This window comes from Dermacentor andersoni, chromosome 1 (assembly GCF_023375885.2).
Source record: "Dermacentor andersoni chromosome 1, qqDerAnde1_hic_scaffold, whole genome shotgun sequence".
In the NCBI taxonomy this organism is placed as follows: Eukaryota; Metazoa; Arthropoda; class Arachnida; order Ixodida; family Ixodidae; genus Dermacentor; species Dermacentor andersoni.
The window spans coordinates 382,076,549-382,364,906 of record NC_092814.1 but is presented as its reverse complement, the minus strand read 5'-3'; the positions used below and the strand labels follow the sequence as shown (position 1 = coordinate 382,364,906).

The following is a 288,358-nucleotide window of genomic DNA, read 5'->3' as shown; positions in this document are numbered from 1 at the left end:
GCAGTTGCCTTCCATTGTGTGATGTGGGATACTCATCCGTGCTCATGGCACAAAGGAACGACAACACAGTAGTGCAAACAATCACAAGGGCATTTATTGCACCTTTCATATACCAATGCCTGCTAGCCGAGTTGCTATCCACAAAACATGCCGATGGGTGCGCGACAAATCTAGGAAGTCCGACTCACCGCGACCGGATAGCGATCGAATATGTTCGCCCCATGCTGGATCCCAACGCCTGGTCGTTCGCGCGTACGGTCACGCGAACGGTGGCGCGTTCGAAGGAGGCCACGCGAGACGGTCTCGCAGAAGCATGGATCGGTGCACGCGCGGGACGTCCGCGGCTTACGCCGACCCGCAGCCTAAGAGGAAGCGCCTTGTCCTTTCGGAACCCAAGTAACCCCGCTGGTAGGCGGCGTTAGCAGCGCCACACTCGCGCCATATCTCGCACTGCGCTTCAACCACACCGACCGCCGCGGGCCCCAGGCCACGCGGCGAAGCCGCATAGCAGGAGACGGGAGCTATGCGGGAAAACAAGATATCAGGGGACGCGTGAGAGTCGCGCATCCCCAAAGTGAAGAAGGATGACCAGCGAAGCTGTGTATTTGGGCCCTTTAATGGCGAACTGCACGTCCGCCGCGGGTCTGCCCCACATTCCACTATCTTCGGTATTGGCCCACGTATGGGGAGTGCTTAAAACGCCCCCACCAGGCCCCATAGCAAATTTTGGTTATACGCTGAAAGTTGTTACGTGTCCTGTAGGGAACGTTCTGCAGCAAAACATTTTCGAATCGGCTCATTAATAGCCGGGATATAAATATTTCAGTGCCGCAAATACATGATTTCAGGAGGCAAGCTCCAGTACATAGTGAGGCACTCTCTCCACTCGCCCTGTCTAGCCTCCGCAAGCGATATTCCTTCCCTGCGTTCTCCCATACCCGACCTCGAGGATCGCGTGACACATAAGTCACGGGCGCCACCTTCATTTTTGTTCTCTTCGGGGTTTTTTTTTGTTTTGTTTTTTCTTTTGCGGCGCTGCGCACGAGCTGTTGCGACTGTCTGGTTTCGCACAGCGCACGATTTTGCGCTCTGTTCACAAGGAAACATGACTAGCGGTATAACTCAGTGCTACGCGAATACTGAGGCAGAACAAGCGGATCGCAGTGCATGATCACGGTGCTGGAACACGGTAGAATATGGCATAGTTTCGGTACCTGTGCACGTGACTGCACGATCATGCGAACAAGCAGACGCAGCGGAAGTACATCTCTCTTGCTTCGGTGCGAGGTAAAACAAAAAACACGCGGACATTCTGTTTGAGTGTTTTATTATTTCTCTAAACTTCAATTCGTCAATTCAAGCAACAGATCACACAAATAACAGGTGGGGCCTTGAATAATTCTCGAAGTGACGTGTCACCACGAGCGACGTCACATGCGGACCCTAGTATGTAGGCGTAGGGGCACGATTACGTCACTGTGGAGCGCAGCGGCCGTGAGGAGAAGGGAAAACAGCGTTCGGATTAAAATTTCAGACCTTTCCGCGACGCGTAGCGATATAATTCTTTGCAAACACGATCGTTGGCGCGCATTGTATGCTCTGCGCTTGTCAGCTCAAAATGGCCAGACCTGGCAAGGCGCCCTTTAACGTCTGCTGCACCTCCGGCGTGGGTCGGCCCGGTATTGCACTATCTTCGCGATTTTGTTCTGCACGCGCACACGATAAATACATGTAAAAGGAGAATTCGTTTTTCTCGGAAACCACCGCACCACACTTGACGAGGTTTGTTGCATTTAACAGAAAAACTTCAAATCTAGTGACTGTAGATTTCGAATTCTTGATTTAGGTCGCCATTTGCTTATTAAAAATTGGCAAGAATTGCAAATTTCTAGAAAACGAAACTATTGTCACGTGGTCGTGACGGCAAAGAACACAGTAGCAATACTGTGAAAGGCAAAACTAGCTTTTATTGGGCGAACCTGTGCCCACAAAACAGGCTACACTTAAAGCACAACGAGAGCGGCGAACACAGTCGGCGATCGTCGAAAATCTGATCAGCGGGTCCAGCGCGTCAGCTTTTATACAGCAGTCATCGAATGTTCCAGACTAATCGTTGGGACCCGCGTGCCTTCCACAAAGTTCTACACCATTCGCGTCACGCGATGAAATCAGATAACACAAGGTTCGGCGACAACATACAGCGGATAGAAGCATCGATAACTTTCCAGAAACTTCGGATACATGCAGGCGCGTCCCGCGCTGTGCCATAACATTTGTTAGGCGGCCAAACGTGGTCGCCCGATAAAGATAAGTACACGTGTCATTACCCCCCTCTTAAAAAGCATCGACCCGATGCTGCAAACAAACGAAAGTAATAAGGAAAAGCACTCGTAGCAAAGAAGACAACAAAATAAGGAAGTTCGTCAGCGTCCGTAAAAGGGTTTAAGGCGCACCACGTGGACCACTTCAGACCGTGCGCGGCGCCGCTGTGAATGCGAAATGCCGTCTGGCACGACCTCATAGTCCAGTGCGCCAATACGTCGGATAACCTTGTAGGGTCCGAAATAGCGTCGCAGTAGCTTCTCACTTAGTCCTCGTCGGCGTATCGGGGTCCATACCCAAACACGGTCGCCGGGCTGGTACTCGACGAAGCGTCGTCGGAGGTTGTAGTGTCGACTGTCGGTCCTCTGCTGGTTCTTGATCCGCAGGCGGGCGAGCTGTCGGGCTTCTTCGGCGCGCTGGAGATAGGAAGCGACATCAAGATTTTCCTCATCAGTGACGTGCGGCAGCATAGCGTCGAGCGTCGTCGTCGGGTTCCTGCCGTAAACCAGCTTAAATGGCGTGATCTGTGTTGTTTCTTGTACCGCCGTGTTATAAGCGAATGTTACGTACGGCAGGACCGCATCCCACGTCTTGTGCTCAACGTCGACGTACATTGCTAGCATGTCGGCGAGGGTCTTGTTCAGGCGCTCCGTGAGACCATTCGTCTGCGGATGGTAGGCCGTTGTCCTCCTGTGACTTGTCTGGCTGTATTGCAGAATGGCTTGCGTGAGCTCTGCTGTAAAAGCCGTTCCTCTGTCAATGATGAGGACTTCTGGAGCACCATGTCGCAGCAGGATGTTCTCGACGAAAAATTTCGCCACTTCGGCTGCGCTGCCTTTCGGTAGAGCTTTAGTTTCAGCGAAGCGGGTGAGATAGTCCGTCGCTACGACGATCCACTTATTTCCGGAAGTTGATGTCGGAAACGGTCCCAACAAGTCCATCCCGATCTGCTGAAAAGGTCGGTGAGGAGGCTTCATGGGCTGTAGTAATCCCGCTGGCCTTGTCGGTGGTGTCTTGCATCGCTGACAGTCTCGGCATGTCTTGACGTAACGAGCGACATCGGCGGTTAGGTGCGGCCAGTAATACTTTTCTTGTATCCTCGATAGCGTTCGGGAGAAACCGAGGTGCCCAGCGGTCGGATCGTCATGTAGGGCGTGCAGTACTTCCGGACGCAGCGCCGACGGAACAACAAGAAGGTAGTTGGCGCGGACTGGTGAGAAGTTCTTCACGAGTAGGTTGTTTTGAAGCGTGAACGAAGATAATCCACGCTTAAATGCCCTAGGGACAACGTCGGTGTGCCCTTCCAAATACTCGACTAGGGCTTTTAGCTCCGGGTCCCCTCGTTGTTGTTCGGCGAAATCTTCCGCGCCTAGTATGCCAAGGAAGGCGTCGTCATCCTCGTCATCTTGCGGCGGCGGGTCAGTGGGGGCGCGTGATAGGCAATCGGCATCTGAGTGTTTTCGTCCGGACTTGTATGTTACAGTGATGTCATATTCTTGTAGTCCGAGGATCCACCGTGCCAGCCGTCCTGAAGGGTCCTTTAAGTTAGCTAGCCAACACAACGCGTGATGGTCGCTGACCACTTTGAATGGCCTGCCATAGAGGTAAGGGCGAAATTTCGCTGTAGCCCAAACGATGGCGAGGCATTCCTTTTCGGTTGTAGAATAATTGCCTTCCGCTTTTGACAACGACCGGCTAGCGTAAGCTATCACGTGTTCATGTCCATCTTTTCTCTGGACTAGGACGGCACCGAGGCCTAGGCTACTGGCGTCAGTGTGAATTTCGGTATCGGCGTGCTCGTCGAAGTGCGCAAGTACGGGCGGCGACTGCATGGGTCGTTTGAGTTCTTGAAATGCGTCGGCCTGCGGCGTTTCCCACTTGAACTCGACATCACATTTGGTTAGATGGGTTAGCGGCTCCGCGATGCGTGAAAAGTCCTTGACAAAGCGCCTGTAGTAGGTACACATGCCAAGGAATCTACGCACTGCCTTTTTTGTCGATGGGCTGCGGGAACTTTGCGATGGCAGCTGTCTTCTGCGGGTCGGGGCGGACTCCAGATTTGCTGATGACGTGGCCTAAAAATAGAAGCTCCTGGTAAGCGAAGTGGCACTTTCCCGGCTTCAGAGTAAGTCCTGATGACATGATGGCCTCTAGTACTGTTGCAAGCCGCCTAAGGTGATCGTCGAAATTGCCGGCAAAGACAACGACGTCATCCAAGTAAACGAGACAGGTCTGCCACTTCAATCCTGCTAAAACTGTGTCCATCACCCGTTGGGACGTTGCGGGCGCCGAGCACAGTCCAAATGGCATAACCTTGAACTCGTAGAGGCCGTCCGGGGTGATGAAGGCGGTCTTTTCGCGATCTCTTTCGTCGACTTCTATTTGCCAATAGCCAGACTTGAGGTCCATCGACGAGAAGTATTTAGCGTTGCAGAGGCGATCCAATGCGTCGTCTATCCGTGGGAGGGGGTATACGTCCTTCTTTGTGGTCTTGTTCAGACGACGATAATCGACGCAGAAACGTAGGGTTCCGTCTTTTTTCTTCACCAGGACAACAGGGGACGCCCACGGGCTTTTCGACGGCTGGATGATGTCGTCGCGCAGCATCTCGTCGACTTGTTCTCTTATAGCTTCACGTTCTCGCGGCGAAACTCGGTAAGGGCTCTGGCGGAGTGGTCGAGTGCACTCCTCGGTGATTATGCGATGCTTGGCGACTGGTGTTTGTCGAATCCTCGATGATGTCGAAAAGCAGGCTTTGTATCGTCGGAGCAGACTTCTGAGCCGTTGCTGCTTGCCCATGGGGAGACTTGGATTAATGTCGTAGTTTGGTTCGGGAACAATGGTCGTCGGGGCAGATGCGGCGGAATTCGAGAGGACAAACGCATTACTGGTTTCCAGAATTTCCTCAATGTACCCGATCGTCGTGCCCTAGTTGATGTGCTTGAACTCCTGGCTGAAGTTTGTCAGCAACACTTCAGTTTTCCCTCCATGCAGTCGAGCGATCCCTCTTGCGACGCAAATTTCACGGTCTAGCAATAGACGTTGGTCGCCTTCGATGACGCCTTCTACGTCAGCGGGTGTTTCTGTGCCGACCGAAATAACAATGCTGGAGCGAGGCGGGATGCTCACTTGATCTTCGAGCACACTCAAGGCGTGGCGACTACGAGGGCTCTCCGGCGGTGTCGCTTTATCTTCCGACAGCGTTATAGACTTCGACTGCAGGTCGATGATTGCGCCGTGTTGGTTCAGGAAGTCCATACCGAGAATGACGTCTCGTGAACACTGTTGGAGGATAACGAAGGTGGCAGGGTAAGTCCGGTCATGAATGGTTATTCTTGCCGTGCATATTCCAGTCGGCGTGATGAGGTGTCCTCCAGCGGTCCGAATTTGAGGGCCTTCCCATGCGGTCTTAACCTTCTTCAACTGGGCGGCGATGTGTCCACTCATTACGGAGTAATCGGCCCCTGTGTCCACTAAGGCGGTAACTGCGTGGCCGTCGAGAAGCACGTCGAGGTCGGTGGTTCTTTGTCTGGCGTTGCAGTTAGGTCTTGGCGTCGGATCACGGCTGCGTCGCGTTAAACTGAAGCTGGAACGTCGCGTCGTCACGTAGTCTTTTGTCGGTGTAGTCTTGGCTTTCTGACTTCGTCGGGACGGCGGCGTGTCATTATTATGTCGTGGAGCTGGTCTCTTCGGCGTCTCCGTCGGCGTCGGAGGATCTTTGTCAGTTCGACGAACAGCAACCGCACCTCCATCGGTTGCTGCTTTTAGTTTCCCGGATATGGGCTCGCAGACCGGCCCCGGGCTGGGCCAGTGTATGGTCGGCGCTGCGGCGACAGGTAACGGCCTGGTGACGGCGAACGGGACGGTCGTCGAGGGCTCCACTGAGTGGCGGCGAGGTAGTCGGCGATATCGCGAGGTCGTTCGCCAATCTGTGGCCGCGGCGCGTTCACGGCGAACCCTCGGAGTCCCATCTCCCGGTATGGGCATCGGCGGTAGATGTGCCCGGCTTCTCCGCAGTGATAGCAAAGCGGGCGATGGTCAGGGGCGCGCCAAACGTCAGTCTTCCTTGGAATGCCGCGTGGGGTGACGGGTTGGCGTGCTGGCGGCGGGGTTGGTGGTGGATGACGGAACTGTGTCGTCACTGGGCCCTGCCGTGGGCGCGGAGGGGGAACGTGACGGCGGGCTACAGCGGCGTATGTCATCGCTTGCGGCTGAGGCTGCGGCGATTCAGGGGCTACTCCGAGTTGTTGTTGGAACTCCTCACGTACGGCGTCGGCGATCGAAGCCACTTGAGGCTGCGGTGACGGGAACAGCTTTTGTAGTTCCTCCCGCACGACCGCTCGGATAGTCTCGCGCAGGTCGTCGGTGGCCAGTGACTGAATTCCTGTGTAGTTGGTAGAGTTCGTGCGGCGGTTGAATTGCCGGTTCCGGATTTCGGATTTCGAGTGTCTTCTCGATGCTGGTGGCCTCGTGAAGAAACTCTTCTACGGTCTTCGGTGGACTTCGTATCATTGCGCCGAAAAGTTCTTCCTTCACGCCACGCATGAGAAGGCGGACTTTCTTCTCTTCGGGCATATCCGGGTCGGCGTGACGGAACAGGCGGTTCATTTCTTCCGTGAATATGGCGACGTTCTCGTTAGGTAGCTGCACTCGGGCGTCCAGCATAGCTTCGGCCCTTTCCTTGCGCACGACGCTTGTAAAGGTGCGCAGGAAGCCGGTACGGAACAGGTCCCATGTTGTCAATGTCGACTCCCTGTTCTCGAACCACGTTCTGGCGGCGTCTTCTAGGGCGAAGTATACATGCCGCAACTTGTCGTCGGAGTCCCAGTTGTTGAAAGTCGCGATTCGCTCGTACGTCTCCAGCCAGGATTCCGGGTCTTCAGTTGCTGCTCCATGGAAGGTCGGTGGGTCCCGAGGTTGTTGCAGGACAACGGGGGTCGCTGGGGGCAGCCATTGGGGTTGTCTTGGCCACGATCTTCTTGGTCTTCTCAGGTAGAAGTCCGTGTTCCGGGGGCAGCTGTTGTAGACGACGGCTTACTCGATGGTCCGTGACTACGTTGGTGCTCTCTTTACGGTCCGGGCTTGGATCACGGCTTGTCGGGGGCGTCCGGTACATGGACCAAAAGCACCTCCACCAGATGTCACGTGGTCGTGACGGCAAAGAACACAGTAGCAATACTGTGAAAGGCAAAACTAGCTTTTATTGGGCGAACCTGTGCCCACAAAACAGGCTACACTTAAAGCACAACGAGAGCGGCGAACACAGTCGGCGATCGTCGAAAATCTGATCAGCGGGTCCAGCGCGTCAGCTTTTATACAGCAGTCATCGAATGTTCCAGACTAATCGTTGGGACCCGCGTGCCTTCCACAAAGTTCTACACCATTCGCGTCACGCGATGAAATCAGATAACACAAGGTTCGGCGACAACATACAGCGGATAGAAGCATCGATAACTTTCCAGAAACTTCGGATACATGCAGGCGCGTCCCGCGCTGTGCGATAACATTTGTTAGGCGGCCAAACGTGGTCGCCCGATAAAGATAAGTACCCGTGTCACTATCAAGTTTACAACTCTGTCTTTCGGAAATGAAAAATTACATCAGAATTCTGTGCATTCCATCTAATGTAACAGTACATCTGAAGGGGACAAAATTGATATATTACACATGAATCTCAAAAAATATAGTAATATCGAAATACAACTTTTACAAAACCCTTGTAAACAACGTAACGAATTCATCTAAGATGTAAATTGACATATCGAATTTGTCCGCTTTAAATGATCTAATAGATGCCGTTTACAGAACCGCGATATTTCTTCTTGGTGCAGAGCTATTAATTTGTGAACTTCGTGCTTCCACTTTTTCGCACTTACGAATTTTGGAAAATTCTTTTTAAAAAATTCAGACCCTAAATAGAAATTCCGGTTCCAACAGTCACTGTAATTTACCTTTCTCTCTCAAATAGAACAAATTTCATTAACATCGGTCCAGTGGTCATTTCAGAAAAGCGTTTCTGTATTTTACATATATTTGAATAGGCCGCGTCGGAGTTGGGCCTGTTACGTTCGACCGGCGGGGGCTGGCAATCTTCGGGGAAGCGACCGTCAGAAAGGCGCTGCCATGTCTGCGGCGGCGACTCACTTTGTAAGGACGACAATGCGCCGCGTCCCCAATGGAATGGCGCCGAGATGTCTAGACGCAGTCGGTGGACCAAGTATTGTTAGTGGATTCGCCGTCCCCGTCACGGTTTGTTTGAAGCGGGGGAACTCCGGGAAGAAGAGGTTTTGCAGCGCCATATCACGGGCCTTAGAAGTCGTCAGTCAATAGACAGACGCGGCTGCCACTGTCTGCCGGGTCAACACAGGGATCAAAAGGCGCCTGCCCAGGACAAAACCCGTGTTTGCGAAAGCCCTCTCACATTGGTGTGGTCAGTGCAACCTGTGCGGAAGTGAGTGCGTAAACCCTCCCCCTCGAAAGCTACGATGACTTTGGACGCTCCGAATTGGTCGAAGGTCGAACGGCCGTTTTCCCTCACCTAGGGATCTAGAGAGTAGAGTGTTTATAAGCAGCTGTTGCGCGGCTGCATTGTGTGCATTCGTCTTTCTGTCATGCTAGACTGATGAGCTGTAACGTTCTCATGTAGATACTGTAAATAAACCCCATATTCCTCGTTCTCGATGAGAACAAGTCCCTCTCTTCAACAACGTCCTTAGCGTGGATGAGTTGGACGACGGCATTTTTATGTCCGACCCCAACCATCACAGGCCCGAGCTAAAACTTCCTCTTAATGGCTTCGCTGTAAATAAAAAAGAATAAAAGAAAAAAAACGCCTCAGCCGTCAATATCGCCGCCCCAGGTTTCGTCACGATGGCACCGTCACCATCGGCAACCAAACTGTTCACTTTCGATGTCTTCCTTCCCTCGGCGGCAGCGCATTGTCTTGATGCCAGCGACGCGCTAAGTCTGCACCATGATTGCGTCATGCATCGCTTCTGCGACCAAACAAGCTTTCGGCGGTACACGTTCAATGCTACATTGACACTACTTGCCTTCGAAAAAACAGCGTGAATAAAAATCGAAAGCAGACTGGCCACAAGGAGCATACTATTGATGACAGCATCACAAAAGGCTAGGTGAAGTCAGGTTGACTTTACAGGTTTGCAAAGATTGACTGACGGGCTAGTTGGTTCATTATCACAGAAACAATAGCGCTTCAAGTTGTTAGCGCAGTGTGTGTGTGTGTGTGTGTGTGGTTCCTCCTTTGTGTCTCCTCTTGGAGCGCCGTTCTTTCTGTGACTTTACAGATGTTCTTTTTCTGCGTCAGTCACGCTTTCCAAGGGCGTTTAAACTGAAAATTTTTGTTCGCATGACTCTTACAGAAGCGTGTTCAATCAAAATTTCTTCGCTCGGCTGGATAATCTAGAGGACGGGCTCCAAACTGCTCAGTTTGTTTCGCCACCTAAGGTCAATTACTGAAAATTTTATTAATGTAACATTTTTAATTACGGACACAACTTCTCAACTTACTCCGCATCCAGAGATTACCGATCTGAACGCTCGAATGATAAAATGCCACCAATACTTATTATCGGTTTAGTAGTTTTCTTTGATGCAGTTAAAAGCAGCCGGCATATTGATAGTGAGGTAGGCGTCTTATAAAGCAAGTGTGAAAGCTTGGACAGCTTTTCGTGGTGCAAATCAAGTTCATGAGCTTAAGCACATGTGCCCAAACATGTACTTCTGCCTTTACAATGGACTATTCTACATTATACAAGAAGACATCAGCGCTACGGTACCTCACACAATGTGTGCGAGAACATTGTGCGCGCTCCCGATTAGATTTCTGAGCGTTGGTAGCATAAGGCTCCGTTTCCTGGCATCATCAGGAATAAAAGCAGCTGCCTGGGAAAAAGCATTGAATACATTTTCAGTACTTTATAACATATGGATCAGTGCCAGATATGTACGTTACAACGAAAAGTACGGAAATATTAGGATGGTGGATTTACTGCATATATTTTGGCTATCGAATGTTAAGATCTAAAGAAAGAATACTGTGATTTTGTGACAATTAATGCTGACATGAAATATGAGCTCCGACACAGTACCCGTGGTGGAACTGGCTCCTGGACTACAGGGCTACATTGAACCACAAAATGATGGTTTGATAAATACCAGTAATTGGAAAGTGTTTAGTTCTTGAATTTTTGGTATGTCGGCGCCGCTGTGCAGTCTTGGGGGCCCTTTTTACCACGAGCACTACGTTACAGCTAATATTCAAAGCAACTGCATACTATTTGGGGGGGGGGGGGGTGAGAGAGAGAGCAAGCACAGGAAAGGCCGCGAGGTCAACCAGACTAGCACCCGGTTTGCTACCCTACACTGGGTATGGGGGAAAAGGGAATAGAAAGAGGAAAAAAGGGGTGAGCTTTCTTTAGCGTCTACCCACTGTACCAAAGTTATCGGTCAGCTCAAGACGCGCCTGCATGTGTTTCTCATATCCAGTATGTTGTCACGGATTCAATAGCGAAAGAGCGTTATCTTATCAGATTGCGCGTGTGAAGCGAATAATGGCGTACATTTTCTATCACATTTAAGGACCCGAGATTGCGCTGCAATGGACGAGCATTCCAATCTGAGTAGAAGGACACTGAAATTTTTTTAGACTATGAATTTATATTCTTAAGAATGGCGCTCATTAATGCAATATTTTTGCTCGCAGTGAGCAAAACCGGCGGTCGTGTACACGGTAGAATTGATTTAATCGGCTTCAATCCCATGGCCATTACATCATTGCCAACTTCGTAGTCGTCAAAATGGAATACAAGTGACAGGGATATCAGGAGGTTGATGAACGGCGAGAAGGCAGAGGCTTGCAGAAGACCTCGGGGAAATACAATGACGTTTTGAGCAGCGTGGTCAGGGAGCCGTGCTATGGCTTCAACGTCTATTAAAACTTCTAAAAAATATGAACAGAAACCGACAAAAATGTGGGCATCTTGGGAAAGGTGAAACCTCTGGAAATCTCAGGACAGCATTAGCCTAAATATTAAAGATGACCTAAAAATAAGAAACCATAACGTTGACAGTGTGACGAAATTATGGCATAAATAAATTGGCCGTTGAAGCAGTTCAGCTGAAACGCGATGGTGCGAAATAAGGCGAGAATGGCGGCAAGTGTTGAAGCGAGGTCAAATACGTCGGTCCTGTGGCCAACGCCAGCGCCCGGCAACTGTTAGGCGACTGCATGTATAAACGAGATGCCTGGTCGTCAATCGTTACAGGGTGATTCGGGTCTGAAGTAGTGGACGCGGACTTCATCACATTAAATACAGTGCACTCTACGGTGTCATTCTTCGACGACTCGTACCGATTTTCGCGCAATGAGGATAGGAACAATTGTCTCACCTGCCGACTGACACCTTCCTCCAACTGCCAACGTTCCTTACCCGCCGTAGTTGCTTAGTGGCTATGGGTGTTCGGCTACTAAACACGAGGTCGCGGGATCGAAACCCAGCCACTGCAGCCGTATTTTGATGGGTGTGAAATGCGAAAAGGCTCGCGTATTTAGGTTTAGGCGCATGTTAAAGAACCCCAAGTGGTCCAAATTATTCCGGAATCCGACACTACGGCGTGCCTCATAATGAGATCGTGGTTTTAGCACGTAAAACCTCATAATTTATTATGCAACATTCGTTAAGGATGTCCTTGTCAGTCGCACAACTCTTGAATACAAGTGAGTGTCAGGAGTTGAGCGCGAGGTCTTTGAGTATGTGGGTAGCCTTTATGGCGTTCAATACCTGCTAGTCTACATTCGGCTACATTATAAAGGCGGAACGGCAACATTGTAGACAATATGGAGAACAGACAAATCTCGCATTTATTACTTCACAATAATTTTAAATAGCGGTCTTCCTTCACGCACGTGGATAACCGTGACAGGAGACTACTTTTGGAACTAAATGCAAGTAACTATACAGGGTGTTCAAAGTTAGATTTTCTGGGTTTTTAAAAAAATGCGAGGAGGAGTACACAGAAGCCATTTTTATACCTAGGTTATGCGGCCAGGCGGTCGCAAACTGTGAGGATAATTGTCGTCGTAATGTCAGTATTTAAATAAATTCGATAATTAACTTATTTATTTACTGCAGTTAGCATGTATGTTTGTGTTGAAAACACACAGGCGATGCCATTTGGGGACTATTCCATTTTGTACAATTTTAGTAACGTGCCTGTGTCCTGAAATATGCACGTCTGAAATTTCAGCCCAAGCCGTCTAATTATGCATGCGGGATGGTGGCACGCGCTATGAGGCCCCTCCCTAGTGAGACGCAGCTGTTGCGTATGACGCGCCGTCTGACAAGAATGCGGGATGACAGGCGACGGGGATTACTTTTCGTTCTTGGCCACCGTTTTCTTTCGTGGCCAGTGAAACCGTAGGATGACTGTGTGGTGGCTTGGCCAAGCTCTTCCTTTCTTGTTTTTTTTTTTTTTTTTTGAAGCAATGACTTGCAGAGTTAGCGACAAAGCACGGTGCCACCGTACACGTACTGTCGAAGCAATCAAGCGCAGCATTACGATACTCGCTTTGGTTTTATTTTTTAGCATTTCGGAGGCTCACAATCACGCAAGCGCTAAGCATGAAACAAAGGTGACAGCTGCCGGGCAGCACCTTAGGTGCCAGTGGTGTTCCAGCTGCTACGTTCTATCTGTCCGGAGTGTGTGATTTGAGGGCACTGCATTGCCTGCGCCTGAAAAACTGCTGTGAAATAGAAGGACGACTGTGAACTGGCGTGAGCAGTGCACTTCATTGGTGTATGCCTGACAATTTTTTTTTATTCCTAGCGGTTTTGCGAAAGTGCTGAACAGATCAGGCATCGCCTTGCACGCGCATCTAGTGAACCCCTGAGCTTCCATTATGTGCCTTTGCTTTGCCACTGATTGTCTCTACTAACCTGGGCCGTTGGAAGAAGCAAGCCCCGCGTTGGGACCTTCTGCGTTGAAAAATGGCTGCTTCGTCTGGGTCGTGCTGCTATTCTACGGCTGAAAAAATTGATGTAGTGCTATCACTGGTGGAAATGAACGGCAATGCCTCATTAGCAATGAGTCTGTACGTGTCTCGCCATTCGGATCGTCGAGTTCCAACCAAAGCAACATTTGTTACCATTTTCAGATGCTTTCGGACAAGAGGCTCAGTTGAACAAAAAGAACAGCCCAAGAAGAGCATCATTGATGAGCACTTTGAAATTGACGTCCTTGCCTGCGTCCATGCAATGCCAAATGCTTATAAGCATCAGAGAAATTTCTAAACAATGCGGGAAAAGCGTGGGAACAGTGCACAACGTTCTAAAATGCACGAATTTAATCCATACCGTGTGAGTCTTCATCAGGACCTAAGTGAGGCAGATGAGGCAGACTTTGAAAAACGGGGACTTTTGTAACCGGGCCCTAATAAAAATTGGCCAAGGTAAGCATTTCGTACAAAGAGTGATTTGGACTGAGAAGGCTCGATTTCGCAGGAACGGTACAGTGAACATTCACAATGCTCACTACTGGTCGCAAGGAAATCCTCATTAGCTGCGGCAACACAACCACCAAATTCGCTGGGGTCTGAATGTATGCTGTGGCATACTTGGTGACAGAATCATTGGCCCTCACTTCTTGAAAGGGAACCTCGATGGAAAGAATTATATGCACAAAATTCTTGCTGGTGTCGTCGATAAATTTGCCTCGAGTGTCCCTCTCAACGAACTGCGGCAAGTTTGGTTCCAGCATGGTGGGGCCCCACCATATTTCTCCTCTACTGCATAGAACTTGTTAAACTATAACTTTGCCCCGCAGTGGATTGGACGCGAAGGAAAGATGTTTTGGCCGCCGAGATCCCCTGATCTCTCTCCACTGGACGTCTTTTTGTGGGGCTACGTGAAAGATCGCGTTTACGCAGTTGAGCCCACCGATGTCAACGACATGAAGATGAGAATAGTTACCGCCTGTAGAAGCATCGACCCGGAAATGCTGCGCAATGTTCTCGACTCGATGCGAGAGCAGTTCATGGGGTGTGTTGCGGCGGAAGGCGAGCATTTCGGGCATTTTTAAACCATTGGTTTCTTGGCGATTGCCATAATTCTAAGCTGAGTAAGATTTCATATCATTCGAAACTAATATTGCGTAAGCAATGGTATATTTGAAGCAAATTTCTAAAATGTTTGTATGTTTTGTTTGCATGTAAGCCATGGATTTACACTGTACTAGTTTTTTTTTCTTTTATTCCCACTTATTCCAAAGTAATGCCGGAATCGGAGCTGTGTGTAACTAAATAAATATGAATTTGGCTACGTTGACACAATTTCATGCTCTGTCATGAGGACTGGTAAATGCATTCTAATTTTAAAAAGGTGACATAGAGAATATTAATCCGCGTTTCTTAAGCGCTGACAATGCAGGATCATAAATTCTCTTTACGCATGTGCAAAGCGCCCTAGAAATTTCAGTGGTTAATAATGCGCTGTATAGCAGCTGACGCTGTCGCTTTATCTAGTGCGATGGCGTTAATTTCAATCATTCTGCAAACAAAGCTTCCATTGTTATTTAAAAAAAGGGGAGCAGTATCGCCGCACCTAAGTGCATAAGAAGTCTTAAGCGGCACGGCGTCTTGTCACCCACTTTTCTAGCAATTGCTCAAAGAAACAGGGCTCGTCTCACGCCGCCCGCACTGTCATCCTTCGGTTTCGCTCGGCAAAAACGGAAACGCTGGGCGAGAACCAAAAGTAATCGTCGTCGCCTGTCATCCCGCATTTTTGTCAGACGGAGCGCCATACGCAACCGCTACGTCCTACTAGGGAGGGGCCTCGCATGCGTGGTTAGACGGCTTAGGCTGAAATTGCAGACGTGCATATCCAGGGCCGGATTAAGAAAAATTGGAACCCTGAGCTAATGCGCATGCAGGCCCCCTTTCCCCATACTGACCCCCCACCCCCTGTCGCCTGCTACGCTACTGGAAATATGCCATGTTGCATTTTAATTCCACCAAATTAAAAAGAACGAAGTGCGATCAACGGGATTATTATTATTGTTATTACTATAAGGAAAACAACAAAACTTGCTTGAAACGCGTGCTGTTGTAAGCACCAACACATATGTTCACTTTGGGATTAATCTGTATTCTGTTTTCAGCAAAAGCTAGGCTTTAAGGAAAAGTTTAGTGCACTCAAGAAGAACAAAAACGTAGAAAAGACAACACAGCTGAGATGTCGATCCTTCTGAAGCTAAGCTTTGTTTGCATCACTAAGTTTAATATCGTGAGGAGACGCTTGATTGTATCCAAACCTTCTTTATCAAAATTCAAGCATCAGACTGCAGTAATCATTATACATGTTACTCTATAAATATTCAATAGATATATACAATACTTAAAGCAATACAAACACCGTAAAAATGCACTAGAATGCAGATGAAAATTACCAACTGTAATTACAAAACATCATTTGAAATATTTTCGTTAAAGGTAAGACAAGCAACGACGACACCAAATAAATGTGGCACTATCAAAAACAACAAAGATAGAGTTATTTATAAGCACGCTAAATATCACAAGAAGAACAAACAAGAGACGAACAACGAAGATTTGCATATCTTGAATTACACTGCTCAGCGTTTCATTGGCAACGTGGAGGCTGGGAGGCGACACAACGAACTTATTGGAACCATTCATGTATAGCGCAAACAGTCCTCTTTTAAAATGCAATCTCTCGCGCCTTCACTTTGGCGAAATCAGTTATAGTCTGTTCGAAGGATAGATCGCGGAGGTCACTTTCAATGGACATGATAGCAAATGAGTTCACCTTGTCGTCAAGAAGGCTCGAACGAAGGCGATTTTTTATCAGCGACAACTTGGAAAACGATCGTTCGGTCTCACAGTTTGCCACGGGTATGCTTAAGTACATTCGCAAAGCAATAGAAAGGTTCGGAAACACATCAATAAGCTTTATTTCGTGCAGCAACTTCATTATTCCCAGGGGACTCGTGTCCTGGCACACAGAGTTGTGCAGAAAGTTCCCAAACTGAACGATTTCAGCGAAAGATGCTGGCTCCAAATCATTTTTGTGGGTTTTCACCAACTTCTCAGCCTGCTGTGCCAGAGAGGCCTCGCTCCCAACTTCTGTCAGCAATTTTAAGAATCCGTACATTTCGCAGAGTTCAGTGTAGGCAGCCTTTCGCACTCGCAAAGCAGAGCCTAGACTGTCAAGTACAACATTGTATGTCTCTACGATAAACATCTTTCTACCTTGTAGCGCACTATCGCTTTTTCCGTCCGGGTGCTTACTCAAAACGATGCGTTTGCCCTCATCCTGATAACATTGATTGGTACTTAGCGTGCGTGCTCTCTCTTCGAAGGTATCAAAGAGAGGTCGCAAAGAATTAGCAAAGCCTTCTAGAGAGCTCAGCAGGTCTACAGCATTTGAAATGCCTAGGCCTACTTTCTGAAGTGCTACGCTCGTTTTGTCAAAGCGCTCCAAGATTTCACTCCAGAAAATCGCCATGAATGCAGTCTCTAGTTTTGTCATTTTCTTGAAGAGAGGGTGCGCTTCGTTCCTAGTGTTAACGTTTTCTTCCTCGTTCTTTCATGTAGCTTCAAGGCAACACAAGACTGCATTTAAAATTTTCAGAATGGCCTTATATGATTCAGCGTGTCTTGACCACCTGGTCTCAGAGATTTTTCAAAACAAGCTGCTGGCCAGTTCCGCCCATGTTGTCCAAAAGACACCTCCAACGCTTAGCTGAGGCGGCAAAGAACACATACAGTCTGTGAATTACATTGAAAAATTTGACTGCCTCAAGGCAACTGCCAACGCTACACGCGCCAACTAAGTTCAGTCAATGACCAGCACACGGGACGTAGACTGCCGATTCGTTCAGGTGTTTGATTTGAGCTTGCAGTCCTTTGTATTTTCCTGACTAATTACTCGCATTATCATAAGCATGGTCCCTACAATCATCAATTGAGCTGCCATTGGTCGTCAAGAAAGACATCACAGTATCGAAAAGATACAAGCCGGTATGCGATTCAATTGGAACAAATCCAAGAAAGCGTTCGTAGACTTTCCCATTTAAATAGTATCGATAGCTCATCAACGTGAGTAAGGTCTGGAGTCGAATCAACAATTAAAGAGAAGTATTTTGCGCGTTTCACCTCGTCAACGAGACGTTCCTTGACAGCCTTTGCCATCGTATCCAGCTTTTCTGGACACGAGGGTTTAGTTCGCGTGAGTGCCAGCACGTGGCGTACTCACCTTAAACTTTTCAAACTTGCCGCGGTGACGCGTGATGACGTCAGCAAAAGAAAAATAGAATGATTAAAAGCTATCTCTGCGCATTGAACTTCGCTGCAATGCTTGTCCCGCCGGCGTTATCAGTGTTCTTGATGAAGCGTAGCCGCTCGTCGCCTGGAAATGACTTGTCATCCTGAGAGCGTTTAGTCGCGATGAGCGATGATTGATTGTGGGCTTTTGATACGGTTCTTTTTTTTTTCTTTTCCTTTTTATCTTTTTGATGCTACGGAGTAAACAAGCTTCGCTAACCGTCAGAAGCACTCCGTGGCAGCCTTTTTTCAGTCGGCACACATTGTTAACGTCCGAACATCGCACAGCGTCTACGAGAGACGCCGTCGTGGACGGCTTTTGACTTATCGGTTTCGTTAAGGTGCTCCCAATTATCTCGCTAGCGGCTTTGCTATCCGCCCTTATGGGCTACCGCGGCAGCTGCAAATCTAGATGGGCTTAAGTATTAAGACACATGTATATGTTGGTTTTGCACCTTGACGCAAAAGTCACGACACAAGAATTGAGCAAATTGGCCAAAACTGCTCGCAATATTACGTCACATTTACTGGCCACCAGGCCAGGTACACCCTTGCGTATGACATATGCAGCACTTGCAGTTAGTTTCCAAAGTAGTCTCCAATGACGGTTATCCACGTGCGTGAAGGAAGATCGCTATTTAATATTATTGTGCAGTAATATATGCGGGATTTGTACGTTCTCCATATCGTTTACCATGTTGCCTTTCCACCTTTATAATATAGCCGCAATGTAGACTAGCGTGTTGTGTTGTTTGTTGTCATTGCCGTGCGCAATCTCCACTAAGTAGTCAGGCACCCTCTAATTAAATGCTGTCAATGTTTGCCTGATTACGCCCGCCATTGTGATGCAAATAAACATAACCTCAGCTAATTTTCTCAGTAGTAAACGCTGAATGAAACGCTGACATCATCCTGAACAAGATCAACAAGCGCCGTAGTGCTGGATCTGATGATGCCCCTACTCGCAAGCTTATTTCGTTTTTTCTTGGGGGAGGGGGGGGGGGCGAAGTGCCCTTGCACCGTAGAAACGTCCCTCGGACGTCTCTGAAGTGCTCGTTGTGCTGGTGACAGGCCACCATGGCGTGTCGCGCAAGTATGACCACGCTGATTAATTTGGGTTAGCATATACTATTTTGTGCGTCATACGTTGCCATATTCATTTTTCAAACTATGCTAGAGCTCGAAAAGGCCGGCCAACTCACTTGGTCCCTTTCCTGTGTTCCGCAAAGTGTGTCTATCGCTGTGGTTACCAAATATGCCCAGCGGTATGCTACCACTCAAGCCTTTCTGTCGACCTGAGCAACTGAAGTCGTAGGCTTTCTTCAACACGGCGTGGACGTTCAATATGGCTACCCTCAAGCACTTTTCGCGGACTTTGCTCACGACCTCCTCTCCAGTATTATCTCTTACACTACTCGTTCCTGCTAGGCACAACACAAACACGCAACGACCTAATGAAGTATCAATTACACGCTAGTTGACATGCTCTCGATGTACATTTCTGCTGAGCACCGGGATTGGAGCGCGGTCCTGTCATTGGAAAGATTATTGGTCTACAGCCTCGCTCAACAACACCGCTTATATTACTCATCACTTTTTTTTGTCGACAGGAGCATACTGTATTTTCTCTGAATATACTTTCAGTTTTAAGTGTGACCTTGCACGCCTGCTTATTCTGTTACGTTGACGGTGACCGCTGTCGTCAGGCTGCCGCCTCATTCTGAGCTTCGGCGTCACCAGAGAGCACATAAAGCTGTCTTCACAAACAAACCACCGGGATTCGAGCCCATGTATTCGCAGCATTCTGCATTTGGAAGCTGAGTACCACGTCCCTCCACCACTTTGTTTATCTGCCTTCCCACTTCTCGTTTTCTTCGCAGACGCAGGCAGAACGGACGCAGAAACGAAAAAAAAAATTGAAGATGGCTTGAGCCTCTAGGTAACACATCACTTAACTTTGGCAGGCTACTCTCAGATCATCGTGCAGATCATCGCCTTAACTTTATTGTAAATTTTCTTTTACTGAATCTTTCCGGTTAAAACTGAAACTCTGTACAAAAATGAGCCATACCGTTCTATTAAGGCCTAAGCATATAGTGGCTCATGAGTGTCGCGTTTTATCGCGAAAGCGTTGAGGGCCCGTGTCCGAGAAAATCTCGTGTCGGCGTCGGCGGCATTCTCAGTGAGCAAAAATTTTCGTATATATTTCGGCGTATGTATATGCCATGCCTTGCTAGATCGACAGCGCATACGTTTTATGTTAAATCTTCTAAAACTGAAAAAATGAGCTGTGTTCGACTGAAGACCTGCATTACAGTGCACGCAGTCAGTTCTACGACGCGGTTGTCATCAACAGCTGACATACGAAATCGTGAAACTTCACCATCACGTCCAACAAAAAGGTCACAAGGTTGTCTTTCAATGGGTACCTGGCCATTGTGGAATCAGTGGCAATGATTCCGCCGATAACGGTGCTCACACATCACATCAAGAAGAGAACAGCGTTCCAATTCTGCTTTCGAGGACGGACGCCGCAAGGCAGCTTCGACACCTGGCACGCAGTCTCTCACTGACCGAATGGAACTCGCCAAACTTAAGACTAACCCCAGGTGGCCAAAATTTCCGGAGTCCTCCACTACGGCGTGCCTCATAATCAGAAAATGGTTTTGGCGCGTAAAACTCCACAATTTAATTTAAATTAATAAAACTTAAGGCCTACACGATTGCATCGAATAAACCCTTCACTGCAACTCTGACCTCCATTCGGACTTCCTGGACATGAAGCTGCGCTTCTCTGTGGCCTTTGGTTAGGAGTTGCCTTCAGAAAGGCATACTCTACATTAATTGAAGTGACCGACAGTGCAGCATCGAACACCTGCGGCGCCACTGTCCACGATATGCCGCAGAAGGACATGAACTTGCTAACTCTCTCCGAAAACTGGGCAATCGGCCGCTTTCTGTGCAGGTGCTGCTGGAACACCACCCCCATCGCTCGTTGGCCAATAAAGAAGTAAAGGCACTTTTGTGCTTCTTAAGGGCGACGGGCTTGTCTGAACCTTTGTGACTATTACTGCAATTACTATTAGACAACACGCATCAGCGAACTCACCGCTAATTTTCTTTTTTCCTCCCCCCCCCCCCCCTCTCGCCCTGTCATCTTTGCTTTCCCCGTTCCGATTCCCCCGGTGTAGGGTGGCCAACCGGACATTATTCTGATTAACCTCCCTACCCTCTGCTTAACTTTTTCCTTCTTTCCTTCCTTCCTTTCTTCTAAAACTGAAATGTTAAAAGTGCGAAAGAACGTTAAAAACATGAAAATTATGTAATTTTCTTGGCGCGGCTGTGAACAACCTCCAAGATCGGCCCACGCAAGAGGCCGTGTTTCTGCCAGAACGCTCGCCTTCATGCATAGCGTTCGCCGCCAGCGTTTCCCGGTAAACATTACAGTTACATAAGCTGCAGTTTCCGGGAAGCGTGAGAAGCAGTCGGGGATCTTTGAATGCCATCGCGTCCACTCTTAAAGACAAAGCTTAAACGTTTATAGACTTTTATTGCGAAAGCAATACTACGCCAGGTCTAACCGCTCGTCGTGTATGCCGTGCCTACCCCCCCCCCCCCCCCCAGAGCAGGCGCTGCGCTTAGCAGGTGGTGTGACGTCAGCTCTCTCCCTTACTATGACGACGCGTGACGTCAGCTTGCTCCCCGCCGCAGCTAAAAGGGAGCCGTCCGTCGCGTGTGCCGTATCCCCCGAGACGGCGCCGCCCCTAACACGTGGCCTCTCCGTTGATGTGACGACCTCATCGCCTTGCGCTCGCTCCGTGGCGGACGCCTCGTGCACCGCCTATAGAGGCGCCACTGAAAGCCACCTAGCGGACGCTTCCAACAGTACACGCGGGAGCAGTAGCAGACAACCCTTTGCAGCTAGGATGGCTGAAGTTCGCGGCTGCGATTTCTCCTTTGTTCGGGTGCCAAGCTGCTTCTTCTGCGGTGACAGCTGTAGGGAAGATGCTGACCTCTGTGCGAGCGGGTATGAACACGATGTTACCGGTGTTTGGGACAACATGGTCCACATACGTGCAAGGTGTGTCCCGCAGACAAACGCCATGAACCCCATTTACATGACGTGGAGCTCATGTTCACTAGCCGATAAATTTTGTTGAGTGATGCGATCTCTCGATGGTATTTTTTATTCTACCCTTGCCGCAATGCTGCTGCTGTACCTGAATAATAAGCACCCGTCGTTAGTGCAGCCTTATATCAAACAAATCCGCACGGTGCAATCTCTGCATATGCCGTTGTGATTTTTCTGCCGATGAATACATGTAACATCGCCGAATAACTGCAGTCGAAGTCGCCTCAAGAAGAGTAATTGCCAATTTATTGATGGAAACGCGTACACTAGCCAACAAAGTCACCAAACACACGGGTTAATAAAAGCGCGTGTTAGTGCTGATGCAATTCTGCTGCATACGCCGATGAACTACCGTTCCCGCGGCAGTTTGGGCAATTTTAAATTCCCCAAGGGAGCTGATTGGAAACGTACAAAGCTAAAGACTGACCAACTTTTCAGTATTTCTTTATATTACTAGAGAGAGGTGCCACATGATATATTTAAAGGCAGAGCAGCGCCAGTCAAAGTAGATGAGCGCTGGCGGCAAGGCCCGGTATAGTCGTCTGCAGCGTAAGTATAAGAAATAATTCAGTTGAGTACAAAACTCACATGCAAGAAGGGACTACGTTGTGAAACAAACAAATCACTCGGCGTGTTAAGTTTTCTCAGGCAGCATCGAGGTGTGATGACTTCCCAAACGGGACGCGTACTTTTCAGCGAGAAATGGAACAAAAATACCATATGCAGCGGCTATTAGCAATTCTCGCCCTGAACTACCTATTTTCTAAACACATTTCCAGAAACGCAAACAATATCTAAGATACCCTCGGGCGAAAAGGATAAAGCTGTTAAAGAAGCACTTCCTTGGTGTCATTCCGATAAGGCACAGCGTAATTTATACCCGTTACAAACAAGGCAGGGTGAAAACTTCGCGGCTGAAAAGAATCGACAAGAGTTATGCACGGAGCACCTAGCAACAGTTAAACATGTGCGAATTCACGCATAAAATAGATGTAAAAACATGAAGTGCGCGACAGCTGGTACGAGGATTTACCGCGCCACATGAAACCAACAATTTCAGTTCTTGCAAACTTCAGTAGCTTTAACATACAACGCAATGCGCTCGTGCAGTCGTGCCGCCTAGGTAGCGCAAGACGGTAACGAAGCAGAAAACAATATAAGCGACAAACAGGATTCCGAACTTTAGCGAAATGCCTTTAAACCTCATGCTGCACTGTAGACGAACTTCGTTGCTCACGCGTCTAACTATGATCGAGTGGAAAAAAACACCGAGGAGACAAAGGAAAGGATGAGAACAAGAAATTTCCCTTCGAAGCGACGATCCATTTTTGCTACCGTTGATCCTGCTGATGAGGCTTTGCCGGGAATGATTAGAACCGTATTGCCGGCACGTTCTCACCGGTATTTGAGCCCCCCACCCTGCAACAATTCTTCTTCGACATTCCCTGAAGCTTTGGCCACCCCGCACGTGCGAATGGTGTTGCCTATCTTGCTCTGAAAACGTGAATAAGGGTGCTATTCTCGACACGCATGGTGGCTGCACGGCCGCCATTATCCGCCATGTTGACTCTCTGATTGGCTGTGGCGAGCTCACGTGCCTTGAAATTTGTGCCGGGAAACGGAAGTTTTGCGAAATGTCATTTTGCGTTTTCATCAAGATGACGAAACGTGACGTGGAGCTGCAAATTTTATGGACTAATACATTTTTTTTGGTCCTTGGCAGATATATTGTGATGTTGGCGCTTCAAAAAGAATGTGAGCGGTAGCGTGCAGAAGCCAGTGCAATGCATCTGCAATTGCGCGAATATGTGATGGCGATCCAAGATATGCGCCATGCCAGCTTGCTGATTGGCTGAAGGAATATCTCGTGAGGAGCGTCACAGGAAGGGCTGTTTCGTAAACGTCATTTTGACGATGCGTGACGTTGCGCTGGGCCGCCATTGCTGAGATTTTCCGCCATAATTTTTGCTGCGACGAGCCGCCCGAATTATGCTAATGAGCAGCCATATGCAATGACAGCCGAGAGGAATGCGTATCGCCACATTTTTCCCCGCCGTTTGGCGTCACGAAAATCTTTTCTTCATAACGCGTGCTCATAGTATTTGCATCGCTCTCGGGTAGTGTTGGCATTTGTGTTTGGGGCCATTATTTTTTAAAAGAACGCGTTTATACGAAATAATATTGGTTAAACACAGCAAACTTTCGGCAATGTTGTCCACTTTTCCCTCCTACATTTGTATTGTAATCAAGATTAATGCCTTTTCGCACAATCAAAAGTTATGACAACGGCCTCTTTCTAATTTATAAAAAGAAATGTACGCAAGGCGGCGCCTTGAAGTTTCCTCCCGCACCAGCGAAATGAACAAGAGATGGCAGCGCCGGCGCTTGCGTCGCGCTACTGGATATCTCTGGCGCGCGCAACGCTATCGGTGATATTCGGCCGTTTCTCAGCCAGCCGAGTCGGGCTGAGTCACTTGCGTTTCACGAGATACCGATAACGTGGCCTAGAACGTGCGCGCATCACCACTGGTAGGTCGCGTATGTTGTCTCAAGCAAGAAAACAAGCGCGTTGGCGCCAACATGCGATGACTCATTCCATTTTCCGGGGACACGCATCCTAGCTATTGAAGCAGACGACGGCTTGTACGCAGCAGACGACGGAAGCGAGAAGCGTTTTCGACGGAATAATCATATGCTTTGAGATAGCTGCTTTATTTTTACTGCGGAGGAAAACTGTTTTGCTTTACTGGTAACGCTACATTCAGTGCCATCTTTTCAGTTTCTAAGGCGAAACGTCAAGTTGGCGTCACGTTACATAAGCAAAACTGGGCCACCAGCGCCATTTTGTTTGCGTCGCGCCTACGTCACGCACCGAAGAAAATGGCGGAATCTCCAGAATAGCGCCCTAAGACAGAGAAGCAAGATCAACGACACAACAAACTACGGCACGCGCCAGGCTCCTCTCTGCGTGTTCTGCGCAAGGCCGCCACCAGTGGCGCGTCCGTCGGCGTGCACGGCGCCTATACGCTACGCGTTGGTTGATCAATCTGGCCGTGGAAGTTACCGACGAAGAGTCTGTATCTGAATCTAGTTGCTCTACTGCTTCGGAACAGTTAAATTCTAAGGCGAAAGCTAAACAAGCTAGGAAGAATGAGTGAAAGAGGTTGCAACGTGCCCAGGAAACTTTGCTTTCGCAATTCAACCAGGTTTAACCAGAGCTAAACCACAGCCAATTTTTTATTCTTAATGACACCAGCAAATCGTGCCTGATGCCAGCAACGCTCAGAAATGCAATCGGGAGCACACATAATGTTCTCGCACACCTTCTGTGATGTACCGTTGCGCTCAGGTGCTTCTTGTATAATGTAGAAGAATCCAGTGCAGAGGCAAAAGTGCGCGGCTTGGCACGTGCGTTTAAGCTCATGAACTTTATTTGCGCCAAGAAAACCTCTCCATGCTTTCACACTTGCTTCATAGGAATCCTACTGCACTATCAATATGCCGGCTGTTTTTAACTGCACCAAATAAAAATTCTAACCGATATAAGTCTTGGTGAGATCATTTTATCATTCGAGTGTTCATATTGGTAACCTTTAGATACGCATAAGTTGAGACGTTGTGTGCGTAATTAACGAAGCTACGTTAATTATATTTGGGTCATTCCACGCCAACTGTCCCAACCTTGGCGCTCGACCATTAGCGATTTCTTTGAAAAAATTGAGGACTATCTATTTAAAGGAAGAAGTATATCTGCAAAACATTTTTGCGAAAAAGGAATTTTCAGCACCGCTAGGAACATGCGAAGTTTTTTAGAAAGCTCGAAAGTATGAGTCGTAAAACGTATTGTCAAAAATGTTCTCCTCTTAAATTAGGCGAGCGCACGATTTTTCCTTCAGAATGAAGATAGACTTTTAACTTGAAAAAGGTGTTATCGATCTTTACGTTTCCGTGGGTTTTTTATACGGCACTAAATGTGCAAAATTTGGTGCATATCGGGAATTTTTTTGCAGAAAGATAACTTTTACGAAAAGGTTATATTTCAAAGGAACTAATTGGTAGCAAGTTGTACTGTAAGTGAAAAATAATTCGGAGCGAATATTACGTGAAATGGCCTGTACAGCTGGCGACAAAGTTGCAAAAAAGTTGGTTTCAGCCTATATTTAGTCGTAAATTTAGCATTGAGGTGGTCGGGGTAAAAATTCGCTAAATAGTGTATTTATTAGAAACATTCATTGTCTGCAAACTGAAAATTTTATCAAATTACTTTTTGTTTTAGGCAAGACAAAATTTTTGAATTTTTGTTATAGCGGTCTCTGTGCTTGCACGTGTTTCCCCTTCGTAGGAAAGTATCCTAGCGGTGAGTAGAACTTGCGCGCACGCAAAACTTCCTAAGCCGATGGAGGAGCATCTTGACAAGATATTCAGCTCCTCAAGTTTTTACTTTAGTGCTTTATTAGAGATTATCAGCCTAGCCAGTAAAAAACGCGAGCCCCAATAGAGCGCATTTAACCGGATGTCGCCGTACACCGACGGCCTGCACAGCGTCGTCACGGGGCATCGGAAAGTTACGCCGGTGAGTACAGAGGGCAGTTACGTACACTAAGATTTAGAAAGGGGCGAAATCTTTGTGAATAAGAAAACAATCTGTTGCTTTATTACGGAAAATATGCATCAAATATCCGCCAACACAATCGTGTTTTAGCGACCATGTTATCAATCATGTTAGAGGAGTGATGTCGACTCGTCAGTAAATGTTTTGACATGCTTAAGTTCAAACGACTGCAATTAAAAAGATGATGGAAAGGAATAAAACGTTTAGTTGCTCGCCCTGCCTGTCTTTCTTGTAGTTAAACGTTAAATCAGACCGAATGAGGCAGTCCGCTGACGTTTGTGAAGCGCAGGATTTAATATCCAACCTGCGATAACTGAAGAACAAGAATGGGAAGGCTCGTTCGAGCTATCGACTGTAAAAAGGTTGCGGCTATAATTCTAAAACGCGATCATATGCTCCTCAGATGCATTATATTTTTTCGCCCAAAACCTAGTATGTTTCAATGTTTGCACTTCCCTTGGCTGTCTTCTTGCAGCAATGTTCAGAATAAGGTAACAATGACGTCTCTTAGCCAATAACAGGCCACAATAATTGCTTTAAATGAAAGGGGGATATTTTAAGTGCAAATATTTCCGGTACCTACAGCTACAATGTATTTCTGTAGTAGCTCTAGCAAGACATCAGAACTTTTATTGGTGATATCTTTCAGAGAAGTCAGACTATATATGCTGAAGCGTGGAAAGACTCATCCAGATCCGCCTAGAGGATTACAGTTTTGACTGTGCCACTTTTGCGTTATAGAATAAGAAGCGGATCAGATACTTTTCTTCGCGATTGTGCTTAATAGCCTTTTTGTATATGCGTGTTTAGAGGGGTCGCACTCATTTTTTCATATGTCGGAACGCATGAATAAAAAACGCATGCTATTAATTTCGCTCACGTTTATTGCATTCGACATGGAGGAAGGAAACCCAGGACAGGCCCCGGCCAGCACGAACGTATTGGAGAGAGTGTGGTGGAAATAACTTGCGGTTTTTCTCAAAGGAGCACTGGGACGGGTACCCCAAATATCAACATTGCCATAGCAACCGCGCTCACGAAGCTTTCGCTGTTGCTCTGGGTCTCTGAAAAGTGAGATAAAATTTTCCCGCCGGTGTCTTTTTCGCAGCACATTTTGTTGGCGAAAAAAGCTGACTTTGGAGTGTGCTGTGTAAGCTTGAAAGTTGTTTGTGTCAGTGAGGGTAAGTGTCAGCCAGCAACATATACACTCAAGCAATCACGGCGCGGGTCTTCGTCTTCTTCTTCAACGTGCCACGGAAAAAACAGGAGCGCGTCTGCTTCCCTAAAACGGCTACAGAAGTTTCGTAGGCTTTGTTCTGACGCGCGTCGGCAGCACACACTTCCGGCGGTTCGTAACAATGCAAGTTCAAACTTCGCGCCCATGTGCTCCGGCGAGCTGCAGAACCGCTGATTCGAGGCGCAACCTTTTTACAGTCGATAGCTCGAACGAGCCTTCCCATTCTTGTTCTTCAGTTATCGCAGGTTGGATATTAAATCCTGCGCTTCACAAACGTCAGCGGACTGCCTCATTCGGTCTGATTTAACGTTTAACTACAAGAAAGACAAGCAGGGCGAGCAACTAAACGTTTTATTCCTTTCCATCATCTTTTTAATTGCAGTCGTTTGAACTTAAGCATGCCAAAACATTTACTGACGAGTCGACATCACTCCTCTAACATGATTGATAACATGGTCGCTAAAACACGATTGTGTTGGCGGATATTTGATGCATATTTTCCGTAATAAAGCAACAGATTGTTTTCTTATTCACAAAGATTTCGCCCCTTTCTAAATCTTAGTGTACGTAACTGCCCTCTGTACTCACCGGCGTAACTTTCCGATGCCCCGTGACGACGCTGTGCAGGCCGTCGGTGTACGGCGACATCCGGTTAAATGCGCTCTATTGGGGCTCGCGTTTTTTACTGGCTAGGCTGATAATCTCTAATAAAGCACTAAAGGAAAAACTTGAGGAGCTGAATATCTTGTCAAGATGCTCCTCCATCGGCTTAGGAAGTTTTGCGCGCGCGCAAGTTCTACTCACCGCTAGGATACTTTCCTACGAAGGGGAAACACGTGCAAGCACAGAGACCGCTATAACCCAAATTCAAAAATTTTGTCTTGCCTAAAACAAAAAGTAATTTGATAAAATTTTCAGTTTGCAGACAATGAATGTTTCTAATAAATACACTATTTAGCGAATTTTTACCCCGACCACCTCAATGCTAAATTTACGACTAAATATAGGCTGAAACCAACTTTTTTGCAACTTTGTCGCCAGCTGTACAGGCCATTTCACGTAATATTCGCTCCAAATTATTTTTCACTTACAGTACAACTTGCTACCAATTAGTTCCTTTGAAATATAACCTTTTCGTAAAAGTTATCTTTGTGCAAAAAAATTCCCAATATGCACCAAATTTTGCACATTTAGTGCCGTATAAAGAACCCACGGAAACGTAAAGATCGATAACACCTTTTTCAAGTTAAAAGTCTATCTTCATTCTGAAGGAAAAATCGTGTGCTCGCCTAATTTAAGAGGAGAAAATTTTTGACAATGCGTTTTACGACTCATACTTTGAGCTTTCTAAAAAACTTCACATGTTCCTAGCGGTGCTGAATTTTTTTTTCCGGGAAAATGTTTTCCAGATATACTTCTTGCTTTAAATAGATACTCCTCATTTTTTTTTCAAAGAAATCGCTGATGGTCGAGCGCCAGTTTGGGACAACTGGCGTGGAATGACCTATTTACAAGCATTGATCTTAAATGGCTAAAGAAAATGAGTAGTTTGGAGCCCGTCCTCGAGATTATCTAGCCGAGCGAAGACATTTTCATTAAACATGCTTCTGTAAGAGCTATGCGAACAAGTATTTTGCGGTCTCGGAAAACGCAACTGACGGAGAAAAAGAAAGTCTGTAAAGTCAACCTGACCGCACGTAGCCTTTTGTGATGTCATTAATGTGGCTCCGTAGGCGTGTTCCTGGTGGCCAGTCCGCCTTCGCTTTTGATTAAGAGGAAGCTTTAGCTCGGGCCCTACTCCGACGCGGCCTATTCAAATACCTGCAGAACGCAAAAACGTTTTTTCGATATATCCCCTGGCCGATTTTAATCAAATTTGTCGCATTTGAGAGAGAAAGTTAAATTCTAGTGACTGTTGGAAGCAGAATTTCGATTTAGGGCTTCAATTTTCAGATCATTGAAAGCGGACAAATTTGATATGTCATTTGATATGTTACATGAATTTTTTACGTTGTGTACAAGGGTTCCGCAAAAGCGATATTTACATATTACTAAATCTTTTGAGATTCATGTGTAACCTATCAATTTTGTCTGCTTTAGATGTACTATTAGATGCAATTCACATATTTGTTACATCACCTTTCTTTGCTGAGTTACCGCGTTGTAAACTCGACAGTTTCGTTTTCTGAAAATTTTCCATATTCGTCACTTTTTAATAAAAAATTCATGACATAAATCGAAAATTCGAAACCAACAGTCACTACATTTTAACTCGTTCTTTTAAATGCAGCAAATCTCGCCAAATTTGGTGGAGTGGTTGCCCAGAAAAACGAATAATCCTTTTACAAGAATTTTGATAGGAGCACCAGAGCTAAAGCTTTCTCTTAACGCTGTTTATCCGAAGGCAAGCAGTTCACATATTTAATATCAATATACCAGCGAACGTGTGCCGCCGGAAGCTTGCTTGGTCGTAGAAGCGACGCATGACGCAATGATAATGCAGGTTTAGAGCGTCGCTGGCATGAGGACAGTGAGCTGCCGGTAGCGGCTCACGGAACCGTGCCGATGGTGACGGTGCCATCGGGACGAAATGTGAGGCGGCGATATTAACGGCTCAGGCGTCTTTCTTGTTTTTTCCTTGTTTTTTTTTTTTTTTTTTTGCCTTGAGCTCGCTTTCAGAAAGAGATAGTGCTATATCCCATTCAACCCGGAGAGTAGGCGTAAGCGGGGAAGTGCTCTCTCTCTCTCTCTCTCTCTCTCTCTCTCTCTCTCTCTCTCTCTCTCTCTCTCTCACACACACACACACACACACACACACACACACACACACACACGCACGCACGCACGCACGCACACACACACACACACACACACACACACACACACACACACACACACACACAGAGAGAGAGAGCAAGAGAGAGATACGACACATATTTGTCCGTATTCACATTTTTACGCGTGTCCACGCGTGCACACACGCACACAAATGTACGCACGCAGGCAAACGGAAATGCACGCACACACAAACGCGCGTATGCTCGCACGCGCAGACACGCACTAGTGCACACGCAGATTCAAATACGGAGAAACAAACACGCGCGCACACGCAAATGCAAGCACACAAACACGCACGCTCAAGGCGTGTACACGTAAAGCTTTATGTACACGCATATACACTCCCTCTCCTTCCCTGCTGCCTCGCAAAAACATGCGCGTGCAAACAGACCGAATGGCACTCGTTCTGCAATCACCGTTTGTACTTCAGCTGTAATAAATGGCTTTACGGTTTAAATTTGGCACTTCTTCAAGTCAATGTGCCCTCTGCCCATAGTGTACAAAACCACTTGCTCCTGTCGTGTGACATAACCGCCCATCCCCGAGCAAAACACTGCTTTCACGCACCGCCAATGTTCCGACTAAGTTCCATAAATGCAGATGTTGCTACAAAAGACTACCCTCTTGGCGCAGACAGTTGAAACTTGTTGATACTCGGCTATTATAATTAAATTGTTTAAAATTTTGCCCATTCACTTACGCATGTGAATTGCACACAGGATGGTCAAGGTGCAATGTCCAGAATTCCTGAGTATGTCCATGCTACAAGGCACGATAGTATATATTTTTAAACGTAACAAAAAGACGTGCTCATGCTTGTTGTTATGTTGTCCAAGGAATAAAATATGATCATAAAAGCAATGACTTAACAAATACGCAACCCATTCCTACGTTTTAGGAAGTAAAAATAGAAAATATAGTATTTGAAGAGCCCTCCTGAAGAAAGCAAAACTGTAACCAAAGCGTGAGTTTTGTGTTTCGGCCATCTGGTGGAAGACTACCGAACTCAGTCCTAGGCGGCGTTAAAAAATACGGTATCACAGCATCGAACCGCTGTCAGCATGACGCGGAACGACAGGTGCTAGCGGTTTAACGACTCGGCCACTGTTTCCGACGTTGGCGCCAGTGATACGCTCGGTTATTTATAGATACCACGTGAACTTGCACGACCATGTGTCAAAAATCACTTTTGGGAACAGTGTTACGCCATTTGTAGATAGTCAAGATAGGCATCAATCGAAAGCTGAGTCTCCGGACTACATACCCTGCACTGGGTATTACGATAGACGCCGTAGTTTTATCACATCGTTCTTGTCTCGAAAATCGAGTACCGTAGTTTCCATAGGCTTCCATTGCTAAATCTTTAAAGGGACACTAAAGTGAAAAATGATTTCTTCTGCATCAGTAAATTACCATTCTACAACACCAAAAACACCACTCTTACAACGATAAGACGTTTGGTTAGCCAGAAAAAGCGCAAGAACGAAATACGGGTGGCGACGCCTACTTAAGTTCCCACACCTGGGGGCTGTGACGTCATGGATTTTGATGGCATCTTCTAGGGCCTACTAATTATATATAGCGGTACAGATTGACTACATTGTGTTCTAAAGGAACCGAATATTAAACATGGTAAGTTTCGTGAACCTTTATTCAGCCAACGCGGTCCAAATGCGAAAACATACTTTGGAATCCCTGACGTCACGCTGACGTACGGGCGCTGGGGTTTCGGCGCGAAATTCAAATACTGATACTTGGACCTTCATTTTCTCATCTAATAATCAAACTATTTTTCTGAAATGACTACCTGCAGGGTTCTCAAACAATGCTTCATTAGTCCGAACTGATTTATTGTTTCGCTTTAGTGTCCCTTTAACCGCTGTGGGAACAAAATTCTTACGTGCCATAGCATGATCACTGCATTTGGCTCGTGTGGATTGTCTTCCAGAACACGTCTGTCACCTGCCTTTTTCAATAATCGACCTGCAGCTTTTGCTATTCGCAAAAAACCCGCTCGTTCCATTGAAAACGTGCTACCTTGGTGACGGGCCCGCTTGGGGCGCTAGTTGGCACGTGTCCGGAAAAGCTGGATCTGATGCTCGATAAATTCATCACAAATGGTTTTTGACAGATACGATGGGTGACCTTTTCCTTTGTTCCCGTAGCGTTTGATGTGCTCCTCTAGAAAGGGATCAAACTTGGCAATGGCCGCACGCACTCCCATATAATTGCCATTTCTCGGTGAACCAAAAATCTCCTCACTGTCCCTAAACGCTAGGTTTCGCTCAGCTAGAAGCTTAACTCCGACTACGCGCTTCAAAACCTTTGTTTAGAAGCGGTCTCAGTGACAACATGCTTAACCAGCTCCTTGCCAATTGTGCTGCTCGAGTTAGAGCGGGCGAGCCATGCTGCCACGTAGTCTCGGTGCTCGACGCTATTTTCATGTGCGCAAACCTTGTCTTCTGCTATTTTCCAATCAGAAAAGCCGTGCGTGGTGAAAGTACTGGGGTTGCTTGAAATCGAAAATAGCTTGCACAGGAAACAGTAAGCGGAACCTTTGGACTCCGAGTATATTAACCAGTGTCGCTCGTACGCCACCCCATTTACAGCCATTCGCACGAAAAGATGAGGTGTCATATAGCGTTTCTGAGTTTTGTATTGCCTTTCGGTAGACGGAAAAGTTTCTGCCCGATTTTGAAAATACAATGGCCCTTTCTCAAGGCATACACTCCGAAAGTTGTCAGTAATACCGTCCGGCCACTTAGGAGGGTCACTTCGGAGAATCTCGCAGCGCACCTCTTGCTGCGGGGGTGTCTGAACTTCTCTGTTGCCGCAACGAGAAGCCGTCTCATTCGTCCTCTCGAGGCACACTTCGTGGGTGGGAACATGATTATTTGAAGCCAAACTAACAGGAAACAAGTGAGTCGGTTCTTGGAGTGTTGTTTCCTGGCGATCGTCAGTAGAAGGAGGCTCATCGGGGAGGTTTGGCACCTGTTGATCAGCAGTAGCAGAAATCGGGCGTAGCGGACCGGACACCTGGAGCTCTGTGGCAGGGGCGCGGCCGAGTAGCATAGACGTTGCTGACTCAGGAACAGGACAGGGCTCGCTTAGCGTCGAATGCTCAGAAATATGGACGACCGAGGTTGGCACCGTTTTCACAGGATCCAGACAACCAAGATGAGACAAACCTTGCTTCTTCCCAGGAAACCGTGGTGATGGAGTTTGGCAAGTCCTCCACAGAAGCACAGTCGGTACTATTGGGAGTTTGACACGGACTCTGGGTAGAGCGATCATACTGCTCCGCGGAAGCTGCATTCAGTAGGTACTTTGTCAATTTTGGTAGCTTCTTTTCACGCTCTTCTCTTTCTAACTTCACCTTTCGTTTAGACACACCACTTTGATGCTTCCGACCGAGTATTTTCGCATGAATGTATGCTAATTTGTCATCAGGCACTTGGTCAGTCCGACGCGACCGCAGGTGTCCAACGCTGGCCGTCCCCATGACTGACACACGCTGCCTGGATGGTCCGTGGCTGGCCGAGAGTGGTGCGTCCCCCGGGAGCTCCTCAGCGGGCGGGTTTATGCAAGCTTAACCGGCGGCTCGGGGCTGAATCGCAGCCCGCAATCAACTTCTTTTTATAGACGCGCGCCGCGTCTGTCTGTTACTAGCGCCAAAGCAGGCGTTCACATACGCATAGAGTTCCTTGTACAAATTCCCTCCTTCTCCGTACAAACTCACTCCTTCTCCCGTTCCGGTCTCGTCTTCCTATTGGCTAGGAGCAACCGTCTGTTCTGGGAGGTTCTCGATTTTTCTTTCGCCCCGTCGACGCCGAGCGCGAGAACGAAGGGGAGAGGGCGACTCCTAGCGCGGGCGAAGTTACGCGCCCTCCGTCGCCTCTGAGCCATCTTTTCCTACTTCTTTCTGGAAAGTCCGGTGGCCAGTCTGACCTCCTTTTTCCGTCGAGCGTGCGCGAGGGTGCGCAGCCACTCGGCAGGAATGGGCCCTGGAGACAGGCCTCTGTGCCCCGCTCTCCAACTTCCCCCTTCACCCTTCCACAACCCTAGCCCGAACAGTGAACATTCCATGCCCCACGGCACGCGGACAAAAGCACGTGTGACGTCCTCTTTCCTTTCCTGCCTAGATGCTGCCGTCAGACTCATCACCATCTGCTATCGGACTCATCCTCCCCCGCCCAAATTACCATCACGGTAAAGAAAAGTCGAATGGGAGGCACTGTTGGGTACTGCAGCACATCCTTTCTATGAGAAGGACACCTGCGGAACTATTTGAGAGGTGGATGGTGGCGTGGTGGTGACGAGGGGCAAGGGAGATTTAGGTCCTCATCCCACATTACATGTTTTAGGTGTTTCCCCCTTGCCCCTCCTCTCCAGACAGCACTGGAGAGACAGACTGACAGGCAACCACGAAAACTCTTCCAAGCAAACGCACCTCGCTTCGTAAGAAAGAGGGCCCCGCCGGGGTGGCAGGGGATTCCTGTTTTTGCAGCTCGACAAGCTCTCCCCAAATGATCAGGCTAAACGCATGATGTTACATTAGGCGGGGGGAGGGGGGGGGGCGACTGCTCGTTCTGGTTTTCTCGCTTCATACATGTCGCTCGAAGTTCCGTTGCCCATGGTTCCATATACTAAGCAGGTTAGAATAAATGGGCCCCCTTCTCCTACTGTCCGAGGTGAGGCCCTGGGCTGCAGCCCCCTTAGCCGCCCCCCCCCCCCCTTAATCCAGCGCTGTGCATATCTCAGGACACAGGCGCGTTACTAAAATTGTACAAAATGGAATAGTCACCAAATCCGGCAAACGCGGTTCAATCTCGCATGCGCGAGCGAGGAACGCGGCCTGAATGCGTGCCCTGAGTTTTAACTATATACATGGTAACTGCAGTAAATAAAAAGTTAATTATCGAATTTAATTAAATAGTGACATTACAACGACCATTATCCTCACTGTTTGCGACCGCCTGGGCGCAAAACCTAGGTAGACAAATGGCTTCTGTGTACTCCTCATCGCATTTTTCTTTAAACCCGGACAGTCTAACTTCCAACACCCTCTATATGTCATACCGAAAGATGTACCAGGCCCGATGGCCTGTAAATGTGACGTAATATTGGGAGCAGCTTCGGCAATAGCATGCTAACGGACGAAGACAGTGACAGTTTGCTCAATTCTTTTGTTTTGTTGACGTCATCACCGCGGGAAGTTCGAGAAGTTTAAGGTCAGTACGCCACGTGGTGGTACTCACGCGAACTAAACCATCGGGTCCAGAAAAGCTGGATACGTTCCCAGTTTAAGCATTCTAGTGGCGGAAAAAATACTTTCATAAAAGGAATCAAAATCACTTTACGGCCGGGTTGTTAACTGCGGCACAAATTTTGTTGTAAATGTCTTCCAGCTAGGCGAAGCAATAATGAAGAAAAATTGGGCACGAAAATTGTATTTTGATGCGTACTAAAAAAAAGTTAAAAGAAAAGCAAGAACTGCCGGACTATTCTTTAATAAAGTTTATTCTTCTTCTTCTTGACACATTAGTATATCTGTGCAGATGAAGCATTTATTATTGCTGTTGATTCCCTGAAATATCCAAGCAGCTCAGCAAAGTCAGTCGAAGCAGGCTTTGTCTAGCCGGAGGAAAAAAAAATCACAGTACCGCCGGAAAGGCCAAGCACAGATTGCGATAGCAAATTAGTAGATAGCTGTACGAAGTAAGGATAGTAGTTTTATCCGCCGTATAAACTTGTAAACATTCGCCTACTAACTAAATTAACAATGATAGAATTCGCAAGCGTGACTCAACGAGGACGTAGAAAGAAACGGACACACGGAGACAGCGCTGTCTTTGTGTGTCTGCGTCTTTCTACGTCCTTATTCAGTCGCGGTTACACATTCTGTCATGGATTCAAACCGACTAGCCCGTCAATGTGTTCTAACTAAATTAACCAGCATGGTGTCACGCGCGCACAAGTACACATGAACACAAATCGCTGGATAACAGTGGAAACTGTCTATTAAAAACGATGAAGTCGACCTCCGTGCATCTGCCGCTTCAAAGCGTACGAAATGTCGAAAGCACAGCGCATACGAAGCTCCCGGCACTACGCGCAATCTGCAAACATCACAGGTCGCTTTGAAGATTAGGCCTGCGCGGGCGCGCACTTTAGCCACTTTAGCAAACTTTTGAGTGTGATTGAGCAATTCTACAGGGCACCTCAGGTTTGAAGCGCGCGTCGCCGCGAAAAAGAGGCTCGGTGATGGTTTCGAACCAGTACGACTCTTTCATTCGGACGGAGGGTGCAAGAAACTTAGCGGGCGTGGCTGTTTGCTCTTCGTTAATCGATAGACGATGAAGGTGAGTTCTGCATTTTTACACTCCCGAATAACCACATGGCGACGATCGCCGATCCGCATAATACGCAGGCGCTCCGAAACTGCCAAGGATGAGGCAAAGGCGGCGTTTACGCGACGCGGCGCCATTCCAGGCGTGCTAGCGTGCGTCGACGGCACGTTGATCGCCATCATGAAGCCAGAGGGACTCAGCCCGGCCGACACGGCGAGCTTCATGTCGAGAATGGGTTATTACGCCCTAAACGTCATGGTCGTAAGTACTGTTGGAATGTTTTACTTCAAACTGTGGTCGCCATTTTTACTCGCCCATAGTAGCAATTGTTCAGTTTAATGCCCAAGCCGGCATAACTAGTAATGTAACGATTAAAAGAGGACATGCGGGGAACTGTTTACGAGCTCCTTGAAGTCTGACATGTCGGGAGTGATGATGAGTGCCATGTGTTTGTGTGCATAATCCGTCTGCCGTTCCAAAATTGTGTTTTAAATGGGCAGCAGTCGTAGCAGAAATGCATACACTGTAGGGAAGACACGATGGAAGCATTTTGAACACGGAAGTACTTACATCCATTGCATGGGCTGGCTTTGGCTTGTATGGGTGTTCTTGCGCAATATCGGGCCTCAAGTTTTCATTTAGCTATCAATTAGTGCGAACCATAGGCGTCCACACAAGGGTGGGGGGGCGCATTGCCCCCCCCCCTATTGCAAGACCTTGTGCACGCCTATGGCTGAAACAATCTGCTACTTGTACCAGCGTACATGTATTCTTTTCTGCATATGAATGGGAAAACGGACTTCGAACATATCTGCAGCGCTATTTTTTATTGCTCCCCCTTGCAGGTATGCAACGCGGAATTTCGCATTTTTGTTGTGGACCCCCGGTTCCCTGGTTCGTGCCACGACTCTTGGGTGTGGCAGCATAACCCACTGCGTGCACGCCTAGCCGCACAACTGCAGCCTGGCGAGTATCTGCTTGGTTAGTATTCGTAATGCGTACCCCTAACTAGGGCACGGCACTCAGCTGTCATTTTCTGTAATAGGAGACTCAGGATATCCCCTCCAGCCATGGTTGCTTGTTCCAATACCTGGCAGCCATGCCGGCACCACCTCTGAAGGCCACTACTACCGGGAGCACGCATCCGGCCATGCGCAATGTTGTGGAGAGATGTATCGGGGTATTGAAAAGCAAGTTCCGCTGCTTGCAGCACTTTCGGACACTGCTATACAGCCCCGATAGAGCAGCGCGAATCATTTATGCATGCGTTGCTCTCCATAACATTGCCTAGGACGCGGGTGACTGGACATTGGATGATTATGGTGGGGAATTGCCACCAGCTGAGGAGCCAGGAGACATCCAGGTGCTGGCACCGCACGACGTGTTCCTCAGAGGAAGGCAGCAGAGCAGCGCCGTTGTCAACCTTTTCTGAAGGACACAGGAATGGTGAGTTTTCATAATACATAATTTATTTATACAAATTGCAGTGCCCTTAGGCTATCACAGGGCTGTGTTTGTACAGCGGAAAATACATGAAAAAATTTTGTATACACAACAAGTCCACCTCCATACGGATGGTCAATGTTTCAAATCCACACATCCGACAGATTATGATAATTTAAACACAAACAAAGAATCCTTTAAATAGAATGCCACAGCCGCGGACTCGGAAACAATTGTACCCTCGTCACTATGCAAGAGTCTGCAAGGCTGCCACTTATTAACAGTAGTACTCATGAAGCAGTCGTAAAGCAATGCTTCATGCCCCTTCATCTGTGAAGAACTGCATTTGCTGCTGCTCCCAAGCTAGCATTGTTTTGTGCAATATGCATGTCACAAAGTGCTTATTTTTCTCGGGTAACATTAGAAATACGATGCTACAACAGCTTGTATGTGTTGTGTGCATCCTGTGATATGCCACTTTCTGTAGATGCAGCAGTTGTTACTTTCTACTCATGTCCAAAGATGTGTTTGTTTTGCCATAGTTGGTGGTTACAGTAACGAGAAATTGGCACAAAGTACTTCTTTCCTAGTGCAACATGAAGCACGGTAGCAACGTGAAAGTGCAGCCTTTTCTTTAAATATCACATGAAATATGAAATGGAAACATCCCTTGACCCATCATAGTCATGACAGACTTGATAGAAGCAGTACATATGATTGGCACTCTGTGCTCATGGTCACCATCAGCAAAAGTTGCGCAAAATTTTGATAAAACACACCAGAATGAACGCAACCGCCGCATCCCGTGCATTCGGACGCTCAGTGTACATTGGTAGGAGCGAGGCAATATGCTTGCTAGCCATCTCTTGTGCTAGGTGTATCAAAGCTTCCGTGCAAGCATGAATACGCAGGCGAGGCAAGCAAGTAAAGCGTAATGAATGCGGATTCAAAACAAAATGTAACGCTGAGTGTAGTGACAACATTACACTCGTGACATCATGTCCAAATGGGTAGACGTAAATTAACGTAAAAGCGCAAAAAATAGATAGGTCAACTTTATCACACTCTGTGATGACAAGTACATCACAAACCTTGTAGTACAACATGCTTCAGGTAGCAAAGCATGTGACAACATTGCAACATCAGCATCACACAATTCGTTTTCACCACGGCCCATAAAACTTGCAGTTAAATTTACGTGACCTTGCAAGAAAGTATGACTTTCGCAGGTATGTCCGTTCCCTTGTCAGTGTTATGAGTCACTGACTAGAAGCGTTCATTTCTCGACAGCAATCGTAGTGCGATGCTAAGCAACAGGTGACTCATAATTGTAAAAAGGTGAGTGCACTTGCCAGCTGTGATGAAACATGTTACATAAAACATGAATAATTGGCTCTACAATCTCACAGCACCCAGAAAGTGTCACACGTGAAAGTTATTCTTGCAATGACTCCCTTGGAACGAAGACTAGAGGAAACCAATCACTGGCGTGGTGCAATGGTGATGGTCATTTTCAGTTGTGAAACTATGCAACTCAAAGAGTGACTAGTTTGGTGCTCTAAAAAAAGAGTACATTGTAGTTGTTGCACCTTAGCCTCACTGTGCCGAAATTAAAATATCACAGTGCAAACACTATGCGGTAACGCTTCATAATGAGTGCAGTAAGCTACAACACAGTGAAACAATATAAATATCACAGTACAAAACCCATACACAGAAATCGACAACTATTTGTAATGATTCCAGTGTGAATGACTAGGCGCCTTCGAAATGTGTAAATAAAGAAAGCACGCTGGCTTTGCAGCTGGATAAGCATAAATAGAAAGAGGCAAATACTACAGAATAAAAATGGGTGCACGCATTACACCTTTCAACCAAAAAAATCCTCCTGTATTAATCATAAAGGAAACTTAAACACTAAAACTCAAACAATAAATAAATAAAACAAACGGAACTGATGAAACACAAATGAATAAAATTATATTGAAAGATGATAAATTAATTTCTATCTTGTTGCAGGTGCGCAGCGATGTCTTGCGCTATGGCACGCACCTGCTCCAGGATCCCCTCCTGAGCTGCTGCCGTCCGCTCTGCCGCGACAGCGAGGCGGGTGGTGGAAGCTTCGATTCTCCGCAGCACCTGGAATGAATAATCATGGTGGAACTGTTCGCATGAGTTGCTGGTTACTCGCAACCAGCTTACGGCTGGAAGCTGCTGTTGTCAAGAATTGCAACGTGCACAACGATTCCCTCTCTGTTGAAGAGCCACTGGCCTGATGGCATCCTTTGGCAGTGTCAAGCGTCGTGTACAAGCTATGCCCTCTTTGTTTGGACAGACAAACACCTGCTGGAACTACTCTTCCGTCATCTACTCAAATGCATCTCTCACCACCAAACAGCCCTTTTCAGGGCTAACCAACCTTTTGCCCGGCGGCTGATCTTTGGCAAGACACGATACCGAGCCCTCTATACAACGCATATTTCTTGTTTACATCCCAAGCTGATGTGTTTTTCAGATTCATGACTTACTTATAACAAAGCATAAAGAATATTTATGTCCTTCATGTAAAATGACACCAAAGGACCTACCAACCTGCAGTATCTCGTCGCCCTGTTCCACGCTGCGGGCGCACTGCGACGACATCGTCGTCAAGGTATCCACCCGTCGCGGTCGCTGGCGACGTGGCGGCCGAACAGGGCGCTGCAACACTGAAAGCATGCAGCATTTGGACAGTTGCACTGCATTTTATGGTACGAATAAAAGTGGCTATGGCCATGTTATGGCTGATTGGGCTAGTTCAATAAAATACGAGAGCTCATTTTCTTTAACAGCTTGAGGATCAATAACTTACCAGGTGCAGCGGCCACCCTTTCGGTAGGTGACGCACCGCGCGGTGGCTCCTCTGCCGCTGTAGAGTAAACACATTAAAAGTTTACGAACTGCACACACATTTGGCGATAATTAAAACACTCATTCCTCTGATGCTTACGTGTCGCTGTGCTCCTCACGCCCGCACCCTCGTCTGTAGCTTGGACGACGACTTCCATGGCGGAGATGGGAATGTCAGCCTGCTGGAAAGTGTCATAAGCGTGTCCCTTCACTACGTGGCTATTCGTTACAATGCCTATGTTACAACTTTTCATACTACACATTTGCGGAAATATTCTGCAATTATTTAGTGCTTAATGATCCCATGTATTACCGTCCTCGTGCACTTCCCTGAAGGTATTTTAATTCTGTGATGATCACTTAACCCCCCTTTTCCCGAAAGCGCAGCCAACTGAGATTCTAGTTGATTAACCTACCTGCTTTTCCATTCTCTCCTACGCTATTTTCCTGTTCACCAACGGTGTCGAGTTCCGCTAAAGGTACCACTTACACATAATGGCAAACTCTAAACCGGCACCGTTCAGGAACCCATGATATTACGGCGGCAGTGTGCTTACCCCTTGGTAGGGGAGGTCGGTCACGCCGTGCAGACGGACCGTCCCGGTCAGCTGGAGGACTCGGCCACAGAAACCGGGTAGCCACCCCCCTCCTGTGTTTCTGAAAATAGACGCCAATGTTGAAGGACAAATAGCCCAGACCATTGGACGGTCACTCACCTTTGCTCTTGGGCAATTGCGGCAGCGTCGCGGCGGGCCTCAAAAACTTGCTTCCGCCACCACTCCTGCCACTGCTCAGTGGCTTTGACGACAGGGCCTTCCCTGTTCAGCGTGTCGGCCAGCTGCTGCCACAGCCGTCGGCGGTCGCCAACAGTGAAGCGCGGCCCCAGCTCGCTAGATCTTATAACCAGCTGGGGATGCTGCTCCATGAAGGCGACCACTGTGCCTCCGACACACGCGGTCCCTTCACCGGTGCTGCCACGTTTTGCGCCACGGCTTTCAGTGCTCAACTGAACGACTGAACCAACCGCTTCAAAATTCGCGCCGTGTGCTTGAAACGGGGTGGTGGCTAGCGCCATCACTAAACGTTTCGCAAAACTGCGACACCACCTAGCGCCATTTGAAGACATTAACCGCAATATTTTGTTTCACTCGTTTCGCATTCCAAATTGAATTTTTGAAAACCAACATCAACACATTTTACTACTCAGTCATAATAGCAAAATATTTCTCAAAATGTTGCAAACGCTTCTCAATATATTATACGGTCCCCAAGCAGACGTCAAAAGCGTGACGCAGGCTTCCATTCGCTCATTGGTTGTTTGCTTCCTCTCGTTCTCGCGAACATTGCGGACCGCCTATTTCGTGACGTACAGAACGGACCGCCTCCGTTCTATTTTGGAACGCGTACAAGATCGCACCCTTGTTCTATAGCGAATGAACCTATAGACCGTTTTTTCGTAGACGCCGCCATATTGTGAACGCAGTGGCGCCGCCTATGAGCAGCGCCATACTGGCTTGGGTGAAAGCGTTCTTTTGCATGGCAGGTATACGCTCGGCGGTAGGTTCTGGCGTTTGTTTTCGCGGTTGTGCGGTCTGTTTAGTATGACGTGCGTCTTCTACGTGGTAAACGGTTCTGTGAGACGTGCTGAAGTGGTTTAAGGCGTCATGGCCGGAATTTCTGCTGGCGTTGAGGTGGACGAAACACGCAGCGCGATGTGTGCGCGCATATTCGAGTCTACAATCAGCCTCGGAGATCAATTGTGTATTTCTGAACGTTCCAATCACTAATGTGACCTTATTGCAGTATTATCCTCTATTTCTGAGCTGCGATTTAGGAGCCATGAAACATACGCGACGATCGTAACAGCGTGATTGTGGGTAACGTTCTGCTACGATAGGAGCTGTGATGTTATACTTTGACAAGCGTTCAAACTGTTCGCTGCAGGTTACACCGCGTGACTACTTGGTTCGATGGATGAGGTTGTCGCCCCTGAATAAAATAGTTTTGGCAAGTGATAGCGGGATACCTTACAGTCTGAATTACGCTTGTCCAGCAAAGGGACTGTTTACGAACTGCGCAAGCGTCCTAAGCAGTGGTAGGTGCTGGATTATATATACCTTTGTTCTATATATACCGCATGGTCCAAGCATACCGCATCAGCGGTTATATAGTAATAAACGTTGTGCGGCGTGACCATGCGAGGCCCTATTGCGGCGTTAGCCCGTTTTCTCTTGCTTTTTCGAGAAAGAGGATGATAACCGAATTCTTTTTCGGTTATGTTCGTTCCGTTCTCTACGACGCACTCACACGTATTACGGAAATTTTGTCCTCGAAAATAGGCATCGCATTCTTTTTATGCGATCCCTCATATATTATGGCTGTATGCAGGCAAAACAGGCAATGTCGAAGCGCACAGCTTGCATATTACCGTACTGGTTCACCAACAGCAGTGATGGCTGTGTTGAGCAGCGCCATCGGCCTCATGCAGGAAGGCTACCGTAGACATATGGTAATTTAAAGCCTACTCGACTTGAAATGCGCGAGAACGATGCCGGTGCATCACAAATATTTGATTGCGCCTGCCGCTTAGATGTTTCGTGGTATCCTTAAGTTGGCCGTGCACGAGCATGCGCTCTTATACTTTATGTTTTACTCCCTACGCCAAGCGATCAGATATTGAGCAGATTTACCATTTCATGCTGCTAATACGGAGACACCGGTTTTCTTTGTTGAATTAAAACCGATATAAGCAAAATAGTTCACAACACATACACACACCGCGACTGATAATGTGCGTACACCGCGGCTGATAAAACGCGTCACATTTTTGCGCCCCCAAAAGATATTTCCGCCTACTGTAGTTACCTATGCACCGAAAGGTTTCCCTGAAGACCTTATATGAACGGACATGGCGTAAAATTCATAAAGTGCCATATAAAACATCTCAAAATCGTTGCGCAGCACGCGACAGCAATACTTTCAAGGAGCGCCGCGCCGGATCGCCCAAGCCAGAGAGGAGGAAAGGCTCTCTGCGCGCCCTATCCTCCTCGCCCGATGAAACGGTCTATATATAGCGTGCGGCATGACAATGCGTGGTCTCATTGCGGCGTCAGCCTGTGCCTTCCCTCTTCTTTTTCTTTTTTGCAAAAGCTGGCAGCCATATCGGCCGATTGTCTGCTTTAGATAACTACGATTCAGACTTGCTCCTGTGCCTTTTGGTCTTGGACATTGTTTCGGACGCTCTCTCTCAAGTGCTGGGCGAGCGTACGACGTGTCCGTATCTCTAACGGCCATTCTGCATTTCCATATGCCATTCAGGGCAAGCACGAGGACGAAAGGCGCGCTTCTATCGTGCCAGCGCTTGCTGACATCGGGCGCACGCGGTTCGTCGCATAGCATTCGAGCGAGAGCACGTGCACACGTGCCAGTTTCCATTTGACCACAAGCTCGGGAATGAAACGCGCGAAGTTATAGTCAATCTATACAGCCTTTCGCGAGCTTCACGTTGTGTTTTCGCCTTTGGCCCAAGGCATAAAGAAACCGGTCACGTACACAAAGACATTGTTCCTCCGGCAGTAATGCCTCCCAAAACCGCAAACGGTGCTATAGACGGCTGACTTCATTCGAAAATGCATTGCATAACATTGATTCCCGCATTGCGTGCGGTTTGCAGATATTTTTTTTCTTTTTAGTTTTGTTCTTTTCTTTTTTTCTTTTCGAACGAAAGTAGGCATGGGCCCTGAAATAGGCCTTCCACATCAAGCGTATAGGCGCGGCGGACCAGTAGACCCACTTCCTGGTAGCACGTTATAGGGCTGTAGCTCCGTGCCAGTACTTGCCTTCCACAGCGACGGGGGCCTGCTCGTACAAAGGCGCCGAACGCTTATCTGCCGACATGCTCTGCAAATGTTGGACCTTTCCTGCCGATAGAGGGCACTTACCGGAAACGTGTGTGTAACTCCGATAGGCAAACAATCGCCTCCGGAAGCGCGCAGTTTTCAGCTGCGAGGCGCATAGTGTCTTCGTACTTTTCTTTTTCCGCCAGTCTCCGATTTTTCCTTTCAGCTCGAGGCGCCGCCAGCAGTCTTTCTTCCTCAATGGAACGAGCAGATAGGAGCGCTAGACCAGATTAACCTACTACTCGAGGCGTTTAGAAACCTTGTAACTATCAGTCGATGATTCAGGATTTCGTTGTTTCTGCCTAGGCTAAGGCTGGGAAATTCCGGAAAGCTGAAAAAAAAAAAAAGCCTACACTTCGGCACAAAGAAGATGTCACCTTTCATCTGTTTGTCAGCAAATTTGCTCGCTGGTGAGTATACAGTAGGTTAGGAAGTGTGTACAATTGGTCGTTTTCGGTCCTCGCCCTTTCACATTTTATTGGTGAAAGAAACTTTGGCACACGGGCAACAAAAGATGTGACTGGCTTTTCTTTTGTTGACATTCTTCGCTTCCTTTCACATATAAGAACGGCTGACAGCGCTTGCAAAACAGTCTGGGATTGATTCATCACCTGTATTGTCGGTGCACCATCGTACACGTCGCAGTGACTCAATGGCTGTGGTATTGGGTTGCAGAGCTCGAGGTAGCGGGGTTCGATGCCCGGCCAGGGCGGCCGTGTTTCGATGGTAGCGAAATAGTAATAATAATAACAATAATAATAAATAACCCTCGTGGGCTTAAATTTAAGTGCACGCTAAGTAACACCAGGCGGTGAAACCAATTAATCAGGAGCCCTCCAGTATACCCATCCGTGGCTTTAGTAGAAAAGTGGCGTTGCCTAGGCTTACGTCTGTTAATCTTGAAACTAAGTAAAATCTTGTTAAACGGAACCTCGAGGGATCGGAGAAATATGTTCCAATTAACAGGGGTTCCGTTTACTGAGAAAGATATGCAGGAGAGCAGCACTGTATGCCATACACCCAGTAGACCTGTTAGGAATGTTAGGCATCCAGAAGTGAATGTAAAAGCTACTTTGTCCCGTGATTTTTGAAATGGTCGGCGACTTCTGAAGTGAGGCTTGTCTAGTTTTAGTTTAGAGGAGACGACGCTTAGGTATCAAAGCAAAAACGTCGCTCTTACGTACTGCTCGACTCGGTGGCTGAAATAGTGCGAGGTTGCACTGGTGGAGTCCAGATTTTCGAAATTCGCACTCTTAGACGTCCAAAATTTTCGTCGTTCTTACTTCGGCTGTCGATGTGGCGTGTGGTGGGGCCGGAACACTGTCCGGACGGCACATACCGCGAGCGACTGGCTCGCGATACGGGAAAAGGCACATCACGTGACGACGAGCGTTCGAAGCGTGAAGACACGCTCGCCGAGAGCTGACCATGTAATGTGTAACCATAGCTAATAAATGCGGTTGTTGATCATCGATCGTGCCATCAAGTGCGTCAACCACTGACATGCGACGAAGATGGGGTAGCATAAATATCTTTTAAACTATCGCTTGCTTGATGCATAAAAGGCAGGTGTCGCAGAAAAACATAATAATAGAAGAAAAAACTAATCTTCTATTTTTTTTCTGAAGGAAAAAGTATACCTTAGAGCTTGCTTCTATGGTTCCGTTTACTGTCGATCGCTTTCTTGCATTATCCAAATACAAAACCAACTACTTTAGAGGCTGTTATTGTTCTGTTTAACTGGCAATTCCGTTTACGCGATTTCCGTTTACCGAGATTCTACTATACATACGCTAAGCTCGCCTTGTGTCTATTTTTCTGCTAGCAATCTATCTCTCTTTTTTGTCTCAACCTTCATCGTCGGCTCTTGTTTCTCAGCATACGCATCGAGTTACGTCTGAAGTAATAGATGTTTCACTTCTCACAATGACACGGAATCTTCCTCTGACACCGTAGCTGCTCTGATCTGGAGTAAAGACAATTTTTTTTTATTTTTCTCAATTCATACGCTGAGGAGCATGTAATGTGAGAGCGGTGCACAGGTGAGCCAAATGCACTGTCCGCAGGCACCCTAAGGACAACCCGCCCGCAGGAGCCTCTTGCAGACAAGCAAGCTTAACCAGACGGTTTTTAAATGTCTACATTGAGGAAGGCGAAGGGGTCGAGACTTCGCTGCACAAGGTTTCCTCGCGAATCCTAAGAGGGTGTTACGAGCGGCAAAGGTTTCTGATAAATGGCCTACGCGTCCTTGCACTGGCTTTCGGACGGCGACATGTTGTGCGACAGCTGATATAAAACATCCTGCCCTCAACGAGCGTCGACTGCAGCTCAAGCGCGGACGGGGGGGGAGGGGGGGGATTTCCCTGATCGTTGTCTGTGCAAGCTTCCCCGGTACGTTCTTGACGTGCGCGGCTCGACTAGGCCATCCACATTACGATTCCATGACATCTTCGCACCAAATCTGGGCATTAGAAGCCTCATTTTGATAACCTGGCTAATCCGCTGTACTTTCGGCTCCCTCCTGGAAAGAGTGTACGAGTTGTCTTTGTATTTAGATCCTGTCGACGAGCCGCAATTATGCTCTGCGGGATTTTCGCTCATCCGGACAGTCGGAGGTAGATATCATCCGTCATTCATCGAGAGCTTGATCACAGTCCTGTGCTTTGGTATAGAGCCCTTTGGGATTTCAGGTACGAATGGCACCGCGCTCTCGCTTTGCACACCGTCTCTCTCCGAACCATTACCGGTGTCCTGAGAGTGTCTGCTGCCTGTCGGTTGGACATATGAAGCAAAACTCGCTGAACCGCACGATTAATCAATTCCACAAAATTTCCAACTTGGTTTTAAATATCTAACTCGCATTATAAGGTACCAGATTCAAGGAACCATTCAAGTAATCTGAGCAATTTTCTCTTGACGTCACTGTCTTTCTGTACACAGTTTCAGGATAGTAAACTGACTGCAGTGTTGTGTGTTCCCTTTGGTTGCCAGGCCTAGTCAGTCATGATAGAGACGCCTTTTGCCTCGTACTCTCTCGTAGAGAAATTTCTTGTGTATTGTATATTGCTATCTATACAAATGTTATAGTTTAGAACATTAAGGAATGGATACTCTGCCTAAAAGATGAAATTAAACAAAAAAGTGTTTTTGTATTGCTCTGGCTTTGTTCGTCCCAGAGTGCTCCTCTTAATATTGTATGCCGCAGTAGAGGAATAGCCGGTGCCTTTACGAGGCACCAACACCTTCTTACATACATTTATTAAAAATCAAAAATCCGAGGACACCTAAGAACATCTTATGAGTTGTGGATGCGAAAGCATTAATGTACAATTGAACGCCGCTGAGCGGTCCTTTGAGTTACGAACTCCTCGCGAGATAGCGAGTACGTTGAGACGATGGCCAACGCCTCCTAGATAAGACAAGGCCGATACACTTGGATCCGTGATGTCATACTACCTTGCCCGACTGCCATAGAATGGGGATGCTCACGAGTAAGCCGCGGTGATTTTGACATCACCGCTTTCGTCATGCCGGGCTTGGCAATGGAAATTTTGGTCCAATTAGCATGATGTTATGAAGAATAGTGCAACGGGCCTGCTATATAAGAGTCGCCGGTTTAGCGCAGTGGTTAAGACATTCGGCTTCTAAGCGGGGGGTCGTTGGCTCTAAACTCGCTACCACCAACATTTTTCGCTTTCAAACTTATTCTGTTTTTTCTGCATTGATTTCTTTATAGTGATTACCGAGACAAAGTCGGAAACCAGACAAGAGCTTGCGCGGACGAGGAACGCGCGGATAACACACGCTTCCGACAGCGAGGGTGACGTGGCGTCGCGGCGATGCCCTCTCCTTTCATGCAACATCTGGCGCGACAGAGCGGCAGCAGATGTTCCCTCTCGCCCACTCTGTTCCGTTGAGGCGCGCACGTGACGTGACGACGCAGCCAATGGGAATTTAGGTGCCGTTTCGCTGCTACCGACGCCGGCTTTTTTGCTCAATGCGCCCTTTGATGCTTTCGCATAAAAAAAATACAAAGTGGTATTTTCCTGCCCCATTGCATACACCCTCGTGGCTACCCCCTCATGAGCGTATTTAGCTCCCGTTCTCTTCGCGCAGCGTAGCATTTCTACCGAGCAGCACGCCTTCACAGACACTTCACAGACTTCACAGACACTTCGTGAATAAATTTACTCTGACTACAGGTGCTCGCAGAATATTTTTGCAACATGTGAGCTACAAAGAAAGGTGCATTTCCTGGCAAGCCAAGCGTGAAGTGAGGCATTGAAGCGCGCGTTCTACTTGTAATGTGTGTGCGTATAGCTGACACAGTGCTCAGCCCCCCCCCCCCCCTCATTTCCGAGCTACGCTCCCGGGCCAGGCGAAAATTCAACGCTTTCCTGGCATCCGTGCTGTGAAATTTCTCTGAGCAGCTTTACATATAATTTGTCTGGAATCATTGCGTCGCATTCTGTTCTGGTATAAATGGGCTGCTTTAGAAATCGAGATAGAAAACTGCTCGAGGACTCCATTTCTCTTTCACAGCAATAATAATAATAATAATAATAATAATAATAATAATTTAAAAGTGATAATGACGATAAATAATCATAATGTAGTTAAGGTTGTCACAAGGAGCGTTCCATGAAGATTTGACTGCTGTCTAAGTGTACGACACCTCCATGTACTAACATAACGTCAGCACCCCTGCACAAAGCATCGGAACGATACTCGCCGTAGAATATTGCGGAAATGCAGCCAGTCAAGAGGATCTTGTAAAGACTTTCTTCGTTCAGGGCCTGTTTTGGCGAGTCCATAGCCCTCCTCGATGCCATGTAATCCGCCATGGCTAGGTACCCACTGCAACATATCGTGGCCCTGCACTGACGCACCTTCAGCGGCTTCTACAATGCCGCGAACTATTTCTCTGTTCTTATGCGCCGCGACTGCAGTCACGATGATTCCATACCGATTGTCTCGTTTCCGTTCTTTAGCAGATAAAGTTCAAAAACAGCGCGAAGTTCCACTGTCGTTGAAGAAGATCGATGTGACAGGTTATGCATTGGCTTTTCACCAAGCCCCGGGACCAAGAATGATCCTTCAGGGCATTGGCCGTCAGGATCCATTTGTATTTTCCCACTGAGCCTTGCTATAAATGCCAAACAAAAAGTCATGCAGCTGCATCAGGCAGTGTGCGTGTGTGTGTGTGTGTGTGTGTGTGTGTGTGTGTGTGTGTGTGTGTGTGTGTGTGTGTGTGTGTGTGTGTGTGTGTGTGTGTGTGTGTGTGTGTGTGTGTGTGTGTGTGTGTGTGTGTGTGTGTGTGTGTGTGTGTGTGTGTGTGTGTGTGTGTGTTGTCTATCAAAATTAACCCTCAGTGACAGCAATGTACACGGTAGCTTTGATGATGGTCATCTGCACAGGTACCGTCGCGCTAAATTCTTGCAAGCTCTCGTGAGGGTGAGTGCCGGTCAGTCTACATAGCTATTCAGAAAGATGATTATTATACTGCGGGAAGATTTTAAGACGTTCGGAGATTGTACGTGCTGCTAAGATTGCGAAAATAGGTTGGTTGTAGAGGTTATAAGAAGCAACTCATAATAGCCACGATTTCGCAGAGCCGCCACGCGAATACAGCGGAGGATACGATTGGTCTCGTTCACTTTTCGTTCAAACGACTGAACTTGATCCACTGTGCGAGTGTCCGGCCCAGCACAACACTTAGGAAGCTGCGAGCCGACACTAGTTCAAATGGCTGCCGGTGAAGAATAATGTGAAAATTGTCTGTTCTCTTCGAAGTAAATGGTAGAGTAAATGGTAATTATTCCGGCAAAGATGGCCACTCATTTTGCTGGACAAGGCGTCATTCCTTGTTTTCTAAGAAACCGATTCACTCTATTCCATTATTTTTGAGACACATCTGGTCGACATTACTGGCGGAAAATGCTCCCAGCTAAAGTACTGTCTTGCAAGATTCCCTAAAGCAGTAGTACGTGATCTGATATTTATATGACATTTATATATATATATATATATATATATATATATATATATATATATATATATATATATATATATATATGTGTGTGTGTGTGTGTGTGTGTGTGTGTGTGTGTGTGTGTGTGTGTGTGTGTGTGTGTGTGTGTGTGTGTGTGTGTGTGTGTGTGTGTGTGTGTGTGTATTGCTACGATACCATGATATTTTCGCCTTTGCGTTCTTTTTAATGAAAGTCCTAAACTTCTAAACTTCAGGTAAAATACAGGCAAGCCTTAGAAAGCGCTAAATAATTTAATATTGTCACGTTCGCCTACAATTCCTCGCGCCACGACACAGATGGCTATTCACCCTTCTATATCCTCTTCGACAGTGAGCCGACTTTGCCTTTCGAGACTCTCCTTTCGACCACACTCGACTCGCCGACAGAGTACACTCGGGATGTTATAGCAACAGCAACCCAAGCACGCCAGATTGCCCGCATTCGTCTTTCTGCTTCACAGACACGCCAGAAGTGCCGTTACGACCAGCGCCATCACGACGTGCATTACCAACCAGGTGCTCTTGTGCTAGTTTGGTATCCAACTCGGCGTGTTGATCTTTCGGAGAAGTTCCTCTCGCGATACTATGGCCCTTACCGCATCCTTCGCCAGGTGACCCCTGTCACATATGAAGTGTCTCCGCTGGATGCCACGGTGCCTTCACCTCTCTCTGACATCATCCACGTCAGCCGTCTCAAACCTTACCTTTCTCAGACCGATGAGCCGCACCAATCAGGCGCTTTTTCCGACGGGGTTGATGTCACAGTCGGTAATGTGGGAAGAGGAGGACGATGATGGTGACCTTGGAGACGACGAAGAAGAGTGTAGCAGTATCGATGCTCTACGCTTGTTGGCTCAGCCATTAAAAGCCATCTGTAAATAGACGAACGCTTCTTCCTTCCCGTAACAATATAATAGCTTTTGTACAGCAACCCTCTGTTCCGTTCTCCCACGAGGTTACTGTGTCGTGACGTCATGATGCAAAAAGCAGCAGGACATCGCGAGGTTCTGGCACTCGCTGCGAGTCGCTCGGTCGCCTCCTGTGCTGACATTTGGTCTGGGGGCCACTGCAGCAGCATATCAGACGACCGAGCGATCGGGAGCGAGTGTCAAAAAACCGCAATGTCCTGCTCCCACGTGACCGCTTTCTGCGTCATGACGTCACGACGTAGTAACCTCGTGGGAGAACGAAAGGGAAGCTTGCTATACAAAAGATATTATATTAAAATATTGAGGGCTATATCTGAGGCTTGCCAGTATTTTTTATGGAGTTCAGAAGCTTAACAACTTCATTTAAGGCGAAAAAATGAAGAGCCGGAAATATGACAACACGCCTTCAAGTACTTGCTGATAAGCTAGTTCATGCTGGCAAAATGATGACTATAAGGCAAACTTAGACGAAGAAAAAGAGGGCAGAAACACACAGGACAGGCGCTACTCGCGAGTAAGTTTTCTTTTTAGCAGACACAACACATTTGAAGAAATCACACGGCGCTCAGTTGCAAGCACTCATATTACAGGGAAAGAATGACCAGCTATATAACATCGAAACTTTATTGAGCAAGAAGAATAAGGGGATCCGACAGACTCGATATTTTTATTAGTCACAATCATACGAAGAAAACAGACACTGAAGCCATAGATGCCAAGAGGGAAATTAATTGTTAATTGAAATGTAGACATGATAAGGTAAGGGGAAATGAAAGTGAACGAAAGAAAACGTGCCGCAGGTGGGACTCCATCGGAACAATCTCATTGCAACTTTTTTTGTAAAAACAATTTATTACCACGGCGCGGTATGGCAGAGGTATCTAGGCTCAATCTTGATAAAAACGAGCTTCCATGAAATCATAGGCGAACGTGTCACCACTTCTTCCAAATTTTCTGATGCTATATGACGACGCATGACGACTATGCTCGTGCAGAAAAGAAGAACATCTGGACCAGCACACATTCCTTCTTTCGGTAGATGCGGCCCTGATATCGAAACTTCCGTGCCAGATTCCACGGCAGCTACAAACCTTATGTCTTCGCCTTAACGGAGCTCTTACAACAATTATTTGCGCCCAACTTGAAAAATCTACCAATTCCTATTATGACTGTTGTGGCGCTGTAGAAGCGGTTGAGCGTATCTTTTCAGAATGTACAGCCTGGAGAGGTGAAAGAACATTTTATGAAAGTCAAGTGAACCAAGATAGTCGGGCACCACTGGCTCTGAGAAGCACGTCAGGCCACATGTCCTTCTTGTCTTCTGCGACTGAAATCCGGCATTGCGATGTATGCACTCGTTCCTCCGACATGAAACTCACGGCGAAATGACGTGGAAAATCGTGGAGCTTAACTGCCATTTGAAAGAAAAAGGCCGCGAGATTTATTTTCAATCGTTACCCGGATATTGCAGCGATGACGCAGACGAGGCTGCTCGGACGTCACATGAAGAAGACCTTCACTGCTTCCTGATTCGACTCTTTAGGACCGACGCTGCGAGGCAGCTTCGCCTTCTGACACACGCACACTCTCGTTAGCCGAGTGAAATGCCGCACCAGACTGCACAAACACTTCGCTGCAGTTCGGACTTCCGTCCGGTCTGCACCGACGCGAGGCATCTCTTCTGTGTCGGTTGTGGTTGGGAGTTGCCTTCACAAAAGCTTATTCGCCATTAATTGGAATGGCTGACACATTCCGGCATGGGAAGTAAGACGTCATCCTGCAAGAACATAGGCCACCTATTGTGCCACTGTCCTCGATTCGACATACATTTAGAATCAATGTCCAATGAATCGAGGCGATGATCGTCCACTGAGCGTACAGACATTACTGAAACGACATTCCTACCGACCACTGGGCCGGAAGACAGCGAAAGCACTGTTGCGTTTTTTTTTTTTTAATAACTGGCTTGTGCGAGCTCCTTGGACTGGATGCACGCACGTGCCCCTGTTCACCGCCTTCCTGTATCTTATCCTCACCTTTTCTCTTCCCCAGCGCATAGCCAACCAGATGCTTTTCAGGTTAGCAACACTGCCTTATCTCTTTTTTCCCTCTCTCTCCGTCTAAGTAGCGTGAGGCTTTAAACTTGTTTGCTTAGCTTCAGAACATTGGCTTGTCGATAAGCAATTCGGAATACCTTTATATACATTAGACCGACTCACCTTCATTTTTACATAGCCTTCATTTTGCGTTTAAATGTCAAGTTCATCTTTCCCACGCCTTTCCTTTCTCTTCTCTTCTTTCTTTCGCGTTCACTCTCTCCTGGGGCATGCCATTAACTCAATCGACACCCCAGTATGTACATGACTAACACACGCCGGTAAAAGAATCGACATTTGGGCGAGTTGGTACTGGTTGAACATCTTGAAGGGGCAGCGCAAGACGACGAAGACAAAAGGCAGGAAACACGCTGTTTCCTGCCTTTTGTACTGGCTGCACTGTTAAGCACACGTTCCCGCCTGTGCAGTGTAGAATGGGAGTTGTTTACGAGCTTCCATTTTCCTGCTGTCACGTCTATATCGGCCAAGCAGGCCGATGTCTGAACGTTAGACTGGCAGAGCATAGGCGCTCGCTAACGGTTAATGCCTACTCACATGTCGCGCGGCATTGCTCTGAGCGTGGGTTCACTCCAATCTATGAATACACCGCAATATTTCCCGCGCAAAGCAATCAGACTGCGAGGGAGATTATCGAGGCCTACAATATCAGAAAAAAAAGGATCGCGTTATGTAAGCATGCCTTCATTAAATTTGCATGACAGTGAATTTGAATTTTTAAACCGCTTCATAGTGTAACAATAGATCACATGGTCTTGCTGTTTGCCTGGGCAATGATACTGACGCCATCGATGGGAGAGCACGTGGGTTTAAGTTGTAGTACTTAAGTTTGTGTACGCCGTCTAATAAAGTTAGTTGTGAGTTCAGCGCTGTCCTGTGTTTCCTTCCTTTTGTCTCTGTCGTCTTGCGCTGCCCCTTCAAGATATTTTTACGCGCCGCTAAAAAATGTCTGCGTTTTATTAAAGAAAGCTTTCTCTCCCTCTCTACATTAGTAGCGGTATCCAGAACAGCGAAGCAATAGACCACACGACACGTCCGTATGACATAATTTGAGCGATGGGGACGAAGGGGCAGACATCGGGATGGCTCTAGACCATTGTAGCATACTGGGCCAGGCATTGCAGCAGAGGGCCAGTAAAACCTGCCCTAATTCTTTCACCCCTTCCCCAGTCGCCCTATCACCGTCAAGGTACGCCCTCGCCTACATAAATGTCACTTAGGTTACACGTAATATGAGCGCATAGCAACCGCAGTACACGTCTTCGTTACAAATAGTGCTGATGATAAGCCTAATTCAGACCTAATCTAATCCTCACATAAGCACAATCTTTGAGACAGCAGTGCGCTGTCAGCCAGGGCTGAGGTGAGCCGACAGCTGGCGCGACTGGGAGGCCAAGTCCGCCGTGTAAATGCCTCGGCAGCGCAGGGCCATGTCGAATGCAGAGGCTTCGCCTAAGAGACGATGTAACATCACAAGTATCGCAGTGGCACTAAGCTCCTGCAGCGACCAATACGAGTCTGACATAAACAGGACAAGAAGCGGTTTCGAGGGAGGTATAAGGTTTCCCATGATCCTGGATGATAGAGTTTCGTTACAGAGAATTGGTGTTGCCGTTTCTTGGAGAATCGTACGGGAAACGTTTCTGCGGGGAATGTCCGGCAGGCAGCGACGTCTCGTACATACGACATCATTACCCTCTTCGCTTTCCACACGCGGCACATTCAAATTTCGTAGCTCATTGAAACTACGCAGGAGCCCCGCTGGCTCAGGCGTGTGCTTCGTCCGCTGTAGACGTTTAGGACAAAGCAACAGGTTAAAGTGAACATTATAGTTCCACAGGGCACACTGCATACGAGCTGGTCAATGCACCTTCCTCACTTTTGAACTGGCGACTTTCGCCGTCGGAAATTTAATTAGAAAATGAAAACAAAAAACGCGATGTGTTGTCGTAGTTAATTTATGCATCATAGTTTACTTTGGCTCATCTTTGAATATATATATATATATATATATATATATATATATATATATATATATATATATATATATATATATATATATATATATATATATATATATATATCCCAACAGCGCGTACAGTGGCGCAATACCTAAAGGGACCAGTTGTGATCTAGGGCGCACGTAACGCAGCGATTATTTTGTCCGCTTATATTTCATTGTGGCCCCGCTGATGGTCGAGCGTACTCGCGGTAAGTGCGAAGATTGTGGCTCAAAATAGTAAACATAGGGCGGAAAACGAGGGAAGATCGGAATAGCGTATTCTGATCAACGCTGAAAGTCTTTCGTTAAAGATGTCCCATGCCGATCGAGTTGCAGTCTTTGGGTAGGCAATCGGATGCGGTGTTGGATTTCATTGCACGCGCACCGAAGTTCTCGGCGACTGGCACACCTTCGAGGACAACTGCCCGTAGGAGGTTTAATCTTCGCGTGAGCTGCGTATACGGGCACTACCGGGCTGGCGGAGGTGCTCGGGATTGAGCCCATGTAAACAACGCTTCCCGATAGAGCTCGTAGATTTGGAAGACTCGCGATTTTTTTTTTTTTTTTTTTTTTTTTTGTCCTTGACCGCCTTTCTGTGGTGGGCAGTGGCATGTAGGAGCAACAAAATGGTAATAAAAGAGAGAGAAGAAAAAGGAAGCGTCTTCGCGCACCGGCATTTCGGCTTAACGAATAACGTAGCCCGCAAGCCGTCTAAATTACTCCAGCACCGTGCCCTGGACGTTAGCAGCAGACGCGCGTCGTCTGCTGCCCAATAATAACCCCCTCTGTCTTGGCCTTTCGGGTCACAAAGCAGGCCCGCGGCGTGTGTACGTCTATTATCGCCTCCCTCGAGCCTTGATCCGCCGTGTGTGGGTCGTGTCATGCTCTTCCCTCATCATCATCCGGCGGCGACTGGCGCGGCCGAGGGGATTTGGCGGACAAAATGAGCCCCGCTCGCGTGCCGCCGTGTTGCGGGGAACACGCCCTGGGCGGCGCCACCCTGTGCGCCATCGATCCGCGCGGCGAGCGCGTGTCCGCCGCGGACTCGCGCGCTTGCTCCGCACGAGCCCACGATGTCGGGGGTGTAGCGTTGTCATCGCTGTCGCCCACAGAATCGAAACCCGAGCGGGTCGCGACCTCCCGACACAGGTTTCAGCCACTTCCTTCGCGCTAGGATAAGACCGATAGTACATGAAACTCTTAAGCATTTTTTTTTTCTCTGTGCGCTCTTTATTGCGTATGCAAACGTGAATCTTGCACTTATTTTGCGCAACAGAAGCGCATCAACCCGACGCGACGCCCGCACGCCCGCAAGCAATACGTTATGATCGATTGTTCTGACGTCGTGTTTTCCGACGGAATTCCACATTTTTATAAGTGCTACAGTAGGGGTGTTTCGTAATGTTTGTGCCTCAATGAAATCGCTGGAGGGAGTCCAATTCGTACGTGCGTGTCACTACTCTCAGGGAATTGGCTATTCGCCTATTTACTGCTGCTCTGAGTGCTCGAACAACATTGGGGGCTGTGAGAAAGTATAGGTGCCGTCACTTTTGCTACCGCTTGATATTATACAACTACAGACGCTGTTGTTCTTTTTCCTCAGCCGATTGTCGTTACTGTTGCTGCTTATACTGATGTTCTTAATCTGCGCACTACAGCAATACAATTTGCCAGTAGTAGCAGCAGCGATATCTGTAACACTATGCAGTATTAGTGCTACTGCTACCACTAGCATTGTCACCAATCCTAAATAAATTAATGCAACGACACTGACGACGACGGCAGTGCATTTACTCCTTTGAAGCGCCCAGTCATCGAGCGCCTGCGAAATACTCGACCAGGGGACAGCTTCACGGAGTCACGCGCTCCTGCACGGTACGCGAACGAGGGAAAATAAAAACATACGAAGCGCCAGCGATTCATTCAGCAGGCATACATACACAAAACGATGAAGAATGATGAGAGAGCCGTTTACTAAATCAGACGAGCAGCAAAAGGAGAGCAAACAAGTGAGAATCAACGCCCCCCGTTCGTGCCACCCCCGAGCCGCATCGATCCGCGCACCGCAACCGCGGGGCACGGCGGCGGCAGCACTGGCCCTGAACACGCGCGCGGCCGGCACGGCGTGCGCGCCTACACAGTCCTGGCCTGCAGCTGGCGGTGTGTACCGTCGCGTTCAGGTTGCGGCAGCCCGCGACGCTGCACGCGAATCGATTATTTCTTTGGTCGCTCGTTTCCCGGCCGAGCAACGTGGCCCCTGATTGGCCAGCGCGTTAATTGCTTAGCGAGTCGCGCACGCGCCAGTCGAGTGGTTTCGTTTTAGCACGATCCTTCCCAGGGACTACATACACAGGCCGAACTGCTCCCTCCCCCGCCATCTAAATGAGAAAGTCTACGGCTATATAGACAAATACTTTTTGGCCAGCGGAAACAGCATTGGAACAACTAGGTCATGAACACGTGAACAATACGCAGCAATGAGAAAACTGCCCCAATGATGAAAGCCACCCAAAACAGCGTTAACTGTGCCAACTGGCCCGACGAGAACAACGACGACCCCACTCAAGTGTGACGATGACGGCACGGTGACGACAGCCCGACTGCACACGCGTTGAATTGTTCCTGAGATGGTTGAATGGCCTTTTTTCCGGCAACGTGTTCTTTTGCCGAGAAAACACGATCAACTTTACACCGATATACCCGCGGCATACGATCTGAAAATCCCCGGAAGGTATGCTGAACAGCTCTCGCTAAACGGCGGCCGTAAAGGCACAGACACTCGCTGGAGGTTAACTTCGAAACTATGCCAACGCAAACGCTCTTCCACGCTAACACCGAAAAATGAATGGTCGATATCATTACTTCGTGATGTACTATATACGGCGCCCGTAGTACATCTTTCGCGGTTTCCAGAGTTCGCCCATTGCAACTGTCGCCGTCGCGAAATCGCCCTGAAAATCGCTTGATTTTGATAAATCGCTTGAATTCTTGATAAAGGCCGGTCCCCGGCCGAGGCGTCGAAACAAATTTGTTGTTTTTTGTCGGTGATTTTTTTTTTTCCGAAGAGCGATACAGTTGCCAGGAATGTTTGTATTTCAACTAAACGCACATTTACGCCACAAATAATTATTTACGTCACCTTTTGGCGGTGAGCAGTTCAAACCGCGCGCCAAGTGCCGCGCGGCTTCGTACAGTGTGACTATGTTCCGAAAGCACTCGAAGGTAATGAGAGGCACTAGTACACGGACCATCGCAGTGGCGTAGCAGGGAGATTTTTCTTTTTCGGGAGGGCGGGGGGAGGGATATGTTTGCCGCCTTTGGCTGGGGAAGAGGAGAGGGGGGCTGGGCAGGCGATCATCCTTGTGCACAGAAATTGGGGGAGGGAGGCCTTGCATGTGTCTGGAGTGCTCCCCCCCCCTCCTCCTGACTACGCGCCTGATAGGAGGGGAGAGTGAATCTGGCGAAGTCTCCTAGAGACGCTCATTTTCGCGGACGCCGTCATTATATGGCCTTCAACTGCCGCACCGGGCTGACACGTGGCGCTCTTGAGTTACTTGAGTTACTGAAGAGGTCAAGAAAGTTGGCAACCAAGTACAGGGTAATTGAAAGTGCATACAGACAACTACGTTTCATCAAAAAAGAAAGTGACAGAAACAGAGCCAGCGAACTGGATGCAAAGAATGGAAACAAAAAAAACACCGTGGATATTTACAAGAATGGGAAGAAAGAAATTAGAAGGGAAAATCTGTGCGATAGCACAAAGGGCAGTGCCTTGCTGTTTCAGGCTCGAGCTGGTTGCCTAAGAAAAAAAACTGACCGCAGCAAATATTCGCAGCAACATGAGTCATGTGTGTGCTGCGGCAAAAAATATGGAGACCACTCAGCAGATCATAATGGAATGCGAAGGGATTCATTCAGTGAGACCCGTAGGAAATGTACATCTTCCAAAAGCGCTTCGGTTTAGAGTGGGCGGAAGCATCAACCGGCCACCAATCGAGATAAGCAAGAGTCTGTTACAGTATTGGGGAAAAAAAGCAGGGAAGAGATTGATACGACGGGATCCGTTACAGGCATAGGTAGCGGTACAAGGTATATATACAAAAATGTTAAAATGAAAAACATGCATAGCATAGCTGACTGAACTCAAGCAGCCTAGATGACTATTTGTCACCGCCTCGTTTCAAAGGGGATGCCAATGAATCATCATCACCACCTGAACGGCCCCTCCACAATATTCGTTGACGTGAATAGTCTCCTTGTGTTCCCGTTGGAAGCCGCGCTGCACTTGGCGCATGTTTTTAACGCGGCGCATAAAAGGTGTTGTAACGGGACTTTCTCAGTTAACTGAGGCTTCGTAGCGTGATTACGGAGTCGACAGCTGCCTAAAAAACACTATAGGGAACAAAATTTCTTGTCAGTACTCCTTTATCTGGCATGTTAAGAACGCGAGAAATGCATTGTTTGTTTGTTTGTTTGTTTGTTTGTTTGTTTGTTTGTTTAGGCACGGTTGTACGCTGAAACCTTGTGCATGTATACGGGGACAAATCGGCCGTCTGCACGCCATGTCAGACGAACTCCCACCATGCATACGTATCATGTAGACTGCGGGGCATGAGCCCTGAACGCGGCAATCTGCAGGCACACGCCCAAGCGCATGCACACCGGGAGCCGCGAGAGGGCCACGCCGAGCAGTTCCACCGGTAGTCCATACCGTTAACCTACGCGCACATCCTACTGCAACACTATCGCCTTTCACGAAGAACATTACCGCCGCCTTATAATGGGCTGACGCTATATAGAAGAAGCCGTAATATTGCAGAAACTCTAAACGAACACATATCCGCACTTCAGTCCATAGGCGGAAAGTTCTTCGGTTTTCCGGAGCCGGGAAAATGAAGCGATCAACTTTCCGATCCACACCCAGAAATATATATATATATATATATATTCGATTAAATCTACACTTGAAGAAACAATTGTTCACTGAAGTGGCCGCCTTATAAGAGTAGTTACAAGAGCTCATAGTAGGGAACAGTTCAATTTCACACAGCGAGTCCCCTCGCACCACCAAGAGACTGGCGCCTCTCGGATGCATCACACGACAAGCGGATTCTGTGAAACACGCAAGGGAGATACATGCGCTTTGTGCGTATTAGGTCGCGCACATACACATCAACGATAATGGCCATGCACGCCTTCTGAAAGCTTTAATGCTCATAGATACAATTAAGAAATATTTTCCAGACGAAAGGTCATTTGAGAAGATAGGGCATAGCATGTATAGAAATTACACAACAATACAATTCCTGACCACAACTTCTGACTAAAATTATTAGCATAAAGCAATGTGCCTCCATAACGTAATAGGTAAATTACTTGTCAAAGCAGGCCTTATGCCGTTGGTTTCATTTATTTCCCGGCGGCGGAATTAAGGATTATGTATAGGGTAATAAGGTATCAAAGCGCACAACTAAACAACCATATTAACTAATAAATCAATAAATAATAAGACACAGCGACATCTCAAAAGTGCGAAAGCACACGAGAGCAAGTAGGAAAAGCGTGGATTCTGTTATTGAGCAGCTGATGCAGCATATGACGAATCGAAATTAATAATAAAAATGCACAGCATTGACTAGGGAGTTTTATAAAACAGCGCGAGAAACCGCCTTTACGTAGCCAAAAGGCATCACCCTGCTTGCGCTGTTATGTACCCCATTTGGGTGGCTTTGTATAACTTTCTGCATTGTTTTCTAAGCCAGGTGGTTTGCTTGAAGCTTCCCTTACTGCCTCCTCGCCTCGTATCAGCGCCTGATAACTTTTGCCAACTTATTACCTCGTAATACAACTTAATACCAATAATGCCTTACTGTAGAAGGAGTACTGTCTGTAAAACTGCCTCCCTGGTACAAAACGGGTCAGAGCTATGCGATAGCTCCCAAATGCTTTCTCCTATCAAGACTTATCGCCACGCAAGGTTCATGAAGGCGCACCCCTCCGTTAGAATGAGAGCGAACAATCTTCTGCATCAGTCAGTTACGCCGAATCAGTCACTTAAGCGCGCGTTGTCTCCAAGTGTGTGTGTGACTGCACTTGACTGTCCGTGCGCCTCAAGAGTGTACGCGGGTGGCGCGCTTTATTTTGGAGGTAACCTGCGCCGGGTTCAAGCTTGCAATCCGAGATGGCTGCCTCCGTGTGCGCTGTCTCCCCGCGCGCCGAGCGTAATGCATCCGCTGGTGCGGCGGAAGATGCGCTTCCTTCTCAGCGTCAGAGGGATTCTCGCCAAGTACCGATAAGCGACGTGCCCACTTTTGGCCTTGCCACTTGTGCTCGTGCTGTGATTGTAGCCGGTGCCCATTGCGACGTCCGCAGCCTGGGTATAGAAGCGAACTGTTTCTTTTTCTCGTTTTATTTCTCGCCGTCGCCGTGATGTTCCGTATAAAGTCCAAAATCATATGAATGAGCGACCCATACATCGTCGATGCAAGAAAAAAGCACGTAACAAGAAGCCGAGAAGGATGGCGGCTTGATGGACATTCTTTTCCCGCGCGCTCAATAATCGGGTTAATTGGAGGGCACGTGATCAAACGCTAGCTTGGGAAGGAGCCCGCGTCTTCTCCTTTATCCCTGTCGTAGCTGTCAACGACGTTTACGCGGCCCGCGTGCCATATCTAATTGTTGGTAATCATTGGTGGGTGCAATAATTAAGAGCGAGCAGGGATGGCTGCTAAATTCATGCGCGCTGTCTTTCTTCCTGGGCTGTCTTTCCACGCCCCTGGTGTTTCAGATCGCGCAGTCTAAGAGAGGCTGGAGATTGGAGATGGCAATTTCGTAGCGGACATAAAAATACGCGGATGACGATCATGAATCTAACTTGCGGAGGCGCAGCTGTACGAGCCGCTTACCCCCGGCGTTCCTCATAAAGCCAGCGTTGTGACAGCGAGTGCTCGTGGTCATCCAGTGAGGTATGTACAGGTTTACGTGGTCCGCGCATTACACTATCCTTGTTATCTTGATTAGTAAGTGACTGCTTAGTACAATTTTTATGGCCGATGTAACTAACGTATAGACTCGTGTAAGGGCCGCACTTCTTGAGATTACTACGTGTGTGAAATCCGCCGTAAACCTCGGCGATCGCCTCCTCTCGCCATCTAGTAGCGACGCGCGAAAGTACGCTGCGCAAGAAAATTCGCTGTTGAACGCGATTGCTTCTGGGTCGAATTTTTTTTTTTTTTTTTGCTTTTGGCTGTCAAGTTGGGGGTGTGGCCCTTACAAGGGTACAGCCCTTACACGGATTTACGCGGTAAAAAAATTCCTTGGTGTAATTGTCGCATACTTCGCTATCCCTGATACTGCCTCGCCTTTCCGGCCAAACCGGGACCTCTATCTGTCTTTTTTTCTAACTGTGAGTTCATGTATAAACGCTGCTGCGCTTGAATGCTATTGATTTTGATTTCGAGAGAATTCGGCTTGGCCTTGTTTCGGTTACTCAATTATATATATATATATATATATATATATATATATATATATATATATATATATATATATATATATATATATATATATGTATATATATATATGACCGCTGCATGCAAGTGGCAGTGTTTCCATCCCTAATAAGTGTTGCGAGCTATTAGAAGAGTTATTTTTCGCATGAGTGGTTAGCATGTACTGCCCACTGGACAGAGAAGCAATACCTAGACACCATTCACGTGCATTTCACACGCCATTGGGAAAACACTCTGCAGAAGGGATCACTCAAGTCTGAAGGTTTTTTTTTTTTTTATTCAGGATCAAAATGCACACAGAGCAATTTGAAGCGAGGTGAACATACAGCAACATATCCGTTCTCCAGGCATATGGTATGCATACTATTTAAAATAATTGTTAGTTGGCTTCATCCTTCTGTTTAAAAAATATAGTAAACACTGTCCCATGTATATATGTGAATATATTGTGTTTGTGCATGGTATTTTTTTTAAAGTTCAAGTGAGAAAATATGGATGAGATAGCCGCCGCTGGTGTTTCTGATGAGCTTCTTATGGCGGAAAAAAACTAGAAAGCTAACCAGTAAGTATGCCAGACACGAGGACGGAGAAAGACAGAGCATTAAACGACAGGTTAAAAACGCGGAAGGTAAAAATTGGATAAATTCAATGGAAAAGAAGCATAGTGTTGAACTATACCTATCGATACTGGAAACAACAGATCAGGAAGGAAGCGTTTTATGATATCTCAAGAGGCAGTGCCCTACTCTTTGAAGCTTGGTCAGGATGTCTTAGAACGCGCAGCTATAAAAAGAAATTTAACGAAGAAGACACATGTACTGTGTGTGGTAAACCTGTAGAAACAATAGAACACCTCATACTAAAATGTGATGGTATCCATCCTGATGTCGATGCGGGCACAGTCACGCTTCCTGAGGCCCTAGGGTTTAGAGATAACAATAGTCATGTAAATAAATATGCGGTGGAAATTAGCAAAAATCGATTCGAAGATTGGTGGCTCAAAAGCAGAGAGGTCGCATAAGGTTAAAGGTGTAGGAAAACGTATGTAAAGAAAATGGCGAATTTTAATAACTTACAACACAGTTAAACAAAAATAAAAAGCTGAGCATGGTGGCAACTGCCATCACCCCGTTTCAAAGGGGACGCTCCTACCTTCCATCCATCCATCCATCCATCCATCCATCCATCCATCCATCCATCCATCCATCCATCCATCCATCCAGCTTGTCCTCCTGTTGTCACAATTTGCAGAAATAAAGCGAAAGCATGAATTAAAAGCCGTACACATCGCACCGACAATGAAGTAGTTAGCTTTAAGCCCCACTAAAATTTTAAGTGAAAAGGTAGCGGCCACTAAAGAAAAAAGAAAACCTTCTAATGATGCGGGTAACGGAACTCTGGCAATCACACCCTGGTACTTCGGTGTGGCTCGGGCCCCGGAGCACCCCGTAGTCGGCGCCTATGCTTGAATCTGTACCACGCCCTGCACTGTATTCGTATAAATGGCCACACTGCGATGAATGCACAACGCTATAGTACCACCACATGGTATGGTCATGCGGAAGAACACATCGCCCGCAACCCGCGGCAATGGGAGGCAGCGCTGTCCAGCTCAGACTCGACAATCCAGTTCGAACTGGTCGACCAAGCGAGACGGGCAGCTGAGCCCGTTGGACTCGTTGGAGCCCGTAGTGTTTATCCCTGATAATCTAGTAAGCAGCGGTGAACCAGTGCGAGGGCTTGTTCAGTGCAAGGCTGCTATCACAATGCGATGTCACATCGTGTAGCAGTGCAGTTAGGCGCACGCCTGTGTGTCAGTTGAACTGACTACACGTCATATTCCACCCACCGTGGTGACTTAGCGGCGGTGGTGTGGCGCTGCTAAGCAGGATGTTGCGACATGAAATCTCGGCCGCGGCGGCCGCATTTCGATGGGGGCGAAATGCAAAGACGCCCGTGTATAGCGTGAATTGGGGCCACGCTAAAGATCCCCGGGGGAGGGGGCGGGGGGGGTCTACTCCTCTATTCGGGATAAACCTCCACGCGTGTACCTGATCGTCTACTCGCACGCGCGTGCTCAGGTGTGTGTTTTGAAGTTTATGAGGCAGGGGTGGCGCAGAGGAATGTACTGAAAAATACGGCACGCGATACAACGAGTAAAAACTCTGAGAGCTCTCACCCAGACTCTCAGCTCCTTGCGCACTGTGGGAGGTACGACAAGAACACAGCACAAAATTTACAACAGTTACTCAGACTTGTCAACACAACACGTGTCGAGGAAGGTCGAGTTACACAACAAACTGCGCTTTGCGGTGGAGCGCAACTATGCAGAGCGTGGCGCATGCAGGGCCAAATTCAGAAATTCATATCCCACTGAAAACAAAAGTCAAAGCGAGAGATCGACGAAAATCGAACGCCAATAAGCAGCCCTACCTAATGCATTTGGTCATTTCTTTAAGAGAAGTGTCTCATTGCAAAAATGGTAGACGAAAGTGGACGAAAACCAAAATGCTTGTATGTTTGGCATGTTTTGTCAGAAAATTCCTGCAGTGTATTATTGCTTAAGTCATTTCAGTGCAATATCCAGAAAAATAATTACAATAAACAAATCTATAGTAGTTTTGCCAGGAAAGAATAGCCGGTTGGTAGATTGGTAGATTTTTGTGAGAATTTGGGACTTAATGATAATCGACCAATCTGCAAATAAATTAAAGCGCATTTATGTATTGAGGAGAAATACCTTTAAGTAAGCGATGTTGTGAAGCGTTAGGCGTTAAAATAACATTTATAATAATTTTCTCGCAGAACCATGTATCCCAAACTTGAGATGTTGAAGACGATGGTTATCACGATGACGACGTCGATGATGATGATGCTTTTTGCATCCCCTTTGAAATGGGACGGCGACGCAGTCACCAAGCCTGCTTGATATTTAATCAGGCATACAGTACATGTTTTTCATTCTAGAATTATTGTGCACATCTCCATTCCTTTTTTTTTTCCTCAAAGCGTCTCCCTTGTATCGCTACCTATGCCTGTAACGGATCTGGTCGTATCAATTTCTTCCCTGCTTTTTTTCACCAATACTTTAAACGTCTCTTGCTTATCCCGACTGCTGACCGGTTGACGCTCCCGTCCACATTTACAACAGATATCCACCTTCACACGAATCACTACTTACCGACTGATTGCTTATTCCTTGACTTTTCGAAAGTGTTTGGTCGTGTTGCACATTGCCGCCTCATATCGAAATTATCTGCGTTAAAATTACTCCTGTAGATTGTCATGGCTGCATAACTTTCTCTCTAATCGAGAGCAATTTACCTCTGTTAATGACTTCAATTCCCCCAAATCTAACGTTACTTTTGGTGTACCACAAGGAAGCGTCCGTGGGCCTCTGTTGTTTCTAATCTATATAAATGATCTGCCTAACAACATATCGGCTTGCATACAAATATTCGCCGATTATTGCATAATCAATAGTGATGATCATATAGCCCTCTAACGAGACCTACAGATAGTGAACCAGTGGTGTACTACATGTCTCATGACAGTAAACCTGTCAAAATCTAAAACAATGTCTTTCACCCGTAAATCTGTTAATTTGCAGTTTATCTACCACATTAACAGTAGTATTATATCCCCGACTGTACAATGTAACTGTATCGGCGTGCACCTTACACCTTACCTATCACGACCTGTGCACACCACGTGTGTCTCTGCCAATGCATCCAAATCATTAAGGTTTTTGCTCCGCAACTTGCGCAGTGTTGCATTTGTCTTGCGTAAAATGGCTTACTTAACGTTCCTGCGACCCCAGCTTGGGTCTCACATTTGGTCTCCACACCAGCATTGCCTAACTGAAGCGTTGGAAATCATTCAGAATAGGGCAAATCGTTTCATTACTCATAATTACAGCGCCCAGCCTAGCATAACGCAGATCAATGCCGAACTATCGTTGCAGTCGTTGAGTACTCGCCGTGATATTGCGTTACTGTCATTATTACACAAATTCGTTTATTCTGACGGATTATCCCTACCATGCTTGAAACACGTCTTCACGTCGCGCAGATTGCACAATGATTTCACCTACGCCCGCGTATATATGGAGCGACAGAAGCATTTAACTTTCCCCACTGCCTCGCGCTGTCTCTGGAACAGCCATCCGGATAGCATTGCTTCGCTCAGAAATCATGATGCCTTTTGCCGTATAATTTGGTCAAACATATTTCTCCACACTGTGCGTAGCGTTTTTACACGGGTACTCAATCCCATTACGTTTACGTTTTCAATCCATTGGCACGCGTTACGCCATGTGTTTGTTTTCTGTTCTTTTTTTAACACTACGCAGTGTGTAACGTCTCAACGCAAAGTATCTTGCTGCTTTTTTGTAATCATTCTTGTTGTTTTTATGCAATGCTTATCTATTGGTCCCTTTTTCGTTTTTTTATTAGTTTTTGACATCTTTCTGTACATACGCAAATTTCAGCGTTTTGTGCCAATATTTGAATCCCTTCATGCATCACTATCTTTTCACCTATTCTATGTTGTAATAAACTATGCCGTATGCCCCCCCCCTCACCCTATGCCTCTTCGTAGGCCTTTGAGATCGTTCTAAATAAATAAATGAATAAATAAATAAATAAATAAACTCAAACGCTCCTGCAAGGTCTGCATAGACTCCACGTCTCGCTGGGTCCTTCGCATTTCATTAAGGTGTGATGAGTGGACTTTGAAGGCAAATTTTTAAAGCACGTCACCTGTTAGGGAAATTTCTTTCAGAAAAACTATTTTGGGAAGTCACTCTGAGCAAGGTATAAAATAGCCATAATTTCTTAAAGCAAAATCGGAGGTGGTCGGGCGACACTTCTGGGACACTCCACGTGGAACGGCCCTTATATGCTAAATCTTCGCCTAAACACAGAGATGGGGATGCAACATCATGCGGTGTATTACCATGACGATGGTGCGTCATGCCAATCATGTTCATGTAATTTAGCGGTGTTCTAAACGCGCTTCGCATGTGTTTTTTCGTCGTCTATGAGGACGCAACGGCCATGCAATCAGCGACAAATCACATTAATGTTAATTTTCTCGTAAACTGGCAATAAGAATATGACTAAACCTCTTTCATACAGTTTCGCATGCATCTCACTTGATATCAATGACGAATGCTTTACGTAATCGCTTAATTCCGACCTAACATAGAATAGAATTGAAGGCAATATGCAATGTACTGTGCAAGGGGTTTCAGGAGACTATACCTAAATTCTCGCAGATTAACTCAAGGTGGCCCGCCTATCAGTTAGCCTCCGAGGCTTACGTACAGGCGCTCAAATCCGCTAAGACTATCTTCATGTCAACAACTCTTCCATCTCTGTTGAAGGACAATGTTAGAAAAATTTTGTGTCTCGTAAACCCAGCATGCGACTCATTCATTTCGCTTGAAAGCCATAATGATGATAGCATTCCTTCCTACTTATGTGCTGCAACTTTAAACGACGCGTTTGTGAAAAACTTTTGCCTTGTTTCAAATGTACAACTACCAGATCTGTACCACGTTCATTTTTCTTTTATGTATACTGTCTTTGTTTATGTACCAGGTGTTGCTAAACTAATTGATTCGTTACGTAACAGTGCATCTCCTTCTTACGATTCTATATGCGTTAATTTTTTGAAGAGTACGTCAGTCTATAGTTCTACTGTATTAACGAAAATTTTCCAGAAATCTCTTGACGCATCTAGTCTTCCTATAGACTGGAAAATTGGGAAGGTGGTCCCGCTCCATAAGTCCGGCAGTAAAACTTCCCCCTTTAATTATCGCCCCATTTCGTTCACTAGCACATGCTGCAAACTACTTGAGCATGTAATATTTAAATCATTAGTTAGTTTTCTTGATTATAATGCCTTTTTCACATCTGCAGAACATGGCTTTCGTAAAGCATACTCATGTGAAACTCAGCTCTTGTCATTTACTCATAAATTACACCATATTCTTGACGAATCATCCAGCGCGGACTGCCTATTCCTGGACTTCTCCAAGGCATTCGACAAAGTGTGTAATCAGCTGCACAAACTAAGTTTTCTCAACCTTGACCCTAGCCTTTTTAAGTGGACTGAATCCTTCCTTCTTAACCGATTACAATTTGTTAGTGCTAATGGCCATAACTCATCCTTCAGTGACGTTCATTCCGGCGTTCCATAAGGGCCCTTCCTTGGACCCCTTCTATTTCTAATTTACATTAATGATCTGGCTTCTGTTGTTTTCTCTGACATCCTTCTCTTCGCCGACGACTGTGTAATTTTACGTGAAATTAATACCAATAGGGATAGTAACACTCTCCAATCTGGCATAGTTGCTGTATCTAAATGGTGTAAAACATGGAGAATGGAACTAAACGTACAAAAATGTAAGATTAATCGTGACGCCCGAAGCACTAGCAGTCCTCCTACTTATCTTTTGAACACGGTTCCAATAGAATCCGTCACATCTTATAAATACTTAGGTGTTCATTTACCATGTAATCTAAATTGGACAGTGCACACAGAAAACATTATCAACAATGCCAACCGTATGCTAGGATACTTAAGTCGCAACTTCCCCACTGTTCCCTTTTCAGTGAAACTAACACTTTACAAAACATTAATTCGACGAAAGCTTGAATACGCTGCCTCTGTCTGGGATCCTGTCCATGTAAAATTAATCACTGCCCTAGAACTTGTTTAGAATAGCTCGACTCGTTTCATTCTCTCTAACTACAATCGCACTGCTAGCATAACAACCATGAAAGCCAGCCTTTCCCTTCCGTCTCTAGCCACGCGTCAAAAACTTAACCGCTTGAATTTATTTCACTACATAGACTAGGTTTCGCCGGGTTGGGGAAACGGGAGACATTGCCGGGGGCCAGCTATCGAGCAATGATCCACCACGCGAATGCACCAAGCGTAGGATACCCGATTCCGCAGCAAGGACGTAAAGCATTCGTGGGCAAAGGGGGGCAACCTCACGAAGTTCTGATTTCAGGAGCTCGACATCAACCTCAAGTCGGCCTCGACCTCACGCAGTGAGGTAAGGTAGGCAACTCTTTGAAATTCTGTGAGTGAGGTCAAGAATAGCTAAGATCAACCTCACGTACGAGTTTGTGGTTCAGTGAGGTCGAGTTTTGAGGTCAAACATTGCTGCCCTACTTATGTTCTCATCCCTCCCCAACCAACGTTATTTAATAGGCTTTCTTATGTAAATCTTTGCATCTTTAGAAATGAGACTAAATTTAGATATAGTTTATCTAAGTCTTAAGGCCCTATAAAATGTTTGCATATTCGCATATTTTGCAGCTGAATACAGTGGTGGATCCAGCTTATTTAGCCAGGTAGGCAGGGGAAAGGTGGAGAGGAGTCAGCAAGCAGTAGATGATGATGCTGCTGCTGATGATGATGATGATGGGCCTAATTCTGCAAAAACGCACGCACAAATCATGATTTATGCGGCCTTTGTAGAGCACTTAAATCGAGAGAAAGCATTGCTGTTTATTTTCCTTCTTTGGGAGCTAACATAGCGCCATAACATATCGTTTGCGATGACACTTCAACCTGCATGGACGCAGTGCTCCTGTACGCCCTACAGCACGCACTCAGCGCTCCCTAGCTCCCTCTTTCCATTCTTTCTTTCCCTTTGTAGGGCGGCAGACCAGACGCTCGTCTGGTTGCCTAATTCCGGATTGAGTGCATCAGTGAAATTTTATTGCAATATAAACATGACGTCAGGGTGTCAGGACTCCAGTGGAGGTTTGAAGTTCGCGCACCTGTGCAGGCACAAGCGTTCGTACCTGTCGTTCTTTATTCTTTTTTTTTTTTTCACGCTGAGTATACCAGCAGTGACGATGTGAATACATCGCTTTAGTGTCTATAGCGCTGAGCGCGTCAAAGATTCCGTCGATTTTAATGTCATCTCGCTCCTTTTCTAGTTCCAAAGTGCATATACAGATACAGCGCTTACTTATTTACCCATGAAATGACCGGAGGAAATACATGAACAAATACAAACTCAGCTGCCCTAAGGCAGTCAATTATCGGCACGAACTAGCAGTTTTGTGGCCCAGTGTGCCGCTCAACGCAACTTGTATTTCTAATATCCTTCAGCTATATACTTGTTCGTGGTTTCGCTGCCAGCATTCAATATATAACGAACTCCAAAAAATACGGTTTGGGAAAAGCATAAGAAAAACTTCATGTATGATATCAAGGACAATCTTACGCTCGTAGATCAGCATCAACAGCAACGCTCGGTTTCGACCGATGAGAGTGGCATTGCTGCGTATATATAAGACTGAGGCCGAGGACTCTCGAATGCGCCTTTGTGCATCGACTTGCGCTATTGCCGATGAGCCATCATGAGGTTCCACCGAGCACACGTGGCATCCGGCTGGTGTTCCAAGAGAAGAGAGAGTTCAGTATTTCATCAGCAATCGATTATCCTGTCGTTCATTGCAGTTCGGCGATGTAAAGCAAAATCTGTTGGATGTAATCTGATGACTCGTAGAGACCGCTAGCAGAAAGCTATGTATGTAGGAACTCGCGATTCGAGTTCAGTTCAGGCATGTTGAGGTGTGACGGATTACTTCGTTGGTATGGCCTCGAATTTTTGTGTGTGTTTCTTTTCTTGAATGCAAACTTTTGTTATGCTGATAAACTCACTCTGGCTAATTTTAGATTTAGCGTAACGTTGCTTGATGCTTCCTGGAGATATCGTTTTGAGGAGATCTAGTGGCCGGCGGGAAGAGTAAAAAACAGCGAACAAATTTCTTTGATTATAGATGGCAAGGAAGGAGAAAAGTCTGAGGTCGCCTTCCTGACGAACTTGGCAAACAATTGATTGTCGGACGGGGGGGGGGAGGGCATTTGGTCTTTTATTTTCTGGATCCGCGCCTGGGTGAACCCTCCTGCTGCACAAACGTTTTCGTGCAGTTATGTTAAATTCACTGTATTATGGGCTTTAAGAAGGTAGCTTTAGCTCTGGGGCTCCTGTCTGAATACATGGGAAAGGCTAAATCGTTTTCCTCGCCAACCGCTGCACCAAGTTGTGTAACTCAGCAATGGAAAACGATATAGTTATGTAAACTGTACTTGATAATACATCTAAAGCGGACAAAGTTGGTGTATTATACATGGTTCTCAAATAAACACCTAATATGTGAGTATAACTTTCGCAATCCCTTGTAAACAACGTAACAAATTCACTTGATATAAACTGACATATCTGTCCGCTTTGCATGCTCTAACAGCTACAGTTGACAGAACTGCGATATCTGTTTTTGGTGCATAAATAAGAACTTGTAAACTTCGTGCTTCTATTTTTTTTTTCATATTACCAATATTTGAAATTTAAAAAGGATATATTCAAGCCCTAAATTGAAATTCCGCTTCAAACAGTCACTATAGTTTAACTTTCTCTCTCAAATGCAACAAATTTTCTTAAAATCGGTCCAGTGGTTATCTCAGAAAAGCATTTCAGCGTTTTACATGTATTTGAATAGGCGGCATCGGAGTTGAGCCCGAGCTAAAGCTTCCTCTTAAGAGACTGTGCCAGAGGCAGAAGAGAGTGTTTGCGCATATAGCTTCGAGCGTGAGACTCAAACTGAGTGAACAGATTTTTATTGATCAAGATGGCCCACGGCCCATAGGGGATCGAATGAGGCCAAATTGGACTGGGGTGCGACGGTTAAAGATTAGCATGTTCACCACCAAGTAACTGACCTAGAACTTTAAAAAATGATATTGAGTTTGAGAATTGGACCTTAACTTGAATACTCAGGTCGAGATGAGCTGAAGGCGAGGTCGCTGGCAACCGCTGAAAGCCGAGGTGAAGTCTCCGGAGTGTACCTCAACCTCCGTAGCATGAGTTTGAGTGAGGTTGTCAAATCTGACTTGAGGTCACGCCTTGTGAAGTCTTATCCAGCTTTGCTCGCAGGACACTGTTGGCCTTCGCGACCGCTGCGTAAACTGGATGGCGCGCGCGGGCGTTGAACAGCCCGGGTTTACAGCGTCGTGGAGATTCTCGCTCGCTTGCCAACGATGCCTCGGCCTGCATGCACACTGTGGGTGCAAACAGGGCGCAGATCCAACGCGGTGGCGTAACGGGTGCGGCGTCCGGCCGTTAAGCAGATGCTTCCGGCTTTCGTGTCTTGGTTGCATTCCAATGGAGATGGAATGCAGACAAACATCAGTACTTATTTCGTCGCAAGAGTCGAACAGTTTGAAATCGGAGCCGTTCACCAGCGTTGCCATTTTAGTGATTTTGTCGCTAGATTTAGCGACTTTCTTGCCTGTTAAGCGAAAAATTTTCCACTTTAAGAAGCGGCGACTTTTTTTTTTTTTTTTTTTTTTTTTTTTTTTTTTTTTTTACGGAGGTGACAGAACAATTGGCGACGTTTTAGCGACTTCGAAGTTAGGAAAGTTGCTTCGAAAATTACCTTCCAGAACTCACTTACTATTCAAAAGCTAGCTGTGAGCGGCCAAAATTCGACGTATTACACGTAGGCTCTGTGACCATGATGAAGCAATGGTTGCCTTCACAGAAATCACAATGTGCTCCCAAATGCTTGTTTTTCTTTCCTTTCTTTTTGTTTTTACGACACCGACTTGAATGTGTTTTATCGCTCCGGGGGGTTCTTCATTTCCACTAAACACTTTCTACCCGTGGGCATTTACAAAGTGTGATTTAGATCGCAGCAGGTAAATACTAAGATAAATCGACTGTAGAAAGGCGTAACCGTACGAACGGCTGGTCTCGTTCGCGCGAGCCTGAACACACTTCTGCCTTATCGCATGTGTTTTGGGCAAATCAGTACTGCCTTCACGGCCGACCAAGGGATGGTAGCGTAGTGTTTGACCATCGTAAAGGTCGCGTAATTATAATAACTATGTTAACACGCGACCTTGCGCCTCTTGCAGAATTTTTCTTTTTTTTCTTTTTTTTTTTTTTCTTTTTTTTTTTTTTCAGTGGCGCCGAGAACCACACTCGCGGGCAACTTTCTGTGGCTATCAAGAGAAAGCTACGGAGGCAAAGCGCGCATAAGTGAAAGCGCTTCTGAAAAGAGTCCCTCGTTTTTACCCACGTTAGTCTAGGCTAGGGAAGACAACATCAACACCTTATTAGCAACGGTTAAATAAAACAGAACACACCGCTAAGTGTAAAGGTTTATTGTTTTGCGTCTTTTTCCTTCCGCATCTGGGGAAACTCGAAACCGTCGCACGTGGAAACTGCGTCGATTCAACGTCTGCTCCGAGCAACCAAATTCACACGGAGGAACGAAAAGAGGAGGGAGCACACCGCAACGCGATTAAAGCCGAAATCTGCTGGGCCAGTGATGGCCCAACACGCGATCGCACGTCAAAGTGCACGGTTGGTTTTAGTGATCCCGCTCTGCAGGCTGAGCTACTGCAGGGCAGTCGAACAAGCGCGTGCCGAATAAAAACTACTTGCATAACTACTGGGAACCAAACGTCTCAGCAAGTCTCGATTCTTGCTCCGTCATCTCGACTCAGGAGGTCACGTGTTGGGCCACCACTGTGGCTTCACGCAGCGTTCGCTTGCCAAGGTTGGCTGCGTGACGGAATGCTCCCTCCTGTATTTTTCCTTCCTTCGTGCAAAAGCACCGTCAAACGCTGCCGGACTACTTGGCGCGGTAACACATGTGCACCAGCCACGCGCCCGTATCTTTTCCTTCATAGCCGCAGAAAATTGTCCGCGAGTGTAGAAAGTTTTCAAGGATAATGTGGACAAAGTGCCTTTGCGTGATAGGAAAGTCAGATTGCTTCTGTTTTTCGTTTTTTTTTTTTTTTTTTCAGTCGTGCTGCGTTTGAATCCTCACAATTTGAGGGTAAACGCGGAATTTCAGCTGTGATCGTCCCATTGTTATGTAATATAAGAGTAAAGCAAAAGCCCACTGCACAGTGCAAGTAAATCCATTGATTATTCCTCACTTACACGGTCGACCCTAGACAAACGTGAGACGTTTCGGTAAGTGATTTACACAGTGCTAGTGTATGAAAGCCTGATTAAGATCGGTCCAGCGGTCGAAACTGTTGAAATGAAATACTTGCTGTGTTTACCTTGTAACACCGCTCAAGTTCTTTATATATATATATATATATATATATATATATATATATATATATATATATATATATATATATATATATATATATATATATATGGTTCCAGCTATCGTTAGTCAAGCTGTTCAACGAAAAAAAATGTTTAAAAAACGTGGTGTAAGACACGATTTTAGGACTTCGGTGTTCGGTCGTCAGCCCTCTGACGACCTAGCGCCGCATAGGTGTTATGATTGCATCTTGCGCTGTGTTATTTCAATGTTTTATTTTGTTGAACAGCTTAGCTGGGACACATGGTATCAAAGTGTTCCAAAACGCCTACGTTGCCTAAAATTTACTCAACAGATTCAGTGACAATCTTATAGACATTGCAGAAAAATTTAGCGGAAATTTACAGCTTTTTTTTTTTGTCGGACTTTAGCGGGACTTACGCTTCGACAATATTACGGCAACACTGCCCTCCACTGCGGCATCAGTAGGTCTGCAACGTCGGTTATTATTTACAGAAGAGTAACAAGATTTCAAGGTATAGTGTGTGGGGCTGCGCTACCTATACCGACCAGACGGCGCGCTGTCGGGACTCCATGCGTTGCATAGCGCCGCACGTGTGCGTGTCGGGTGGCGCGTATAGTGGCGCGGCACTCGATGGCAAACGCGCGCCACATCTGCACGACGTGCGCTCGGTGACGCCAGCTTTAAATGATCCCTAGACAACTCCTAGTTCGCACAAGAACGCGTTCTTAAATTATTTATTATTTTCGTTATTAAATTTTCGTGCAAACCACCCCAGGTCATCGACTGGAATCGTGCCATCCGTCACAGGCAACTTTTAAGCATTTCTGAAAATGTTCGCGGAAATACCCGGTATAATATCGCTTGTGTTTGTATATTTCATCCTATGTCTTCTCGATGACTTTATGCTTACCAATCCTTCAATATTCTTTTACAATTTTCACAGCAGAGGGGTTTACTCTTCCGCTACAATTCTTAAAGGGACACTAAAGGTTACCGGAAAGTCAAGTTAAAGTGATAAAGCAATGCTCTATCGTCTAAGGCGTCAATATAATCGCGAACAGAGCTTTAATAACCGAGAAATTGAGGTAAATGCATGACACGATTTGAGACCCCCCAGCGACATTCCGGTACTAGCCCGATGACGATAATTTATGTCACTAATACTGAACTACTCGTATTAAAAGATAATTTCATTAGATTATAAGACGGAAGAAAATGCTACTTGTCTACTTCTATTCGATTCTAAGAAAAAATAACATTTTGACGTTACCTTTGAGTTGTATGGGTGATCGAAAGGTCTCGTTTTCGCTCGACTCTGCGCGCTCGACTTTGCGCCGCGCGCGCTTTGGAGTTTCAGTTGTTTCTTTGTCGCGTCGTGCTGCGGTTGTCCTGCTGGCTCGCGAAACTTGCATTTGGAACAAGCAGCGAGAATGCCACGTCCATGTGATGTCGTGGGATACGCGAACGGTCCCCGGAACTTGGCCAAGGGCAATTGCAGCGGCGAATCCAACGTTACTTATCACTGTGTGCCAACGAGTGAACCTCACCGTTCGAAGCGGTTAAGTGTCGTACCTCTACCACAGCGCGCTGGCAAAGAGCCGAAAAATCACGTAGTGTGCTCGCTGCACTTTCGTCCAGAGGATTACGAGTTCAAAGCCGACTTACTGAAGTCGCGTGAAGTGCTTTTCAAAGCAGGCCGTCGTCGTAGTAGTACGCAACGACGCCGGCAGCGCGAGCCGTCAACAGCAGGTCACGTTCATCAGTGCTTAAATCGCTGAACTCGAGCCCAGCATCCCGAGCTAATGTGTCGTTGTCAGGGTCATCCATTGCAACGAGCGTCGAAGTTGGTGTCATAAAATAAAGAACCAGCTTATCGTCGTGCGCTTCCCTACCGCTAGCCACCATAGTTCCGTTTTCGCGCTGCTGTCGGCTCTGTCTTGGCTCTTTCTGGCCGCGCGTTTGCGTTTTGTGCAGAAAAGCCGTAGCGCCGTCTGCGGGAGCCGTTTTACTCACCGTTTATAAAGCTTTGTGGTTTTACTCACCGACGGCGCAACGTCACTATGCATGAGACCATGACGTCAATACTCCTAGATCGGAGGGCGGGTGATTTAAACGGCGCTAGAGGCACGCGGACGCTTCAGAACGCATTTTCTCTTAAGTCTCTTCTTCGCACGAAACAAGCGTTTCGAGGTTTCTGGGATGGTATTTCAACAGTCCACGTTGACTTAATATTAACCTTTAGTGTCTCTTTAAATGCAAAGGCCGCAAGAAGGCTGACCTCCATTTATCTAGATAGGTGTGCTTTTGTAACACCGCATCTTTATTGGCGTCAGCGCTGATGGCTAAAGAAGTAGAGAACTAGAATTATCGCGAAATGATTTCTTTCCGATCCCCTCGTTGGCTTTCCAATGGTGATTTTTTGCTGGCTTCCTTCGTTTTTGAAGGCGCGCACACGCGCGGATCTGCTGCCGCTACCGACGATATTGACGCCGTTACACGTGACCCTTCGTCGAGGCGGCTAGCCAGCCTGCGATTCTGGGCCAAGTGAGCCTCATATGTGATAGTTTGAGTGAGTCTGAGCCCGCCGATTCCATGAATTTGCGAGTCTTCGATGACCTGTGCCTGAACACATGATATACTGCGAGTCTGTACATGAATCGCTGATTCTGCGAATCTCAGTGAGTACTAGTTCAGCGGCGATCGATTTCGGTGAGTCTGAGCCTGACTGAGTCTGATTCCTTGTGAGTTCGAGTCAGAGTGTGGCCGACGGGGTATTGTTTTAGTGAGTACGAGTCTCATGAGCCCTATGTTAACATATAAGTATGAGTGGGTTCTGTTTAAGGGATAGACGTTGGGCTAGTTGGTGTTTCATTTTGGAAGGGGAAACAGCGCGTAAGACAGGGACTAAGAAAGATCGACAACATATGCGCCGCGTTGGTTCTGTTTATTTAGCCTGTCCTTGCTTCTACCATTAGCCTATAGCACTCCCGACGCCCCCAATTAAATTAACTACATGTTACCTGTATTCAAACTGCCATAGACGGCTCCGCGCAGCGACGTTTTCTGAGCTGAAACTTTGACAATTTCCTTTGTGCAGGAAATGCAAGAAGTAGCCCGCTTCAAACTTCAAGAAGTTTCGAAGGCCTTTGGAACAAGTCCAGTTGAAGCAGCTTCATGTCCGCTACGAGCAACTGCCTTAGTCGTCTAGCAAGCGTATACGCAACAGCGCAAGCCGCTCATAGGAGGTCTCATGCGAAAATTAGCGAATTTTTGAGAGAAGAAATTGATTAACACATAAGCAGCAGCTTCGCCCATCAGAGTATGGTTAAGCAAAACTGTTGGCATGTCATCAAAAGGAAGGGTGAAAATTTTTTCTTTCGGGTTACTAAAATTTCTGGAAATTCGACGTTTTTGCTGTCGCGCTTTCTATCGTGGTTCAAGTATACAGTGCCTATCAACTTGGAGACAGCAGATTTCACGATAGTAGGAAAAATAACTCTTAGTCAAGTAAATAATATTTGCCCACAAACGTTACAGTATTTTTACCAACGTTCTGCGCCGGAAACTATATGGTTGGTCTTGGGCATGAACTCCAGCGCATCGATGGCTTCCATCACGCAATGTACGCGGATGATATCACCATGTGGGCCACACGAGGGTCCCTTGGAGAAAAAGAACATAATATGCAGCAAGCAGCCACCTGTGTCGAACAATATGTACAGGCATGTGGCCTCGCCTGTGCAACCGAGAAGTCTGAGCTCCCACGAATCTGGCAACACAAGCCTCCCCCCCCCCCCCCCCCCCCAATCGGCGCAGAAGGACCCAGGCAACCGCCTCCGTGTCGTTATCGCCGGCCAACAAATCCCACAGAAAACCGTCATTCGTATATCGGGAATGTGGATAGAGTCAAATCGCCATGTAAACCACACCCTTACCCTCCTCCGCACTACCACGCTGCAGGTGGCCCGAATGATATCTAGGGTCGCCACTCGTCACCTCGGTATGTGCGAGGAGGGCACCCTGAAACTCATCCGTAGCCTCGTGGTTAGTAGGGTGACATACAGTTTACCCTATCAACGACTTACCAAAGGTGAACAGGACCAAGTTGATGCCATGCTCCGGAAGGCCTATAAGGCAGCACTCAAGCTACCCCCGGTTACCCCTATACGAGCAAGCTTCTCGCATTGGGTCTGCACAACACCTATGCAGAACTTTGGGAAGCGCAACTCGCCACACGACTTCAGTGACTTGCGCAAACACCAACAGGCCGCGCCCTGTTTCGACACATTGGCTATACCGGTGAGCTCCATGAAGCAGCTCGCCGTGAACCCATTCCAGACCTCCTTCGCGCCACCTATAAGGTCGCCCCCATACCCCGCAATATGGACCTCCGACTACATCACGGCCGGCGAGAAGCCAGAGTGGAAACCCTCGAACGAAAGTACGGGCATAAGAACACCACATATTACGTTGACGAGCTCACGAACTCCAAGGCAGTAACCACAGTTCTGGACAACGCACTCCAAGAACTTACCAGCACCCCCCTACGCTGCCACAACATTACCGAGGCCGAAGAAACAGCCATTGCGCTCGCTCTTGCCCACGGCTACAGGCATAGACGATCGCTCACAGTTCTGACGGACTCCCGGGCGGCTCGCCGCAAACCTACAAGGGTGCATCAGCCAACCTGCCCACAGTGTCATCCTGAGCGCGACAGACACTGGCGAGCGTCCTAATACCCCCACCCCGATTCAGCATCGGATCATATGGACACCGGTACACATGGGGCTGGAGGGAAACCAGGTAGCGGATAGGGTAGCTCGAAGGTATACAAGCCGAGCACCCTCCAACTCTGCCCCCGAGGAACCCGTTCCCGTCGCGTGCGGCTACTCGGCCATTTTAAACGACTATAGACGACTTAGGCGAACCTATTCCCCACCCCACCGAACACTAAATAGAGAAGAATCGGTCAGTTGGAGACAAATCTAAACGGGCACGTATCCCAATTTGCACATCCTCAATAAAATACATCCTACGGTATACCCTCCTCACTGCCCATGGTGCTCAGCTAAAGCCAGCCTATACCAAATCACCTGGGCATGTCAGGCAATCACTGCCGTACCCCCCATACAACACCCTACAGCGGAGCGCTGGGAGGAGCTGCTGGCCAGCGAGAGCCTGGAAGATCAGCTGAGTCTGATTGACCGGGCCCGCAGAGCAGCAGCCGCAAGCAGAGCCCTGGACTGAGGGCCCCACCCATCGGAAGCCAAGTACCTCCGACCACTCGGAGTCTCTCCGCAGCAATTTCACTGCAAATAAATAAATTCTCACCACCACCACTACGGCAGACTCTTCAAATGTTGTTTAAACTTGCCGCGCCAACAAGGGCGCCACCTATTTAGCTCAGAAGGGCCCGTGAATCGCTTCAAACGGAACCAGAAAGTGAAGAATAATATTTTTTTATCAAAAATGTTTTGTCAAGCTTTATGATATTTCTGTTTTTTCTGTACAACTAATATTTTTTTAGTACGACACTATGGCGTGTATGAATCAAAACAAAAACGCTTGAGGCAGGCGAACTTTGCCGCGGCATGCCAAAACCCGGGTTACTTCTTGCCGGCGTACTATTACAGCTAACTTCGGTGTGGTATATTTTCTTGGAAGATTCTCGAAGTAGCTTTTATAGTATGAACACATTTTACAGCAATATACTGTCCTCAAATGTTCTGAAATCGTGAAACAATTCTACCGAAGTTTGAATTTGAAGGAACACACTGCAGGTTGAGTGACGTCAGCTCAGCCGCCCAATGAACACGCTCCTCTGCCGTGAGCAGCGAACGGCGCGCCTCAGCGGCCGTCGAGCGTCGCGATTGGTCCTCTCAGTCTGCGCGCAAAATTATGCGCAATGCAGCATGCAAACAGGAGTTTGTTGTTTACGCCATTTGTGGCCGTCGTAGTGTTGTGTGATCTTTCTTTATCGCAGTGATATACTTGTCATCCGTATGTGTTTCGTGTAACGTGAACACCTAGGATTATTAACATGTCGGCGAATAACGCGAAAATACCAACGACGGAACGCGTCGTCAAAAGTAAGTCGTTTATATCTACCCTACTCCCTGGCGTCCATGGGCTCGCCCCGGGATTTTTGCAGAGTCCGGCGGCCATTTTTGTCGGGTGCAGCCCCTTTAAATATGCAATGCGTGACCGTACGGCCTCTCTGCGCTGAGATACAGGAACCTCGGGGCTAATTTCTAACCGGACACACGATCCGCGCGCACCGAAGGCGTACGGAACGACACCATAATAAGCTGGACCGATCGTCGGGCATTTAAGCCTAACGTTCCGGTCTCGACCCTTTAAACAAGCTCAGCTGATCGAAAGCCGCGGCCGCTGGAAGGCTGGTTTCGCACTGAAATGCGTGACCCGCACTGGGCAGTACAACGCGGCTTTCTGTTTGTTTGCCATGCTGTGTTTTATAGTTATCCGTGACGACGTTTTTGATAGAAGGCTATCCGTGTTTATGATCGCGCTGCGTCAGTTTCTCGGTCCTCAGCCTCTCGGCTTGTCATACCGTTGGTTTCATTTCACGCGTCGCGGCTTCGCAGGCGATCCTATTTCGGTATGAGCGTTGGTGGCCCCCACTGTGGCGGTATGTTTACGTCGGCATGCCTCGCATTGAATTTTGAGCGTCGCCGCCGACATCGCTTTGGAATCGACCCGAGCTACCCGTATGCGCCGGCTGCGCGCGTTCTCCTGCAGCTGCCGACGAACTTGAGCGGGCTCTTTGCGCGAATTTGTAGGCTGCCGAGTAAAGGCATTTCGGCGCTATAATGAGGGAAACATGGGTTTCCCTGAAACCCAAGTTTCTCTCGAGTAGCGTGTGCTTTGCGGCCGGAGGGGTCCCGGGCGCAGTGCCTCATGGGTCGACCTCGGGCGTTTTTAGAAACCGCTCCCTGTTCACGCTGAAATTGGACGTCGTGGCCGTGTTTTCCGCCGCGACCTCCCTTGTCCGCTTGCCGCAGGAACACAATGCTGCACTTTCGTCCGCTCTCCGAGAACGCGTCCTACCGAGGGGCGCTGAAGAGGGAAGGATTTTTCTCCACGGGGGTTTGGCCGAAAGAAGGGGGAGGGGATGACGATGGGTTGCCATTTTGGACCCGTGCTACCGCGATGTGCGACAAACTCGCCGGCGGTGGGAGACCGGGTCGCTAGTACGAAACAAGGAAAAAGTGTCCAAGGTCGGCGCATTGCGCGCGCGATTTCGCCGCCGGCCGTGCCCGTGTAGGCGAGCAAATACTCGTCCCTGGTCGGTACGTTTGGTGCGTCGAAACCTACCCTGTAGTGTATCATACAACCAATGAAGCGAAATTTTTTCCTACCGACGTCAGCGCCTGCGGTGGCGCAGGCTAGGCTTACGTTTTCCAATAACAGCGACTAACTGGTGTAGGAGTATCTGCGGCCCTGGTGTGTAGCGCGTGTAACGTTCGTCGTCTTAGCAGTTCGGAAAAAAGCACTCAAATACGAGGGGTCGGTGTCCCTTGTTAAATTCCAGTACGGCTAACATGACATCGCGCACTGGAAATGTACTTATTGTAGTGGCGAATGCGTCTTACGCTCGGTGCGTTAACGCGCACACTTTCTTAGCGGTAATCGTTTATTGTAAAAATGCACTAGGTGACATTACATATTGAAAACGGTAGCGATGCGAAAGCGGCTTCTACAGCTCTGACGATGTCGATGCAGTCGCCCACATGCGCGCGCAGGAAATGTTCCCGTTCAACCTTCCCTGAAAGTCCCTTGTTATATTTCTGCTGTTCTCAGATCACGTGGAGTCGGATTCCTTGCGCAGACAGTAGTGTCCATAATGCTCTGTGCCACTTCGTACACATTCTATGTGCCGTCCGCATGCTGGTATACCAATGAACCAATACACCCTTGCTTCTCAGCCATGTGCGTAGCAGGATGCCCCGGACGCGCGGCATGCTGCTGTGCCTTGGCAGCCAACTTCAGGTTTCAACTGTCGCACGAAACCTATTAACGGCGCACACACACCTGTTGATCCCACTCTAGAGCCACCCTTCTTGGGGCAGGCGCTGTGCAAAACCGGCTGTTTGCGGACCTTTTTTCAGCGTGCGGCAGGCAAGACGGGCCTGGTTCTGCCGTAGCCCCTATTGCCGCTACCCGCTGCAAAGATCTCGGCAACGGCTGCTCCTTGCACAAGAAGCCGCCGCGCTCGTTGTGGTTGTGCTGGCGTTTCGTAATCGATATCACTTTAGCAATGTAGCCTTCCTGGTTGGTGCTTGCCAACTTTCTGCTTTCACGACGCTTGCTTTGACGTTTGGACGGTGGCGCTCTTGTCGGCCCAGCCGCGAGACTCGACTTCTGCCCCGCTAGCCTGACCCCAGCGTCGGAAAGCGAGTCTCGGGGCGTCGTTTAGACGGGAGAGCTTTGCCCGGTCGATGATGACGAGACGGGGAGCCGCAACGCGCAGTCCCCCCTTGTACGTTGCCAGCCCCCGTCTTGCTGCTTTTTCGTGAAATTGCGACGAAGCTTTCGGCGGCCGTAGGAAGCGAAACAGAAATGTGCGCCTGCCCCTTTGTATCTGTTCTTATGAGGGTTTGAGGGCACAGAAGTGTGCGCAAAATGAATCGTTCGCCGCGCGAATCCAGGAAACGACTCGCGCGCACAGTGGCCCTGAATTGCTGGAAATTCTGCTGGATTGAAGAAAGTCAATTTCTACTCTCATATCTTTCAACAAGGTCTCCCAGGAGCTGTGTTATCTTGAAAACATGGACAGCGAAGTTGCCTTAGAATTGGCCCCTGCTGCTGTTTGGTTGAACCAGTAGCAGATTTACTTTCAAATTGAGCTTCAGGTTTGATCCTTACAATAGGGTTAGTGTTGATGTGGAAGCCTGAGACTGCAGGCTAGCTCACCCTAGAGTCAGTGCCAGGAGTGCGCATAGTGCATTAGCATCATTTCTGTGGTTTTGTTTGTACTGTGAATGGCTATTTCCTGAACAGAATGAGGCTCAAGATAATAGTCCATCATGCACTTAGTATTACATTGTACTAGTGGTTTTTAGCTTTCCCATGCTGTGATTGCCTGCTTAATTAGAAAGAGGAAAGCTTAACTAGTTAAACTACATTGAATAAATTGTTTGAATTGGTGGTCCACATTAACAGGACTTGATTTGGCTTTAGGAACAGCTGTGGTAAACCAGTCCTCGCTTTTTATCGCATGTTCTTTTGCTTTGGGGCTAAGCTTGGCCACAGGGAAAGAATTTCACCTACAAGTAGGTCTTCAGTTAATGAAAAAGCTGCAATTCCAGTGATTGAGCACTGACATTGTGTTGGAAGCCCCTTTTTGGCAAAGCATTTAACTTTTTGCTTGGTCTCCCTTGTAGCTACAGCACTCTGATCGTTTACCTTTCAACACATGTACTATCAGCATCAAATGAAATGCAAACAGTGCAGATAATGCATGGTGTGGACAAGTCATCATGAGAGACACGCGCATGCACCTGGTTTGGCCACAGGGTATGATGACGCTTGCCCTATTGCGATCTTCTTGCTTCCGATTTCCTTGATTTTTGTTTTCTTGCCTTCCTCTCAAAGGGAATTAAGGAAAACAAACAAAACTATTGCAACAGGGCGAGCATCCTCGCACCCTATGAACAAACTACTGGTATTTTGTAGCGATGTCTTTTCCTGATGACAGTGCCTTTCGGCCCTTTTCGCACTTGTGAAGGGTCAATCGACGGTTTTCCCCTGGCGGAGCTTCGAAAGCAGCTACTCACAAATGCGAAAAGCACTGAAAGGCATCGCTACGAAGTACCAGCCCAGATGTGCACGCCTGACTCACGTGATGACTGGCCGACGGCACGTACCGTACCTTTAGTTATGCTTCGGACATGCACTCTGCTGTTCACATTTCATTGGATGCAATAGTGCCTTCAGTCAGATGCACTTTAATGTCTCCGCTAGCAGCTGACTACAAAACTTTAACTTAAAAATAGCTGTGAAGTGCCATTGAAGCGTAATGACTGCTTGAATCTATGCACTTTCTGAAGTTCAGGTGGAGTGTTCAGTGGAAAAATGTTCTAGGAATATATAGGCTAGTCTCATTCATGCTGAGGGCTTTGCCTTGTCGTAAAGCTGTCTGTAAGCTTAACCTAAGCCAACTGGATATGAAAACCCTCCTATTACTGTAACTGTAGAATGTTTTTTTTATTATACGGGGACCGCCATTCTAGTCCTGCTATCACAGTGTTCCTTGATAGTCAATAATTGAAGCCACGTGACAGAGCGGTTGCACAGTGGTATCGTGCTGCTCTCTAGCGTGCGTTCGGTGAACAAGGTCGGCTGCATCGCGACTGGTGACGGGGAAGTGGCAGGGCGTTCTTTATCACCTCGGCAGCTCTCGGCCATCAGCATGCATTGGTGCCATCATCCGACAAGAGTCGACCTTCTTCACCGAACGCACGCTTGAGAGCAAGCAGCACAATACCACTGCACAAACACTCCGTCACGTGGCTTTTTTTTCATATTTTGCGGGCTTTCTTTGCAACCTGGAAAAAAGGACTACGTGGGACGTATCGTACAGGAAGTAACTAGATCGGTGGATTCTGAAGGGGTGCTCTACAAATCTGTGTATCATACTTGGGGTCCTCAGCCAATAATTAAAAAGTTGGGTAGGGTAATTAAACTCAATTAATTAATGAGTTACGGGGAAAACAAAAAAATACCCAAGTTACTATAGGCGAGTGTGAATAGTATGCGTTGGTACAATTCGTTTCTGACGCGCCTTTCATTTTTAAAGTCTTGGCACAAGTGACGTGGGACACCCTGTATATTGACAGACAGCATTTACTGTGTTATGCTGGGCTTTGGCGTGTTCTCTTTTTCATTATATGTGTATAGTATGGGAGTTAGCATCTGTCTTGTGCCTACTGGTTCAGCAGGATCCAAAAAGCTCTGTATTTGCTGGGAATCTTTGGCCGACACATTATGGTGTTCTCCACGCAGCTTGCTATGTGCAGAGAATTGCCAGTTTGCATGGAGCAATATACTGTCGTCCAACACAATGCAAACCAATATGAACAAAGTGGATGCATTGCACACTGACCGTGAGGCCGCCAGTGCAGCTCTGGGCACATGCATGCAGGACGGCAGATGACAGCATGTGCTTCAGTGCAATAAATCAGATTAAGCTGAATGATTTCAGGAGCATAACAACCAGAATTGCCTATGAAATTGTAGCACAAGTATATGGGTGTGGAAGAGTGGGGGCATTATATGGTGGCAGTGTTTATGGCGTTTATTAGAGCCATGGCCAAGTGTTGAGTGCAAAACATAAGTTGACGGCTCTGGAAGGATGCTGCCATTGTTTTAAGTGTACTACCTTCTAGTGTGGAAATATGAAGTGTAGTTTAGTGCACACACTTCCCCCACCATATTCCAAGGCAGAATGACAATGGCACGCAATTAATTTGCAGGGAAGATGTCCTGACATTAGTGAGATGGAAAGGACACTTGTGCCAAATTACTAGTCACTTACGTGCGTGTGCTTTTTCATAGCCAAGCTCACTGCTTGCCTTCATGATGTGATATGGTGTAACTGATTCACTATTACATCAGGCAAGGGTGGAGAACCAATAGTAGTGAGAGAAGAGTCAGTTCAGTTGCTGTAATTCCATGCAGCCATTGCACAAGTGCCATTGATTTATATGAGGAGTGGCAGCCTGCAGCAGGGATCAATGTTGTTGATGCCGCTGCGAGAACAGGATAACATGAAACATTATGCTAGGTTTACTTCTTTCAGCAGGTAACAGGTGTAGTAAGCCAGAATTACTCAGTCCAGTATTATGTGCTTGAACGTAGCAGATGCTTCAATTGAAATAAAGCTGCAAATTCATGCCGTCTGTGCCCAGTGGCACCTTTTCACTCAATAGGAGCTTGTCTGGCACACTTGCTGCTTCATTGCTCGGAGAAAAGTGAAATACCATTTAAGTTGGCTTCATAATCGGTAGGTGAAGCTGTAAAAAAAAAGTCTGCACCTCTGCTACATTCTGCGGTGACAGGGGTGTTGTACAAGTAGTTAGGAGGCATAAGTGTTCAGTATCGGTGAAAGAAAAGAGATCTTGCTTTGGGCAGTCTCCTCTGCTGTTTTGAGATCAGTTGCTATATCAAGGCACGAGTAGTTCGATGCTAGAAAGGGGACACAGCTAATTCAGCCTTCTGCAACTTCAAGTGGCAAAGGCCACTTGTCATAGTGGGATAAGTACTCTTGCATTTGAAACCTGTAGAGAGTTGATTTGGGAAGTGGCATGGTAATGTAGGCCATTCATGGGTGCACCCACAACAAAGCCAGGCTCTTTGGAAACAGGAGTACAGTTAGTTAACATATTTAACCTGACCCATTATTTGCACTGTGACAACTAGACTACATGGCAGCAAGGTAGCAATGCCCTACCAGCCACACTATATGCCTGTGAATGTTGTATGCAATAAAACAAGCATGTGGGCAAGTATTAAAGATACTTAAATTGGCATGAAACAACATGCGACAACATCCATTTGCCCCTCCCCCAATCATGTGTGGCCCTTCCCCTCGAAAAAATGATGTGAAATACCACACAACCTTTCTGCTGTTCCCAGGTGGTGGACAGGACTAGCACCAGATTAAAAAAATTCAGTTTGGTGTGAGTGACCCACATTCTTGCCATTCTTTTGTGCATCCATAGTGAGTGGACAGGCAAAGCAAACACTACTTTTGGCGATTTGAGATTATTAGTGCTTGGAGGTTTATACTAACCATGCACACCTGAAATCGCTTCCCATGTCTGTAAGGTAGCGACTCAAAACCCGTGTTGTGTTTTACCCTTGATGGTATCAGGTTTTAGTTGCCATTAAGTAGAGTGAACACAGCTGCATACTGTGTGCCATCCATAGTGCGTTTAAAGGGACCCTGAAACGATTTTGACGATTTTGTACAAACATACTGAGTCGTTAGAGTAGGTCCATCTGATGGTTAATTGACCTATCTAAATACTCCTCGTAAAGCGTGTAATTTATTATAAGGTTTTAAAAATGTACATCGCTGCCGATCGCAGCACACTGCTCGGCGGAATTTTCAGCCGCCCTACCCATATGATGTAAATAACCCAATTGACGTCAGTAGGGCGAGCTATCCGATTGGCTGCCCAGGCTGTGTCATCGATAATTTTGCACCTTTATGGTGAACAAATGATGTTCATAATAGTTGGAATGTTAGTTCATTTGTTTCTATAAAAAGAAGGTAACAGAAAGAGAATGCACAAGAACAATTTCTCACTACACTTAAGCACTTCCGGCACACAGCAAGTGTCGTCTGCTTGTGTTACGTGCTCCGTCTTGGCGAGAGCTCCGTAGCCAGTGTTGGTCTGTCTTTTCGTGAGCACCATGAATCGCCTTTGTTGCATTGTGGGCTGCAAGCGTAGTAACTGGCAATATGTCAAGTTGCGACATCGTGTCCCTCTGCAAGGCAGCAGAGGAGCGGAGTGGCTGCAGCGCATCTGACTGTCGCTATCCAATCAGCGCCAGAATTTGCGCGTTTGCGGTCGTCACTTTACACCGGAGGATTACTACCACAAAAGCGTTTCGAGAGTCTGATATTCGGGTAAATGCAAGTGAGGGGACAGGGCCTGGCCGCTTGACCTTGCCGGTTCACTCGATGAGCAGAAGCGTAAACACGAATGATCTGCACGGTGCAGCCACCTGGTGGCACAGAGCTCAGCCAAACACAGTAGCAGTAACGAAGCGTATTCTTCTTTGCTGCTGGCCTAAATTTTTCGCATTAGTGTATAATTAACACGTTTTTGTAAATGTTTAAATGTTTTACACTTGGTTAGAGCAATATTAGCTCTTTGTTTGGCTGGTTAAGCTCTGCGCGAACAGGTAAATGGACCGTGCAGACCGATCAGGCCACTCATGTATGTCTATGCTAAAGTTCATCAGCTTGAGTTTATGCCTCCAGCCACCCTTCGAGAGTCTTAGCCCGTCTGTGGTCACCGGAATACCAGACACGTTCAGCGCTGTGACAGAATGCTCGCAATGTACGCTGCTTCGATAGCTCTCGCTTGGGGTCGACTGACCAAGCAGCTACCAGAGAGGTTGAAGGGGCTTCACGCACTCGCTCCTAGAGAACCGGAAGTAGACGACACGACATGCCATCATGACAGAGGCAGTAAAGGCGGAGCTTAGCCCTGATCACTCGGCGAACGAGTTGACGAGAAAATGCATGGCTATGGAGGAGGGTAACTTATAATCGTCCGTAGCTCTCTTAATATAAGACACTTCACACAAATTGTGGTGCGAATGATTAACTTTAGCTGTACCCTACGCGTCTGCAAAGCTTTTCCGAACCGTTTCAGGAGTCCTTTAAAACAATGTTACCTCCCCCTTGCTCCGCCCAAGAGAGTGCAGCTGTGTGTTGAGTGCTCTATATGCACGTCCATGAACAGTCACAAAAATTGTGCAAGCTTATAAGATTTTGCATCTAGTATTCGAAGTTCAAAATTCAAACTGCACTAAAAAGCAAACCAACAGCCTATGCATAGTTTATCTACAAGGTGTTTTCTCTAACTGAGCAAGCTAAAGCAGGAGTAAAAAAAAAATTAGAAAAAAATTTTCTGCATGGATGAAACCAACTATGTGTTGTCAGTCTTAATATTCTTACTAGCAGTGTAATTAGTAGTGATTAACTATTTAATTACTAACTTCATGGCTGCAGTACCAGTACAAGGTTTGTAGAGCACATTTGAAAACGTTATTTTTAGTTCCTTGCAATTTGTTACCACTTACTGAGCTCTTTTTCTGTGCTTAAGAGAAAGCCAGTGATACTATTAAAAACATATCGTGCCGAGCTGCTTGTGTGCCACAGTGGTTTTGAATTTGGAAAGAAGAGCTACACAAAGGTAGTAAGTTGCAAACAACTGAAAGGGATGTTTTCAAATGTGCCCTGCAAACCTTGTGTTGACAATTACTAATTACTCTATTAATTACAACACAAAAAACACTGGAAGCTTCTCTAGGAGGTCAACATACTTAGTTTCATCTGCACAGAAGACTTGGCTTTTTTTTTAAACCTGCTCCTTAGATGGGACACTGTATAATAATTGCCTTTTTAGGCAAGTGAACAGACTGCTTATGTTGCAAATAAAGATTTGTGGATGCTGTAGAAATTGTTAAACCTCATGGTAAGACCATGTTTTAAGCCAGGCTTGGTCTAGAAGCTGAATAATGAAAAATGTGGCTTGATCCAGGTATCAGGTGACATGCTAAGGTGATTTTGCGTTGTAGTTAGCCCTCAAGGGCCAGCCTTATTTTCTGCCAGCTACAGATTTTCTAGGCTGTCACTAAACCTTGCTGCCAACCCTCTGATGCCTAATAAATGGTGCTGCACTCAGATTACCTGGTGAGTTATTGACTTTAAAAATTCAAGTACGCTGGTAGTGCTGACATAGCTTAGGGCTGTGATGACAGAATAGGGATGATGCATCAAGAACAGTGGACAATGCACCTGTTAACCTTGATGCAAATGATAAAATGCAGGTAGTGTGGGGGATCTCGTCAAGTCGCAAGGAAGAGACTCCTTGTGTTCAGTAAATACAGCATCATGCTGCTCTTCATCCTTGCCACTGTGATGCTTGGCCTTAACCCCTCGTCCCTTTTTAGAGTAATGAATACAATCATTCAACAGCTCAATTGCATTTAATTCTTTAACAGTGAAGAGATAATCTGATGTAAACTGCTTTTGAGAATCTAATGGGTTGGGCCGAGATTTTGTAATGATCCCTTCCGCTTGATTCCATGCCACACTTGCCCTCCATTAATGGCCAGCTGATACATAGATAACACAGGTGGAGCATCACTCTTACCACTGGTGAAGTGTGAAAAGGAATAGCATTGGAAAAAGCATTGCTACGAAATCGTGGCCCAGTAGGCCTTCACATGCAACATTGAATGAGCAATACTGATCAACAGATTAATTCCTGTGGCATGTTGAAATTGCTGACATCCCTCGAATTCACTATTGATGTAAGTATAATAATGCAAAAACCCATTATAAAGAACTATTGTACATGTTAAATAGTGAGGAATGAGGAGATGCAAGCGAGCAACTGAAAAGAAACCTAGGTCTGGGCTAACCTAAGCTGGGCGAGCACAAGACAAAAAAAGTGCGACATGACGGTTTGCCACTTGACCTGTAGCATCACACTTGCTAGTAGCAATTGTAGCTTAGAACGTGGTAGGACTATGGAAAGGCAGTGCAACTCCTGGAATGTGGTTGGAAAGTATATTGTTTTTAATAACCTTGCATTTCTGACTTGAGTGCCTGTTTTGAGTGAACTGTGTGCCATTGCATCCATCGTAGGCCTTTGCGTCGCTTTACAGTAGTTTGCAAATGCCAAATAATGGCATACTCATGGCTTGCACCAGCTTGACACATCACTTTGTTGTTCTAGCAGGGGTAATAGTAGCTAGATTCAGTTCAATTTGGCAAGCTTCAAACCTAGGTGATGAGACTTTGCAGCTGGTCGTCTTACAAACTGCTATTTGTGCATACTAATAGTGCTTTAATAGTGGAGTGATGCGAAGTATAACATACAGTCTGGAGTATCGCATGATAGTAACTTGTAGCTTTTAGTGAGAAAGTAGTAGACTGATGAGGGCAGATTGGTGGTGCAATAGAGCCTTGTACTAGCAGTGTCTGCATGAACAATGCATTATAGAATAGTAGCTAAATAGGCTAATTTTGTTTAGGAAGGCTTAAGCAAATGTCTTCGATGGTTCTGTGCGTGTTTAACTGGTGTGCCTTGAAATGCACCTTGCTTTCTGGAAAGGATCTGTTGATTCCTGGTGCATTCTCCAAGATGATATGACATGTGATAGCTGTTTTCTTTACACTAATTCCATATTTACTTTCCGTTAATTAAAATTGTGTTAAGAGGAAATTAAATTTTAATATGCAGGGAGAAGTAACCAAGTAGATAACTGAAAGGGGCACAGGCATTGTTGCTTTCTCGATGTGTATCGAGAAAGTTCTCTAGCATTGTTATCCAAATGGTTTGACATTGAATACAAGGACTTGTTCATGTTTTACATGTTCGTTTTTACATGTATACCAACTTGCTGAAGCCATTTTAAAATAGCATTACAGCAGTCTCTCGTCTTATGGGAGGCATATGATATGCTCTATTGAGATTGAGAGTGCAGGCCCAATAAATACCACTAATAGATGGTTAGCATTTATGTAAAAAAGAATGCATTTTGACAAGCCTTAAAGCTCACATGGAGCAGCGTTTGAGTTGAGAAGTCATTGGTTCTTTTTTGTATTGCCCGACAAGCAGGTGTGAATAAGATGTAGGGGTAAACTCGCATAAAAGGTGGGAAGCACTGCTGCCACCTTTTGGGTGCATGCCATTCTTGTTAAACCACAGCAGGCTAATAATAGTTCAATTGGTGGTTAGGTAGCTTAATTAGAAGATTTGTAATGTCCTCTTTGCAGAGCAAAGCACTGTTACATGCATGATCTGAAGTGTAGGTGCTTCAGCATCTGTTGGGCAGAGTGTTTTTATTTCTGACGTTGGCAGATGGCCTTTTTGTCTCTGCTGTGGTCCAAGTGCCTTTGCTGTGCAGTCACTCTAACCGCTGCCATTTGTTTCCCCGTCCACCTTGCAGGTGTGCCGTTTCCACCTAGCCACAAGCTGACACTGAGTGAAGTGTTTGAGGCAAAAAGCGGCAAGCCACGAATCGAAGCTTTGAAGCAACACTTTGTGCTCGAAGGGCGAATCGAGGAGGCAGCTGCCCTACGCATCATCAATGAAGGGGCCGCGTTGCTACGCCAGGAGAAGACCATGATTGACATTGAAGCCCCCGTGACAGGTATGTTTTCTTGTCGCAGCTGCTTGTTACTGTGGTGCTGTTAGTAACTCAGAAAGATGGGAGGTGGTTTCCAAGTGCTCAGTGGTAATAGTTGTACGATTTGCTAAGCACTTGGGCCCATCAGTACTCCTTGTAGTTTTGCTTGATTTTGTCCACACTGCCTTGTGTAGGTTTCTTGGGTGTCAACTGGCAGGTGCTGATTGCTTGCAAACGCTAGTTGTCTAAATGTGTTCCTGACCTGCACACACAAATGCAGCTGCTGTGCTGAACAGCCAAGGAGGAGTATGCAGGTGTATCTTGATTTCTCACATAACAGCGAAGATCAGTAGGTCGGTTTCACTGTGAATTTCACTATCTTGCTTCTGATGCATATGCTGCCAATAGCTCTAGACTAGCTTTGTTACACTGTGGTCCATTGATTTACCTTCTGCTCTGCCCCATCCCTAAAACAGGCCAATTAGCCAGCCACACTCTACATTCATCCAGTTTGACCGTCTGAAGGATAAAAACCATTACTTGTATAATCAAGTGACATATTTGGTGATGTCTCCTTTCTTTGCTTATGTTTTTATCAAGAAATGAAGAAAGTCTATTTGCAGGATTTTTTCTTTTTAATGAGTGTATAGTTTGTTACTTCTAAAATTCCCTGTGCAGTTCTAGCAGTCTTGAAGAAAAGTGCACTACCTGCACTGCTTCAAAAGCTTTATATTCAATAGCAAAAGAACCTCTTTCCAAAAATAAGATGGAGACCAAAATCAAGTACCAAAGGAAACTAAAGACAGGGGATGCTCAAGAGTGAGCAGAGCACTTGTCTTTTGGAACACTTCATAACCCTGACAAGTGTAAATAGAAAAAGGAAACTATATCTGTGCAGCATTTGGAACTTTGTGCTACAGATAATCCTCTAAGACATCTTGCAGGCATGGTTAAATATTTCTGCTCGGAACTGGCAGGTGGCCAGCAGACAGCCATGATCAGCCCGGGTCGACTCTTCATGATGATTGTAGTAATGCTATCACACATGTACTCTGAAACACTGAATGTCATTTTTGAATTGATGCAAGTAAAAAAAAAAGTATTCTGTTTGTATGATCACTTGTGCAACCGTATTAATGTAAAGTGCCCCTTAAAACAATTTGTCCTAGGGAAAGGTGCACAGACCTGTTTGTGTCGTGTGCATGCAATCACAGCCAAGCACATGCACACAAATGTACACTTATGCAAACATATACATGCACAGAGAATGTTCAACCCAAGTAAGAGCAGGTTTTAATAAAAACCAATTTATCGCGAAAATATAATTCTGCAATATTGGAGATAGCCTCACTTGAACTGGAAGTACGCTATAAATAATGACCTAATCAAGAATTAAACGTTTAACTCTCCTGTGTAGAATTTCCTTTGAGCAGCGAACACCTAGTTGTGAAAGTTCCGCAATCATAGCCTTATTCTCAAAGCTTTTGTATGCTCAAAATGGTATGATTGAACACAAAAGGATATTGTGGAATATGCCACAGATGACCAGATGCATGAACCGGGGCCTACCATGGCAGTACGAAGTAGGTGCCATGGTAGCTGACCTGCTAGCTGTAACTGTCTCTAATGAGGCGTTCGTCCTACAGAGCATTAGATTTTATGGCTCTGGAAGAAGGCTTTGAAAGGGCTTTTTCGCAGGAGAAATATTTAGGACACTGTTAGTTTATATTATTCAGCCTGTGTACTTGTGAGTACACTGCCCTGTATCTTCTGTTAATGAACTGCTTCATTAGTGTTATTTTGTCTGATAACACTGTATTTGTTTAATTCTCACTGAATGCGTTGGGTTTCTAGAAGCTTAGTCCTATTTAAGTGGGTTTCACTGCAGACACGTGTGAACACTGTGCTTGTGCATGCGTGGCACATGCTTTATGTATTTAGGTACTGAATACCTAAGTACTGAGTACTTTAGGTACTGAATTGGTACAAATGATTAACAGTAAACATTTACGATGGTTACTGGTGAATCGTCTACTGTTCTTTGTGTTGTGCTTATAAGTTGGCATTGGTGACAATTGCATGCAACTATGTTTTAACTCTCAATCACAAATATCCTAACTTATGTTGGTTAAAAGCTTCAATGTGATGCTCACAAAGGGTGGTGTATAATGCAGGCCACATAGATTAGTAAAGGTTGAATTTCTGCAGCGTTTCATTGTGTAACTTTGAGACATGCTGTGTTTGGGTGATTTACTACATTAGGAGGTAAGCCAGCAACCAAAAGTTACGTTTTAGCTTTGAATTGACCAAGGGCTCCTTGCTTAGAACAACATGAAGTTTAGCTAGTTGGTAGGGGTACTTGTTAGAAAAACGTAGGAAAAGGCATGTGTCTGCATGCCGACTTATTTTTCTAGCAGAGCAAAGAAGCCACCATGCCTGAAATGCGAAAGTTCGGTGATAACCTAATTGTTGGCTACCGTGTTCACAGCCATGATATTCGGTATGTCGGAGAGGGTAATATACTTAAGTGATGGCTCAAGACCTGTTCAGAGAAGTGGGAAGGGAGATTGGGCTAAGTATGTCTTAACTATGGAAGCTTCACATGTGACGGTTTGTAGTAGTGAGGTAAGTATCTCTTTAATGTGGGACGTGTCTAGACCTAGTCCTTGAATGTCACTACATTAGGCTGGTAGCTGTCCTGGAATGTGTTTAGCCCTTTGCATTTCTGCATGAGGTGATGCACACTTAGTTACCTCCCTTGTACTTGCACAGCATTTCCCTTGTGGGTGGTCGGCATCATTGCCATTGCTGCTGCCATTGTGCCCCCCGAGATAGCACTTTCGGAAGACGGTTGTCAAAATCGGAGATCATGGCCAGGAAGTGTTCTCTGCAGAGTTTCTGGAGGCAGTGCCATTCCTCTTCAGGGCCTTGCTGTAGAACGTCCGGGGACAAGCCCATGGGTAGGAAGTGGCGATTGAGTCGTGACTCGTTTGCCAACCTATGAGCTAGCTTGTTTTCAGGGTTTCCAGCATGGCTTAGCATCCAGTTGATAGCTATCTTATGATCTGTCTCTTGAAATGAGCCCATGTGCAGTCTTGATGTGGTAGGCGGTGGTGTTACGGTTTAGGGGTCCGTTTGGTTCATGCACTGCCATGGTGTCGTTCAAGTATAGGATGATATTTGTCGTCTGTGTAGGTGCTTGGCTACTATTGATGATTGAACAAGCCTGATTTGTGCCATCAAAAAAAGCACAAAGTTCCAGTTCTGTCGTCGTCAGTTCGTGTTTTAACTCTATCACGTTTGGTGCAGTGCATTTGCATGATGTCACGGTAGGTCACTATCATCATTGAGGTGCTAGAGCTCCATGAACCGTCAATGCATGAATGCAATGCCTGATATTCTGCATTTGAGACTGCCTTTGTGATGGTTCTGCGTTGGGGATTGTGCATGCCTTGGTTCATTTTACCGAGCAAGAGCTTTGTTTCAACCATGAGCTCATAGGACGGGACATAAGGGGGCAAGCTTTTTGGCTCGCAGAATTTATTGTAGCCATGGTTTATGAGTAGGCATTGACATTTGAGTGTGAGTGTACAGTGTACCTCTGCACCTTTTAACTGGCTTTATTATCGCTTAGAGGGTTGGCAGACCTTTGTGGCGGTGTAACTCTCCTACCCTTGTGTGTTTAGGAAGTTCAGTGAATATGCACATTTCCACTTTATATGTTGCCTCAGCTGTGCAGTTAGCCTCTTCGAAAAATCGAAGCACTTGGTGCCATATGTCGCCCACAAATCGAGGATGGACTAGGCCAGGATGCATCAGATTTCCATAATGACTCCCACCAAATTTGTTCAATTCTTTTGGTGAGGTGGAGGGGTTGATGTCGCTTAGGCTGAAGCCAGCAAAGCCATTCTCTCGCTCCTCCCTTCTTATTTACAGGAACCCCTTAGTACCTGGATTAAGTCTTGCTGAGGTCGTTTGAGTTCTTAGCCACTCATATGGAGTTTTACCTTTCTCCTTTGGCATAGGTATCCTCAAGATTTGACACGCTACATTTGAAGCATCATGTGTGGATAATGTCTATAAATAACTGAGCAGGCACCATGAGGTGTCGTGCAACTTTGGTCGTCATCATATCAGTTTTATGGCTTACATGCAGTTGAGCAAGCTAGGAAACTTCATAATAAGAACAAATTTTCATAAATCATTTGGCTGCTTGATAACAACTGAAACCTGCACTCTTCTCTGATAGCTTTCAGATTATCACATTCACTACCTACAAACTGCCAAGTTTTGTGTGACAGTTGTCACAGCTGATTGTCATGCATGCTTCTCTTGAGAGCAACTTCAGGCCTCGATCCTTATTAGACTGGCCACAGAGAACTTACTGAACTGTTTTGTTGTTTGAACGTTGTGATGCCAGCACTGCTGTTGTCACCTTGTAGAGAGCCAGAAATGCTAGTCAAGCTGATTCCTCAGTTTTCAGTTCCGGCTCATCCTTTCTAGAAAATAAAATAAAGTTGAGTTGAATTTGAATTGAAGCAAGTCTCCTAGAATAAGGGATTACAAGCGCTCAGGACAGTGTTCAGTTACCGTGCTGCACATGGTTTAATTGCATTGTTGCCACAATATGTCGAATGTGCCGGTACCTGCTGTAGTAACTCAGTGGCTCTGGCATTGGAGCTGTTCAGTGCGAAGTCACAAGTTTGATTCCTGTGGGATGGATATTTGAGGGAGTTATTTCAATATTGGGGAAACTGGGGCACAGAAACGACCAGGCACGAAGATGCACAAACAAGTGCTTTTTTTTTTTTCGTGTTGTCTTCATGTCTCGTCCTGAAGGCTGAGACCACTGGTGTATAGTAACTATTATGCCTTCATAGGTAGAAAAATTTGCTCTTGGAGTGTTTCTGAAGTGTAATGTCAGGGTTGTATTCTCTGTGGGTATTCTGTTTTGGCATATGAATGTTGCCAATTAAAATTTAAATTCTCGCAAATTCCTGCAGTGTAATAAAAGCTTTGCATTCAGAACCATTGTTATAGAAAACATTTCCTTCAGCTTTCTTGATATTGTTCTTTATGTTGCAAAAAAAAAAAAAAGGCGATTGTTTAATACCCCGGTCACACAGGCACCTGCAGACTTCGTCGTCTTTATCTCGAGGGAGATGCACTCGGTGTCACACGATGACCCTTCCACTAAGGGAGTTTAAAGGAGCTTTTGATCAAGGGAGATTGACGATCTTCCTAAGCGGCTGAAGGACGTACTCGCAGCCCCATACTTTCTTTTGTAAAAGCGATAATTATTGTTTGCATTAAAAGTTATGAAGCGGATGTTTAGAATGTTTCTATTGAATTTAATAAATGTCCAAGCACAATTTCTTTCAGGGCGTTTACACGAACCCGACAGAATCGGGTTGAGATGCCTTGTCGGGCTGAATATGCCTGTCCAGTTTGTGTAAACGCTAGCCGGTCGGACTGAACAAGCGTCGAGTCGGGCCAAGTTAGCCCGACCCATTTGCAGTGTACAGTCGACTCCCGTTAATACGAAGTTCACGGGGACCGCAAAAAACTTCGAATTAAACGAACTTCCAATTAAGCACAAAAACAGCACTTTATTGGTAGTCAAATCGAGTATTTTCCCTAAGAAAAATAGTCGGTCATCTTGCTCTGTTTCTTCTTGCCGAATTGCGCTGCTGAAAGCAAGTTCTGCAGGCTGTAGATGTGGCGGAACGGTTCTTCCGCGTTACCTTCAGCGGCAAGGAAGCGCTCCGCGAGAGCAAGGCCCGCAGCTTTATCAGCAGCCTTAGGTGGCGGCTCGTCTTCAACGTCATAGTCGCTTTCCTGGGGCCAAATAATCTCCACAATCTCTTTATCCGTTAGTGCACCGCATGTTTCGACCGCCTTGTCTACGGCGATGTAATCTTCAATATTGACGTCTCCAAGATCATCACCAAAATCAGTGCTGTCAAGCTCGCTTGTTGACACTTCCTCCGATGAAATTGCAGAGGCATCCTCCGAAGAAGCTTTCACAAAACCGCAAGCCCTGAAGCAGTTTACGATTGTTTCTTGCTTCACACGATCCCACGCTCGCGCTAACATGTGAATGGCACTGAGCAGGCTCACCTCGTATTTTGCGGAATTATTCATGCACAAAATCATGCGCTCGAGGAGGTGCCGCCTGTACAGGACCTTAACATTCTTGATGATGCCTTGGTCCATTGGCTGCAAAACAGCTGTTGTGTTTGCAGGCACAAATGTAAGGCGTATTGCACTTAAGGCGGGCACATTCACGTGAGCACTGCAGTGATCCACAAGGAACATCACCTTGCGGTTCGAAGAAGCAAACTTGCGGTCCAATTTCGTTATCCAGCTCTTGAAGATTTCGGCCGTCATCCACGCTTTCTTGTTCGACTCATAGTCCACAGGTAGCGTCTTTATGCCTTTAAAGCACCTCGGCTTGGCGGCTTTCTCGATCATAAGTAAGCGACATCGTTCCGTGCCAGTCATGTTTGCCGCGATCAGCACCGACACCCTCTCCTTGCTGCGTTTGCCCCCAGCACAGTCGTCGTCCTTGAATGTCACGGTATTCTCTGGTAGAAGCCGATAGAAGAGTGCAGTCTCATCTGCATTGAAGATGTCTTCCGGTCTGTATTCGCCGAGATATTCACGCAGCTTTCCGTCCTTCCACGTGGCGCATGTTTCCTGGTTAACGGACGCTTTTTCACCACACACGCTCTTAAAGACCAGGTCATGGCGATCTTTAAAGCGTGTCAGCCATCCATCTGACGAAACGAAGTCATCGATCCCCAACATTGTTGCAAGCGTTCGGGCTTTCATCGCAACGATGTCTCCGCTGAGAGGAAGTTTGTTGCTCCGGGCCTCCCTAATCCAAACCAGCAGAGTCTTCTCCAACTCTGGGTAAGCGCCGGTGCGCATTCGCTTCCGAAACGTCTTGAACTTGTCGTTCTCAAATGCATCCATTATTGTGCGCTTGTTCTTGATGTAGTTTGAGAGCGTGTTCGGCTTGATCTCGTACTTCCGCGCTATGTCTTGTTTAGCGGCACCTCCCTTCTCAACTTCCTTCAAAACCTCGACTTTTCTTGCCAGCTCGAGCGTGCAATAAGAGCCACGGTTTGCCATGGCTATCAACTGTGCGACTATGTACAGTCAATTCCGAAGCGTAGGATCACCCGCGGAACAACCTAGCCAACGAGCTACACGCACAAAGGCCCTCAACCAACACATGCCACAGCACACGCCTCGACATGCGCTGCGTGTGCCGCACGCTGCAAGCCTAATCTTGCACAATCTCGCCACAGCCAGTATGCAGCGCTGCGTGCACCTATGGCATCCGCGTGGCCTCCGCGATCAGCTCCGGCGACGCGCGGCAGCCATAGCAATGAATAATTGCGCCGCGCCAAGAAGGGCGGCGTTGCGGACGGCTGCGGTGGCGAAGACACCAACGCGGAACACGGAGCTGTTGCAGCACTTAAATAAATTGCACATTCTACCAAAGAATGACGGTCACCTCGAGGATCCCGGCTGAAAATTAACTTCCAATTAAACAATATTACTGGATGAGGACTTTGAATTATCGAGCGATTCCTTCCATAGGATTACATGCAAAACTGACGGGACCAGCACTTCACTTCTAATTAACCGAAAATTCCAATTAAGTGGCTTTGAATTATCGGGAGTCGACTGTACATGTAAATGCGGACAGTCCCGGCCCGAGACTTGTGTGGGAGCACTGGGATGTCGGGATTTATGCGGCGGCAGCGGGTATAGCATTGGGACAAGGTCAAGAGAAGGCACTGTGCAGTGCAACCTCATCGTAGCGATAAGACCCGTGAAATAGAGCTGTTGCAGACAACAGCAGAAACCGGTAGCCCGGTTCCAACACGTTCATGTCTCGGCTCGACGCTGTGTGCCACCGGTGTCCCAACCCGTCAGAAGCGAGTTCATGTAACCGCAGTAAGGTCTGGCTCGGTCAGCCCGAATTCCAACTCGACTCGCTCGTTTTGGGTTCGTGTAAACGTGGCCTTTGTCGTGCTGGTCGTGCAGTGGTCGGTGTGGTCACTCGTGAGCGGCATCGGCACAGTAGACAAAATAAAAGCTCAGGAGGTCACCATGCCCGAAATGTTGCATTTTAGTATAGTTTGCAGCAGTTCGGGTAGCAGAACCCAGAGCCAACTCGCCACGCCGCAAAGGAAAACACAGATAAGCACAGGGTGGCTAATGTCGCTGTCAGCACTACTATGTTTAGCGAGCACACTTTGATATTTAACGAGGTGTATGTTTTTCGCATAAAATAGATTGCATAACATTTTTATGAAGAGAGCATTAAAAATAATAGGTACGAGCATGATTCAAAGTTACATTCTTGTGCTTGTACAAAACCCAAACACTGCTGAGTGCGCCTCTGGCGTCTACTTTTAAAAAAGTCCTTATTGGTCGTGTGACACGACCACAACTTCCTGGAGGTTGAACTCCCTTAGGAAGTCTCGCACTTCCTTATCCTAAAGGAGTTCATGGGTGCCCGTATGACGTATGCCTCATAATCAAATCGTAGTTCTGAAAAAAATAAAAAAATAAAACTATTTTTTTTTTTTTTTGTCTTTAGCGCTGTTGCTTTGAGGGGTATGGCTTCGTAAAGGAAAGCTCACTCGCCAATATTGGCTTTATACTGGATTACCGCGTCGAGTAATTGTTTTCCAAAATTATTTCCTTGCCTTTATCATTTTATACCTTCTCTGTGTAAACCTGCAGATGAACTGAAAGTTGTTTGGTTCAATTTCCTGGCATGCACTTTCAATATGTGAGTGGCAGCTCATTGATATCCTCGAAAAAAAAGACCATTGCTGTACTCTGCCAGTACTTTCCTCTTGGGCTGAAACGAGTGGGGATAACAGACTTCCAAGGAAGCCAAGGTCTGTGCAACTCACAGTAAAATAATTAAACACACACACACACTTCATATATACACCAGGTTCTTGCTACATAGAAATTGGCTCTTCATCTTTAGATTCCGAATTCAACATAAATCTCCTCGTCAGTCAAACTATGGATGGACCCATAGTGAAATATTTAGTGCGCACAATCGACAAGGACACAGTGAAGGGGGGCACACCTACCTTGTCGATTGTGCGTGCTAAATATTTCACTATGAATTCGTACCAACTCTCCCAACTATCAGTTCTGCTATGGAGGGACCTGCAACACTGGTTTGCCATGGCTGCCCTGCCTGGACAGTGACATAGCACTGAGACATTTGCTCCACCTGCAGTCAGAAATTTCACTTACAAGTTCTTTACATGTTTAGATAACCTCGCCATAGATAGCATAACAGGTATGAAGTGTTCTTTTTTGCACAAGTTGCAAAAAAGAACACTGGAGAAGCAGGGAATGCTTCGAAAACACAACTAGTATAGTACTCGGGAATGGCAGGAGTGGTGCAACAGTGGGTGCTCGAGTTATCTTGGGAGTGGCAGAGAAAGGATTAAGACGGGCTTAAAGAGATTCAAACATAGCGAACGTACAAGGGAAGTGTACAGCATGTGTCAATTATACTCTCAACCAAATGTATCACAGGTAACCCGTTTCTTTAAATGAAAGATTGCATGCCATTTAGCAGCAATACTAGCGTGATCACTCACTGACATTTATTTCTGACACAGTGCATGCTTTGAAATGTAATGAAAATTATGCTTTGATTGCAAGAAACCTTGCCATTTTGTGCGATTGCAAGATCACTGAACATCGAAAGCAAGTTCCATTGTGGCATGCTGCTTCGATGTTGAACGTTGCGCCCATTCTGCTCACACCCGAAAGGCCTGTACATGGTAGCTAGCCACCTAGCAGGGCTGTAGGAGGGCATTGCAGTTTTGGTGGGTTTTAACACTTGCAGCCCTGTAATCACAGTTAAAAAAAAACTAGAGTAGCTGACTGTTCTAACCTTTTTGTGACTGTTATATGTATAGAGGGAAAGGTACCTTAGTGGCTTTTATTAAACATAGGAGACGAATAGCTTTGAATATTTGCGAGTTTTCCTTCGGAGCCTATGGATATGCAGACCTGGGTAGTGGCTTCTGTTTTTTCTTTCTTGTTTAGTGCCATGGAGATTTAGAATGGTAAATTTGCTTATGAATAAGCATTCCAGTGGGACCTATTGGGAACGCCTTATAAACAAATGTCGTTGCGAGGAGCTGGCAAAGCTAGTAAAATGTCGCTAGTGTGGCAGTTTACATGAATTGCTGGCTGTTCGTTGTGACTAACATCGTAGGTGTCTTGAAGGTGTTTTGTGTGCAAAGCAGTTGACACCCATTGCATGGCTTGGAAGACAGCCAAATGAGTGTGTCTGATAAAGGGGCGGGCTGGCATGTCCCGCAAATATCGGGGCACCGTGAGCGTGTGCTGCTGAGAGCCTATTTCTGACCTGGCAGCCCTCGCTGTCGTGGCTGCAGGTTTTGGGTCTGTCTACATGGTGCCAGGCAACGGCTTAGCATGTTGTCTCTGGCCGCTAGCACTGCGAAGTTCGGAGGGGGGTTTTGGTTACACCTTTTGTTCACTCTGTTCTTTTGAGCGCCCCTTATTTGTTAGCTGTTTGGGATGAGCTTAGCTTAGCATGTCTTCGTTTTCTGCTAGCGTGATGGACCTCCTGCAATATTGATGAACATGGGCTTTAATTGCGTCATTTGGCTTTACTGCACATTAGTGTCAGAAGCTTCAGGGCCATTTCTTTTTTACGTTTCAAAGGCAGCAGTCGCTCAAAAAGAGCCAGAAAGCTTATTTTTGTTGTGCACAAGTTAATGCTGCCATGTATTTTCATAAGTTTTTTTTTTGGGTGTGCTGCCAAACAACTAAGATGCATGATGCCATTGCTTCAGTGTTCCAACTATGCATTTCTTGGTGAATTCTGGCTGTGGTAGTGAGGAACCACTGTTTGATTTTTATTCTTAATTGTGTAGGGGACTAATACAACTGCCCTGGTGGAGGTAAAAAGTCTGGTGAAAGTTTCAGAGTGGCAGGTATGAGCCCGAGGCAGGGAATAAAATAGGGGAAACACATTCACAGATGCACACAGTCCAAAAACGGTTTTGTCCATGGAGTAGTTGGGAACGTTTTCTTCCCTTAATATCGTTCATTTTTAATACTTAAAGGGACACTAAAGGAAAATATTAAGTCAAGCTAAAGTGATATATTAGTGCGTGAGAATCCCTAAGGCATCAATATTATTGCCAACAGGGCCTTAATAATAGAGAAACTGAGGTAAATGCAGGACATGATTAGAGACTCCCCGGGACATTCAAGCACTTGCCCGATGACGAAAGCACTCCTCATTTAAATTCTGTCACTAGTACTCAGCCATTGTTGCAAAAAGCATCATTGCATTGTATTAGAAGACGAAATAAAATGCTACTTATTCACTTCTAATCCATTTTAAGAAAAAAGACCTAACTGAAGTTTTCCTTCACAATGTCGCAGGCGGTCGAAAGGTTTCGTTTTCGCTCGACTCTGTGCCGCCCACGCTTTCATGTTTCAGCAGTTCCGTTATCGTGTAGAGCTGCGCTGGTTTTGTTGGCTCGCCAAACTCACAGAAACTGCAAGTAGCAGAGAATTCAACTTCCATGTCATGTCGAGGGATTCCCGAATGGTCTACGCCACTTGACCAAAAAGCAGCTCCAGTGGCGAATCCACCGCTCTGTCTTGGCTCGGTGCCGCCGTCAGTCAGGCGCCGTTTTACTCCCCGACGGCAGCAAAGGGCAGTGATGGCTTATGCAACGTCACCACTCACCTGGTTGGGTGGCGGGAGATGTGAATTTTGAAAACAGTATTCAGACCATTCAGATGCAATTTTCTTGTAAACTAAGTCCTTTCTTGGTACGAAACAAGCGTTGCGAGGTTTCTGGAATTGTATTTAGACAGTGCACATCGACTGATTATTTGCCTTTAGTGTCCCTTTCGCAAAAAAATGGTGCTTCATTGATCATTGCCATGCTATAAAAATTTAGCTGTTTATGTTAACAGCAACCTATGTACATTTGATTCTTGCCCTACTCAGCGCTTTGTCAGTTGCAGCTCTTAGCATATGAAATACAGTGCAGTTCTGGTGAGATACAGGGAAAAAAGGAACTCAACACAGGGCACTGCTTTTCTCAGGGTGGAAACACCAACTATTTGGGTTTTTCCCACTTGAAATATTTGTGCACTTGTTTGTTGTTGGAAACTATGCTCACTTTGTGTGAAATTAGGTGGCGAGGTGGGTAGGACTAGGTTGCATGCTGTGGGAATTTGTGGAAACAGTGCTGCAGCAGTGCAGGGAGAGAATGGGTGAACTGAAAGAATAGTTTGCCGATTACAACTTTGTCTGTCCAGTGCTTAGAATTTGCCCAAGTGCTGTTCCTGCAAGTTCTCACTCGCCTTTCGAGGTGGGAGGGTGGCCTGCATTTTTCTTGCTTGAATGGGAAATTGACCCGTCTGAAATGGATGTTACATTGTCGCTACTGCAAATGAAATATATACCGCTGGTACAGTGTGGACACTTGTTATAGCCATGCTTTTTCAGTTCTCGAAGTAATCTTTGGATAGCAAAGATATATGTTGGGTCTTAACTCGAGAAAGTATGAAGATGAGGGTTTTTTGAGAAAAGGACAGTCAAAGGAGGGCCCCAATTATTTTTCTGATTGCTCTAAAATTTTTTAGATAGGAAGGTCTCTTCACGCATCAAAACCTCGTATTTTCTCAGCTTGTGTACTTAGGTACACATTAACCTTTTGATGGTAGATTTTTTTTGCCATATGCGACCGTCCAGGATCTATTTTTTTTATTGCAGATTCCAATTCTTCTTGGGGACTTATTTCGAAAAAGTTACAATTTTTCTAGGGTGACCGTAAACGGAGAAAAAAATATTTTGCATTGGTATATATGTACTCTTCATTCATGAATAACAACAATAAAAAAGGAAATAAACTTATAAGAATTAAAAATTTGATGCATTTTTATACACATAGTTCGAGGCCTTGAATGTGTGCACACGAGATTATTTTGCAAGACTCAAATGTTCCTGCTCTTACACTAATATGTGCATCCATAGCAGAATTGAACTGCGTAGGTGTGTGCACTCAAGAAAACTGTGGTTGTGTGCCCGTCAAAAAAGCAAAACGTGTGACAAACTTCTGCTAATCTTCATCTTATCGCCAACCAGAGGCAATTAGTTTTCGCGAGTGTCAAAAAAAAAAAAGCAACTGAAAAGCATGCACGGCGGCATCCTTCCTATGCGCATCCCTGTGAGCACTAAACGAGTGAGAAAGAGGTGGTCGCCCTTTGAGCAATTAGTAATGAGTGAGCCATCAGTTTTGCAAGCGCAGGAAACAGACACAGCCCGCGGAACAGTAGCGCCATTGCTGCACACAGCGTCCTAAACCGGCACAAATACCGCGAAGATCTCTGGCGGTGTGCAACAACTGCGCTTACACACGGCCTCAGAGATTTAGCCGTAGATCCCAGACTCCATGCATCGTAGCTCTCTGCAGTTTAATTGCCACTAAGTGGCGCCAGTAACCAGCCAGCAGCAAGCGGTCTAAGAGGCAACTGTCATCATCATCGGATGAGTATTGTCATCTCTCCATTCTGTGGTAATGTGACGTGCTCGTGGGTGCACTTGTGTATGTTGTGCTTTGTTTGTGGCTGGGGCATTTTGATAGTTTCGTTTTGCGGTGAGGCTGCTTTTGAAGATACTCAAAATCGGCGATGTCACAGTCGACGAAGTGCTCGTTTAATGCTGACTGGACCAACGCCAACGTGTCAGACTTCGCGAGCTGGATTAAGCCTGTGCCCAACGATGTATATAGCGCACAATGCGCAATGTGCTGCAAGACGTTTTGCTTGAGCAACATGGGAAAAACCGCGATGTCTAGCCACACTGCAAGTATAAAGCATAAGAACGCCATGAAGGTGCTGGAAAGTGGCTCCCAGACACGTGTATTCTCGTTCTTCAAGCCAAGCAGTGCAGCCCTGTCAACCGCGATGACCGTCGACGAACGGGAGAAGAGAGCAGACCCCTCATCGATGCCTCCTGCTACATCAGCTCCTGCACAGATCACGGTACGTGGTTTTCTATTGAAGAAAGATGTTGCGAAAGCTGAGATCGTATGGTGCATGAATGCTGTAATGACTCATGCATCCCTTCGTTCCGTGGCATCATCGGCGGCGCTCTTCTCGTTGATGTTCCAGTCTTGTGAAATTGCCAACAAAATGCAATTAGGAAAAGACAGAGTCGGATATACTGCCATGGCATCGCGCCATTCTTCCGAAAAAAGCTGCTATCAGCTTTTGCTGAAGTACCATTCATAGCTGTAGCATTCGATGAATCACTAAACAAAGTAGCGCAGAAAGAACAAATAGATGTACTGGTCAGATACTGCGATTCGGCTGACGTTACTGTAAAAACTCTATACCTGACTTCATGTTTTCTCGGCCACACTTGTTCTGAAGACCTGACACTTGCTTTCAAGAAAGCCACAGAGGATATAAAGCACAAGATATTGCAAGTGTCAATGGATGCACCAAATGTAAACTTCAAGTTTCTTAGATCCCTTAAGGAAGAACTAAATTGTCGTGACAGTCGACAAATCCTGGAAATTGGAAGCTGTGGCTTGCATGTGGTTCATGGTGCCTTCAAAACAGGCCATGCAGCAACTGGCTGGAATTTGGTAGTCTTTCTGCGGCGTATTTATAATCTTTTCAAGTGTGTTCCAGCGCGCCGTGCTGATTACATTCGCATCACAGCAAGCACATTGTTTCCGCTCAAATTCTGTGTGGTTTGCTGGCTTGAAAACAGCATGGTGATTTCAAGAGCTCTTCAAGTACTGCCACACTTAATAAAATGGGGAGTGTTCAGCTAAAGACAAGATCAAGCCAAATTGCACCAGCTGCACCACAGTTGAGACGCTAGTAGCGGACATGATGCTGGCCGGCAAAACTGGCTTTCATGGTATCAGTTGCTGAGGAATTGAAGCCATTCCTGACCGAATTTCAAACGGACAAACCAGTGGTCTCTTTCCTTGCCCCAGCATTGAAGGCTGTCCTACGATTGCTGTTGGGAAGGATCATTAAGCAAGAAATTTTGCGTGCTGCTGACACGCCATTCAAGTTACTTAATACAGATTTGGAGAAGCCAGAGAACATCGTTTTTGTCAACGCTTTTGATGTTGGTTTTGCTGCCAAGAGTGAACTTCGAAAAGCTGCTAAACCATCTCAACTTGCACTGCTTACTTTCAAGAGGGAATGCATTTCTTTTTTGAAGGTGTGCTCGCAGAAGATTATGGAAAGGTCGCCTCTAAAATACAGGCTAACAACAGGAGTGAGTTGCTTGGATCTGGTCTGCACCTTGTCAGTGGAGGTTTGCAAAAAATGACTAGCGATTGCACTGGAAATACTCGCACAGCACCGGTGGCTGACCTGCTTAGAAGAAGAACGGGCGCACCGATCCTATGTGCAAGTCTGTTCGCTGAGCTCTGCACAGCTACTTCTGAAGAACTTTGATAGGACGGCACAGAGACTGGATACCTTGTGGTTTGAGCTGTGCTCACGGAACCATAAGGAGTTGTTTATCTTGTCAAGGTCATCCTCACCATGTCCCATGGCAATGCTGCTGTCGAAAGAGGTTTTTCTATAAATAAAGAATGCCTCATAGAGAACCTCAATGAAGAATCTCTGATAGTGCAGAGAATAGTGTATGATGGAGTTTCAGCAGCAGGTGGTATAGCCAGTGTTGACATTAGACAGTATGGTGGATATGGTGCGGGGCGCAAGTATTCGGTGGAAGGAGGAGCTCAAGAAAAAGAAGCAAGACAGGCTGGATGCATCTGAGGCTGAACAAAACAGCAAAAGGGCGGCCACCCGCATCAAGGAGCTCCAACAAAAGAAGCAAAGGCTCATCACTGAAGCACAGAATGAGGCTTCTTTTCTCCAGGAGGAAATTGACGCTTTAAAGTGAGTAAATGTGCTCATAATCTCACTTTGGCGCTGCAATAAACTGTTTTGTGAGTGGAATCGTCTATGTGAATTGTGCCTCTGTTCGACTCTCAAACCTTTAAAATTCAGAGAATTTTTGTTGGCATTATCAGGGAAAGCCTGGAAAATTCAGGGAATATCTATTAAGTAATTTAGTAGACACCATGTGCATTGTGATAGCCCTGCTTAATCGTCTCGTGTATCTCTCCTCCCCACTCCTCTCTTTTTACATGTTGCCAAGCCTGCAATTTCTTTTGCTTTTTCACATTTTTGTATTTCTCCTGTTTATTTTCTCCCTTTCCCAAATTTCTCTTACGCTCATATTTGCCACTAGTATTATATAACATGCTGTGTTTATTTCTGTTCAGTTCAGTTATATTTATTTTAGTACCATTCTGTTATATTTTATTTCACTTTTACAATTTGCCACTAGTATTGTATAATGCTGCACATTTCTTTCAGTTCTTTTCTTTGTTTACATGTTGTCACCCACTCTCCTCTGCAATGCCTCAGCGATTGAGGGTATCGAAAATAGATAGTTTTAGATGATGGTATGCAAGCTGCATCCAAGCTCTGTGGGACGCAAACTTAATTGTGGGCCCTTTGTGCTCTTTTGTGCCCCTTTTTGTATGCCCGGCGGCTTCTTTCCCCCAATGCTTAGGTGCCACTTGCATCTCCTAATCTAAAGCTCCTATAAATGCTGACTAATCTCTAAAATGTTGGTTCCATGCTTTCTCGTCGCTATAGATGGAGAATGGCCTGCACGTCATCTTCGGCATGTTGCCTTTGCTTCGGTAAATAGAAATGGTGTTATTGCTACATGCAAGCAAATGCGTGCGTGTTGGAACAAGGATAATGAGAATGTACTTGAACAGCACACATGAAAAGAAGAAAATAGAGAGTGCAAGGGGTGCAGCAAGAGACTGCTTGGTGAAACAGACGCTACCACTGGGTAGAGGCGAGAACGGGCCGGAGTGTGCGCATCTTGCCCATCAAATTTAGTTGAATTGGCAGCCGCTAAAGGGGTCACTTACTGGGAAAAGGTCCATTGCACGACATTTTCACTTCAATAAAAATTTCCTATGCTTTCATACTTTTTTATACCTTGCACAACTTTGTAAATGAATTTGTTTGCAGAGCCCTGCAACACAAGCACAATATTGGCAAACTTAGTTCTCTAAAAAAAAAAAAAAAGGGGGGCTCATAAATAGGCCTTTTTGTTTTGTTTTGTAACGGTAAGTTTCTCCAGGGATTTTTTCTGTGCATACTTTGCTACCTGCAAAATCCACGGCAACGTATATTTTGCCTCCAATATGGATGTCATCTTTTATTTGTGTGGCGAAATTTGAAATGTCTCACAACATAGAAGTTGTAGTAGATCTTGCTCGAAAATTAGAAAAAAGTCATCTCCGATTTCATCAAATTTTCTCGGGATTTTCAGCTGTTGATCTGCTTTGTACAAAAATGTGTTGCATTATTTTGTTCCAAGTACGAAAGAAAGCAGTGATGTATAAGTTGCTGTGTTTTTCGCCCTGCAGCCTCTCTCGGAATGTCGTGCCGTGCAAGTGTCAGGTTTAATAATAGCTTCCATTTCTTTCATGAACCAAGAACAACCTGCAGCACTGCAGAAGGAACACAGGTGCTTCTTTACGAGTGCAAATGCATGATTAGCTCCTGTAGCACACTAGTATGTACTACAATGGTCTGGTCACAAAAGATGATGACACGTCCAGCATGCTGACACTGTGTGAGCAGTGGAATCGGCTGAATCAAGATTCCGCCCGGCTAAAAAATATAATTTGCGGACACCAGGCACCAGCGTCTGTCTGGTTTTTCTTCATGCACAAAATGGTGACTCTGGACTTCTCGTCATTGATCTCAGCTCCGGATGCCTCTGCCGCTTCGCTGGGCTGACCGTCGCAAGGAGCTCGACTCCTGCTGTCTTCGCAGTCTGCCTTCTATCCAGTCAGTCATGGTCTCGGATTCTCCTGATCAAGTACTGCCGTCAACGCCACTACCCCGCGATCCCGAGATCTCTGCTCTTAAGCTCTTGGAGTTCTGGTTGTCGGACTCTGAACTTTGCTTCATTACCTTCGAATCCTTGTTCTTTCGCCACCGTTTCAGTTCGGAGTTTGACCATGTTCGACCACGTCGTTGGAGTGCTTCGACCTACTACTGCTGCGATTGTTTGTGATGTTCTATGCTCCCCGTCCATCGACTGCCCCTATGACGAGCTTAAGGCGATGCTCATCCAGCGCACCACTGAAATGGAGCGCCATCAATTACAGCAACTGCTTACATTGGAGGAGCTCGGCAACCCCAAACCTACCGACTTACTGCGTCGCATGCAAGCCTTGGCTGGAGACCTGGCTCCAACTGACAGCACACTTCTCTGGGAACTTTTCCTGCAGCGCCTTCCACCACAGAAGGTGCTCATGATCCTGACCGCATCTTCATCCTCGATGCTGGAATCGCTGGCTCAGTTGGCCAACAAGCTTGTTGATGTCAGTTTTCCCTCCGTGGCCACAGTTCATTGCCTTCCTGACCCTCCGTGCCATAGCGCAGCCGCTGGTGACAGCTATGCGCGTCTCCTCGAAGCTAACGAGGAGCTTACATGGCAAGTAGCGTGACTGACAGCTGAGGACGCTGCCATTTGAACACACTGGCCGCCTTCTTCACGACCTCGCCGCCCCAGCCCCGGGCTCTCTGGACGCTGTTCTCCTCCTCCCATTACGATTTGCTGGTACTGCCGTCGCTATGGCTCTCGCGCAAACCAGTGCTGCCAGCCCTGCTCCTATGTGGGACACGGTTGGGCCGAACACTGACGGTGACCGCTGTTGCCAGCCCCAGATCCAGACTCCTTTTCCACGTCACCGACCGCGTCACCAGTCTGCTATCTCGTCAACACTGGCGCCGTGATCTGCATCCTTCCTCCTATGTTGGCTGAGCGCTGCCATGCTCCCGACTTGCCTCCTCTCACCGCGGTCAATGGATCAACCATCCAGACCTACGGACAAGTCATTGGCTCTTAGACATTGGCCTCAGACATACCTTTCACTTGATCTTTTTCATTGCGGCCGTGTGCCAGCCTATCATCGGAGCCGACTTTCTTTGGCACTACAAGCTTGTTGTCGACATGCAGAGCAGCCGCATCTTGGACTCCGAGACAAGCTTAACCGTCCAAGGAGTTTCCTGTCGTGCTCCACGCTCCAGCTTCTCCTGGCACATATGGCCATTCCTGACTCTTGGTCAGCCATCCTTGCCGAGTTTCCGGACGTCTTCAGACCCCCCTCCTTTCAGTCCTCGATCGCTCACAATGTGACACATCACATTGTCATGACTGGCCATCGCACGTTTGCTCCGGCTCGTCGCCTCGTGCCAGGTCGTCTCGCTGTCGCCAAAAAGGAGTTTGAACGCATGCTTGACTTAACTTCATTCGTCCCTCCTCCTTTCCTTGGGCCTCGCCACTCCATATCATGCGGTGACTGGCACCCCTGCAGCGATTACTGTGCTCTCAACAAAACCACTATCCTGGACCAGTACCCAATACCTAACATTCAGGATTTTACGTCAGCACTGCATGGCTGCACCATTTTTAGCAAGGTCGACCTGGTGAAAGCCTACCACCAGGTTCCTGTGGAACCCTCAGGTATTCCGAAGACTGCCATTATAACACCCTTCGGCCTGTTTGAATATCTGCGCATGCCTTTCGGTCTTCGTAATGTGGCCCAGACCTTTCAGCGTTTTACTGACCAGGTATTACGTGGCTTGGCGTGCTGCTTTGCCTATCTTGACGACATCCTCGTCAACAGCATCACCGCCGAAGCTTATAAGCTCCGTCTACGTCAAGTGCTCGTAAGACTCAGCCAGTTTGGTCTTGTTAAGGGTCCAAAAAGCGAGTTTGGCGTCACGAAGTTGAATTTCCTCGACCGTCGTGTCAACACACACGGCATTCATTCACTCCCGGCCCATGACACAGCCATCCGTGAGTTTCCTCAGCCATCCACTACCAGGCAACTGCGCGAATTTCCTGGCCTCGCCTATTATTACCGCTGCTTCAGCCTCTCCATGACCTTCTCTTGGGCCTCAAGGCACCGAATATTCCTGTGGCCTGGAACAATACCGCTGACTGCATGTTTAGAGGCATCAAAGAAGCCATTGCCAGCACGACGCTCCTCATCCTCCCCAAATGCGACTCCCCAGCATCTGTCATTATTGATGCATCGGACACTGCTGTCGGCGCAGTCTTGCAGCAGTTCGTTGCTGGTGCTTGGCAGCCCATCACGATGTTTTCTAAGAAGCTTGCACCCCCTGAGCTCCATTACAGCACGTTTGGCCAAGAGCTTCTCTCCATCTGTTTGGCTGTGAAGCACTTTCGACATCTTCTCGAGGGACGCTCCTTCCATGTCCTTACCGACCATAAACCACTGACTTCTGCTCTAGCATCCAGCAGCACCTCCTACACGCCCCAGAAAATCAGACAACTCGCCTACATTTCTGAATACACCAGCGACATTTGTCATGTCAGTGGAGAATCTAACGCCGTTGCTGATGCACTTTCTTGCGCTGTCATCCATGCAACAACCACGGCCGACTGGTCATCAATTTCACGGCCATGGGTATCACCCAGAGTGTTGGTGCCAAGCTCCAGCTGCTTTGCCTGAGCAGTACTTCTCTGGTGTTTGAAGATATCTTGCTTTCTCAGTGAGACTTGCCCCTCATTCGTGATACGTTGACCAGGCATCCTTGGCCTTAGGTGCCTTGCCCATATCGCCGGGGCATCTTTGATGCCCTCCATTCTTCGGCTTATCCTGGCATTCGCGCAACATAGCGACTCGTCACTTATTGTTATGTGTGGCCCAGTATCAACGTAGACGTTCGTCGCTGGTCACTCGTGTACCTCAACTGCCGACAGTCTAAAGTGCATCGCCACACTGCGACTCCTCTTAGCGCATTGCTGCCCCTGGATGCCCGCTTCAGCCATCTGCACGTCGATATTGTTGGCCCCCTTCCTCCCTGCGGGAGCCATCGCTACCTTTAACCTGCAATGACAGGTTCACCAGATGGCCTGAAGCGATGCCCCTCCTGGACATAATGGCGGAGTCAATAGCCCGAGCACTCGTCACACTCTGGATTAGCCGCTATGGTGTCCCTTACACCATTACGACTGACCATGGTTGCCAATTCGACTCAACATTGTTCGCCAATCTATCTCGGCTACTCGGCGTCGATCACGTGAAGACTACCTCTTACCACCTGATATCCAATGGGATCATCGAACATTTTCACCGCCAACTGAAGGCTTCACTCATGGCCTCAACTTTTCTTTCATCATGTTGAGCGCCTTCCTTTTCTTATGCTTGGCATCTGCACTGCTCTTCACAGTATCTCTTCCGCCAGCGCCACCGAGCTTACGTTAGGCACCACTCTACATGTCCCAGGCGAATTCTTCGACTCTCCCACCATACCGGCTGACATTTCCAACTACGCCTACCGTCTACGCAGCGCTACCCGTACTGTCGTTCCCCCCCAACAATGATGTTCTTCCATGCGTGTATATGTCAACCCTGGCCTTGAGCATTGCACGCACTGTGTGCCACGATGCTGTGCATCCTCCCTTACAGCCCCTGTATGATGGTCCATTCAATGTACCCAAGCGTATACCTAAACACTTTCTATTGCTCATCAATGGCCGGCAAGATAAGGTCTCCGTTGACCGTCTGAAGCCTGCCTACTTCGACTCTGATGCTTTAGCCACTTCTGCTGCCAATTTCCCTCCTGAGCACGCCAGTCCTACCCGCCGCGTGCATTTCGCACCACCGCCATCCGCACTTTGCCATTCGTCCAGCTCACGGCTTCCTTGCTAGAAGGCATTGTGGCACTACTATGTGCCACAATAGTCCGGTCACAAATGACGGTGACACGAGGGACGATGATTGAGCGGGCTCGGTTAAAAAATATCATTTGTGGACACCAGGCACCAGCGTCTGCCTGGTTTTTCTTCACCCACACTCTTGAGCTGCCCCCATGGTTTAGTGGGGGCAGTGTTATGCCAAACAGGAGGCTGTAGGTTTAACTTCCTGCCACTGTGCGGGTGCAGAGACGCTGTACTAGAGCGGAAATGGTCCAGTTCTCGATGTAGATATTAAACAATGGATGGTAAAGAATAATCCAGAGTCCTTTCTTGCAGAGCTGTTCCTTGCAGGGTCTCTAACCCCTGCATTGCTTTGGGGTGTTACTTTTATCAATGAAATTGGCAATCAAACATGTCTGTGGCAACACATGTCTGCAAGTTGCTGGTTGCAAGCTTTCTTGATGCAATGTATGTAACAAAAATAACACCAATAAGCAATGCTTCACTTGATGCCAGTAAATGCAGGGCTTTGTGTTAACTTAGGGACAGTGTCCTGCAGAAATTGTTAGGGGAAATATGTTGGGAGTTCCTTATGCTTTCCTTCATGTGTGAAACACTTTTGAAGTTCTGTTGTACGATGCATCTGGCATCTTTCATGCCTTTTGGTGGACGTGGACCTATGTCACAAGCTCATGCTGCAGCAGTGGGCTGTATTTTTTACTATGCAACTCGCAGCTCTTCAATTCCACTTGTGACTTGCATTGTTTTTTTTACAACCTAGCCTGGCAGGTGCTTGCCAAGATTTACTTCACCCACGTATTGTTTTGAATATATATGTGTTGCTTGTGGCATTCAGTATTTGTTCAGCACGAACACAATCCATGTGCATTGTTTGGTGCTAAAAGCTTGTTCAGGAACCCTTCACCTTTTCAGGGTCAATGATGTTAAAATACTACGGCACCGAGTCCAAACCGAGTTTTGAATGAGTCCAAAATGGTTGATACCGTATATTTACGGTGCCGTCTGTATGTTAAAAAGCGCGCCAATTTACTAACTTTTTATTTCCTGGCATGTGCTGCCACAATGTCAGAATACAGGTAATTTTTTTCTCGTGCCTCCCTCTCTCGGTTTTCGTTGCATGGTTTGTTTTAGAGCTAGTTTGCTCCGGTGTGTCTATATACTACTGCTCGCGGATTGGCGCATGCGTGGGCGGGTAGTGGTTTGGGTTTTGTTCCGCGGGCAGTTTTGGCTAATTGCTCAAAGGGCGACTTGTTTAGTGCTCACAGGGGTGCACATAGGAAGGATGCTGCCGTACATGCGTTTCCTTTTATTCATTTTTTTATTTTTTGGAGACTCGTGAAAACTAATTGCTTCTGGTTGACGATAAGATGAAGATTAGCGGAAGTTTGTCGCACATTTTGCTTTTTTGATAGGCACACAAATACACCGTTTTCTTGAGTGCGCTCACCTACGCAGTTCGATTGTGCTACGGACTAAGAGCAGGAACATTTGAGACTTGCTAAATATTCTCTTGCGTGCATTTTCTAAGCCTTGAACTATGTCTATAACAATGCATCAAATCTTTAATTCTTACAAGTTTATTTCCTTTTTTTATTGTTGTTGTTCATGAATAAAAAGTACATATATACCAACGCAAAATATTTTTTTCTCCCTTTACGGTCACCCTAGAAAAATTACGGCAATTTTTTTTTAAATGGGTCCCTCGGAAGATTTGGAATCTGCAATAAAAAAAAAATTGACCTTGGGCGGTCACATATGGGGAAAAAAATCGACCCTGAAAGGGTTAAATACGTTTTGAAATTTTGTTGCACTTAAAAGTCTGACCTAAGACTACTGTGCTGCTTTAGCAGTGCAAACCATGCACAAGACGGCTGTGTGTTTATATGCTGCTATGCTAGCTGAGCTGCAACTACCATTCGTGGTTGCTGCGTTGCTTGGTTGTGACAGCCTTGTTTGTGCTTGTTGGCAGTTTGCGGCGATATCCACGGCCAGTTCTACGACCTGATGAAACTGTTTGAGGTGGGCGGTCCACCTGCAACCACCAAGTACCTCTTCCTTGGGGACTACGTGGATCGGGGTTACTTCAGCATTGAGGCGAGTGGTTGATTTGTATTGCACTATTTGTCATATGCGAGAACACAATTGATCATGTACACCTTTGTGTGTTCATTTCGCGTACCACTGTGGGCTTGTGTCAAGGCTGAGGCATTCTGCTGCTAAGCACAAGATTGACTACTTGGTTTGTGGCTGACAGTGGTCAACATGAAACTGAGTCAAAGCCCCACTCTGACATTCTCTTGTGGCCCACTCAAAACTATGATTGAATGCTAGTGGTTCAGGTGCAGCTGATGTGTTGGTTTTGTGATTCAGTTTTACTTTGTTATTTGCTTCATTAGCTGGCAGTGTCAATTTGTCTCGGCATGTGTCCTTTTTTTGTCCTCCACTGCAGTGTGTATTATACCTCTGGGCCCTAAAGATCTGCTACTCCAGCACGCTGTTCCTGCTACGTGGCAACCATGAGTGTAGGCACCTAACGGAGTACTTCACTTTCAAGACTGAGTGCAAGATAAAGTATTCAGAGCGTGTGTATGATGCTTGCATGGAGGCGTTTGACTGCCTGCCCTTGGCTGCCCTCATGAACCAACAGTTTCTCTGCGTCCACGGGGGGCTCTCTCCAGAGATCCACAACCTTGACGACATTAAGAAGGTGCGTGCTGGCATACTGGTGTCAGTGATTTTTGTTTCATTCAGCTGTTAATTGCTAGGGCACCCTATGTTTTCAAGGTGCAGAAATATTTGCAGTTTTGCATGGCAGTGACGCTACACTACTGCATGCCTGCTTGTGTGCAGAAACTGGTTGTGAATGTGAGTGAATGAAATTTTGTCTAGTGCTACCACTAGTTGACAAAGCTTACGGAAAGTTAGTTTACACCAAGTTTTGAGCAGTAGATTCATGTGCTAGGTTGCGCACAAAACTTGCCATGCCATGTGTGGTAGCTACTGAAACTCGTGTTCAATGCAAGGGGCGTGGCGTGTGTTTACAGTAGCTTGAACCCTAACAATTTTGCAGCCATGCAACCTTGGCATGGCTAATTTGGCGTTGCGTGCTGACGGCAGCAGTGAAAATTTGTTGACTCACCACCAAATGTTTTCAATGCAGTTTTTTTTTTTTTTAGTTGTATCGTTGTGGTGATGGAACGAGCAGATAGTGGCTGCTCTTTCTACCACCATGATACAGTTTTATGTTTTCACAAATCTTGAGCCCTTAATAAGACCAAAATTGTGATACCGCTGTGGCCTTCTTCTGTTTTTTTTTTGCGTGATTATTAGTACAGCTTTTTCCTTATATGTGTAGGGTTGTATACTTCCTCTCACTCTCCTGTGTGGAAGTCTCCTTTTATTTGACAGCACCATTGTCTGAGTGTTCACTATGCATGTGCTCAATATAGGCAGTCTTAATTAAATTGGATATAGTGGCAGCAGTAATTTTGTCTAACCCCACTGTATTGTGGGAAACATTTTGCTCTGCTTGTATATTTGCACCTGTTATTGAAAGTTATGAGCACGGTTTGGAGGCGTAGGAAAGTAAAATGGCAATTTTCCTCTTACTTCCCAGATGTTCCTGATGTAGATGCATGCTTTTGTGGGGAGTCTCATAGTAGGTGGCTACCTTGCAAGCAGCATTTCCTTGCCCCGTGTTTGCAAGTGCAGCAGGGTGATAGCTGAGCAAAAAGAGCCAAATTTTTTTGGAACAAAGGAGAGACACAACACACTGGCATGCTTGCAAAAAAAGTATTTAGCATACATTTCTGTATAGAATACCACCTGTGAAGTGACATTTTGCAGAGGCTGTGTACTTCAGTAATAAATGATGTTTACCTTGCCCGTCCGTAATGAAGAGTATATGTGAGCAGTAAATGGACTAGAGTGCTTTCTCATTTCACTCTTCCACGTGGTTGAAGGGCTAGGCTTCTTTGCTATCAGTTCCAGTTTTGTTTCATGGGCAGTCGAACCCAGATACAATGAATTAACGGCTATAATGATTGCATTCACTGCATTTACAATTTTCTGACCGAAACTGCATCCTGTGGCAGTCCTGTGGCATTGTCTAAAGCATAGGAGTCCTAAGGCGTAGGAGTCCTAAGGCGTAGGAGTCCTAAGGCGTAGGAGTCCTAAGGCGTAGGAGTCCTAAGGCGTAGGAGTCCTAAGGCGTAGGAGTCCTAAGGCGTAGGAGTCCTAAGGCGTAGGAGCCCTAAGGCGTAGGAGCCCTAAGGCGTAGGAGCCCTAAGGCGTAGGCGGCTTAATAGTCAACCTTTGCATGAAGTTCAGTGATGGCTACATTTTAACTATCAGAACATCTTAACTAGGCTTATATTAGCAAAGTTCTATACAATTACTCACTCTGCTGTGTAATTGTTCTTTTGCTTGCAAGCCTGTTTTGAGGCCTAGGCCACATATGCTAGCTTCCAAGTGCACCCTGAACTATACTAGTACTTTCATTCACATCTGCTGCGGTAATCCTAATGTATGTTTTGAATTGTTGTACCGTGTGTGGTCTTTCAAAGGTAAATAAAATGCAAATTCACTTCAGTTTGTTAGCAGTGATGTTCTCATCATAAGGCTCTGCTCTTGAACTGCTAAACTTATGTGTGGGGTGGAGAATAGGATGGTAAAATACAAAAATGCTGGTGGACTGAGGTTTTCCTGCCTGCTAGATGAAACTCTGAGGTCGAAACAATCTGGATTAACCTAGAGCCCTTCATACCAGCTTCCCTCTTAGCAGATGTAGACTTGCAGCTTAACTAAAAATCAATGGGGGTTATAATACAGTAAAACCTCGTTAATTTGTACCCGCTTAAACAGTAGTTTCGTTTCAAAAGTAGTAAAGTCAAATCCCTTACTCAGCTGCCATTGAACATAATGTGTTTTGTATCCGCATAAACCGTACCAGCTTATTGCATACGTATCGGTTAACATGTAGGGTTCCCACTTTCCGTCGCGCAAACACGGCGGTGCGTTGTCTCCATTGGGCGGCCTGGCCTCGGCAGAACAAGCCTCGGAGATCAGAACAACGGCCTCCAAGTGCCCTGTGCCTTTACGCGTGAAGCCACATCAACATCATCATTTTGGTGCTGTGCCAGAGAGTGTTGTGGCGTCGTGCAAACAAGTACTCGCGTCATACCGAAGCTCGGATAAAAAAGACGTCAGTTACGCATCGTAAAAGAAAAATTGGACATCGTTTGTGCTATCGAACGTGACACGAAGTTGGCGCTTGCACGCGACAGGAGTCTGCTGTTGACTACGGTGTGTGGCATTTGAATGCGAAGAATTTGCTCAGCAGTGCTACTGTGACCGCAAAGAGATGTCAGCTACGAGGTTAGACTTTTCGCCATCGTTGCCTCTGTTGTTGCTGAAGTGTCGACTAGCGACAGTGATGAGGACGACATGGAAAGCGACAGCATGGGCGATTCAGGCCCGACAGTGACAGAAGCTGTGCGTTACGTCAGCCTCATGAATGCAATCGTCGCGACAAGAACAGCACCCTGCAATGAAAAAGGCGCCCCGCAAGTTATGCAGCGCTACCGCCTGCGTGCACGGAGAACATGCAACGCCAACGAGGAATCTCCCATGCAAGTGTTTGTCAAGGAGAGGGGGATGGCTGAAAAGCTGGCTCGCAGCTTCAGTAAGTTTGAGGCCACTATCGTCGCTGCTAGGCTGCCACGGCATCAAACAAAATAACTTTTGTCATGCGAAGTGAATAAATACTGCATGTTTTTCCCCTTTCATCGCACTCTCTAAGTTCCGTTTGTGACAAGTAAGTGGGCGATCTCGTACTATTGCGGTTGAGCAGTACTACCGTTTAGTACGTACTTTTTCCGAGCTCCGGCGAACTACGGTTTAATGAGGTTTCACTGTATTTTGCACATACGAAGTCCAGACGAAGGCAAACAATTTTTTGACACTCAGTTTACTAAGCAAAATGGTGGCCAGAAAGCTCAGTGCAGAAGTTCTCACCCATTTACTTTGAATGGCCACAGCTGTTGGGGTATTCTGGTCCATGCCTGCCTGCCTTTGCCAGGTGCAGCACATGTAGATTGTCTGGCTCAGCCTTGTTGACATAGTCGTAGTCATATTTACAACTCGTATTACATTACAAACATTATGGTGATCATGCCTAGGGGTAAACTGTGCCTTCATTGGCTTTTTAAAAGACTTGAATATAAATTTGCTTAATATAATCGCGATTACTTCTCTCCATGGATCAAATATTGTGCTGGGGGACTCTTATCATAACTGCACTTATGATACACAATGCTTATAGTACTGGCCATGGAAGACACAAAAGACATTTTGTGGCAGTAAACAGCAAGGTTTCTACAAGGCATCCATCTGCGGTGTGATGCAGAAGATGTAGTCTGGTTGGCTTGCACTCTAGTTAGCAGTTATGTGTTTAGGTGTGAATAAGGTAATGTGCCACTCTGTAGTGGCATTTACAACTCATATTACATTACAAACATTATGGTGATCATGCCTAGAGGTAAACTGTGCCTTCATTAGCTTTTTAAAAGACTTGAATATAAATTTGCTTAATATAGACTTGAATATAAATTTGCTTAATATAATCACGATTACTTCTCTCCATGGGTCAAATATTGTGCTGGGGGACTCTTATCATAACTGCACTTATGATACACAATGCTTATAGTACTGGCCATGGAAGACACAACAGACGTTTTCTGGCAGTAAACAGCAAGGTTTCTGCAAGGCATCCATCTGCGGTGTGATGCAGAAGATGTAGTCTGGTTGGCTTGCACTCTAGTTAGCAGTTATGTGTTTAGGTGTGAATAAGGTAATGTGCCACTCTGTAATGGCATGTTAATCTGTTGCAGAAATCTCAGTTCACTGAACCGAACTGTGCAAATTGTAGTTGTAAGGCACCAGAGGCGTGCATATTAAAGTTGTGGCAAATCATGCAACCTATTGTGGCCCCTGCAGTGGCGACCATGTTAGCTTTGGACTAAGAGGAACAGCATACGACTGAATTCATTTTCTTAGTGATGGAAGAAATACAAGCGCATGTTGTACCAATAGCCAAAGGCTAGTTAATGTCGTGGGATAGCTGAGTGGTCAATGTGCCTCGCTCCCAATTGCACATTGCCACAGGGGTGCAATCTCAAATCCCAGTGGCAGTGGTCAGCGAAGTTGTTTTTCGCCATATACAGTGCAGTTTGCTTATAACGATACCAAGAAGAAAAATCCGATCATTATAATCGATCGTCGCCACATCTGGACTGCCGTAAAAAAAAAGAAAAGCTGCAGAACGTGCCTTCGTAGCTCTGAAACGAAATTTGCCACTTGCAATAAATACTTGCTGTTGAAAGTTGGGTGTGAAAAATGAAACATTTATTTATACCCCTAAACAGCATGTCAAGTGCTAGGCGCGCTGAAATGTTCAGAAATCTGCACTTGCTTTCGCGGAAGTATCAGGCTCACAACCACGGTGTGCATTGCATCCAGCGGCTGCGTGAACACTGGCGGCTATAATTTAGCGTGCACGAAGTTACTGAGCTGCTCTATTGACGGCAGTGCACTTTGCGGGAACATTGGGCTCAGTGTCAAAGATGGGTCAATGTCAACCTCGTCACCTCCATCGCACAACGCCGTCTGTCGTGACAACGATCGCCCCATCGGAGAATCTTCGCAGAACAAGGCAGCACTATCTGCACTCACAAACTCTTCCATCGAAGAACCACCTATTTTATCACCAGTCGCGACGTGCTCCCAGAGTTCGGTGACGTCAGTGGCTGTCAGCCATTTTGGTTTCACATGAGTTTCGCCCTTGTGCACAAAGCCCACCCATTCCGTTGATCGGCATGGTCACTGCGTCTAGGCTTCATGACCGTGGCGCTCGACGATTTCAGAATCGTCGCTATCATTGACTGCGCAAGCTCATACTTTGAGTCTTGCAAAATTTACAGCTTCGTCTCAAACGACACAGCTTTGTGCTTTGTCGGTGTACCTACTGCTGCTTCCGTGGCGCATTTCTGCACTCGCTGAGGAAGAGAGGGAGATTGCAGAAAGGGAGCACAGGGGTGGTTCACTTCTGTTTTTTCTCTTTCTCTGGACGCTCGCCGGCGTCTTGGATGGATGGATGGATCTTATGAGCGTCCCCTTTGGAAAGGGGTGGTGGGTTGCACCACCAAGCTCTTACTATTATACTGCCTAATGTCCTACCTAGGTTAAAGAAGAAAAAAAAAAGAAGACACGATGAATTCATATAACCAAATTTTCTGATTCCCTATAGGGAACTTTGTTTTTGTACGTCTGCGTTTTTCACTTCCACCAATCTTCCAATTGCCTCTTACTAATCTCTATTGGGGACACGTTTACTTTCCCTCTGCTCTCGCTGAAACCGAGGGCTTCAAGGAGGCCAGTGGTGCCTAAATCGACCACTGGGCAGATATCTTAAAGCAGCTGGCAAAGATATCGCGAAGCAGCTGGCGCCATCGTGCGGCACACCTGCGCCAACTTGCGATGCTCTTGGCGGCTTTCGCAATCGGCACGCTGGCGGGATGATTGATGGTTGATTGACATCGCATGAGAATCGCGATTTTTCTCCCTATCGAGTGTGGTGCGATAATCAATCGCTCTCAAGAGCTGAAACTGCATGTTGAACTTTATTCGCTATAGGCCTTTAAGTTCTCACTTGCGCTCTTAACTTATCAGGGCGTGTTCACGGAGCTTCCTCCAACTAATGGAAGAGCACAGCAGAAAGAGTAAAAAAACTCAGCAGCCAAATCCACGTTGCCAAAACGACATTTATTGTACATTGTATTCAGGAAATAGGACTTCTTCTCAACCCAATTCACAGAGAAATTGTACATAACTGAAGCTAAAAGCCAGTGATAAAAGAAAAAAGTTTGTAGCGAGGTTCTCAAGGCACAAATCGGAGCACTCGATGCAGTTTTAGCATCTCCATTCGCTTCTGCGTTTTGTCCCGTTTCGCGTTTTGAGACTTGACCCAGATATGGAGCCTTGTGAGCACATAGAACTTTATGATTCTATTCGTAAGTGCTGTTTTGTGTTCAGTGCAGCCAACGAGGTTTAACTTGGTAAGCTGGAGAAAAGGCACCAGATCCATAAAGCGGTCGCCTCTTACTTGTTTCACATTGACGCAGTGGGTGAAAGTGTTTTCCAGTGATGTCAGCATTAATTCAGCTGATCGGTTGGATATAAAAGTCCTCCCCTGTCAACAGCAGTGGTGAGGGCTGCTTTCTTGGAAAGGTGCGATGGAGCATTTGGGTAAATCATTGGCACTGCATCGCTTGTAAACACGGGTCGGTCATGGGGAATCTTGACTGTTTCACCGTTGACTACATGTGTGAAGTGCCACACAGTGTATTATTGTTCATGGAAGTGAAGCTCACAGAGGGCTGATTTCTCGAGAAATTTGCCAGCCCGGGAGACAGCCCGCCGCCATGTTTCAAAACGTTCGGGGTCCTTTAACACAGAAAACAAGATGTGCTTCCCATCTTCCTTGACGATACGTAACCGGTCTTGTAGTGAGGTGCAAAGGAGTGCGTTTGCTTCGCTTTCTTTACGCGACGATCTATTTGGCTGGAACAGGCAGGGCACGGAACTCAAGCCTATATGCTAATGAGCAATCTTTCACCACAAAGAAAACACCGCGAAAATCACGTGTGCCCAACGTCAAACCGAGAAGACAGTCACATGTGCTCATGCACAGATAGCGGGGGAAAGAGGCGGAGGGGCTAGAAGAGACATGGCAATGCTGACCGCAGCGCCACTACGGCCACTGTGGCCGTAGTGGCGCATTTTTGCCGCAAACATACGGGCGTTGGCGCCACCTCTACTTCTAGCCACCATAGTCATGCTGAGGAAGCGACCCGACATTACAGCAGCAGGCATGGCATGATGATGTTGTAACTGAAAGTATGGATGAATGGATGGATATGGTGAAAAAAGTTTTGAGCTCATTATTGCTGTCACAGTAAAAGCGAGGAACATATTACTTTGTGGGAGCTGGTACCATATCTTCAGTGTTGGCACCAATCCTGTGTAATGGTTGCTTCATTTCCTTTCTTATGAAAACTTCGGTCTTGGTAAAAGTGATGGTTTATACACCTTGGAACACTAGACTATCACATTAGCTTGACATACTTCTCTAAAGGACATTAGTACTATCATTACTTCAGATGACATTCCAATCAGTTATACTGACTGCTGCTTGACATTTTTAACACTGTTATGGACAATTTGTGAAGCATATTAGAGCATTTCTTGAGAGCGTATCTGCGTATTTATTTTGAGTTAGTTTTATAAAAATGATAGCTTCTGTTAATTAGAACTTTGATGTGCTGTTCATGTTTAGGGAGTAGAATAGTGGTTTCAGTGCTTATATTAATATTAAAAATTTAGTTCAGCGCAATACTTCATTGGGCAGTTGATTCAATGGGGACATATCCCAGATACGAGTACCTAGTCCGTGGAGTTGATCAATTGCTCTTAGGGGGTGGGATGGGCCATCTGGGATACAATCATGTTCCCAAGATTTCATGTTACTTTGCACGGGAGTCATGTCAGCATGTACGACTGGTGGTGTTACTAGCACTGTGCCAAGATCACAGTGCCAGAAACACTGTCCGTTGTATACTTTGACATGTCTGATGATGATTCATGTGAAATATTGAGGTTATCATATCTCGGAAAGTGGTCGTTCGAGAATGCCGTCCCTGGACTTGGTTAGAAGTACTAAAAGGAATGAGAAAAATGAGTTCAGAGTTTCAAAAGTGTGTCTATTTGGTTGTATGCATGCCTCTTAAGCCTAGCAAAACAGCATTTTAGAGCAGTCAACTTAATTTGACCCTGACAGTACTGACGAAATTGATTGAATTATCTGGCGAGTCAGATTAGACGAGGTAGAAAAAAAGTCAAAGCACGCTGCCGATTCATTTGGCGGTATATTTGCCCGATTCTAACATGCACCCAAATTTGAATGTGCACCCACTTTATATCTGTTCTTAACAATATAGAAATCTAACGTGCACGCAATTTTTTTTGCATTACAAATGTAGCATGCCTCTGACTCTTACATTAACAAAAGGATGAAACCAGCAACTTTGCCGTCACAGAACAGAAATTTATTTACACCTAATGTTCATTGTCATCACTCTCAGACAGCACTTTTTCACTGTCTGTGAACCATAACATAGTCTATTACGCATTTGATATTCTACATATATCAAACATCTCCTCAACGATCACAAATGGAAAGATAGCCCACACCTAGACTAACCACTTTGCTAGTTCATCTTGGGATGCATGCAGTTCTCTGGAATGCCAGAAACACTGCACTAGCTTAGCTTATAAAATAACTTATCTTTCGAGTGAGCTTTCGTAGTCGATACTATAGTCGTGGCGCATACTATATTAATGCTACTGTCACCATGTTGTGATGACAATTGCAATGATGCTGGCTAGGTTGGCCCTGACGATCGGCTGCTGCGAACACATATTCATTCATACTGTTCTGGCAAACTTGCAGACCAAGTTCTCTTCCTGAAAAGAAAGAGCGCTCATTTTAATTGGGTCATTGTGAGCTATCATTTTCGCTTGAAAATTCTCCTGGGCAGGCATAAAGTAGGCACTTTTGCTGGGGTGACTTATGTTGGATGCATCCACTGACCCCTAAACTTGGCTAAGATGACAAACGCTTCCCCTGAAGGGCTCGCTATTGGGATCACAGTTGGGGTCTTGCATGTATGTGCTTACCAATTCAGTTAGAAGAATGAGTTTGAGGCCCATGTGTAGTGTACTCCGTTTGGGCCCATGTATGGGCACAGGTTGGAACCTTCAGGTAGGATCAAATTAACCAGCAGTAGGATTAATGGAAGTCTACTGTTCCTTCATAAATTACCTCATTCATCATGGAAATTAATATTTTGAAAGAACAAGTGGCCTCTTCAATTGAAGTTTCCTCTGCAAACAAGACATTTGACGGCATAAACAAACATTACAAGGTTTCTAGAAGGATAACCTTTAAAATTCAAAATTATTTATTGCTTTTTTGTCTCCTTAAAAATTTTTTGACATGTGTAAACATGATCAATTTTAATAAAACATGAATGTGCTCAATTACAAACATCATGTGCCAATACCTCATTCAGTTTCATTCCATCAAAACTAAATGATTTAGTGAAAGCTGCCCTGAAACCTGAGGAACACCCTGGAATGACAAATAAGTTCTGCGGAATCCCGCAAGTGGAGGAAATGCCATGAAGAGAGAAAATTATCATCCATCTGGATGTGGCATGAAGCTAGAAAGAAAAACCCACACGCATATAGTTTCTCACTACATTACCTAGAGGGAAATCTGGCGCTGCTGCGCTGTGGTATGCATGGTAATGCCGGTGTATTGTGACTTCGGATTGGCATCATTCTCGGAGAGACAGGACACCTTGAAGACGTGCTTGGCAGGTACTGTTCCGTCTGTCACAATGATTCATTTTCTACTAAAACAGCACGTGAAAAGCTGTCTTGGCTTTATTATTACTCGAAAACATGTTTTGTTTACCTATGAGAACTTGTTATTGCGTGCACAATTATATGTTACGTAAAACGTAACGGCGGGCTGCTAAAGTTGGAGGACAGACAACAAGGTTCGCGCTCGCTTTGAAACAGTTGGTAGTCTGTTCTTGCTTTTCTTCACTTGGTCATGCATTGTAGGTGAGTAAAGATGTAATATGCGTGAATGGAAACATTTTATGAAGATTTTTCTTTGAGAACATGTTATTTGTGTAGCCATATCCACGTTTTAGACAAAGCCTCTTACAACACCAGCCAACACGAGCCTCGCAGACACATATACCGTCATTCCCATGATGTCACGGTGCCCCCTTAAGAAACTCCCATAGACGGTGGCGCCAGATTTCCCTCTAGGTGTTATAGTGAGAAACTCTATGCCCACACGGGTTTCTCAGAAAGCTTCACAGTTCAGGAATATTTGTCTGTGTCCAGGATCTCGGATGATCCCGGACCAGGACAAATTTTTCTTCAACTGGGTTTTCTTTGTAGCTTCATGCTACATTCGGGTGAATGACAATTTTCCCTTTTTGTGAGCCTGGAATAAGTGTGATGCCTTCCAAGGAACACAGTCAAAAACCCACTAATTACAATATTCAAGTATCAAGAAAATCCGATTGTTATAACTTATAATTGTTGTAACTGGGTTGTATAGGGGACAAACACTCAACCATGATGAAAATTAGATAGAAGTCAAACCCACTTACAGCATTACTGGTTTTTAACAATGCTCGGGCATAACAATGAGCAGCTGCCCCACTGTGAACTTTTGCATGCTTTCTAGGGTGAAATAAACTGCTTACTACAGTGTTCCCATGCCGCATCATTGCCTATAAGAATTGAATCTGGCTTCAGAGTGTCAAATCCAGAAAAAGAATGAAAAATGAAGGGGGTGCCTAAGCAATTCTTATGTGTAAATGCGAGAGCATTACTTCTCGCTGAGTGTTGCCAAGAAATGTTGCCTAGTTTAGTGCTCCTGCATTGTTTCCGACTGTAATGCTGCTGCTTATTATTTATTTAGAAAATACTGCAGGCCTTGTAGTGGCCCTTGCAGGAGCGGCAGAAGTACAGAAAAAAAACAACGAAATGCAAGAATACGTGAGTAGCAAAACAGAAATAACAAGAATTACATTGAAATGATTGCAGGAAAATAAAAAATAACAATTTCAGAAACACTGCAACAAGAGATAAAAAGAAGCAAACAACACTTTTCAACTGTCGCGTGTTCAGCTGTCAACGCATTCAGTGCTTTCAGTGTTAATAAGAAGCGATATGGGCAAGTTATTCCATTCGGTTATTGTGCAAGGAAACAAGGAATATTTAAAGGTGTTGGTCCTGGCAAAATACGGAGTTAATGACTGGGCGTGTCGGTGCTTTGTTAATCGCCCTGTTAGTGGCTCTATGTATTGCTGCGGATTAAGAGATAGCTGATTATTATGAAGCAGAGGAACTTAATCCTTTGAATTTTCCTTCGCAATTTTAGTGTTCGTATATTATTCATTTTTATTAAGTTTGAGGGAGAGTCAGTTGGACGGTGTTTAGAAAATAAAAAGCGCACAGCTTTTCGCTGAATTTTTTCTAATGCATCGATGTTGTGTTTCGTGTACGGGTCCCAGACAATTGCCGCATATTCTAGTGTCTTAAAGTGTTGGCTGATGCCGAGATGCAGGTGTCCCTCATCCAACCAAAATAAACTCTAACGCAGTGAAACAAAAGACTGAAGCGTCGTGCGCGGCGTGAGAGTATGTCAGGAAAGTTAAGGTTGACTTACGAGCTGTTGAGAGGGAATCTCAATTGTGACAACGTTCGGGCCTCATACCAGTGAGCTTGCTATCAGTTGATAGAAATAGCTAATATTCGAAAATATTTGCTTCCGTATGCATCTCCTTTTTACTCGTATTTGAGAATGTCCAACTCGATTTGCATTTTTATTTGAAGACTTTATTTGCTGTGCATTTTGCTAACACCTCCCTTCTATTCTCTTTTTGAATAACATAAACACTACTGCTTAGTATTCAAATTTGACTAAGCCGGTTTTTTTTTAATTTTTTCATATGCTTACTAGAAAGCGACGGCATCGGCTGATATGGTTTCAGCCCGTCTTGACATAAAACATAGTTCTGCGTCACTCGGGGAATTTTGCAAAGGCACTCAGGGAAAACCGGGAAAACTCAGGGAATTTGGAAATGTCAACTTAGTAGACACCCTGTAAAAATAAGATCAAGAATAGTTTCACTATCTCCTTGTAAGCGTGTCAGCTGTGTCACAATTTGTTGTAAGCTATTAGTTGGCATTATATCAATCAGATAATCGACATTCTGATCATAACTGTAGGCAGCATAATCCCAGTTAACACCAGGCAGATTGAAGTCACCAACGAGAAGTATTTTATCCTGAGAAAAAGTCTACATATGCTTATAAAGGTCATTTAGGAACTGGGTAGGTGACTCAGGTGCGCGATAAACAGCCAATAATAAAAAGGATCGCCCCCAACAGCGAAGGCTTAGGCTGATACTTTCGTGATTTTCAATCTACTGAAGTAGAAAAGCAGGTATGCTTTGTTTGACTAGTACAGCTACACCGCCTCCTCTGGAAGGCCTGTCATGTCGAAATACTTGATAAGAAGGTGGAAAAACGCTTGTGCTATCAATGTCCTCGCGCAGCCAAGTCATGGTAATCACAACAACATGTGGATCGTAACTTAAAAGGATAGCCTCAAGCTGGGCACTTTTGTTCACTACGCTGCGTGCATTTATGTTTAAAACCCGTAGATTCTTAGTAGTCGAACAAATTCATTGAGGGGTGGATGAGCTTTGACGAGTATTTAATTCTATTCTGGAGTTAGTGTTTTCGTCCGTCATAAACAATTGTCCATCCACTCGTAGCTTATCATTGATAAGGTTCACTTTCTTGCCCAGTTCTTTCTCGCTTTTCGCACTCTCCCACAAAAGTTTCCGCTTTCTGCGCGTGTCCAGAGAAAAATCGCTTTGAACTGACATTCTCGATCCTTTAAGCTTGTATGCGTTTTTCAGTGCTTGCTGTTTCTTGTTATAATCTTGAAAATAGGTCGTAATAACGCAAGACAAACCGGCCATATTGCAATCTCTCAGCTGAATTTTATTTGTGTAGTTCTCATGAAGTAGTTTCATGAACATTGCATTGAATGTTCTTTGATCGCACCACTTTTCAGCACAATGACATAACTTTGCCAAACGATGACAGTACTTTTCCGAGCGGCACCATAGTGTTGACACTACATTTCTCTATCAGGTTCGTAGGGGAACTCGTACTTGTCGTCCGGTGGGTACCTGAAGCGCATTGCATATTATTAGTCGTCATCGTTCATAGGTTAAGATAGGTCCCCGACAATGCGAAAGGCAAAGCGAGTGACTACAGCTCGTCGTGCTCACTCCACAGCTGCACACTCTGTCAACTAGTGAACTGCCCGCCGGGCAGAGCCCAACCACGTGCATAGGCTCGAAGATGGTCATCACTATTGCCTGTTGCAACAGTGGTGCAGTGGTCAGCGTGCTCAGCTGTGGAGCGGTAGCAGTGGTGGTAGGGCAGAAGATTGAAACCTCACTGTGGCCACTTTTTTTTAGTTAAAGATGACTTGTGTGCAGTTTTTCTGCCATGGCTTTCTGATGACAGCCTGTTGCACAATTTCTAAGTAAGGCTCTCGCATTAAAAAAATACACCTTCACCATATCCACCTTTGTGCTGTGCATCCTGCCTTCATCGCATCGCCCTATGCATTGCAGGCTTCACGTACTCTTCTCCCGTCGATCCCTTGCACCCCTCCGATACGCAAGCAGACTGTGCCGTCATTGGAGGGGTGGAAGCAAGATGGGAGAGAGCCGCATGAAGCAGGGGTGCCGATGACCGTATGCAGCACAAAGGTGGAACGTGACGACGATGTGCAGTCCGCAGGCAAATCTGGTGGTTCTTGTTTCTTTATATTTTTTCAAAGATTTTCTAGTTTTTTCTTTCAGCGTACACCCAGTAGCCCGATTTAAGTGTTACAAATGATAGCGCTGCTTGGGAGCATTGTAGTAAGCAATTTATTTCGCCATAGAACAAATGCAAGAGCTGACTGTGTGGATTATATTGTTTAAACCAGTATCATTATAATGGGGTTTCAACTGTGTATGGTAAAACCTAGTTAATACGAAGTTTGTTGGACTTTGAAAAATCTTCAAATGAACCAGATTTTCGAATTAGTACTAGAAAAAAAAGTGTGGAAAATGGTCAAAACTGCATGATACAAGCATGTCATCTTTATTTTCCATGTAGTAGGACTACTTGAAGGAATCACTGGTATGCGATTGCTTGGTACGATAGTTTGCTGCACCAAGGGTCATGTTCACTAGCCGCAAATCATGCGCAGCATCTTGTGGTCACCACTTCTACACTCAACAAAGCTGTGGACGATGTTCAGGAACTCGGTAACTGTTGCTAAAGCAGCTGCACGAGTGGGCTCATCGGGCCCACTATCACTTAGTGGTGCACTGTGGGCGACTTTGTCTTCCACCTTCGTGTTCAATGTCTGCACATCTGCATCTATGTTCAAGTAGTCGGTGAAGCTTAGTCTGTCACTGCCATCACTGTCTTCGTATGCAAGCGGAGCCACACGCGTGGCTGAGATTTTGTTTTGGCACCTGTGATCAGGCTAGTGCACCCCAATGTGGCAAAAGAGCGAGCAAGAAAGCTTTGCAATATTCTGCTTGCACATGACCACCTTCTTGGTAATGACTCCCGAGAAATGAAACCAAGGCCGGTATAATGTAAAGCTATTCCAATATGTTTTGATTCAAAATCAGCCAGCCCGCTGTGATAAGTCACAATGGCTCAGACTTTGCTCATTTGGGTGAGGTGCCCGCCCATATGTGCTGGACCCAAACCGTTCTGACCTGTGACAGATGGCTAATGGAGGACTTGAAATAAAAATAGATTGGAATTGTTTTATGTTATATTTGCGCAAAACTGGGTCATAAGAGAGCTATTATAGTAAATTATTTTAATGTGCACTGAGGCCTACTGGTATTTCTTCTAGGGCTTTGAGAGGTCAAGGACCTTTAATAAAACGAAAAAAAAAAAAGAAACGGAAAGTTGAAAAATTCTGGCTGTACCAATCTCACGATGGCTGTCGACATTGATGAAATCGGCATTCAAGTAATGTAGCCACCCACTATGTAATGACGAAGGTACATATTGGCAATGACACTCTGCAACTTTATTGACTTGTTTATTCAGTCTCCATTGCTTCAGTACTGTCTCCTGTGGCGCATAGTAGGGGATAGTGGATTGAGAGGTAAGGCATTTCCTACTTCTCTTACGTCTTCAGGACACCTGGTGCATATTATAGATGGTTGCAGACACTACACAAAGCACCTAACTTATTGTGGAGGAAGTGCTTTTTGAACTATTTGGCTGCCACTGTGAACCGCTGACATTGGTGGATCGTGGCCCATCGTCCATTCTGGGCTTGGTGCTTCTGTTGTGGTAGTGCTTTCATGGCTTGCAGTGAAGCATTGGCTCTCTGTTTCCCTCTTATGTTAGAGGATGACTTCACAGTTTGCTGCAATACCTGTTGACGCTCAGCCTGCTGCATTTTGAGCAATCACCTCTCCCTTGCGTCCCCCGTTTGGGTGGCGTATTGACAAACTGCCTTGGCATTATGCAGTTTCTTATCTTCAACCTCTAGAGGTGCCAAGGCTCCCTCCGCTGCCCTAAGCAATTTTCTATGTAATTGTGCACGAAATCATTTAGAGGGCAACCTGCTGCACTGTGATTAAGTTGTAGCACACGTCTGCATGTAGAATTGAGGTTCAGCATATGCGACTTCAATTTAACACTGGTGCGATTGCATAAGCCTCATTTTTCAGGCATAAAACATTTTCTTTGTCGACTGGAAGAGCGAGCATTCTCAGTTTTATTTGTAAATTGTTGCCATGCGATGCAATTCGTGTGCCAGTTGTCTCTAGGCTCTGGCTTGCATGATTGAAGCTGATAAGGGGCAAGCTATGTCGGATTTGTAAGTGTGCATTCATGGTCTAAATGGTTGAACATCGAGCTGCTGTGCTGAAGGAGGAACTGGGTTTGAAGCCAACTATAGGGCAAGGGTTTTGGGGTAGTAGTTAGATGGCACACCAAAGTGGGGTTAGTAGGCTAAGAATGCTAATGCATTTAAATGTAATGTCAATATTCTTTGAAGTGTTACTGTGAAATATATATTCTGCAATATAATATTCGTGTTGTTATTCATCAAATGAGGTGTTTTTGAAAAATCAGCTTAAAGAGCATTTTTCCAATTGTATTTCTTTTTTACCTCATCAGTTCAATTCTTTCTACTTTCTGCAAAAACCGAATTGGCAGTTTTATATGACTAAATATTGCAATACCGTAAAAACCCGCATATAATACGAGGTTTTTTCCCTATTAGCGTCCCAAATTTTCGCCTCGCACTATATGCGTATCCGGAAAAAAATTTGTCAGAAATTTGGGCTTGAAGTTTTGGTTTCGTTATTGCTGTATGGCTATGGCTTGACTTCGTTATTGCTGCGTGACTACAGCATCGTTTTGTTGTTGAGTGTGCACCTTGGCAGCACATGTGCAAACCACGCTTCGCGAAGTGCATCTTTTTTATTCTGCAATGAAGGACCAAGATGTCTGGACCGCAGAAACAGTACTCGGCTGCTTTCAAGAGAAAGGTTATTTTAGCCGCACAGGACATTGGCAACAGTGCAGCTGGGACGCAGTTTCGTGTCAACAAGGGTAGCATTCGTGGATGGCGTCAACAGAAGGAAGTCCTTTTCACATGCAGCGGAACGCGAAAAAGCTTCCGTGACCCAAGAGTGGGACATTCCCGGAAATCGAACTCGCCCTGACGGAGTTCGTACGGCAACAGCGAGCTGCACATCTAGCTGTGAGCGTGGAGCCTGTGCAGGCAAAAGCTAAGGAGCTTGCAAGAGAAAAATGGCTACCGAGCTCCGCCTTCAAAGCGAGCAAGCACTGTATTTATCGCTACATGTGCCATGCTGGTTTTTCCTTACGCCGCCGAACTTCAATTTCGCAAAAGCTGCCCGAATCGTTCGAAGAGCTGCTTGTGACTTTCCAGCGCCATGTTATTTCGCTGCATATGTCCAAGAACTTCCAGCTAGGGCAAATCGGCAATGCTGACCAAACGTCGGTTTATCTGGACATGCCATCGCCCCTCACCATGCACGAAAAGGGCTCTAAACAAGTTTATGTCCGGTCCACTGGCAACGAGAAAATGCGGGTTACCGTCATGTTGTCGTGCATGGCAGACGGATGCAAGTTTTCGCCCTATGTCGTCCACAAGCGCAAGACTGCCTAAAGGTGAGGAGCTGCCAAAAAATGTGGTCATGAGATGCCATGAGAAAGGCTGGATGAACGAGAACCTTGTGCTCGACTGGATAAAGTCCGTTTGGTGTAGGCGGCCCAGCGCACTGTTGTCGTTCCCCGTCCATCCTTGTGCTGGACGCATTTCATTGCCATTTGGCAGACTCCGTGAAGAGGCTGTTGCGTGAATCTGGCACTGAGCACGTCGTTATCCCGGGTGGGATGACGTCTCAGCTGCAGCCTTTAGATGTTGGCATGAATGAGCCGTTCAAGGACAGGGTCAAGTGGTGTTAGGCAGATTTTATCCGCTCAGGTGAGCCTGCAGTGACGCCGACCGGGTGGCTGAAGCGGTCTTTGCCAGCCGCGCTATGCAAGTGGATTGAGGACGCATGGGCCAGCATACCAGAGGACCTTGTGTGTTGTACATTCAAGAAGTGCGGCATCTTGAATGCGCTCAATGGCACAGAGGATGAGTACCTCTGGGAAGATACGTCCGACAAAGAACTATCTGAAGAGAGCGCAGCTGAGGAAGACAGTGATTGAAGTGTGGAGTACAATTTACCATATTTACTCGCATAATGATCGCACTTGCGTAATGATTGCACCCCTGAATTTTGTCATCAAAATTAGATTTTTTTATTTCCCATGTAATGATCGCACCCCGAACTTGCCGCAGCGATATGTCGTGTGCCAAGTCTAGCTAATAATGATCGCGCTTACCATCTGTCGAATGCTACGTGAACGACTCTTCAAGACAAACCAAGCGGTCTGCACGCACCAAACATTCTTAAGCAGAGGCCCGTTTCATTCCTTTCATCAATTTCTGCACTTCCATGACAAAAAAAAAAAAGGCTACAACCACATTTGCTTTTATTATGTGTGGGCTTTATAATGGTTGTGGTCAACAGCAACAAAAGAGGCGCCTTTCGATTCTTCTCATCTGCACTCGTGGGCGCGCAACAAACCGCGAGTGGCAACGATAGCAGGCACGTTTACACTGATAGGTTAGAAGTGTACCCTATTCATACGCCGACGCTTGTAACGCAGCTAAGATATTCGCCCACCCTTAGCGGAAACGTGCCGTATTAGGATAGTAGTGAAGACAAATTCCGCAGTTTCCGCAGCATGCCCGCCATGTGTTTCTACGTCACTGGCAGCTAAGCGCGCCCATCTGTTTCTGTCCCCTCAAAGTGGACATGGCTACATTATTGCCGGAAACTTGCCGATATTAACGATATTATTCATTACAAATACGGAAGAAACTGTTTCAATGCACGTAATGTACTCGCAAGAAGAAAAAAAAAATCGCGTTCGGCTTGCTCCGCCGGCCGCCAATTTTGTTTTGGTGTCCCGCACTACATACAGCGACAGCCGCCTATTTGTTGACCTGTTGCCATCCCACAGCAAACGCAAAATGGAAAAAAACATGTATATATATTTTTTTTTGCGGGAAATTGAACCCGCGTAAATCGCACCCCTGGATTAGCGTCAATTTTTTTTTACAAAAAAGTGCGATCATTATGCAAGTAAATACGGTAAATGAATGTTTTCCTCGTGTTTTCCAACTCATATTATACGCGGATAAAACTTTTCTTTCCCATTTCGCGTCCCAAAAATTTCGCCTCGTACTATATGCAGGTTCGTATTATATGCGGGTTTTTACGGTAAATTGCACATTTGATGTCCCAGAGTGGCAACAGTGGGTTATGAAGAAAGCTCTAGGGGAGGGCTCCAAATTAATATTGGTGACATAGGACGACTGTTTATCTGTAATGTGTACCTAAATCTAAGTACACAAGCTCTTTGCATTTTGCTCCAACTGCTGCAGCCGATAATTTGACCTGCGAGCATGCTCAGAAACCGAAACCCATAGCTACTGAGCCATTGTGGAGGGCACTGAATACTTCATTCTAAACTTGCTTGTTCCAACATGTATTTTCTCCACTGTCAGCTGCTTGCTTCCTTTGGTGATTGTGCTCTTTAGCGTTAAATGAAATAACATTATACAGATCATTCAAAGGTGGTGAGCATTGTGGCTTTTCTCAGACCGATGGGAGAGGGGGGGAAGGCACTTAAAGGGGAAGAGGAAGAAAATAGGTCCAAGGGGGTGATGGGGAGGCAAGCACAAATGAATACTTCATCGCCTGACATAGTGGAGGCATCTTTGTCACTGGGAACACCAGTTGCGTCGCCAAATGCGTTGCCCTCACAAGGCAGCCATGTCTGAAGAGGAGGCGGCTGCTGCTGTGCTGCTGCAGAAGAAAGAGTGGCGCCAGACTGAAGCAGCACAAAAACATTGGGCTACCAAACACCCGAGCACTTCACCGCTCGCTTGACAGCCGCTCGGGCATGCCACTTGGAAAGCACGGTGACTGAAGAAGCTTTTTGTTATGCTAAGGCAAGGGCCGAGAGGGAGCACCATTAACGCGAGCCTCGGCTGCAGTAAAAAGCTAGGCTTGATGCAGTGATCCAAGGACGCATGACGACTTTTCCGGTTGCGTCTGCATCAAATGAATTTAATTGTCGGTTCGTGGAAAACATGCAATGTGTGTGGAAGGCTTTGGTTCTCATGAATATTACGCTGAAATACTACTTTCAGGAATGCAGTCTAAATGAAATGTTCATGCAATGCTGGCAGAAAATCCATATATTTTGTGAGAAATTTCAGGTTCATTCAATTTGAATGTCTAGTGGGAAAGATAATTCATAGCTTCTGCCAAATGGTTACAGCTCTTCCAGCTGATAACGTGAGCCCCTGGACTTTTTCTTAAACGTTGGTTATGGGTCCACATTCTTACAAGAATTGGTTGTGTTTTAAGGTTTAGCAGCAGCTATACCAATTCTCTGGGCACCAAAACAGCCCCCGCACCTTTGAAAGTGGCTTTTTGTACTATAACATGGATGTTTTTTTGAAATACGTAGTGTGGAACCTTAATATGTACCTGGCAGGATGCGACTTGTGGAGCTGACGCGTATGCCCATATTTGTACGATTGAGAACTAGTGTCACCTCTTAAGCCCGCCCCACATTCAGCGGTTTTACTGGCATCTCCTGGCATTGCATCTCACTGCGTTGTCGCATGAATGGTGCCAGAGAGGGTGCTTAACCATATGAGAAGCATGCAGACCAGTGCCAGCCCACTGTCGCATAATGTAACCAGATCGATTTAACCTGGAATCTCCTAAAGCAGTGTGTATTGTCAAGCAGCCATGTGGAATATTACCGATCATAGCTTTAACGCCCTCTTTATATGTCTACGGTACAAAAAAAGTTGAATTTTCACTCGAAAGTTGAAGCATCGATTGCGTTACAGTAAAAGCTCGTTAATTCGAATTCCGTGGGGATGCTTCGGAAATTCGAATTGTACAGTCGAACCCGGCTATATCGAACTTGCAAAAATATGCGTATCAGTTTGATATAGGGCATAATTCGATATAAGCCTGCTAAAGAATTGGATGTCATAAAAGCACATGCCATTTATAAAATCACTTTATTGATGAAACTAGCCTAGTATCGCATGAAATAACTCTATTTTCTTCTGCTTGGGCAATTTCGCTGCCTGCGATGCACGCACTTCTCCACATTGTCTAAAGAGTCTGAGCAGCTGAGGCCGCAACCTTCCACATTCGCGCAGAAGCACCGGACTAGTGTGAGTGCACCAATCACCCTAGAGGATGTGGGCAAAGGACCATCGTTGCTTTCCTCATTGTGCCCACTTTCACTTGTGCTTGCTACGATGTCAGAAATGTAGTCTTCGTTTTTGGGCTCTCCTGAGGTCGCGACACCATCTGCACTCACAAACTCTCTAGACCGTTGATTCAGCAACGGCTTCCGGAAATTCTGACAGCTCGCTCCAAACTTCGGCAAGACTGGCAACGGCTTCGTCGCACTCATCAGAATTTAGTCATCGCCGGGCACGTGGAAGCTGGCACATCTGAAGCAATTTTGGATGAACCACTTGTACACGGCCGTGCGTATGCGTTGTGCGCCACGGGCACTGGTTGCGAGTTTGTCCGCTTTAGCCCTAATCTCCCCTTATTCTTCAAGATCGTGCTGAGTGCTCCTCGGAATCGGGCACGCTGTGGGGACATCCCACTTCTCACCGAATTCGACCCGATTTATGATTTCAAGCTTCACAGCGAGAGGCAAATTCTGCTGCTTCATCACGGCAACACTGCGGAAGAAGGCCCACAAAGCTCAAACACAATGAACCAGAAAAGCAGCGAGACAACTTGCACTTGCGCTATCTTGCACGACGAGGGCACAAGAGCCTCTGATTGGCTGTCTGAGCAAGCGCTGCAGGCAGGCCAGGGTAATTTTTGCAGGGGGGTGTCGACGGCTCGCCCAACGCAGCGTAGTCATAGTAGGGAGAGCGGTTGGATGGAGCCACGCCGCCGGGTTTCTCCGCCACCGTGAGGGAAAGCCAACTTCTGTGGGCACTCTTGCGCCGCTTGTCGTTCGATATATCGGGAAACGCTGCTATTTTTGTTCAATGTAAGCATAATTTTTGCTATATATACTCATTGTAACTACACAGTGTTCAGAAATTGTTCAATATACAGATTAATTAGATGTAGAAGGGTCTAATATAGTCGGGTTCAACTGCACAAAATTCGAACTAATGAAAGACGGAAGAAAATGCTCGGTTAAGGCACGTATAAAGTCCAACTTAGCGTGAGCGTGCGCTCACACGCTACTTCACCTCGGCAAGAACAACTACATCTATATTTCGGCGCACTGGCGCAGTTAAAGTAACCGGACGTGGCCAATGCGGTGCGGCCTGCCCGATGTCAAGATAGCTCTTGCTCTATCCTCGCATTCGTCGCGCCAACTGCGCCGACCCACGATGCATGGCGTGGAGAAAAAAGGTGCCCATGCCACTTCGCCAATGGTCGCAGACGGCCATTCAAAGCGGCGAGCGGGTTGTGGATCGTTCTGTGCAGGCTCCGAAGAGAGCAGCCGACGGCGCAAACGTTGAAGTATAGAGGGACGGCATTTCGGCTGGTGCAGCGCAAGCGTCGTAGCGGGACTGGACGCACGCCAAGAACGTCGGATGGTAAATGTCTTTGCGCCGCCGAGAGAAGTGGTTCGTGTTGAGAAAGGAAAGGTTAGCACTATGATCTGCAGCCTTTGAGAGAGCACGGCTCAGTGCTGACAGGGAGCGGAAAGCAGGAGAAAAGGAAGTAGGAGAGAAGCGCAAGCGATGCTCGCTGCAGGAACAAGAGCTGCGCTCTAAAATGTACTCGTGAAACGCACCACAACCTGCTGCAACGTTTGCTCTCATAGCTGCACGGGCTGCACATTGCCGAGTCCTACTATATGCATAGGTGCCGTCCAAACACATGTCCCAGCGATGCTTTCCTTTGAGTAACAGCCACGAATCTAAAAGGCTATGCTTTTTGGCACTGCAAGCAGTGATAAACGTCACGGCTACTATGTTTTAGACATTACCTGGTGTCGCTTCTCGGCAGAACACCTCGTAGAGAAAGTGCATAGCCTCCAATGTGTAACACAGAAAGAAAAAAAATTAAACATGCAGCGCAGTGTCCACATTTTTCTTGAGAGAGGGAGAGAACAGACGTGGAACAGAGGCATTGGCTGTGCCTGGCCAGGCGTAAAGGCGTCTCTCTCCAGTCAGGCCTAAACAAAGGGCTGCAGATGAAAAGAGCTAAGCCGTGCGGTCTGCGTGGTGACACGAGTGTCGGTGACGTGCTCCAGTGCACCAGCCCTCTCCCCATCCACAATGATGCAGAGTTCGAATTATCGGTAGCAGTGCAGATTTTAGAGTGAATTAGTGGGATGCCTTACATATTGCTTTCAGTATATTGTTGGACAGACCGTGGCGGCTACTTCGAATCATCTGAAGTTTCAAATTAACGAGTTGTGAATTAACAAGCTTTTACTGTAGCAAATTAGTAGACAGCTGTATGAAGTAAGGATAGTTTTATCGGCCATTTAAACTTGGAAACATTCCCGAACTAAATTAACAAGCATGGTGTCAGCGCACACAAGCAAACATGAACACATCACACTCAATGACCACGGACACTCGCTGTCAGAGTGCTGGCTTGAGGAATTGTAGCAGTGAGCAAAGCGACCTTCGTCCTGTCTATCACTTCATCACAAACTGAGCGACGGGAACACAGCCATAGAGAAAGACAAGGCACGCACAAAGGTATGAGCAGTCTGCAGTTAGTTCACGTGTGACTGTGCAAAGTACGTGATTGAGGCCGGAGTAGAACCCCCTCTCCCGTGTTGCCTTCCCACAGTCCTCCCTTGCATGTGTGTGATTGAGCCACGATCGTTGGTTCCCTTTGTGTGGGGTTGCGAAATATGCAGTTGCTGCCGGACAACACTGCGGTCCCCCTCCCTCCCTGCCATCTCCTCACGGCCTTTCACGTGATAGAAGACTGCCTGTTTCCTCTCAGCTCTCCTCCCTTGTGCACTCCAGATTGAGCCACGATCGTCGGCTTCCCTCACGTGCTTTCACTCTCACATACAGCATACGGCATGCAGCAACGGAGTTATCGCCCATGGACTTTATATAAAGCATCCTGGCAACGCCGATGGCAAAAATGCGCCTGGAGTGTCCATATAGTTATATAAAATATCAACTAATATAAAATAGCAATAAAAAAAATATTCAAGGCAGCATGTACGAAGGTTCAAATGGCTGCTTTCGCAGCTGCCGCAATGGCGGTGGCGCACAACGGGAACTGGATGCTGCGCAAGTTGCTTGCAAAACTTAGTAGTGTGGCCACGCAAGCGTGTTGATTGGTTTTTGCTGGTTCTTTCATCGAGCCACTTCCAGCGACGGCGGTGAGAACTTGCATGTCCAGAACGTGGAGCTTTGGCTTGTGGCGCCTCCCTCAGTGTTGACTCCAAGTGACAGATGCTGAAGTGTGGTGTGGCCTTTAGAAACGCAGTAGTACTCGCTGCCGCATGGTGATGATCATCCTGTGCAATTTGTGTGCAGTACATCGCCCACTAAGCGCTTCCAGTCCTTGTGTTGGGACGCTTTCAGGGCGCATGCATGTTCAGCAGCATAGTGCACCCATGTTTCGTGCAAGCATCTATACAATTGCACTAACCAGAACCATGTTAACCAGTAGACATTTGATCAACCAATCTATTAGGCTACACGGATACTGGGTTGTGGATTCTTTGGAACCAAGTCTTAACCAGTGGTATGCTTTAAGCGTGTACTGTTATGCTCAGTATGAGCTGCAATGTGCGACCGCTTTGCCACGTGCTTTCCTGTTGTAGCTCGTACCGAGCGCGATAGTACATATCAATGAGGTTTTGCTACCTTAGAACTTGCCCCCTCTGTCATGTGAGCCCCTGTCCACTCTGCAATCGCCCATTTTTGCCACCTGCTTTTCGGAAATTCTTCAGGTGGGCTGACAACTACCGCCATCACCCAAGCAAATACAGGTTGCATTGGTTGCATTCAGGTGAATAAGCAGCTAGTCATCTGCTGCTTCCTCCTCACATGGGATCTTTGGTAAAAATAAGTTATCTAACACAAATGTTGGAATTTATGTGAAGCAAAGCTTTAGTGCAGCAGATAATTGAATACTTAGCAGCTAACTGTTTTGCATACAATTGTACTAACTTACACTATGCAACATGTAATCTAATGAAATGTTTGTTTATCCATCACGAAAGTGACAACTTCAATCTCATGCAATTTTTGTTTATGCACTGCATAGAAGCTATTCCTAAATGCAGACACCGAACCAGGTGGATGCACTGTGGGAGACTTTTGTGCAGCAATGCGATGACAATGAAGGAAATGTGTGATGCTTGTTGAGGGAAAAATGGTGATGAAAGGCTTATGCACATAAATGTATGACGTGTATCAAGCAATATTTAGGGATTCTATACCTCTTGTGCCTCGGTTACATCACGAGGATTGGCCAAGAATAGGCGCGTACCCAGTGACATATAGCGAATGGCTAAATCAAGTAAATAAAAAAGAATCCATTCAGTGTAATGCTCTTTTAAGAGATTGGTATGCTGTTGAGGCACTTGTGATCCAACATTTACATGTTCAGGTTTTATGTGGGAATTCATTTCTTTTTACCCGGAACAGGAGTGCACTTACTGGCACTTTGTTGGTCAGCATACAAGGGTTCTGTAAGCTCGTTCGCTGGGGCTTTCATTTGATGCACATATGTATAACCTTTATATATATATATATATTTATATATATATATATCCACAAATATATCTGCTTAGCTACCAACCGACGCATACAGCAGCAGCAGCCACACCAAACCCAAGAGATTAGGCAAAGAAAGTTTTGCTTTAAAAGTAGTAAGAGACTTCCAGAAAGGACTGGGCTAAGTGTTGTTTGAAACTCTGCAGTGGCTGTCAAGTTGAACCCAAGATGTGTATTCAAGTCCCAGAATCGAAGCACAACAAATTTATTTCCTAATCTCAAACTTTTCTGAATATGTACATTTTCATTTCAACTTCACAGAAGTGACCTACTTGCCCAGTCACTGAGACCATAATTGCAAAAAGCCACTGTAGTATCTTTGGTGGTGCCATAGTTACTGGAAACCTTATCTCAGAAGACATTTATCAACTCCAGATAGTTACGGATCATTCTACACCCTTAGTACCATATTCTTTGTAGTGTGTCCTGAAGAGTTCACGTATACAAGCCATAGCACTGTTTGAAGTCAGTAAACCTTGTCAAACCTTGACAGCAGTGCTCTGAATAGGGTTGTGATTACTCATAATTGCAGCTGTAATTTTGTAAATACAAGACAGTGTCGTAGGAAGATGGAGCTTGGATTCATCAGCAATGGGTCAAAGCTTGGAGCATTAAAAGGGTTCTAAGATACTTTTTGAACATACTAAATAAATGTTGCCAATCTGTTGATGAGGCGCCTGTCAACAGGTGAGCGAAATATTGCACTACACGCAGCAGGGAATTTACAATCTCATGTCAAAAGCAGTGAAAAATTGCTTGCCGTCTCCTTCGCAATGTCGTCATGCAGTGTCATTGCAAGCATTTGGACCCAGCAACAGCTATTGGTTATTTTGTGATTGCAAGAACATTCTCAATACAGTTGAACCTCACAATAACGATATCTGCGGGGAACGCGAAAAAATTCGCTTTCGCAAGAATTTCATTGTGAAGTGAGACGGCACAAATAGGTAATGCGTCACAGAACAAAACATTACTGTCCAAATTCCGTTAGCCTACTTTGGCAAGCTTTGCTTGAGGATATTCAAGCACATTGCTGACAGTACAAAGTGCACTGCATGCGTCGATCATGAGTGGCATCACTGCCGTGGAGCCGTATTCTCGGTCGATCACTTTTACGAGATTTTGCCTAACTTGGCATCAGACAAAGAGCAATGGCAAACCATGCAAGCAGCAACATTTCCCCAGCGCATGCCGTCACCCGTAGATGCCGATGCCTCTGGTGCCAAGCGCGAAAGTGATTGCATCTCGTATACCCGCCCCTTCGCACAAATCTATGTCCCGTGCCGAATCCGCACGTGATGCCTGTTGAGTGGCACCAAAACCAGCGTTCTTGAAGCAAGGAATGCGTATTCCCGGACAATCGCTCATTCACGGCCCGATGCGTGGCACTCCATGCTGCGACTGCCATCTGAAGCGTCGTAAACAATTCCACGTCGGTGGGACATGGATTTCCTTGTTTTTGCTGCATTTTGCTCACAGACGTGCACATTAAGCTTTGCACTACGTGTGCAAAAATCGTCGTCACATGTCGATAGCAACATGCATGCCGCTTTGAACGGGCGATCATCAAACAAGACTGTGGCCATGGCATGTTTCCGACGCACATTATCACTCCTGGTGCTTGTTTTTCTAAACAAAAATGGTGGTGGCCACTCAAGTGTAATATGGTGGTATTTTATGCAATTTTATTGCAATGCAATCATATTTGAGCACATTTTGGAGCCTGCTAACCTTGCGCGAGTAGGTAATATGCTGGGTTACATTCTGGCATATTAACAGTTCTTAACCTTAAGAGACAGAAAGAGAGCGGTTTGGATTAGAGAGAAAACGGGTATAGTGGGTATTCCAATTGACATTAAGAGAAAAAAAATGAAGCTGGGCAGGTCATGTAATGCACCAGTTAGATAACCGTTGGAACATTGGGGTTACAGAACGGGTACCAAGAGAAGGGAAGCGCAGTCGAGGACGGCAGAAGACTAGGTGGGGTGATGAAATTAGGCAATTCGCTGGCGCTAGTTGGAATCGGTTGGCGTTGGACAGAGGTAATTGGGAGATCGCAGGGAGAGGCCTTCGCCCTGCAGTGGACATAAAATAGGCTGATGATGACATTTTGGCAAATTTCGTTGATGCATTGTAATACAGTGACATTCCGTTGTCGAGAGGTACGAAGTGCATTGAATCCTATGGGAGTTCGCTAGAGATACGAAAATACTTTGCTGTGAGAATTTCGTTGTCGCAGGGTTTCGTTATCGTAGATTTAGACTGTAATATTATTATTTCTGATTTAAGTAAATGAAGCATATATGTCTGCGACCTCAGAATGACAGAAAAACCGTTTCATTTTGCACTGCCGGTATACACACAATGCGGCGGCTGCTGTACGTGGCCTCTGAGATGAAGCGCGTAGCGAAGATATCGTGGCCACCATGGCTGCTGCCACGAGCCGTCTCACTGCCGAGAGGTTCAACCTTTGGGTGGTGCTAGCAGGGCATTACTTCCTTGCACCCCCTTTCCATCTCCCCTGTGTAGCTTCAAGCGCGCTAGTGGGCATGAAAGAAGAAAGCCGTTCATCGGTCCAATAACTGTCTAACTTCACTTGGGGTATAAGGATTCGAAAAATGTTTGCAGCGAGATTCGTGAGGTGGTGTAATTTGATAGTGATGTCGTTCCACAACTACTTTTTGGGTCCCTTTAAGCCTGGTGCCAACATTGCGACAAGGGGACTTGTTTTTGTCAAAGCAAGTGCTGCTTCTGTTGGGCAACAACTGTCCTGATGAAGGCAAGTTGGCTTGCCTTCACGTTGGCTGCATGAGGCTGAGGCTCCCCTTGTTCACCCACTGGTAATCAAATCTTGCCAGGGTCATTAAATAGAATTAAGGCACATTCTCTCTCCTTTACATTAACGTTGTTGAACCTTTTCTCTTGAACCAGGGCATATCCATTGCAAACTGGAGCAGGTGGTGTGAGCTTTTTGGCAGATCTGTTTCCATGTAAAGCATGCAGCTCCCATCAACCTTTCACATATGCACTACAAGACAGCACTTAAAGTGCAGTAGGATGAACTATATTTAAGCATCTCTGAGCAGTGTTTATTGCCTGGTTTGTGGTGTCTAACCTGTATAAACAACGTGGGTAGGCACCAAGTTAATTTTCTTCTCGGACACACAAACTTTTGATGCATTTGCCAACATAGTATACACCAAAAACAATCTGCATTATTGAAGAAGTGGCAGTTTTGCCCAAAAGTAGAAGCACTGATTGCGATAGCAAATTAGTAGATAGCTATATGAAGGAACGATTGTAGTTTATCGTTCGTATAAACTTGTAAACATTCTCTTACTAAATAAACAAGCACGGTGTCATGCACGCACAGGTAAAAATGAACACATCTCTCTTGATGGCAGCAGAAACTCGCTGTCAGAACGCTGGAGTGGGGAATTGCAGCAGCAGCGAGCGAGTTCACCTTCGTGTATCTCTCGCTTCAACGTGAATGAAACGTCGAAAGCACAGCGCATACGAAGCTACCGGAACTACGCACACTCTGCAAACATTGCAGATCGCGTTGAAGATGAGGTGTGCACGGGTGCACACCTCATCTTATCGCCCTTGGACTTGCACGGAACCTCATGGTGATACCGATGGCGACAGAAGAACTGTGCCTGGAGTGTCCGTACAATTACTGTCGCAATAAAATAATCCCTCAGCCTATTTATTGGGCACTGGCACTACATTGACTCTCATTTGAGCCGTTAATTTCTTAGCAGTTTTAGAACTGTTCGCAAGTAAAACATCACACTTTAAGACAAAGCCGGCACCAAAGAATAACTTCAATTCATTTGTTCTGTAAAAGCATGCATCGAGGTGGTGAAATTTGCACAAGTTTGGTGAAAGGATGAGAGGCACACGGAAGTATTGTGTTCAAAGCAGCTCGCACATGGCCTGCCACTGATGAATTTCAATTTGCTGCCTATGGTGGCCGAGCTGGCACCACCTCTTCCCTGAGAACACCCCGTGGCTGTGACAGCAGGTTGTAAAAGTATTGCATAATGCCTATAAGTGCAGTAGTGATCCTGAAGAGTTCAATCCAATACCCATATTTATATGGTTATGTTTGTTCCGGGATTTGCAAACATTGTTATTCTAGGGTAGTAATTTAAAGCTCCAAAGATGTACGGTAAAACCTTGTTAATTCGATTGGAAAATCAGATAATTCGGACTCTGGACCCGGCAGGCATATGCATGTTCTAATGCAATGAAACTCAAATAATTCCGTTGTGTTAAGCTGCACATCGGTTAATTCGGACAACTCTCAGAGCTTGGCGAGTGCGAAGTGCAGCAAACGTGGGACGTAGAAGAGCAAAAATGGTGCTAGCATTCAACCGAAATGAAGCGGTGGAGGACGCATCACCATAGTCATCAGTGGAAATCCTATGTGAATGGCAGCAACGCTGGAACTCTTCTTGCCCATTTGTGCCTATTATGTCTTGAATTGGTGCGTGCGTCTGCCACGTGCCTTTAAAACTGCAAGATCACCATCCACGATCAGGTCGATAGCGGCTGCGGTTGTGGCAAACATTAGTTTAGTTTTGACTCGGTGTGTCTGTCGGATGCTGCCTTCATAACTTGTTTCAAACCTGTCGAGGAGGAAGAGCACCGGCTACATCGTGATGGATAGATGATCGGTTCATGACCAGCCAACAGGCAAAAAAATCGGGATTTGCGCATGGTTGTGAAAAGCGTCTCAAATGAAGGCATGCGCTGCGGCCGCGCCGCCAAGAAAGTTGCCAGGCTTTTGCCGCTGCGAGAGCCAATCAGTCACCAGATGACAAGAACTCCAGTTTCCGCACTACTTTTGTCCAGAATAGAAACAGGATTTGCTCATTCATTCAGTAAATAACAGCATGTTGACATCATAAGCATTTGCCTATTGTCTTCTTGACACCCTCGATAATTCAAGATTTGGTTAATTCGGACATTATTTTTGACCCGTGATATCCGAATTGGAGGTTTTACTGTAGAACTTATTAGATGTGTACAACTAATTAGAAGAATATCAAATACGAATCGAATACGAATGGTAAGTATCGAATATTGAATAGTCAAACACAGATGCATAGGTATATTTCACTATAATTAGGTACCATGTCTGTACTGACAAGTGCAAAATATACAGCTAACTATATATGAAAGATCACTTTTAAACACAAGATCACTTATTCGTCATTAAAAAAACTGTACAAATATCCTCTCATCCACATTTAGAGCCCAGTTGCAAACAGGCGCTCTAAAAACAACAAATAAATGGCTGCAGAAGCAAGAGAAGTTCACGGGAAAATAGAATAAAAAGCTCCTGAAGGACTTGTTTGCCATAGACACATGTAAATGGGCTCGTTTCAAGGAAAGCACCAGTAAAAATATTCAGTAAAAACAAAACTGCTCGACTAGACTACCAAACACTAAGTGACAAAATAAAAGCAAGAATCACAGGTTGTTGTGTATGTTTCTGCCGCGAAACCTGAAACAATGCTTGAAGTACTTGTTTTGTTTCTGCATTGCTTCAGAAACTTTTGTTATTGTTTCTCTTCTGGGCCTGTATTCAAAAAAATCTCTTAAACTAGATTTGTTCTTAAGAGCAAATTCAGACTACAGTGAAACCTCGTTAAACCGTAGTTCGCCGGAGCTCGGAAAAAGTGCGTACTAAACGGTAGTACTGTTTAACCGGAATAGCATGAGATCGCCCGCTTACCTGTCGAAAACGGAACTCAGAGAGAGTGTGATGAAAGGGGAAAAAAACATGCAGTATTTATTCACTTCGCGCGACAAAAGTGTTATTTTCATTTGATGCCGTGGCGGCCTAGCACGACAGCGGCCTCAAACTTACTGAAGCTGTGTGCCAGCTTCTCAGCCAGCCCCCTCCTCTCGGCAAACACTCGCACGGCAGATTCCTCGTTGGCGTTACGTATTCTCCGTGCACGCGCACAGTAGTGCTGCAGAAGTCTCGGGGCGCCCTTTTCATTGCCGGGTGCCGGAGTTGGGAATACTTCTCGTTTGGAATAGTTACGTTATCGCGCCCCTGTTCCCGTCGCGACGATTGCATTCATGAGGCTGGTGTAACACGCAGCTTCTGCCACTGTCGGGCCTGAATCGCCCGTGCTGTCGCTTTCCATGTCGTCCTTATCACTGTCGCTAGTCGACACTTCGGCAGCAACAGAGGCAACGATGGCAAAAAGTCGAACCTCATAGCCGACATCTCTTAGCGGTCGCAGCAGCGCTGCCGAGCAACTTCTTCGCATTCCAAATGCCACACATTGTAGTCAACAGCAGATCCATGTCATGGGCCAGCGCCGACTTCTTCGTGTCGATAGCACGGACGGTGTCTAAGTTTTCTATGCTGAGCACCTGGCGTCTTTTTTATCCGAGCTGCGGCATGACGCGAGTCCTCGCTCGCACGACGCCATAACGCTCTCTGGCACGGCGTCGAAATGATGTTGATGTTGGTGTGGCTACACGTGCAAACGCACTGGGCACTTGGAGGCCGTTGTACCGATCTCTGAGGCTTGTTATTCTGCCGGGCCGCCCGATAGAGACGACGCACCGCCGTGTTTGCGCTACAAAAAGTGGAAATGCTGTTTTAACTGATGCGTACGCAATAAGCTGGTACGGTTTATGTGGATACAAAATACATTATGTTCAATGGCCGCTGAGTCGGGGAATTGACTTTACTACTTTTAAACCGAAACTACTGTTTAAGCGGGTACGGTTTAACGAGGTTTTACTGTAATCGTGGTACTGGGCATATTATTAGCAGAGGTGGCCGGCCAATAAAAAGACCACTTATAAACATAAAGCTTTGTGAATTCGGCCCCTGGTAATTTTTGATACTTTGTTTAGCAGACAGAGGGAAGCAGCAAGAGTTTAACAGTAAGTTGTTGCGAAATATTCGTAATGTTCTAACATTTGACAATACCAAATAGTTATTTTGTGAATACTAGTAGTTAGTGTGAAATATTCTATTTGTGTTCGAAACTTCTAATATTTGCCCACCCCTACAACTAATACTTGGCCATAAAGAACTTTTTTTTTATTTTGTGGGGAGAGGGACGATATGCAGGGAGACATATGGGAAATAAAAGCAAATGAAATAAAAGCTTGTAACTCGGCATCACGCAAGAACTGCAGGAATCTGTCTGCAAGGTAATTGTTCATGACTCAAAGGGTATAGTTTCCAGGTGCATCTGGCTTCAGTACATTGTTTCCCAAGTCTGATTGCCCTCATTCAAGTGCACAGCCAAAGCAGGTGTCTAGCATCTGACGTTGGCATGGGAGCTGAGAACTAGAATAAAAAGATAGTGCAAGTGGACATCAAGATCCTTAATGCTAAGCAACCTTTAGTGCTCTTGAAATGGGCACTGAAAAAACAAAAACAAATTCTCTATAACCTGCACTGGTTGTCCAATTAAGATAGGGAATGTGTCACCTAAACATGACCTTTAGTGCAGGGTCTACAAATTTGGTTTCAACGCAGGATTCAAAAAAAAAAAAAAGTCCACAGTGATTTTGAATAGATAGGCTACCTGCTTTCAGTTTATTAGTGCAATGCTATCTTTATTTGAGCCAATCTCCTTTAATTTCAATTAATTTCATCTGATGGGCCAAGCTCCGTGTATACACGGTGTCCCACATAACTTGAGCCAAGAGTTTAAATATCAAAGGCGCATCGGATGCGAATAGAAAGGAACGCATACTATTCGCAATAGCCTGTGTAACTCGTACAATTTTTTGTTTTCCCCATAACTAGCGAATTCACTTTCATTACCCAGCTTTCTAGTTATTGGCTGAGGACCCTAAGTATAATACGCAGGTTTGTAGAGCACCTTCAGAAAACACCGATCAAGTTGTTTCCTTTACAATACGTCTCTTGTAGACCTTTTTTCCGGGTTGCAAAGAAAGCTTGCGAAATACGAAAAAAACCATGTGACGGAGCGGTTGCGCAGTGGTATTGTGCTGCTCTCAAGCGTGCAGTCAGTGAACAAGGTCGGCTCCCGTTGGATGACGGTGAAAATGCATGCTGCTGGCTGAGAGCTGCTGATGAGATAAAGAATGCCCTGCAATTTCCTCATCGCCAGTCACAATGCAGCCGACCTTGTTCACCGAACACATGCTTGAAAGCAGCATAATACCACTGCGCAAACAGTCCATCACGTGGCTTTTTTAATATTTCGCGGGCTTTCTTTGAAGCCCGGAAAAAAGGACTATGTGAGACGTATCGTAAAGGAACTTGATCGGTTATTTCTGAAGGTGCTCTACAAAACTACATATCATACTTGGGGTCCTCAGCCAATAATTAAAAAGTTGGGTAATTAAACTTAATGAGTGAGTTAGGGGGAAAACAAAAAATTGTCTAGTTGCTATAGGCTATTGCGAATAGTATGCGTTCAGTTCAATTCACTTCCGGCGCGCCTTTCATTTTCAAATTCTTGGCTCAAGTTATGTGGGACACCCTGTAGATCATTGTGTTTTGGATGTGTTTGGCCAGGTGACTTCATGCTTAGCTTGCGTGAAGAGCAGCTGCACCTGGTATCTGTGTGGCAAATGATTTGTACACAGCCATCTTGCATACCCTGTCCTTTTAGCTGTCCTGCTTGTGCTGTGACTGGCACTGTACTAGTGTGCTCAGAGGTGTTTAGTGGTAGCTAACTGCTGCTGCGGAGTAGAAAGATCTGTGTTTGTGCCCTGGTCATTGTGACCCTGTGGGGATGAAGTACAAGTGCATTTTTAAGGCACATCAAAAGTGACATAATTGGAGAGGCTGATTAAGCACTCTTTATTATACCAAATCTCATGGTGTGCATCGGTGTTCAGTAACAGCTGGCTTGACATCAACGCTTGCATGACTCGAGCCTAGTTTCAAGGAGCATGGGGTCCTGTTGAAAGCTGCTCCATGCGAATGCATGAGCCAGAGGAGACATGGCCCCCCAGCAGGCATTTAATTGCATGATGCATTGTGGTCTGTTCATACGGGTTGCTCTGGTGCCTCTGTAGCGTCTGACCTCTTCCTTTGGCGCATGCAGCTGGACAGGTTCAAGGAGCCGCCTGCATTTGGTCCCATGTGCGACCTGCTATGGTCGGATCCACTTGAAGACTTCGGCAATGAGAAGAATGCGGAGCATTTTAGTCACAATAGCGTCCGCGGATGCTCATATTTCTATAGGTGGGCACCAAATGCTTTTGTTTCCATTCAGCTGCAGCCCTTGGGCCTCTCCTTTTTGCTTTTGTCATAGGGAAAAAAGATACTACATGGAAATTAGAGTAGCCTGAATGTTTCTTAAGGACAGTGTCTTGCCTAACTTCTGCCTTAGCTGGCTTTTCTTGGGTAGAAAGACTTTTATTTGTAGGTGAATTGGTGGTTTCTCGTGGCTTGGCAATGCCACAGTGGTGGTGAAAATAAGAAAAAAAAGAAATTGTGTGCCATTGTCACATGCTCAATAAAATGTATGGGAATGGCTAATTACGTATTCCAGTGACATTTGCAATGTGTGCATGTGCTGTGTGAGAACCATGTTTATGAACGATTAGCAGGTTGAGTGCAGGAAAGATGAGGAGGGAAATATATGAGGCAGAACTACTATATATGAGGTGCAGATGTACCTTGTATAGTCGTGTGTGCGCCCAGGTTTTATGGTTGCTATCATAAATTAATTGATGCAATGTGGTTTTAACGTTATTCCTCAAATACATTTACACATTTGCACTGCGTTTGTGCTTATTTTTTCTGCTGTTATGTGGTTGCAAAAGCTGAAAGCAATCTGAAGCTCGATACAGGGCCCATAAAGCTAAATAATGTGCTTTTTGCTATAAATTGAGGCACGTTACTGGCAATGCATTCTTCTCAATTAAGTTAGCTGTTAATGGAAAAGCTATTTATGCTCTGCAAGCATTTTGTGCTCTAGCCAACCTAACAATTTCTACAATATTTGTAGTGTTGCGGGTATGCACACATAAGAGTGATCATATTAGCCTATTAATTACGCATTTGAGGTCCAGTTTGCCTGAGTGAATCTGCAGAAAATATACTAATACATAACACTTATCTTCAGATAGTGACTATAGTTGAACCTTTACTGCACTTCTATTTCTTCCAAGGGTAGTTAGAACTTCCCTAATCATATTTGAGCCACAAAACCGGACTTGAATCAAGTGGAAAGCTGACCGTATCGGTGTATAGGTGTGTGTTTCAGCAGAAGCTTGAATGGTTGCTAGACAATAGAAATAAATGTGTGGTGTAGTGTTTCTTCTGGTGCATGTAACTGCGCTGTCTCCTTTATTACGAGAATTAATCCTTACAAATGTGTTCCTTGAATGGAAGGACACGAATTGTGGAAGTTTTGTTGAAACGAAATAATAGCGTTGAAATGCAAGAAAGGGGGGCCAAGTTGTGTGCATGCAACACGGCTTAAGTAATGCAACAAGAGCAGATGGGGGTGGATGTACTGATGTGTTGTCTGCCTTTTCACAGCTATGCAGCATGTTGCGAGTTTCTCCAGCAGAACAACCTCCTCTCTATCATTCGGGCTCATGAGGCTCAGGATGCTGGGTGAGTTCCATGTCGTTCACCAAAGTGTAATTGCCTTGTGCAGCGTAGCCTTGCGCTGTCTCAGGAAAAATAGTGCTGCAGGATTGCAGGAAATTGAGGTCTTGAAAAGGTCCACCTGGTCCCAGAAATGCAATTAAAGTGCAGGGTTTTCCTTTCCATACCACTCAGTTGCTTTTTTACTTACACACCAGCTTGAAATATGTGCTCTTTCAACTGCCACTATCAAGGAGCACAGTCAATGAGTCTGAGGTCATAGGGAACAGTGCAGAAGTATGCAAAGGTCACTCCCCTTCCCCTCTTCTCCTTTCTTTTCTTTCTTTTTTCTTTTTTTCATGTGAGCATAGGCAGGTATGTTGTAAGCACTACATGGCAGGGTTGAATGGGAAATGCACAATGCACCAAGAGGACTTTGTGCGTGTCCATGTGTGTGTTGGTCTATTGAATCTCTTCTATGCAACACAGCAAGTCTGCTACCAACGCCTTCAGGCTCATTGATTTAAGCTGCTTTTTATTTTTGCAAGGTTCAAAAATGTTATAAGGGCACCTGTGCTTTTCATACGCTTTTAATCTGAGCATAGGATAACTCAAACCGATTCTGCATGTCTCAAAAGGATGGCATGAGTGGAAGTACTAATGAAAAAATTGGCGGCACTAAATGAAGGACTGATAATATGGCAGAATAGCATAATCGACACAGGAATACTCTTGTGTGCCCTGCAGCAAGGTTATGTCTGCAAAGAAGCAGAAAGTTGGGCGAGTTGTTCTTGTTGATCTTGTGAAAATGTTGTTGTGCTAACAGCACAGGGAATGAAGAAAAAGCACAGATGGGACACTGACTTGCAACTGACCATTTATTGAAAATACACATTCATTTATATACTGTGGTGATGCGCGACTCTCACGCGTCCCCTGATATCTTTTCCCGCATAACTCCTGCAGTGCGGCTTCGCCGCGTGGCTTGGCGCCCGCGGCGGTCGGAGTGGTACAAGTGCAGTGCGAGAGATGGCGCGAGTGTTGCGCTGCTGCGGGGTTACAAGGCGCTCGCTTTTTGGCGGTGGGATGGCAAGCAGCTCGGACGTGCCGCGCATGCGCCGATCCAAGCTTCTGCGAGACTGTCTCGCGTGGCCGCCTTCAAACGCGCCACCGTTCGCGTGATCGTACACACGAACGACCAGGCGTTGGGATCCAGCATGGGGCGAACATATTCGCTCACTATCCGGTCGCGGTGAGTTGGACTTCTAGATTTGTCGCGTGCCCATCGGCATGTTTTGTGGATAGCAACTCGGCTAGCAGGCATTGATCTATGAAAGGTGCAATAAATGCCCTTGTGATTGTTTGCACTACTATGTTGTTGTTCCTTTGTCCCAAGAGAACGGAGGAGAACCCCACAATACAAAGGCAAAAAAATTTGAACTTCAGAATTTTCACTGTGAATAGCTGTTACATAAAAGAACATCTTGTCAACCTTGTATTAAAGGGCCCCTAAACTACCTCTGAAATTTTGAACATGTTAAGTATACTGTTGTATCGTGTACAAAATGTCATGATGGTAATCCGTGGTGTACATGTGAGATCCATGCTCTGTGGGTAAGCTGCAAATTCAAAAACAATCCTGTACTCCTTTCTGTGCTTTTCCCATCCGCTCTTTGCATGTCATCACACCAGCAGCATCAGGTGTGTCACACCACCAATGTGAAAGCTGTCAATTGCTCTACTGACGAAGGATGAGAGCACTAACGTGAACGCCGGCTGTGTGTTCCGAGAAAGAACGTGGGCTCGTCCATTGTGGGCTGATATGATCTTGAAAATAGAACGAATGTATTCGCTTCAGTGGTACATTGTTGCGACTCTCTCCAAGTCTCGAGCGGTTCTGCCTAACACGGGGGCCAGGACGGCTTTAAATAATCCCTTGCGTACAGTCATTACAATCGGTGGAGAGCTCCCCACCGAAAGGGTCATTTACTTCTGTGGTCTTGTGGTAGTCTAAGTTTGCTGTGTGCAACCCAGCAGACTTCGACTCGGGCCCAGTGCCTGTGTGTTCAGCTCCGAAAGCGTCGTTCACTTCTCGTGGTCTCTTGGTAGTTGAGGTCTGCTGGGGTTGCGCCCGTGGAGGTGCCAGTGCTTGCATGTTCAGTGCAGTCTTGTGTCCCCTTGTCAAGTTGTGAAGTCAGTGGCCTGCTGGTTACCCATGTCGGCTCAGGACACGGCAGGGGCCATAAGGGTGACGCTTTCTCGGGGATGAGGCCAATTACCTCGACACTGGAAATCGAGCTGGAACATTTCCCACACTTGATAGGTCGAATTCCAGGCCAGTCATAACACTGCTAGTCCGTGAAGGTTCCATTGAGCCAGCATTGCGCAGAGGGCTATCCGAGGTAGACAATAGAGCAGCCCTTCTGGTTCTCTGTGCTGGTCAGCTGATGCGACCCATAGCTTTCGCTGCACTGCACGGAGTTGACCTGATGAGAATGGATGGGGAGGGTAGCAAAGACAAACCAGAAACTTTGGTGACCACTTAGTCGTTCATCAATGTTTTTGTGGCTGTATGTTTAATGTAGACTTATACACAGCTGTCACTATATAACAGATTTTCGAGCTCTGAGTGGTTTAGGGGCCTTTTAACTGCGATCAGGCTTAAAGGTCCCCCTCACCAGGTCTGGCCATTTTAAGCTGACAAGTGCAGTGCATACAATGTTTGCCAATGATCATGTTTGCGAAGTGTCGCACTGTTGCGTATCGCGAAAGCAGCAGAAATTTCAAACCAAACATTGTGTGCCCTTGTCCTTGCGGGTGCCGCGCTCCCAGCCATAGTTGAAGCCATTCGCACAAGTGCGCCTGCGTAGTTCGCAATGCTGTGACGTCACTCACAGTGATACGCAACTTTGAGAATTATTCAAGGCAACAGCAGTTATCTGTTTGATCTCTTGCTTCAGCAGACAAATTAAGGTTTAGAGAAATAATAAAACATGCAAACCGAATGTCTGAATGTCTTTGTTTTACTTGTACCGTAGCAAGAGATGTACTTCCGTTTCACCTGCTTTTTCCCACGTCGTGCAGTTGCGCGTGCAGAGAACGAAATTGTGTCAATTTCTATTATGTCCTAGTACGCGATCATGCTCTTCAATCCTTTTGAATCACAAAAATGGGGCAAGTGCCTGATATTTGTGCTTCGTTCTTTCCATTCCCCTGTCAACTTATTCCCTGCTGGTGTTTCCTTTTCTTAATGGTGCACATGGAGCAACAGCCAAATGATAATTATGAATGCAGAGAAACTCGTACTGCGGCTTGCTAAATGTCTTGTTTTAGAGGTGGGGCACTTCTCTAAGGTGCTCCCCATGGCATGCTTACATCACATTTCGCTTGTAATTGCTGTTGGGCCCTTGTATGCATGAAGAGATGAATGGAAATGGTGTGAACACACAGATGGCATTTATTGCACTTTCAGTAGTGCGGCCAAAATGGACACATACAAGAAGGGAAGGAATAACACGGTATGACTGTTGGTCCTGGCTTAGGCTGTGTTACTCAGCCGTGTCTTTAGCTGTGCTGGTAAAACGACTGCAAGTTCAAGCCACTAACTAGCCTTAACAGTTGTGCCAGCTGTGCACAAAATGGCACAGGCAAATTCCTCAAATGAAAGGTCTATATTGAGGGCTTGGAATCTTGGCAGCCATGGCTATTGCTCTGCATGCAGGTGTTTCCAAATTCCAGGCTAAGCAGGGTAGTAGAACAGACCTTCCTTTCTACCTGGTTCCGATGATGCTGGCATGCTATGCAGAAATAGTCGAACCTCGATATATCGAACAGCGCGGTGATCGCAAAATAGTTTGATATAGCCGGAATTCGATATATAAAATCACGTAGAAAACGCGTCAAAAACTAGCGCAAATCAATCAATGAACCAATCGTGGCGCAATAGATACTCACATGAAGCTTCAAAGTATTTATTTTGTTCGCTGAAAGTACTGAAGCAGCGTAGCCTGCTTCATATTGGCAACCGCGTGCTTGACCACGGCGTCCTCAACATAGTCCAAACGGTCCACAAGAGACAGTCCAGTGCCTTCTATTGCGCCGCAGTAGCGGCGTACAACGGCCAAAGCAGCTACAGCCTCAGTTGCAGTCGGGAGCAAGGCAACATCAGCGCTTGCTGGATCAGCCTCGGCAGCGTCTTCTTTTGGCCGCTCAGCAGTCACTTCTGCCGCGATCTCCACCTCTGTTAACTCCACCACTGTTCCGGTGCTGTCGTCACCGCCAACGAAGTCCGCAATGCACATGATGTGTGGCTCAGCACCGACAAAGCACTCCAACTGGCTCCCCGGCCGCCTCAATCACGCGTGCACGGCGGGGGCAAGCCTCGCCGTGCGCGCGTGATCGAAGCGGCTTGCCCCGCCGTGCACGCATAGGTGCGCGCGTGATCGAGGCGGCCGTGCTGGCTCCAAGCCGCCGCGTGTGTACGCCGCTACGTTCAAATGGCGCCCTCGGCGCAACCGATGTGGGCAGCTGTCGTACGCAGCAGTCTGGCACGCCGATCGCGCCGCCGCTATCTTTGAGAGTGTTGCGGGAAAGCTCGCCTCCTGTCAACAGAGCGCACTTGGTCTGGGGCGGCGGAGTTCGATATATCCATTTTACATCCGGCCCCGTTCGAAAATAAAGAATTCAAAATGCATGCGATTTTCCATGTGATATAGAAATTGTTCGATATACGCAATAATTCGATATATCCGTGTTCGATATATCGAGGTTTGACTGTAGCTGCTACAGTTGAACCTCGCAATAACGAAATCGGCGGGAAACGCGACAAAATTCGCTGTCGCGAGAATTTCGTTGTTGCGAAAAGAGACAGCACAGATAGGTAATGCATCGCAGAACAAAACTTTACTGTCCAAATTCCGTTAGCTTACTTTGCAAGCTTTGCTTGAGGGTATAGAACCGCATTGTTGACAGTACTAAGTGTGCCGCATGCGTCGACCAGCAGTGGCAGTAGTGCCGTAGCGCAGAATTTACGGCCAACTGCTTTCGGAGATGCGATCACTTGCCGAGATTTTGCGTAACTCGGCACTGGACGCAGAGCAACAGCGCATGCAGCAGCATTTCTCCAGCGCACGCTGTTGCCCGTAGGCGCCGACGCGGCCGGTGCCGATCGCAAAAGTGATGGTATCTCGTGTACGCGAAGGCAAACAATCGAGATAACGGCCCTTTCGCGCAAATCTACATCCGGTGTAGAATCCGCACACGATGCCTGTCGGGTGGCACCAAAACCAGCATTCTTGAAGCAAGGGATGCGTATATTCCCGGACGATCGGTCAATCATGGCCCCATGCGTGACACTCTATATGCTGCGACCGCCATCTCAAGCGCCATAAACAATTCCACGTAGGTGGGACGTGGATTTCTTTGTTTTTGCTGCATTTTTCGCACCGAGGCGCACATTACGCAGTGCACTGCTGCGATCGGGGATTGTTGTTCGAAACGCGCGTCCAGTTTGCGTTCAGTCTCGCCTCACGCGATTGGACTAGGCCTTGCCGAGTCCTCAATCGCGGGGAACGCAAAATGAATGCGCGTTTTGAACAACGATCTCGCCTGGTAGGCGCGCAAACACCGTCGTCACATGTTGGTAGCAACGTGCGTGCCGCTCATGGTGCCGCTTCAAACGGGCGATCAACAAACAAGATGGCGGCCATGACGTGTTTGCAGCGCACTGATCGCTTCCGCGCTTGGTTCTGGTGAACATAAATGGCGGCGCCCACGCAAGTGTAATGTGGTGGTATTTTACGCAATTTTAATGCAAAACAATCGCATTTGAGCACATTTTGGAGCCTGCTAGCCTTACGCAATATGCGGAGTTGCGGCAAATTTCGTTTGTGCGGGATTGCAGTACAGCTACATTTCGTTGCCGAGAGGTACCAAATGCATTGAATCCTATGGGCGTTCGCCGGGGATACGAAAAGCTTTCGTTGTCGCGGGAATTTCGTTGTTGCGGTATTTCGTTATCGCGGGTTCCGACTGTATACACTGTGCTTACATCTATGTCACATGAGCATATATTGTATTGCCTAGCATGTGTACTGTATCTCGTGTGAATTACTTATATAATTCACTTGTAAGGTCATTGCATCTGCTACCCACCATGGTAATGACTATGACTCAATGACTATGCATTCTGTTGCTCTGGAGCACAAGGTCGCAGGTTCGATTCCCTGCTACGGCGGCTACATTCCAGTGTGGGCAGAATGCAGAAGTGCTCGTTTGCTTTTATTTAGGTACACATTAAAGAACCCTAGTTAGTCAAAATTATTCTGGAGTAGTCCCCCACTACAGCATCTCTCATAGCCTCTGTGTTGCTTAAAGACATTAAACCTAGTAATTTAATTTTGATCAGTTCATAGCTTGTGGGGTTCTTTAATGTGTACTTATATTAAGTTGATCCCACGACCTCGTGTTGAGCAACAGAATGCTATGGCCATGGAGCCACTGTGGTGGATTTCTGGAGCATTTTTGTTGGTTAAATGCAGTGTAGAGTTAACATCTTGTGCCTTCTCCATACACCTTCTTGGTGACGGTGTATCATCAGCAGCCTCATTTATGGCATTCAGTGCCACAGTTGTATATTGTCTGGAAAATGGCTGCTGCTGCCTTAACAATTGCACTCATTCTATATATTTTTTTTATTGCTCGTCCCCGTCCTCTCTTATGCCCTGTAAAATGGTGGGTAAAATAAATGATTTAACTGTGCATAGCTGGCGCTGCACTTGGGCCATGTTTGTTTGGCAGTCATCGTGAGGGCATGCACTCGTTTTGAGACATCCTTGGCAAAACTTTGAGGTGAAGTAAATTGGTTTTCCACATGAGCAGTTCTGTCAAGAGTTTATCAAGGAGGCTATCGAAGGAAATGTGTGAAAAGCATTTGTATTTCACTGCTCATTTGTGCAATGAATAATTAAAGCTGGCGCTTACCTCGGAATTTAACGGACAGGCACGTGGCTGTAGTGCGGACTGACTCGGGGTGTCTAGCATCAAGGAAAAGTTGGCAAACATGGAATTTTCTGGGAATTTGTAAGTTCTGGAAAATTCATGGAAGAAGCAGAATTTTTGCCTTGGTTGCTTTGAATGAAGAAAATTGGTAGCAACAGTGGTTATGACAAACATGGTGGTATGGCAGAAGAAAGTAATGGTTTCAACCAAACCTGTGCAATCTGCAAATTGTAGCTGGTTTTGTGTGTGTGAAGCCTGGCTGGGTGGTGGGAACATGCATGAAATACTTAATTCATTCGGAACTGATAGTGCATTTCAACTGACTGACGTCTTACTGGCAGTGGTTCAAAATTATGGGCTGGCAGTAACTTGACAAGCTATAAAGCATAATTTATTTATTGTGCCTAAATAGCCAGTGTCATAGACTGCCAGGGAGTTTTCATAACAGTCGAAGAAAACCTGGAAAAATCGGGGAATTTGAAAATGGGAACGTTATAGACACCCTGTGGCTTCAATTCTGGGATTGCAAAATGTACATACCCACTGTGGTTACTTCGTGGCTGTGGTGGTGCACTGCTGTAAGCACAAGGTCGTGGGATCAAATCCCGGCCATGGTGGCTGCATTTTGATGGGGGTGAAACGCAAAAATGCCGATGTACTGTTCATTGGGTGCAAGTTATGGAACCCCAGGTGGTCAGAATTAATCCGAGCTCCCTTACTGTGGCATGCCTCATAATCCAATCGTGGTTTTGACACGTGAAACTCGAGAATCTAATCTAAAGTGTGCAACTACGGTGGGTAATCAAATTAGGGCATTTTGTTAATCAACTGGCAGTGATTTTGTTAAGGCCATGCTCACTAATAATGTATTGAAAAATGTTTTTCTTTTTCAAGTTCTATCTTGGTGAACCCTGTTCAGATCTATTGAAACATGTCTGCTTGCCATAGGTGGTACACAATGCTGCCAGTGTAAAAAACCCGTGCAAGGTTTCAGTGTTACACATTGTGTGCCAAGCGTAATTCTCTTGTGGAGCAGAAAAAGTTACGTGTATGAAAGCAGTCCTGCTGCATGATTTGACCTTTTCAATGGCAGGTATCGGATGTACAGGAAGAGTCAGACCACAGGGTTTCCGTCGCTCATCACCATATTCTCGGCACCAAACTACTTGGACGTTTACAACAACAAAGGTACGTCCTCCCATTCCCCCCACAAAAGTATGATGCAACTTGTTGGGCCATTTTAAAACGCCTTGTAACTTTATCAGGAGCTGGCAGTCACATGCGACCCAGTCTTGCCATGTCAGCAAGATCAGTATGGGTATCCTTACTCGCCGTGGTTGCTTTGTGGCTGTGGTGTTGGGTTCCTAAGCGCAAGGTCGCGGTATTGAATCCCAGCCACAGTGGCCACATTTCGATGGGGGCAAAATGTGAAAACACCCCTGGTACTTTGTTTTAGTTGCACCTTAAAGAACCCCAGGTGGTCCAAATTTCTGGAGTCACCCACTACGGCGTGCCTCATAATCAGATCGTGGTTTTGGCGCGTAAAACCCAATAAAATTAAATTTTAATAAGCACGGGTAGCCTTATCTCTGTATTCCACACCTTCTGTTGTCTTTGGTGCCTGATGACAATTCAAACGTTCCTGCTTCTGCACCGTCAGGTGGCATGATGCATAGTAGCCTCTGTGTATTGCTACTATGTTTACTAAAGAAAAGTAAACAGATTCCGTTGTCTTGCGCAAATCATATCCATGTCACCATCAGGCAGTATCGAGGACACAGCAATGAAAGACACTCGAGATAACCATGCAGTTATTGAAACGTTGGCCTCGGAACACGCAAAGTGCGCAGCTCACTGCTGCAAAAGTGCGCATGAAACAAGCGTGCCAGTGATTGAAATTCGCAACAGCCAATAGGAGCGCTCCCTGTGCACCCCATGGCTGTAGTAATGAATTGCGATGCTAGTTTTCCCTTTACGCACTTGCTTTTGTTGCTTTAATTTCTGCTTGGAGAAGTACAGCACTGCAGATATCTGAATCTCCACTCTTGTGTTTATGGCAATATCAAGCTGGCATTGCTGCATCAACGGAAGATCACGCTCACGCAATCATTGGTGCAATAGCACCTCCCGATGCCAGATTTTTTCCCCGATATTGAAGACAACACACTAAAAAAGTGCAATCTTCTATTATTCTGGTGCATATTTCTTCCACATATTTTGCCATGGGATAAAGGAAGGTCTTAGGATTACAGAACAAAAAATGGGAAGCTTTGAGCAAATTGGTCATTACATTGCCATATCCCCCCTTAATTTCTCAATTTTTTTTTTAATTTTTGGGCGATACTAGTTTTTCTGCCATCTCGAGAGATTTGTATAATCGACATTCTACTGTACATGTGGTCGGTGCTGTATTGGACTTCACTGTCCCTCATACACCTGACATAGCACTTTAGGTTGCTACAGATCTAAGAAATTATGGGTTGCTGCACCTGGTAATAAGGGGGTGAGGGGGAGAGGGAGAGACTCTTTTGCAACTGCAAGTGTGGGCTGATTTTAATAGTGGTTCTTTCTCTTGTGTAATGCGTGCAGCGGCAGTGCTGAAATACGAGAACAATGTGATGAACATTCGGCAGTTCAACTGCTCACCACACCCCTACTGGCTGCCCAATTTCATGGACGTGTTTACCTGGTCCCTGCCATTTGTAGGCGAGAAGGGTGAGGCTCCTGTGCTTGCTTTGCAGTGGGTTTTTCGTGTGCCAGAATACGCTGCTTGGATGGTTGTGTGTGTGTGTGTGTGTGTTTGGATATTATCACACCACGGGTTGTTGGAACTCTTGAATTTGGAGGCATGGGTTTTGGAGTCTTAAACAATCTGGAATTTAGTACCCCGTGAGAAACATTAGAATTTTATAGGTGTCTGGATCACTGGTTATTACATTGATTACATTAAAAATTTCAGTTGCACGCAATGTACAGCTGATTAAGAAAAAAAGTGACTTCTAATACATCAGATAAGTATGAGATGCATACATGTGCACACACATCACGCAGATAGATATACAAAAAGGTCACACAGGATTCATGTGTTAGATAGCTAGTAGGCCTTTTTATAATGTTAGATACGTAGAAAACGATTATGTACCAGTACATTGTGCATAGAAAACAGAAAAAAAGAAAAAATTCAAAAATCCTATGAATAAAGTAGAAACTAATGTAAAACAGTCTACAATACACATGCTGTTGTGACAAGAAACGTTTTTACATTCTTTTAAGTTTACCACGACTATCTGTTGAATTTATTATGTCTGTTTATTTAGAATCTGTATTATAGCTTGATATGTTACCGATTGTGTCCCATAATTTGTCCTAATCTTCGGAAGCCTCCTGCTATGCTGCCTAAACCCATACTGGTAATCAACTACCATATCACTTTCTTTGTATATGTTTGTGGTGTGTATATGTTGGGCTAATTTATAGAGATAAACTTTATTGGCCATAAGCATGTTGTGTTTCAGAAATAACTCCCTGGTACGTAAGTCACGAATATCTCCTGCATAATTTTCAAAAATATGTAGCATGCACTTTTGTACTAGTACCGTTAATCTATTTAGTTGCGCTGAGTGGTGGTACCCCATACTAGCGAACAGTAGGCAATCTTAGAATATACTAGAGTGTAATAGTTTTTTTTTTTTTAGCCGAAGAGATATTAATGTAGAAATCTTTCTAATACATCCTATTGATTGATCTATATCGACTACCAAATGGTCGACGTGACATGACCATGCCAAAGACTCTTGGAACCAAACGCCTAGGAATTTTTGCTCAGGTGTTTGCTGAATTATCTTGGTTCCATACGTAATATGCATGTCATGTTGGTCGCGTTTATTTGGAGGAGAAAAAATGATGTATTTAGTTTTAGAGGCATTTAATTGTAGACAATTATCATTTAGCCATTTGGATAGGTTTTGTAGATAATGATTAGTCTTTTCTTGAAGTTCACGTTTCGTCCGTGAAGTAAAAAATTTGTTAGTATCGTTCGCAAACATTACTATATCAAGGGTGTTGTCAATCTGAGTTTTGTCATTAATGTATAACAAAAACAGGGTAGGACCTAATACTGATCCTTGGGGTACTTCATTTGTTACATTTAAGAATGTCGAGGAATAATTATTAACATCTGTAAATTGGAAGCGTTTCTCAAGATAGCTGGTTATTAATTTCAATGACATGGCACGTATTCCATAACATTGCAGTTTTAGAAGTAGAATACCATGATTCACAGAATCAAACGCTTTTTGCAGATCTAGAAAGAGCCCTAATGTATAACCCTTATTTTCAATACCTTGAATGATTTTCTCCTTTGCACAAACTAGCGCTTGTTCAGTTTACTGGTGTTTTTGAAATCCAAATTGCGAACTAGATATGATAATTTAGTTCTCTAAGAATTTTGTAATGCGATCATTAATTGCCCACTCAAAGACTTCATAAACAGGTAACACCGATATTGGCCGATAATTTGTAAGGGTGTTTTTGTCTCTGAATTTGTGTGTTGGAACAACCCTTGCTATTTTCAGTTCATCAGGGAAAATACCAGTATCGAACATTTAGTTAATAATATGGGTGAGAACGTTTTTGAGTAACTTGGAAACATACTTTACTGGTTCAGTCCTAAATTCGTCATAACCAGCGGCGACATTTTTTATTCTGTTCAGTAATTCTTAAGTCTCTTGCTAGGAGACGTGATACATAAGAAACGAATTTGGTAAAGAACTGATGTGTCTTGTTGGTTGTTGACTGCCTACAATTGCGCTATCTGACTTCCCTGATTGTATAAAGTACTCATTGAAGGTGTTAGCCAAACACTGCCCTGCTATCGCTTTTCCATTCATCTCAATCTCTTGTACGCTGGTTATTGCATTGTTTCTGCTTGTATATCTGTTTACTGTTTCCCATATCTTTTTTACATTAGTTTGATGTCGAAGAAACAAACTTTCATAATAATTTTTTTTTGCTTTCTTTAGATCTGAAGTTAGTTTATTTCGAAGCATCTTGATGTAAACCTATTTAAGGAGTCTTAAATAGGTTTACATCGCGTATACTAATAAAAGTATGATACATCTTGTTTTTTTCTCTTATTCTTTTGTATAGTGCAGGGTTAATCCAAGGTCTTTTATTGCTTATTCTTTCAGCCACATTGTAAAGGAAACGCATCATCATAACTTACTTTTAGCTTGTTGTAGAATTTCTCGTGAGCATCATTAGGATCACCGCAGTCATACACGCTAGTCCAATTCATTGCCTCCACCAAGGAAAAAATTTTTTTGAGTGATTTGTCATTTATCACTCGATACTTGCTTACTTCAAGATGTCTGCTTGTGAAGTGATCAGTAACACAAAACACGGGTAGATGATCGCTTATCTCACTATCACTCCACCTATTAGTTCTGATACACTGGTATTTGTCTATAGTTGTACCTGTTTTAGGACCAATGCATGTGGGAACCAAAACCAAATTTTCACATCCGTATGACATAATCAGGCTCTTATAATTCATAGCGTACTGGTCATTACTAACTGTATTTATATTTGTATTACCAACAACAAAAAAAGGTAACTTGTTTGTCTGAAAAAGCTGCAGCAATTGCTCAAGAAAGTCTTAAGAAGTCACTTTTAGAACCAGCTGGTTGCCTATATATGGCAGCAAGCTGAAATTGATATTTTTATAACTAAGCATTCAACATTTACATTTGTAATTGTGTACTCCTCAGTGATGCTGTAAGCATAGCTATCATTGATATATACCGCCACAACCCCTCCTCTTCTCCCTGCGCGGTCCAAGCGTATGCAAGTGTAATTGTTAATGACGGGTGTATCATCGGTAATAGTCAGCCAAGTCTCCGTAAAAAAATGACTTCGAATCTCAGAACGAGAGACTCCAAGAAAATTTGTAGGCTGTCAAGCTTGTTTTTTATACTTCTAATGTTGAATTGAATCAAAGAGAAGTTAGATTGCTTGGCCCTAAATGTGGTGTTAAATACTTCTGACGTGTATACATCACACGTGCTCATCTACAGTGAAGTGAAAGCAAGCTTATAATTAGTTGATGCAATGTTTAGTTCATTTTTGCAAGGTTATCGGAAGAAGAGATTCGTAGAACACGACTATCTTCGTCTTTCCTTGCTAGGACCTTGCTACCTGCTGTCCACACAAACTTCCATTTGAGCTCTTTCTTCTTTGCCATTGTTGCTCCAAGCAACTGCGTGTTGTGGCGTGTCAAATGTTCATTGACGAAAATTGCACTGTTAACACCAACCAGGCCAAAGTCTTTTGTGCCAATTCTCATTTTCTTAGCCTTGGCTCTCATACCACGTCTCGCAAAACGAACAACAATGTTCTCGGTTGTTGAGTTGGCAGTTGGTACTCTATGGCATATATCAGTGTCCCTCTCGTCAACTGCCTCTCTGACTTGTTCAGATTTTTCGAACAGCTACTAAAGAGTCGCACTCGTCCGGAACACCTTTTATCTCAAGGTTGTTGTTACTTTGATACTGTTCCCACTCTTGTAATTTGAGTTAACTCTGTTTTCAGCTTTTAGTTTTTGAATCTCAGACGCGAAGCTTTTTAATTCATCTCTTAGCACCTTTACGTCCTGACTCACGTCTTTGACATGGTCACACGTGTCACTGCAGGGCTCAACTGACTTTTTCAGGTCCCCGAGTTCAGCATGCATTTTCCATTTAAATTCTGCAAATAAGGCTGCTACATCACTTTCCCCCTCCTTCCCTTTCCCCGGCATCATTGTACGATAGCACAGGTATCAATCCAATCACTTTCATACAAAAAAAACAACAGGCTTGTTCGGCAGCAGCGCAGATTTGCAAAGACTATTTCAAAGAAAATCGACACTATTTCTCACCTGCAAAGGATGCAGATTTGTCGTTAGCGTGTGCACAATTCAGTGCGCTGCCGCCGAACTGGACGCCTGGGCTTGGGGAGCGTATTTAAGCCGTCGGCCATCAGGAAGGTACAGCAACGCCCTCAGCTATCTTCGTCACATGGTAGAGCCTTGACGGGCACAACAAATCTTGCCTGTAGCGCTGATTATCTCGGCCGCTTCTTGAGATGTCTGCAAAGGAAGCAGACTTGTCGTTAGCGTGTACACAATTCAATGTGCTGCCGCTGAACTTTCATATAATGTGCACCTTATTGTACACGTTATTGTATGCGTAAATGCTGTATGAATTGAACGGGGGCAGGGGCCCAGTCAGGCTGTTTCAGCCTTTAGTCTCTGTCTCCGCAGGAAATGCCCTTAAATAAAGTGATTTTTTATTTTGATTGATTTGATGTGCACAAGGAAGAATACGGGGCATTGTTTGGGTTGGAGGCTGCATGTAAATCAGGAGAGCAGTGTTTCTCTTATGAGCTTTGCCTCTGAGCGGGGTAATTTGCATAGGAATGGAGAAAAAAAGGGGGAGGGGTGAATGTAAATGCTGGTACATATGTACACCACTGAAGATGAAATGACATTATGTGCACTTAACTTTGATATAGTATATGGCCTCTGCACTTATTTGATGAGGTGCAGCAGTAAGTTGTGATTACATCATAAAGTGTGACACGGGTGTGTTGAGATATGTAGCTGGAACTGTCACTGGGTAAGCACAAGTGGCTGATCACGTGGCATGTCCTGTGTAGTCAGCTGATTAAGGAATGACAGAGTAAGGCTGAAGAGCTCTTGCACATTAGCTAGCAAATGGAGGGCCAACTGCAAGACAACCTTTGTAAGGAGTTTGCTCGTTTTTTAGTGTATATTATTACTTTTGACAAAATAATACCACAAATAGTACCCAAAGAAAACTGAAAATTTTAAAACTGCAGGATTTTGTGTGTTGATGTCTCAGCAGGGCCTAGAAGTTTTGACCTAGGTTGGCATACTTGCTCATGAGTATGCTCACTCATTTCAGTCGTGAGTGCACGTACGACTGATGAATGAAGTATGTGAGTGGAGGTCATAATGAAATGTGAGCAGGTGAATGGATGTGAGAATGAGACATGAGTTAGAACATGGAGTGCCTGTTAGTGTAAGTATATAGATGAGTACGAACAGGAGTGCACGTGAGCATGAACACGAGGAGAGGCTGGTATGTATGGGTGGAAGTTAGTATGAATGCGAGTGAGTGTGAGTGGACATGAGCATTAGTGCATATCCTGAAAAAATATTGGGGAGTGAGTGTCAGTGAGTGTCCTCTTATTCTGCCAACCTGTGGGTTTTGGTATGCGTGAAAATTTTTATCTGAATCATGTGCAAATCTTACAAACCTTACTTATCCCAAGTAAAATGACTAGGAATTAAAATATACTGCTTCTTGATGTGAGACGTGTAAACCATGGTCAACAAAAGTTAATAATTTGGTACTGTGCTAAATGGCACTTCGAGCACATTAGTGACAAGCATCACCCTGAATCTATAGATAATCATGTGTAGGAGTGCTCAAACATGGCATGCTAGCCAGCTGGACTGTTACAGGAATGTCAGGAATTGTACCAAAATGCATTTGCAGCCAGCACAATGAGCATATAACAAAAAACATCTGAAAAGATAATTTGCTATCAAAACTTTCAGCACTAATTACGACTACTACAAGTTATGTGCAAAATTGATTTGTGATTGGCCTTAACTTGCACAGAATGCCTCATATGTTCAATCTTTGTTCTGACCATACTGTGAGCCCTGTGACTTTACTGTGAGCCCATACTGTGACCATACTGTGTGGTCACAGGTTTGATTCCCAGCTGCGCTGGCTGCTTTCCAATGTGGGCATAATGCAAAAGCACGCATGTACTGTGACTTTTTTCTGTGATGTTGCATCTGGAACCAGCCATTGGTGCAGCTTGTTAATAAAGCATCAGTTTCCCTTTCAGTTATTTGTCTTTAACTACTAAGGAATATGTGGGTGCTCTTGTTTAACCCTTTCGCTGTCGGACCTTTCTGGCCGTGACGCACCCCCAGTGTCGGCTTGGTTTCAGGGAACGAGCATAACAGGGAATGAACATAGCAATTTATTTTTGATTATGATTGGTGTACAAATAACGTAGTCAATGCTATATGCACATTTCAGTGTTCTGCAGCTGCTGTTAGTAAACATCATCATCATCATCAGCCTGACTATAAAATCTGTTCAACATCCGAATCTGACGATGCGGAACCCTCTTCCTCGCACGCGACTCTGTCAGAGTCCGAATCCGAGCTCGGCTCGTATTCTAAATCGGAATTGAGCCACCGCACCAACGAGCAGACGAAGGTCCCGCGCGCTCAGCCATCCGAAAGTAACCGCGCACTGGGAGGATGCGCTTTCAGTCGCCCGCACAGCGGAGAGAAATGGGACGTTGCATGATCAAGAAGACAGAGGGAGATGGAAAAAGGCTAAACAAAGTTCGAAGGGCTTTACGTTTACTGCTGCAAGTCGGAAGCGAGGGTTCGGCAAGAGAGCGAAAGCAGCAATCGAGTCACTCTTTTCGGAGAGGCAACGGCACGTGCATCTGAACTTGACGCGGCGTAGCAGACACACCAACAGAAGAAAAATAAAAACCTTCAAACCAGCGGAGATGGCAGAACAACCCTTGAACCCATAACCCCACGCGCGCGACGCATGATCCAGCGCACGCGGAGCCACCGCGCCACTCAGCAAAGAGAAAGTGGGGAGTGGCAGTGGCACGGTACTCTTCAATACATGGGTTAACACAGGTCGGGGAGAATATACGAACTTGTAGAAAGAGTCAACAGATGGCATGGCCAATTCAGGAGCGCCAGCTTTGCGCGCAGGCGCGAAATTTTGAACGCACGATAGAGAACGTACCGGTACGTCAGTGACACCGTGGGGGGGAAGCGCGATGACGTACCGGTACGTCCGTGACAGCGAAAGGGTTAATTACCTGATGTATGAATACTTCCAATATTGCTGTTCATTGTGGGGCTCACGTGTGCCTAAAGTGTGTTGGCAAGGAGACGAGCAGGCAGTCACTTCATACTACATTTCCATGGAACCTTCACTTGCCAATGGTTGGATGCATGCTTTGATAAGACATCAGTAAAGGCAAACATGGGTAAATTTGTATACTGTAGAAAGATTTACATTTAAGTGAGTTGGTACTCACTGAAATCTGCGTTAAATGTCTATGATAAAGTGAAAGTAGTGTAAAACAAAAACAACATATGGCATTTTAATGCTCAAGAAACACCCTGTGTGAACTGGACAACTACAACTGTACAGTAGTGATGGGTTTCGGACATGCTGGCTCAGGACAGGCACTTTCTGTCGTGCTGAAATGTTAGCTCTTGCGCAGAAAGCGTGGTTGCTAGTCTTTTCCTCAAGCAGACTGTTCCTCATCAACAAAAAAGACGCTCTTGAGCTCTCTGGCATTCTGTGCTAATCTTTGGATTGTGCTACGCACACTTTGCCCTACATCAAGGGGGTGCCCTTTCCCTCTGCACATACTTGGCTAGGAATGACCATCCCGTGCCATGCTATTTCAACCTGTCCCATTTTCTTTTTGTGGCCGTTCCATGATAATTTTATCTACTGACAACTGTTCAGTCCTTTTGATATATTTTTGTGCACTGTAATTTAGAGTAAAATCTCGTTAATTCGAAGTGTGTCGGACTGCAAAAAATCTTCTGATTAAGCAGATTTTCGCATTGCTGAAAAGAGGAAAAAAACTGAATAAGGAGCACAAAACTGGGTGACACAAACATTTCACGTTTATTTTCTGCCATGATTGCTACGTTCAACAAAGCTGCAGTCGACATTCAGGGACTTAGTAATCATTGCTAAAGCAGGCGCCCAAGTGGGCTCATTGTCGTCTCTGACATCGCCTACTGGTACACTGTCTGTGCTGTTGGTGACTTGGTCATCCACATTAGCATATTTTGTATGAATGTCTGCTGCTGTTTTCAAGTACAGCCGAACCCACTTATAACATCCCCGATATAACAATTTATTGATAATGGCCACATTTCAGTGCATTTACGATTGTCCGACCCTGCTATTCAAACTGCTTTCAGATATATAACAAACGTTTCTTAAATCTCTGTACTGTTGCAACAAACTCTTCGAACCCGGTCAGGGTAAAAAGAGGGCACACGGAAGTACCAATGCACAGAAGCATGACCAAACTAGGTGCACAGCAGCGCACACCCTGCTCCAGTCAAACCATGATGATATGGCCTTCGAGATGAGTGAGCAACTGCCATGCTATAATTTCGGAAGCTGTGAAGAAAGTCGCTCACCGTTAGGCACACCTCCAGACACGAGGAGGTGTGCAGCATAAACAGCATGGCATTAACCGTCATGTGCACAAGTGTGATATTGGATGCCACAACAGCGGCACCCTCGTTTTTGCTCAATTGTCCATGTGGCACCACGTGTAGTACACCTATTTCAACCATTTAGCATGGCCATCTGTCCTTCCACCATCGGAGCAACGGCTGCTCAATCATTCCTGTCATTACTGTGAATATTCGTGTGGCCCAAGTGGGCGAGAATGCTGCACCACGCAATGTTGCAAAGGATCAGTGGTCTACTGCGCCGTTATCAGATCATGAATCTGTGACACTTCGCTTACGTGTTGCCGATCGCTGATAATGGTTTGCGGAGACATTCTACCTTTCAAACATCCCATTTTTTTGCCCGAAGCGACGTAACGTAATGTTATGGCTCTTGTGTAGCCGATACGCTGTCGTAATTCCGAGACCATGATGTCGGAGACCTTTGCGGAATGGTGGCATGACGTAGTAGTTTCCCCGAAGTTTACGCTTCCAGCTAACTAGGATGCTTCAATCTTGTGTGCAAAATACGCTCATGTCCCCCTGGTAGTAAAATATATTACAAGCTCTGGAATAAAAAAATGGCAGCTGTGCTTGCAGTTTCAAAATTACAGCTGATTGGAATCGGGCGCTGTTTGAAAACAGCTCTACGATGCCGTATTGCAATCTTTAGACGGTGGTTCTAAGAGGAATTTGCAGCTAGTCGCAGGAACGCTCCAGCAGCAGAAATGACACTGAAAATCTGGTTTTCAAACCAAAGTGCTGCCGAATTGTACCTGCCCACGCCAGCTTCAGTGCGGTTAATTTTTTACCGCTTTTAAGGGCGAATCTATATAGTCGAAACCCGCAATAACGATATCCCGTGACTACGAAATTCTCGCAACAGCAAACTACTTTCATATCGCCGGCGAACGGCCATAGGATTCAATGCATTTTGTACCTCTTGACAATGAAATGTCGCTGTACTACAATCCTGCATCAACAAAATTTGCCGGAATGTAACCCCGCACGTTACCTACTCGCGCAAGGCTAGCAGGCTCAAATGTGCTGAAAAGTGCTGAAGTGCGATTGGTTTTTAAAAAAATTTCGTAAAATACCACCACATTACACTTGCGTGAGCAGCGCCATTTTTGTTTACAAAAACAACCAAGCGCCTGAAGCGATTGCGCCTGAAACACGTCATGGCCGCCATCTTGCTTTTGATCGCCACCTGTTTGAAGTGGCAGCATGTTGCTACCGACATGTGATGACAATTTTTGCACACCTAGTGCAGTGCGTATGTGCGCCTTGGCGAGAAAAATGCAGCAAAAACAAGGAAATACACGTCCCACCGATCTGGAATTGTTTATGGCACTTGAGAATGGCAGTATCAGCATAGAGTGCCACGCATCGGGCCGTGATTGAGTGATCGTCTGGGAATATGCATTTCTTGCTTCAAGAACATTGGTTTTGGCGACACCTGACAGGCATCGCGCGTGGATTCAGCGCCGGACATAGATTTGTACAAAAGGGTTAATCATGATTGATTTCCTTAGAGTACACGAGATACGATCACTTTTACACTCGGCACTGGACCCATCGGTGCCTATGGGCAACAGCGTGCACTGCAGAAATGCTGCTGCATGCGTGAAGCTTTATTGTGCTTCGTCTGGTGCCGAGTTACGCAAAACCTCGCAAAAGTGATTGCATCTCCGAAAGCGATCGACCGAGAATACTGCTCCATGGTAGTGCTGCTACTGCTGATCAGCGCATGCAGTGCACTTCGTACTGTCAGCAATGTGGTTCTATATCCTCGAGCAAAGCTTGGCAAAGTAGGCTAACAGAATTTTGACAGTAAATTTTTGTTCTGCAATGCATTACCTATCTTTGCTGTCTCATTTTTCAACAACGAAATTCTCGCGAGAGCAAATTTTTTTGCGTTCCCCGCCGATTTCGTTATTGTGAGGTTCAACTGTGTAATGAATTCCTGATAAAACGACCACATTTAGCGAAACAATCAAGTTCACTATAAACATGCTTAACTGTAGTCGGCAAAGCATAGTTATCGTTAGTCTAGTCTGTTGCTCCCTGCGTTGTCTTCATACACTAGTGTAAAAGTGCACGTGGGCTACATTTTTCGTGCAGTCTAAAATTGCGCACACGAAACACGCCAGCAACGAAGAAAATGTAACACATACGACAACGCATGCGATGCAGCTGGTATGTTACACAGGAAAAACCAGAATTGTAGAACCAAAAGCGGCACGCTTATTGATAATGACGTTCTGGCTTGCTTCTTAGTAGCGAGTGGAAATGCACAAAATTGACATGCACTGCCACGCAATGTAAGCACTTCGCACAGCTGTACAGCTTATCAGCGCCCTTATGTGGAATCTAACACTTGCTCAACTGGTGGTGTCCGATTCTTGCTAGCTGGTAACGTTGATTGCTTCCGGTGCTTGCAGTACATAAATGTGTGGCCTTCGAGATCATACTCCAAGAGAGCCATCACTGTTGTGATTCGAATGCATATGAAGTTTCTCGTTGAATGCTGAAAATGCATAATGGCTGCCATATTTCTGATAGTATAGATATGTGAAGCCGGAAGCGCGTCGCAGCATGCTGGTGGCCACAACCAGGATCTACAAATTGTCCAGAGATGTGCGTGCTGACTTTGCAAATTATGAGAATGCAGAAATTCTCTAAATTTAACCCAATTTTCATGTAAGCCAACATCGTATTATTGAGGTTTTACTGTATTCTTCTATTGCATTGGTGGCTCCTAAAAATAAATTACTGGCTAGTAAATAAAGCTTTGACAAGGCTAAGAATTTAGAGGAACCTCCTCCCATAAAAGTGCACATAAGTGCAGAGAACCATTGCCGCAGGGAATAAATAAAACCTGAGGAGAGATGGCTTCTGGGACATCAGTGTGGCATGATTACGGAGCTTTGAGAGGCTCACAAATACAGGCGTGCACATGTTGCCACTTGTTGGGCCACGATTTTGTAGTGGTGGCTTCTGCTCGATTCTATGCCACTATTATCAACCACTGTTCACAGATGGCTGATCCTACTGATAGTGCAGGTAAAGTTTCACTCTTTTAGTGTGAAAAGCACCAAAAAGAAAAGGCATCGCTAAAAATTGTGCCCCAGCATAGCGAACTCAATGCACGGAAAGTGGTACATGCTATAGATGCTTTCTGCGCAGGTTAAGGTCAATAAAGTGACATAGCAAAGGGATACAGTAAAACCTAGCTAATTTGACCCTCGTTAATTAGAAAATTTTGATAATTAAGACCCATCCGTTGGTCCTGGCAAGTGTATGCATTATTTAATGTAATCTCTCTGTTGGACTGCGCATCACTTAATTCGTACAACTCACGGAGCTTGAGGAGTATGGAGCGCCGCAAATGTGCAGTGCAAAAGAGCAAGAACGGCACTTGCATCCAGATGAAATGAAGCGGCAGAGTCTGCATCACCATAGTGATCAGTGAAAATCGCAAGGTCCATTCATATAGGTCGAGGCTGAAATGCACTTCTAAACGAAAGGGCAGCGACCTATGGTAATGCAATTTATGCGCATCTACACCTCCTATGGCTGCACCAGTTCATGAAAATTATGCATCTATTATGTCTGTAATGGAATAATTTGATTAATTACAGAGAATGTCTCTAGAATAGGAAAATGCAAAGTCACAGGCTGTTTGCTTCCATCCACAGCTAATTATGTGTACGAAACTACAGGCTTTCTGCAGTTTGCTCGTGGCGATGTCTGCCGAGATATACCGAGATGGTATAACCGTATTTAACACATACTGTCGTCAAAACTCTTATGCGTAGCCATAAAAGGTAATGGCAATATATATATATTGACTGGGGTTGTGTGAATATTTCAGAATTCCAAATACAGTGGAACCTCGTTCATACGTTTTTCACCGGACCGGGGGAAAAAACGTAACAGCCGGGAAAATGCAAGTGAGGAAAGCTCCGAAAATGAATGAAAAAAGTGCAGCCTCAACTATAGACAATTTATTTCCGCAGAGTGCGCTTAGGACTTAAAAAAATCTAGAATGGTGGCTTGCCGTTTCTTTCGCTCGCTAGAAATCGCCACACGTTTCTCAATAGCCTGGAAGGCCGCATTGCTGTCAGCGTCGCTGTAAGGTGCGACGTACCTGCGGAGGAGGTCCAGAGCCACGACGGCTTCTCCAAAGCTTGGATTTGGCAACTCCCCGGCATCATGCGGCTCGTGCTCCTCGTCGTCACCGCGCCACGGCAATGGCAACGGACGAAGGAATATCCGTGGGAAATTTTGCCCTCTTTGGCATAATCATGCTAGCGTGCTAACGATTGTTTAATATTGCTGCGGAGCGCGCGCGTCCGAGCAGCCCGGTTGCGCGCGGCGCGGTTTCGCGAGAAATGTAAACAAGAGAAGAGAGCGGGCCCGATAGGCGGAGCAATGCCATGAGCAACGCCAACTTCCGGCTCCACTTAAGCTTCACAAAGAGTGACGTCAGGGCCTCTCCCGAGTTTCCTTCCTCCGTGAGTCGACTCGTCCAAAAAGGGTGTCCAAAAACCATGCGGTGACTGTAATCACAGTGATGATAGTGAGAGCATTTTTCACGGATGGCCACTTAGTGGCGGCCTCTCGAACTGGCGTGCGGCTACTGTGCGGCTTCTTGCAGCCAGTTCTATAGCCAAGCCTGGCCAAGCGCCGCCAAAACTCGTCAAAAGCCAAAATGGCGGTTGGAACGCGTTGCCTACTCGAGCCCAGGCGGGTTCGAGGTGCTAAGTTGCGACGTATCATGCGGGAACGTTTTTACAGCTACTACGTAATAGCGGGGTTCCTTATACATTGGATCCTATGGAAGCTATGCCGGGACCGGATGAAAACGACGTAGCAGCCGGGAAAACGCAGCAGTGAGGAACGTAACAGCGGGGTTCTACTGTATTATCAAATGTTATATTTTCAATATTCGTATTCAGTTCGAAACTAGGTTATTTGAAAATTTTTTAGTATTCAATTGGGAGCGAATATTTAATACAAATCTAAGATATCGCTGGCTGTGCGAGATCAAACATGATTCTTAGTGTTTGTTTCCAAGAAAATGTCGGATTTTGTGCTGAACTTTGTGGTCATTTCATATTGGCGAAATTTTGCCTGTAAAACCTGCTTAGCTACTGGACGTATAAGCTTTGCAGGAAAGCCAGCCTCTCAGTAGCAAGGGGCACTGGTTTGTGAACAGCGAGGGTGCACTCTTTTGCAGGTACCATCCCCAATCCTGAGCTTATTGCTTGACAGCAAAGGTGATGAGTGGCGACTGGTACAGGGTCAAATGCCTCTGAGTTTACGGGCACTTGATGCGTTATTAGCCCCGAGAACAAACTACAGGTGCACTGCGAGCGCCGCTCGCGTGACGTCAGGGGACAGACTCGCGCCTGTCGTCTGCTGCTGTTTGGGCGGTATCTGGGTGCCATCTGCAGTGTTATCGTTTGTTCGCTCTCGTTCCCTCTGCTTGTATACTTATGGCGGTCATCTCAAATATATATTTATGACGTCTTCATTCGTGAAAATATATCCAAAGAGCTTATTTCTTAGACGACAATGCAGCTCTCAGAGGGAATGCTACTGTGCCAGCCGAAGGAGTGCAGACCAGCCCATTGTGGGTTTTTCATGCGCGGATCGACAACCGCAAGAACACAGCATATAAGAATCCAGTTATGATACCATACTTGCCGCCGTGCAACAAGTGTGTCACAAACACTGACTATATATTAACTTCTACAACAGTTATGTCGATTTTAATCTGCTAGAACAGGTTTTTTGACGAGTGATTCCTGCTATAATATAGAAAATTTGCATTTCTTCACAGAAACGCTGCGCAGTAAAACGAGGACTTAACTAACACTGCAGTTTAGATTCTATCAGCACCACTTGCTTTTTTAACTGCTTCTCAAAATTAGGTGGTTTTTCACATGTTTTTTTAAGGGGCAGTAATTTGAAGTAAAGCTGATTGAAGCTTACAGCTGTTTGCAGAATACGAAAAGGAAAGTACAAATACATATTCCCTTTTCCGTGCTACACGTTCAACTCACCTGAGCAATTTACTGGTGTTTGTTTCTTTAGGAATATGCAGGACGAATCTGTTTGGTGAACTGACACATGCTACTCGGGCCATATTTTTTAGTGCCTTTTGGACCGTATGGTTGCAGCTAGAAAGAAGAAGCGTCATTCATTAGTAGTATGGGCCATATTGTAGATATCGTAGTTCCCCGGTGGAGGGTCAAAAATTAAGTGAAATATGGGAGGCTTGTGGTGTCTTCCTTATGAGGGTTTGAGAGGTTCTGTTTTATGTACTGACGAAGCAAATAGTTATCCGTTTCTATAATTAAACAATGCTGGATTGAGACATGGTGAGGCAGAAGGTGCTTGAATTTTGCTTTTTTAGGCACCCTAAGCTGCGCTGTAGTACCTCGAGTATACTTTAGGCATTGTAATTGGCGCTGTAAAAAACTGCTTCATGGTTTCAATTCGAACTTGCAGTGAACTGATGGGTTTCGCGAACAATGTGTGCCTCGCCATAATGACAGTCGGTTGCTTCCGTTGTGTGAGGGGTGTGCCATATTGCCGATAAAGGCTACTGAGGGCCACCATGAAACATTTCATCGCTTGGAGTTGATTGGCTCTCGATGTTAACCATGAAACTTTTCTTTCAGGTGATTGCTACTACGGTATTTGTGAATTATGCAAATACTCTACATGACGCGCCATCGTGTTAGCACCCATGAGCAATTCGTTTTATGGGGACCTGTTTCAGAGAGCAGTGAAAGTAGCCGCAAACTTTTTCATACGAAATGCGTGCCTAACTCTTTGTTTTACGCACTAATAAAGTGGCCATATTTGACTAGAACAACTCACCAGAGTAATAAGAATCATGACAGCTTCGCTTAATAGTGTCTAACACGGATAACATGTTGATGCCAGTGACCAAGATTTTTTTCTTCCAAGTAAAATGCAGTGTCTCTCATAGCTAAGTACTAAGGGATTTTTAAGTGTTTAGCGAAGCATCATACACAACTTCGCCTGTTGAATTTGCAGACATTCTTTTTACGCAAAATTTATGGACAGGCGCGGAGCATACATGCATTGCAAAACCAGTAGAACGCTTCAATTCTACATAGCTTGCAATATCTAAGCCGTAAATTTTCTCGACTAATGTGCTTTTGAAGAAGGAACTGTGGTTCAGGCATGGCAGTAGAAAGAAGCCGACATATCCTTCAATAAGTACGGCTCCAGCCACCCATACCCCAAGCATGTACGAAGAGAACGAGTGCGTGCGGCAACAGAGCGAGCCGCAGCAAGCGGGCGTCCTGGCCGTGACGTCACTCGCGAGAGGGCACCACTCCATTTTCTTGCTGCTAATAACCTTTACCAGGGGGATGGTAAATGAATGAATGCTGATGTTTGGTTAGTGTGTGATAAATGTGCCCAAAAACAAGCACATGCCACTAGATCCTCATGGTATGTTCGCTTGTCAACTATTGTTGCTAGCTCCTTTTCACATGTTTGCTGCTGTGTTTTTGACCTATCACTGGCTATAGTTATGCATTTGTGTTGGTGGGCATTAGACGCTGTGAACTAAGAGCTTGTAATTACCAGTGGCTAATTTTTTTTTTCTTTCCTTCATTTTTGTGCACCACGCCTTGCGCAGTGACGGAAATGTTGGTCAATGTCCTGAACATCTGCTCAGACGATGAGCTCATGACGGAAGGGGATGACACGTTTGAAGGTAGGCACGCTATGAGCAGAGTGCTCTTTGCTTGTGTAGTATTTTTGTAGCTGTGGCATTTTAAGCAGTTTTGAATTGTCGTAAACTGTTACTAGACCATTTTAGTTTAGCGTAAGCTATATCATTGCGTACACTATGAAATAGCTGGTTGTCACTGCGCATGCGTAGAGCGCTAAACGACCCATAGCGTATAGCGTACGTATGCTATTTCTCAGATTTAACGTTACCGTCTTGCGTGATTTACGTAGTTTATTTATAACATGGCGGCGGTCACGTCTGCCAGCTTCGAATTGAATTTGGCGTTGCTTTTGTAAAATTCACTTCGTTTGTAGCAAATGACCATGTAAACGGCTTTCGCTTAGTCTCAGGCCACTTTGATGATAAAGTGTTATGGATAACCTTGGGGGGTTTTCGAGATCACTTCTCGTTTCAAACGAGTCTAAGCCTAATGAGAGAAGCATTCAAGATGTCAGCGCCACCTGTCGGTAAAGTTGGGAGATAGTCGCGGTGACAGCATATGGCCTCTGAGATAGGAAGATCTCGCAGGCCAACTAAAATTGTAATAAATGTGTGCTGCTTAGCGTGTGTTGTACTATAGTGTATAGCATATGCTATAGTTGCGTACATTATACTAGAACTGTCTACTAGTTGGGCAGTGATAACTAAACATTGTTATTTCTCCGATATTATGTGCCTTTTCAAGTGGTACCTTTCGTAATATACATCAGTATCATAAATTACTTTTCAAATTAAGGGTTGTGTAAACTGCAAGGAGGCTTTTACTCAAGGTAGAATAAATTAGAATGCTCTATATAGTCTGGAAAGTTATTTGATAATGAAGAAACTTAACAGGGTATTTTTGTTTGGTATTCAGATATTCTGAGGAGCTGTTTACACTATCTATGCTCAAGCTACATCTTAAAACCAAATATGAAGCAGTGTTTCACTTAATTTCGAACAGATTAAAAAAATATGTTGCAGCTGCTTATGTCGCTTCTTTGTGGCTGGGTTATCTGGAGGGGGAAGCTGTTAATAGTGAGGGAAGCTGCAGAAGCTTATGAAATTGCAGTTATTGTTTCTTGCAGCTGCTGTTGCTTAAGGTTGCAGGCAACTGCTGGCCAAGTTTAATTCATCTCTTAAAAGTTCTGTAAAAGATGTACACATTGTCAAGTTTTCTAGTTGGCTTGCATAATTAGAAAAGCAAGGCATATAGAGTGTTTCATATTTCACTCAGCATCTTATTTTATTAGTCAAGTGAAAGAAGTGTTCTTTAGCTGTTCTGTGATCAGTAGCCATCAGCAGTGATATGGCATGGTATGCTCATGTTATTTTGCCCTCACAAATGTCATATTATAATATAGATTGCATAATAAATCTTGTTTAAATAAAAGAATCAAAGACTAAGAATATGGAACTGCATGCTTATTGAGGAATTTTAAGAGGTATGTAGGAAGGTGATTGCATTATTTGAAATAGAATAGTAGCTACAAATTATTGAGTAAACTGCGCAGTAGAAGTGTTCTTGTATAACCAGGCTTTGCAAGACTTTACAGTGTTGTGCTAGTCGGGGAACTCTGCTGTAAAGACGGCACCTGCTTAGCTGCCATATGCCATATTTACTCTAATCTAACGCACACATTTTTTCCAATAAAACGGGTCGAGAAATTGCGTGTGTGTTAGAATAGAGTACGACCCGTTAGATTAGAGTGCGTTACCATATCGCCATTGGCATTTCAAAATGGCCGCCTCGCAGTGCTTCAAGCCTAGCTGCCGTAGCTTCCTCCATGTGCTGTAGTACACGTGCTTAGATTTTACACCGTCCGTCTTCCTGGTCTTCTCGTTTTCCGCATTCACTCTATCAGCATGGAAGTGCCAACTGCAAGGACATGCCAAGTTCATCAGGATGCCGCAATTAAAAGGAAAGTGGTCATGTGTGCAGAGGCGGACAGAAATCGGGCTGCATCACGGGTGTTCGGAGTTCCAGAAACTTGCACATGGGACTGGCGTGAACAGAAGGAGCTTTCTACTCCAGCGGCTGCTACGTACAGCACGACCACGCGGTCCCTATCTTGAAAGAGGTCTGCGATGGAGACAGTCTACGCATCTACACGCACTGCGCTGTGTTCTGGTCGCTTAGTGCACATTTAAACGAGAGGCCACACAAAGGTCAATTCGCTCACTCCTGCTACCACACTTCCCCACTCTAGAGTTTTGATAGCTTCCGTGGTGATTGGATGAGTCGTGTTCATGTTTGCTTGTGCGTGCATGAACCTATGCCTGTTAATTTAGTTAGTAAGTGAATGTTTAAAAGTTTATACGGCCGATAAAAATATTCTTACTTTTCATATAGCTGTCTAATAATTTGCTATCATAATCGATGCTTCGCCTGTCATGTGAAACTGCGACTTGTTTTATTATTGCAACTTTAGTGTATTGGGAGTAAATCTTTGGTTTTCCAACTGAGAGAAAGTTGTATTCCTGTGTGAAAGAATGAAGTGTACAGTACTGTAAAGGACTTTCCTTTTTTTGGTCACGGAAAACAGGTGGGCGTTACAATCGAGGGCACGTTGGAATAGAGTAAATATGGTATGTAAAGAATTTGCTTGAGGTAAAAACAAGTGTTTATACGACACACTGTTTGAGAATGTGGACATCTTTGATAACTGAGCATGCTTCATTCTAACGCACCCTCGATTGTAACGTGCGATCAAAAAAAAAAAAAAAACAACCCTCAATTGTAATTCGCACCCATTTGCTCTGACCTAAAAAAAGAAAAGCCCTTTGCAGTACCGCACACCTCATTCTTTCATACAGAAATACAATTTTCTCTCATTTGGGAAAACAGATTCTCTTAATTCACTAAAGTTGCGATAAATAAAAAAGTCGCAGTTTCATCCGAAATGTGAAGTATCGTTTGCGAGAGCAAATTGGTAGACAGCTATACGAAAAGTAAGGATAGTTTTATTGGCCGTGTAAACTTTTAAACATTGGCTTACTAACCAAATGAACAAGTATGGTGTCACGCACGCACAAGAAAACATGAACACATCTCACTCAGTGACCGTTTAGACTCTTTATCGAAACGCTGGATTGCGGAAGCAGGAGCGAGCGAATTTACCTTAGTGCGGCCTCTCGCTTCAAAGCAAACTAAGCGACGAGAACACAGCGTGGTGCGTCTAGGTGTGTAGACTCTTGTCTCCATCGCAGATTGCTTTCAAGACGGGCCGCGCGGCCTCACCGAACGCGGCAGCCGCCGGAGTAGAATGTCTTTCCTGTTTGCGCCCGTCCCGTATGCAAGTTCTGGGAACCCTGAACGCCCGTGATGCAGCCAGATTTCCATCCATCTCCGCACACGTGATCACTTTCCTTTTAATTACGACATCATGATGAACTCGGCGTGTCTTCAAAGTCAGCACTTCCATGCTGATAGAGCAAATGCAGAAAACAAGGAGACGGATGGTGGACTAACCTAAGCACACATACTACAGCACATGGAGGAAGCTATGGCAGCTAGGCTCAAAGCTTGTTCTAGGTGGCCATTTGGTGGATATTTGGTTGGTGGTGGATATGGTAACACAGGTGTAGGGTCGTACTCGATTCTAATGCGCACGCAATTTTTGGACCTGTTTTACCAAAAAATAGTGTGTTAGATTTGAGTAAATAGGGTATCAGTGTTTCAAAAAATGTGAAAGGATAAGTTTGTCATTGTTGGCATTGTGGTCGCACGATGTCTGTTACTGATTTTGGAGCAACAAAAAAGAAAGGGAATGGTGGGGGTTGTGGTATTACAACAGGCTCTGGGAAAATGTGGCACGCACGCCGATGCTTTGTGCCTGTGTTGTGTGTGTCTGCTGCTGGCATCTGTCCATTGTGCCTTTTTTTCTAGTGGTGGTGGTGGTGCTGTCTCTCTCCTGCCTGGGATTGGGTCGTTTCTTTTTTTCATCTCTCTTTGGCACCCCGGCGGACTGCTGAGGTTGACCCATGTCTTGTGGGAACTTGGGTGAACTGCGTGAACGCAGCACATTCTTGGGCAGCTTTAAGCGTTTCCCATTATGGATGCCTGTTGGTATAGGGTTGCTGTCGTTATAGGCCTGCAAGAGCTTTGCGTGTTATATATAGCAACATAGTGTTTGTTGGGTTGAAGTGAGCCTGTTGAGGCTTTGGACTTTTTCAACTTGCGTGTAAAGCTGCTTTCAACTGTGCAGTGCTTTGACATATTGGATTACAGTTGACCCTCAAGTGTAGGGCAACGCAGGAATGTTGGTTCATTTTAATGCAAAAGCATTATGTGTCCCATTACGTGAAAATTCGTTGTTGTAGTCGACGGCGTGACCGAATGATGGTGCCAAAAGTGATGCACAGCATAAACAGGAAAACGACATCAAAAAATGCTCGGAATGACATGAAATTGCTCAGGGTTGCTATAAATGAAGTAAACTAATAGCTTTGAGAAGAAAATTTGGTAAATTTTCTCGCACACACTTCCTCGTCGCCACAGTGACTCCATGGCTCTGGTTGATAAGTTGTGCCTAGTGTGTGCATCATTGCACACGTCACATCATAGTCCGCTGGCTTTCTACATGTGTGGCCTAGTGTGTGCGTCATTGCACACGTGGCGCTGCAGTCAGTGGGGAGGAGGTGGCACCACGTAATCAGTGCATAGAATAAAACAGATCGCAGTTTTGCCCGAAAGGCGAAGCATCGATTGCAATCGCAAATTAGTAGACAGCTATACAAAATAAGGATATTAGTTTTATCGGCCGTATAAACTTGCAAATATTTGCTTTCTAACTAAATTAACAAGGACGGTGTCACATGCGCACAAGTAAACATGAATACAGTGAAACCTCATTAAACCGTAGTTGGCCGGAGCTCGGACAAAGTACGTACTAAACTGTAGTACTGCTTAACCAAAATAGCATGAGATCGCCCACTTACGTGTCGAAAATGGAACTCTGAGAGAGTGCGATGAAAGGGGAAAAAGACTTGCAGTATTTATTCACTTCGCACGACAAGTTTTACTTTCGTTTGATGCTGCGGCAGCCTAACAGCAACGACAGCAGCCTCAAACTTACTGAAGCTGCGAGCCAGCTTTTCAGCCAGCCCCCTTTTCTTCCCAAACACTCGCATGGCAGATTCCTCGTCGGCGTTGAATGTTCTTCGTGCACGCAGGCGGTAGCGCTCCAGAAGTCGTGGGATGCCTTTTTCATTGCGGGGTGCTGTTCTCGTCGCGATGACTGCATTCATGAGGCTGACGTAACGCGCAGCTTCTGCCACTGTCGGGCCTGAATCGCCTGTGCTGTCACTTTCTGTGTCATCCTAATCGCTGTTGCTGGTTGACATTTCGGCAGCAACAGAAGCAACGATGGTGAAAAGTCGAACCTCGCGCCGACATCTCTTCGCGGTCACAGCTGCGCCCCCGAGCAACTTCTTCGCATTCCAAATGCCACACATCGTAGTCAACAGTATATCCCCGTCGCGTGCCAGTGCTGACTTCTGTGTGTCACGTTCGATAGCACAAACAATCCCTAATTTTTCTTCTATCCTGCGCACCCGGCGTCTTTTTTATCCAAGCTTCGGCACGATGCCACAATGCTCTCTGGCACAGCACCGAAATGATGTTGATGTGGCTTCACGTGCAAACGCACAAGGTGCTTGGAGGCCGTTGCTCTGATCTCTGAGGCTTGTTCTGCCGGGCTGCCTGATGGTGACGACTCACCTCCGTGTTTGCACGACAAAAAGTGGAAACACTATGTGTTAGCCGATACGTACGCAATAAGCTGGTACGGTTGATGCAGATACAAAACACATTATGTTCAATGGCCGCTGAGTCGGGGATTTGACTTTACTACAGTAAAAGCTCGTTAATTCGGATTTCTAGGGACCGTAAATTATGTCCGAATTAACCGAATGTCCGAATTATCGAGTGGACAACAAAAACAATAAATGCACGACTTTCATCAACAAACCTTTAATGCGCAAAGTAATAGAGGATGCTCGTCTGCTTTCGAGCAGACACCCGCGCGGATACTATTTTACGAAAGTCCTTCCAGGTGCTTAGCAGCTCGCATGCTGTCTGCAGTGTCCCAATAAAATTCTTCCAACACAGCAAGGGCCTCCGCGGCTCCTCTTCCTCCTCAGAATCTTCGCCGTGCAGCACGTCCCTGACAATTTCTTCTTCGGTAAGCGAGCCGGCTGTAACAACGCCGTCATCAATGCCGACGTAATCAGCGAGTGTCACCGCATCCGGCAGAACTCCTCCAAAATCCTTGCAGTCATCTCCATTGTCATGTAGCGACACTTCGGCCACTGCATCATCGCCAGGCTCACGCGCAACGAAGCCACTGTGTCTAAAACAGTTGGCAACGACGTGCGCGGGTGTGTTGTGCCAAAAGTAGGCAAGAATGTTGACCGCGCTCAAAAGATTCACGTCGTACTGCTTGCCGACTTGATGGCAGAGGAGCATCCGTTCCAGCACGCGCCTGCGGTATTTAGTCTTGACATACTGAATTATGCCTTGGTCTATCGGTTGGAGGGCCGATGTTGTGTTCGGCGGCAAGAAAACAACTTCTATGTTGTCCAGTCCAGTGACACTGTTATGCGCACTACAATTGTCCAGCACCATTAACACTTTGCGGTTCTTTGCGGAAAACTGTCGGTCTAACTTCTGCATCCAGCCACGAAAAATTTCCGACGTCATCCAGGCCTTTTTATTCGCTCGGTATTCCACCGGAAGAGCAGGCATGTTCTTAAAGCACAGTGGCTTTTGTGCCTTTCCAATGACGACAAGCGGCAAGCGCTCTGTTCCTGTCATGTTGGCGGCTAAAAGAATAGTGACGCGTTCCTTGAATCTTTTGCCACTGATGCACGGATCTCCTTTCATGGTCAGTCTTGTCTGGCAAAGCCTTAAAGAAAAGTGCTGTTTCATCAGCATTAAATATGTCATTTGGATCGTAGGCGGCAATGTGTTCGAGCAGCTGAGCGTTCTTCCAGTTGTTGGCAACGTCTTCGTTGACAGCGCTTCTTTCGCCGCACACAGTCTTAAAAACGAGGCCATGTCGCTCTCTGAAGCGCGCACACCACCCTTCCGATGCCTTGAATGCATCGATGTGCATCATCAGTGCAAACCTCTCGGCTTGCGCCATGATGAGGGGTCCACTCAATGGCAGATTTGCATTACGCGAGTCGACCACCCACCGAAGCAAAGCCTCTTCCAACTCTGGATGAGCGGCTGTTCGCAGACGCTTTCGTGACGCTCGAAACTTCTCGCTTTTGAACGCCTGAAGAATCTGTTCATTTTTCACATACGTGCTCAAGGTACTTCTTTTCACGTCGTACTTCTTCATGGCTTCTTGTCGAGAGAGTCCGTCCTTCAGGGCCCGCAAAATTTCCACCTTGGTAGCCAAGTCCTTCGCCTCGTATTTCGGCAGCTTCACCGGCGTTGCCATCGGCGGAGAATGCATTGACACGGGTGCACAACAGAAAAGCACCAATAAAGTTCAATAACTGAACTGCGCTAAATCCAGCGGTCCTCGCCAAAACAGCGTGCAAGGATGTAGCGCACCAACAGCAACAAATCGACAAAATGGCCCCGTCGATAATGCAGACACATGCAAAAACAAGGAAAAGCACCCATACAGCCACAAGTCGAGCCAATTGGATTGGATTGGCCAAGTTTCAGCCACTTGATGTCAATGGCGATGCTGCGTTTTGGCAACGAGGCGTTGGTTTGGGTATCACTTTTGTGCAGCGTTCGCCGTATTTTCGTTTTTGAGCCTCGGTGGCTGCCCGAAATCGTCTGAATTATCTGAGGTGGGCTGGAATCCATCCGAATTAACGAGAGTTTCGTCCCATAGACTCCTATATATAATTGTAGGGACCAGGCGCGAACGTCAAATTATCGAATTTTCTGAATTAACGGAAGTCGAATTAACGAGCTTTCACTGTACTTCTAAAACTAAACTACTGTTTAAGCGGCTACGGTTTAATGAGATTTTAGTGTACATCTCTCTCGGTGACCGCGGAAACTTGCTATCAAAATGCTGCACTGGAGCACGGAAGCAGCAGTGAGCAAATTGACCTTTGTGCTGTCCGTCGCTGCAACGCGAACTAAACATAGAAATCACAGCGCATACAAAGCTACCGGCACTCCGCATACTTAGTCCGCATCGCAGATTGCTTGCAAGATACGGTGCCTGTGCAGCCACGCAGGAAACAGCCACTGGAGTAAAACACCTTATTCCCCCCCCCCACCGTGCCTCGCGCGTGACAGAAGACAGCGCGCTTCCACCCCGCCTTCCTCTCTCGCGCTCTCGATATTGAGGTGCGATCGTCAGCTGACCCTCGCAAGCTTTCACTCGTACATACAGCATAAGGTGCATGGCGACAGTGTTAATGTGTTTGGACTTTATAAAAAACGTCATGGTGGTGGCAACGATGACAGTGATGGCAGAAATGGACTTGCAGTGTCCGTATAATTGCTATCGCAATAGAAGCATTGATGTCCAATTGAACGGCACTGAGCAGTCCTTCAATGAGCCTATTGAGACACTTGACATGTTTTCATGTGGCCTTACCGAGGCGCAGTTAGAGGACAGGCCAGAGCTTGCGTAAGCAAGGAACGCCTGGACAAGAAAAACATTTCACCAAAGGGACTATAATGCTTTCACATTCCCACACGTAAGCAGTCTTAAGTGTCTTTGCCAAATTTTTTAACTTATTCTCATGTTGCTGTTCTTTAGGATGAGGTGACAAATGGAAAAATCTTGCAACAAGCTAATAATACCGCCGGGGTGCCTGTGTCTCTCGCTGTGCCATTCTCTTTGCTCTTGTGTTGTGGTGGCGTCGGTCTGTGCTAAGACCTCGGTGTGCATTCTACCTCTAGCCGCCTATTTACTGTCCCTAGGTCTGTCCTCGGGAACCGAATCTCAGGAGGATAGTGAGTAAACCCTTTGTGCACGCCCATGTGTGTGCTGTAGAAGCAGGATCATGCCTTTTATTTTTCTCCCCTTGCCTTGTTTATCTCTCTCTCTCTCTCTCTCTCGTATTACCATGTCAGTGTGACTGTCGGCACCACATCCTCTTGCACTGCTGTGACTTGAGCAGTGAATTGTTCTTCACTACATTTGAACTCATGAAAAAACGCTTTTTTTTTGCTTTGGCCACCCAAGTAGAACTGGAGTTGTTAGTTGAAGGTAGACATTGTAGATTTAGTCGCACACTCTAGAATCTTCGGAATGTACATTACGTTTAGGCAGAATTAGAACCATATTTGCCATACCAGTATACCATACAATTCCTGTATTTTATTTTTGAGGTCAAATTACAAGCTTGAAGAAAACACCTTGCATTATATTTGGAAGCATATGTGAATACAGTGAAATTTCTTCTGTTCACCCTTCACCTGCTAAAGCAGGAAGCCATAATACACAGTTCTTTCTGATAAGCCCTCCTTTCCCCCATGCACACACACTCATCCCTTACCAGATTGAGAAGCTTGTCAGATAAAGGAGAAGCCTATGGGCCAGTAAAGGAGATGATGGGCAGATAAGTGTCAATTATTCACAATGGTATTTTTGCCATGAGACTTTGTATGCTTCGTGAGCATGGATACTAGCTCTCTTTCATCAGTTTTCTGCAGACATTCATTTGAGCAGCCAAGAATTACCACTGTTACGTTGAAAAATGTTTACAACTTTTTTGGTTGCTGTAACTGTGGCATGGGCGCTGTCAATACACTTGAACCTCGTTATAATAAAATTGGATATAACAAAATAACGGATATAATGAAGTAAATGCAATTCTCCTTGAAATCGCCATAGAGATCCATGTAATTAAAATGTTGCTTTTGTCTCGGAACCAACCACCGCACATATGGCGGCCGTGCACAAGCCGCAGCTCACCATCATCATTGCACTTCTCTCACTGTGGTGTGCCGCACAGGTTGATGAAGTGGCCAAACTAGGTGAGGCCTCCGAGATTGCTATCTTGGAGGCCATGCCCAGCTGCACCAGCCTGCGCGACATATGCAGCTACGCATGGTAGGGCAACAGTGCCTATGGATCTTCCAGAGCTGCTGCTTAGTTATGGTGCTTAAAGAAATCTGGCGATTGGCCATCGTGCTTGGTGCATTGCAAGACGCAAAAAGTTTGACAAACCCCATCTCACGGTGACAGTCGATGGTAATGCATTTAGCATTGAATCAATAAAGCGACACAGTGTATTGCCACCATGAAAACGAGTTGCGTATAAGGCATGTGCTGCAGTGGGATTCCTCTTCTGTGCTTCCCTATGCTTCCCGGATCATCTGGTTGCTGTCCTTAAGGAGCCCTTGTGACATTGTTTGATTCTGCTCAGCATTGGACAAATTTAAAGAATCTTTTTCATCATTGTAGAGCAAAACATTCCCAGTGGCACATAGCTAACTACCCATGTCGGCGTCAAAAACACTCAGTGAAAAGCAGCAGACACCTACTGGCACATAGCAGGTAACCCAAATTGGTCTCAAAGACGTTTATTGAAGACCAGCACAGACAGAGTTGTACTTACCCAGCGCTCGAAGTCGTCATCAACGATTTTCTTCGAACAGCAGTACCTACCCAGTCCCGCATCTACTGTGACACATGTCGGTGTGAAAGGTTCCTTGAATAGCAGCATATATGTACACAATGCCATATACTCAATGACCCAAGTTGTTCCGATGGTTGGTTTGAAACCCTGTTCCCCCAGCAAAGCAGCCCAATGCACTACCCATTTGACCATAATCTACTCATATCCCAGGTAGGCAGGAAAATGCTTATATAAACATGCACTAGATAAAAACGATGCGTAGATAGCTAAATACTTGGCCTCTGAGAAGTATGTGAAGTACCTTAAGAATGCTAATGCAGTAAAAACATACAAACATAGCGAGATAGCTACCGTATTTACTAGCATAATGATCGCACTCGTGTAGTGATCACACCCCTGAATTTTGTCATCAAAATTTGATTTTTATTTCCTGTGTAATGATCGCACCCCGAACTTGCCGCAGCGATATGTCGTGTGCCAAGTCTAGCTAATAACGATCGTGCTTACCATCTGTCGAATGCTACGCGAATGACTCATGACATACCAAGCAGTCTGCACGCACCAAACATTCTTAAGCAGATGCCCCATTTTATTCCTTTCATCACTTTCCCCATTTCCATGAAAAAAAAGAAAGAAAGCTACAACCAAAGTTGCCTTGGCTTTATTATTTGTAGGCTTCATAACGGTTGTGGTCAACAACAACAAAAAAAGGTGCCTTTTGATTCTTTTCGTCTGCACTCATGGGCATGCAACAAATCGCGAGCGGCAACGATAGTAGCCACGTTTACACTAATACGTTGGAAGTGTACCCTATTCATACGCCGACGCTTGTAACGCAGCTAAGATATTCGCCCACCCTTAGCGGAAACGTGCCGTATTAAGATAGTAGTGAAGACAAATGCCGCAGTTTCCGCAGCATGCCTGCCATGTGTTCGTCACTGGCAGCTAAGCGCACTCATCTGTTTCTGTCCCCTCAAAGTGGACATGGCTGCGTTATTGCCACAAACTTGCTGATATTAACGATATTATTCATTACTTGTACGGAAGAAACTGTTTCAATTCACTAATGTACTCATGAGAAGAAAAAACTGTAAAAAATCTTGTTCGGCGTGTTCCATGGTGCGTTCGGTTTGCTCCGCCGACCGCCATTTTCGTTTTGGTGTCCTGCACTACATACAGCGGCAGCCGCCTATTTGTTAACCTGTTGTCATCCCGCAGCAAACGCGGGATGAAGAAAAAATATTTTTTTTTTGCGGGAAATTTAATTCGCGTAATGATAGCACCCCTGAATTAGTGCCAATTTTTTTGTCAAAAAAGCGCGGTCGTTATGCGAGCAAATACGGTATATAGGTACTTGGCACCCATAAGGTACATGAAGTACCCTAACATTGGTAGCAATTAAATGTAGAGGGTTTTCAAGAAGGTGGAAGGAAGGGTAAGCTGCCTTTTGAGTGAAATGGCAGCTCCTCACTGTGTGTGCATGAGTAATATTTGGCTCAGGTGTTTGCAATGGCATAGTGTGTACTTGCAGGGCTATTTTTTGTTGGTAAAGGTGGACTACATTTTATTCTAAAGGAGGCACAAAGATTGAACTTAAACAAGTTTCAAGGACCTTTACTGCACCAAAACGGCCCAAACATGAGTGTACATTGTTATATGCGATGTCAGTGGTGCAGCGGTGCTGAAGGTATCGCATGAAATTAATATAATTGGTTTTGCTTTTATTTTTTCTTCTAGTAAACACTCTTACCATGAAGTTAAAGGAAATATAAGTTTTGAAAGAATACGTTATAAATTTAGCCGACGGTAGTGATGCAACAATTGGCAAGACCACCACACTGTTTTCTAGTCGTGCGCTCTCATTTTGAAAAGTGGGGCCTATGAGGAGTTTTGCAACTGGTACGGTTAAGATATCTGTGCTAATGCTACTTTACAACACTGGCCTCGATTCTATATGGTAGCTCAGACATTATGGACATGTCCCTCTTGTGGTACTGTTTGTGTGAGGACCCAACAGCAGTTGCTGGGATTGGAAATTGTAATGTTGATGAACAGAAATTTATTGGAAAGGCAGGAAGTTATGTATGCATTAAAAGATGACATTTTATTGCATATTTTACTGTGAACTTGTTAGCCTGTCAGTGGTCATCATTTTTCGTGTCCGTCTGTGAGAAGAAATTGTCATCAGCAGCAATGGCTCATCCCCCTCTTAAGGCAGAGGCTACAAGTGCTCAGCAAAGTGAAGTGAACAGTGCATACATTCATTGAAATCACCAGCACAACACACAAAACAGCCCACATTTCAATAAAGAACAGGCTCAAAAGAAGCAACCGAACCATCGCTAAAGCATTGAATACCCTCCTCGGCAGATGTAGTGGTGGTTTTGCAACTGCTTCGCTGAACGTCTATTTTTGCAGGGTCAGGATGGCAAGTCAATTTTTTTCACAGTGAAGCTGCTTGTGGCTAGGATTCCATGCGTTTTTGTTCAGAGTCAACAAAAATGTGGGTCGATCCTTGTAAAAGTGCAGAGAGGATCTGAGCATAATGGCACATACCCTTGTGGACTCTGGGTGGTGCGCTCTGGGACCTGTAATTTGCCCTTCAACTACCCTTGTCACATCTGGGACCCAGAGGTCCCAGGCACAAGGGTAAGAACATACTATGATCGGACCTTAGCCCAAAAGGCCTACCCATGCTGGCCATGCCTACTTTCGCACCGCCCTCTCTTTGTCGGCGTTACAAGTGTTTACGTATCTAGTTTTGTTTTCCAGTGCTGTCGACACATCAGTGCAGTGCTGTTAGAACATTATGCATGTATACTTTCCTCCGGCTCCTCAGGGCAGTGGTCCCATTGTCCACGCGAATGTACACAAAAAACCAGAAAGAAAAGTTGCCGTTCTCCATATTTCACTTCTCTTCTGTCGTCGTAGTGGGGAGGCCGCGTATAGTCCGGATTCCCGAGGGGCAACGTGCCTACGAAGAGCAACGTCCCGCATGCGCTTGGCATTTTGTGCACGATCTTCATTGGTGGTGCTTGCCGCCCGCCGGCAATGATTGCATTCTTGTCTCTGTTCCTGCCGTCGCTCTTCGTAGGCGCATTGCTCTTTGGGAGTCCAGACTATACACAAATATGACTGAAATAATATAATAACAGAGGTGATGCGAGAATATGTGTACATAGTTATCATTGCGATCGCCACCGATCAAGACAATGTGTTCGTACCTTTGTTCAAAATGCTGTCGCCTCTGTGTTGTGTGCTAAACAGCTTACATGAGAATAAGATGGGATGCAGTTGTCCCACATCATACATGCTTTTTATTGTTAGGTCTTAGTCAACAACAAGAACACTTATGTTACAAATATAACCCCATCCCCTTGCTAAATTCGGAAACAAACTTATTGTAAAGGTAAAAAATGAAGAGCCCTACACATGGCTGAAATGGGCATGTATGGCTAGGGAAATTTCTAATGTTCTGCTTGACTTAAGTCCTTTGTTTCTATAAAACTATTTTTGTTGCATTGCATCAGAGAGAATTGTGCTCGCTACCTGTACAGAGATGACCTCTTTGAGTTCTAGAGGCTGTGTAATATGAAAGTGGCCAAAGCAAAGTAGGGTTTGCACAAAATGTTAGTATACTTTTGCAGCATCTGCTATTCTGAGTGGAGTACATTTTTGAAAGCAGATCTGTGTCGACTCTGTTGACATGAAACAATGATGCATTTTATTTCTCTTTGCATCAGCCATTTGAGAAAGGAGACCACGTGTAGCAAGTTGGATCAGAACTGCTGGCACTATGTCTGTGTACAAAAGAGGCAGCTTAAGAAGAAGATATAAACTGAACAGCAAGACGAGACGCCGGATGAGATTGAACATGAGTGGGAAAGGGTGGAAATGTTTGTCATCGCAGGCATTCTACATTTTATGTTAATAATAATGCATTCTGGGAAAGCAGAGAAAGAAAAATATGGTGTGTATGGATGATGGTGCCTTAAAGGTCACATTGATGTGGTAATTCTGTTCTGCATTGTGTTGCAGTCTCTTGAAGCATGCTTTTTACTCTAAATGGGTGGGTGGGTGTGGAAAGGGTTTTTCCTTGCTGAGCTTTTGCAGGCATTGGTTGTCTTGGCTTTTCTTGTGTATGCCCTGTCGTCATGTTACTCTTTTTCTTGGTGGCAGAAAGAAAAGAAAGCTTCATGTTTGAATTATGCACTGCTCTGCGTTGTGCTTGCCACTTTTGAATGGAGTGAGTGCTTGTCTGCGATGGGGGAGGGGCCGTAGACACTGAAGCAAAAGCTCTGCCGCCTTGTTTTGTGAATGGAATGAGCAGCGGGATTGTGCGTATGCTGCCAGCAGGCTTGTGCGTATGCTGCGTGTGCTTTTTATCTGTGGCAGAGCTCTTGAAACGGTCAAACTGAGGCAGGCCCTGCTACTAGATCACACCAGCTGTGCTGCGATGTTGACATACTTAAAAGAGTGCATTTTTTCAGCATTCTCATTTTGCTGTCGATAATGGCCATCATAATTATGTGTGATTGCTTCTGGCACAGTGCAGCCAACTTTTATTAGTTGGATTGTCTAGCATTAGAATTGAGGTGAAGTTTTAATGCATGGATGCCTTTTGGGATGTGGTTAAGATGTGGATCAAGTTGACCCAAGTCGAATTAAAGTCAGCTGTAGTAATGAAAGCTCATAACCGTGTCCTGCAGAGGAGTCTGTGCATATTGGGCAAGCAAGGATCTCTGGGATTGGTTTCCTTATTTTTTCTTTGATGCATGATGTTAGTGTCTTGTGTATAAAACTTTGAATTGGAACGTACCTCTGTGCTGCAAGTGAGTGCAGCTCTTCTCACTGCGGTGGTTGTGGACAGATCAGCTGTCTTGCTGCCTGACAAATCAAGGTTGATGCAAGTGTGCTTCGTGGGGCAGTGGTTGCTGCTGCAAGGTGTGCGTGTATGCTAGTGCACAGGCGCTTAAATGTGCAGTTTTTGCCTTGATAACAGAACCATCAAATGGTTTACAACTTGATGGTAGTATTTAAAGTCTGCTTAAATGTAGAAAATGCATATAGACATTTACAGAATTGGAGTACTAAATTTTAAGTAATCTTGGATACTTTTAGTTGCAAAAAATGCCTAGTTAATATTTGATCAACTTTTCTTGACGATTGTAATTGCTGTTATGTTGCATGGTGCTTAACTTGAGGTAATATATTATCAAACAGGTGTCACAGTAACATTGATGTTGAGTTGATATGAATAGTTAATGCAAGCTGGTGAGATGTGGCAATGCAAGCTGGTGAGAGTTGCGCATGGCTGACAGGTTGCTAACTTTACTGACAGAGGGAGACACAGATAGCAATAAAGATGACGTTTCAAAGTTACTGCATGAAAAATATAGGCACTCCTAAGTATAATACCTGAACGTCAGAAGTCCTACATTTGCCTATAAAAGATGAAATTAAGAACGCTGCACATTTCCGTAAATGTGGCTGCTAAAAAAAGACTTTAGGCTGCTGCATTGCACATTTTATGCTCGATGTCTCGGCATTGAGGTCGACCATGTTTGTTGCCTACAATTTTACTTAAATTTTTCTGTACTACTTTAGTGTCCCAGTGTCCATGTGGGTGGACATTAATTTCTATTGAAACTTAAAGCAAGTCAAGAATAGGGCTTCATAAATGATCTAAGTCTGTGCAGTGACTTTAAAAGCATTAAATCATGAATACTAATGCAGTGTTTTTCTCTGACCTACGAGGTTAACAGAAGTGGTGGCAATGAGCGAAGCATAAGCTGCTTTGAGGGGATAAAGCTGCAAACTATAGAACTCGTAAAAATGCTGAATTAGTTCGTACCTTACACAAGTCGCCTGGAATTAACAAGTTGCATTTTAATACAGGTGCAGAGTGTGTGTGTGTTTCATGCAGCATTCATAAAAAATCTTGGACGTAAAAGTGGAGGCTGTTGTAGCCAATACTGTCCGACCTTTGTTTTCAATAAGAGGAAAAAGAGCAGTTCTTACACTTTGCTGCTCTTGCTGCAACATGGCTACTAACCTTGACCTTAACTTGCACTGAACCAGATTTCCAGTTACTGTGGTCCACTTGCCCAGTCTAAATTGGGACAGTCAACCATGTGCCGTTGTGTTAGTAGTGTACACTTGTACCTTCGTAATGGGAAAGCAGAGAGCACACATTAGTATTTTAGCTTGGAAGGCTATCCACGTAGGTGCAGTGTTCTGGCAGGAGGGAGTTAATGCGAGAACCTGTGTGGGCACTGCAACTGCTCGGTAGGTGTGACCCTGGCATAAAATTTAAATGATGGATATCTAATTACAGATGCTTGCAAAACTGAATCATTTTAGCAGCAAAGGTTAATATAGTAAGGGCTTGTTAACTGTTCAGAAAGGAGGAGCAGATATTGCTGTACTTGAACTGCATTGCCGATGTGCCTGTCACTTAAGAAAGTGCATTGACAAAGCTCATAAATTTCATAACCTCCAAAAATGCTGCACATTGTTGCTTGAGGAATATTAGTGATGAATAAAATGGCTGCCTGCAGGGATGAGAAGGCACCTTCTGTCATGCTTCCTTGCATACAATGTGTTGCATTTTTTAGATGGGCTACCCAAGTTCATTGGATTTTCTTCTCGAGCTTGAACTGTGCTTAAAATTTGGTTAAACAGTGTTAAGCTTGCTTTCTTTGCTCTGGCAACTTATGGATTCCTAGCACAGTCGGTGGGCCCACGTCCATTCATGCCATTGTTCTTGGGGGCTAATTCGCGGGGCTTTCCGCAACACTTTGACACAAGCTGTTGTGTTGAGGCGGGGGCAAGTATGTGCCTTAGTAAGCTTTTGCTATGGCTGAGCGATTTTTGCCCTGAGTTCTCTTTTAACCTTAATTTTGTTTGTGTGTGAGCGGGTCATAGCTTCATTTTAACATGTGGATCGAAGCGTGCATTTTTTCATTTCTGACACTGGTTTTTCTGTTTGTTTTTTCTTTTCATCTTATGTTTTGCCCCCCTCCATTGCGCGATAACCCCAAATAACCATGACACGTAAGTGCACAATTTTGTTTTGTCTAGCTGTGTGTCTGTCCCGTCTCGTCCTTGTCTTGGTGGTCTGGCAGTAGTGCGTGTGTCCTCGTTGGTTGGTTTTGGTGCTCGCGCTGAGCAGGCACATGTGTGTGCAGTAAGATGTCATTGAGACCTCCCTGTTTGGCCGTGGTGTGTTATTAGCCAGTGGGCATGAGACAGCTGTCAAAAAGCCTGCGAAGGGTGGCAATCCGCTTGTTTGGTCAGCTTTGAATTCTCGCTGATGTGCGTGAGAGAAAGGCATGCCTCACGCCTGCTCTGTGTTGGTGCACAGCTTATGCAATAAGTTCAACATTCAGCCCACGCTTTGCTGTACATACCCTGATACCCTGACATGCATACCCCGAGTACATTACCCTGACAGAAGTTTCCTTATAGCTCGGTTTCTTTGCTACTGTCTCCTTTGCATCATTAAAGAAAGTGGGGCATCGACAATATTTTATTAAGTGAAGCTTGGCTTAACATTTAGATTTGAAAATCATGTGCACCATGGAAGTAGCCAGAAATGTTATTCTTGCATTGTAATTGTGCAAGTGTAAAAACATCGTCTAGCTAATGTCTGGTTAGGATGAAGCTGTACCTGCTAGCTCAGTGCTGGCACTCCTATTTAGCTGAAAAACTTCAGTAAAGTCATGTAATGATTCTAATTTCTTGGGGGAGGCTACCTGATATACAGGGGTTCCTGAACCTTGTATCGTGCGAATAAGTGCATTGCCACTTTTCTGATGCCTGCCCATTGCCTAGCTGTGCCTTTGTGAGGAACAAGCTGTGGGGCAAGCACCACATGTTAGACGAGACTGCCACTCCCTGTGCTATTTTGGAGAAATATACTTTGGCTACAGCACACTTCAGCACCTAGGGCTTTGAGATACTGAATGACTGCAACTCAAAAACATAATGATACCATAAAACATTGTATCCGGCCAGTTGGTTTCTTCAGCTAAAACCTACAATGAAATGTGGACACAAGAAAGGCAGAAACACTGCATTCGTGTTGGTTTTTTATTCCCTTACTTTTGTTCAGGTTTCATTGTGCACTTTTTACCTGAAGCTCTGCAATTGCTTCATGCTAGTGGTACACATTTAGGCTTGACCTTGATCCCACTGCTGTGGCTACAACCTTGTCATCCTGATAACAAGGTCGAAAGCTTGATTCACCGTCTTATTTGCTGCATTCTTACAAAAGTTGAATTTAAAGATGCCTGTGTACAAAAATGTGTGCGTTGAACAGCCCCAGTAGTTTAGATGGGGTTGAAATGCAAAAATACTTGTGTACCAATCGTTGGATGCATGTTAAAGAACTCAAGACAGTCAAAATTAATCCAGTCCTCCAGTATACATGCCTCATAAACATATCATGTTTTTGGCACATGAAGCCCTAGAATTAAATTTTTGAATATCCCCATTAGTTGATCTGGAGATCTCCACCATGGTTCCCTTCACAGCTAAAGATGTTAGCTTTGCGTAGTTGAGGCCAACAAATAATAAAGTTCAAGCAGGGGAAACTTCACTGTGATGCAGCGACACTACAGCCAGTACACAAATTGGACTTGTGTTCTTATTTCTATTTTTTTCTCTGTACACAGACAGTAAAGTCATCGAAATCTTTGTCTTGTAGCCTTGTTCCTGTCTTCGGGGTGCGAATGCTTCAGCGTTACTAGCTGCGAGTTGCTTGCTGTGGTTGCAGGCTCGCAGGGCTTGTTCCTCCAAAGGCGTAGTATGTTTGGTGTCGTAGGAGGCATGGGATCCCGTTGTGTAGAGAGATGCTGCAGTGATTGTCATGTTCTGATGTATGTCCTTTCTTCATTTTCTGTCCCTCTTTCATAGGTGGTGCAGCGAGCGCTCGAAAAGAAGTTATTAGAAATAAAATCCGAGCTATTGGCAAGATGGCCCGCGTCTTCTCTGTGCTGAGGTAAGTTTTATGGGGGAAATCTCAAATTCTGGTAGACCAGTGCTCGGAAGCACACAGAAAAGAGTGACACACAGTGGGGCAAGCTTGAGATATGAGTCAGTAAAACATTGTATTGGACTACTCTGTTCATAATGAAGTAAATATAGTGTTTTTAAAAATGACGAGGGCAAGATGCACAGGACGGGCACTAAACCCAGTGTAGGATGTTTATCCCAGACTCCAAGTGTAAAGCTGTTCCTACCTAACCCGAGGCATCCCCACCTAACAAGGGCTTTGGGATGCCACATGGCAAATTGCTGCCATGGGTGTAGCAGCCAAGATCCCTCTTTGACGGGGTTTGTTGTGCCTACAGGTTTCAATGAGATTTGTATGGCATGGGTTCCTTCTCCGACACTTCACTCCTAAAGAAAGCAGTGTGTTGGGCTGGGGCATGCTTGCGCCCATTGTGTGCATTATGTTTCTTGTCCTTGTATTTTTTAAGCTATGTATTTACTTCTTTGATAAGAGTGCAGCTTTGTTTTGTCATCGGCACATGCAATACCTAGTTATTGCATGTTCTCGCACGTACACTCGCACATTCACGCACACACACTGTGGTCACCAGTTTTGGTGACCACTTGACTAGGTGCCTGGGCTTTTGTAAAGCACCATAGCCACGAAATCCAAACAAGGCAAAGGGGTTCTTTGGGAAACGGACACTTGAGTTGGTTGACAGTTGGTGAACAAGGAAAGGCTTGGTCCCGAGCTGGATTTTCGCTCAGTGGACTCGTCTTTGTTGAGTGCCCTGACGAAGGCAAGTCCTTCTGTAGAGATGTTGGTTCCTGGTTAGGGCTTCCCTTATTCACCACTTTGGTTTATAGCTGGGAAAGTAAGTCATGTTGTTGGGCCAGTCAGCTCAGATTCAGTAAAATTTTAAACTGTGCTAGAAAGACGAGACAAGAACAGAAACATAGATGCATACACAAAGCACAAACTTCCAACTGGCTTTATTTTGTCACTGCAGAGAATTTACAAGGTTCAACAAAATAGAAAAACAAGGAACAATCACGATGAAGTTGTGCACAAGGCAGTGGAAAAATAGCAAGGCCATACATGCATTTAAAAACACTGGAGAGTCTAAAGATACTAAGTTCCTTTCAAAGGCAAGATCAAAAACAAAAGTCATTGAGGCATTCCACATCGCTAAAAGGGCTGACAAGTGCGCTAGCTCTCCTTCTTTATCACTATCAAGGAAGGAAATAGAATTCTTAGATGTGCACATTAGGACTTTCCCAAGCTCTTGATGCACACGTGGCCTTGCTATTTTTCATCGCTGCCTCGTGCACAATTACATTGCGATTGTTCCTTGTTTTTCTATTTTCTTGAACCTTATAAATTCCCTGCCTTCACGAAATAAAGTCAGTTGGAAGTCTGGGCTTTGCGCGTGTCTCTGTTTCAGTTGATGTCCTGTCTTCCTCGCATGGTTAAAAATTTTGTTGGGAAAATAACTTGTGTGCAGTGGTGTCACATCTGGTATTCTCTGTGTTGAAAGCAATCTTCTAGTGCCAGCCATAAATGCAAATTTAGACCAGCTTTGAGAGGTGGAGGCCTGTGAAACGAGTTTCTTCAAATGTGAAATAAAATCGGTTATTTTGGGCAGTGCCAGTGAAAATGAACTGCTACGGCAAAGAACACCTTTCTGGTGCATGGCTTGTGATGGAACATAGTACAGTTAAATCTTTGTGTAACGAAGTGGGTAAAATCGGCAATTTGCTTCGTTATATCGAATTTTTTATTATTAAAATTCGATCTTTTGTGCAATTAAATAGTCACCAATCAATTTTTCTTCCATGGAAAGGAGCTGCAGAATTTTTATTATTGTTGGACAATCGAGAAAAGCAAATTCGAATGCGAAAACAATTCATTTTGATGAATCTGGGAGTTGGCAACAAATGATACGGTTTCATACCTACCACGCTGACGATATCTTCACATCGGCTGTATGAATTAAGCAAAGCCAGCCAAGCTTTCACGAGCACTCCGCCCCACAGCAGATAGCGATGCTATCAAGAAAAGTGTGGTCAGGGGGCAGCGAATGCCTTGTCTGCATCACACTCCCAGTCATTGAAACTTGAGATTACCCAGCCTCGAATACTAAACCTGCAGCAAGACAGCTTACATGATGCCACGCTGTCTGGGCATGCACTGCTGCGGCATGCACGTCGGCTGCATGAACACATGAACATGAACACATCACACTTGATGACCGCAGACGCTCGCTGTGAAAACGCTGGCGTGAGGTATCGCTGCAACAGCAGTGAATGAAGTGACTTTTGCACTGTCTATCGCTTCATCACAAACTGAGTGACAAGAACACAGTGCACGCTAAGCTACGAGCCATCGGCCCACCTAGACTGTGCCCCTAATGCAGATTACATTCAAGATAAAGCTTGCACTACCAAAGTACAACACCCCCCTCCCTCTGATCTCAGGTGCCATGCACATGACGGGAGAGGGTGCGTTTTTCCCCGTCCCCTCTTCTCCTTTGCGCACGTGAGATTGAGCTGCCATCTTCAGCTCACTGTCCCACGCTTTCACTTGCACATGCAACGTACAGCGTGCGAGGATGATTTTATCACGAGATGAACCTGGTACAGTTGAATCTCGTTACTTCAAACACTCTTAATTCGAACTTCCGGTTTATTTGAACTGACGTTGTGATCCCATCAAAGTTACGTGTATACCGATGGGCGAAAACGCCCCGGTAATCCAAATGCGCAAGCATTTGCTACGGTCAATTCGAACATGCAGTGCAGTCCACTTATTATGATACGAAGAAAGAAAAATCCGATTGTTACAACCGATCATCGCTATACCTGGACTGCCATAAAGGAAAAAAAAAAAAAGAAAAAGCTGCAGAACATACCTTCGTAGCTCCGAAACCAGATTTGCCACTTACGATAAAGACGACGTTATATAATGACAGCTGTGAAAAATATAAACGTTTCTACCTCTAAACAGTGTATCAAGCGTTAGGCACACTGAAATAGTCAGAAATCTGCATTTGCTTTCGCAGAAATTTCAGATTCACAACTGCAGTGTGCATTGTGTCCAGCGGATGCACGAACACTGGCAGCTATAATTTATTGTGCATGAAATCAATGAGCAGCTCTATCGACGACAGCGTACTTTGCTTGAACATTGAGGTCGGTATCAAGGACGGGCCAATGTCACTCTCGTCGTCTCCCTCACACAACGCTGTCTGTCGCTACAACAATTGCCCAGTCGGAGAATCTTCGCAGAACGAGGCAGCACTATCTGCACTCACAAACTCCTCCATCGAAGCACGATCCATTTTATCGCCAGCATGTTAAAGAACCCCAGGTGGTCAAAATTTCCGGAGTCCTCCACTACGGCGTGTCTCATAATCGGAAAGCGGTTTTGGCACGTAAAACCCCATAATTTAAATTTAATTTTGTCGCCAGTAGTGACGTGTTCCCAGAGCTCGGTAATGTCAGCAGCTGCTACTGTGTTGGCTTCACACATGAGGGTCTTGCCCTGGAGCACAAAGCACGCCGTTTCCGTTGATCAGCATGGTCACTGGTTCTAGCCTTCGTGATCGTGGCGCACATGATTTTCAGAATCGTCGATATCGTCGACTGTGCAAGCTGGTACTTTGAGCCTTGCAAAATTTGCAGCTTCGTCTCAAGCAACATGGCTTTGCACTTTGTCAGGGCACCTACCGCTGCTTCCGCGGTGCGTTTCCACACTCGAGGAGGAAGAGAGGGATATTATAGAAAGAGTGCAGGCGCAGTTCGCTTCTCACTTTTTTCTCCCTCTCTGGATGCTCGCCGGCGACGCTGACGCGAAGCAGCTGGCACCACCTTGTGACACACTGTGCCAACTTGCAATGTTCTCCGTGGCTTTGCGCTGGCGGGACGCACTGGGCGGTATTGGCAGCAGATGCGAACTCGTATAGGCAAGCTTTTTGCCCTGCCTCGGTTGAGGGGAACTTGGCAAAGCAAATTTCACTATTCTGCATGGAAAGCGCCGCCCAAAAGGCAAAATTTCAATCGTATCCAATATGTGGTGAATAACATGTTGATGTTTTCGTGGATGGGCAGCCCGTGACAGCGTTAGTCGACACTGGTGCCGACTTCTCTCTAATGAGTCAGGAACTCGTCCTCCACCTGAAGAAAGTAAAGACGCCATGGACGGGACCTCGCATAAGGACGGCAGGCAGCCAATCACTGATGCCTACTGGAAGATGTACTGCTACAGTTAACATCGGGGATTCTTCTTTTGTGGCCGCTTTCATCGTCCTTCCTGTATGCTGCAAGGATTTGATTATTGGAATGGACTTCCTAAAAGAATATGGCACCGTAATTAACATGCCAGACCGCATGGTGATGTTTTATAAGAGCTCCGGTTTAGTCCATTGCTTATCGCCGCAACACAACTGATTTCGTCTAACAGAAGACGTCGTCATCCCCCCTTGATCGTGTGCCCTTGTTTCGGTAGCATGTGACATACCGTTTCGTTGCGAAGGAGTTGCCGACCAAATAACCATGTTGTTGTTTACTCACGGTATCTCGGTCGCACGAGGAATCGTGAATGTCACCGACGGGCGCACAAACCTGTTGCTAACAAATTTTAGCACAGAGCGACGGCACCTTCCCTAGGGCACAGCTGTCGCTTATTTTGACGCCGTTGCGGGTGTTCGTGGCTGCTGTTCACTACTCGAAGAAGCGCCTACACAAGACCCAGCTCCTGTACTTGACGTTAGCACTGCTTTGTCGCAGCACGAACGAGAGTGCCTTCTTAGGCTATTGGCCAAGTTCAACCACTGCTTTGCGTCGACGTCCAGCATCGGTCGGACGCCTCTAACAAAGCACCGAATAATTACAGAGGATATGGCAAGACCAGTTCATCAAAATCCATATCATGTGGCTCCTAGAGAACGTGAAGCCATACAACAACAAGTGACAAAAATGCTTGAAGATGACGTGATCCAACCATCAACGAGTCCCTGGGCATCTCCTGTAGTTCTGGTCAAGAAAAAAGACGGCAGCTTGCGTTTCTGTGTGGACTACCGAAAGCTAAATAAGGTGACAAAGAAAGACGTATACCCGCTTCCCCGTATAGATGATTCACTCGACAGGCTTCGACAGGTTTCGACAGGCACATTACTTCTCTTCAGTGGACGTAAAAAGCGGATATTGGCAAATCGAAGTAGACCCGAGAGATCGTGAAAAAACTGCTTTCGTGAGGCCAGACGGCCTATACGAATTTTAAGTTTTTCCTTTCGGCTTGTGTTCTGCCCCTGCTACGTTCCAACGGCTCATGGATACTGTACTTTCGGGTCTGTAGTGGAAAACCTGCTTAGTGTATCTCGACGACGTCGTGTTCTCCGCAATGTTTGAAGAACACCTCGAACGGCTTGAAGTGGTTCTGCAGTCCATGCGGTCCGCGGGCCTCACCCTGAAGCCGCAGAAGTGCCACTTTGGCTTCGCGGAACTGCAGTTTCTCGGTCACGTCGTCAGCCACGCAGGTGTCCGGCCGGATCCTGAAAAAATTGCAGCCGTCGCACAGTTTCCTGTACCATCCGATAAAAAGGCTGTCAGGCGCTTCCTCGGCCTCTGTGCCTATTACTGGCGGTTTATTGCAGACTTTGCTTGCATTGCGTCGCCGTTAACTCGCCTGACGAGAGACGCCGTTGCTTTTGTATGGGGCGACGAAGAGCAAGGTGCATTCAACGACTTGCAGCAATGTCTCCAGACACCTCCAGTGCTTGCTCACTTTGATGAGACCGCTCCACACTGATGCCAGCAATGTTGACTTGGGAGCTGTTCTTGTGCAGCGGCAAGACGACACAGAAAGAGTGCTTGCCTATGCAAGTGGAACACTCTCACGTACAGAGGCTAATTACTCCACAACTGAGAAAGAATGCCTCGCCGTGGTATGGGCGGTTATGAAATTTCGCCCATATTTGTATGGCCGCCACTTCACAGTTATCGGCGACCACCATTCACTGTTGGTTGACAAACCTTAAAGATCCATCTGGACGACCTACGCGTTGGAGCCTAAGGCTGCAAGAGTTTGACATGACTGTCACGTACAAGTCGGGGAAACGACATACGGATGCTGACTGCTTGTCTCGATCGTTGATAGTCACCTGCTCTGCCAGAAGAAGACTCAGCATTTCTTTGTATTATGGACACATCTGCCATCGCGCAACAACTATGGAACGACCCTGAGTTGCTTGAACTAATCAGTTACTTGGAGGGAAGATCTGCGAAACCACCTAGAGTTTTCGCAAGAGGACTGTTGTCGTTTTGTTTACGGGCCAAGGTCCTTTACAAAAAAAACTTTTCTTCGACCGAGTCCCCCTATCTGCTTGTCATTCCTGCAGCTCTTTGTACGGAAGTACTTCAAGCTTGCCACAACGAGGTGACTTCTGGTCACTTAGGCTACATGCGAACGTTAGCCAGAGGTACTACTGGTACGTTAGCCAAAGGTACTACTGGCTGAGACTTACCACCGCTGTGAAACATCACGTTCGCACTTGTCTCGACTGCCAGAGGCACAAGTCGCCTCCGACGAAACCAGCCGGCCTCCTACAACCCGTCCAGGTCCCTCGAAGACTATTTGATCAAATCGGAATGGATATTTTGGGCCCACTTCCTACTTCTACTGCAGGCAATCGCTTTGTTATCGTCACAACCGACTATCTCGCACGTTACGCTGAAACAAAGGCAATTCAGAGCAGCACAGCAGCCGAGGTAGCGCGCTTTTTCATTGAGCATGTGGGGTTGCGACACAGCACGCCAGCCGTCGTAATAACAGACCGAGGAACAGCATTTACGGCTGCCCTTTCAGATCACGTCTTGCTACTAAGTGGAACGGCCCATCGAAAGTCAACCGCCTACCATCCACAAACCAATGGGTTAACAGAGCACCTAAATAACACCTTTGAAGACATGCTATCAGTGTACGTGGATGTTGAACATAAAAATTGGGACGACATCCTACCGTATATCACCTTTGCATATAACACGGCGAAACAACAGACAACGCGCATGACTCCGTTCACCCTTGTTCACGGACGAGATGTACAAACGATGCTGGATGTGTGATGCTTCCACACAACTTTGACGACACTGATACGTACGCCGATGTGTTTACGCAACGCGCAAAAGAAGCTCGGCAGCTCGCGCGCTTGCGGATCTGCCAACAGCAAGACTACGACACAGGCCGCTACGATCTTCACTGTAGAATAGTTACCTATGAAGTCGGCGACAGTGTGGGTTTGGACACCCACACGGAAACGAGGCCTCTTCGAGAAACTGTTAAGGCGATACTTCGGACCATATCGGGTATTGCGGCGACTCAGTGATGTCACCAATGAGGTCGTTCCCGATAATCCCAACTGTACGCGGCGCCGCACACACCGTCCTGAACTTGTGCACATTGTCCGCATGAAGCCGTATGTGAGCGAATAACTGTGCTAGCGGCCTTTACTTCCGCAACTGACATTTCTTGTCTAGCATCGGGACGATGCTCTCGTAGGGAGGGACAAATGACGTGTGTATTCTATGCAGACGACGACGACGATGGGAGCACTAACGGACTCCGCCTAGTGGGTCAGAGTGATATTGGGTGATGACGAAGAAGACGTGTCTCTGCTCTGTTTGTTTTTTGACCAGATTGTCCTGTTGTTCATGAAGAACATCTCCCTGTGTTCTGTCCACGTTGTACCGCGACAATATCATTCGATATGCGTTTTTTTTCTCGTAGCCCTAATGCATAAGTTGATACTGTGAAGTCAATTCATCATTATAACCAATATTTTGTTATATGTGGTATTGTTAAAGTGTGCTGCACTGTATCATGCTCCAACAGTGCTCTGAGCAGTGCACCCAATCACGTGGTGGCGCCTCCTACCAGCACTGCTCTGACCCTACCATAGAGGAAACGCTTAGGAGAGATTGCTCAACGCCACGTGAAGAAGGAAAAAAAAAAAAAGCCACGGTGGAAATTTCACCCTCTCTCAAATGGCAAGGTCGTCATTTCTGCATCGCACCTAATTTCCCAGCCACTATAGCGGTAGAATGCATGCCACAGGGTGTATCTGTCCTAGGCCGATTTTTCACGGCTTGCCGCAACAGCATGCGAGCTGCGAGCGGAGAAGACAAATGAAAGTGGCCCCAACAGCGACGTGTCCGCGGGGAACTGGTGTCATGCGGACCCACCAGACCGATCTATTCGTACTTGCGTCTGGTTTAGCTGGACCGCTTGTTTTGCACTATCGTCTTCTCGTATAAACTCTCGCTTGTGCTTGTTTTGGTGGGCTTGGTTTGGTCTCGTTCCCACTTGTTTCCTCAAGCTAAAGTGATAGATTTGTGCTTGAGAATCTCTAAGGTGCCAGTATTATTGTCAACAGAGCCTTAATAATTGAGAAATTGAGGTAAATGCTGGGCATGATTGGAGACTCCCCAGGGACATTCAAGTACTTACCTGATGATAAAAGCACTCCTCTATTAAAGTCTGTCACTAGTACTCAACCACTAGTTGCAAAAAACACCCTTGTATTGTATTATAAGACAAAATAAAATGCTAGTTAAGTTCTATTTCATTTTAGTAAAATATAATTGAAATTACCCTTGATAATGACACGTGCTGTCGAAAGGTTTCGTTTTCGCCCGACTCTGCACCGCCCACACTTTTACGTTGCAATATTTTTGTTAACGCATAGTGCTGTGCTAGTTTTGATGGCTCGCAAAGCTTGCACAAACTGCAAGTAGCAGAGAATTCCATTTTCATGTGATGTCACGGGATGCACGAGCAGTCTACGCCACTTGACCAAAAGCAGCTGCAGTGGCGAATTCATCGCTCTGTCTTGGCTCGGTACCCCACCGTCAGACGGGTGCTGTGTTACCCACTGATGGCAGCAAAGGGTGGTGATGGCGTATGCAACGTCGCCACTCTCCCGGTTGGTGGCGGGAGATTTGAATTACGAAAAAGGCATTCGGGCCCTTCAGGTGCAATTTTCTCCTAGACTGTGTTTTTCTTAGCACGAAACGAGTGTTGCCAGGTTTCTGGAATGGTATTTAAACAGTCTATGTAGACTTAGTATTTGCCTTTAGTGTCCCTTTAAATTGAAGTTTCGCTTCCAACAGTCACTAGAACATAATTTTAACCCTCAAGTGCAAGAAGCTTCATTAAATTCAACCCAGTAGTTAGTTCGGAAAAGCGTTTCTGTGTTTTAGATGTACTGTATTTACTCGAATCTAACGCGCACTTTTTTCCCCGATAAAACAGGTCCAAAAATTGCATGCGCGTTAGAATCAAGTACGACCCTAAATCCGCATTACCATATCACCATGAGCATTCAAAAAATGGCCGCCTCGTACATGCTTCTAGCCTAGCTGCCATAGCTTCCTCCATGTGCATACCTCCATGTTGTACGTGTAACCAGGCGCTGGTGTAACCTAGTCTACCACCTGTCTTCCCGTTTTCTGCGTTAATTCAATCGGCATAAAAGCACTTACTGGGAAGAGACACAGAGTCCACCATGATGCCGCATTTAAAAGGAAAGTTATCATGTGCGCGGAGACTGATGGAAATTGAGCCGCATCACGGGCGTTCGGAGTTCGCGAAACTTGCGTGTGTACCATGTACAACCATATGCAACCAACTCGCCCAAAATGTAACTCTTTTGAACTAGGTGCGGCACTGGCGCAAAGAGAAGAATATTTTCGCCTGCAAGCAACAAGGAAGGGTTTCAGTGGACCAAAGCAGGGCCACTTCACCGAAATAGAAGAGCTGCTCGCTGAATACGTGCAAGAGCAGCGAGTGGCACAGCAGCCTGTGACGACTGATCTGCTCAAAGTATGGGCGATGCAGTTAGCCCTACAGAAAGGGCTAATGCGGAGTGACTTCAAAGCAAGAAGGTGCCGACTATAAAATTTTATCAAAACAAAAGGCTTTTCTTTTCGAAGGCAGACAGGGATATGCCAAAATATTGCACCGAGAATATCAAGAGAAATTGCACAGTTTTCAGCGGTGCGTCTTGAAGTTGTGCCATAGAAGCGGCTACCACTTCGAACAGATTGGAAATGTTGATCAGTCACCGCTCTACTTTGACATGCCTGCCACCACAACCGTTGAAAAGAAGGGGGCGAAGCAAGTGCGCGTTAAATAGTCACTGCAATGCTTTGTTGCACTGCGGATGGGCAGCCCCCGTGTCTTATCCTCAATGGAAGACACTCCCGAAAGGAATTGTGTTTCCGAGTGGCGCGATTGTGCACGCAAAATGAAAAAGGTTGGACAACCACGGACTTGGTTGCTGACTGGATTGGTAACGTCTGGCGGAAAAGACCCGACGGAAGTTTGGGTCTGCTTCGGATGCTAGTGCTTGACGCGTTCATGTGCCACCTTGACCAGCGCATCAAGGACAAGCTGGCTGCTTGCAACACCGACCTTGTTGTGATACCTGGCGGCATGACATCACAGCTCCAGCCACTCGATGTTTGTTTGAACAAGCCAGTGAAAGATAGAATTCGGGCACTCTACACCGAATGACTTGTCAGTGGCTGCCATGAATTGACGCCTGCCTAAAAAATGAAGCGTGCCTAGCTGCAGGATTTTGCTGAATGGGTGAAAGATGCCTGGTGCACGATCCCGTCTGCCGTGGTTAACAAGGCCTTTAAAAAGTGCGGGATTTCGAGTGCCATGGACGGCACCAAGGATGAAATGCTTTGGTTTGTTGATTGCGATAAGGAGTTGTGTGACAGTGACAACGAGGGATGTCTATTGCCCCACACGACTCGTACTGGCACAGTGAAGATCTTGGCAGCAAGTTACGCTGCTTACGTTTGTGTTTTTATTCATCGCAACTTTGGTCTATTGGGAATAAATCTGTTTTTTTCCAAATGAGAGAAAATAGTACTTCTATATGAAAGCACGAGGTGCACGGTATTGTACCTTTTTATTTTTTGGTCACGGAAAACTGTTGCGCATTACAATAGAGGGAGTGTTAGAATCGAGTAAATACAGGATTTTAATAGGTTGCATCGGAGCTGGGCCCTAGCTGAAGCTTGCTCTTAACCCAAGCGGGAGATGCAAACGCTTTGTAATTGTCTTACGTGGTGAATGTTTCATTTTGTGAGGTACTTGTTTGTTCATCAATGATGTTCAATGACTGTAGCCTCTTGAACACAAATTTAGGTGTTCCCATTTCAATCCACTTATAACGATGTCAAGAACGAAAAATCTGATCCGTAAGAACTGACCGTCGTAAACTGCCGTAAAGGAAAAGCTACCAAACATACCTTTGTAGCTCCAAAACCAAATTTGCCACTTGCGCTAAAATATATACGTATAAGTAACCTGTTAAAAGAAAAGTTTATTTATACCTCTAAAAAGCGTATGTAAGCGTTAAAATAGTCGGAAATCTGCACTTGCTTTCGCGAGAGTTTCCGGTTCACAACTGCGGTGTCCAGCTGCTGTGCGAACACTAGTGGTAATAATTAAATGTGAATGAAATCACTGAGCGACTTGCTCAACGACAGTGCACTTCGCGTGAACATCAGGATCGGTGTCAGACGGGTCATTGTCAATCTCGTCGCCCCTGTCGCACAACACCACTGTCTGTCGCGACAATCACCCTGATCTCTTCGCATAACGAGACGGCACTACAGTAATACCTCGTTAAACCGTACCCGTTTAAACAGTAGTTTCGTTTTAAAAGTAGTCAAGTCAAATCCCCGACTCAGCAGCCATTGAGCATAATGTGTTTTGTATCCGCATAAACCGTACCAGCTTATTGTGTATGCATCGGTTAAAACGTAGCGTTTCAAGTTTTCGCCGTGCGAACACGGCGGTGCGCTGTCTCCATCGGGCGGCCCGGCAGAACGACAAGCCTCAAAGGTCGGAACAACGGCCTCCAAACGCCCTGTGCGGTTGCGCGTGAAGCCACATCAACATAATTTTGACGCCGTGCCAAAGAGTGTTGTGGCGTTGTGCAAGCGAGGGCTCGCGTCGTTCCGAAGCTCGGATAAAAAAAGACGCCTGGTGCTCAGCAAAGAAGAAAAATTAGACATTGTTCGTGCTGTCGAACGTGACACAAAGAAGTTGGCACTGGCACGAGACAGGGATCTGCTGTTGACTACGGTGTGTGGCGTTTGGAATGTGAAGTTGCGCGGCAGCGCTGCTGTGACTGCGAAGACATGTCGGCTACGAGGTTCGACTTTTCGCCATCGTTGCCTGTGTTGTTGCCGAAGTGTCTACTAGCGAGAGTGATGAGGTTGACACGGAAAGCGACAGCACGGGCGACTCAGGCCCGACAGTGGCAGAAGCTCCGCGTTACGTCAGCCTCGTGAATGCAATCGTCGCGACGAGAACAGAGGCTCCATAACGTAACTTTATTCCAAACGAAAAGTGTTCCAAACTCTGGCACCCAGCAATGAAAAAGGCGCCCCCGGAGCTTCTGCAGCACTACTGCGCGCATGCACAGAGAATACGTAATGCCAATGAGGAATCTGCCATGCAAGTGTTTGCCGAGAAGAGGGGTTTGGCTGAAAAGCTGGCACGCAGCTTCAGTAAGTTTGAGGCCGCTGTTGTCGTCGTGCTAGGCCGCCGCGGCATCAAACGAAAATAACACTTTTCTTGCGCGAAGTGAATAAATACTGCATGTTTTTTTCCCCTTTCATTGCACTCTCTCTGAGTTAAGTTTGCGACAGGTAAGTGGGCGATCTCATGCTATTCGGTTAAACAGTACTACCATTTAGTACGTACTTTTTCCGAGCTCCGGCCAACTACGGTTTAACGAGGTTTCACTGTATCTGCATTCAAAAACTCCTCCACCTAAGCACCACCTGTTTCGTCGTTAGTAGCAACATGCTTGCAGTGCTCGGTAATGTCACCGGCATGGCCCTTGGTTGTGGCAGTCATGATCGCGGCCCTCCTGGGCCGCTATTTTGTAGCGATGCCTTATGCGGTCAAAGCAAGAAGGTGCTGACTATATCATCCACCACACATGGCCGCCTGATCCCGTTGATAATGTGGGCAGACCGTCGCTCTGACCACTGGCCAAGCGCGAAAAGCCTGAAAAAGCATAGAATCGGAAAAGGCATCGCTACAAAATACCGGCCCTGTGTGAGCTCACACTTAAGGCCTTGAAAAATTTGCAGTTTTGTCTCAAGCGATACACCATTGCGCTTTGTCGGCGGCGCCTTCTATCAACCGGGCTGTGCGCAGCTGCTTTTGCGGCGCATTTCTGCACTCGCTGAGGAGGGGACAAAGCGCGGGCGCCATTTCGCTTCACGCTGGTTCTTTTTTTTTCTCTCTTTCTTTCGTGCGCAGCTTGATCATGCGCGATGTGGACGCGAGCCGGCTGGCGCCATCTTGTGGCACGTGGGTGGGGCGCGCTGCGCAGTTAATGGCGGCAGATACAAATGTGCGTAGGCAAACGTATCGCCCCATCTCGGCATTGTTCGTTTAAGGAGAACATAGGAATACAAATTTAACTATTATTCTGCATGGAAAACAGTGTCCAGAAGGCAATATTTTGAAGAATTTTGATCGTTATATCCGATATGTGGGAAATAACGTATCGTTATACAGTGAAAGCTTGTTAATTCGACTTCCGTTAATTCGCAAAATTCGATAATTCGACCTTTGCGCCTGGTCCCTACAATTATATATAGGAGTCTATGGGACGAAACTCTCGTTAATTCGGACGGATTCCAGCCCACCTCGGATAATTCGGACGATTTCGGGCAGCCACCGAGGCTCAAAAACGAAAATATGGCAAACGCGGCACAAAAGTGATACCCAAACCAACGCCTCGTTGCCCGCCGCATCGCCATTGACATCAAGTGGCTGAAACTTGGCCAATCCAATCCACTTGGCTCGACTTGTGGCTGTATGGGTGCTTTTTCTTGTTTTTGCATGTGTCGGCGTTATCGACGGGGCCATTTTGTCGATTTCTTGCTGTTGGTGCGCTCCATCCTTGCACGCTGTTTTGCCGAGGACCGCTGGATTTAGCGCAGTTCAGTTATTGAACTTTATTGGTGCTTTTCTGTTGTGCACCCGTGTCAATGCATTCTCCGCCGATGGCAACGCCGGTGAAGCGGCCGAAATACGAGGCAAAGGACTTGGCTACCAAGGTGGAAATTTTGCGGGCCCTGAAGGACGGACTCTTTCGACAAGAACCCATGAAGAAGTACGACATGAAAAGAAGTACCTTGAGCACGTATGTGAAATATGAACAGATTCTTCAGGCGTTCGAAAGCGAGAAGTTTCGAGCATCACGAAAGCGTCTGCGAACAGCAGCTCATCCAGAGTTGGAAGAGGCTTTGCTTCGGTGGGTGGTCGACTCGCGTAATGCAAATCTGCCATTGAGTGGACCCCTCATCATGGCGCAAGCCGAGAGGTTTGCACTGATGATGCATATCGATGCATTCAAGGCATCGGAAGGGTGGTGTGCGCGCTTCAGAGAGCGACATGGCCTCGTTTTTAAGACTGTGTGCGGCGAAAGAGGCGCTGTCAACGAAGACGTTGCAAACAACTGGAAGAACGCTCAGCTGCTCGAACACATCGCCGCCTACGATCCAAATGACATATTGAATGCTGATGAAACAGCACTTTTCTTTAAGGCTTTGCCAGACAAGACTGTGACCATGAAAGGAGATCCGTGCATCAGTGGCAAAAGATCCAAGGAACGCGTCACTATTCTTTTAGCCGCCAACATGACAGGAACAGAGCGCTTGCCGCTTGTCGTCATTGGAAAGGCACAAAAGCCACGGTGCTTTAAGAATATGCCTGCTCTTCCGGTGGAATACCGAGCGAATAAAAAGGCCTGGATGACGTCGGAAATTTTTCGTGGCTGGATACAGAAGTTAGACCGACAGTTTTCCGCAAAGAACCGCAAAGTGTTAATGGTGCTGGACAATTGTAGTGCGCATAACAGTGTCACCGGACTGGACAACATAGAAGTTGTTTTCTTGCCGCTGAACACAACATCGGCCCTCCAACTGATGGATCAAGGCATAATTCAGTATGTCAAGACCAAATACCGCAGGCGCGTGCTGGAACGGATGCTCCTGTGCCATGAAGTCGGCAAGCAGTACGACGTGAATCTTTTGAGCGCGGTCAACATTTTTGCCTACGTTTGGCACAACACGCCCGCGCACGTCGTCGCCAACTGTTTTAGACACAGTGGCTTCGTTGTGCATGAGCCTGGTGATGATGCAGTGGCCGAAGTGTCGCTAGATGACAGTGGAGATGACTGCGAGGATTTTGGAGTTCTGCCGGATGCGGTGACACTCGCTGATTACGTTGGAATTGATGACGGCGTTGTTACAGCCGGCTCGCTTACCGAAGAAGAAATTGTCAGGGACGTGCTCCACGGCGAAGATTCTGAGGAGGAAGAGGAGCCGCGAGAGGAGCAGCCTCGGCCCCCTCGCACTGTGAAGGAAGCGGCGGAGGCCCTCGCTGTGTTGGAAGAATTTTGTTGGGACACAGCAGACAGCATGCGAGCTGCTAAGCACCTGGAAGGACTTGGTAAAATAGTATACGCGCGGGTTTCTGCTCGAAAGCAGACGAGCATCCTCGATTACTTTGCACAGTAAAGGTTTGTTGATGAAAGTCGTGCATTTATTGTTTTTGTTGTCCGCTCGATAATTCGGAGATTCGGTTAATTCGGACATAATTTACGGTCCCTAGAAGTCCAAATTAACGAGCTTTTACTGTATATGGCTTTTTTCTCTTAGCCCTAATGTATAAGTTGACACCGTTAAGCCGGCTCATCGTTATATGTGGTATCACTGTAACCCCTTCAGTGCCTTTCTTGAAATGCTTGCGTCCAATAAATAACTTGTGCCCCTATATTGAGCGGGTGATTGAATCCTTTTTATGAAGAAACGTTGCATGGCTGACTTTACAGTATTCAAATATTTAGTTACTCTACAGTTATTATGACTCCTCATCAAATGCACAAAGATTCATTCTGCCACTTCGATTTGCTTTGACTGGAGTCTCAAGCACCCTGGCATAAGATCACCTAAGTTTTGCACATGTACCGACAGGCGATCATAATTTGTGACTGAAGAGGATAAGTGGACTGCACTGTATACAGATAAAGGTAAAATGTTGCCTGCTTTTACAGAAAAACTATTATAAGTATTCTAGCACTCATAGCAGCCTAAATTGCATAGCAACCTGGAGACTGATCTGTCATGTAGACTAATCTGTCGTGACACTGATGAGGCGTTTACCAAAGAGTGGATGACCGTGTGCTTCAGGGAACTGACTTGTCCAATTTATTTCTTACCTATGTGTGCGTGTATGCACTTCAACACCATTAAGCTTTTGGTAAATGCCTTTACAAGGAAGTGCTTGGGACCTCTGAAATCATTCATGATACAGGTAACTTCATTGTAAAGGTAGCAAACCACACAGCTCACAATAGAACCGGGACAGAATTATTCCTTCGTTGTACAGGTCATTTCATTGTAGAGGTGCTCAACCGTACAAGAATTGTTGCTAAAGCACTTGAATTAGCACTCGGGAAAATTTGCTGGCTGCTCACTGGTCACATCACTTGCACCAACGAACTATCATGAATTTGTAAACTTTGTCCAGGATTGAGAAATATGGTTGAGTCTGTGGCATAAGTATTCAGTCTTCTTTATCTATTTCTGATGCAGGGAAGAAAGCGAAAGCGTTCTTCAGCTTAAAGGACTCACACCCACTGGGACTCTGCCATTGGGAGCACTCTCTGGCGGCAAAACCTCTCTGCGCAATGGTGAGCACCACTGTGCCATGCACCTGTTTATTTGCATGAACAGCGTGCGCTATGATACCTTCACATGTTTACCACCGATGAATGCCAAATTCAGTGTTCCCTTGCAGGCTAAAGATATTTGCAGTGCATTCGTATCTGTGATTGACTTCTGTGTGTAGTTTAAAATGTTGGTTTGAGCATGCTCAGTGCCTGGGTTTCAGCTTTGACAAGATGTCATTGTCATCCAATGCAAGTGGCTTTGCTTGCTATCGACTTTGGTATCCTTGTCATTTTGTTTTCTAAAATGAGTGCAGTTGTTTCTTCATGCTTGCCATTTCCCTTTAAATGAATCGCACCACCATCGGATCTGCCCCTCTGGCAGTGCTGGTACAGTAGACTTCTGATAATTTGGCTCTGGTTAATTCAATTTTCGGTTTATTCGATCCTGGCCGAAGGTCCCGGCTGGCGTCTATGCATTTCTGTGGGCTCAAACGTTCGTTATTTCGATCATAAAGTTGGCCCTTGCTGGTTAATTCAAACTTGACCAGTTAGCATGCACACGCCTGACCCCTATAGTGACCTAAATAGCGACCCCTGTACAGTAAAACCTCGTTAAACCGTACCCGCTTAAACAGTAGTTTTGGTTTAAAAGTAGTAAAGTCAATTCCCCGACTCAGCGGCCATTGAACATAATGTATTTTGTATCCGCATGAACCGTACCAGCTTATTGCGTACGCATCGGTTAAAACGTAGCGTTTCCACTTTTCGTCGCGCAAACACGGTGGTGCGTCGTCTCCACCGGGCGGTCCGGCAGAACAACAAGCCTCAGAGATCGGTACAACGGCCTCCAAGCGCCCTGTGCGTTTGCATGTGAAGCCGCATCAACATCAACATCATTTCGACGCCGTGCCAGAGAGCGAGAAAGCGTTATGGCGTCGTGCAAGCGAGGACTCGCGTCATGCCGAAGCTCGGATAAAAAAGACGCCGGGTGCTCAGCATAGAAGAAAAATTAGACATCGTCCGTGCTATCGAACGAGACACGAAGAAGTCGGTGCTGGCCCGCGACATGGATCTGCTGTTGACTACAGTTTGTGGCATTTGGAATGCGAAGTTGCTCGGCAGCGCTGCTGCGACCGCGAAGAGATGTTGGCTACGAGGTTCGACTTTTCGCCATCGTTGCCTCTGTTGTTGCCGAAGTGTCGACTAGCGACAGTGATGAGGACGACACGGAAAGCGACAGCACGGGCGATTCAGGCCTGACAGTGGCAGAAGCTGCGCGTTACGTCAGCCTCGTGAGTGCAATCGTCCTAACGAGAACAGGGGCGCGATAACGTAACTATACCAAACGAAAAGTTTTCCGAACTCCGGCACCCGGCAATGAAAAAGGCGCCCCGGGACTTACGCAGCACTAGTGCGCGCGTGCACGGAGAATACGCAACGCCAACGAGGAATCTGCCGTGCGAGTGTTTGCCGAGAGGGGGGCTGCCTGAGAAGCTGGCACGCAGCTTGAGGCTGGCACGCAGTTTGCCTGCAGGCTGCCTGCAGCTGGCACGCAGTTTGAGGCTGCTGTCGTCGTGCTAGGCCGCCGCGGCATCAAACGAAAATAACTTATGTCGCGCGAAGTGAATAAATACTGCATGTTTTTTCCCCTTTCATTGCACTCTCTCTGCGTTCCGTTTTCGACAGGTAAATGGGCGATCTCATGCTATTTCGGTTAAACAGCACTACCGTTTAGTACATACTTTTTCCGAGCTCCGGCCGACTACGGTTTAACGAGGTTTCACTGTAGTGGCACAGTCTGTCTCGGTGCAGCTTGGGGAACAGTGAAAGCATTGAATACACACAAAAATCTGTCGAACGCCTATTTTCCGCTTTCCCTACGAAGATTTTCAAGCAATAACTGTGGCTCTCAATGTCTGATTACGGTATTTATGGTATTTGCTCAATTCTAACACCTGCCTTTTGTTTTTATTTTTTCAAGAAAATTTCGCTGCCAATTGGCTATGCGGTGCAGTTGGACACGAAACCAAAACAGCGTTTGGGGTGTTTGTATGCTTTACTGCATTACACCAATGTATTATGGCGAAGCTGACTTTAGCAAACCGGTCGCCGTTCGCAACACATACGAGATCCTTACCTATTTTATAGCACGTGCCACTGCTCATGCGTTCGTTGTCATCGTCCTCTGCGACAGCTGGCTCATTGGTGCCCCTTGGCATAACCGCACGAATGCGCTCGTGCCACTGCTCATGCGTTTGTCGTCGTCTTCCACAGCTGGCTCTAATGCTGCTCATGATGCCAGCTTTCCCATAGTGTCCCTCGCACTCGTGCCACTGTTCGCACCTTTGTCGTCATCGTCTTTACACTACTGGCTCCGATGCCGCTCGTCATGCTAGCGTTGCCATACTGCCCCTCTCTCTGCGAAGGCGCCGACGGCACTGGCCCACCACCAGTTGGTGTGGGGAATTCGGTCTCAAATTCATTGCCTCATTATATTGCGAAATGAAAACACGTATAAAGCTGTGCTCAAATTTTGCATTATGGAGTACAGTGAAAACTCGTTAAACCATAGTTGCCCGGAGCTTGGAAAAAGTATGTACTAAAGCGTAGTACTGTTTAACCGAAATAGCACGAGATCGCCCACTTACCTGTCAAAAACGGAACTCGGAGAGAGTGCGATGAAAGGGTAAAAAAACATGCAGTATTTATTCACTTCGTGCGACAAAAGCGTTACTTTCGTTTGATGCCGCGGCGGCCTAGCAGCAACGACAGCGGCCTCAAACTTACTGAAGCTGCGTGCCAGCTTTTCAGCCAGCCCCCTCTTCTCGGCAAACACTTGCATGGCAGATTCCTCATTGGCATTACGTATTCTCTGTGCATGCGCGCAGTAGTGCTGCAGAAGCCCCGGGGGCGCCTTTTTCATTGCTGGGTGCCGGAGTTTGGAACACTTTTCGTTTGGAATAAAGTTACGTTATGGAGCCTCTGTTCTCGTCGCGACGATTGCATTCACGAGGCTGACGTAACGCGGAGCTTCTGCCACTGTCGGGCCTGAGTCGCCCGTGCTGTCGCTTTCCGTGTCAACCTCATCACTGTCGCTAGTAGACACTTCGGCAACAACACAGGCAACGAGGGCGAAAAGTCGAACCTCGTAGCAGACATCTCTTCGCGGTTGCAGCAGTGCTGCCGAGCAACTTCTTCGCATTCCAAATGCCACACACCGTAGTCAACAGCAGATCCCTGTCTTGTGCCAGCGCCAACTTCTTTGTGTCACGTTCGACAGCACGAACAATGTCTAATTTTTCTTCTATGCTGAGCACCCGGTGTCTTTTTTATGCGAGCTTCAGCATGACGAGAGTCCTCGCTTGCACGAAGGCACAACGCTCTCTGGCACGGCGCTGAAATGATGTTGATATGGCTTCACGCGCAGACGTACAGGGCGCTTGGAGGCCGTCGTTCCGATCTCTGAGGCTTGTTGTTCTGCTGAGCCGCCCGATGGAGATGACGCACCGACGTGTTTGCGCGATGAAAAGTGGAAACACTACGTGTTAACCGACACGTACGCAATAAGCTGGTATGGTTTATGCCGATACGAAACGCATTATGTTCAGTGGTTGCTGAGTCGGGGATTTGACTTTACTACTTTTAAAACGAAACTATTGTTTAAGCGGGTACAGTTTAAAGAGGTTTTACTGCATCGTAATCGTCGGCCATTTTTTTCTTGCTAAAAAATTAGGTGTGCTTTAAAAGAGAGATTTATTTACAGAAAGGCAGAGAGGTCGGCCTGAGCTATAACTTGCACTGGCCTGCTACTCTACACTGAGGAAAAGGGCTGATTGATGATGATGGTATGAGGAAGAGATGCATATATGCAAATTCAGAGTTGTAGCATCTCTAAAGCCGTGCGTCCAGCCCAGTGGCTTGGAGAAAGGCTATAGGGGCACTTGTTATCAGGGCTGCACTGTTTGCATTTGGCCAAAGACCTAAAAGAAACTCGTTTGATAGTGGCTGGCCTCTTATCGGCGTTTGCAACTGAAGAGACCAGTTGCTGTCTTTCTTGTGTGTGCGCAGGACACACACAAAATATATGATCAAGTGTTTCTTGTACCTTGCAGTATTCATAGTTTGAGCTATTATCACTGCAACCTATCAAATGTCTATAACGGTTGGTGAATGGGACACCAAGGCAAATCCGGTGCACCATGCTCGTTTGGCTTCTTTTGAGCTTGAGGCATACGAAATTTCATTTCTTGGTCCAATTTGTGTACTCACTTGTGTCGTCAATCTGGTTGGGTCCAGTGTTCCAACATACAGTTGCGTATTACGCAACGAAGTAGGGTGTTTGTGTCTGTTCGTGAGAACGGAATGCGTACTTCAGAAGCATTATTTAAAGCAGTTTTCGCTTCAGCGTCTGCTTGTTTGTTCCATATCACGCCACAGTGTCAAGGTATCCACTGAAAGTTGACATTGTGGCAATTTCTATTTGCGTGGTCGAGATGGCAATGCTGCACAATATTAAGCTATTCATGCACAATGCCACGGGTATACTTGGCATTGATTTTTTCAGGTCCTGGATTCATTGTATGTAAGTGACTGATGCAGGCATCAAATTAAGCTGGAAAGAAAGCTCTTCCACAAGCAGCAACCGTATTTACTTGCATAATGATCGCACTCGCGTATTGATCGCACACCTGAATTTTGTCGTCAAAATGCGTTTTTTTTCTTTCCCATGTAATGATCGCACCCCGAACTTGCCGCAGCGATATGTCATGTGCCAAGCCTAGCTAATGATGATCGCGCTTACCATCTTTCGAATGCTACGCGAATGACTCTTCATGACATACCAAGTGGTCTGCACGCACCAAACATTCTTAAGCAGATGCCCCATTTTATTCCTTTCATCACTTTCCACATTTCCATGAAAAGAAAAGAAAGCAACAACCAAACTTGCCTTGGCTTTATTATTTGTAGGCTTCATAATGGTTGTAGGCTTCATAAGGCGCCTTTCGATTCTTCTCGTGTGCACTCGTGGGCATACAACAAATCGCGAGCGGAAACGATAGTAGCCACGTTTACACTAATACGTTTGAAGTGTACCCTATTAAAACGCTGATGCTTGTAACACAGCTAAAATATTTGCCCAGCCTTAGCGGAGGCCCTTGCGCCAATAAAAACCACACATAATTCATTTCGTTCACCCTTAGCAGAAACGTGCCGTATTAAGATAGTAGTGAAGACAAATGCTGCAGTTTCCGCAGCATACCCGCCATGTGTTTCTGTCACTGGCAGCTAAGCACGCCCATCTGTTTCTGTCCCCTCTAAGTGGACATGGCTACGTTATTGCCGCAGGCTTGCCAATATTAACAATATTATTCATTACTTATATGGAAGAAACTGTTTCAATGCGCGTAATGTACTCGTGAAAAGAAAGCGCATTCAGCACGTTTGGCTTGCTTCGCCGGCCGCCATTTTTGTTTTGGTGTTCCACAGCAAATGCGGGATGAAAAAAAATTTTTATTTTCGCGAGAAATTTAACCCGTGTAATGATAGCACCCCTGAATTTACGGCAATTTTTTTTTACAGAAATGTGCGAACATTATGTGAGCAGATACGGTATTTCGATTTCCAGTAAAACAGGTAACGGATCCTAACAAACACGAAAAGTGCGATCGGGAGGCCGTATCTTCGCGCATAATTGTTCACAGTGGAACGCAGAACCTTAGTGCGGTATTTTCTACTGAATAACAGTTGACGACATGTGAGGTGATGAGTCCCAGCAGAATATTCAACATACTAAGGACACCCCCATTTTTATGCAACGTACAAATTGTCACAGTAAAACGCTGATGAGCAGGCCGGAAGAATAAACAAAAATTAAGCATTCGGGGATGCTTTGATGCAAGCAATAAGAAAGGCACCTTACCTCGCAAACGATGTTTTTTGTCGGAACAAAGTTCTTTTGGCCAATATTGTGCAGCCATTGCTTCTCACCGTGTCAATACTGGTGACGTATCATAGACAAAATATTGCTATTTGTGCTAGACTCTGGGATCAAATTAGCACAGTCATACAGGTGGAGTCCAAATTAAATGGTGCACTGTAAGGTTGGGGGTGTTTAAAATTTCTGCCGTCGTTACACATTGTCTATAGGGGTCTGTGGTGGTGTTGTGAAGCAGTCCGAATAATTGAGCATGTCTGAATTGCCACTCGGCGACTGGATGTAATAAACACCATTTGTGAGTCAAATACTGGTGGCATTTATTACGACAGGCGCTACGTCACAGGTGTTTTAGATTTTGTTCAGGTGGGTCCACTGTTATAGGGAACACACGAGTGCGTGGCTCATGCTCCGGTCAGCGCCATATATGGGAAGTGACAAAAACCAAGCGCATGCGCGAAATGACACGGGCAGCACATGCTGTGCACCGACTGCTGCCTAACCCGCACGTCTTGAGCTTCGGTTGCGATGAATGCAATTTAAAGGAGAAAAGTTGCACTTGGCCTGCCAGCGATCTGGATGCTAAGAGCATAGAAATGATGGAGCTTTCAGAACATCATTAACGACGTGAAGCCCCATTTTTCTGGTGGAAGCTTCGCATTTGGACGTTATCACACAACAGGTGGAAACCGATTTGCAATTGTATGGCAGGGCAGCCGCGCATGAGCAATGCAAAGGAGTGGTTTGGCAGTAGATGATGTGCGGCCTGCGCTGCCCCTACGTCGTTTAGTGAGTGCACTTGCTTTTGGCCGCTTCCTGTGACTGGCGCTGCACAGAGCATGAACCATGCACTTGGGTTTTCCCTCTAACAGTGGACCCACCTGTAAAAATAGGCTTTTCTGGTTGTTTGAATTATACCCCTGGTAGGTGGGTCAGTGGTGTCATGTGAGGTGTGCATTGTGCATCGCAGGAGTCTACTAGGGGGTTCAGGCCAAGTTTACTCGATTGGACATGTGCCACATTTATTTGGTTTTACTTGCCGCGGTGGCTTAGCGGCTGTGGTATTGCACTGCTAAGCACAAGGTCACGGGATCAAATCCTAGCCGCAGCGACTGCATTTCAGTGGGGGCAAAATGCAAAAGCACCCGTTTCCTGTGCATTGAGAGCACATTAAAGATCCTCTGGTGGTCAAAACTAATCCAGAGTCCCCAACTACGGCGTGCCTCATAATGAAATCTTGGCTGTGTCACGTAAAACCCCAGAATTCAGTTAAATTCATTTATTTGAATTTTGCATTCTTTTGAAGATTCATGGAACATAAAGGGAGGTATACACTTGCGAGAAAAAGGCAATGAAATGTGACTGCAGTGAATTTTGGTGCAGTCAGTAAAAATGTCAGGATGTCAACATGTGGCACGCAAACAGTGGTGGAGTTCCTGTGTTTGAGCATTTGTTCCATAAATGAGAGCTTTGGCCTAACGTCGATCCTCTTGGCCCACAGCACTGGCAGGCTTCTCACCGCACCACAAGATCACCAGCTTCGAGGAGGCCAAGGGTCTGGACAAGATCAACGAGCGTATGCCACCCCGCAAGGATGCGCCGCTGCCGCACGGGGGGCCCTCATCACCGCAGGAGGAGCATGGTGGCAGCAACTCGGCTGGCTCCTGAAGGGGGTCTCGCCCCCCTCCCACTGCTCTCCTTTCCTCCTCCCCTCCTCCTCCTGCCGTCGGCCCAGTTCCTCTCTCGTCATCCTCGGTTTCCTCCTTCCTTGTTAAGTGCCTCGCTCTCGACTGCTCTTCCCACTTCCCATCTCATCATCCCTTGTTGTGCACTGACGATGCCACGGCGCAGAGTGTGTGCTGCATGTGCGACGAGGAGACTGCTTGCCACGCGGCTTTCTCTCTTTCTCCCGGTGGGCAGCTTGCCACTCCTGCCGTTCTTTTTCTCTTTTGACGTGTGCACACCCCCTGCGTCTTTTCTCAGTGTGCAGTGCACCATGGTTTTTTTTTTTATTTTGCGTCACTCTGCTTTTCTGTGCCCACTGTTGTGCGATTTTCATTTCCTGCTAAGTTATTATAAGTTGGTGAGTGATAGTGAGCAGTTGTGGACTTTATTCTTTTGTGCTGTTTCTTTTGCCTTTTTGGGAGCGCAGGTTCAGAGTGCCCTCACGATGCTCCGCAAAGCACTGATGTGTGTGTGTGTCTGGCCGTGGGGGCTCTTCACTGTTTGCCCTTTGTTGTTGCTGTTGTTCTGGTCACCTTTTCAGCTAGTGTATTTTGTGCCCGGTCAAGCAGCGTCACACGGGCAGCGCGCGCACGCATACGGGATGCCGAAACACTGTGCTGCTGCACTGCACCGCCCCATTTGTGTCATATTTTTTTACATATATACACACACATAGGTTTGTTCCTCTTTTTTTTTTTTTTTCTTTCTGTGTACAGCAACGGGCCTGTTCTGCCGCTGCTTCCCGTTCCCTTCCTCCTTGCTGTGGCTGCCCTCGTGTTCAACTTCTTGCAAATCGTGCGTGTGTGTGTGTGTGTTCAGTGGAAGACGATACAGAATGCCACCGCCAATTGTGAGGGGAGGGGATACTGTATGAAGAAGGGGGGGGGGGGGAGGGCTCGCTCGTTCCTGTGGGGCAATGTCGTTGGAGGGGAGCAGCTCTCGCTATATTGCGCATGCGTGCCCCCCCTTCCATGCACCAATGCTGTCAGCAGCTGTATTGACTGCTGCCACTGAGGAAGGGATGGTAGGTTTGCAAGCCAGGTTGGGGCATGTCTATGGGCCAGCCGTGCGTGCACCGTGTGCAGCGAAGCGCGGCAGTCATTGATGGGGTTGTGGGGAGATGGGTGCACGCACCTGGCGAGACCCAAGGGTAACTCTATACATACACGAGTGTACATAAGAGGGGAAAAAAAAAAAAAAAAAACAGGCCTGACACAGGGGTCACTTGGGCTGCGATGCAATTTTCACATCGGGAAATTGCCGTGCAATGTCTCTTGCTCTACTCAATTGTTTTCTTCCTTGTTCTTGCATCTTGGCCATGCCCTTTTTCCCCCTTTTCTTTCATGCCCTGTATATGTGTCTATATATATGTATATATACATATATAAATATATATATATATATATTGATGTGTATATATATGAATATGTGTATATGTATGTATATACAGAAAGGCTCCACCACCTGGAGAACTGTTTTTGATTTCTGATGCGCGTCCATTCCCGATGGCTGGTGGCAATTTGTGAAAGAAGAACTAATATATATATATAATACATATAATATTCATATACATATTATACATACTGCACGTGCAAATGCTTCTCTTTTAATTTTCTTCCTCTCCCTTTGTCTTCCTTCTCCCTGCTCTGAGAAGTCGCCTGTTTCCGTTTCATGATGCGGCTTATTGTTTGGTCCTCTTCCTTATATTTTGTCCACTGTTGCTAACCTGTCTCTCTTCTTGCTGTCCTTCGTACACACCGGAGGGCCAACATGAAATGGCGTGGAACTTTTCCCTGGTACGTTGCGCCATTTATCTACTTCAGCCTCCCCTGCCTCTCCCCTCCACTGATGCTGTTGTGGGAGGCCACCTGCTGCCAAACCAGCCAAGCAATGTGTGTGTGTTGAGGAGGGAACTTGTGCAACGCCACTCATCCATGTTCCAGCTGGTGGTCTGTCTGGGACTGTTCCGAATCAGAACATGTCGGCATTGAGTTGTATCTTGTCAAATAGGTAAACTTGAGAACCAAGAAATGTGTGTGGGGAGATCATACAGGTGACAGCACGCAGACAGCACCTGCCCAAGTACTGTCTGGGTGGTGCTCAGCCAGATGAAAGTTCAAGGTGGGACCCTGTTGCAGCTGATTCTTTTTTTTTTTTAGTGAAGTGGTTTTCATGGAAATAACTGCTTCTGCGCATTAATGTAAGGTCTAAATGTGTAGCCATACTCCATGCTGAACTCTTGCCCAGTGAATATTGTCAAGGCTTGTCTGTTTCGATGGTTGTGGGAAGCGCAAGATAATGTTTTCTGGCAGGCAGCATTTCTTGTGCTGCCGTGCCTGATCTAGTCTTTCTGTAATGGTTTATGGTCTTGTGGCTCCGTAAAGTCTAAAACTGGACAAGGACTGGAAAAGTAGCACACAATGCCAGTTAGGCACTTGTGCTCCACCTCTGTTTGTCTAACGTGAGAACATTACGCATCTGCTAGTTTCCAATGCAGGGGAACGAACATCATGTTTGAAGGTTCTGTGTAATTGTTTAGGCATGGGGGCTGTGCACTGGCTTCTGCCTTTTCGACCATCTTGCAGTGACTTGCTGTTTACCTTGGTATTGGCAAATGGCCAAGTAAGTTGTCGCACCACAATTCAAGTGGGGTAGTCTCACGAGTCAGGATTCGCTGTGTTTTGTGTGGGTGACTGGGGTTTTGCTTTAATCATGCTACATTGGACTTGCTCAAGGCCATATGCACACTCCTGCCTGCACGGGCCTAATTGAATGGTTGCAAGTGTTTTCAATATTTTGTTTAATGAAACGGTGGCAGAGTCCCTCGCACGCCACACGCAAGAGTTTTCGCTCAAACTTTATGTAATGTAAAAGTAGGCAAAGTCTGGTGCATCTCGTAATGCTACTGTGGCAGTGAGGCACTCGGTGTGCATGTCCTTGCACGGGCTACAGCATGACCAGCTGTGTTCCCCGGCTGTCTGCAAGCTAGGCTGCAGTGGCCGCACCTTAGCCTGGGTGTCTAGTGGAGGGGTGTGGCATGGATTTGGGGACTTTCTTGCTGACAGGGGGGGAGAAAATGTTCTGCTCTGCGCGTTTTGAGAAATACGCACATTCATGTTTAAACAAAAATCTCTCTTCTTGATATTTCCAAAAGCTCTCTCGCTCTCTGGCGAACTGTCTTATCGAATTCCCTCAGGAGTGACGGCCTCATTGTTTTCGGCAGCGCGGAAGACAGAGGCACGCTTATGTGGGCGTGTAATAACCCATCTGTTGTGCAATAGTTGTACACACACACACACAAGAAAATTGTATCTGTTGTAAAAAAAATAATGACTGGTTTATGTTGAATAAAAATGAATTATGAACTTCACAGCAATTGGTTCTTCCTCTTATGTGTGCTACACCTGGCCCTTGCGCCATTAAACACCACATATCATTATCATCTTATGTGTGCTAGAAGAGAGAGCATGCAAGAGAAGAACGCGAGCTTCTCTCGTGTTGGTTGCCTTTAGGGCTGACTTTTGGGGGCAGTTATGAAAGCAAATGTAAGCAGGGCAGTCATATTGCTCTGAATTCATTGGAACACATTCGGTTGGGAGCCTTTGGTCGAGCTCAAGAATTATGCAAGTGCTAAATTTTCGAGGGCTCGCTGTGGTTTTCCAAGTGGAATGCATCGCACACTGATCCTGCACGGAGGAAAGCCCAGTCGATTTGGTGCTCTATCCTGGACATTCCGCCATTATCTTCGATGCGTGACGTAGGCGCGACGTTTGAAGTGGCGCTGATGGGTCCCGTTTTGCTTTTGTAATGTGACGCACACTTGACGTCTTGCCTAAGAAACAAATGAAGGCACTGAGCCTAACGTTCTTGGTAACGCAAGACCGTTTTCCTCCGGCACTCTTAAACAAAATTGTACCCTTTGGTCGTATCTTGCCACACGATAATCGTCATCTGTCTTGTCCGCATTTCCTGTAATGCTGCGAGCCCGGTACTTCCAAGTCACGAACGGCATGCGCGTTAGCATGACTGAGCATTCTCGGCGGGAAAGTAGCGAGCGCAGCGTTTTCAAGAAAGAAAACGCAAGCAAGACAGATGATTATCGTTGTGTGGCCAATATACACACCAAAGGGTGTACATTTGTCTAAGAGTGCACCAGTGGTGGAGAGCGCTCGTTCGAGGCTGCGTTGTCGCGCTCTCGCGAAATGCACATGACCGTCCAACTCGGCAGGCTGTGAGGCGGGCGATAATCGCCGATAGCATTGCGCGCGCCTCGTGGGGGACTGTCCCTGAATAACTAAAAGGTAGCGGCATTCCTCCTCGCCCGGCCTCCTCCTGGCCTTCTCGTAGCTCGCAGTTTGGTCGTTCGCTGGGAAGCCGGCCAGAGTTGCACGAGGTGAGACATTAAAAATTGGATGTTTGCGCATAAATGTTTACCGTATTTAAGGCTTGATTATTATGTGATGTGCTAGGAGCGATGGTGGAGTGCTGTGAAACTGGCAGAAGATGTTCCTCGTGCTTTTTCGGCGCGTAACAGCGCGCTTTTGTGGCTACGGGTTGGCTGCCTGCTTCCAGTTGGAAGGTTTTTGAGGCTAGTCTGGTGGACAAATCCCTTTTAGTGTCGAGTACTAGCACAAAATCGGAATTCTCTGATAACGCATACGTAATGTACTACATGATGTACACGATGGTATACATACCAGAGCCTTGTTATGTCGTCCACAGTCATGCATTGGATTCGTAGGCAAAAACGCTGCCGCGGCTTGCACATATCAACCCCCTTCGCCAGTTATTGCATTGATCAGAATCTTTGGCTTTGTAAAGACGCCCGGCGTGAAAGGGCTGCGATGAAGCTTTCGCCGGTGCACGCCTAAAGACGATGTGCTTTCGTGTGTGCAGCACTGCAGCTGCCGCGATTCAACTCGGATGCGTTTGCGCAGCTCGAAGTGCGTACTTGCGCATACCCAATCGACTGCCAGGTGTCCAGCTTGTGGAGCTTCATAATTTAATCATCTTAGTACCATGATGACCGAGCGAAAGGCGCGTGACATATTCGCCTGAATAACGCGGAGCATCTCGGCTATTCTCGTCGTTTCGTCATCACGCTGGCATCTCTTTAGCAGTGAAATTGGTCCTACGTTTTTATGACAAACTGGTGCCGTTTTCTCTCAAGCGCGTACATCACAGTGGACCCTGTACTTCATTTGTGAAGTACAGGTTCATACACAGAGCGTATGCACGGACGAAAGTTACACATAAAAATGGTTTCCATCAATGAGCACTTTCCCCCTTTGCGCAGTTCCAAGTCAGTATGAACCAACAAACTCGTGCACCAGTTCCTCCTGCCGAGGCGGCGAAGTGGAGAAAGCCTACTCGCAATAGTCAAAATCATTTGCACTGGTAGTGAACAGCTTGTCCTCGCAAAATATATTTGCAGCCCCTAACGAAAGCATGGACTAACAAAGCTACGCACTTTCAATTCTACAAAAATAACACTTTACGTTTCTAGCAGGATATATGACAGAACAGCCTACGCACTCCATAGCTTCATACACCTGTTGACGATAGCGCGATCAGGAAAACGCGTCTGAACGAGCACTGAGAATAGCACCCGTGCATAAGCTTACCCATGCCTGAGCTCCGTACCCCGTCAACAAATGAAAAAGCTCCGCGCGTACACGTTTGTACCTCCAGCACTCCCAAAATTAATACCTAACATAAAACAAACAGTTTTTCAATGACGCGGTTAGCCACGAAACTTAAAACACCCGAAATTCATTGCGAAAGCCTCGCCGTGCACGGCGAGGCTTTCCATGGAAAACAACTGTCATGGTGGTGAGTGTGCCGAGACGTGGAAAAGAAGTAGAGAACATGGCGCGAAAAATACCACGTGACGGCGCTCAGCCAATTGGTAGACGCAGTCCTCTCCTGCCTCCTCGCAGCATGGGCGGCGGCAAGATGAATGCATGTCGCTACCGTTTAGCTTTATTCAGCGACCTTAGGGGGCTGTAAAGCCCCTTGATAATTTGAAAGCAGCAACGCTCTCCTCCCCGCGGCGCTTTCCTCCTCGCGCTGCGCACGGCACGCTCTTTCTCCTTTGCTCCCGCGGACGGGCCGCAGTATTTGATGGAGGCGCATGATTTCGGGTCACCTTCGCGCCCCACTGGTGTAGAATATTTTGAAAAATCGGCATAACAGCATCGAGAATGCTGAAGGTAACGTTTATGAGGAGGTTGGTTTCTTCCTAAAGCCGTGTGAAAGTGGCCACTGATGTAAAAGGAGCTTTGAGACGAATTCTATACTCCAGAAATTTTTTCTGCCGCATAATATGCTTTACTTCGTGTATCTGATCTAGTATTGCTTGTGACAACCCTCTGTGCCTGTTATCTTTTGCCTTTGCGCGTATATGCACCGCAGGTATTCAGCGTGCCTTCTTGTAACGAATTAGTCGCAGGTGCATCGTCCGTCCATGTGTTTGTCCTCTCAGTGTGAAAATAGCTTTTGCACTGAGGTCTCTAAACTGAATAGGACGACGTTGAAGCAGCGCACTTAAATCTGACGCGTACACGCATACATAAAAAGGGCATACACAGTCTCTGGACCAAGCGTGTGCGTGTCAGATTTAAGTGCGCTGCTTCAGTATCATCGCACACCAACGAGCCCATCAGCGTCTAGTAAGCAAATTCATTTCTAGTTAGTCTGGCTCTCCACCTGCCCGTACTCGTCAGGACCCATACCGTACCGTCGCCGTGATTGCAGCAGCTACACGCAAAGCCACAGCTTTAGGCTTCTCAATTCGGAAGAAAGGGCTGCCTAACCATGTGGTGGCGTTGGTTGGTACAGCGGCTGTGTATGTCCTTTTTATGTGAACGTGCCAGAATTAAGTATCATGGCTCACCAACTAGCCCATCTGTTAATAGGACGGTTTCGCAATTTCAGTGCGAGCAAGCGTGCGCGATCATGTGAACACCCACTGCACATTGCCTGTATCCGTGAGAAAACCAATAATCGTCACCCACTCATGCGTGCGTGGCAGCACAATTCAAAGCAAATTCAAGAACTAAAAAATAATGCAGAAACTCTGATGGCGCTGTCTAAGTACACCTCAGCATATCCCCGAATTTCTGTTGCCCCACCCCCAGATTTCAACTTGGCTTATCCCTCAATTTAAGTTGGCCAACCCCCAAATTTAAGTTGGCCGACCCCCGAACTTTCTTTATTTGTTTCCATTGCTAAAAATACAATGGCGGGGGCTAAGATAAAAGCTGCAGTGAGGCAGCTTGAGGTGCCCTTAGCCCCCGTGTTACATGGTGGCAGTGAGCCGCGCAATCAACCGTATGCAGAAAACATTACATATAAATGTTTATACAATAATTAATAGAGAGAGAGAAAGAAACTTTCATTATACGAAACAGTGTCCCGAGCGAGGCCGGGTATCACGCTAAGGTGGGAAGGCTCCTTAGTCCAGGAACCCTCTGGCTTCGACTGCCCTCTTGGCCCTGGCGACGAGTTGTCGTTGGTCTTCCAGGTCCCCGAGGGAAATAATTAATAAATTCAAAAGAATTTTCTATAAGAGAACAAAGAAATTGGATTATGAAAAAAAAATGCAGATAGTACGCACCGCCACATTACATACACTTCGTAATACGTAAAGTGAAAATGGCGTACTTTACGATGCATAATTAAAGGTGAAAAGAAATGGTGCTCGATTAATATTGGAATGATTAGGAGAAATAGGATGAGCAAGAATTATGTCATTACAAACATTTAACAACACGCTTATGTGAATACAAGTGAAAAAGAAATTACGCTTAATTTGGGGTGACCCCGAATTTTAAGTTCGGCCAAGTCCAAATTTCAAGCTGGTCCACCCAAAAATTTCAGTTGGGCTACCTCAGAATTGCAAGCTGATCCACCAACCAATTTCAGTTGGCCCACCCCTATTCTAAGCTTTCCTATGTATTTCCTAAGGAACCCTATGTATCTGTATGCGTATCTTTTTATTTATTTTTGAGGGGCTTTTAAATTGTTTAATATCATTTATGAAGCTCCAAATCTTCTACATTTACACTACCATTACGATTAAATGTGTTGACTGTGCAAATTGCGCATTTTTGTGCAGACACAAGGCATTACACTGTTCGCGTGACCGGGCCGGGGTAAATGCTGAAGAATGCTTACACAGTAAAAACGCAATGTGGACTAGCTGGCGCTAATCACGCGCAATGCCACGGGTATATTTGGCATTAATTTTTTCAGGTCCTGCATTCATTGTATGTAAGTGACTGATGCACGCATCGAATTAAGCTGGAAAGAAAGCTCCTCTACAAGCCGCTATTTCGATTTTCATTAATACAGGCAACGGATCCTAACAATTACGAAAAAAGGCGATCGGGAGGCCGTATCTTAGCACATAATTGTTCACAGCGGAACGCAGAACCTTTGTGCTGTATTTTCGACTTAATAACAGTTGACGACGTGCGAGGTTGTGAGTCCCAGCAGAATATTCAAGATACTAAGGACACCCCCATTTTTATGCAACGTACAAATTGTCGCAATAAAACGCTGATCAGCAGGCCGCAGGCCGGAAGAATTAAAAAAAAAAAAAATCATTAGGGGATGCTTTGATGCGAGCAATAAGAAAGGCACCTTACCTCGCAAACAACAATGTTCTTTGTCGGAACAAAGTTCTTTTGGCCAGTATTGTGCAGCCATTGCTTCTTTAGCAAGCCGTCATGCTTTCCTTGCTAAGAACTCCATAACCATCTTCAGGCTTCCTGCTGCAGTTATACACTCTTAGGCAAAGTTACACCCTTTGGCTTGCCCCTTCTGCCACACAACAATAATCGTTATCTGCCTTGATGCGTTTCCTTTCTTTAACGCTGCGAGCCCGGAACTTTCCAGTAACGAACGGCACGCGCGTTATCAGAAGGGGCACTCCAAAGGGTGTAAACTGTTCTAGGCTGATAGAGTGTTTTAGTTGAGCGTCTTTACGGTACGCTCCGCTCCGAGCGGCCACAGCGGAGGGGCGGGCGATTTTCACGTTTTAGTTGCACGTTTAGCGTAGCGGAGCGGACCTTTCGTAGTTGCAGCGCCCCCTGGCTAAATTCAGGGTAATGAAAGAAAATAAAAACACTTTATGATCACTCTTATACCGTAAAACGTACATATGTATATATATAACTTGTTTCTCCATGAGGTATCTAGACGTGCGCTTGTAATGCGTTACCGGTCCATTTTATCCAATGGAAAATAAAGCGCCGTCTTGGGGAACGCCACGTGTTAGCCAGCGCGCTTGCTTACGGCATCCAATCCAATCCGTTCGGACGCCAACGCTAGCCAAAGTGCTGCGCGGCACGCTCCGCTCAGGCAGCTTCTAAGCGGACCGTGTTCCTCGCTCCGCTATCCCGCTTACGGCTAAGCGGACGGCGCATGCGCATTCGCGCTTCCGCTCCGCTTAACTGCTTAGCGGAGCGTAAATACGCTCAACTAAAACACTCTGATGATAACGCGCGTGCCGTTCGTTACTGGAAAGTACCGGGCTCGCAGCGTTAAAGAAAGGAAACGCATCAAGGCAGATAACGATTATTGTTGTGGGGCAGAAGGGGCAAGCCAAAGGGTGTAACTTTGCCTAAGAGTGTATGCGCTACAGCACGGCAAAGCACGAGCACAACACCGCAAGAAACACAGCGTGCAGCATTCGCTGCGCCGAGCCAGCCGCGAGCTAAGGAGAAAAATGGAGCCAACGAAAAAGAAAAAACACAAGCAAAACGCTAAGATCCACGCGTTTCCAAGGGCAACGGCAAGGAGACCAATCGCCATGCAGAAAAACGGGGGCAATACAGGGTCCGGCGGGGGGACGTGCAAGGGGCGAGGATGTCGCGCGGTGGTGGCAGACTTCCAACAGTGGCGGCACTTTGCAAATTATCAAGGGACTTTAGGGGGCTGTTAGTTTTACAATGACGTTTTACAGTGATGTTTGTGGAGTACGGGCGTGTTTTTACAGGGCTCCGCGGTAGCGACGAAAACATGTTTTATTGCGATGGCAATTATATGAACATTCCAGGCGCATTTCTGCCGTCGCCGTGAGTTTCCGTATAAAGTCCAAGGCGATAAAATCGTCGCCGCGTGCTGTATGCTGCACGTGCCAGTAAAAGCTGGCAATCTCATGTGCGAGCGAGGAAAGCGGGCCAGAAGCGCGCCCTCTCCTGTCGCGCACGACGTACGGAGGTGAGGCGAGGGAGGGAGGGGGCCATCTTCTCCGGCGGCTGCTGCTTACGGCGCGGCCATGCGGGCGCCGTATCTTGTAAGCGTTCTGCAATGTGGCCCAAGTGCGCACCAAAGTCAAGGAACCAGCCGGTTGAGAGACGCAGGTTTGCAGTGCTACCGTATGGGTGCATGATGTCTCGCAAAGGCTAAAGAAGATTGGGCAGCGTGCACGAATCAGTCATTTGCTCAGCCCCGGAAAATCTGGCGAGGCTCTGTAAACGTGTAAATGCGCCTAAATCACGTGAGAGTTGTTGCTCTGTCGGGCACAGAAAACGTTTTGTGACATGCACAACGAATGTGATTTACCAGACTCCCCTGTTCTGCGGCAGTAAATATGTTGGCCAGACAGGCAGGTGCTTAAACGATCGTTTAAGAGAGCAGCATAACAACGCGCATAACACTGTTCAAGGCCACTTGAGCATCCATTGCCGGGACTGCGGCTGCGTGCCCCTCTTTGAATATATGGAAGTTTTGGCGAGGCACAGCTCACGCGGTTAATTATCGAAGCTGATTTCATCAGAAAACTGGGTAGTGTGTGCGTTAGTGCACCCTCTATCGCGCTGACACCTAGTGAAGTCATGTATCTCAACAGATGGAAGTGGTAATGTTCGTTTTTTTCAAGTCACCATGTTCTTAGTACAATGACTTGCTCTTAGAACACCCCTTGTGACTGCCTTTCATTTTCTGCGCATGCCCCCTCTTGTAATATACACATAACGTGACAACGGAATAAAATATTGTTGAAAGTCAGCGCAGTGTATGTCGTCTCTCGCAGTCCTTGTCCTTCGCGCTGTACGTCGTTTTTATCATGATTTGTTGATTATTTAGCTTTGGATAGTAATTTGCTAGTTTCGTCTTTTTTTTTTTTTTTCGTGTGCGCTCGTGTGTTTCGTGCATATTTGGTTTTGCAGGATAGTCAGATCGTCCTTTCGGGCCACGTGTTTCAACACGCGTAACCATGTGGGACGTTTAGGCTTCATAACCTTTAAATAGTATTTTGGAAGTGGCAAAAGTATTTGCTATTAGTGGTTTGAGTGTGTGTGCATTGGTATCAGGAATATTGCGTTGTTAGGGCAGCGGGAGCGTGGCCGCGCCTTTGAACACGTGCGAACGCGTGTCATACCTTAAGTCTGTGCGGTATTGATTGCTTTTAAAACATTGGTCATAATTAATTTGCGGCATTTTAAGGATTTAGGTTCTATGTGTAGCGGTCTTTACTTGTAGGTACGTGCTTTGAAAGCTTCGGTGTTTGCATTAGAAAAAGCTAAGTGCAACACATAGCAAGAAAGGCGGTAAAGCGTGAAGTACCCGCCGTGGTTGCTCAGTGGCTATGGTGCTGGGCTGCTGAGCACGAGGTCGCGGGATCGAATCCCGGCCACGGCGGCCGCATATCGATGGGGGCGAAATGCGAAAACACCCGTGTATTTAGATTTAGGTGCACGTTAAAGAACCCCAGGTGGTCGAAATTTCCGGAGTTCTCCACTACGGCGTGCCTCTTAATCAAAGCGGTTTTGGCACGTAAAACCCCATAATTTAATTTTCTTTATAGCGTGCAGTGCGCGAGGGGGTCCCTCAAGGTAGACGAGGGGAAGGATAGGAAGGGAGAGGAAATCAAGTCGATCGGCAGACACTGTGACGTCGATGCTAGACTAAAGAAAAGGGAGGATTACCAGGATGAGCTTCTGAAACAGGTCGAAGAGCTCAAAAATTAACTAAATATGGAGCGTGATGCACGGAATGTGGTGGAAAAATGACTTCAAGCAGCTGATGAATAGCTGAACAGGGCCGCCATCATGAACGAGAATGGTCATAACGAGGGAACGCTGTCTCCTGACGTAACAGGACAGGGAGTGTCAATAAAGCACATGGAATGCGTGCAACGCGGGGTGGGGGTAGCTGGAAAGAGGTTCACCTACCTTGAAGCGGCCGCAAAGGAAAAGCAGGGACGCAGAGGTCAGTGCTCCTTGTAAAATGCGAATCCTGCGGAAAAGGATGACAAAGGGAAGCAGGGAGAGGCCTTGACAGTAGGCGAGAATGAAAGAGTGATTATCGCCGGTGACTCAGACCTGACCAGGTGCTCAGAGGCAATTGTAGAGAGGATGAAAGCTCACAATAGTGTGTCAATAGGGACATTTCCAGTAAAACTCTTGCTTAGGCTAGTTGGTTCTTGCTTGAATGAGTAAATAGCAAGGCGCAATAAACCAGGACAGAAGAAGAACACACATGGCAGGACCTGTTCTTCTGTCCTGGTTTATTGCGCCTCGCTCTTTACACATTCAAGCATGAACCAAGTAGCCCAAGCAAGAGTTTTACTTGAGCATATTTCTTCTACATTGGGCCCTTTCTTTCAACGAAGCTTTCGCACCGACTCTTGCCATTTTGTGCGTCAACTTGGTCGCCGTCTCAGCTTGCCAGTCTCGAGTGGCGCCGGTCCTGTCGTGTGTGTTTTTCTTCTGTCCTGGTTTATTTCGCTTTGCTATTTACTCATTCAGACATTTCCAGGGCGGACATTTGCCGCTGTCATGGAGCGAGCAAAAGAAATGCTTGCAGTAAATGCCCGCGTACGCAACCTTGTAGTAGCAGGTGGGCTAAATGAAGTGCTAAACAGAAAAGGGGCAGAATTAGCACAGATGTCCCCTCAGGTGCAGGTTGTGGTGTGCACGGTGGCGCAGGTGCTTTTACGTGACAGTAACGTACGAAGAGCCGTTGTGGCTGCTAATGAGGCTACATGGACAAGCGCGGAGAGAAAGCTTTCGAGGTTGTATAAGTAAACAGGGAAGTGAGAAGGTGTGGTGGTTTTCAACGAGAAGGGATCCACTTCAATCACAGGCTTGGACGAGAAGTGGGCTGGCCACTTGCTGGTCGCGCGGTTGCTTTTCTGGGGAGCCCACGGGCGCTCAGGAGGCCAGTGCAGGTAGTAAAGAAGGTCCTTTAGGGGAACTTTAGAATAACATCGCCGTCAATAACAGATAAAGGAGGAAAGCAAGAGAGCGAGCTCGCCATTCAATAGGCTACATAAACATGCAGGACGGCAGAAGAAAGAAAAAGTGGGTAGAGGTTGAGACTCAGTTAAATAGAGAACAAATAAGGTTGTATACGGTTACAGAAACGCACTTCAGAGATTCGGAAAAGCCGAGAGAATTATGTTTGGGAAGGATGTAACAGAACTAAATCGGGAAGAAAGGGAGGGGGAGTCGGCATGCTCATCCATCAGGGAGCCAAATGGAAAAGATTAAATTCAAAATGTCAAGAGCATCTTTGGTCATCTTGTACAATGAGTGGAAAGGAAACTTGGCTGGGCGTAACGTATTTGTGGACCGGAAATAATTGTAGAGAGAAGAATCAAGAGTTAGTGGAATGTCTAAGTGCCGATATTAAGGGTTTCGGGAATGGTGCCGAAATTATCGTATTAGGTGACATGAATGCCCACATACAGGATTAGATGGCTATACCGACAACAACGGCAAGTGAATGCTAGATCTTTGTGAGCAACATAACCTCGTTATCGTGAATACAGAAGTGGGAAATCGGAAATCGACCATTGATTTCTGCTTGATGACAGAAGGAATTCATGATAAGTTAAGAGAAGTGGTCATTGACGAGGACGGGTATAGCAGCATAGGCAGTGACCATAAACGCGTAATTAAAAAAAAAATAGGATATGTAGTTGCGAAAGCGAGCGAGGAGCACGAAATGGCCAGTCCAAATTTGAACGCTGAGCAAATAACAAATATAGTCACAAGAGCCGAGGAAGAAGTTGGCAAATCGGCAAGCATAGGGTGGGAATGTGGTGAGCATTTAAGTATAATAACGACAGAAATGCGGAAAGAGAAGCAACATGCTCGTTGGAAAAGAAAAAAAGAAACCGAAAAGCTGGTGGAACAGGGAGACACGAGAAGCGATCGCCGAACGAGAGAAGGCCTCCCGAGAGCACAGACAGGCAAAAAAAGCGCAGTTGCCGCAGGATGAAGTAGCCAGAAAATGGGAAACATACCGGGAGAAAAAAATCTATGGTTGAAATACTGGTTCAAGCAAAGATAAAAGGTGAAAGTGAACGTTGGTTGTCAGAAATACGCGAGAAAAAGACGGCCGCACCTAGAATATTTTGGAGCAACATAAAGGCAGGAAGTCAGCAACAATACAACATCATATCCTAGACGAAGATGGAAACAAACTGGAAGGGGAAGCGGCATTAAATTACATCCGAAAAATAACAGCCGAATCTTTCCGAGGCAATGACGAGGTTGTACTTGAAGAAAAAGGAGCATGAAAGAGATCCAAATGGAAAACGAGCTGGTGCTGACAAATTTCAGCTGGAAGAAAGCCGAAAAAAAAATTTTTGAAGCGCACGGGCACGAAGCTAGACAAGGTTCCCGTTAGGCTGATTAATAAATAATAAAAGTAAGGAAGCTCTGGTGAAAGCAGTGGAAAAAAGTTCAAAAGATAGGCGAATACCAAACAGTTGGGAACAAGCTAGAATGAATTTAATTTATAAAGGTAAGGGGGAGAAAGAATTCACTCATATAGACCGTTGACCATTACATCGGTAATGTACAGATTAGCAATGCAGACAAAGCTGCAAGCATGGGCAGAGAATAATGGTATTTGGGGAGAACTTCAGAATAGCTTCAGAATCGGTAGGCGTCTTGATAACTTATTTGTCCTTACTCAGTGTATTGAAGTATCAAAAGAAGAAAGGAGAGCGCTATATGTGGCTTGTTTATAGATCACCGGAGTGTATGACACGGTAAACCACAGCATAGTGGGATATTCTGGGAGGGGAAGGCTTAGGCGACGATTCTCTACAGCTTTTGAGAGAGATTTATCTAGAAAATACAGTTTGCGTCGAATGGGAAGGAATGAGAATTGAGGAGCAAGTTCATATCAACAAGGGACTGAGGCAGGTGTGCCCTTTATCCCCACTGCTGTTTATGATGTAAATGGTGAGGAAGGAAAGGGTGCCAGAGGGAATGCAATATCGGGTTTAATCTCTCATACTAACAAACAGGCGGGTACAGTATAGTAGAGCAGCAGCTTCCAGGTTTTTTTTATGCGGACGACATTGTGTTGCTAGCTAACAAGCACAGGGACATACAACATCGGGCTAATATCTGTGGAAAGGAAGGCGATAACTTAGGGCTGAAATTTAGTGTTAGAAAATCAGGTGCTATGGTATTCAATGAAAACAGTCAACAGAGAGTGTCAACACAGGACCAGGAAATACTTCGAGTAAAAGAATATAAATACCTTGGTATATGGCTAAACGAAGGCAATATATATGGAAACGCGCGAAAAAACAATAACAGATAAGGGGAAGAGAAATGCGGCCTTAACGAAACACAAAGCGCTATGGGAATACAATAGGTGCGAGGTTATCGGGGGTTTGTGGAAATGTGTAATGGTTCCAGGACTTACATTTGGAAACGCCGTGGTTTGTTTGAAGTCTGGGGTACAGTGAGGACTGGATAGCAACCAAAGGTCAGTGGGACACCTCGCATTGGGCGCTCACGGGAAGAATACGAATGAAGCTGTGCAGGGTCTTATGGGCTGAACAAATTTTGAAGTGAGGGAAGCTCAGAGTATGAATGAATGAATGAACCTTTATTTGAAGCAGTGACTTGTCAGTCGAGGTGGGAGGGTCCCTTATTCCAGGAACCCTCTGGCTTGGATCGCCCTCCGGACCCGGGCGACGAGTTCGCGCTTGTCGACCAGGTCCGGCTTGGAGATCGCAGCCTCCCACGTTTCAGCGAGGAGGCTTGGGTCTGCGTCTGCTGCTACTAGTTGTGTCGCTGTGATGCTTGCTCGGGTGTTCTTGCATTGCAGGAGGAGGTGCGCCAGGGTGTCTGGCACGTTGCAGTGTGGACAGGTGTAGCTCTATAGCGCCGGGTGGAAATGATGCAGTAAGCTTCCGTGGGTAAAGGTATTGCTCAGGAGTCGCCTGTAGTCGGTGCCTTTGTTTCTCGTTAGTTTTGGATGTGGTGGAGGGTATATCCTGCGTCCAAGCCGATAGTGCTGCAGTAGTGCTTGGCAAATTAGCAGTATTGTTTCCGTTTCCACCGCTGATTTGGGTGGGTGGGACATGTCTAGAATCTGGTGCGGGGAGGCGCGGTTGACGCTTGCGCGGGCCGCGGTGTGAGCCCTCGAGTCCCTCGTGTCCCGGAACCCACATATGTAGGTATAGTGGGGAGGAGTGTCGCCACGTTTCAGGATGTTGATCGCTTTGATGGAGATTCTGCCCTTCATGTAGTTGCGTACCGCTGTTTGAGAGTCGATGAAGACCGCTATGGCATCCTCGCTTGTATGGGTGGCGAGTGCTATAGCGGCCTCCTCAGCTGTGTCCGCGCGTTTGGCGACAATTGTCGCCAACGCCAGTGTCGTCCCACTGTAGTATGTGACGCTGATGCCGAAGGTGTTTCGGTCCGGATACTTAGCTGCGTCCATGTAGCGCGCCTGCGGGTCATTACGGTGCTTGTGTCTGATGGCGTTTACCCTGGCGAGCCATCTGCCTCGATGGTGTTCTGCATGTTCCGAGGGATCTGAAGAACTTGTAAGCATTCTCGCAGTTTCGATGTGATCTTTTCTTTACGTTCGCCATCGTGTTCTATGTTGGTTACGTATTCTGTGCGTCGGAGGACTGCTCGGCCTGTGGTTGTGAGCTTGAGTCTCTCGATCTGGTTGATGAGGTGCGCTTCCGCGAGTTCTGCCCAAGAGTTGTGAACTTTCATGCGAAGCAATCGGTCAGTGGAGGCGGTTGTCGGTAGTCCTAGGGCGAGCTTCGTGGCCTTTCGTATTAGAAGGTTTAGCGTTTGTTTCTCGGCTGTCTTCAGGTTGAGGTAAGGAGTTCCGTATGTAATGCGGCTGTAACGAGGGCTTGTACCATTCGCAAGGTGTCGTGCTCTTTGAGGCCATTGCGGCGATTGGCCACCCGTCGTATCAGATGAGTAAGCTGTGCCACGGTGTTGTGTAGCCTGGGGAGTGTGGCGGAGGCGGACCCGTCCTTGTGCATATGGACTCCGAGAGAGATATAAATTTATTATGTCCTTGATTGGGTTCAGGGGCGGCGGGGGTCGGGAGACTAACCCCCAGTCCCCCCCCCCCCCCCCTTCCTCAGACGGCGGCCAGTCCCTGCTTTCTGGCGGCGTCTTCGGCCATCCGGACGGCCCAGAGCTGCTCCTCTGGGTCCAAGCTGAGCAGCAAAGTCTCCCACTGCTTGGCCGTAGTTATGATGCGTGTGTTAGAGTGGGAGGTGTTGCTGGGTGAGGCTTTGGGGCATTGCCAGATAATGTGATCGAGGTCAGCGCGGGCCTCGCAGGCTTTGCAGAGTGGGGATATGCATCGGAGTAAATGCGGTTGTAAAACACGGGGTTCGGGAAAGTTCGCGTCTGAAGGAGTCGCCAAGTGGTGGATTGAGATTTATTCAGTGTTTTGTGTGCTCGGGGGTAGCGTAACCGCTCTCTGCGGTAGTGGAGGAGAATTTCTCTGAACGTGACCATTCGGTCCCGCGCGTGACCGCGATGCAGAACAGTGGGCTGGTCGGGATCGGAAGACCGACCAGCCCGATACCGATACCGAAGATCGACTCACTTCGAATTCTATGGACTCCGAGGATTCGAAGTGAGTCGACCTTCGATATCGGGACTCCCTGAAGAAGGACTTGTGGGTCCGGTGCGTCGTGGCTTGGGGGCCGGCCCCAGGTGCGTGCCCCGAGTACTAACAGCTCGGATTTATCCGGGGCACAGTGGAGGCCGCAGGCGTTGAGCTACCGTTCGATGATTTTGACCGCCCCCTGTTCGCCCGTGCTCGCGCCTCTCGTCCATAGTGTGATATCATCTGCATACATAGCATGAAATATCCCTGTGACGGTGTCTAGGAGGCGGGGAAGTTGGAGGAGGGCCACGTTGAAGAGGAGTGGCGAGACTACCGAACCTTGTGGCGTACCCTTGTTAGGTAGGTGAAACGTCTTGCTCCGGAGGTTGGCAATCCCAACCGTTGGTGAGGAAAGCGCGCATGTGGGCGTATGTTTTGGCACCGCAGCCGATATCTTCTAGGTCACGGAGAATGGCTTCATGGCTCACGTTATCAAAGGCGCCCTTTACGTCTAGAGCTAGAATGGAAGACTTGCTGTGTTTGCCCAAATGGTCAAGAATAACTTCCTTTAGCTGGAAGAGGACGTCCTGCGTGGAGAGCATCTGGCGGAAGCCGAACATGGTTTGCGGATAGCGATCGTTTTCCTCGATATGTGTGGTGAGCCGCTCGTTGACCATGTGTTCGAACAGTTTCCCGGCGCAGGACGTAAGGGAGATGGGGCGGAGATTTGCGATGGAGATGGGTTTGTTTGGCTTGGGTACCATGGTTACCTCCGAGTGTTTCAAGGCTGTTGGTAGCTCGCCTTTAATCCAACAGTCGTTATAGTACCGAAGGAGAGCCGTCAACGCCCGAGGGGGTAGCTGTCGAAGGTGCTTGTTGGTGACTCTGTCTTTGCCCGGGCTCGTATTGCGTGTTAGCCTAGAGAGGGCCGCCTGTAGCTCTGCCTCTGTGAAAGGCCGATCTAGCTCTTCGTTCGGCGCTCCTTGGTACTCACTGGGGGTGGAAAGGTTGTTGGCAGTGGTTTGCGGGTTAGCCGAGCGTGTAGCTTCGTGTGAAGTTCTTGGAGTAGCTGATCCTCCGAGCCGCCATAGTTGTGGATTAGTCGGTGAATTGTATGTCTTCGTCGGGTTTTGTTGTGGGTGTCGTCGACCAGGGCTCGAAGTATATGCCAAGTCTTCTTTATACTGAGGCTCCCTTGAAGTTGGTCGCAGAAGGATCGCCAGTTCTGACTCGCTAGCTGTTCAGCGTACTCCTGTGCCTGCATGCTTAATAGGGCAATTCGGAGCTGGAGCTTGCGGTTGAGCTTTTGGCGTCGCCATCGTTTGAGGAGCGATAGCCGAGCCTCGCATAAGTGCACTAGGCGATTATCGACCGCCGTATTGTCCTCGTCTAGTTGAATTGTCCTGGTGCGGCCGTCAGCCGCACCTACGCTACCGTTTAGCAAAGCTTCAATGTCTTTGATGTCCGAAGCGTTGTCAAGCTCATTCCTATACGCGTTCCAGTCAGTGAGTCGCGCCTTTCCTGTCTTTGGCGCGTGGTGAGATTGTTCAACCTCGATTTGAATTATGTGGGGATCGCTCCCTAGCGTATCCGGGAGTCGGGTCCACGTGGCCTTTCGCACGTCTAGAGTGAACGTGAGATCAGGATTGGTGTCCCTCGACACGCTGTTGCCCACTCGGGTGGGTTGGAGCAGGTCATTCCATAACGTAAGACCGTGCTGCTGTGCGGCGTCGTGAACCCGTTCCCCTTTCTTGGTGGTATTGGGGTAGCCCCAGGCCGCGTGTGGGGCGTTCAAGTCCCCTACTACAACAAGCCGGTTGCCGTTAACGTTCTTGCGAAGGTCCCGGACGAAGTGGTCGTAGTGGAGTAGCTGCTCCCGCGGCGGGCTGTAGAGATTGGCCAGGTATAAGCTCTGTTGATTCTTGCGAGTCGGCAACACCTCCACTATGGTGTGTTCGATTTCAGTGTCTTCAATTTCGTGAGGCGGTGCGGTTGGTGTCTTCTTGACAAGAATTGCGGTGCGGGCAGTGCGTGCCATAGGGTTGTAGCCGGGGAGCTTTATTTTCTTTGTGTTTATTTCCTGTAACGCGATTATGTCAGGATTGTTTGCTTTGAGATATTCTTCCAGATTGGCCGAGCGGGGTCTATAGGATCTGCAATTCCAGTGCCAAATGCGGAGGGTGGGAAGCGGCTTGGTATGTCTACGTTTGGGAGCCGCCATGTTGGTGGTTGTCCTCCACCTGGAGTAGGTGGTTTGGTGTTGTCGAGCTAGAATCCTCCGCGGATTTCACTCGTACTGTCTTTTGTCCTTTGCGTTTGGTTCCTAACTGCTCCGCCAGATGTTCATGAGTCACGAGATTCTTGTAAGCATAGGTCATGAAGTTGTGTTATGAAGCCATCCAGTTTGGCGTCGAGTGTGGTGACCGTACGGGTTAGTGGCTCTACCTTTTCCATAATTTTAGTTATCACTGTCTGTATGGTTCTGTCTGCTGATGCGAGAAGTTTTGTAGTGAGGGTTTCCTCGAAGACTTGAAGGGGTCGTTCAACAAGGTCGAGAATCTTCGCTTCATGTGCTTGCAGCCGTTCGTCTACCCGCTCCATTATTCTGGCTTCTACCTGTTTTAGTATGCTTTCTTCTACTCTGTTCGCTACTCTTTCCTCGATAAAACGGACGTTTGGGCGAGTTCGTAAGCCATATTTGAAACAGAACAGCACGGTTTTGACGGGGACAAGCAGGGAGAAACGACACGGACGAGCTCTGCTTTCCTCGAGCTCTGGCGTGTTGCACTCGGCTACCGGTTATTGTTGTATCGTCCTCTGTAGATCCTGTACCTTATGTTCGAGAGTCGTTATCGTCGCTGTCCCGCGCGAACTACTCGGGTTGCGTGAGGAATTCGAGGCGCTGCTTCCGTTCGCCGCGGCGACGTAAGTGATTCGCCTAACGGAGCGAGACCGTGACCGAGAGCGGGATGTAGAGCGCGATCTTAGGATAGAGCGAGAGCGTCGCCGGCCAGGTCTTTGTCGAGGCGAGGGCCCCCGTGAGCTGTCCGAGGTGGTAACCAGCGCGGGGAAGTCTTCGGTGCTCGAGCTCCAGTGATTCTCTCGGGCACGAGCGTTGTCAAGCTGCTGTCTTCTTACTTGGTAGGGGGGCGGGTTACCAGAGTTTCTTCTTACATTCCTTGCCTGCCGTTTCGTGATTGCCGCCGCAGATCTTGCATTTCGGATGACAATAGTGTTCTTCCGTGACCCCAATTTGAAGAAACAACTAAATCAGGTAACGCATTAACAAGTGCGACTTGCATGAATGACCGAATTATAGGATGCGAAGTGTCGCGAGAAAAGAAGAAACGAGACACTATTTGCCGTTGTCAGGATTGGGGGCTCAATCCCATCGCTCGTCATCCGTTGTCAAGATTGGAGTCGGGCATGAATTAGAAGGTAGCTGGCCCATGCCGTCGTCCAACTTATCCACGCGGAGGACGTTGATGAAGGGAAGGACTGCTTCTCATCGAGAACGAGGAATATGGGTTTATTTACAGTATTTATATCAGTCTAACATGACTGTTTGAGAAAGTACATCAGTCTAACACGACTGCTTGAGAGAGAGTGTCTCAGTCCAACATGACTGCTTAAGAAAAGTGTGTCGAGCATCCGCACAACAGCAGTTTTTAAACACTCGGTCCTCCCGCGATACAAGGCGACGCGAACGTTCGTTTGGTGATCGTAAACTAGCCGCCTCTCCGCAGGACGGTCTACACGCACAAATGCACACACGTTCGAAGGTCCGGAACCGACGTCAGAGGGGCCCCGTAGAACTCGGAGCCGTTCCGGGTAGCGCGTTGGGGAGTTTGGGAACAATAGTTGGCCCGCCGAACTCATTCCGTCACAAAGTCGATTTAGTCACGCTGTGGCTAGAAGTTGGCGGCGACGCTCCCGGAATGTTGCCGTCATAGTCGTAAGTGGGTGGCAATCTTGCACTGCAGCTCGCCGTTCTTAACAGCGCCTGGATGTTGCCGCCATAGTCGTAAGTGGGTGGCAAACTTGCACTGCAGCTGGCCGTTCTTAACACCGTACATAAAGATGTACTTACCCCAGCCCACCTTCACTAGTAGGCCTAAAAATATTGTGTTGCCTCATGGGCTCAAAAGTTGAAGACCATACGCAAAGCTTCGGTGAAAGAGTTGGATGTATAGCCTGGCACAATGAATAATTCGCAATACATAGTAAATTTTTGTTGCCGAGAACTTATTGCAGGCTTCGGCTTTCCCAAAAATAGGAAGTCGTTATGGAACGAATGTCTGGGCGTAAATTTGCAGGGCCGAAACCCGTTCTTTCCAATAGTGTGCGCTTAATTTATATGCGTCTAGCGGCGCGCCAAGATACTTTGGCGGGACATCAGTCCACTGAACGCCTGCAAACTGTTCTGGTGTACAGTACCATGAGCCAAACCATAAGCCTAAACTTTTCGAGGAGTTCATTCGTGCTCCTGATACGCTGCCAGATTCCTCTATTATCGGTACTACCTTTTTAACAATGGTCTTATCCGTGCATAAGAACGCTAGATCATCGGCATAAGCTAACACTTTTACTTCATTACCCAGTATATTGAAGCCATGGATGTAACTCGACTGAATTACGCTTAAGCATAGCACTTCCAGGTAAAGGGCGAATAGTAGTGCGGACATCGGGCATCCTTGTTTTAAGGATGAGCAAATAGAAAAATGTTAGGATAGATGTCCATTAATAACTAAACGAGTAGTACAACAGGTGTAGCAAAGCCTAACGCCTTCAAGCACAACGGAGCCAAGATTGGCGTGCTCCAGAAGAGAAAATAAACAGGAGTGACTGACACGATCAAAAGCTTTAGCAAAGTCTACCTGGAGCATTGCAAGCTGCTCAGTGGAACCATAATAGTATTGAAGTAGTGTACGGGTGACATGTATGTTGGTTTGAATGGATCGGCCCCTAATTCCACACGTCTGATGGGAACCAATTAGAATTGACATCGCAAATTCCAATCTATTAGATAAAACATTAGCAAAAATTTTGTAATCCGCATTTGACAATGTGATTGGTCGGTAGCTTTCAACAGAACGCAGTTTCTCTTTATCAGAACTTTTGGGAATTAAAACTGCGTGGGTTTTACAAAAAGATTGCGGAAGAGCGTCCGCCTCTGAACTTGTAATAACAATGTCCAATAATATGGGACTGATAATTGATTTAAAAGCTTTGTAAAATTCACTTGAAAGTCCATCGGGGCCGGGTGTTTTCGACAAAGGCAGCTGATCAATAGCTAGCTCAATTTCTTGGACCGTAAGGCTACCACTGATGAATGCACAGTCATCATCCTGTAATGGTTTTACAAGCGACACAAAACTCTCTAAGGCTTTTGCATCCTGATCGTCGAGAGGGGCACTAAACAACACAGTGTAGTAAATTTCGAACTGAGAAATTATGTCATTCGTATTTGTTAGAAGACTACCTTTGGAGTATATTTCCGGAGTTACTTTGGAAATAGCGTGACGTCGCTCGTCAAGTAAAGCTTCACGTGTTGGCTGCTCAGACTGCAGAGCACGCTTATTTCGAGATCGAATTCGCGCACCTCTGTAACGCAGTGCATCATACTTTTGTAACTCACATTTAAGATTTTCTATGTCAACTATGTAAGTGCCTAGCATTTCGCATTCCATCTGATAAAGGCTACATAGACTCTTAAGAAGCATTTTTTCTTCATTCTTTCTAAAGAATGATTTCACCGATCCAATTTCTAATTTAATTTCCAATCCAATTTCGATCCAGTTTCCAAGCAGCAAATAACGGAAAGTCAGTAGAAAGAGAATTTGTGAGGGCCATGCGCACGCGATTAATAAATTCTTGATCATTTAGGAGCTTAGAGTTAAGCTTCCAGAGTGCCCACTGTGGTCGGAAATTAGTTACAGATTTCTCACCAATCTTTGCGATAACCATACAATGATCAGAGAACGAAACTGGGATAGTAATACAGGACAGTCCTCGGGAGAGGAGTGATGAAGAAACATGAATCCGATCAAGGCGGGCGTAAGAGCGACTTTGAATTCGTGTATAAGAGCGAGCTCCCTGTCCCGGCACTCCTATATCAATCAGCCCTGCATTTTCTATTACGTTAGACAAAACTTCACCACTCCTGTACCGCTGAGTGTTAACGCCGTTTCGATCTCTCGGATCACATACACATTTGAAATCTCCCAGTAACACAGTGCAACTGGACACAGTATCATATAAAAGAATTCGTTTTGCCTCGCCATTACATGCGTAGACATTGACTATTCGCCATGGCACACCCGGCAACACACAATGACAACATAAATATCGGCCTTCAGTGTATACATGGTAATTAAATGCTGAACAAAGTAGGCTCTTTTTCAGAAACAGGAAACAGCCCGCGGATAAACCAACAGCGTGTGAAACGCAGACATTATACTCAGACAGAAAATGTCGCAAAGCCCTTTCTGTCTCGTCCTCACTCTCAATCTTCGTCTCCTGCACGGCGACGAAGTCTAGGCGCTTCCTAGACAAAAGCCGGCGAAGCTGCGCTTGTTTCTGCAAAGACCTAAGGCCTCGTATACGTTCAAACTTGCGGAGTTGCTGGGACAGGGCCATGGTGACTACCCACTACTTGGATTTAATGATCTTTGTGATAAGTCCTAGAGGGCAGCGGTGAGGCTCCCTCCGAACCCCCACCAGGCCTTCTGGACCGTGATCGCTGGCACTTTCCTAAGTGTTTCGGTGTTTTGCGGCGACGTGCTCTTCTTGTGGTACTGGTCGTCTCGCTGTCCGTGCTTGATTCCAATCCGTTAGTCGCACGGCGCTTCGGAATTGATGTATCCGCGCTACTTCGTCTGTCCTCTGCCAGAATAGTGCACGTCTTGAGATGCTTGGGTGCATCAGATGAGTCATCAGCGGCTGCCTCATTCGCTTGCTTGGCAACATCTGACTGCGTGGTAGCGGGTGCTTCTTTGCGTTGTTGCTTGGATTGATCATCTTTATCTTCGCTACTTTCCTTTTTCACGGGCAGTTCTGCGATGCCATTGTCTTTAACATGTAGAGGGGTCTTACTGGCACAGCTGGTCTCCGCGGAAGAGGGAGTTCCGTCTCCAGTCGCGTCGAGAACCTCCCTAATATCTATTACGTGATCTTGCAAGCTTTCATCCGGAGGCCTTGTTCTCTGTCGTAACTTATCAGCGTATGTTATGACACATTCTTCAGCTGTGTGGCTAAAGCGCCCGCACGCTTCACAACGTGGGGTTCTGCAGTATCGACGAATGTGCCCCACCTTGTTACAGCGCAGAGAAAGCGGGGGCCGGCCTGGAATCAATACAAGGCTCTGCACTCCACAAACAGGTAGTAAATGTGGAACGTCCCCCACGCTGACTCCATCGGCAAGAGTCAACAACACGTCACGATTTAGCGTACGCATTTGTTCCATCTCCGATGCTCTCCAGCTTTCTGCTGATATAGATGCCCGAGCGTTGTTGCATTTCGATCGTCTCTAAAGAAATGCGACCGCCGCCGCCAGGCTCGAACTCGCTTTTCCTGACAGAAGATACTGTGTGTTTACTTGTTTTTTTTTATTAGACATTTATGACTGGGAAGAAACTAGAGATAAATTCAACTTGTAAACCAAAAATTCAGCGACGATTACGATGCTCCCGAACGCGAAATTCCATCGTAGCTCTGTTTTCATTTCGCGGTATACTGAGGCATCGCACCGATCACCGCGCTGAATGGCCGAGCCGCGCGGCGCTATATGCAGACCGTGTACACAGAGTTGTCACTTGCCGGCAGCTGCAGCAACCGTTATCTTTACCGCGAAACTCTTGTGGCGAAAGCTGTGCGTGAATGCGAACGTCCTGGTTCTCGTTTTTTTCTTTCCCCCGGACAGCCGCCGCTACCACGGTGGAGATGATGATGAGCATTTAATGAGATCCCCTTTGAAACGGGGCGGTGGCGAATAGTCACCTAGCCTGCTTGATTTAGTCAGGTATGCTATACACATGTTCTTATCTAGCATTTCTGCATACACCTCCTTTCTCTTTTATTTCTTTCTTCAAAATCTACCTTGTACCGCTACCTATGACTGTAAGAGATCCGGTCGTATCAATCTGTTCCCCGCTTTTTGTTGCATCAATACTCTAAACGTCTCTTGCTTATCCCGACTGCTGAGTGCTTGACGCTTCCGTCCACTTAAAATCCAAGCGCTTTTGGAAGGTGTACGTTACCTGCAGTTCTCATTGGGTTAATTTTGATGTTCTGAGTGGTCTCCAGATTTTTGCTGCAGCATACACATGCCTCATCTAGTTCCGAATATTTGCTCCGATATGTTTCGGTCCTTAGGCAACCGGTTCGAGCCTCAAAAGGAGGGCACCGCCCTTTGTGTTATCGTAGAGATTTTTCCTTCTAATTTCCTTCTTAATATTGTAAATCTCCATGGTCTTTTTCTGTTTCCATTCTTTGCATCCAATTCGCTGTCTCTGTTTCTCTCACTTTCTCTCTGATGACTCCTGGTTGTCTATTTACACTTTCAATTACCCTGTACTTGGCTGCCAACTTTCTTGATCTCTTCCTCCATTCTGTGTCTATCCTTTTCAGGTTACGTTACGTTACGTTACGTTACGTTAAGTTACGTTACGCACACTTTAGCCAACCGTATATTTTGATCCATGTTCCCGAGTCTTCCTTCAAAACTGATTTTACTCTGTGCTTCTCTGACTTGAAAGAGGCCCAGTCCATGTCACCCTGCACTGCCTCATTTGTGTTTATACCGTGGGCTCCCAAAGCCGACAGGCCTACTGATCTTTGGTTAACTTCGAACTCCAACACGATATCCAATTTTAAGCACAGAATGGCATTTGCAAACGTTAGCGCTGGCACCATTACTCCTTGCCACATTCCACGCACCACGCCATACTTATTGCGGCCCCACAGTGCTCTGTGTTTCATTATTTCTGCATTCCGCTTCCCCTTTATGTTCAGATTGTCTTGGTGGGGGCTTGAGTAATTCTTTCCTTCGTTTATGTATACGCCGAGTACTTATGTTGCTTGACTTGCCGATGAATTGACACCACGTAATGAGCCGTATCTTCATTAAAGATCGTAATTCCCGATTTCTCTGTGCTAAACTCAAGGCCTAGTTTTGTCGCTGCGTTGCCACGTATATTCGCGAGTGTCTGTTAATACCTTGTATTGGGCGCTAGTAGCACTATGTCGTCCGCATACATCACTTCTGGGACCTTCTGTTGCGCCATTTGTCAATTACGCATAAGATAAAGCAAACACTAATTCGCTATTTCCATTCGTATTTCTATGCCCTTAACATAAAGCGTCAACAACAATGGAGACAGAGGACATCCTCACTTCAGTCCTTGGTGAATTCCCACCACTTCATTTCCTTTTCGACCTCCCCATACATCTTGTACTCGACTGGCTCTATATATCTCCATCAGGAGCTCCGCGAAATCATTACCTATGCCTTCGTGCTTAAGAGTATACCATAAAAATTCCCTGTCTACGTTGTCATAGGGCCCTTTAATATCTAGAAATGCTATCGATAAAGGTCTATCTTAAGCTACTGAAGAATGTATGCACTGAGTCAGTACAAACATATTATCCTCTAAGCGTCTGCCTGGCTTGAACCCCATTCTATAGTTCCCCTAACACAGAATTTTTCTCTACCCACTTGGACATTTCTAATTTTATGGCTTGCATTGCCATTCAATACAACACCGACGTTACTGTAACTGGCCAGTACGAGCTCGTCCTATCCTTATCATCTTTGCCTTTGCAGATGAGTTTAAATCTTGCTTTCGCGCCATCGAACTGGAATCTTCTTCGTTTTAATGACTTGTTCATTGCCATTCGTCAGCAGTGCCTTGCTCTTTGGACCGATGTTTCTCACTAGCTGTATTGGGATTTCATCGGGATTTCATCGGGTCCTGCTGGCGTGTTATTAGGGATATCTGCCTTTTTCCAATAAAAGCTTTCTATGCTAAATATTGTTCTCTCAGGCTTCTCTGTTGTTGCTGAATTTGTTGTCTACACTATACGCTTTCTTTCGTGCCGAATTTATTTCTAATAACGCCTGTGATACCGCAGCACATCATCTCTTTCGTAGGTGTTTCCATCTTCATCCCTTATAGGCGTTTGCGAATTTTTAGTTGGAGCTCCGAGTGCTCTTATATGGTTACAGAATGCTATTGGGGCGCCTTTGTCGCTTTTGCCAATGCTATGCAGCCAACGTTCACTTGCGCATTTAGTTTTCTCTTGCACTAGCTCACTCGCCACCCTTTTGTTTTCTCGGTATTTGTTCCATCTAAGGTTGTTCAATCTTCGTGTAATCCCAACTTGTTGGCATTTCGTTGATCCCTAGACGCCTGCTTACGCTCTTCTGTAGCTTGCTTTATTTCCTTGTTCCATCACTTACGTGGTTTCCTCTTTCCAATCACACCATTTTTTTGCCGTGCCTATGTTATTTCCGTACGCATAACGTCTACCATTTCCTTATATTCCCTGACTGCTGCAGAAAAAGCCTTCATTTCCTCCTCTATGTGTTTTGCGAACTCTGTTATTTGCTCTTCATTCATATTTAGGAATTCTGATACTATTGGTTCGTGTTTTGCGTTGGTATCTCTTCCAAACTTTAATGTTGAGCGTGTACGATCGCTACCCCAGGCTATATTTTCCATTTTCCTCTATTATCATTTAGTATAATTGTTCGTAGACCATTTCTGCATTTCTGAGACTAAGGCGTAGTCGATACATGACTGCTTGTTTCTGCATTGCCACGTTTCCTGTCCTTGACACTTATTCTCTCTGTTAACTACTATAAGGCTCTGTTCATCACACAGATCCAGCACTAAAGAACCGTTGTAATCAGTATATTCGTCTAAATCGTGCATGGGCGTGTTCATATCTCCCACTAATATCACCTGGCCCAATTTCTTGAAGTCATTAATATCGCTTCTAATGCAATCAATTTCTTCTTTTTATCGCTGCTATCACTACCTGTCCATAGGTAAGCTACTCCTAGCCACCTATTTTTGGTTGCCACGTACCGCTAATCCATAATCTCTTTGCATCTGTTTTTTACCCCTTGCTACTTCATACCTCGCCTAATTAGTATGCCTACGCCTCCGCCTTTCTCTTACCCAGTCATTCCATTTCGCCATTCCCATACAAAATTGTCAATAGCAGGCGGCTGATACAAATCTCGTAGATGCGTTTCGGTCAAGGCGTACACGCTAATCGCTTCGCCATTCAGCTGCGTTTCAATTTCCAGCCATTTTTCCTGCTTGCGACCATCCCGCATGTTTATGTAACAAATTTTAACTTCTCTATTCTTATTCTTTGTGCGTCTTTTCCTAACTCCTTGCGGTCTAGTTCTGCCCTTTACATTAAATACTTGATCTTCCTTCATGATTGCCTGGGGAAGTCTAAAAATGGCACAGCTCGCGCCGCGAATCGACGTCCAACCGGTGTTGCTACACTTTCGCGTAAATGTACCCCGCCACGCACAAAAGCGCCTTCGCAGCCTGCTCGGTGCACTTCTCGGTTGGTGTAAATGACTGTGAAAGTCACTGCCTTAGCTAGAGTCCAAGCTTCCCTGTTGATTGCAAGCACTGCCCTTTCAACTGCACACTCGTGCCTGTCAATCTCTGGCACTGTGCACACTGCGATTTGTACTTCCTTTGAAACATTCCGCAGGTCGGTGACCCCATTCGGCTATTTGCTTCGCGATCCCTGCCCCTCGTCCTTGCAGTACGTCAATCACTCCTCCCATTATCACCACTTGGTGGTTCTCCACCATTGTGTCCCACATCCGTTGGCTTTCGCTATCACCTCCCTAATCGGTTTTCATGGAAGCGCGCTAACCTGGACTCGTTCGCCTGCACCCGCCACTTATCGCCGGTTCTACTTTATGCATGTTGGAATCCCCAACAATGACAACTCGAGGCTCTTCCTCCTCCTCGCCGCCGAAAGCTGAACCTGAGGCCGTGATGCCTTCCCCTCCTTTTTAGCCTTACGCTTTGCTTTGTTGTCTTCTTCCGCGGCAGGCACGTCAGTGGTAGCCCCTTCGTGAGCATCACTGACGTTTCCGCCACTGCTCTTCGGCGTGCTGGCTTCGGCTGCCGTAGCGGTTCTCGCTTCGGAGCCAGCTCCGTTCGCGGTGCTCTTATAGAAGCGTTCATCATTGCTCTACGGAATGGTGACCACCAGTTTCATTTCTACGTTGGCTAACTTTGCTTCCACCTACTTCCTCTGCTTCTGTTCGCTCATAAGTTCCTTTTATAGCTTTCCAACCCGTTTAGCTAGCTTATCCTTCTCGTGCTGTAGAGCTGTCTAGCCGCGACCCTAGCACACGCATCCTGCAGATAAAAGCTGCACCGTTCGCTTCGTGTACCGACGCAAACCGCGTTTCTTCCAATGCCTAGGAGCGCTCGCACTCAGAACAACGCACGCGTGGGTTCCCGCTCGTACCAACCATCACCTTGTACTAACAAGGCGCAATACAAAGTAACTTTATACTTGTGGAAAAAAATGCGATTATTCATAATCTACTTATATCTAAGCAAAAAGCCTTAGATACTGAAAAGCATGAAAAATAATTCCCAAAAATTGCTCGCCTGACGTAACACTCCTAAACACAAGTGAGTGAAATATCAAATAAAAACTTGTCGCTTTGGCACACTGCTCCTGCGGCGCTGAGAAGGCTCCTCCACTTGGCACGTCTGTTCCCTTCGGCGTCACTCGAGAGACGGAAGGATGGATGGATGGATGGATGGATGGATGGATGGATGGATGGATGGATGGATGGATGGATGGATGTTATTAGCCTCCCCTTTGGAACGGGGCGATGGTTTGCGCCACCAAGCTCTTGCTATTATACTGCCTAATGTCCTACCTAGGCTAAACAATAATAAAAAAAAAACGCTATGAACTCCCACAACCAAATTTTCTGATCCCCTATTTCGAGCTGTGCTTTTGTACGTCTCGGTTTTTTGTCGTTTCCCTACTTTTCTTCCGCCAATCCTCCAATCGCCTCTTACTAATCCCTATTGCGGACATGTTTACTTTTCCACTGCTCTCGCTGAACCCAAGGGCTTCAAGGAGGCCAGTGGTGCCTAAATTGACCGCTGGGTAGACGTCTTCACATTCTAATAAAACATGCTCCATAGTTTCCCTAGCTTTACCGCAGCAAGCACATGCTTTGGATGGGCCGACGGGAGCGCCCTGGTGGCGCCATGGTGGAGGAAGCCACTTCAAGGTGGCTTCCTCCGCTTTCTTCCTCGCGCTTTCTTCGCTGTTGCAGTCTTCTGCTTTTCTCCTCACCCGTTCGCCATACTCTCCTCCTCCGCTTTCCGCCTCGTGCTTTCACTGTAGCCTCTTCCTCCGCTTTCCTCTTCGCGCTCTCTTCGTCATCGCCTTCTTTCATTCCCCGCTGCGTTCCGCCTTCGCTCGGTTACGCACGCCGGGTCTCAACGCAGGAACGGGCGCCTAAGAGCTTTTGCAGTAAAATACGTTGTGGGGCTAGTTGGTGCATAGCTTTCAAAAGATGAAGCGCCAACAGTGACGGCACACTAGGAAGGAAGAAAAACAGGACAAGGCGCTACTTGCAAGTAGCGCCTTGTCCTGTCCTTGTTCCTTCCTAGTGTGCGGTCAGTGTTGGCGCTTCATCGTTTGAAAGCCTAAGAGGTGCGCTCTAAGATGTCAATCGACGTGCAAAAGGCACGTACGTACCCTTGTGGCTTACCTCATAGCTGAGTTTTACACGAGCTTAGCCCGATTCCTCAAGTTTTCTATTCTGAACGTATTGACGAGAACAAATTTATTGTGCACTGCAGCCCATGAACTTGTGCCGTACGCCGGGTCGAAATGCTTCTCGCACCCGTACTCTCCTGGTCGCCGACCTCCTTTCCCTCTCTTGCGATTCAGACTGTTTGACAGAATTTTTAAGCGCTTACGAAGAACGACGTTGATAGATTGCTCAATTTGGAAGTGATCATTGCTAAACTAAGAGCTTATCGTCTGTCGCGCCGCTTGTCGGCGACCGCTTTCAAGAATCGACACACGCCGTCTGCTAGAGCACGCGGCGCGAGCACATTGTTGGAGGAGCCATTACCGTCTGTTACGGCGCCTGAGGAATGTGAATGATTATACTGGAGGACAGGAACAGTGCAATTTTTTTTCAGTGCGCTTTACACGTTCAAATTTCCCGCTTCTTCAGCCTCTTAGCGTATGTTGCCATGCAGCGTTACGGACGTGAAACACCACCGATAGGGAGATGCGTTTCTTACCAGGGGCCCCCACGTTGTCGGAGCACCTGTTCTTCGTACACCGTGGTCCGTACCACGAGCTCCACAGCCGGATCACACACACCAGTAACACAAGTTCGTGTGAAAGGGCCTAGTGATGTGCGTCGCATACGCGACAGACAGACAGACCCCGGAAAGTGCGTGAAGTTCCCTAATATTGCTAATCGCATTAAAATTCCTGTGCATCAGCTGAGAATAAACTGTTCGCGTCAGCCTTCATTTGTTGTTTGAGATGGAAGCCCGGCACAGGGTAGCCAACCGGAGATAATTTCTGGTTAACCTCCCTGTCTTTTCTCTGCCTTTTCTCTCTCTCTTGGACAAGTCTAAGTGGGGCATTACTTGGCACGTGAAGTAGAAGGTATAAGTACGGCATGGTACCTAGAAAAAAAAAACTTGGCCGAACCCATCTGACGATGACTGTCGACAGTAATGCGTTTAGCATTGAATCAATATAACGACACAACGTATTGGCAAAGTCAAATCGACTTATGTATGAGGCGCGTATTGCAGCGGTACTCCCTTGCCGCGCTTTCTTAAGAACACTTGGCGCCATCTAGCGGCGCCGCCGCGAAGCCTGCGCGTGGCTTCTGAAATTGGTGGCCGCCGTTGCGTGCAACGCTCAGAAATTGGTCATGCGGCAGCCGGGCTCCTCTCTTGCGCTTCTTTTGGGACACGCAGCGCCGTCTAGTGGCGATGTATGTATGTATGTATGTATGTATGTATGTATGTATGTATGTATGTATGTATGTATGTATGTATGTATGTATACACTAATAGGAATCCGCACAAACAAGAGGGAGTATTACGGGCCGTAGCGAATTTCTATGGCAATCCATGCAAGCGCGCCGGAGGGCTGGCTATTCTAACGAAAGAGGTGTTTCGAAGCGGCTCTAGGCCATAAATACGTTATAGAATAAGCGTTCATAGTAGAATGTACGTAAAACGCAGAAAAATTGGCTGTCGAAACGCCGAAATCGACAAAAACAATGTGGCAAGGACTCTAACAATTTTGAGGCGATGCTTAATGTGACAACTGCAAAAGACATTTCGCGAGTTTCAGCGGTTGCATTCAGGTAACGAGTCTGCCACCACGCTGCGGTCCAGGGTTCAATTCCTCGCTGTAAAGAATCTCTTTTTTCGTTTTTGTCCTTTCCTTTTTTCTCTGGACATCTCTTCACAAGTGTCTCTGCTGTGGCGAAAGCAACTTCCCCATTTAGATCTGAGAATGGCAAAAGGAAGCAAGCAAAGCGTCCTCACGGGCGCTCGACAAGCAGATCTAATGCACCTTCGGGTCATACGTGTGTGTACGTTTATTGTGCTGATTTACAATAGACAGTTTTAGTTGCACGTACGTAGAGGCTTTGCGTACGTACAGCTTCTACGTGTAAGCAGTGCGCATGCGTAGAACGTAGCGGCCGCGCGCTGGTCTCACGGACGTACGTGAGATTCAATTGTTTGCGTGCGTTTGTTGCGCACGTAGACAGCTTCGTGCGGGAGTTTCGCGAGATCACGAACAAGCGATAGCGGGCCGTGCGCGCGCAGACTCCTTGCATCGAAACACGGCGACAGGATTGAACTGGCTACCGCCGTGTTCACATTTCCCGATAGATGGAGATACATGGTCCCTCTTGGTGCGCGTCGCGTACGTGTAGCTAAAAGCGTTTCAGATAGCGTGCACGTAAGGTTCGTAGGCTCTTCACGTTTGCGTACGTGAAATATCTACGTACGTGTAACTAAAACTGTCTAATAAGTTTATTACGATGTTTTTTACGTGATCTCTGTAGCGCATGTAAGAAAGGCGCAAGAAGTTTACTTAAATGCATGGCCGACGGTCCGGCAGCAGTGATGACACACTGTTTCGTGTAGCCTTGCCATGTCAGGTGTAGGTGGCCAATAGGCTTTCCTCACGTGAGGCAAACTATGGCAGGCCAAAAAAAAAAAAAAGAAAGCAACAGAGCAATGCAAAATTTTGCGAATTGGTATCCGTCGCAAGTACCCAGCGTGACAATCGGAGATTTTACCGCAACACTAGCAAAACGACTGACTTGCGAGAGTTTCTGCATTTGTAATATTAACCACTGGACTGCAAACTGTTCAGATTTCTGCCGCACGATGTTTGCTGATTTCTGCGATCCTAAGTACCGATTCATGTGCTCTTTACGTACGTTATCTATGACGCGTTGAAGAGAAACAGCCACTGCTCGTTTTGTTAGAAAAGCGAGCCCTCAGCCGCGTTGGCTTCGATTGCTATCGCAGTTAGTTACTTTACGTGTATTCTCAACCAGCTGGCTCTTTTACTCCACCGCCCCCCTCCCCGAAGAACCCCATGTATACGGCATTTACTATTTTAAGTAGACAAAGCGACATCAAAGTATAAGTGCGTATATTCAATCAATCAAAGTTTATTTCACCAGAAAATTCTAGATGGTCTTCAGGGCTAAAAGCTGCTCTAGGCAGCTTGACTGAGTCCCTGAAGATCCTTACATCGGCAGCATACGACGTTCACAGCACGTATATGCATATCGGATCATAATTATAACATACGTGAGTAATACTGTAACAAAGTTTACGTAAGGAACACAAACAAATTATGAAACGTCCGAGAGTGCCTTTAAACATATGTAGAAAGCTACCAATCTTTGAGTTTTTATTAGTAGTCCTCCTTGTAGTATGAATAAAGCAGTGTCATGAAGAAGCACAAAGACCGAACTGCTTTGAGCGATAAAGCAAACAGTACGACGATGGTCACTCGCGCCTGTTCGGGAACGAAAAGTGAGCGTGACTTGAAGAGCGGTCCGCGGAGCTAACTGTATCGAGAAGAGCTGCACTTCTCTGCTTTCGTTCTGTTTATGGGGATTTTATTCTGTTAATATGGGGATTGCAGTTTCGACTTTGACCGCTTCGTAATTGTGAAATGCTGCAACCCTAACGGATTTCCTCCAATAATTTAGTGAATTGATAGCGAAGCGTGTTTGCATCACTGCTCTATTTGCAATGAGCACACGTCATAGTATCGTGTCGAAGGGCACGGACTAGAATGCGTTTTTTTTTCGCTATGAAAGCGCGCGTGAATGCTATTGAAGCAGGTGTAGCAATTGATCTGCGGGGGCTGCCCCACAACACACACAGTATAAGCGCTGATGCGAGGGAAGCATGCATTTAGCTGTTCAGCGTGCTTATAGCCGACGTATATTTACATGAAATAGGGAAAAAAGCGAACGAGAAACGTCGCATGTGCTTCCATAAAAACACTGCCTGACCCGTCTAGCGTACCTGTAAAAAAAGCTGAGGGAGCGTCAGACGTAACTTCAGTTGTAGCCTCGTCTCTAACTATTTTCCCGCCTACTTGGGTCACTGAAAAGTGACCTGGGTCACTGAAAAGGACTTGGGTCCATGGTCGAATGTGTTGCGCATCGGCCTGTTGTGCCGAGGGGACAGTGTTCGAAACCAGCCGTCGGATCAACTTCGGTCGCTGAGTATGTCACATTGTGTACATATGTGCCGCTATTCGAGGAACCTCTTTTCCGCTGACATGGGTCACTGCAGATGTGGGACTGGGTAGGTACCGCTGTTCAAGGAAGCTCTTTGACGGCGACGTGGAGCACTGGGTATTATGTGCCACTCGGTCTGTGCTGGCCTGTGCTTCGGCACCTAAGCTGGTGCCAAAGCGGTTCATTGAAGAGGGGCACCTACACAGTGGCACATACCCACTGACCGAAGTTGTCATCCAAGAGGTTTCTTGAAGTACGACCCAATGGACACACCCTGTTACCCAAGTTGGCGTCAAAGAGGCTAATTGAAAAGCGGCACATACCCAGAGGCCAAAACTGGAGCGAAAAAGGCTGATTGAAGAACGGCGCACACCCATTGTCACATACCCATTTAGCCAAGTTGGCATAACAGATGTTTGTAGCGACACGAGAATAGGTGACAACGCCGCCGAGAAAGAAGGTCGCCGTGTGCACGCATGCACACGCAGAGAACAGCGCGCCCGTTCCGAGTGGTCGCATCCACCTTCCGCTTCCCGGGAAAATGAGCACTATGGCTGGCCGGTTCCAATAAATTGTCGCCCCGGTGGCTTCGCCTCCTCAGCCGCTTCCACATCGTTGGTGACTGCGGACGCCCGAGCCAGTGATGCTAGCATCAACTCAGTGACTCCGACGCGGCGACCGTGACGGTACAGCATTCATGTGTCAGCAGACTTACGCGCCTCTAAAGCCTCCAGAAGCTTTATGTCGCCAATCCAGCCACATGATTTATGCAGTTAGACAGCCATTTCTTCATCAACAACATGACCGATCCTCTGCTACGCTTCCAACCCGCACAGCGGAAGCTTCCAGAGGGCCTGATCGCGCAACTCCGACTACCACCTCCTGGGTAGAACGTCTACGAGGACCTGTGGCATGCCGTCATCGGGTACTACGCTTCTCCATGATCACGGCACTGTCCTCCCGGCACATGGTCACGCAGACGTTCGCCACGTGACAAGTCGCCTCATCCCGCTTATTTGCCTCGCACGTTTTCAGCGCCCATCCGAGCTGCTCGTCCTCACACGCCGGCCTCCAACTTCCGCAGGTGAGTCGGCAGCGCAGCTGGCACGTACCTGCGCGCCTGCTGTTCGTAAAAGAAAGTAGCTTGGACCAACAACAAGCGCTCTTCGCTTCTTCAAGGCATCCGACCCTCATCAACAGCCGCAGCCTCCCACCCTATCGTATTGGTTGACCGCTCTCGCAGACGCTTCGGAGGCTGTGGTTGCACAAGGCTCGATTTTTTTGCTCGACGGCACGGGGCCCCCACGGGCCCCAGCACTGCGGGTCGTCAAGCGGCAACCAGCCCGACTTCTTTGTAATGGAAGTTCTTCCGGTAGACGGCAGAAGGCGCGTCTAATAAACAGCTATACCAGTCACTCACGCGGATACCTGACCTTCAGATGTGCTGTGTAGTCTGGTTCCGCCAGCTAGAAAGTCACTTTTATAATCACAACGTCAGTGACCAGCGCTTGCACTACCTTTACGCATGTCACGAGCTGTCAGACGTTCTGCTCTCGGTGCTCCGACACCTGCCAGGTCTATGACAACCTGCGGGAAGTGGTGATTAGTGGTGATTAGCACCTCGCCCGCATCATGCAGCTCCACGATGCCGGATCTCTCTCCTGTGCCACCACCGCTGCCCGATTGAGCTGCTTCAGAATACATGTCGCCTGCAGCTACAGCAAACTCTGGGCTCCGTTGCTTCTTTCGTCGACTCGTCATTAAGTCCTGGCGGCAACCTCAACGGACAAGCAACGACAACTGTTCGCCCACCTCACGCTTTACGGACACGGCGGACAGGCTTTCAACGCCATCCCACAACCCCAGTCAAGAATGTCTACCAGATCAGCCTGCCTGTGTAACGCATCGTACCTGCACCGGAGTTCGCCAAGTGACACGAATGGTTGGCATTCACTAAATATGCACCTTTCTGCACCACAGCCACCGTCGCATATCGCCTCACGATGCCCTCCTCGGCGTGTTCAGCATCACTTGTCTACACGCCCTGTGTCCTCCGTACGCGTCGGTTCCTGCCGGTGCGCCTGATCTCTTCTAGCTGAGATATAAGAAGCAGGGTGCGCAGACGTCGATCACACAGGACAATTAATGCGCTCTGCGAAAAATAAGGCGCGCGTCAGGAATGCCAGCAGGCTTGGTCTTCCCGCGTCCTCGTGCACGTGACATGCTCACAACTGTACTGTCCTTCCACCACCGATGGAATTGCGCCACGGGTCTGTGCCCCCGCTAGCCGATATGCGATGGAAGCATCTATAACCTGCCCGCACATTGCGCATAGATGCCCCAGATTGACCGTCCTCGCCACCGCCCTCGAGCTCGACCACTAGAGATCTTCTAGACTCCCTCCTGCCGAACGCACACCAGGAACTGCCGCACTTGTTCGTAGTCTCTTTTCCTCCTGTCGCGTCTCCTTTCTAAATAAGAGGGGAAGGGGCTCTGCATCGGCATGACATTAGGTCACTGCGCCGCCAAAAAAGAAACAAGGACGCCGCGTGCACGCTTGCACACGCAGAGAACACGCTAGCGCCCCAGTCCCGTGCAGTCGCATTTACCTGCCGCTCCCTGGGACCATCGGAACCTTGGCGGGCCGGCACCAATAAATTGTAGCCGCGGCGGCTCCCTCTCCTCAGCCGCCTGCACATGTTTATTGAAGACAGGCACAAGCCCAGTGGCACATACCCTGATACATAAGTTTGCGTCAAAGAGGTTCAATGAAAAGCGCCGCATACTTGGTGGCGCATACCCAACTTGGCGTAAAATAGGTTTATTGAAAAGCGGCACATGACCAAGTCCGATGGTTGGTTTTGAACCGGGTTGCCCCAGCGAAGCAGCCTGGTGCTCGACCCATTTAACCACGGACTACATGGTCACCCAAGTTGGCGGGAAAGAGGTTAGGCACTGACAGACATTGACGCACAGAGACACCGCAAACAGGGTCAAGTTCTCAAAGAATGCTAGTAGCATTAGAAAGTGAGCGGTTTATCTGGTGCTTTCAGCTGACTCACAAAGGATCAGTGTGGACGCCGTCTTCCCTAATGTGAGCAGTAATAAGGGATAGTATTTCATTTACCTGTTCCCTTTAACCCTGAGCCGCGTTTTCATGCGGATCCACCGCTCCCTTCTCATCATTCAGCACTGCTTTTGCTCGCCTTTTCTCTTCCCCAAGTCCAGAGTTACAGTCTAGAGCACAGCTGAATAATTTGCGTGAGGACTTATATTATCATTTTCATTTTGACATTTTGGCAGTGTTATGGACATGATTTTTTTTCATTCTAAACTGTTTTTTTTTGCTTTTGCTTATGTTTTTCGATTGATGCCAATTCACAGAATGGCATGAATTCAGCGCCGATATCTTCAGCTTCCAGTAAATTCTTTCTCTCTCTACAGCACAACTGTTCAGACACAATTCCTCTGTATTTTCTGTAAATGAATGAATAAATGTAGCAAGTTAGCGTCAAAGAGTTTCATTTATTCACTTATTGTTGTCCGACACACACCATGTGAGTGGGAAAACTTACCTAACCTTGCTGTTATCGCGTCCAGTGAGTCGTTTGCCGCCTTACTGAAGCGACATTTGTATGAAACGTAGTCATGGTGCAGAAATGTTTATTTTATTTTATTTATTTCCAATACTGTTAAGCCCTTACGGATTGTTAAATAGTGGGAGAACATTTTAAACACATTTACACAAGAAGAATTTCCGGCCTCTTCTGAAACATTTCGGCTGAGTGGCGTATGTCAACACATTGGCGTCGAGTCTGTTCCATACAACAATGGTTTGAATTCATTCATTCACAAAACTTTATTAGAGTCCTGAAGCCCTGTCTTTTCAGACCGAGGCGGGCCGCGTCCACGTCGGCACCGTCAGTCCGAGCCTTTTGGCGCCATCGTGGACCCTCTGGACAGCCCGTAGTTGATCTTGATATGAAGAGCTTGATATCATCTAGTGCCAGTAAAGCCATTTTTCTTCGGGGTCGGTGAGAGTCGCGGGACAGCCTGCCAGCATGTGTCTGATGTCAATGATGCCATCGCACACGTTACATGCTTTCCTGATTTCTCTTCCGAGTGAATTTTATTTACGAAATACGGAGTGGGGTACGTCCCTTTTTTCAGTAAACGTAGCGTGACTGCCTGAGCCCTGTTCAACTTTACGTGTGGCAGTGGGAATTTCCTACGCCCCAAGTAGTAGTATTTAGTGATGTCGTTGTAAGTTAGTAAGTGATCTTTATGTTCCCTGGAATGGTAGTGGGCGTCGGTTCGATTCTGACCGACACGGCAAGCAAGTCCTCGTGCCAGGTCGCTCGTCACCTCGTTGAGGTTGAGCCGAATCTCGTCCACTTGTCCCATATGTGCAGGAAACCATCGGATTTCAGTTTCGATAGTTTCGACCTTGTCGATAATTTTAGCCGCACTCCCAGCGAAATAGCCTTTGTCAAAGCTCTTAATTGCTGCTTTGGAATCGCTATAAATGAAAGACCATTTACGGTTCCTGATTGCTAGAGCAATTGCAGCTTGCTCCGCCACTGTGGAATCCTTAGTGAAGATGGTGACGGCGTCCCGCATCTCGCCCTGGCTGTCGACCACCACGGCCGTGTAGGCCTCTTTGCCTTTGACCCAGGCAGCGTCTACGAGGGCCGCCTGTTGTCCTAGCTGTTCAATTTCTTTCAGCAAAGCTTTCGCTCTCGCTTTTCTCCTGCTAACATTGTGTTCCGGGTGCATTTTTCTCGGGAGGGGGGGTAGTTCTGATCGTATCTCTAAGGCTCGTGCTCAACTCTACCTCGGCCTCCTTCGGGTTCCTAAATCTATTGGGGTCTGTCCCTATCGCTTTCAATCTAAGCCTGCCCGCTCGCGTTTTCGTCAGTCTTTCCTGCTGCGCCATCTGTTATGCTTCCGCCATCTCTTATATCGTATTGTGTACGCCTAGGTTCATGAGCTTCACGTTCGAGGTGCTGTTGGGTATACCTAGGGTAGCCTTGACTAACTTTCTGATCATAGTGTTGAGCTTGTTCAGCTCGGCCTGCGACCATTTAAATAGACCTGCCACGTAGGTGAAGTGACAGAGAGCGAAGGCATGCACTAGCGTTAGAGCGCTGTCCTCATCCAGGCCCCTGTGTCTGTTGCTGATTATCCTTAGTAACCTGATGACTTGGTCCGTCTTGTTTGAAATGTGTTGAATGGCATTGAGGTTGGTACTTGCCGCTGCTATGTGGATGCCTAAAACTCTAATCTTTTCGACATGCTTTATCGCGGATCCGTCGTGACAGCGTAAGATAATCTTGGGTTCCTCCCCGGGGACATAGCCCCTGGGTCTTCGACCCCTGCCTCGATGTTTTAGGACCAAAAGCTCTGACTTTGCCGCCGAACAGTTTAGTCCCATCTCGCCTAGTGTACTTTCCACGGTATGCTCTCCTGCAGTCTGGTCTCCGTTTGGCCTACGTTACTGTTGGCGCTCCATATGGTTATGTAATCAGCGTATATTGCAAAGTGTATACTTTCTATACTCTCCAGTTTCCTCGCGACTCGGGTCATCGATAGATTAAATAACATAGGTGAGAGCACGGCCCCTTGCGGGGTGCCCCTGTTATCCAGGTTCATCACCTTCGATTTTAGTTCTCCTAGCGTTAGGCTCGCTTGCCTACCGCCCAGAGACGCCTTGACTACCCTGAATATCCTCTCGCCCAACCCCAGCTCGGACAGGACCTCGAGGATGGCCTTGTGCCCTATGCGATCAAAAGCTTTTTCGACGTCTAGTCCCAGAATCGCTCTCACGTGCACCGGGCTAACTTGTGTGAGCTGGTGCTTGATCAGGAGCATGGCGTCCTAAGTCAATAGCCCGGGGCGGAAACCGATCACGTTATACGGGAGTATGTCGTCTTGCTCGATGTATCTAGTAAGTCTGTTGAGAATAACGTGTTCCACAGCTTTACCTATGCACGATGTAAGCGCGATTGGACGTAGGTTATGCAAATGGAGCGGTTTGTCCGGTTTGGGTATGAAAATGGTGTTGGCCATCTTACATTCCTCCGGATAGTCTCCCTTTCTTTACAACTCGGTGAAATAATCCGCCAAGAAAGTGATCGAGTTATCGTCTAGATTCATTAAGAGTTTATTAGTAATACCGTCGGGTCCGACTGCCGATCAACTAAAGAGACCATCGAGGGCGGCCCGTACCTCACCCTCGATAAAATCGCGGTCCATTTCCTCGCACGGCCCTCTCATCTACTGTACGCGTTCGTCGCTATTGCCCGATTGTTTGAACGGGAGATATTTGTCCGCGAGCTGTCTAATATGACTACCTCCTGAGTCCTGTACTGGCTGACTTGATGTACTAGTTTTGTAATTTACGTTCTCTTGTTTGACTTAGTTTCGCTCTCGTTCAATAGGTGCTTGAGGATGTTCCAACTGCCCCATGTTTGATTCTGCCGTCTGCCAAGTGGCAAACTTCGTCCCACTGCTGTTTCGCGAGTGTTCTCGAATGCTCCTCGATCTGTTTGTTTAGCGACGCTATCTTTTTCCTGAGCTTTCCGTTCAGTCTGGGTTTTCCATCTTTGCAGGATGGATTGTTTGGCCTCGATCAGATGCGCGAGCCTACTGTCTATGCTCTCTATGTTTTCTTCGGTCTTAATTTCTTTAGTGGCTTCCCTGAGGTCCTCTTCGAGCTGGTTGACCCAGGTCTGGAAGGACTGTCTGCCCGCTTCTATCGGTTCCGATTCTAGTCTCTTCGCTCTAACTTTTCTAAAAAGGTCGCAGTCTGTGCACCGAAAGGTTCTAGTCTCTTGTTTCGGCATGCCTATACCTATGTTTACAAAGACGGCGCCGAATAAAACAATACATGAAGAAGGGGGACACGAGACAGCACGTAGGCGCACTAACAACTACGTGCTGTCTCGTGTCCCCCTTCTTCGTGTATTGTTTTATTCGGCGCCGTCTTTGTAATCATGCTTAACCAACTAGCCCACCAACACATGCTCAGTTATACCTATGTGTATGATGCAGTGGTCGCTGCCTAGATCGGTGCCCGAGTTTTCCCAAGTAGCTTGTTTCGAGTTGTTGACAAAAGTGAGGTCCGGTGTAGAGTCCCTACACGTGGACATGTCACAGCGTGTGGGGAAAGCCGGATTGGTGATCAGGCACAGTCCCAGGTCCGCGGCAAGGTCCCATAACGCCTCACCACTCTTTGTATTCCTAGCGTATCCCCACGCGTGGTAGGGGGCATTAAAGTCCCCTCTGATGATGAGTGGGGAGCTCTTTGCGACTTCGAGTGCCTTGTTGAAAAGTGTCCTAAAGCTTTGCTTCTTGTCGGTGGGACTGCTATAAATGTTTAGGCAGAAGATACTCTGCGCCCTGCCCTTTGTGGCTTTTGAGTACGACTTCTACTAGGCTATACTCGATTTTACTCAATCCGAGATGGATATCGTGTTCGATAAAGGGTAGCTTTTTGCCAACGAGGGTTGCCAATCCCATCCCGCAATCTTTTTCTCTACATACCGATTTGTACCCAGTTAGCTTGACTTCGTCCGCTAAAGTTTCCTGCAGCATAATTACTTTTGGTTTGACCCCCATCGATCTAATTAATTGGCGCAGCGATGCCTTTTTGTTGAGGAATCCGCGACAATTCCACTGCCACACACTAAAACTGTGGGCGCTCTGCATGGTTATTGGATGGGTTAATTTTGCTATTACCCGCGATGGTTCTCTTTGGAGCGCCCACTGACGGAACGTTCCGGAGGGCGATTTTACGCTTTCCGATTCTGACGGCAAGAATTGGTCGTCGTCACATCTCGTTCCGAGTTTCTTGAATCGCTGTTTGGCCGGTAACCCCCATTTCCATAGTTTATCCACTTTAAGGTTAGTCCTTTCCGTCGTCTCTCTAATTTCTTTAATTACCTCTTTCAGCTCGCTGAGGACTGAGCAAACCGAGTCAATTTCGGGGCTTACTGCTCTTTTTTTCGGGGCGGGGGAGTTGTCTCCCCCGCTTGGTTCGTTGCTTTGACTTACTGCTCTGGCTACTGCTACGCTGGCAGGGCTCGGCTGTGCCTTCTTTTTGAGTTCTACTACTTGTTGGGTCAGCTCTTCGTTAGCTTTCTGCAAAGAGTTTGCCTCCCTAATCAACTGTTCTATTCTGGCATCATTACTTTCAGTCACCGCTGGTGTAGCGGCGCCACCGACGATTCTCACCGTACCTTTGACTTTATCCGCCCAGGCGGTCTCAAGTGTCGGCTTGGCGCCAGATGTTTCGTCTTCTAAGCGCACCTGTGCTTCTCCCGACTTGGAGCGGCTTCTCTCTCTCGTGGCCGAACGCGACCGGGCGCGCTGCCTTCGGCGAGCCCGTACCACATAGGGTGTTTGAAATCTCTTCTTGCACGTCTTGTCTCCGATTGGGTGGTCTCCTCCACAGAACTTGCACTTGGGCGTGCAAACGTGTTCAGCTCGTGGGTTGAGGGCTCCACACCCTTTACACTGAACAGAGTTCGGCGTGGGGCACACGTCCGTGCGGTGCCCTATCGTACCACAAGTGAAGCACACATCAAATTGTTTCCTGTAGAGATAACATCTTAACATGGTCGGCCCGTAGCGCACAAAGTTTGGCACTCTCAGTTTATCGAAGAGGACGATGACTGAGCCCGACGTCTTGATGCGCTTGGCGGCCAAAGCGAGCGGGTTGCGCTCATGCACGATATTTCTTGTGATAGTGGACTGGGAGTCCCTGATGTCGACTAGTCTAATCACCCCTTTGCACGTGGCGTGCGGGGCCGTCTCGTACGCATTGACCTCGTACTCCGTTTCCACGATTTTGAAGGACTTGATTCTCACGTACCTTGCCGCATGGTCTGGTTCAGGCGTGCTGACCACCACGATATTTTGTGTGAAGTTGGGGCACACCATGTCTTCACTTGCTTGCTCTGCCGTTAGGCCTGAAGCCTCGATCACTGCAGTTCCAATAGCGGTGGTACTTACTTCGCTCAAATTTAGTCCTCCTCGTGGCTTGATTATAATCTTCCGATGCCCCTCGGGCAGTTGGGGCATCCTAGAGGCCTTGACTATACGATTCTTGATCGAGCCGCTGTTGGTGGTGGGTCAATTGGCCAGCGGAACATCGAAAAAGACGCAGCCGATGTGAGAGACGTGTCTGCTCCGTGCTCTTCTTCTTCTCCGATGGTTTGAATGAGAGATGAAAATTTGAATGCGTCAACTTTTGGCGTGTAAGGCTGAATGGCACGAGGGTGATTTGTATACGAGCTGATACTCGTACTGGACGTCGTAGATATAAGTCTAGATCTGTTTTCAAGTTTTCATTATAAAGCTCACACAGGAATTTCAGCCTCGCTATTTTTCGTCGTAGAGACAAGGGTTTTAGACTGGCCCTGTCAAGGAGCGCAGTCGCGGATTGTTTTCTGACGTAGCACGAAAAAATGAACCTGGCCGCTAGCCTTTGGACTCTTTCTAATTTACTAATTTCGGTTTGACTGTGAGGGTCCCAAACGATACCTGTATATTCCAGTGCTAGCCTTACTATAGTTTTATATTCCGCGAGTTTGACATCAGGAGTGACATTCCGTAGCCTCCTTTGTAGGAAACCAAGCTTACGTTGCGCAGATCCGCAAATGTACTCAATATATTTGCCCCACCTCAAATTATCGGTAATAGTGATTCCGAGCTACTTTACATGCTTGAAACGCTTTATTTCTTTCTGGCTAATGTTATATGAATATTGTAGGGGGGTTTTCTTATTTGTAACTGTTATACAGGTAGTTCTTTCAAAATTAATTTTCATGGCTCATGTAGCACACCCGTCAGTGATAACTTTCGAAGACTCATTCGAGATTCTTTGGTCATTGACGCTTTTCACAGAAAAAAACAAAGCGCAGTCATCCGCGAACAATCTCACATCAACCATTGGATGGACATAAACTGCAATGTCATTAATATACAATAAAAATGAGACATGTCCCAAAACTGACACTTTCGGCACACGAGACGACACGGGCAATGACTTCCAGATATTTCAACAAATTGGTACCGGTTATGCAAGTAGGCTTGAACCCATTTAATTATCTGAGAAACAACACCAAGGTGACACATGTTTTCAATCAGTTGGATATGACACACCCTATTGAAAGCCTTTGACAGGTTCAATTGCTATTATATCTATTTGCTGCCGGGAGTTAATTGCTTTTGCAAAGCTATGTATTGTTTCGAACAGTCAGGTTACTGCCGTCAGGCCCTCTCTAAATCCGTGTTGTTTACTGTAAAACAGGCTATTGTTTTCTAGATATTCTACTAACTGCTTTGCCATCACATGTTCCAGAATTTTACATGCCGTACAAGTGATTGAAATGGGACGATAATTATATACAGAGAGTTTATTGCCTGCTTTAAAGACTGGTACCACTCTCGCTAGTAGCCAGTCGCGTGGCATTTTTCCATCGCGGAGTGACAAGTCAAAAATAATAGCCAAGAACCTTGATACGCAGTCACAATAGCGTTTTAAGAATTCATTGGGTATCATATCAGGACCTGGGGATTTCTTGGTGTCTAATTTGAGAAGCATTACCATAATGCCTTCTTTTGAAATACCGAGGTTGCCATCGGCCACACCATGCTGAATACGCCGGTTCTCGTCCGAAATACCGAGGTTGCTTTTATCACTCGATTGTGAAGTTAGCTCTGAAGCATTTTTATTTTTTGGAATGAAAACAGATGCGAAGAACTGATTAAATGCTTCTGCAACCAGTTTAGGTTCGCTACACGTGTTTCCATTGTATAGTACACTTTATGCCGTACTTTTGGAATCACTCATATACCGCCAAAGCTTCTGAGGTGACGTTGTCATGTATTCGGATAGAGTATTAGTCAAAAAATACATTCGAGCTGTTTTTAGCTCACTGCGCACCTGAGAACTTAAGTTTCAATCAGTGCCGTATTTTTGGGCTGGTTCTTACGTGTGCGGCGCAGTCGTCGTTTGAGATGGATAATGTTCCGCGTTACCCACGGAATGTTTTTTTTTTTTCAAAGCGCTTTGTCCTTTGTGATACAAAACGCGCTAAGTAGTCTTGTACGGTGGATTTGAAGTAATTCTAAAGCTGGTCTATATCATTCATTGTAGGCATTACGTCAAGCGCTGTCTCTAAACAATCTAAAATGGACGTGTCGTTTGCACTATTGAAATTGTAAACTTTTGTTGTCGGGTAGCTTACCAAACGCTTGTTATTTTGTTTCAGGGCGGTTACGATAAGTTTGCGGTGTGAGATCCCTTTTTCGACGCTGTTTTCATGTTGAAAGGATCCTTGGGATAAAAACAGTAAGTCAGGCAGTGACTGGCAGGACCCTTGAACTTGTGTTGGTCGGTTAATAGTCTGTGATAAGCCGTACTTCAACATTGTTTCGGACATGCTTTCAGCATGAACTCATCTAAAGATCCTAGAATTCTATTATCCCAGTCCACGCCAGGTAAGTTAAAATCACCTACTAATATTATTTTACTTCTGCTCTTTGTCACATTTGATAAGTAGTCATCTAGTCTGTCAAAGACCTGTGCTGAGCTTTCCGGAGTTCTGTAAATAGCTCCAACAATTAACGGTATTTCATTCATGAATGACCTGCACCACACATTTTCACATCCGCGGAAGCTCAGTAGTGTTTCATATGTCAGAGTCCTCCTAATTAGTAATGCGACACCACCACCCCTCGTCTGTGTGTCGCTACGAAGTACCTTGTACGAAGGAGGAAACACATCGTTAACCAAATGTTAACCCATGTCCACTCTACTTCTTGTGACTTTTTACTTTGACTTACACGTGTCGTGTGAATGTTGCTGTTACTGACAGTGATGTTCGGTCTTTGTTTTCTCTTATAGCTATATCTCTTATAGTTTCTCTTTATCTCTTATAGCTTTCTTTTATAGTTTATCTTCTAATACACCCCCGCTACAATAATGCCCTCGGGGCGCGTGTTGTGATGGTAATAAAATGGATAAATAAATAAATTGACTGTCACTTAAGTATCCTTACGCGATTTGAGCGTGGAAGCATTTTGACTTCTCTAATTAATTGGTTACGTCCATGACACGTGACGTACGTCATACATTGCCACGTGTCCTTCACAAATCTACCTTAATTCACTTAAATGGACACTAAAGGCAAACACTAAGTCGGCGTGAAATGTTTAAATACAATTCCAGAAACCTCGCACCGCTTGTTTCGTGCCAATAAAAGAATTCGTTTACGAGAAAAATGCATCTGAAGGGTGCGAGTACCGTTTCAGAAATTCAAATCTCCCGCCACCCAACTGCGGCAGTGTTGACGTTGCATACGCCATCACCGCCCTTTGCTGCCGTCGGTGAGTAAAACGGCGCCCGACAGACGGCGGCACCGAGCCAAGACAGAGCAGCGGAATGGCCGCTGCAGCTGCTTTTTGGGTCAAATGGCGTAGACCGTTCGGGAATCTCGCGACATCACATAGAAGTTGAATTCTCTGCTACTCGTAGTTTGTGCGAGTTTCACGAGCTAGCAAAACCAGCGCAGCACTACGCGATAACGGAACTACTGAAACGCGGAAGCGTGGGTGGCGCAGAGTCGAGCGAAAACGAAACGTTTCGACCGACCGCGTCGTTTTCAAGGGTAACTTCAATGAGTTCTTTTTTCTAAAAGTGAAATAGAACTGGACAAGTAGCATTTTAGTTCGTCTTATAATACAATGTTGTTTTTTGCAACGAGTGGTTGAGCACTAGTGACAGAATTTAACTCAGGAGTGCTTTCGTCATAGGGAAGTACTTGAATGTTCCGGGGGAGTCCCTAATCATACCCTGCATTTACCTCATTTTCTCGATTATTAAGGCTCTGTTCGCAATATTCTTGTCGCCTTAGAGATTCTCGAGCGCTAATCATCACTTTAGCTTGACTTAATATTTGCCTTTAGTGTCCCTTTAATCCACATTGCTCTAATTGGTACCAACCTTGATCCATCTTAATCAAAATTAATCTACCTTAATCCACTTCAGTCCACCTTAATTCACCTTGCTCTAATTTTTATCAACCTTAATCTACTTTGAAGCATCCTGATCCAATTTAATCAACCTTGATCCATTTTATACTTCACCTTCATTCACTTTACTTCACCTTAAGTCACTTTAATCTATGTCACCTTACTTAACCTAAATTACCTTACTGTAACGTTGCAGCGACGTGACGTGACGTGTGCAATGAGGCATGCACGCACTGGGCCCACCTTTAGTCAGGCAGAGCCGTGCAGTCTGGGAAGCGTGCTCGACTCGCAGTCAGGAGGCACAGGTTGGATTCCCACCCTGGCCCAAATGTACGAAATTTTATTTGCAATGCTACTAATTTACTTTGTTTACAGGAGCGTCCATGAGAAATATGATGTCAATCCGGGCATTTCTTGATGTGTTTTCACTCTTTGCGCCGTCGGCCACATTTTCCCATTTCTTGATCGTGCCGGATTTTCTGCCTAATGGGGCATATAACGGTCAACGGGCATATAATAATGAAGTGAAAAGCACCACATAACCGGTTACATCTCCAGTGACCCAAGTTACTCCAATGGTTGATTTCTGTTTCCCCATCAAAGCAGCCCGGCGCTCTACCCATTTGGCCAAGGACTACCTGGTAACCTAAGTTGGTAGGAAAGAGGTTAGGCGCGGACATACATAAATACACACAGACATACTGCAAACTGGGTGAAGTTCCGAAAGAGCTCTAACAGTATAAAAAAATTGGGAAAAACTTGACTTTGGTGAACACACAACTTTGCTAATAATCGAAAGGCGTCATGTACGAGGCGTGTACGCCTCTATCGCGCTTGACAAGCTGCGCCTTCTGGTCGTGCCGTCGTGTAGTCTGACCGTACCCAGCGGCACATGCACACTCACCCAAGTTGGCGTCAAAGTGGTTTAGTGAAGAGCCGCACATACCCACTGGTCCAAGTTGACGTCGAAGAGGTTCATCGAAGAGCGGCACTCACCCACTTCCGCATAACTACGCGCCCACAGTTTTAGACTAAACTACCTTCGTATTCGGCCTACATTTCTTTGACAGCACTCCGAAGCGCCCACATTGTTTAGTGAGATAGCTAGATAGCCGAAAAAAAAAAAGCTACTGGTCTGTATATGCCAGGAATGTCATTCGCATTAAAAGAATGTTATTCGAAGTTATCGTCGGGTTTGCGTGTTCATGTGCTCTTCTGGTGTCCTCGTCTTGGTTGCGCTATACTATTCCGCTGGAAAATTAAGCTTCAGCAGCAACATTTTCCTATCCGATAGATAAAGGGCTCCGGAAATTTTGAGAGCAATTATATGAGCCCTATCGAGAGAAAAGATGTCTAATTTTACTTAAGCTTATGGGCACCAAATGACTGTCCACTATGATAATTTTTTCTGCTCTTTGTTGCCTTCCTTCGGGCTGTTTTATTTGATCTCATAAGTTTAAATTATGGCGTTTCACGTGCCAGAACCACTTTCTGATTATGAGGCAAGCCGTAGTGGGGGACTGCGGAAATTTCGACCACCTGGGGTTCTTTAACGGGCACCTAAATCTAAGTGCACGGTTGTTTTCGCACTTCGCCCCCATCGAAATGCGGCCGCCGTGACCGGGATTCCATCCGGCGACCTCGTGGTCAGCAGCCTAACACCATAGCCACTGAGCAACCACGGCGGGTTGATCTCATAAATGCTCCATACGCGGGTGTCGAAGATGTAATTGAGCGAGTGCATTCTTTCCTCCCAATACTTTCTTTAGTCGAAAGCCTTATATGCCCCCTGAAGCAAAAAATCCGGCGTCCGTCCGGCGTTATCATTCGATGGTACCAAAACCAACGTGACTAAGTGATGACGTCACGTTTCCTGCGCTGGAGCTGCTGCAGCTCGCGCTGCGAAATTCCACGGGGAAGTAAATTGAATGAAATAATTAAGGTGGATTAAAGTGGATTAAGGTGGATTAAGGTGGCTTGAGCTCGGTACATATTAGGGTAAGGTGGATTAAGGTGGATTAAGGTTGGTACAAGTTAGAGCCAGGTTGATTAAGGTGGAGCTTTAATTTAAGGTGATAACTTAGACAAGTCCTCATGCTTTCACCTTCAAATCCAGTAAGAATACTTAAGTGACTGTAAACTTTTTTTTTTCTATTTCTCTATTTTCATTTAAATACCACGTTATTTAATGTAAATAAGTGGTGTTGATTCTGGAAAACAAAAATCAACCTATAGAACAATTTTTTTTGATAACTAGAAAGTGGAATGCGCTGATATTCTCATGTTATAAGAATAGTTTCTGTCTCTCTGCTAGATAGTTAGGAACAAGCTACTTAGGCGGTAAAATTATTTGGGATCTTATTAGGAGCAAACAGATTTCCTATGTTAAAGGGCCCCTCACCAGGTCTGGCCATTTTCATCTCACAAGCACACGTCATCTCACGAGCACACATTGCACGATAACAATCGTGTGTGCAAAGTATTACATCGCTACGCGCCGCGGAAAGATCTTAAATTCGAAAACGAACACCATTTTTCTTTCTCCACGCGGCCGCCGTGCTCCAAGCCGGAGGATGACGTACTCACGTCCCTGCGCCTACGTACTCGAGTCCGCACTGTGACGGCGCTCGTGGTGACACCTGATTTCGAGAATTATTCAAGACAACATAAGTTGCATGGTTCCGCCTTTCGCTCTTCCATGAAATCTACCACAGCAACCTTTTGTTGAAAGAACAGCTTATCACCCAACCGTCATATATATCATCTCGCTCTGACCACAGTTTCAAAGTTGGTGTGCCGTCTTCACGTACTAAACTTTGTAGTAATGCATTCATCCCTAGCACAAGCAAAGATGACCACCTTCCCGCCACCGTTGCAGCCATTCTGGATACTGACACCTTCAAAACCACTATTCATGAAACGCCACGCTGAATATGTCTTTGTATCTTGCACAATTTTTTTAATGTTCACCCACTCCTTTCTGTAATGCCTTCGGGCCTTGAAATTATTTTAAATAAATAAATAAATGAATAAATAAATAAATAAATAAATAAATAATCTGTGCAATCTGTTGCTTGAATTTACGAATTGAAGTTTAGAGAAATAATAAAACACACAAACGGAATGCCTGCGTGTTTTTTGTTTTACTTCGCACCGAAGCGAGAGATACACTCAGCGGCGGTGGCACGAACGAGAGACCTTCTTCCAGCAGCTAACAATAATCCATTACTACACAGGAACTTCGGAAGCCTTTGAAAACACCCACCACCACACTCAGGCACGTACCCAGGAGGGGGGGGGGCGGAGGCCCCCCTCCCGAATTTAAGCGGCATACCCCCCCTCCCCCGTCCCTATCCGCCCACGCCACCACCCTCACACACATTCCTAAAGCGCCGACAAATCGATCTACTCGGCGGTCAAGATTTTGCTGCCTTATACAGCGAAAACAGTGTGTGACAAACTTCCGTAGTTTTTTTCGCTGTCCGTTAACAGAAAAAATCATCATGTGGACCGATCCTGGTGATAGTGCAAAAAGGGTCGAAGATCAATGACACATACCCCTGTGGACTAGAGAACCTGTAACGCGCCCTTCGGAATCTTCGGGATGGGCGCACGTATGGGGAGCGCTTAACGCCTGCTTCACCTCCGCCGCGGGTGGGCCCGGTAATGCAATATCTTCGGCATCGGCCTACGTATGGGGTGTTAATGCCTGCTTCACCTCCACCGCGGGTCGGCCTGGCATTGCACTACCTTTAGGATGGACCCACGTATGGGGAGCGCTTAACGCCTGCTTCACCTCCGCCGCGGGTGGGCCCGGTAATGCAATATCTTCGGCATCGGCCTACGTATGGGGTGTTAATGCCTGCTTCACCTCCACCGCGGGTCGGCCTGGCACTGCACTACCTTTAGGATGGACCCACGTATGGGGAGCGCTTAACGCCTGCTTCACCTCCGCCGCGGGTGGGCCCGGTAATGCAATATCTTCGGCATCGGCCTACGTATGGGGTGTTAATGCCTGCTTCACCTCCACCGCGGGTCGGCCTGGCATTGCACTACCTTTAGGATGGACCCACGTATGGCGAGCGCTTAACGCCTGCTTCACCTCCGCCGCGGGTGGGCCCGGTAATGCAATATCTTCGGCATCGGCCTACGTATGGGGTGTTAATGCCTGCTTCACCTCCACCGCGGGTCGGCCTGGCATTGCACTACCTTTAGGATGGACCCACGTATGGGGAGCGCTTAACGCCTGCTTCACCTCCGCCGCGGGTGGGCCCGGTAATGCAATATCTTCGGCATCGGCCTACGTATGGGGTGTTAATGCCTGCTTCACCTCCACCGCGGGTCGGCCTGGCATTGCACTACCTTTAGGATGGACCCACGTATGGCGAGCGCTTAACGCCTGCTTCACCTCCGCCGCGGGTGGGCCCGGTAATGCAATATCTTCGGCATCGGCCTACGTATGGGGTGTTAATGCCTGCTTCACCTCCACCGCGGGTCGGCCTGGCATTGCACTACCTTTAGGATGGACCCACGTATGGGGAGCGCTTAACGCCTGCTTCACCTCCGCCGCGGGTGGGCCCGGTAATGCAATATCTTCGGCATCGGCCTACGTATGGGGTGTTAATGCCTGCTTCACCTCCACCGCGGGTCGGCCTGGCATTGCACTACCTTTAGGATGGACCCACGTATGGCGAGCGCTTAACGCCTGCTTCACCTCCGCCGCGGGTGGGCCCGGTAATGCAATATCTTCGGCATCGGCCTACGTATGGGGTGTTAATGCCTGCTTCACCTCCACCGCGGGTCGGCCTGGCATTGCACTACCTTTAGGATGGACCCACGTATGGGGAGCGCTTAACGCCTGCTTCACCTCCGCCGCGGGTGGGCCCGGTAATGCAATATCTTCGGCATCGGCCTACGTATGGGGTGTTAATGCCTGCTTCACCTCCACCGCGGGTCGGCCTGGCATTGCACTACCTTTAGGATGGACCCACGTATGGCGAGCGCTTAACGCCTGCTTCACCTCCGGTGCGGGTGGGCCCGGTATTGCAATATCTTCGTGGTCGGCCTACGTATGGGGAGTTTTTAATGCCTGGTTCACCTGCGCCGGAGGTCGGCCCGGTGTTGCACTATCTTCGGGAGCGGCCCACGTATGGGGAGTGCTTAACGCCTGCTTCACCCTTGCCACGGGTCGGCCTGATATTGCACTATCTTCAGGCCGACCCGCAGCGGATGTGAAACACTTTGCTTTTCGTTTGAGAGCTTTGACTGTCAGCTTTCGCTGCCATTCCATCTTCATAGAGTAGAATAGTCAATTTTTTCACTCCTTCTGGATGGCAGTAGTTATCGGTATCTTCTGGGGTGTGGAGGCCAATTTTCTCATCGATTCGATGCCCGCGTGATTAACTCCAGATCAATTCAGTTGTCACCATCTATTGCAGCAGGCAGGGCGTAGTTTATTGTTTTAATTATAGATTTTTTTTATAAAGCTCAACACAATTTTTATTTCACCATCTATTCAACGATCACGCGCAACGCTGTTGCTTCGTTAGTTCAACCTTCTTTGTTTAGACTGATCCAGGGGCCAGGAAAGGGATTCGGTTCATAGTCTGTCTGTATGTTCGTGGAACGAGTTGTGGCCGGAGAAAACAATTGCGTTTAACCTTTCCTTTTGCTTCATTATTTCCTCGAGTGACGGCTCGCCGCGACGCTGGCATTTCCGCGGAACCATATATCCGCGATATGCGTTAGATAAGGTGGAAAATAAAATACTGCGAAACAGCGTCCAACTTCAGACATTGCAGTAACCGTTCAAACCATAAGCAATATGACTGTCACCCGTTACCTCGTCTGGGTTTTCCCTAATTGTACAGCACTTTTCGAGCGAAATTGGCAACTGGAAACAAGAGTCGCAAGGAGATGAGAAATTAAGCTATCTACTAAGGGAGAAAGCGAAGGTTACAGCCAAACTGGGAGGAAAAGTGAAAAATGTTTGTAAAAATATTTATTAATCAACATCTTTTTATTTAAAATGGAAGTAGAGAAAACGCCGCCGAATGTGGAGAATAATTCCGTGGGTTTTTAATGACGCTTCTACAGTTATCAATCGAGCCGCCTGACGTAGCCACTTCCCTGTTGTGCTAATGGGGCTGTTTTTCTAACCTTCCATGGTGGGCGCAGTACGTCTAGAACCGCAGCGTCCTGCTCTCTACGCGGTTTTACCGGGACCCGTGACCACGCATCGTTAGGTAACTTCCCAAATAACAAAACGAGTCGGTTTTGGCACTTGGTAGAGCAGTAAACGAGGGATCCGAAAGAACTGTGATTGTTGCAAAAATAATCATTTCTCTGTAATTCTTCCAGAGCTAATTCAAAAAACGCTACTAGAAATCTTTATTTTGCACTTTCGCTTGTTAACTTGTTCTTGGCAAGGTTCTTCCTGCCCATCTTTCATGCGCGAGTCCATTTGATGTGGTTCTTTGTTTGCCAAGTAAAGAAGAGGTGTATCTCACAGGCGTACCCGTGATATACACGTTATTTCAATTCTGTTTTGCGGGTTCACTGGTATTTATGGCGAATGGTAGGATTATTCACATTTGTACTAGTAAAAGTACCCTCCCCCTCATTTGCATAGAAAAGTTACCTTGGGTTGATTATATTAAACATGATATTTTATTTTATAAGCTACCATTTTATGGCATTCGAAAAGTTGCCTTAAATCTGATTCGTAGTTATCTTTTCGGTCGCGTGCAGTATACATGTTTGAATGGCCATCAGTCACAAATGAAACAATTAATATATGGTGTACCACAAGGGTCTATTCTAGGTCCAATATTCGTTATTATCTATATCAATGATATAGTAGCCATCCCTAGAACTCCTGCAATAATTATTTATGCAGATGATACCAGTGTCTTTTTTTCTGGTATGCATCTCGATAATATACATGTCGAGGCTAATGCATGGCTACAAGGATTGTCATTATGGTCGAATATAAAAAAACTCGAATTAAATGTAAATAAAACAAAGGTTATTGTATTTAAAGGACGCAACAAACCTGATGATTATGAACTTCAACTTGCATTTGAAAACAATGCAATTGAACGTGTTTCTTTCTACAAGTTCTTAGGTGTCCTTTTTGAAGAACACTTGAACTGGTCCCAGCATATTAATAAAATTCATGCCAAAGTATCTAGGTCACTCTGTGTGCTTTACAAAATTAGAAACCTTGTTTCCAAATGGCTGAAATGGCAGTTATATTACAGTATCATGTATTGACATCTTCACTATTGTATACTGATATGGGGGTCTACAACCATAACTAATCTTATTAGGTTGATAACATTACAGAAAAAAAGCTGTACAATATGTCGAATATCTCTCGTATAACGACCATAGAGGTTTGTACTTTTTCGAACACTCTGTTCTAAAAGTGAATGAATTATATGAGTTGAAATTGCTTTCTTACGTCTATAACGAAATCAAGCTCGATCCTTACAAATATCTGGAATTGCACTCTAGTAGTAATGTGCCTTACTAATTAAGGCACGACCATTACAGAACTCCACTTGTAAGGACCAACTACGGAACCCAAATGCTTTCATACTTAATTCCCAGTCTTCTCAATAGACATACACTGGCCATAGAAATTATTCAGAAATGCTTGTCCCTGAACTCTTTGAAAAGGAATGTTAAAGCTTACCTCCTTTCCTGTCCTAATTATCAGTAGGTTGTGTATACAGAATTTTTTGTTCCTTATTTGTACAAATTTTACTTTCAGATTGTAAAAGCTTGTACCTTGTTCGGTTGTTTACTTTGCATAAACTGTGTTGCTACATGCTGTTGCTACATGCTCTGAGTGCGTATTCGGGTGCTTGGGTTCCGTCAGGCAGAGCACATCTGCCTTTTGCCCTTGTATCCGAGACCTTGTTGTCTAAAATAAAGATTAATATTATTAGATGTACTTACACTTCGTGCGCTTGTTCCCACGGTCGTGCGGTCACGTGCGCAGTTACCGAAACTATGCCATTTTCTATCGTGTTCCAGCTCGTGATCACGCTCTGCGATCCGCTTGTTCTGCCTCAGTATTCGTGTAGCACTGAATTATACCGCGAGTCATGTGTCCTTGTGCATGGCGCGCAAAATCGTGCGCTGCGCGAACGAGACAACAGGGCCGGTATTTTGTAGCGATGCCTTTTCCGATTCTATGCTTTTTCAGGCTTTTCGCGCTTGGCCAGTGGTCAGAGCGGCATACGTAACAACTTCCAGCGTATAACCAAAATTTGCTATGGGGCCTGGTGAGGGGCCCTTTAAAAGGTAAGCTATGACTTAACTTGGAACACGGGCGTTGCAACAGTCACCAGAATATAATAAATTACTGACGAGTAAGACAATCATCCGGCAAATCATTGAACGCGCTTCAGTGGTGCGAGACCCATTCACAAAACGAAAACATCACCCAACTGCCCTGCGAAGTGCGCCAAGTGCTCTGACCCCGAGTGTTCAGAGGACGCTCGCCCTCTGCTGTGTCCAGCGACTAAGAATGTGCTTAGAGGCACCGGGATTCGGACCTGCCAGACCCCGAGTGGTTAATTATGAAAGCTAAGTTCCACCGGCCACTTATACAGCTTTTTTCACGAAGAAGGTCTGCACGCATTTATTTAACCATAATGTGATGTATGTAAATTGTGCAATTAAAAAAACAGAAAGTGTTAAATAAATTATGGGGTTTTACGTGCCAAAACCACTTTCTGATTATGAGGCACGCCGTAGTGGAGGACTCCGGAAATTTCGACCACCTGGGGTTCTTTAACGTGCACCTAAATCTAAGTACACGGGTGTTTTCGCATTTCGCCCCCATCGAAATGCGGCCGCCGTGGCCGGGATTCGATCCCGCAACCTCGTGCTCAGCAGCCTAACACCATAGCCACTGAGCAACCACGGCGGGTTGAAAACGCTAACAGGTAATTAGGGAAATTTGTGTATGCTTCCTACAGACTGTACGTATCTGCAAGCGTTTTGATCTAAAAAGCAAACTTGAAATTCCTTCGAATCGCGATGGTACAGCGATCGGCGGCAATATCTACATCTACTTTTTTATCCTAAACTAGGAATGAAAAAGGGAAATTATAATCAGTCGGTTGACAAAAGGCACCCGCGCTCTAATCATTCGAATAAACTAAAGACTTGTTCCTGTCGGACTGCATTGTTTGATAATTCATTCTTTCCGCCAACTATCTGAGAACAGAATAGTCTCCCTGCCGATATTGTGGAATGCGCTTGCACATTTTTTGCGACTGCAGTTAAACACCACTTGTCATCGGAACGCAAACTTATGCGTGCTATTAAACATTATTTCTTTCTTTCCCCTGTTCTGATGCTTTTTCGCACTTTGATTTTCATTTTGTGCTTAATATCTCCTGTTATGATCGGCAAGCTTGTAAATTTGCTTTATATTTATTTGTTATATTTATTTTCGTGATTTGATTTAATGTTAGCATTTTCGTTTTTCTGTCATACTCCACGTTGTGTTAAATTAAAAAGAAGAATTCCTACTCCTGCTCCCACTCTGGTCCTTGTCTAAGGCTAGCAGTAATGTATGAATAATATAGTGCAAATAATATAAACATACAAATATCCTTAACTGGCTGCAATTTAGTTCAAGCATATATGTCGAAGATTGCTTTTGGCGCCACAGCTTTATTACTTCAAACTTTTCCCTTTTTCCGAATGACAAACTCGGTAACCAATATGCAAATATAAACACAGCATAAATAAGTGGGCCGACATCAATCTATATTTGGCTTTAGCAGTTCGCGCTGCTTATGAATGTCCAGAAATTATCTGTATCTGGCATGCTCACAAGAACTGACTGTGGCCAGAGGAGCTGAAAACGGGAGGCACTCTTTAATAGAGCTAAAAAAATATCATCAACATGTTGTGTACGCATAACCAGTGTAACGGCGGATTAAGCATCTTTCAGGTGGTATGAGCTATCTGCTCTTACGAGAAAATAGAATGAAAAGAATTACTCACAATCGCCAATCACTTCAAGTGAATCGGAGTCTGGCAAGTGTCACAGTGCCTTTAAGGACGATGACCAATTTATGGAATGCTCCGAGTGTTCAGCCTATTATCATATTGGAACTGCATGCTCCGGAGTTTCTGAGAGCACGTACCGGTGTAAAGGGGAAGACTATAGGAAATCTTGGCGTTGCTCGTCATGTCGTAGGGGCAAAGTAGGACAGAGCTCGTCTGTGCCAAAGGAAACTGATGGCAAAATAGCCACGATGCTGGTCGAGATAAGCAGGAAACTTGATGAATTACTGCCCCTCAAGCAAACGGTAAACGATATTGAGGAATCGGTGAGTCTGTTATCAACCAAGTATGACAAAATTCTTGAGGCCGTTGCGAAGCATGACAATGAACTAAAGGCGCTCAAGAACAAAGTTTGCAAACTAGAGGAGCAAGACATGAGCGCAGAATTGCTTTCAGTGCGCTCCTTGATAAATGAACTTGAGTACCACAGCAGGAAAATAAATATTGAGGTTCACGGTGTTAATCAAGACAACAACGAGTGTCTTATAGATAAAATGAATGTCATTGCATCAAAACTGCAACTTGCCCCTTTGACTGAACAAACTGTTACCTCGATTCACCGGCTTCAGACCAGAGGCGACAGGCCTCCCGGCATTATCACACGCTTTTCCAACCACTCAACAAGGGAACAATGGCTGAACAAAAAGAGGGTTTTGTCAGGTGCTCAGCATGGAATGTTTATTACGCAAAACCTGACTGCGCAGAATCGAATGCTCCTGAGAGCTGCGAAAGAATGGGCGCGTGTAAATAATATCCGCTTTGCATGGCATTGGGCTGGAAAAGTGTTTCTAAGAAAGAGTGAGGGCGATCGCGCACACTTGATAAAGTCGCCTGCAGATCTGGATAAGATCGTTTTTTGAGCATAGGAGCGAAAGTAAGTTGTAGTTAAAATGATGATGTTGGGACACTCGAACAAAATGTGTTCGTCGGATCTTTATGATAATGAAAGCTCACAGGATGGCGGATTGATTAGATGTATACATATCAACTGCCAGTCAGTGAAAAATAAAAAGGATGAACTTGACATTTTTTTCAGCAGCCTAAACTTTCGTTTTCATTTCATAATGCTTTCTGAAACGTGGTACAGTGATTGTACGGTCCCCTGGTGTCCGCCAAAGTACGAGTACTTTGCAAGATCAAGAATGAACTCGCGTGGTGGCGGGGTTAGCCTAATTGTGTGCGATTCATTTAATGTCAACTGTGTTCAAGAATTTTCTTGTGTTAACGGTGACTACGAGGTATTGTCTGTGTTACGTGCGCGCACTGTTTATTCTGTTGTCTACAGACCACCGCGAGGTAGTCTCCAAGGCTTTTTTCTCTTTTTTGAGAAATTATTAAAATACATTGTTGAATTACAGTATAAATTGATTTGTGGTGGCGATTTCAATATAAACATGCTGGTTGACTGCAATATCACACGTGATTTTGAATTGCTTTTAAAAACGTATGGGTGTTCCAATGTTATCAATACTCCTACCAGAATTACCTGTGATACGTCCACATGCCTTGACTTGTTCATTACTAACTACGGATCAAACAGTGTTCAATGTGGCACTATTTCATACAGCTTGAGTGATCACATGCCTGTATTCCTAACTGTCAAACGGAAAGATAAAAGATCACCAGAACGAGTTTGCTTTTCGCAAATTATAACTGAAGAACGGCTAGAGTGTTTTCGCGATGACTTACGTCACTTAGTGTGGGACAGTGTTGGTGCTCCTACAAGTGCTGGGGCCCTATAACGTAAAACTATTCCAATATGTTTCTATTCCAATCTTCTGACGTCAAATTTGCGTAACCATCGTCGCAAGCACCGGGCCGTCACCCGCAGGGTTGTCTGAACAGGCCAATCAAACGCTTTCCTCGTTCATAGGATGTCACTTTTGTTTGCTTCAAAAACGAATAACATTGCCTACACTGAGCGGCTTGTCGTATCTAATTGGCTGACAAGAGGCGAGGAGAACGCTCAAGTGGAGAGGGATTCACTGGGGCAGAACCAGCGCACTGAAAATCGATAACCGGATGAAGAGGGTGGTGCCGGCGTCTGCGATTGGTCGGCTTTCCCTTACTTAGCTTGTGGTGGCTGGTCGAAAATCACGGCGGCATGCAACGGAAGCTTAAGAATGACGGAAAAACTGACCCTCAGCAAAGAAGAGTTGGCAGAATGAGGTGGTAAACATGCCAAAAGGGCTCGGAAACGTTACACGGCCACGGAAGAAGCTTTATAATACGCAAATACACTCATGCTCTCCGGCAGGTGCTAGTAGCCAGCGTCTCAGCGATCGGCGGCAGCTATCTTTTATTCCATTCGGAACGGGGCAGCCTGCGGCTATTCCGAAGAAAATTCAGTTTTGTTCGGCATATTAATGCATCTTTATCGCGTACACGTCACTTTGACGCGAAGAGTTTGGGCGGTTTTGTGACGTCGCGTTACAGGCAGGTGAAGTGGGTGCAGCCCGAAAACTTTTGACCAATAGCCGAGGGCTGATGGCGAAAAGGGGTCGAATCATAAATAACTGTTTTTCTTTTTTCTCTCAAGTCATGCATAATCAGTGTATACACATCATATCAGATGGGGAGGTATCGCGGTTTTCGGGACGTCGCGTGACAGAGAGTTGAAGTGGGCGTGGTCGAAAAAAAGTTTTTCACCAATCGTGGAGGGCTGATAGCAGAATTGGAATAGAAAACTTTGGAATAGTTTTACGTTATAGCGCCCCTGATCGCGTTTACGGTGCTTTTCTGGAAACGTTCGTCTCTTATTATGTTAAACATTTTCCTTCCGTTCCTAAAGTGTCCGCTCCATCAAGGATACGTAAACCCTGGGTTACTATTCAATTATTTAAAAAGATAAAAGAGAAGGCTAGGTTATTCAATAAATTCATCACATCTCGGAATCCTGATGATTTAAGAGTGTTTAAATCATTTCGAAATGGCTTAACTAAGGAATTACGTGCTGTGAAAACTGCATTTTATAAAATGCAGTTTTTATAAGCCATCCTTCGCATCTGGCAGCCATGACAGCAATAAGATATGAGATTGGCGTAATTCTTTGCTGAATAGAGTGCCCAATTCAGCGGCAGGGTTGCGTATAATTTCCAATGGAGCGGACATACCTGACGAGAAGTTGGCCGACTGTTTTAATAATTATTTCACTAATCTACCTAAACGCAATGTGAATGAAAACGCCTGCCGTTTCATTACAACGAACTGTGTGCATTCAATTCTTTTGCGTCCCACAAACACTTCAGAAGTAATTTTACTGTTCTCCGCACTAAACAATAGCAATTCCTGCGATGCTGATAACATTAAAATCAAGCCTGTGAAACTTGCAATAGATATCATCGCTCCAGTACTAGCCCATATTTATAATATCTGCCTTTCTACCGGTGTGTTCCCGTATAAAATGCAGATGGCAAAAGTAGTTGCATTGTTCAAGAAAGGTGACAAAACTACCTTACCTAATTATAGACCTGTGTCTATTCTCCCTATATTTTCGAAGTGCTTGGAAAAAATAATTTTTTTTGCAGAATATCAGACTTTCTGGACAAGCACAACTTGATAACTAAGCATCAGTATGCTTTCCGGAAAAATATGTCAACACAACTAGCTTTGCTTGAACAGAAAGAACTAATTCTAAATAATTTTGAGGAACGTTTGCTAACATTGGGAGTATTTCTCGATTTTTCAAAAGCCTTCGATTCTATAAATCATGATCTCTTGCTTAGTAAGTTAAACCACTACGTTATACGCGGCAATGCACTGGACTTGATTACGTCGTATCTTGGTCATAGAAAGCAGTTTGTACAAGTGAATAGCTTTAAATCTTAAGTTCCGTCGGTCAATGTAGGTGTACCCCAGGACAGTATTTTAGGGCCCCTCCTCTTTAATATCTTTATTAACGATTTAGTAAACATTGATGTTGATACGCGTTACGTAATCTATGCTGATGAAACTACGTTATTCTTTTCATCTAACCGCCCTGCCGAATTGATTATAAGAGCTAATGCAGTTTTGAATAAACTATACGCATGGTCATTTGACAACGGTTTGACCATCAATTCGCAAAAAACTAAGGCGGTGTTATTTCGCGCTAAGAACACGCAAATTACTCTAGAGGAAGATTTGCTAATGAACAATTGTAAAATTGAACTTGTACACTCGGTAAAATCGCTAGGTGTATTTTTTTATCATACTATGACGTGCAGAGCCATATAGATTTTCTTGCTAGTAAGCTTTCACAAATCACTGGAATGTTTTATTCCTTGAACTATCTTCCTCGCTCTATTAAGTGCTTGTTATACAATTTGATTTTTCTCAGCCATTTAAATTATTGTTGTTCTGTCTGGGCTACCACTTCTGACTCAAATATCAACAGGCTGTACGTACATACTGCAAAAGAAGGCTCTTCGCGCTATTTGCAATAAACCATACGATTTCCCTTCAGCTTATTTATTTCATAAACTTAACACACCGAAAGTACAGGCCCTTTTAAAGTATCGTTTAGTGCTTGCGTATAAAAATGAACAGAAAAAAAAACATAAACTACATTACTTTTATGGCTAACTTAAAACTACACGAAACTCCATATATATACAGCACAAGAAAGCCAGAGTACTGGCACGTACCAAAATCGCGCACAAACTATGGATCACAAATGCTGTGCTCCAGGCTACCTCGGTTATTAAACGATCTTATTGTTAATAAAATTGATATTGCAACTTGTTCTCCTCCTGATATTCTTGATCTTTTCTCTCATATGTGAGTTGCACAATGCCTATGTGCTTTTGAAGTGCAGTGAGATTTTGTGTTTTTGTTTGCTTGCTCACATCTTGCTTTTGTTGTATTTTCTTCCTCGCCTGATTTGCGATGCGTATGCATGATATGTTATAGTGCTTGAATATGTAAGTACTTGGAAAAACTGTATCTCCGCTCTGCTGCTCCCTTATTTTTTTGTATTAAGGGTATTCGGGGCTGGTCAAGCTGCTACGAGCAGCTTTTTTCGCCACTTTACCCCCGCAAAGCTGTATTTAGTTTTTGTGGAAATAAAACATACAATACAATACAATACAATACAATACTTTATCAGAAGGCGCCCACG

At 46.3% G+C, this 288,358-nt stretch overlaps 2 protein-coding genes and 1 pseudogene across 7 annotated transcripts; 2 read left to right on the top strand and 1 right to left on the bottom strand.

Annotated features, from left to right (window-relative positions):
• The first annotated feature begins 81,697 nt into the window (after positions 1-81,697).
• On the top strand, positions 81,698-227,802 carry LOC126518578 (serine/threonine-protein phosphatase 2B catalytic subunit 2-like). Of its 6 annotated transcripts, none has more exons than XM_050168357.3 (13): positions 81,698-81,887; positions 93,520-93,723; positions 117,555-117,679; positions 118,035-118,292; positions 152,846-152,985; positions 154,291-154,368; positions 162,434-162,528; positions 163,930-164,055; positions 180,354-180,431; positions 189,337-189,369; positions 199,929-200,004; positions 216,696-216,793; positions 224,209-227,802. In XM_050168357.3, the coding sequence occupies exons 1-13, from the start codon at positions 81,839-81,841 to the stop codon at positions 224,373-224,375; spliced, it is 1,527 nt and encodes a 508-aa protein (XP_050024314.1). In that variant the 5' UTR covers positions 81,698-81,838; the 3' UTR covers positions 224,376-227,802. The 6 variants fall into 6 exon arrangements, with proteins under 6 accessions (XP_050024314.1, XP_050024313.1, XP_050024311.1 ...); XM_050168356.3 differs by having other exon boundaries at positions 199,920-200,004; XM_050168354.3 differs by having other exon boundaries at positions 189,316-189,369.
• On the bottom strand, positions 99,337-100,836 carry LOC140215516 (tigger transposable element-derived protein 4-like). Its single transcript, XM_072286024.1, has one exon. The coding sequence runs from the start codon at positions 100,834-100,836 to the stop codon at positions 99,337-99,339; it is 1,500 nt and encodes a 499-aa protein (XP_072142125.1).
• LOC140215515 (uncharacterized) lies at positions 107,605-112,340 on the top strand (annotated as a pseudogene).
• Positions 227,803-288,358: the final 60,556 nt, after the last annotated feature.

Excerpts from the sequence above, each read along its gene's own strand:
- LOC126518578 (XM_050168353.3), top strand. The coding sequence starts at position 81,839 with ATGTCGGCGAATAACGCGAAAATACCAACGACGGAACGCGTCGTCAAA. Across the intron at positions 164,056-180,353 it reads GCCATTTGTAGGCGAGAAGG|TGACGGAAATGTTGGTCAAT; the intron begins GTGAGGCTCCTG and ends CGCCTTGCGCAG. Across the intron at positions 189,370-199,919 it reads AACCGAATCTCAGGAGGATA|GTGGTGCAGCGAGCGCTCGA; the intron begins GTGAGTAAACCC and ends CCTCTTTCATAG.
- LOC140215516 (XM_072286024.1), bottom strand. The coding sequence starts at position 100,836 with ATGGCAAACCGTGGCTCTTATTGCACGCTCGAGCTGGCAAGAAAAGTC.